At 43.2% G+C, this 225,065-nt stretch overlaps 21 protein-coding genes and 2 long non-coding RNA genes across 44 annotated transcripts; 13 read left to right on the top strand and 10 right to left on the bottom strand.

The window, feature by feature from the left end:
• Window positions 1–948: 948 nt before the first annotated feature.
• On the bottom strand, window positions 949–10,026 carry casp2 (caspase 2, apoptosis-related cysteine peptidase). The gene is made up of 11 exons (XM_064310144.1): window positions 9,302–10,026; window positions 8,720–8,873; window positions 8,270–8,425; window positions 7,581–7,653; window positions 7,339–7,430; window positions 6,998–7,177; window positions 5,984–6,112; window positions 5,500–5,590; window positions 4,525–4,704; window positions 3,807–3,916; window positions 949–2,649 (listed from the first exon to the last, which is right to left on the bottom strand). Exons 2-11 carry the CDS (start codon window positions 8,870–8,872, stop codon window positions 2,515–2,517), a joined length of 1,299 nt encoding a protein of 432 aa, XP_064166214.1. The 5' UTR covers window position 8,873; window positions 9,302–10,026; the 3' UTR covers window positions 949–2,514.
• A 494-nt stretch (window positions 10,027–10,520) lies between these two features.
• On the top strand, window positions 10,521–21,339 carry rap1gapl (RAP1 GTPase activating protein-like). Of its 2 annotated transcripts, XM_064309764.1 has the most exons (19): window positions 10,521–12,885; window positions 13,126–13,152; window positions 13,286–13,376; window positions 13,471–13,506; window positions 13,604–13,651; window positions 13,862–14,053; window positions 14,152–14,249; window positions 14,455–14,533; window positions 14,751–14,804; window positions 16,055–16,138; window positions 16,244–16,344; window positions 16,785–16,914; window positions 17,038–17,208; window positions 17,398–17,469; window positions 17,847–17,933; window positions 18,055–18,210; window positions 18,345–18,443; window positions 18,781–18,812; window positions 19,511–21,339. In XM_064309764.1, exons 1-19 carry the CDS (start codon window positions 12,815–12,817, stop codon window positions 19,608–19,610), a joined length of 1,728 nt encoding a protein of 575 aa, XP_064165834.1. In that variant the 5' UTR covers window positions 10,521–12,814; the 3' UTR covers window positions 19,611–21,339. The 2 variants fall into 2 exon arrangements, with proteins under 2 accessions (XP_064165834.1, XP_064165843.1); XM_064309773.1 differs by lacking the exons at window positions 10,521–12,885; window positions 13,126–13,152 and having other exon boundaries at window positions 13,911–14,053.
• A 967-nt stretch (window positions 21,340–22,306) lies between these two features.
• On the top strand, window positions 22,307–26,091 carry LOC135240836 (glutathione S-transferase kappa 1-like). 4 transcript variants are annotated; one of them, XM_064310828.1, is made up of 9 exons: window positions 22,307–22,807; window positions 23,302–23,400; window positions 23,608–23,679; window positions 23,817–23,898; window positions 24,177–24,305; window positions 24,574–24,719; window positions 24,854–24,970; window positions 25,421–25,514; window positions 25,951–26,091. In XM_064310828.1, exons 3-9 carry the CDS (start codon window positions 23,608–23,610, stop codon window positions 25,998–26,000), a joined length of 690 nt encoding a protein of 229 aa, XP_064166898.1. In that variant the 5' UTR covers window positions 22,307–22,807; window positions 23,302–23,400; the 3' UTR covers window positions 26,001–26,091. The 4 variants fall into 4 exon arrangements, with proteins under 4 accessions (XP_064166898.1, XP_064166916.1, XP_064166907.1 ...); XM_064310846.1 differs by having other exon boundaries at window positions 23,595–23,679; XM_064310837.1 differs by lacking the exon at window positions 22,307–22,807 and adding an exon at window positions 22,820–22,964 and having other exon boundaries at window positions 23,595–23,679.
• Window positions 26,092–27,908: 1,817 nt separating this feature from the next.
• styk1b (serine/threonine/tyrosine kinase 1b) lies at window positions 27,909–37,430 on the top strand. Its single transcript, XM_064310104.1, has 11 exons — window positions 27,909–28,124; window positions 29,764–30,533; window positions 32,037–32,092; window positions 33,074–33,259; window positions 33,844–34,146; window positions 34,667–34,848; window positions 34,943–35,023; window positions 35,179–35,387; window positions 35,488–35,528; window positions 36,170–36,266; window positions 36,467–37,430. Exons 3-11 carry the CDS (start codon window positions 32,038–32,040, stop codon window positions 36,660–36,662), a joined length of 1,350 nt encoding a protein of 449 aa, XP_064166174.1. The 5' UTR covers window positions 27,909–28,124; window positions 29,764–30,533; window position 32,037; the 3' UTR covers window positions 36,663–37,430.
• A 974-nt stretch (window positions 37,431–38,404) lies between these two features.
• On the bottom strand, window positions 38,405–49,103 carry phc1 (polyhomeotic homolog 1). Of its 4 annotated transcripts, none has more exons than XM_064309463.1 (15): window positions 49,028–49,103; window positions 48,029–48,150; window positions 47,375–47,485; window positions 46,999–47,076; window positions 46,149–46,289; window positions 44,135–44,338; window positions 43,609–43,690; window positions 42,332–43,383; window positions 42,007–42,145; window positions 41,681–41,841; window positions 41,433–41,520; window positions 41,090–41,177; window positions 40,101–40,278; window positions 39,639–39,876; window positions 38,405–39,394 (listed from the first exon to the last, which is right to left on the bottom strand). In XM_064309463.1, the coding sequence occupies exons 2-15, from the start codon at window positions 48,143–48,145 to the stop codon at window positions 39,243–39,245; spliced, it is 2,829 nt and encodes a 942-aa protein (XP_064165533.1). In that variant the 5' UTR covers window positions 48,146–48,150; window positions 49,028–49,103; the 3' UTR covers window positions 38,405–39,242. The 4 variants fall into 4 exon arrangements, with proteins under 4 accessions (XP_064165533.1, XP_064165542.1, XP_064165516.1 ...); XM_064309472.1 differs by having other exon boundaries at window positions 49,082–49,102; XM_064309446.1 differs by having other exon boundaries at window positions 48,845–49,075.
• Window positions 49,104–52,119: 3,016 nt separating this feature from the next.
• Window positions 52,120–53,905, top strand: LOC135241045 (uncharacterized). Its single transcript, XR_010325869.1, has 2 exons — window positions 52,120–52,217; window positions 52,463–53,905. It is a non-coding gene; the product is annotated as an uncharacterized LOC135241045 (long non-coding RNA).
• A 1,611-nt stretch (window positions 53,906–55,516) lies between these two features.
• m6pr (mannose-6-phosphate receptor (cation dependent)) lies at window positions 55,517–59,942 on the bottom strand. Of its 2 annotated transcripts, none has more exons than XM_064310472.1 (7): window positions 59,580–59,942; window positions 58,934–59,103; window positions 58,591–58,751; window positions 57,378–57,487; window positions 57,124–57,254; window positions 56,848–56,974; window positions 55,517–56,731 (listed from the first exon to the last, which is right to left on the bottom strand). In XM_064310472.1, exons 2-7 carry the CDS (start codon window positions 59,098–59,100, stop codon window positions 56,606–56,608), a joined length of 822 nt encoding a protein of 273 aa, XP_064166542.1. In that variant the 5' UTR covers window positions 59,101–59,103; window positions 59,580–59,942; the 3' UTR covers window positions 55,517–56,605. The 2 variants fall into 2 exon arrangements, with proteins under 2 accessions (XP_064166542.1, XP_064166552.1); XM_064310482.1 differs by lacking the exon at window positions 59,580–59,942 and adding an exon at window positions 59,437–59,546.
• Window positions 59,943–60,546: 604 nt separating this feature from the next.
• arhgef5 (Rho guanine nucleotide exchange factor (GEF) 5) lies at window positions 60,547–72,734 on the top strand. 2 transcript variants are annotated; one of them, XM_064309121.1, is made up of 16 exons: window positions 60,547–61,115; window positions 61,916–64,195; window positions 64,238–65,770; window positions 66,063–66,108; window positions 66,993–67,045; window positions 67,662–68,035; window positions 68,350–68,510; window positions 68,729–68,881; window positions 69,113–69,242; window positions 69,337–69,411; window positions 69,875–69,967; window positions 70,123–70,265; window positions 70,415–70,558; window positions 70,873–70,943; window positions 71,246–71,350; window positions 71,656–72,734. In XM_064309121.1, exons 2-16 carry the CDS (start codon window positions 61,936–61,938, stop codon window positions 71,796–71,798), a joined length of 5,484 nt encoding a protein of 1,827 aa, XP_064165191.1. In that variant the 5' UTR covers window positions 60,547–61,115; window positions 61,916–61,935; the 3' UTR covers window positions 71,799–72,734. The 2 variants fall into 2 exon arrangements, with proteins under 2 accessions (XP_064165191.1, XP_064165183.1); XM_064309113.1 differs by having other exon boundaries at window positions 61,916–65,770.
• Window positions 72,735–73,820: 1,086 nt separating this feature from the next.
• zgc:92606 (uncharacterized protein LOC100000242 homolog) lies at window positions 73,821–76,212 on the top strand. The gene is made up of 5 exons (XM_064311078.1): window positions 73,821–74,031; window positions 74,537–74,626; window positions 75,110–75,188; window positions 75,527–75,645; window positions 75,747–76,212. The coding sequence occupies exons 2-5, from the start codon at window positions 74,537–74,539 to the stop codon at window positions 75,810–75,812; spliced, it is 354 nt and encodes a 117-aa protein (XP_064167148.1). The 5' UTR covers window positions 73,821–74,031; the 3' UTR covers window positions 75,813–76,212.
• Window positions 76,213–82,792: 6,580 nt separating this feature from the next.
• Window positions 82,793–88,971, top strand: si:dkey-26c10.5 (uncharacterized protein LOC563797 homolog). 2 transcript variants are annotated; one of them, XM_064310572.1, is made up of 7 exons: window positions 82,793–83,276; window positions 83,394–83,522; window positions 86,356–86,454; window positions 86,679–86,801; window positions 87,927–88,078; window positions 88,173–88,270; window positions 88,388–88,971. In XM_064310572.1, exons 1-7 carry the CDS (start codon window positions 83,198–83,200, stop codon window positions 88,506–88,508), a joined length of 801 nt encoding a protein of 266 aa, XP_064166642.1. In that variant the 5' UTR covers window positions 82,793–83,197; the 3' UTR covers window positions 88,509–88,971. The 2 variants fall into 2 exon arrangements, with proteins under 2 accessions (XP_064166642.1, XP_064166652.1); XM_064310582.1 differs by lacking the exons at window positions 82,793–83,276; window positions 83,394–83,522 and adding an exon at window positions 85,732–86,187.
• Window positions 88,827–101,955, bottom strand: trpv6 (transient receptor potential cation channel, subfamily V, member 6). 2 transcript variants are annotated; one of them, XM_064309507.1, is made up of 17 exons: window positions 101,578–101,955; window positions 97,514–97,665; window positions 96,971–97,068; window positions 96,495–96,617; window positions 95,851–95,991; window positions 95,176–95,274; window positions 94,821–94,996; window positions 93,486–93,632; window positions 93,302–93,381; window positions 92,859–92,994; window positions 92,180–92,266; window positions 91,984–92,060; window positions 91,509–91,674; window positions 91,234–91,300; window positions 90,468–90,736; window positions 89,990–90,096; window positions 88,827–89,509 (listed from the first exon to the last, which is right to left on the bottom strand). In XM_064309507.1, the coding sequence occupies exons 1-17, from the start codon at window positions 101,611–101,613 to the stop codon at window positions 89,230–89,232; spliced, it is 2,241 nt and encodes a 746-aa protein (XP_064165577.1). In that variant the 5' UTR covers window positions 101,614–101,955; the 3' UTR covers window positions 88,827–89,229. The 2 variants fall into 2 exon arrangements, with proteins under 2 accessions (XP_064165577.1, XP_064165588.1); XM_064309518.1 differs by lacking the exon at window positions 101,578–101,955 and adding an exon at window positions 100,368–100,455.
• A 2,372-nt stretch (window positions 101,956–104,327) lies between these two features.
• ephb6 (eph receptor B6) lies at window positions 104,328–131,287 on the bottom strand. Of its 2 annotated transcripts, none has more exons than XM_064309352.1 (19): window positions 131,144–131,287; window positions 123,285–123,349; window positions 121,387–121,659; window positions 120,878–121,047; window positions 120,119–120,414; window positions 114,234–114,389; window positions 112,840–113,111; window positions 112,483–112,564; window positions 110,385–110,509; window positions 109,732–109,894; window positions 109,419–109,533; window positions 109,256–109,311; window positions 108,989–109,108; window positions 108,536–108,783; window positions 107,833–108,051; window positions 106,833–106,982; window positions 106,237–106,421; window positions 105,608–105,763; window positions 104,328–105,212 (listed from the first exon to the last, which is right to left on the bottom strand). In XM_064309352.1, the coding sequence occupies exons 1-19, from the start codon at window positions 131,199–131,201 to the stop codon at window positions 105,107–105,109; spliced, it is 3,015 nt and encodes a 1,004-aa protein (XP_064165422.1). In that variant the 5' UTR covers window positions 131,202–131,287; the 3' UTR covers window positions 104,328–105,106. The 2 variants fall into 2 exon arrangements, with proteins under 2 accessions (XP_064165422.1, XP_064165430.1); XM_064309360.1 differs by lacking the exon at window positions 131,144–131,287 and adding an exon at window positions 129,252–129,571.
• Window positions 131,288–132,301: 1,014 nt separating this feature from the next.
• slc2a3b (solute carrier family 2 member 3b) lies at window positions 132,302–146,878 on the bottom strand. 4 transcript variants are annotated; one of them, XM_064309902.1, is made up of 11 exons: window positions 146,720–146,878; window positions 146,050–146,085; window positions 141,118–141,219; window positions 139,752–139,912; window positions 139,284–139,524; window positions 138,913–139,075; window positions 138,053–138,240; window positions 137,678–137,782; window positions 137,458–137,559; window positions 137,102–137,305; window positions 132,302–135,663 (listed from the first exon to the last, which is right to left on the bottom strand). In XM_064309902.1, exons 2-11 carry the CDS (start codon window positions 146,074–146,076, stop codon window positions 135,424–135,426), a joined length of 1,533 nt encoding a protein of 510 aa, XP_064165972.1. In that variant the 5' UTR covers window positions 146,077–146,085; window positions 146,720–146,878; the 3' UTR covers window positions 132,302–135,423. The 4 variants fall into 4 exon arrangements, with proteins under 4 accessions (XP_064165972.1, XP_064165944.1, XP_064165953.1 ...); XM_064309874.1 differs by having other exon boundaries at window positions 141,118–141,222; window positions 146,720–146,877; XM_064309883.1 differs by having other exon boundaries at window positions 141,118–141,222; window positions 146,050–146,200; window positions 146,720–146,876.
• A 7,064-nt stretch (window positions 146,879–153,942) lies between these two features.
• On the bottom strand, window positions 153,943–158,503 carry LOC135240917 (cytochrome c oxidase subunit 6B1). Its single transcript, XM_064310962.1, has 4 exons — window positions 158,409–158,503; window positions 156,649–156,784; window positions 155,236–155,336; window positions 153,943–154,348 (listed from the first exon to the last, which is right to left on the bottom strand). The coding sequence occupies exons 2-4, from the start codon at window positions 156,752–156,754 to the stop codon at window positions 154,295–154,297; spliced, it is 261 nt and encodes an 86-aa protein (XP_064167032.1). The 5' UTR covers window positions 156,755–156,784; window positions 158,409–158,503; the 3' UTR covers window positions 153,943–154,294.
• Window positions 158,504–160,371: 1,868 nt separating this feature from the next.
• rasip1 (Ras interacting protein 1) lies at window positions 160,372–169,309 on the top strand. The gene is made up of 16 exons (XM_064309398.1): window positions 160,372–160,803; window positions 162,282–162,403; window positions 163,081–163,523; window positions 163,609–163,869; window positions 163,992–164,230; window positions 164,314–164,472; window positions 164,929–165,133; window positions 165,271–165,569; window positions 166,066–166,227; window positions 166,461–166,501; window positions 166,800–166,954; window positions 167,265–167,377; window positions 167,590–167,881; window positions 168,127–168,290; window positions 168,475–168,616; window positions 168,709–169,309. The coding sequence occupies exons 2-16, from the start codon at window positions 162,282–162,284 to the stop codon at window positions 168,885–168,887; spliced, it is 2,976 nt and encodes a 991-aa protein (XP_064165468.1). The 5' UTR covers window positions 160,372–160,803; the 3' UTR covers window positions 168,888–169,309.
• Window positions 169,310–179,291: 9,982 nt separating this feature from the next.
• Window positions 179,292–186,255, top strand: il11a (interleukin 11a). Its single transcript, XM_064310912.1, has 5 exons — window positions 179,292–180,020; window positions 180,565–180,722; window positions 183,691–183,780; window positions 183,967–184,137; window positions 184,293–186,255. The coding sequence occupies exons 1-5, from the start codon at window positions 180,014–180,016 to the stop codon at window positions 184,455–184,457; spliced, it is 591 nt and encodes a 196-aa protein (XP_064166982.1). The 5' UTR covers window positions 179,292–180,013; the 3' UTR covers window positions 184,458–186,255.
• Window positions 186,256–187,380: 1,125 nt separating this feature from the next.
• znf628 (zinc finger protein 628) lies at window positions 187,381–195,408 on the top strand. Its single transcript, XM_064309166.1, has 7 exons — window positions 187,381–187,729; window positions 188,370–188,927; window positions 189,123–189,195; window positions 189,569–190,642; window positions 190,969–191,329; window positions 191,752–191,906; window positions 192,430–195,408. The coding sequence occupies exons 2-7, from the start codon at window positions 188,557–188,559 to the stop codon at window positions 194,671–194,673; spliced, it is 4,278 nt and encodes a 1,425-aa protein (XP_064165236.1). The 5' UTR covers window positions 187,381–187,729; window positions 188,370–188,556; the 3' UTR covers window positions 194,674–195,408.
• Window positions 195,409–195,483: 75 nt separating this feature from the next.
• On the top strand, window positions 195,484–198,054 carry nat14 (N-acetyltransferase 14 (GCN5-related, putative)). 4 transcript variants are annotated; one of them, XM_064310435.1, is made up of 3 exons: window positions 195,484–195,672; window positions 196,449–196,553; window positions 196,751–198,054. In XM_064310435.1, the coding sequence occupies exons 1-3, from the start codon at window positions 195,625–195,627 to the stop codon at window positions 197,516–197,518; spliced, it is 921 nt and encodes a 306-aa protein (XP_064166505.1). In that variant the 5' UTR covers window positions 195,484–195,624; the 3' UTR covers window positions 197,519–198,054. The 4 variants fall into 4 exon arrangements, with proteins under 4 accessions (XP_064166505.1, XP_064166514.1, XP_064166529.1 ...); XM_064310444.1 differs by lacking the exon at window positions 195,484–195,672 and adding an exon at window positions 195,681–195,840; XM_064310459.1 differs by lacking the exon at window positions 195,484–195,672 and adding an exon at window positions 195,693–195,862.
• A 2,016-nt stretch (window positions 198,055–200,070) lies between these two features.
• Window positions 200,071–204,258, bottom strand: LOC135241053 (uncharacterized). Its single transcript, XR_010325871.1, has 4 exons — window positions 204,081–204,258; window positions 201,817–202,183; window positions 201,271–201,367; window positions 200,071–200,762 (listed from the first exon to the last, which is right to left on the bottom strand). It is a non-coding gene; the product is annotated as an uncharacterized LOC135241053 (long non-coding RNA).
• On the top strand, window positions 200,498–203,413 carry aicda (activation-induced cytidine deaminase). The gene is made up of 5 exons (XM_064310876.1): window positions 200,498–200,588; window positions 201,195–201,360; window positions 201,842–202,121; window positions 202,562–202,677; window positions 203,166–203,413. Exons 1-5 carry the CDS (start codon window positions 200,569–200,571, stop codon window positions 203,214–203,216), a joined length of 633 nt encoding a protein of 210 aa, XP_064166946.1. The 5' UTR covers window positions 200,498–200,568; the 3' UTR covers window positions 203,217–203,413.
• Window positions 203,692–209,251, top strand: LOC135240715 (adaptin ear-binding coat-associated protein 1-like). 3 transcript variants are annotated; one of them, XM_064310595.1, is made up of 8 exons: window positions 203,692–203,859; window positions 205,092–205,192; window positions 205,296–205,400; window positions 205,703–205,784; window positions 206,137–206,242; window positions 206,417–206,567; window positions 206,672–206,765; window positions 208,063–209,251. In XM_064310595.1, exons 1-8 carry the CDS (start codon window positions 203,765–203,767, stop codon window positions 208,121–208,123), a joined length of 795 nt encoding a protein of 264 aa, XP_064166665.1. In that variant the 5' UTR covers window positions 203,692–203,764; the 3' UTR covers window positions 208,124–209,251. The 3 variants fall into 3 exon arrangements, with proteins under 3 accessions (XP_064166665.1, XP_064166674.1, XP_064166682.1); XM_064310604.1 differs by lacking the exon at window positions 203,692–203,859 and adding an exon at window positions 203,951–204,072; XM_064310612.1 differs by lacking the exon at window positions 203,692–203,859 and adding an exon at window positions 204,815–204,834.
• A 5-nt stretch (window positions 209,252–209,256) lies between these two features.
• Window positions 209,257–212,575, bottom strand: mfap5 (microfibril associated protein 5). 2 transcript variants are annotated; one of them, XM_064311039.1, is made up of 7 exons: window positions 212,496–212,575; window positions 211,520–211,603; window positions 211,376–211,408; window positions 211,216–211,275; window positions 210,857–210,944; window positions 210,521–210,594; window positions 209,257–210,319 (listed from the first exon to the last, which is right to left on the bottom strand). In XM_064311039.1, exons 2-7 carry the CDS (start codon window positions 211,560–211,562, stop codon window positions 210,222–210,224), a joined length of 396 nt encoding a protein of 131 aa, XP_064167109.1. In that variant the 5' UTR covers window positions 211,563–211,603; window positions 212,496–212,575; the 3' UTR covers window positions 209,257–210,221. The 2 variants fall into 2 exon arrangements, with proteins under 2 accessions (XP_064167109.1, XP_064167116.1); XM_064311046.1 differs by having other exon boundaries at window positions 212,404–212,544.
• Window positions 212,576–219,471: 6,896 nt separating this feature from the next.
• On the bottom strand, window positions 219,472–224,208 carry sbk3 (SH3 domain binding kinase family, member 3). The gene is made up of 4 exons (XM_064310277.1): window positions 223,710–224,208; window positions 221,728–221,872; window positions 221,184–221,386; window positions 219,472–220,763 (listed from the first exon to the last, which is right to left on the bottom strand). The coding sequence occupies exons 1-4, from the start codon at window positions 223,713–223,715 to the stop codon at window positions 219,873–219,875; spliced, it is 1,245 nt and encodes a 414-aa protein (XP_064166347.1). The 5' UTR covers window positions 223,716–224,208; the 3' UTR covers window positions 219,472–219,872.
• Between the last annotated feature and the right edge of the window lie 857 nt (window positions 224,209–225,065).

Here is a 225,065-nt window from a genome sequence, read left to right as displayed (position 1 = left end):
AGTTTACTGTGTCACGTGGCACAGTACTCTTCTGCCTGATGAGGGAAGCATTACATTAAAAAAAAAAAAAAAATAAAAAACCGGCACAGTCAATTAAAAATGACACGGCACGTTTGGCATATTAAAATACAACACCACCATAACATGTGGGAGTTCCATTTTACATAGAAGTACAATATGCACATTTCAAAATGGATACAGCTCCAAGGTTATCTTGTTTTATACTAAACCATGCTCCAAAAAATCACTGTGCACTGTGATGAGAACTCACATCAAGTACTGTGCTAAACTACGGAATATTTCAGTGGTAGAACATTGCAGTATAAAAAATACATACTTCCAAAAAGTATAGTTTTTAAAAAAAAATTTTATCATAAAATCTAAATTTCATTCCTTTCCAATCTGGAGTGTGGAGCAAGAGCACACTGCAGCAGTGTGTCTCCACAAGCTAAATATAGCCTTCACAGTGCCCTCTGCAGGAGTACATGCAGGCGCTGGAGCTCTGCACAGGAGCTCTGCACAGGAGCTCTGCACAGGGGCTCTGACGGGGGCTCTGCATGGGGGGGGGGGGCTCTGCACGGGGGGCTCTGCACAGGGGAGCTCTGCACGGGGGCGAATGAGGGAAGAAAGACGCTCGGCAGAGCTCTAGGAATGGAAGTGCCCAATGTGCTCCAGGGCCGCTGGGGCCTCTCTCTCATTTTCACCGTCAGTATTCATCTCCTCCTGTCTGCGCAACTCTGCCTCCTTCCACATCTCTATCTGGGCATGGGTGTGCATGTGTGCATGTGCCGTGGGTGGTTGTCGCGTGCGCTGTGTGTGTGCTGTGTTGTGCTCCGGTGATGTGGTGCGTGCGTGCCTGTGTGGGTGTGCCTGCGTGTGTGTGTGTGTGCGCGTGCGTGCCTGTGTGGGTGTGTACGTCTCTCTCTCAGTGTGATGGCCGCAGGCTGCTTTCTGCCATCTCCCAAACCGTAAGGGCTCTGCAGCTGAGGTTTCCATAGGGCTGCAGACACACAGGCCCAGGTGCAACCTGACCACCATGCACTGCATCTTCAGCTTCAAGCAATGCCACTAACCGAGTTCCTTCCCTTTCTTCTCCAACAGACTCCCCCACAACCGAGTTCGGTTCTCTTTAATCTGGCTCCCCCAGCCGCGTCCCTCTCGAGTGCTCACCACAGCACCTGCACCCGCGGGAAGAGCGCTGCCGCTAAAGCGCTCGCCCGCTAACCGCGCCCACAGGGCCCCGTACCCCATACGGCAGACCGCGCAGTACCAGTACCAGTACCACTGCCGACAGCTGGCAGCCTGCGGAGAGCTGGTGCGCTATCAGGAGAAGCTAACGCAGCCTTTACCCCAGGAGCCAAGTTAAACTAAGCTCATTTAAACCCACCCAGCCTCGAGCAGGACAAAGCGTCACTGCGTCCCATCATTAAATCCTGTTACTGCGTCCCATCACTGCGTCCCGTCACCACACACTCCCTGCAATGATGCCTCAGCCTACACAGACTCCAGAGCCCCCCTCTTACAGTTTACTTGGCCCTGCAAAATCAGCCACACGTATTACACACACTCCTCAGACACAAAGACAGAGAGCACCGCGGTTAAACAGGACCGGGGACCGCACTGGGCACGGCAGGAAGTGACACGAGGCCTCGGAGCCAGCGGGTCGCGGGCCAGCTCGTTCGACAGGAGAAGCGGCGTGCGCGTCAGCTAATCGGGCCCGTGTGCCTGTCAGTCAGGATACCCATCGCCGCAGAAACCGGGAGAGAGAGACGGTCTGCACCGGGGGGAAATACCCAGGAACAGGAACTCTCCCCCCCCCCCACAGAGCCCTCACAACTGACAGCACAGCGACACTGAGAGACACGGGACGTCACCCTAGCTGGCAGATTTCAGCACAGCTCGGCCTCCCAAATACTGACAAGTACAGACCAGGATGGACCGCCTGGCTTCCTAACATTCGAGGGTTTGTGCTCACAAGAAGGGGTCTGGAGAGACGCTGCCCTGCTCTCCCACGCATAAGTCTTTTCCACTTGGCACGTAACTCGCGCGTTACTTATACATCTCCTGGCTTGCAATGCTGGTGTTGCGGTATTCCCGTTTCAATTTTTAACATCAAAAAACTTACCAAAAAAAAAAAACTGTTTTGAAATGTTAAAGCAATTCGAGCAGATCCGCATATAAAAGAATTAAACAAAATAAAACGAAATTAAGATCGACTTCTGTTCAAGTATTAAAAAAAAAAAAGACCATACTGAAAATTTTTTTAAAATCTCAAATGGCTGGTATACAGCACTGCATGTAGAGATTTCATTTCAGTATCGCAGTTATCCAAATGTGGAAAACAGTAACCACGTATATACATTTACACATATTAACAAGGCCGGACACACACGCACCATATTCATGCCCGGCAGTTGGCAACACTAAATTTCCCCAGCCGGGCCCTTTGGTTCTTCCCGGGTGGGCTGGTCGGTGTGTGAGCGCGTGCACGCGAGAGTGTGCGCTCTGTGCCGATCAGCTCTGGGGGCAGTACTTGGGGAACAGGAAGAGGTCTTTGCACAGGGAGCTGGTGAATTCGGACATCTCCTTGCAGCGGTGGTAGGAGGTCCCCGGGGCGAAGCCTTCCCTCTCTTTAATACGCCCGTTCACCTGCGAGAGAGGAACAGGGTAACAGCACGCTCCCTGCTTCATAACCACACGCTTTATCAACCCTGAATTACACACACTCTTTCACTGGGCCAGGTATTGGGAAGTACACAACAACAAAAATCCTTCGAAAAATGTATTACTATAAATAAGACTAACGCTGCAAAACCAATGGCGAATTCAGACCACTGTAGCTCTGTACATTAAACAGCTTTTCTGGCCTGGGGCACAAACATAACATTGGGAAAGCTTATACTTGGGAATAGAAACTTGAGCCTCCAGCCTGGCGCTCAGCGAGCTTAGGTGCATTATGTCTAATGACTGCCATTTATACACCTGTAAACAAACTCAATCAAATTAAGTAAAGAACAATTAAGCCTTGGATACAGCTAGCATGGGTAATTACAGCAATGTTAATTGTATAGGTCATATGGGGAAGAAAAAAATATATATATAAACTTTTTTCAAAATATTTCATTTTCAAAAAGTAATTTCTCAAAGGACTTAAAGCTCAAGTGTTCTTATTTGGAAGAATGTCCGTGGCCAAGCGTATGGCCTTGCCTTGCAGAACAACGCTCTCTGCTGTCCATTACAGCACAGCAGCCACCGGATGCTTTGACACCGGATGGGTGTGCACCGCAGCTGACGATTTATGATAAGCGAACAGGGCATTACCTGCACTTAACTTTTGTTTGCGTGCATTGTCTGAGCAGAGCAGCGTAATCATGCACTTGATAGTTCAGCGATTAGCAGGGACAGAAAATCTGCCCTCACTTCTAGTCTGTTTAATGCATTCCACTTCCTCTTGTGAGCCAATCGACCACACTCGCATACCAAAAAACCCGGAAACCACTGGTGAGTGTGAAGAACTAACCAATTTGCCCGTATTATGTCAATACTGGGTTATTAGCTGAATATCCTCTACCAAACCCATTACTTCTCTTACGGCACAATCCAGGTCAATAAGACTGCACTGTAAAGCTGTACGCAATCATACAGGGTGACGCATTTACCACACACCTCAATTCTCTTCAGATTCTTCGGTATCGTGGTGAAATGCAGCAGTACACTGATCTTTGCATGGAGCATAAACCGTGCATCATGCCCATCCGGCCAATAAGAGGGCAGTGATCAGGAAGGGCGCAGGGGTCAGAGGTTACCTGCACCAGGACGTCGGCCAGGTGAGTGTCTCTGGCGCTGCGCCTCAGCACGTCGTTCAGTTCCTGGATGAACCAGGAGCCCCTCTTCGTGTTCCTCATCGCTGCTGTGCCTGGAGAAATAATATGGAGCAGCATTGCATACCGTCAGACTCAGCTAACACCCACAACCACAGCCACACACACTCTCCCCGCTTCTCACACTCTCACAGCCACACACACTCTGTGTGTCTCTCACAGCCACACACACTCTGTGTGTCTCTCACAGACACACACACTCTGTGTGTCTCTCACAGACACACACACTCTGAGTTTCTCACACAACCACACCCATACACACTCTCTGTGCGTCTCACACACGTTTACACACAACCACACCCACCCTCTCAGCGTCTCTCACACACATACATACTCACAACCACACCCACACATACATTGTCTGTCTCTCATTCATAACCACATTCTCTCTCTCACACACACACAATCACACATACATTCTCTCACATACACACACCACGCATATTCTCGCGGTTTCTCTCTCACACACATCAGACCCCACACACACACACACCAGACCCCACACACGCGCGCACACGCACACGCACACCACGCACACGCACACGCACACGCACACGCACACGCACACGCACACGCACACGACACGCACACACACCACACGCACACCACACACACACACACACACACACACACACACACACACCTTTGAGTGCAGCGAAGCCACAGATCATGTCGGAACGCTTGGGCAGCTTGACTCTCAGCCTCTCCCTCTCCTCCCTCTCTCGGTCCTCCTCCGCCTCCCTGCCCGCGTCCCGCTCCTCGCACCCGGGCGACTGCGTCCTCTCCGTGCCATCCAGCTGGTCCACTCCGGAGTCCATCTCCTCTGAGAGGAGACGCAAACACAGAGGAGGTGAGCGCTGAGCGTAGCTCCTATCATAACACAGAGGCAGAGAGGAGGTGAGCACTGAGCTCGCCTCCCATTATACCAGAGGCAGAGAGCTGAGAGGAGACGCAAACACAGAGGAGGTGAGCGCTGAGCGTAGCTCCCATTACAACACAAAGGCAGAGAGGAGGTGCAAACACAGAGGAGGTGAGCGCTGAGCTCGCCTCCCATTATAACAGAGGCAGAGAGGAGGTGCAAACACAGAGGAGGTGAGCGCTGAGCTCGCCTCCCATTATAACACAGAGGCAGAGAGCTGAGAGGAGACGCAAACATAAAGGAGGTCAACGCTGCGCACATCTATTACAGCAAGGAGGACAGGGAGGAGCAGAGGCAGGCAGGAGGGATAAAGCCGGATTACTGACACAAAACGAGCGACATGAAGGAGGTGGCAGAGAACAGGGAGGGGTGCTGCACAGACGTCCTGCCAGGTTTGACAAGACAAAAAAAGACCCAGACAGAGAAAAAATCTAGACTAGCCGGGTTACTGCAACGTATGTTTGGCAAACTTTTTAAAAGGAAGTTTAATCATTCAATCATTCCTGCACTCTACACCCGAGCAGCAGAAAAGGTCTCTTCTCTTCTGAGACCAAACAGCCGCCATGCCACAGCCGTGACACGAAGGAAGGAGTCCGTGCGCAGGACACCCAAGGCCCTGTTCCCAAAGAGGGAGGGTGGAGCTCGAGAGCAACCCTGCGGCCGTTCACAATCCCCAAAAAGAGCGGGAGCTCAGCCTACCTCCCCTGCAGGCCTGTATGAAGAACATCTTGGGCTTGTTCTGAAGCTGGGGGCAGTGCTCGTTGTCAAAAGACTGAAAGACCCAGTCCAGCTGAAGGGAGAAAGGATGCGGGTAAAAATGCCATGACTTATTTCTCAAGTCTCAAACTCAACACTGCACTGTCTGTTTTATGGGGAAAAAAGGGTCCGGTAGTTTAGAGTTATCATTTTAAAATACCTAACTGGGAGCTCGAAATATCTGCAACCACATCGACGTAATTTCACAAATATTACAAAACCACATGTTGCTAAACTATTCTGTTGGAATAAAGGACACAACTCTATCAAATTCAACTGTTGAAACTCTACATTATAGCGGTTTGGTTATACAGGCTGCACACCACCTCTTTTTGCTCGTCTCTCGTTCGCTTCAACCAAAACAGGTTAGATTTCAAAGCGAGCGTACTGGCTCCTTAATCACCGACGATGACATCAGCGTTCTCACCTCCAGGAGCTGCCCGTCTGTGCCGTATACCGCCCCCTCCACGCCGTGGGACAGCAGGCACACCACGCAGCTGTCCATCGCCCGGTGATCCGGGCTCCCGCTGAACTGCTCGATGCAGCTCCGCATCGCCTGGGGAAGCGGCACAGCACGACCTGACACATGGACTGTGCTGCAGAGTGTCTGAGGCTACGTTACACTGCTAACCTAAACATGGTTGTGCTAAATGAACTGTCTACAAGTTTCTTTGGATACAAGAGCTAAAACTTGCTTGCAATTGCCCTCTTCTGCCCTTCTAGAAACTTCTAGATGACGCACTTAACACAGCGCAACTTGACACCTGACTGCTACAAAGTAACTGCGGCTTCCTTACATTGCACCTGAACATGGTTGTGTTCAACTCACTTTCTAGAAGTCTCTTTGGCTAGAAGTACAAAAAAGAAACTTGGTTGCAATTTCCCTCTTCAGCTGTTGTCACGGACAAGTTCACAGGCATCACATTCACAAGCAGGAGCAACAATCACACTTATGCATCTATGAGTTGGTTCTCGCCAGGCGCTCAAATGTTTCTGTAGAAAAACCGTGTACGCCTCTCATTTCCTGAGATTGCAACACATGTGCCAGCAAACGCAAAACAAAACCTCAGAGATGACAATTCCATCTTAACTTAAACCGAAACTGATTAATGTCTGTGACTGGCCCCTTCCTGGCTGTGACTGGCCCCTTCCTGGCTGTGACTGGCCCCTTCCTGGCTGTGACTGGCCCCTTCCTGGCTGTGACTGGCCCCTTCCAGGCTGTGACTGGCCCCTTTCCAGCCTGTGACTGGCCCCTTTCCAGCCTGTGACTGGCCCCTTCCTGGCTGTGACTGGCCCCTTCCTGGCTGTGACTGGCCCCTTCCAGCCTGTGACTGGCCCCTTCCAGCCTGTGACTGGCCCCTTCCAGCCTGTGACTGGCCCCTTCCAGCCTGTGACTGGCCTGCTGTGAGCCCCGGGTTGCTATGAAGCCGTGCTGAGGTACCTGGACAGAGAGGTTCTTGTGCAGCGCCACATTGTAGTCCAGCTCCGCGAAGAGTTTCCGCAGCACGTCCTCGTCAACTTCCCCTCCGACCCGCCTGTCCAAGTCAGGCGCCGGCGGGTCAAAGGTCACGTTGCTGATGACGAGGGCCAGGCCCCGGGGACTGGAGGCCATGCGGTACGCCTGCGGCGGGACGAGCGGGAGAGGAATTATTCCAGCTCGTTATTCCAGCGACGCGGGCCCACGCGGGCGACGCCTCCCAGCGGCGAGAGAGGCGCCGGCGTCCTCCCGGCAGAAACGCAGCGGAGAACGAGAGCGTGCGGCCGGAAGAAGCGCAGACTCACCTGCTGGAAGTGAGAGAGGTAGAAGTCGCGCGAACACGGGAGCACGGCCGAGGTGACGGGACTGTCCGCGTCCAGGCACATCTCCACCGACTCTGAAAGGGCCGCACACAGCCGTTACACACCGAGCGCTCACGAAAGGCCAGGCTGCACCGCCAGCAATAAGACACGGATGTCACGTGTGGTGAGTGGAACCTGCCATGTGTTGGGCTGGGTAAATGTGGTGAGGGTCTGCCTCTACTGACCTTGGCTAATCCTGGCTCTCTTGGCCTTGACCGTGTCCTGGGTGGGCAGGGGCAGGGGAGAGTCCACATATCCCTGAAACCCAGAAAAACACCACTGAACACTTCTCCATTCACTCAGTCCCCACTTCCCAAGCCAGCCGGCATCTATACCAGGGGGGGTCAGAAGCCCGTCCAGAAGGGCCGCACCATTTGCTGGTTTGCGTTAGGTTTCAGCAGTTGGGGGTTAATTCAAGACACTGGTTGGCTCAAAAGTCCACACACTTCGCTTCTAAAACTAAAACTGGCAGCTAACTGAAAGGGAACCACAAACACCGGCCAACGCGCTGCCCCATGCAGAGGTGGAGCCAATGCGCTGCCCCGTGCAGAGGTGGAGCCAATGCGCTGCCCCGTGCAGAGGCGGAGCCAATGCGCTGCCCCGTGCAGAGGCGGAGCCAATGCGCTGCCCCATGCAGAGGTGGAGCCAATGCGCTGCCCCGTGCAGAGGCGGAGCCAATGCGCTGCCCCGTGCAGAGGCGGAGCCAATGCGCTGCCCCGGGTAGGGGCGGAGCAAAGGCACTACACAGTGCAGAGGCGGAACCAATGCACTGCCCCGTGCAGAGAGAGAGCCAATGCACTGCCCCGTGCAGAGAGAGAGCCAATGCGTGGCCCTGTAAAGTGGCAGAGCCAACGCGCTGCCCTGTGTTCCTCACCTCTCTGAGTCTCTCCCTCTGCTCAGTCAGCAGTGCGTACAGGTGCTGCTGCTCAGTCTCCTTCAGCGCTTTGCAGAAGCTACTGAAGGCATGAGGCCCTCGTTTTGGCAGGAGGGCTAGCAGGCGCCAGTTCCTCTTCTGGGAGGTGCTCTCTACCTTTTGAAACAGAAAGACCAAATTGCATACAGTGTGAATTTCAATGCACTGTCAAAAAACGGACACATTTCATAATAAAATAGTGAGTTGATGTTATGAACGTATTGTCTGGAGCAAGAAGTTTTTGCGAGATGTGAATGGAGCGGTTGGAATTCACAAACCAGCCAAAGCTATACACTGAATCTCTGTCTAAACCGGTTTCAACACCTCAGGGTGCAGCAAGTAAATTTTCAATAGTGAGAACATTTTCTGTAGCGTCACACCGCACGGAAACAAATGTAAATCGGCAAGTACCAGAATGCTCTCAGCCATGTTGTCGGTAAGAATGCCATCGGTCTGCAGAATCTGAACCAGCAGCTCGTCCACAACCATCTCTTTGCACAGCTTAACATTGCACTTCCGAAGCGCCGTCTTGTCACGCTCCAGCATCCCACACTCCCCGAGCATTCTGCAAGAGACGGAGAAGTTAGAAGTCATAAGGCACGGCTTAGACAGGCACTCAAATCACATTACAGAGAACGACGGGACCAACGAACGTGCCCTGTGCAGCTTTAATACACGATACCACGCGGTAGTGTCACACAGAAGTAAGAGTGCAGCTAGAGCACCAGCAAGTAAAACTTTAGTACTGCAAGGGCAACTAGCTTGGTAATTAAGTCACGATAGTTATCGCAAAATCTAGTCAATGTCATCAACATAAAGCTTCGACTACTGCCGTTATGGAAAAAAAAAAGTTAAGCAAGCTAGCGAGGCAACTGCCTTACAGGTGAATAGTTAGCCTCGCTTACAATCAACAATTTATATCAGCAAGGAGCTGGACAAACGCTGACTTGCAGGATAAAGGTTCAGAACACAACAAACAGCGGGTAGAGTTACCTTTTCGTCGTCTCCTCGCGTAGTTAACCGATCTGAAGTTGGTTAAAACTTGAAATCCACTGCCAACAGTAAACTAGCGATACCTAGCTTCCTCGGCTAAATAGGTTGCTAACTAGCCAACTTCGATTGTCTCAGAATTGCTGCCTACTTACAATGCGATTCTTGTGTCGCTTAAACTGTGGCAGAATGTCTGAAATAGTTTTGAGATAAATACAGAAATTAACGAAATTCAACGTTCATTTAAGGCAGTCATCGTTAGCCTGCTATCTACTACCTTCCTCGAAATTAACCGCCCAGCTAACGCTGGCATTTGCTCAAGACATTAACCAACTTTACAGAGAAACTCGTTACTTATTTTAGTTTGATTCAACAAGAATAATGCAATTTTGATAAACACTTAGCTAGCTAACGTTATATATTATTAGTTAAAACGGTAAAACAAGGCGTCGGTTAAAACAAAGCCACCTGCAAACGTTGGCTACATTGCCATAGGTTATTTAGAAGGAAGCGAACCAGTCGGAGAGTAAATCCCTGAAAGATGTGCAGGAATTTTAAATTTCAGTTTTCACGTTTTCTTCTGGGGCTCTGAAGACCAAATAATTATGATAACTTTTTTTACTTCACATAAACGAACGTCCTTACGTATCCGCCTTCCGAGTCCACTTCCGCACGATATGTGTAAAGGGGGAGGATTAACTTTTTGAACCCAGCCTTTGAGAGTCCATGAAAAGCTGAGTGGCATTTTCATAAACGAACAGGAGTCCAGTAAATAAAGAGGGCCTGCAAATGGCGCGGAGCAGCGGTCACGAGTGGAACTTCAGAGTAAAAGCATTTCGAATTCAAATTCCTGAAGAAAATAAACAAACCACCAATGGCCGACATAAAAAAAAAAACTAGTAACAGAACTTGACGTCAGGATGGCGGGATTTTAGTCGACAGAACTAAGTGAGAAGCACTTTGGTAACAGGTCTCCAGGCAGTTGTTAACATGGAAATTAACATTCCACAGGCTTACATGTGAAATGTCAGCTAAACAAAAGACGCAGGAAAACAAAACAAAACAAAAAAGTTGCATTCACATGCTCTAGTTGTGGCTGCCTGTTCATATATATATATATATATATATATATATATATATATATATATATATATATATATATATATATATATATATAAAATATATGAAAAATGTAAGAAGTTTCCCTTGTGTACTGTACATTATTTTGGCTAATATTAGTTTCGGAAGGCAATATTAGGCATGTACTCTAGGTAGCATTGAGTATCCACGCCCTTCTTTGTAAAGAGAGTTTATAGTTTCCATTATTTTGGCCACACCTTTGTGTGTTCTGGGGGGAAATGTGGAATGGGGTGATGCATCTCTAACAAAGACGTATTTTCTTAAATATTGTGCGTTTAAGAATATAATTCAGTGTGCCTTTGTTGATGGAAAATGCTAGTTGAAACTGTCTTTGAGAACGATACGTGTAGGAGGGGCCAGGGCCCTTTCTAGGGTTCTGGGAGGGGCAGACGATAAACGCGACCTAAATTGATGGAATATGCCGAAGCTTGCTGCACGCCTAGAATACGTTTTGTGTTCATATAACCAGTGTATTTTTCATAACCGTTCATCGCATCATAGCTACAGCCACCTGTTACTTGCCATAAAAAATATAAAGGCATTAAACCAGCCGATAGAAATGTTACATGACTTTAGCCACAAGAAGATTGTGTAATCTTGATCTTATGGTTATGAAAATATTGGTTTCTGTTGTTTGATTATAGCCAATAAAATTCTTGCCAAAGGGCATATATGCAAAATTAATCTTCATGCGGCAGGATACAACCCTATAAAACCTTTTTGTGAACTCCAACTCCCATGAGAAAGCATACTGCACCCCTCAGAAACGGTGCTGTGTGTGTTCTCCCATTGCTGTTTCTCATATCCTAATACTCTACTCCAACTCGAGGTGTGGTGAGATCATTTTTCTGAAATCATTTTCCGACACTATTTTTATGTACAACGATGGATATTCTAGAAGTTTCTGAAGACCAGACAGCTTTACAATGGCTGGCTTAAGGGCATTCTGGTTTGCATTTGTAGTCAAAAGCAAGAAAATACATTTCAAGTAATGAAAGTAGCTTGTCCTCCAACATTGTTTCCAGGGGCTGCACATGTGGGGTCAAGTGGTAGAAGGCAGCACAATGCGTCCACCAGAGGGAGCCATAGCCATATAATTCTCCAGACCAGGAAGTTAGGAAGAGGGCACACCTGAACCAGATGATCATCACTGTCCTATATAAGCTCTGTGACTCACCCATGCATGAAGTGCCTGTAATGAAATATAATATAATAATTGATTTTCTGGTGCCATTCAACTTGTGTATGACCTGTGTTTTCAACAGGACCTGTTTATGGAAATGACCTGAGTTTGCAAGAAGGTCTACAGCATAGTGCAATATATTTAATTTCTGTACGGGGCCACACAATATTCCAGCTTTCAGGGTGATACTGCATATGACAATATCCAGGACTGAAACATACTGAATGAAACTCACTGTTCTATAGTTTGCATGTTTCTCTCCTACATTTGCCCTTGCTCATTTATAGCTCCCTGCGTAATCCCTGCTTGGAGATTTTCCAGAGGTTTTTTCCTGGTCTGGCACGTGCTGTCTGTCCCTCAGGGTGATGGCACGCAGTAGGCTTTTTTCAGGGATTGCTGAGGAACTTCCAGGTCTTTTGACTTGGTATTTATGCTAATTTTATTCCAGAATAAATATTCAGTATATCTTTCAGATATAAATTTAAATTGGTGACCTTTTTATGCCTGGTTTCTAAACCAAACAGACTACTCTGACCTTTCAAAGGATAGAATTAGGCACTAAACAGTTTTTATAAATGCTTTTACGTTATATGTCACTTTCCCTGGTTTTCCTCACCTTCCCCTTTCTTATACCTGTGTCTCCTTTTACATTTACCACCCTTCCTTTCTCTTCTTCTTCCTTCTCCTAGCTCTCTCTCTCCCTCCCTCCCTCCCTCTCTCTCTCTCTCTCTCCTGCTGTCTTGGTCTCCCCTCTCTCAGTGTGTGTTGTCAATAATTGATGATTTTTACTGACTCAAAGGGTAACAGGTCTAAAAGCTGATCTTTCATTTAGCCTCTTCCCAAGCCGTTTCTGTGCTCGGTGTCTCACCGTTTGTCTGCAAGAGTGTGTGTAACTGCGTGTGCATGTCTGACCACGTCAGCATACCTCGATGCAAATGCCGTATATTCTCTTTATTTATATATCTGTCATATCGGTTTATATCCACTTATGGCAGTGAAGGAGTTAACTATGTCAGTCTCCCTAACAGCAGGGCAGAGGAAAGGAAGTAGAGAGATTAAATGAGAAAGAGGCAGGGGGTAGAGAAGAGGGAGACTGAGAGGGACTGAGAATTTGATTCAGTAATCACACTGACTGACTGCCTGAAAGGCTGATTAAACTGGACTCAACAGCACATCAACACTGACACAGAGAGATGGAGAAAGAGAGAAGAAATGACAAATTCTTTTCCAGGAAGAGAAGTTTCACTTTTGGTGCTTACGGAGGGTAAGTTAATCAGTTATGTATGGTAAAAAGATGACCTATTATAATAAATAAAAGGTAGATGACACGTTCTGATCGGTGATCACCAATGATTTCATTAAAAAACTGAGCTTTTATTTAAAAATACCTCAGTAACAGCATTATGCATGCATATATAGGATAACTGAATGGTTTGGCTAATAGATGTTTCTAGAAGGAAAAAAGCACACAGTCAAATCAACAATGTGTTGGCTTTTTTCACAGGGTGGACAGGTTCATCTGTGAAGCGCGGTGAGTAACATTATCTGCTTCTCTCAGGTGTTGCAGTTTACAGTCTTATCAGTCCATGACTATCAAGCTTGGTTGTCCTTCTAATGGTTAATTGATAAATGAACTTTCTAAATGACTTAATCCTTTGCCACAGACAAGAATCCATAGAGCGGAGCATCCTGGACATACTTGACTCTCCCACTAATGAGACTAAATCTGTACTCACTGCGACCACAAATCAGAGGGTAACTAATAACAGTTATAAAGTCCCCCCCCCCCCATGTTATTCTGTATCAGTCTTCATCAGAAACACTTTTCCCTCTCTCCTTTCTATTTCAGTCCACAGACCTTTTTGAAATAATCGAGAAGCTTCAGGTAATTCTGTCAATATCACAGGTGTCACTAAGGTTACCAGAATTCTCTTATAAATGAACAATCTTGTTCTGATATCATCTTTTCTTTTTTTTAACAGGGAAGTCGTCTCGATGAACAGCGATGTGCGTTCCCTCCCCCATTGAAGGTAAAATGGCTTTACTGACCATTAATGTCAGCAAAATTCAGCAACTAATATGTTACCGTTTTTGCTAGCAATAATCTTTCCTATAACTCAAATTCATGAATGAAATTTGCCTTAACACTTGATCACAAAGTAGAAACGTGCTGTAAGATGACAGTTTGGACGAACAGCAGTAGCACCCGTGTAACCTGCAGTCTTATTCTGAAATTACAGCTTTTAAAGATAAGCAGCACCCTCCCCTTGATTCTCCCCCCAAAATCAGGAGGCTACTGGATAGATCCTCCCTTTGAAAAGTTTGTTGAGACCAGCCCCACCTCTTCTGTCCCTGGACTCGAAGTAGAGAGTTATGACATTATGGAACGAGACAGTGAAGCAAAGATCTACAGAGAATGGTTCAGACCCAAGGTGAATCTAGAGCTCTTTTTGTTTATCTATTTATGTATTTATTCTGCTGCTAAGTATGCCATACAACATAATATATTGAGCATCTCTCTCTTTTTTAGTATCATAACTCATTCACAGCAGTTGACCCTTCGCTAGGACCGCTTGTTCTCTCTGTTTGTTTGGAAGAAGAGGAAAAAAGACTGAGAGTCATACTGAGGTCCATATGAATTATTATGCTGTGATTATTATCATAATAGAATGTGGTTTTCTGACTGAGCCTTTGTGCTTTCGGTGCTAGGAGTTGTAGTTTTAAAATGTAAAGCATGGTGCTCTGTCTGAGTCAAACTAATTCACGTTCCTAAAAGCAGCAGTTAACTTAGTTCACTTTCATTGCTTCTGAATCCCTCTCTTTTGTTTCTCAGAATGAAAGAATGCACTCTGCAAGGCATTTTCTCTCTCTCTCTCTTCCAACACTTCCCTACTGCTATTGAGCTGGCTAAGGTACTTTTATTGGCAGTTGCATTGCCATAGCTTCTACTTTTACCAAAAGCTTCCTAATGTGTGTCATTATGAATAGATTGGCCTTATTTATTATCTTGTGTTGCGGAACATAATTATATTCAACAGGCAGATTTTCATGATCACTCTTATAGTGTTAGTAAACATATGCACTGCAATAATTAATATCATAACTATTTTTGCTTTATTTTTCTTCTAGATGTTGTGTGAGTCTGTTACTGTGTCCCAATTTGAGGCTGTCAGTTACCTCAAGGTATGTTCTTCACTCCCCATCTGTCCTTAACAATTTAATGCAAGCAACTCTCTCACGCTCTCCCCCTCCCCCTCCATCTCTCTCTCTCTCTCTCTCTCTGTCACACACACTCTCTGGCTGTCTTGCTCTCTCTTGCTCTCTCCCTCTCTCTTGCTCTCTCGCTATTCCCCTCCCTCCCTCTCTTTCTCCCTCACTCACTCACTCTGTCTTACACCTCCTCTCTCTCAAACTATGTACGAGACTGTTTTCATTATTGAATTCACTGTGTTCAAATTATAAACACAAAAGAAAAATATGTCAGCTAATTAGCTTTCTTTCTGGGGCAATGGAACATTTCATGTGCCAAGACTCAAAAATATATTGGAACACAATCTAGGTTAGGGTATGACATGAATAATGTGAAATAACAAAGTGGACTACAGTTTCTAAAAGCTAATGTTACATTTCAGAGGGTGAAATTAGTTATTTTGCATTAATAGTGCAGATGATTTATTAGTGAGCGAGACAATCATATCCTTTTGTTAAATAGCAAAAAAAAGTTACTGTTTTGAAAGGGATATTTACAAGAACATGTATCCCTTATTAAGATTTTCAAATATGGTTGTTTTTTTAAATTCTTCAGCCATTTTTTCTATTATTATTTCTGTTTCTAGTCTTAGTTTTTCTATTTTAATATCTTTCCTGGTGGTCTTTCCATATACCTTAATATTCTCAGAAAGAGTTTGAATTGATAGACTCCTCCAGTTATTGCTAGTTGCTGATGTTGTTTTTTATTCACTCTGAATGAGAGCTTATATTTCATGATCGCCCACCTATTTTCCCAAACCAAACAGCAACATTTCACCAAATTTTATTTTTAAAATATATATATTAAAAATTCTATTAGTCTCATATTAACATGCTTTGGCCGTGTTAGAGTGTGTTTATATTCCACTAATGTCTCAGCAAACAAAACACAGCTCTTGGTATCAGTATGGATTGTATTTTTTTTTTTTTTCATGTGTCAAATTATATTATTCCTTTTTTATTAATGGTATAAGTTTTACATTAAGACAAAGGCTCCCAATTTAATTCAGATTTACTCATTTACTCAGAAGTATGCGGTATTGTAGCCATAGCTACTGAAGAAATGCTTGGATGCTTTTCATGAGCTATGTTCAGCTAATCTGTATGATTTTTGCAGATTGTGAGCAGATGCACTTTTTTTCTCATGCCTGGTTTCTCTCTTGCTCTTTCACTCTGTCTTTCAGGCACCAGAACTTATCACAGCATTCGATGAGCACAGAGTGTCACAGAATTTCAAGTTTGGTGTTTTGTACCAGAAAGAGGGACAGGTGAGATAAAGGAATTTAACTATGTAGACAAAGCTACCTAAAGAATTGTTTTCTGTGTTTATCCTGTAACTGACATTTCTTCCCCACTTTTACCCTCTGTTGTAGCTCACAGAAGAAGATATACTTAGTAACAATGAAGAAAGTGAGGAGTTTCAAGCTTTTCTGTCAATTTTGGGGGAAACAGTGAAACTGCAGGGCTTCACAGGGTAACAAAAACAACAACTACTACTACTACAAAAAACAAAATCGAAAAGATAAATGCTATAGTATGGATGTCACAACATTTCTAGAGTTAGGTTAATTCAACTCTTAATAGATAACATTTGGTCCCCATTAGACTTAGTTAAAGGAGTAGGGTTGAATGAACACTGGACATTTTATGTACATAAAAAATGTTGCATAGTATATTGAACCAGGGGCACAGCTAGGAATTTTGGCCCCCCTTTTTTTAATAAAACAAACAGAATTTTTTAAAGCTGCGGGCCCCTCTTAGCCATGGGAACCAAGAACTGTCACCTCCTTTCACCTCACTAGCGAGGGTCCTGTATTGAACTGTCTCTGTGCTATGTTATCATTTTCATGCGTCAGGGCCAATTTAAATGGTGACTGTCCAGGATTAACACTATGTTCATTCTTTCTCGCCTAGGTTCCGAGGAGGTTTGGATGTGTGTCATGGTCAGACAGGAAGCGATGCAGTTGTCACTTCCTTCCACGGGAGAGAAATAATGTTTCATGTGGCTACCAAACTGCCCTTCACAGAGGGTGACACGCAGCAAGTTAGTCAGAGACAAAACTAGAGTTCTGACCTTTTGTTTTTATTTCTAATTTTAAATTCAGATACGAGCACATCCTGAATATTAACTAAATCTCTTATTTCATCAATTTTTCCTTTCTTTTAGCTGCAGAGAAAAAGGCACATTGGAAATGATATTGTTGCGTTGGTTTACCAGGAAGGTCCAGCCCCTTTTATCTCTGACATCATCAGCTCTCACTTCCTGCATTGTTTCATAGTCGTCAGGCGGATGCTAAAAGGAAGTAGGGGCGAGGAAGCAAAAGGTGCAACATTTCAGGTGAGAGCTGTACAGGCAAAAGGAGACGAAATATTAAAATAGTTTGAAGCAATATTAGCAAAAGCTTTTTTCTTTTTTCTTTTCTGAAACAGCTTTCTTTACATTAACTAATGGCCTAACTGGCCTCGTGTAAACATGAACAGAAGAATTTCTCCTTGTGATTTATACCTGATTATTTACCATCAACAGGTGTCAGTCACAGCAAGAGAGGACGTTCCACCATTTGGTCCTCCCCTCCCAGATCCACCTATTTTCACAGAGGTGAAAAGAAGGGCTTAACTCGCCTTAATTTGTGTGAATTATGTCAGTTTGGTTGTAATGTTTGATTGTAAAACTCTAAACAGGCCTGCACACAAGAGGGGGTGGGGGTTGGAAATCTTTTAGGGGCCCTGTCATATTGGCATATTGGCAAGGTGTGTGAATGTGTGTGTGTGTGTGTGTGCGTGTGTGTGCGTGTGGGTGGGTGTGTGTGTGTGTGTGCGTGTGTGTGTGTGTGGGTGGGTGTTTTTTCAATTAAACATTCCCAGCTCACCCTGGTCTGCAAACAGAAGTAGCAAGCACAATGCAGTAGACTTTGAACAGTCAGATAGTGTGCATGCTGAATTAATCTACACTCTTTCTCTCACTATCCCACATAGTGTCCTGGCTTTAGAGAATTCCTTTTGACCAAACTTATCAATGCAGAGATTTCCTGCTACAAGGCTGAACGATTCAGCAGATTGGAGGTAAATGAAAACTGCAAAAAAAAAACCCTGCAATTCCCACCATCACTGCACAGTGGAATTAATTCATGTTGTGTAATACTCAGTCTACAAGTTGCTGTAAATCTCTCTTTTTCTCCATGAGCTTCGTACTCGTTCATCTCTCCTGGAGGGACTGAGATCAGAGCTGTCCTCACAGTCCCAGTGCATGCTGGGAGAGCCGACCCCTCCAGCTCTCGCTCTTTCTGATGGGGTTAGGGGCGGGTCGGAAGGAGGTGGTGGGTTCATTGAAAACTTCAAGGTACTTTTTTTTTACTCTGTTGCTGTTTTTTGTTCTTTTACCCATGATTTTTTTTATATTCACACAGTCACAATATTTTATAATATACTGTACATGCCTATAATATAATCTTATCCAGCTTCTCTTTTTTTCAGAGGGCAATCAGGGTACGCAGTCACTCTTTTGACACCCTGGGGGTACCTAAAAAGACAGGCATAGGGGGGCCACCACAGAAGCCTCGAGTATTCCATGGTGTAAGTGTGCCTGTGCAATTTCTGGGCGCTTTGCATGCAGAGAAAAATACTTAAGTCAGATTTGCATCCTATTAGTTACTACAGCAGGGGATGAAATAATCACTACACATGGCTAAAATAGCTGACATTGTTATACATGAATATGACTCTATTTGCCATTGTTCATACTGGTACAGGTTATTTATATGTGAACATACTTATCAAAAGCATTAGTAGCTAATATAACATTTATGCAGACTGAAAGATTATATACTCATATGTATACATGTATTGTATGGTTGATTTTTTTTTCTATTAAAAATTCTTAATATTTTAAATTTCACTTTATTCTCTTTAGACATCACCTGGAGCAGATAAAGAAGGAGAAAGGTGAGGTGGACACAGCATGGACACAGACTAACACATTTACCACAATGATGTCACATTATGTCCCGAGTTAGGCCGGGAACACACCCTGCGTATGTACGTGAACGCAAGTGACAAAGCCAGGCTGACGCACCGCAAACGCACAGCTGGTTATCCATACTCAGCGTCCATTCTTATGTCCCTGTGGAGCTAATAAACCCGACACCTCAAGGGGGCGATCCAGGACAGTTGTGAAAGACTGAGCGGAAGATCGAAGATGGCTTCGGCCTGTTGTTACCTGCCACAGTGCCCATCGCTGCGAAGGTTGATGGTGCAGTTCACGCTTGCCTTGCGTTAAGTATTTCCGGTGACACATTTTAGAGCACAACTGAAAGCGTGAAAGCATCAGCGTTGGCATACATACATAGGGTATGTTTCCGGACTTATACTGTGAGTTTTATATTATAGGAAAGTTGATGGAGCACTCAAAACAATGTGTTGGAAAATTCTGGTCGGCAGTTGGACGCTATACAAAATTGGGTCAAAATGGATTTAGGCAATACACAAAATCCAGCCTTTGAAACTCATTGAGATCAGCTACCTCCATACGTACCTAGTCAATTAAACCTTTTTAGGCCTACAACTCACTTCAAATGTGATCAGGAGACTGAGAGACTGCCTGACAGAAAGCAACATTGACCTGTTATTCTTATGTATTTCAGTGAATCAAGCAATAAGCAGTCGGGACCCAACCTTCAGCTGAATGGCAGTCCCAATAATGGAGATGGTAAAGGTCAAAACAGTCCACAAGAGGATGAGTAGACAACAATAAACTGTATGTTCACTGTGCTTTAAAGGCACAGTGCTCCTAATTGAGAATGTACTTCTCTTACACATTGGCAAATATGTAATGAGAGGGATATTTATTGGATGTACAGCACAGGTATTTTTATTATTATAAATTATAGTAAACTGAGTAAACCATTTGAGGAAAAATACATAACTCACATTGATAGGCTGTAACAATGACTGTATTCTGTAATCTGAATTAAACAAATGTCCATGCTTTTGTATGTCACATTTAACTATTCTTCAGCTATAGCATTACTAAGCATCGGTCATTTAAATCCTAAGACACCAGTTCAGCCTTGAAAACCAAAGAGCTCTGTGATGCATTTGTACTAGATTAAGAATATTTAGAATATTTATTTTTTAAAAATCAAAAAAAAAAGTTTCAATGGTAGTTGAACAATTGAGTATGTACCGTGGGGCATCCTGTGAGGAACCTATTTAGTCTTCATTTTTAGCTGGACTGAGGACAAGGACGAGGGGATAAGGAATGAAGTATGTGTCTGAGCGCAGTCAAGGACAATCCCACCAACCAAATCCTCCCTCCCTGGCTGACATATGGTCGGCTTTAAGCCTACCACTCTGCATGGCTGCATGCCACAGTCATCAGTGGGATGGTCCGGATTCGTCGCCTGACCAAAAGACGCATCCATGCCCGTGAACCCAACGTCTCAGCCGAATGAGTCAGCTGATAGCCCAGTCTGGTTACGTTTCGACGGCATAAAAAGAACAATATTGTTAAAACATCTGAGACTGTGGCTTGGTTAAACCACCACGCTACGGTGCATGGATGAGCCTCATGGCCTCGGATCGAGTCCGGACCATTGCAGTGCCCGAGTGTGGCTGGCGTCTCCATATGGCAACACGAAACTGGCGACTGTGTCACCAAGGGTATGGGAGGATTCAGTCCGGCAGGGGGGTCCACATTAATCACTATCTAGTGACCCCTACTGGCCATTATGACACCCGTGGACTGCCTGCTAAAGCCGCAGGCTCTGCTCTATGCAGGCTCATCTGAAGTCTGTGGTGTGTAAGGGGCAGCTGGAGGAGAACCATGGATGTCCACAATCTCCTAAATTGGCAGCGGGTTTAGCGCATGAACGCGGCTGCGGTTGCGGGCGATGGGCCCTTCTAAAATGGCGTGGGAATTGGATATGCTCAGCCCAACGTCGGGCACCAAATAATAAAAACATATACAACACAATCCAGGCTACATTCGTGGAGGCTTAGAGAGTGTTTTCTGTCTGCGGACAATTTGTTGCAAAGATCAGAAATTCATTGAATGTGGAGTCCATTGATGTACTCTACGTTTTGAAAGTGCACTTCCAAAGGAAAAAAAAGAACTCACTTGAGTCATTACAGGCCTATGCCTATTTTGTTTTGCTTAGCCTATTGGCCAACATTTTAATTAGAGAGATATCTGTCTTATTTATGCTTGGCCACAGTCTGTTGTATTTGTAATAGGCCAAAGTATATTTTGTTTTATTATGCAAAGTCTATTTTGTAGTTATTATAAGCCATTTTGTTATGTTTTTTTTTGTTTTTACATAGGTCTCAAATGTTTTATTGGTGATAGCCTATTTAATTTATCACAATGTGAGAGCATATAGGCCTATGAATGTAGTGCTGAATTGGCATTGTCTAATGTTTAGCACCTGTTTGTAGTGCTGAAAGTACAATAAAGAAATGTTCTGTGACGTGAGCTGACGTGAGTGATTGTTGACTTTCCTGCAATTGTTAACATTACCCCACCACCACGCAACTCTGAATGTTAACTGAACAAAAACTGGCTGGCAAGAACCTTATCTTGCATAGGCAAAGGAAACTGTCTCCACCATCCAGTGCAAGAGCCTCTGTTCTGACAGAGGAGCACCTTTGTCTTCTCTGATAACTTCTCTCAGCACTGCTCTCCGCCTTTTGAACAATTCTATTCATTTATTTATTTCTGTGTACAATTACTTATTATTTTAATTATTTGCACAGACTTTTATTAATTAATTAATTTATTTATTTATTTATTATTGTGGCAGATCTGGTTCTCCATACATCTATTCTCCACTATATGTTTCTTTAAGGTTTAATTAATACATTGATCACAATATTTATATTGCAATTTGCGGAAATAATTTTTTTTGTTTGCCCTGCCAACTGAAGGGACATAAGGGATGGCAAGGTGCCAAGTGCCAATCTGTCTCTCTTTCTCTCTTTCACCTGCAATTTTAAAGAAAATTAAAGATACATTTGTGCTTTAAGTGAACCAGTATGTACTGGGATAGGGATAGGTAAACTTTTAAAGCAGATTGCCTGTATTTTTATAAAGCTATGTTTTTAACAAAAAAATATGAAAGATTTAATTTCTTCTGGGGAAGTGATATACATTAATATCAGAATTTCCCACGGCACTGGGAGGTAAAAAGACGGACAAAACATTCTAACCAAAATACCTCTGCTGGGAGAAAAGTTATCCTGATTGGTTTATTATGCTCCGATAGTAATTGGCACGTATTTACAATATAACTGAGGGTACGGACATGTGTTACAAGCAGGGGCTTGTGCTAAGCCCCTGCATGTGATCTGTGCTCTCTTTCTTCCTGTGCTCACCTTAACAAGCTCCTAATTGGCTTCACCTGCAGGTTTCCCTACAAAAAGGCTTTTGTGAGCAGTTTGTGGCTGTATCCTGCACAATGTTGTAGATTCTGTTTGGGTTATTTCTTGTTTGTCTGAATGTATGGTGTTTGAACAGTGTAGTTTCTTTTATGTGCATGTTTTTGTTAGGTTTTAGGTCAGATTAGGAAACCTGTGGAAGACTCATTTCTTGTTTTCATCGGGAGAAAGATGACTATTTGCTGCAGACTAGGGTTCTGTAGTAGGCCCTGCTTTGGCCTAACCTGTTTTGTCCAACACCTACAACTGTTTTTTTTTTTGGTTTAGTTTGTGTCTTTATAATAAACATTTGTTTATAGTATGTTGTTATTTTGCACATTGTTTTAGTTATGGGCACAGCACAAGGGACTTTGTTGCGTTCAAATTCGTGTTGTGGGCGGATTTTGGACCTAACGTATGTAATGCGAACCCCATTTGCAAGCACGTTGAATACCTTGGTGAACTCGGCAAGGGAGATTGAGAGGGAACCAACAGACTGGAAAAAAATGCAACGGGAACGCATTCTGGTAATAATTTGGCAGTTGCACTCCAGTACCGTTGGGGGCAGCAATGCGGCGTGTGGAAGTTACATTTGCGATATTTTCCTCAGCCTAAGAGCCAAAATGGATACTGGTTTTTCTGGGTCGTGGGTGAATATTCTGAGCAGAAACAGCACTATTTAATGTACGAATTACAGCCTGGCTAACGGGAACATTTATTTTATCTAGTAAAGTACTGTACTGCCTATATGCGTGCAATAACATATAAAATATTAATCGCATTTTGCACTTCGCTGCGTTAGCTAGCTAGCTAAATTTAATTTACGGAAATGTAAAATGTATTTCTTATTCGGGGACTTGTCGGATAATTTGCAAATATCTGTAAATGCATGAAGAAATTTGCTGTCAGACACAAATTAGATAGTGACAAGATGGGGGGCGGTGGAACTCGCGAAGTTAACGTTGATACTACTAAGTTGAACCTTTGACACAGTTTCTCTTACCCGCCCCCTACTCTGCAGCCCAACGACACCGGCGGGACGTAAAATCTGAACTTCAACTGTGCGAACGAATAAAGACGGAATTAACACGGTTAAAACGGCGCGCACAAGTTGTTTGAGGTATATTTTGTGCTTGCTATGTTTTTTTTTTTCTTTTTTCTTCGCCCTAGCAACATCCTTGATTGCAATACAAGACCGCATATGTGGTTATGCGCTATTCATTTTAAAAAAAATATTTCTAGAACTGATTAGCCTACCTTACCACGTTATGCATTTTCAGAAGGAATTTGTTCAGTGCATACATTTACTTCCAGAATCCATTTTCAGATGGCGGGTACCAGAAAAGTGATTGAACTCTTCTATGATGTTGTATCTCCTTACACTTGGTTGGGATTCGAGGTCAGTGGATTTTGCAAGGCCTTGTTCTGATTCTTTAAATGTTGTAACAAAGTTACAAACATACCCTTTACGATTTTTTTGTTGAGTATTTTAGCAGTATGCAAAACTTATTAACTTATTAACTACCTTTAATTTAGGTACTCTGTCGCTACAGGAATGTGTGGAATATTGACCTTAAACTCCGCCCAGCCTTTTTGGGTGGAATCATGCAGGGATCAGGTGCGTGTTGAAATAAATACCGAGTAGGCTAAAACATTACAAAAATGAAAAATATATATATATATATATATTCTGTGACGTTACACTTTATGTCATGCATGATTTATTGTCACGACAGCTGGTAATGTTTCTGTACTTGTGTATATTATGATGGGGACTGCTGAATCATTGTAATGTTGTATTCTTGATTTTATCCGCGACGTATTTCTCTTTCATGCGCTATTGCTTCTGTAATGTGATGACTGAACTAATCATTAATGCGCTTGCTTTTTTGGTAGGCAACAAACCTCCAGGTCTCGTCCCCAACAAGTTTGCTTACATGGGGAAAGACTTGACGCGGCTGGCACAGTACTTTGGCGTCCCTCTCGCCTTCCCTGCAAACCCCTTCGAAGCTATGTTTGAGAAAGGTGCGCCTTTCTGGCTCCTTTTGCTCAACCTTCCTTTGTTTTATTCCAAAATTTCCAAAAATGGTTATAAAAGCTATCCTGAAATGTGATGTATACACTGTCAAATGGGAACTACTGTACTTTGCTCTGGATTGGAGCATTCATTGAGTGTATGTATGTATGTATTTGTAATAGAATGCATCCACACTGTAGGCCTATGGAGTCGGTCATCGTGTGTGCGCGTGTGCGTGCGTGCGTGCGCGTGCGTGCGTGCTGTTATCCACCTCAGGCTCCCTGCCGGCGATGCGCTTCGTCACGGCGGTGGCCGAGAGCGGGGAAGGCAGAGAGGCCGACGTGGAGAAGGTGTCCAGGGAGCTTTGGATGAGAATATGGAGTCGGGACGAAGACATCACCCTCCCCGCCTCGATCTCTGAGGTGTCCGAGACTCCGTGACAGGATTCTAGTCTCACTTTCCCATGTTCTAAGTAGGCGCTATTATGCTTGTCCTGCCTCTCCAGTATGTCTTTTATACTTTTTACATGTTGCGCCCCCCCCCCCCTCCTTCTCAGGCAGGTCTGAAGGCTGGACTTCCTGCCAATGAAATAGAGGAACTTTTGAAACTGGCAGGCTCTCCGAAAATCAAGGAAAAGTTGAAGAGCTCAACCCAGGAAGCATTAGGTTATGGGGTCAGTCTGTTTTGCTGCACTTTGATTTTTATCCACATCACTGTAGTGGATTCCCTGCATCAGTTTTCTACAAAGTAGAATTCAGTTGTCTAATACAGTCTGTGCTGTAAAGTTCTCAAATACAGGGATTTATCTTTCTGTACAAAGAACTAAAGTCCAATTTCGATGGTTGTAATAAGTTAAAGTACTGTCCAATGGTATGGATCAGGCCATGGCTAACATTAATGAAATAAGAGAACTTATGATGACATGGTTGAAAAAAAAATTTGAATTGAAGTTGGCTAGGTCAAAATAGAACGGCTCTTTTACAACCTTTTTGCACCTTTGTTCTGTAAGCAGAACAATGTTAGTCCTGAGTTAAGGTGGAGATTCTTAAATAAATGCACAGATAATTGCTATTAAAAATGCAATTGTGCAAAGTGCCAACCTGTCTCTCTCTTTCACCTGCAGGCATTTGGATTCCCTCTCATAATCTGTCATGTTAATGGGAAGAAGGAGATGTTCTTTGGGTCAGATCGATTCGAGCTCATGGCACACTGCATAGGTGATTATACTGATGCACTTTGTGTTACTGGTAGAATTGACTTTTAATGTCCTGTGCTTCCAGATGACTCACTAAAAATTGGAATTAAATTATTGGAATTGATGTTATCTATATTGGCAGTTGATGGCATTACCATGTTGGTCTTCTAAAAGTACTTATTTTAACATGGCACCTAAAAATAAAACATCAGATTCTGTGAAATTTAAAAGGTTCAAAGAAAATTAGTTTATTCTAGAGAATGTTCTGAATGGTAGTGAGAACTGAAAAGCATTAGGTTGTGCGAAGTTACTGAATTCACTTTCAGTGGAGATGTTTACCCCTTCTGTGACAGTTGCTTTTGTTTTATTTTTATTTGTTCTTTTATTATCTCAAAGCTAGATCCAACCGGCTTATGTCTCGTAATTGCTGTCCAATCCGGTACATCTTTATATTTCAGGGGAGCAGTGGTTGGGACCTCAGCCGGCCACGATGAGTGCCAAAATGTGACCCTCAGTCATAACTGTCTGCAGTGGAAAGGAATGTAGTGATTTTAATAGAATGTTTTCTGATTTTAATAAATCTCTCACACAAACTAGGATTTGTTTGCCGCTCTTGTTGGTGTGCAAGGTGTCATTTTTTCATCTTGTGTTTTGTCGCTGATTTGCTATTGTGCAAAGTCACGCATTATGTGGACTAGAAAATTGTGGGACCTGTGGCTCTCTTGTAAGATTTTTGGAAGACACTTCGAGGCGTATTACTGCCCTCTGCTGGTTTGGCAAGATCGAAAAAATGAAAATGAATCAACTACTGAATAGATTCTTGTCTTACTTCTTTGCATGAAGTGAAGTTGCATTCAAAAGTCCAATCTTTTCCTTCCTCGCCTGAAATGACATTCATCCCAGATGAACTCACTGGCAAGACTAGGAGTAAATTTGGTGTATCTCGGTTTCCTCCTTCCCGTCTCTGGACTTGGAATGTGCAGTGCATAGCAGCGCCCTTGGGATTTGCCTATCAAAGGAACCGAGGAGTCAACGATGCTCTTCTAACAGTGATTCATCTAGTTCCATCCCATCTGGGGACACAAATCATATGTTTGTTTCGCTAGTGCATTCAACACATTTCTGCCATATTAAATGTTTCAGAAACTGCTGGTCATCTTTATTAACCCCCTCATGTAATATGGGTATACTCTCCAAAAGGATGTATTAATATCCAACACACTTTTTGTGTTAATACTTTTGTATTACTTTCAACACATTTTGTGCCAAAGTTACCACTTGTGTTACAGATATACAATTTGTGTTACAAAGGAAGACTTTTTTTAACATAGACTGTGTTGAAGGTAACACCCAATGTGTTGTCCTGAACTAGACAAGGTGGTTTGATTTAAATGACACTTGTTTTTAAATTTTATTCTTTTTTTAGTGTTATGCCCTAGACAGAAAGGTCTCAGTGAATTAGATACAAAAAGCCAATGGAGTAACATTGGCGTCATCATCACTGGCTCAACACAAGGCTATACGGTCTCTCCTGTGTTATTTCTGCTGTGCACGGATGACTTGCAGTAAATGCCCTGAGATCATAGTGGACACCCCCAATTCTGAGGAGGTGCTCCAAACTGCTACCAACCAGTTAAAAAGTTGAAGATTTTATATGTAGGTACCACTATAGACAACAAACTGATCTTTGGCGCCAAATGTCATCAACTGTCAAATGTCATTCAATACTTCTTGTGCAAACTCAGGAAACGGAATGTCAATCAGCCAGGTCCTCTTAAAAATGTGGACCTGTTTAAAGGTCTTCTGGGACAGACCGGACGCTTGCCAGTAAGGACTTTGGGAATTAATACGTATCAGTGTAACTATCTGCGACGGGTCAGGGAATGAAGACCTACCATCTGAAATGTTACAGTAAAACGAAGTGTGGCTACTGTGAAAGACAGTATCCATCTATGTAAAACAACAGAGGACGCGCGCATAGCCTATATTAAACGCCAGGGTAAGAAGTCACTGACAAAAATGTGGCTCCAACCAGTTCCCTTTTAGCTACCTTCGAAAAACAAGTTGTATTTCTAAAATAAAATCCGAGCTTGACTAGAAGTTTTTTTTTTTCAAAATTAGACTGTCGTAGTTTGTCATCCAACCAGATCCCGAGATATTTGTAAAGTTATATTTATGTTTGATTTATTCATTAAAGTCGGCCATTTCTGTGCACATTTTTTCCCTACACACTTTTATTTATGTAGCCTATGTATTCAGACATATACTTTATTATTTTGGCAGATCTGGTCCTCCATACAGTTATTTTCCACAATAGGCTACGTTCATGTAAGTTTCAAATAATGTTTTAATCACAATAGGCCTATTTACATTAATTTGCGGAAATAAAATTTTCAGTTATCCTGGCTTCTGTGACCGTTTTTCCCTCAACAGCCAAACAGTGATGACGGAAAATCAGAACTCGGAGAGTAAAATCGAACAAAGACGGCGATAAACACGGGTAAAACAACGTGCAGAAGTTGTTCATGAGATACCTGTTGTGCTTACTAACTGTACTATTAGCTAGTTGTTTTCTCTTAGCCCTAGCCCTAGCGCTTATGGTTGCGCATTTAACACCATTGTCAATTGCGCGGTAAGTGCTATAATATGCTATTAAATCTTGATTTATTTAACTATGATTCACTACGTTATACGTTTTCAGGTGGGATTTATTCAATGTATGCATTTTTGATATCATATAGGCCTAGGCTAATGCATTTTCCTCATCGAGGATATCTTCCTCAACTGCTTAATTAATTCCTTGCATTTACATTGCTCTTTTCTCACCCTCAAAGCGTTTTACAGTGACGAGGGGGAAACCAAAAACTCAGTCCAAAGCGCTGCCCGAAGCTCTGTCGAAGCAGTGTTGTGTGACTTTCTGAACAGGCAAATAGTTCTGAGATGCAGTCACAGGTTAAGCCTGAGAAAATATGTCTCCATTTCATTCCATTGTTCTCTTAACCCCTCCTGTGTAAAATAGTTTATATAACACATTAACTACATAATTTCTTTTCTTTTGTGATTGTATAAGTGGTATAACAGTGTGTGCTAAATGCCAAAATGTAAATATTCTTACCTTTAAAATTTTATGTTAACAGATATTGTACAGAGCCGTCTGTCTTACCCTTGTCTCATGATCCCGTGGTTTTCTGCAAATGATTTGAAGGGCATTATTATTTTTAGAAAAGTCAGTTTCATGGTAAGAATAAATAAATAAATAATGAGAAAGAATTTTTAAAAATAGACAATAATTTGTGACATTATTATTCTTCCTACTATGCATGATTTTGTATAATGGGAGCTGGCGATGTTTCTGTACCTTGCGTCTAGCATGATGAGGAATACTTTTAAAGCGTTATGTTATAGCCTTGATTATTTTTTTCAGCAACAAATTTTTCTTTCTTTCTCCTGCAATGCAATGCCGTAAAATTGGTTCTGTGCTTACTATTTCTGTTGGCAACAAAACCCCAGCTTTAGTTCCCAACAAATTTCTTTACCTGAGAAAAGACATAGCATGGCTTGAGCAGTCAGATCAATTTGAGCTCTTGGTGTGCTGCATTGGTGACTATATTGATACACTTTGTGTTACAGGTGGAATTGACTCTTAATGTGTGTGCATCCAGATGTCTCTTACTAAAAATGGGAATTAGGGTGCCATTAGGGTGTTCTAAAATATTTTAAATAGAAATGAAAGTGGCATTTAAGTAAAGCAGTATGTAGTGGGATAGGGCTTTGTAAACTTTTAAAGTAGTTTTCCTGTGCTTTTATAATGCTCTGTTTTTAATTTAAAAAATATGAAAGTAGAAAGTCAGACAACATTTTACCCAGCATATCTCTGTTTGGAGAATTGGTTGTTCTGACTGGTTCATTATTCTCCAATTGTCATAGGTACATATTTACAATGTAACTGAGGGAAACATTTTAGTTATTTAAAGATCTCTTGGAAGATTGTTTATTAACATCAGAGATTGTGTGAAATTTGAAAAGGAAAAAGAAAATTAGTTGAAGATTATAGAGAAAACGTTCTCAATGTTATTGAGAACTGAAAAGCATGTAGCTGTGTGAAGTTACTGAATTGACTTTTGCGTGGAGATGTTACGTCTCCTGTGAAAGTTGCTTTTGTTTTCGTTTTCTTTATGTTCTCTTATGTCCTTTTATTACCTTAAAGCTAGATCCAATCAACTTATAGGTCTTAGTATTCCTGTCCAATCAGGTACATCTTTGTATTTCAGGGAGCAGTGGTCGGGACTTTGGACCTCAGCCGACTAAGATGACTTCCAAAATGTGACCAACAGTCATAACTATCTGCAGTGAAAAGGAATGTAGAGAGATTGTTTTCTGGTTTGAATAAATCTCTCATACAAGCTGGGATTTGTCACTTTCTGTTGAGAGACGTTTAGTGCACCGTGCAAGCAGACGGACTGGCTTTGACACAAACAACACCGCAGAGTCCTGAAAGGAAGCAGGAATTTCGGGTTTAGGGAGAGGATTGCTGCAGGAAGATATGAAGATAAACGGAGAGCGAGTGCCTCAACTGTGCTTAACAAAGGCAGGGAGTGAAAATAAAAATGGAAAAAGAGGAAGGACTTGTTTGAGATAAGGACAAAGAAGAGGGGACTGAAGGGGGGGGGGGGTAGACATGACAAACTGTCAGAAGGGACTGGACGTGCGAGGACATTGACATGGAAGAGAGGTGTTAACTGCATTCACGCCAATCAGAGGGAAGTATAACCAAAGATTCTGAGTGAGAGAGAGAGAGAGAGAGAGAGAAGATGGAGACAGGTGAAGAGGGTGGGGCTAAGTAATTTGTGAAGGTGTGACCAACACAAACAGAAAGAAAGCCACATTGCTGGGAAATCTCATGAGACAGAAACAACGAGGAAGAGAATAAACTGGGAGAAATTTGGCAAACTTGGGGTATTATATGAGAAGAGAGGGAATGTGATCAAAGGAAGTAAAACTTTGGATTAACACCCACTTCCTCGAGATCTCAGACTGAGAGGTAAGCTGACCTGTTTGTGTGTGTGTGTGTGCTGGGTGTGTGTCTTTGTGTGTTGCATGCGTGTACGTGTGTGTTGTTTTTCTATATAGTTACTGTGTGATCTGCCTATGAAGTGCCTCAAAACGTGAATGTAATAGTTTTAGTTGAAGTGTGTGCATTTGGAACCTGCTGTGGTTGTGTCCTGTCTGTTTGGGTGAATTAAAAATGTTGATAGACAGGTTCAGGAGCCCTAACGCTGACGTAAACAGATAAATGGTGTACTGACGGAGCAAATGCAAGCTGTGTAAATACATTGATTATGCGCCTAACCATAATATAAGCACCATGTTTCATAAAGCATAAATTATGAGGTCAGGTAAATGCAATGTCACTGGCATACATTCCAGATGAGCCCCTATACACTATTTGCACAGATGAACACTTTTGAGATAGCACGAGACAGTGAAACTGGGTGTGTTGCTTAGTGTGAAGAAAGGGCATATCCTGTTTCATGTCAGTTACAATGGATGGTGGTCACAGGGTAACTGTGTGTGAATCCAGCGTGCTGAATGTCAGTGTCCATCTGAAATCTACTATGCAGAGTTTTAATGATTTATTCATTCACTATGTTTCGAGGGGAAAGAATTCTATCCCATGCTAGGATTGATATGTCTGTATCGGTGTCCAAATCTTGTGTGTTGGTTACACCTGGTGTTACTTTTCATTCCTGTGACTTAGTCTTGCTCTCATTTATTGAGAAGTTTTATTGTGGAACCAGTACCAGTCTTTAAGAAGTAGGGATGGTAACTAGGAACGATATTTACCACATGTGAAACTCATAAAATACTTGCCTTTTACTAGATGGTACATATGGTCATGTCCCTTGCAATGAAATGCCCAAGCAATTGAGTAATCATGGATTTTCATCAGAAGTTTTCATAAAATAAATACCAATTACAGTACGTTACTGTGAAATTTTTCTTAGTGATCTTAGGCTGTATCAAGCTGGATTCCTGACTTGAATTTATTTCATTTTAGATTTACAGAAGTTTCTGATGACCTGCTGGCTTTACAATGTCATGTATCAGGACATTCTGGGCTTTGTGGTCTACGTAACAAAAAATAATCTTCAACTAAATTAAAGCCGTTTCCACAGTAACATCATGCCACCAGAGGTTGTAGGGCCTATACATTACCAGATTATTCTTTAAAAATACGTTGTCTTATTTTTTGTTGGAGCTGCGTTTCGTAAATGTTTAAATGTGGAACAGGTTTGTTGTGGACTTTTGCTTCCCACACAGCCTTTGTCAGAGAATGCCTTTTGACATAGTATGCTGTTTACACACATACTGGTTTAAACTACTGCAGCAGAGACCTGAATGACTACATATCATTACCCTGTTTTTAGGGGTGAAATACCTCAGCTATTGAAATGCTAGCTATTATTAGTGTGGTAGCACGGTTGGAATGCACAATGGAGGTTAACACTAGTGATGGCCTAAGTCCTGTATTTTCATCTTCCAGGATGTCGTCTTTGTCTGAAGCAGATAGTCGGTGTGCGACTGGAGACACCATCTGTGGTAAGTGTGTCCAGGGCTGTCTCTGGTGATGATTATTGTGGTCCACAGCATGGGGGGGGGGGGGTGTATCCCCCCAGGATTCCCTCAGATTGTTCATCCAACAGCACAGCTCTTATACCAAAAACCTTCTCCTTTCATAATCATTAATCCGAACAAATTTTTATTTTCTCCAAGTCTGGAGAAATTGTATCTGGTGGCCCAAATGTTTACTGCAACATGAAATTGGAAGAGCACACACAGTTTGGTTGAACATGCCAAGCATCACACTTTTGTTGTTCACTTGATAGGTAATCCCTTTCACTTTCCCGTAACGTTTACTTTCAAATGAAATACGGCTTTGTTTTCACAAGACGTACACAGTGATGTCTTATTTTTATGGCATTGTATAAAGCAGAATGGACAATATTTTACATGGTATGGTCTTTCGCCAAAATTCTGGCCCCTTTGGATTGATTCAGTACCAGTACCCAGAAACTCAAATGATCAATTCAACGGGATATGCTGAAATTTGGCCCTAATCAATGTGGGAAAATTGCCCTTTGCTGGTAATCCTCAGGTCCCATATCAATTTCGCATTAGCTCTCTTGGCTGGGTTCAGGCAGTCATCGAATGCAAAGGATTTGTACAACATAAGATGACTTTATTTCATGTTATGTTAATTTGTCCAATTACTTCTGCTCCCCTAAAATGAGTAGACTATGTATGATAAGGACTATAATTCCTACACAGACCACGTGATGTGGATGCCCTCTCGTTAAAGCTGACAGTCTTTCATGTCATATTCACTTTAAGGTCATATTCATCATTTTATTTGAAATCCAATGTGCTTGAGTACAGAGCCAAAAAAACTAAATTGTGGCATCCTTTCGCATTTAATTGTATATCATGAGAACTGCAGACTTACAATAATAGTTTATTCTTTACATTGCACATTTATAACAGTTCAGTCCTGTGTTGCTACTTTTTGCTCCGTGCCCTCAGAGATTCGGGTGTACGAGCAGGAGGTGATCGTGGTGCCCGTGCTGTTCCTCTTCACCTTCTTGGTGATGCTGATCTTCCTGCTTCTGCTGCGGTTCTGCCCGGAGAAAGTGGACCGCATACGACCGCAGAACATCGGCTCAGTGATGCGACCGCAGAGGTCCAGGAGAAACCTGCAAGGAATCGACGGTGAGTGAGCGAAGTCAGTGAATGAGTGAGTGAGTGAGCAAGTGAGCGAGTGAGCGAGTGAGTGAGGGAGTGAGCGAGCGAGTGAGTGAGCGAGTGAGCAAGTGAGTGAGTGAGTGAGCGAGCGAGTGAGTGAGTGAGTGAGCGATTGAATGAGTGAGCGAGTGAGCAAGTGAGGGAGTGAGCGAGTGAGGGAGCGAGTGAGTGAGGGAGCGAGTGAGTGAGTGAGCAACTGAGTGAGGGAGTGAGTGAGTGAGCGACTGAGTGAGGGAGTGAGCGAGTGAGTGAGGGAGCGCAAGTGAACAAGGGAGTGAGTGAGTGAGCGAGTGAATGAGTGAGCAAGTGAGTGAGTGAGTGAGTGAGTGAGCGAGTGAGCGAGTGAGTGAGTGAGGGAGTGAGTGAGGGAGCACGCAAGTGAACAAGGGAGAGAGGGAGTGAGTGAGTTTTCCTCTCCGTGTTTTGATAATGCAGTTGGAGTTTGAACTTTGCAATACTTTTCATGAATTCTTTACTGACCTTCTGCACCGTGTTTGCGTGGCATTTCTGCCGAGCAAAAGAACTGACTCCCCTCTCCTCTCTGTCTCCAGCGCCCCTGGGAATTAACCCCTTAGAGCACGAGAGCATCGCCTTGGACGTCCCCACCTACTCCACCTTCACCGCCCCCCAGCACACCCTCGCCGTCCCCCTGGATGAGCTCGCGTACGCCAGCTTCAGAAGCAGCTCCCAGCAGCCCTCCGGCATGCCCCCGGAGCTGCCCACGCAGAGGCTGCCGGAGTCCTTCAACCTGGTCTCCCCCCTCCCGCTCACCTTCTCCATGAGGGAAGGGGACTCCGTGTCCCTGTACAGGGCCAGGATGGGCCACAGGGACGTGATTCTGAGAGTTCTCAAAGGTGAGGCTGCACTATGAGCCCAAAGTATGTAACGTGACGTTAACCTCTGCCACTGTCATCCAGCTAGCACCAGTGCATTTGAGTTTTTTTATGCGGACGTAGTGGCTCGAAAATGACCTGTGACATGGAAACTGAAGGTGGATAAGGCCTTGTTGCCACTATCAAATTCAAGTGAATTCTGGTTGGCGGCAATTGAATCATCGGTGAATGGAATCTGAGTGTAGCTTGATGATAATTTAGTTTATAGCATTAAACTGTGCCGTGTGCCAGCCTCACAGCCCCCATGATGGGCATGTGGAAGAATGTCTTCTTTAATCAGCACCTGCCCTGAACATAGTTCATTATTCGGGGTCTTACTCTGCTGTTCTGTTTGTTCATGGGAAGTGTATGGAAACAAACACATCCTCGTTCCAGGGAGACACACGTACACACCTCTGTTAGCAGAGACCTGTGGGCTGGGCTGAGTCATGCCTGGAGCTCCCTCCCAGCTCCGCCTTGCTCATACCCCTCTCCTCTACAGACTCGGCGAGCCCCAAAGAAAAGCAGTCCTTTTTGGGATTTGCCTCCTTCCTGACACAGCTTGGGGCGCACCCCTTCCTCCCTGCGGTGCTGGGCGTGGTCTCACTGCGGGCGCCACTGATCACGGTCGTGGAGGAGCTGGAGAACAGGGACCTACTGGGTTTTCTGTGGAGGTGTAGGCAGGTATGGAGGGTCATAGAACTACATTTCCCAGAATGCTCTAACCCCTATATTTGTGAAAGGAAATGGTAAATTATGCTGTTCTGTGTTTTGGCAGGATCATGTGGGCAGTGAGGCTCCATGTGACCTAACGGAGAGGCGAATTTTCACCATGTCCAATCAGGTGGCCTCTGCTCTGGTGGGTGTCTCCATGTCCCTCTCCCTCGCTTCTTTCCCTCTCTCTCTCTCTCTCTCTCTCTCTCTCTCTCTCTACCATGTCTGTGTCTTCCAGTGAAACAATTCAAACCTTGGCAACCATGCTCCTGTTCACTCATCTCTCCTTTGCGAATATAGGACTACCTTCACAAACGGGACATTCTCCATGGCAACGTTGGAGCACGCAGCGTGCTGGTTAGCCGGGAGCTAACAGCCAAGCTGTGGGGATTGGGGAACGCCTATGCACGGAAGACCCAGGAAGCCCCTGTTGTAGAGGGGCCTTGGCAGAAAAAGTGGCAGGCCCCTGAGGTATTGGCCCGGAGAGAAGCCACACAGGGCAGCGATGTGTAAGTGGCTCTCCATTACAGTGTCATTGCGCACTTCCAAAAGGGCTCTGGTACTTGTAGTTTTTGCAGAAGCGTTAACATTGCGTTTTCTTTTTTGCAGCTGGTCATTTGGCATCTTGCTGTATGAAATGGTGACGCTAGGTGAGTGCAAGTGTTTGGTCTCACACAGTTTCACTTTTACAATTTTAATTCTTCAAAATGTAATGCAATGATTAATCAATTATGAAAGTAATTTTAGCTGTACTTAATGTTGATATTATTTTCCATATGATGACTGTCATAAGGGCCGGGGCTATATGCTTTGACACTACCTTTCACAGGTAGTTCCAGGCTTTGCCTGGGAGAAGTAAATATTGTGTCAATGGGGAAGGAGAGCTTAAGGTTATTTGTATATGGTTTCACTAAGAGAGCAGCCAATTTGGAATTGCAAAACAGTGTCATCTAGTGGTTAAAATAAAATTAGGCAAACACTTAAGGCTGAAATTTCTTTGAAATTCTACCTATGGGTTTCCTGTGCTTCATAGAGAAGGATTTGACCTTCAGCACGGTCTCATACTCTCTCTGTTCTCATGGATAGTTTTCTGTATTTCACATGCATTTGAGCGCAGAATTAATTAATAGAATGTATTTACCGTGTGAAGTGACCTCCTAATATCCAGGCCATTCCGCTGAGTCCAGCCTGCCTGTAATCAGTCTCAAATGTGCACGTGTATGTAGTATGTAGCAGGTTCATTTATATTTGTTCTCACCCTCAAACGATTCCCCTCTTATCTCTCTCTCAGGAGATGCCCCATTCCCGGATATCTCAGTCAATGAGCTGATGCAGTATCTCCAGAGAGGAAAGACCCTGAAGAGACCAGTCAACTGCTCCAACTCACTGTAATCATTCACAGCCATTATCTAATCTCTGTAAACAACACTTAAAGAAGTAAATGTAATTAAAAGGAAGGCTGGAAACAATCATTTTACTTATCACCGAGTGATATAAAATTGTATGTCATGTCTAATAATTCAGAGTACTACATATTATATAGCATCAATGCATACTAACATAAATAAACCATTCACTCCTCTTTCAGTTACTCAATCATCAAGAGTTGCTGCCATTGGAAAGAAGCCGACCGTGCCACTTTGTCTGAGGTGATCCGCAAGCTCCAATCAGGAGAGAAAAGTGCCAATGACAAATCTGTTATTCGAGTGCCTGAGCCAATCAACATTGAAAAATACCTGCAGGAGGCGGGATATGGGGAAACCCACAACTACACTGTGTTCTGATGTGCTGTTGGACTGAACATCACGTGCAATAGGGTGATACTGAAGACATGGGTGGTAGATTGAGATTTGTAGACTTGAACGCAGTATCACTGTGGTAGCTATTATGACAGTTTACATCTCGTTTACAAACATTATGTACAGTAAGAGTAATATATTGCAAGTATCGTGTCAAGAAAAATCTGTAACTCTAAATCAACCTTTCCCTTTGTTATTGTAAAATACAATATTATTCTATTATGACACCTACAGTTATGAGGTGGTGTCAGTGCGTCAAAGCATTCCTGCATTGTTGGCGTGACCATACATGCAGTATTTCTGGTTTCTGGTCGTCGTGGAGATCTGCTGAGTCAGTGCACCGGTAGAGCAAGTGAAGTGGAATGTATGCCACCAGGATTACTTTGTTTGCCGATGGAGTGAATGCATAACAACTCCACAGAGCAAGAGAGGCTTTGGCTTCCTGCCAAGCTAACACTGACTCCAGTACTTTTTCAGCTTGGAGATTTTAGTCAGTAGACATTATGCAGGGCTAATTCATAGCACTTTCAGTAAGTAAATTATATATATATTTCTTGATGAAATTTGGGAGGGGTCTGTGTTTGGTGGGGCTGCAGAAGAATATCACAAAAACGTCAAAACCTTCTGTTACTTTCATTTTAAAAACAATTCACTCTACTACTTTCACTTAAAGTGCTTATCATAACGATTTTATGTTTGTTCATGAATGAAAGGAAGAATTGCCAATTTCAAATAAAATGCTATTTAATGACACATGTGCATATGCTTCTCTCTTCAAAGCACATTATCCTGGCAGGGTACAGCAGGGTACAGCTCTCTCTATCCAGTGTGGAATTAAAGTGATTTCATTTTTAGCAGACAGTAGCTAGGACGGGTAACAGAACCTGCACACAGCAGTTAGAAACATGAAACCAAAGTCTGAGACTTAGGGCCTGATTTACTAAGACAGTGTGTGCAAAATGTTTTAGCACACCAATGTTTTTAGCAAAACCAATGCTATTAACAATGATTGGTCACGGTGTTTGTTTTGCACCAGTCACTGTTCTGTGAGTTGTGTGTGCTAGGTTGGCGTGTACGTATCGCACACGCTACAGGTCTAAGTAAATTACGCCCTTTGTTTCTTACCCCGCCTTTAAGAGAGGATCTGCTTGAGCATTATGACTAGATTCCGAAAGGTTACGATGAGGACTACAGGTGGTTCCAAAGCCGCTCTCTGCCAGTGAGATACAAGAGGCGGCCATTTTGAGATCAAGCTACTGGGCCCTGTTGACATGCTGGACAGTTTGTGCCCATCAGTTGCTCCCCGAGTCCGTGCTTGCTGCATTTTACCCCGTGCTGTGGAAATGTTTCTCTTGGCCAGAAACGATCGGCTAATTGGCACTCCAACCCCATTAAGCTCAGAATTGAAGCTCTTCTCCAACGAAACATGCAGTGAAACAGTCCCAACCCCAGGCCTGCCATTAAAAAGAAATGAAGAGGGCAAATTCAGGTCTCTGTCCAATCTATTTAAAGCTGCTCATGCAAGTTCAGTGTTGTTTTATGCAGATGGTTAGGTGTTCCTATTCCTCATTACATTATCAGCAAATTATTAGTCATTAAGGTGAAACCCTTCGGATTAATTTACAATGATTTACATAATTTAATTATCTTTGTTACAATAATTCATAATATTAATAAGGTCACGTGTTGAGTCAAACCATATCAAATGATTCTCCGAACAAAGGAAGTTTTCAGCAATAATTGTTTATTTTTCTAGCATAATAAGCAGGAGGCAGCTCTCCCTAGCCAAACATGTAGATACGCAAGCAGAGTAATACCTATTCTCAGAATAATCTTCGTAAATCATAAAAGGCAAATTGTTGATTTTAATACAAAAAAGATTCTAGGAACCAGACTCCTTTTGACAAAACAACCCAGGGAATTCTAGCTTCCCCCGCCACTTTTATATCAAACCTGCAAAATGTCACCTGATCCTCAAGTAGTCTGACCTCAGTCCACAAACAAGCATTAAGAAATAAGCCACGTGGAATGACAAGCAATGCAGTTTCATCATCATTAACTTTGGAATGGAGGAATCTGGTATTTCTACACCCAATGCTACCACTATCAATTACTTCATTAAAGCACCATTGAAAAGAGTAAAAAGGCAACTTTTCGTTTGACTCTTGAAATATACTGTCATATAAGCTAATAATAATAATGATGATTACCTTCTATAATTGTATACGCACAGAGCACAAGCATGGGAATATATTTTGTTGCAAACAACATCAGGCTTCCGCACACGCACTGCACACACGTCTCTCTCTCTCTCTCTCTCTCTCTCTCTCTCACAAGCACAAATCTTCAATTCCTCTCCATTCCGTCAGAGACAAGAACTCTTCTATTCACGACATTCCTATCCGTTTCATTTTTTCTCCCCTCTTCTTCCGGGAAACACAATGTGGAAAACGTACGACGTGTTCCAAGTAAAGGCAACCGTGTCACAGCTGACCGGGCTTTTCCCTTCCACATCTGCCCTGTGATTGGCCAGAACAGCAGGGTCATCGCCCCTCCCAGTCCCCCTCAGTCCCTCAGGTTGTTTATGGAGGCGCAGATCTTCAGCGCTGGACCCAGTTTGATGTTCATAGTGGACATGAGGTGCTCCTCCCTCAGCAGGAGCAGGGCCTGACCGTCGATCTCCTGGGAGAGGAACTGACTTGCCAGGTCTTCACAACCTGAGAGGAAGAGAAAGAGTGGCAGAGAGAAAGAGCGAATTAGCACAATACAGGGACAACAATATCCTGTTGATTGAATAGGAAGTGAAAACTCTGACAGACAGATGGGCAAATGCAACATTTTCAGTGAAAATTCATGCGATACCCCCTCATTGTAATAAAAATAAGGCACCTCAATATGAGGAATGTGGAGATGTATATCGGCACGGAAGCCTAAAAAATCAGAAAATGAGGTAAAACTGACCTTGCAACGAGGAGATAAACTGACACACTTCATCCACACTCCAGTGGGAGGGACTTCCAGAAAGGAAGTGGCCGCCGTCCAATGGGAGACCACCAGCAGTGGAGCCGTCCAACTGGGGCCCACAGTGAGCCGGTCTGGGGCAGGACAAGGAGGAGCTGGGAGAAAGGGAGAGAGAGTCTTCCTCCTCCTCTTCCTCACAACTGGAGACATCCTCTGAACGGCTGGACTCTGACCGACACTGGGAAAGAGAAAGGAAGGATATTCAGGGTGTACAAACCAGTCGAAACAAAACCTGGAAGAACGCATTCACAAGGACTACATCAACAGACAGGTCATACAGACCTGAAAATACTCAAGTGACTCAATTATTTAAATATTCTAGAAGTGTGCTGATGTAGAATACAGGTAGTATCAAGTGAGCACTGAGATACATTCTCTGTCATTGCGCTTGCTCTACCTCACCTTCACAGGCAAATGTCTCCCGGCTATTTTGGCGCAGGCGATCTCCGAGCTGCTCCTGCGAGGACCCCTGCGTCTCAGGATCCCCTCGGGCCCCACAGGCCCCCCAGGCCCCCCCACTGACGCGCGAGCAGCTCGGCCGCGACGACTGCGGAACTGGTGACTGCAGCTCACATTGTACCTGGGGGCAGAAAAAAGCGCGACACCCAGAGAGCGTTCATTTTGTGTAATAAAATAACCCGTGGCAAGCGGAGAATAAATTATGCAGAAATCACCTAACCCACACCTGGTCCCTATTGTAAAACTTGAGAAGCAAAGGATAGGTGGCAGGAATTGAACACTTGGCGGCGAGTGTGCAATGGCAGCTTTGCAAAGTGCAAAGTACGAACAAACAAGCTCAAGCAAAAAAAAAAAAAAAATCCCTCGTTTTGCAGCAGGCAAATCACTGGCATGCCTGCTGTAATTGGTCTGAATAGGGTTAGCACAAGGCAAGGCTGCCCAGCCCTGCTCCTGCAGATCTACCGTCCTGTAGGTTTTCACTCTAACTCGAAGAAAACACGCCTCATTCAACAGCCAGAGATCTCACGGAACTGCTAATTAGTATGAGTCAGGTGTGCCAATTCGGGGTTGAAATGAAAACCAAGAGGATGGTAGATCTCCAGGAGCAGGGTCAGGCAGCTCTGATGTAATAGTTTGTGGCAGACACGTGTTAAGGTGGAGGGCCTGAAAGCTATATCCTCCTGAGACCTAGCAGAAAAAAAGTTCAACATAATACATGTCTTGGAAGACAAAAACTGCAGTGAAAATGTAAAAAGTATAACTTTTTTTTAAATGCCCTTGTGGTGTAAGCTTCAGGATAGGAGAATGCATGGTTCTTAAGAATGAGAGCGGAGAATTGTGTCCCCTATAGGGCACAAAATGAATTGTGGCGGAGGATAAAAACCCATCCTTTAACGGGCAGGGGTACGGAAGAGGGGGGAAACAGACTGTACCTCTTGGCACAGGTCATGGAGCAGAAGCGTTTGGAGCCTCTGAACTGGTTGGCGGGGGCAAAGCCTTCACAGTACTCACACTTCATCACTGGGGCAGAGAGGAGGAAGAGGAAGATGAGTTACCAGCAAGAGTACATCAGCACTAACACTGGGGGCAACTGGAAGCACACATACCGACAGACAGGGCGGGGCACAATTCCATTTCAATTCAGCCAATACAGGGAATGAAAATTAAATCCAATGATCAGTCTTCAATTAGGACTTTCCAAAAACGCAATTTCAATTCAAGTGACAAAGTAACTGACACCAAACCAGCAGGGCGCAGTACGCCATCAACACCCACCTGTGGGAGCCTCGGACTCTGCCGGGACAGTGGGCGGGACTGTCGCCGGAAACGCCCCCTCTGCTCGCTCCTTCACTGGTCCGGTCACCTGTCGATCAGCATATTCCCAAAAGGTTAAATATGCTTTTATCGCCATTAGTAAAGCACCTTGCGGACACACATGTCTCTTTATGGGGGGAAGGGGAAGGGACTACAACTCCCATGACCATTTTCAAGGATAAGCACAAGGTCCGTTCTGAGGTACTCACAGGGAAGGGTTCGGCTCCTTCCTGGATGACAAAGCCTTCAATCAGGTGTGTGAGGACCTGGGGTTTAACCACAGCCTGTGGTGGGGGCGCCCTCTCACCCTGACCCCCTCCTGCCCGGGACATGGAGAGAGCCGGCGGGGAGGGGGAGGCTGTGCCGGACGCTGGTGAGTCAGAGAATAATAGTAAAACTGAGGTTCAGAAGGGAATTACAGTTAAATTCAGTCAATTTGCCGCTTCACAGCTGCACAAATGAACACGTCCACATCCGCATAGTTTCAGAACAGAAAAAAGCATACAGCCGCATATTACGTGTAGAAAAGTCTTGCCTGCGTCGATGGCTGAGGCAGAGAGAGGAGGAGAGATTTCTCTCAGCGGGGGGGCGCAGAGAGGAGCGGAGCCTGCTGCCATCTCATTGGCTATATCAGATTCTGACTTCCTCTTCAAAGATCCACTAACGGGCTTTCCCTTCAGACACATATGGAAAAACATCTGACTGGAGGGCAACACAGCATATTAATGAAATAGACTGGCCAGTACAGCCATCTGACCCAATGTTTCACTTTATGGAAAGCTGTTCTTTTTTTTTTTTTTTTTTTTTAACAGACAGCTATGCATTATGGGTACTGTAGTACACAAAATCTGTAAACTCACCTGTATTTGTACAGGCTGCACATAAACAGAATCACCAGAGGGAGGCACCATTATCGATGCAGTATTCTGCCCATCCGCAGAGAGTGGAAGAGACAGGCATGGAGAAGAAGAAATCGAGGGGGATGAGGAGGAGGAGGTGGTTGAAGAGGAACGATTTGGGTTCAGAACTGGACTCTGATTAGCAGGGAGGTGAATCTGAGAGATCTGAGTCATTGGGAGAGCCGTTTGGGGTGACTTTAGGCCAGCCCCTCCAGCCACACCCACTCCTGTCGCCATTGAAGTTACCATAGTAACGACATTGGAATTTGCGGAATTATTTAAAGACCCGCTGTCCTGGGCACAGCAGCTTCGGGCCCGGGCCAGGGCCAAAGCCTGGGAGTTTCCTAGAGAATCCTGCCTGGCACCCACCAGCTGAACAGGAACATGCGGCGGGGGGTGCGAAGCACTGGCCTGGGTGTTGCTTGGTGGGGCTGGGAGGATGGGGGGCGGGTGCCGGGGAGGGAGCTGGAGGGGCAGGCGTAGGCCCTGCACAGTTTTGGGCTGAATGGGAACAGGGCCAGTGGTGTGGCCCATCTTCTCCGGGTTGATGTTAGCATTGGACTGCTGCAGCGGCTGCACCACCAGGGTCTGAGTGTTTATGTTGGGCTTGGCCGTGGCAGAGGAGCCCGGGTAGACCTGAGAGGGGCTGGGCGCAGTGGACGTGGGGACGAGGATGTGTGTCGGCGTGGCGGCCGAGGTCACCGTGGTGACGGCACGGGCTTGACAGAAGCCAGGAGAGAGGAGGAGCTGGGGAATAGGGAGGGAGGGGGACGGGGAGGAGGAAGGAGAGAGAGGAGGGGCTGGGGGCGGAGCCATGTTGGACTGGGTTCCAGTTTTGATGCTTATGCTGGGCAGGGTGGGTGCGGAGGTCTGAGTGTATGGGGCCACTTTGCTCGCCATTTGCGGCTGCTGTGGCTGTATCTGCTGCTGCTGCGCTGTGGTTTGTTGGGTAGTTTGGGGGAACTGCTGCTGCTGCTGCTGCTGTTGGGGTTGCTGAACAATGGAGAAGGTAACTGAAAAAAGGGAAAAAAGGAATTCTGATACATTAATAAATGATTTACTAACAAAGAGTGAACAACACATGATTGACACACCTTCCTCTCTCTCTGTAAATAGCAAAGATATTTCTTACTGATAAGTGCATGAAATGCACATATTAAACATAAAATAGAACTACATTTGCTCTCATCTAACTGTTTACTCTTCTCTTTGAGATCCTGCCACGCATCCGCCTGTACCTGTCTCTTTCCGGTCTGGACACTCGGCCTTGACACCTGTGACTCTGGGACTGGAAACACAGCGCAAGGCCAGGTTCTGCACCTGAGAGAGAGACCGGGAGAGTGAGGGAGAAAGAGACAGAGAGAGAAAAATTAGTAAAAGTCAGAGATCAGGAAAGGTGTGGTGCAGTTCATAGTGCAGCGTACACAACCACCCCCCCCCCGACGTAGTGAGGGTTCGACCACCCCCCCACTGTCCACGCTGACCCATTCTCCATCCCTTACCCTCACTGCTTCCACTTGTCTGAATACAGTATAAAACATACACAAGGAGGGCAATCTGTCTGCTTTCTGTTTTTAAAAAAAGTCAGATTAAACAGCGTGGAAGATACTGTACATAGAAGATAAACAGTGCAGGAGCCAACTAAGAAACAGAACACTTGTGACAGCCGACACACATGTAATCCACTCCAATTCAAACACATTCTCTTTCAAACTCCTTCATGACAAATCCCAATTAAACCTCAATCACTGAAGCAGGGTGTACCTGATCATTGTCTGATTGGTTATTGGAGGAGGTAGGAGGAACTTCCTGTTGTTGTGTCTGCTGCTGCTGCTGCTGCTGCTGCTGCTGCTGTTGTTGTTGCTGTTGCGGCTGATGCTGAGCGACAGTTGCCACAGCAGCGGTTGCCGTGCCACCGGGCATGAATATAAGCTGGGATGAAAGTGGTGCCCTGAGAGAGCGATTGACCTGAGAGGGAAGAGGAGAGCGCCAATGTTAAAAATATACAGCGTGCCATGCACCACACCAGCTGGGTTCCATTCCAGCAGAGCTCAAGCGAAATGGAGAGACATCCTTGAATTATGGTAGGGCTGAACTTTCTGCTTTCTGTTTGCTATCACCGAAACAAACACACCTCCAGCAGAACATTCTCTTCCATAAAGGGTAGCTCTCAGGAAGTGATATTAGATCCAGAAGCCCATTCAAACCTGATAATTTATTTTAAAGGTAATTAAGGTAATGAGTTCTTCAATCTATCTGTTGTTAAAGATCAACTAAGTAAGTCATTAAACAACCCGAGCAGCCGACCTAAATTTGTTTATGGGGCAATTTAGCAAAATTAAGCTCAAATTTCCGCTTGCTTACAACACCTCAATCCCCAGTTATCCTAAACAGCACTTAAAGGTTACACATCTAGATGCCAGATACAGACCAGGGTATAATTTGCAGCTCAGTCAAATGTAAACTCTTGCGCTGACTAAAAACCAGCACTCACAGTGGTCACCCAGGAGAACGGGTACTAAGCAATGCAGCACAGCCAAGAATAACAGAGACACATAACAACTGGTATACGCAGTAACTGCACTCAAAATAATTGCTTCTTTAATAGCTATAAAAAATCTAAGAAAATAAGTACTATGACATTAAGCACTTGTAATTCCGTTGAGATTTTGAATTGTTTTTTTTTTTTTTTTTTTTAAGTTAAATGCCCATTCAAAATCTCCATTAATTAATTTTTTTTTTTTTTTTTAAGGACTTCAGATAGGTAATACATTTTCAAAAGTACCAAAAAGAGTTCTGATTTTATGTGAACAATCATTTTATGACGAGTGGGTGTCACTTTTTTAAATGGTGGATCTCTCTTTTTGGAACCAAACTTTTCAAAGTGTTTTTTTTTACCAACCAGCAGTGATCGAATACCAGCTCACCACATGAATATGTTAATGAGCCTGCTTGTCACCAGTACTGGCTGTACCATTGGGACTCAGAGTATAAACAGCTGCACAGGCAAGTCAGTATTAAAGAGTAATGGAAGAGTAATATACAGTGAGGCACACGTGGCTGCTCAGGTGGAATAAATAAGTGAGCTGGACAACGCTATGGTGTGCCAATACAAATGAGCAGCAAAACAATGTCCCAAAAGTTCTAAAGGAAATTAAATTAGCAAGATAACAAGCCATCCAATTTGTTGTTTTTACACAGGAAATCTGGTAGAATCTGGCTTGATAACAAACAGAAATACCATTCTGGAGGTGGTAGCAGCAATGTTCTTCTCAGTAGGACTGATTAGTATTGGGTCCTACATGCACGGTTGAACCTCGCTGATCTTACCACCGATTTAGGCAGTTTTACATACAGTTTTCTGATTTACAGTTTTCTATAGTCCTCCAGATTCTGCTGCCTAGCTGACTAAACGTTAGCATGAGTCCATTTAGTGGCATGTCTATCAAAAGCAAACTTGTGAATGAATATTAATTATAGAGTCCCCAAGCTCTCCTGCTTGAAACTATTTCACTTTACATCAAAAGAAAACGCTAATATTTTTTTATTTAATTTATGAAATTTAGAAAAGATATGTATGCATATTTTTCATGTGGATTAATGAACAATTTAAAAGTAAAAGCGATAAGAGAAGGTCTTTCGAATGTCCAGAAGCTATTAGAAGCGCAGTACCAACAAGGCCCTAGAAATACGTTTCATTTACTTTCAACAACAACACTGATGCAATATCCATTATCATGTGAAAGACAATGAAACACAAAGTCCGAGTGAGACTCACTCTCAAGTACATCTGACCCTGTCCCGCCGTGTTCCCGCCCAGCAGCACGGATTGGCTGAGAGTCGATGATGCTGCAGAGGAGGCCGGACCAAGGGGGCGGGTATTGGTCATGGCTCCTCCAGCAGAAGAGCTTAAATTCACCTGTGAGGGAAATTAGCATTCTTTTTAAATGTAGTGATATTAATAACAAGCATTCGCACATCCAGTGAACAAGTTCCTAACGTATGAAGATATCAGTATTCAGGTCTGGCATAGTTAATTCTGTAACACAGTAATTATTACTTACAGTAAAGCAGACATTTCATACATTCTTCTTATTCATATACTTCCAATGCTATTGGAAGAGACTTTGCATACTACAATGAGCAGCAATGAGCAGTTATTCAGAGACTGATAAAGTCTACAGTAAAGCCACTTGAAACTTACTGAACCTGGCTACAGTGAAGCGCATCAAACAATTTATAATAAACTTATTCAGTACAACTGGAACCCAAACATATACAGTGCACAACGATTTAAGAGGATGGTCTTTCACAATTTGTTCATTAAGTGTTAATAACTTTCATGTGAAATAGTTACTTATGGTGTTATATATAATACCACTGATAACTACATAACGCTAATGATAAATTGTTCTTTTTTTTCCTGACGAAAACAAACTATGGTCAAACTCGTGATTCTATCTGTCAAAACATTTTCTAAGCATCAGTACCACCTATTCAAAAGGACTGACAGTGCCAGTTGTGCAGCATCTTTGAATCAGAGCTGAGGCTTCCCATTGCAGCTACAACCCTGGGTTTTCCTGTTCTAACAGTACCTCAGTACTGTCAACAGGGTATCAGTGACCTACAGTGCATTGGGCAGTGGTGGTGGCCTGGGAGACACTGTTACTGGGAGAACTGGACTGGCGACTGGCAGCGAGAGTGGCCTGGGTGAGAGAGAGTGAGAGAAAGATAGAGAGAGTAAGAGACAGAGAGAGAGATATTAGTAGATAATATTGTAATACACTTCAACATCACTTCAGCCTTCAAACCCATTCAGAATCGTCCACAGCATATGCTGGCCGGTCCCACGGAAACCCCCATTCGCTCTGCTAACGTGGCCGTTGCCTGACTGCACAGGCCGCAGTGTAACAGTTGTAGCGTAGTGTAGCGTGCCGGCGCTAAGGCTGTGCATGCAGCTGCTCTGAACAGGTGCAACATGCTACGCGCTGCCGCCACAGATACCTGTTGCACGGCGGCCAGGTTGTGGAGCTGGGCGTTGCTTATCTGCTGCTGGAGCATCAGCTGCTGGAAATACTGAGCTGCGTTGGGCTGCCTCTGCAGAGCCTGGAGAGCCTGAATACACACAGAAACCCACAGAATGACTTTTCTTACAGTGCACACGCTGGTACCAACTGGACCAGGTTCCACAGCAGAAATCTGGTCAGAACCTGCAATTTTATACACTGTATAGGCTAATATTAATCAAACAGCTTACATCCAGACTGATCATTTGCGAAGGCTTACACACAGTAAGACCCAGAACACAACAATCTGCAGCAAGTGGCTAGTAGCATTAGCTACAGCACTTTACAGCGGGTAATTAAGCCAGCATCCATATACTCACAAAAGTGTAGCTACGAATACATTTTTTTTACATGGTCAGTGTGAGAATTTCCAAACAGAGATACTCTTGTAATTCACAATTTACCTCTGGCAAACCAGATACTCTTAAAACTTCCTGGAGTAGATCTCTTAAAAAAGTGACCATCAATATAAGATTAAGATAAGATTATAACACATGTTGGACAAGTCCTCTACAATTGACACTTAGGCCATAATTATTAAGAGCCTGTTATTTCTGACTGAATTTATAATCAATATAGGGTATGCACTCACCTGTACAGCCTGTCTCTCATAAAGAGACATTTGGGATATTTGATGTGGACGAGAATTCCCCCCAGAAGGCGTGTTCCCATTGGTAGCGCCTGAGTTCTGGTCCCCTTCTGTATCCATGGTGACTGAAGATGAGATATGTCAATCCAATGCACAACAAATTGGGGTGTATAAGCTTAAGGGCATATCTTGGGTTAAGCATGACAATGTGTAGCCCATACACCGCACAGCAAAATACGGTACACTCTAATAACTAGTAAATTAAGAGAGCTGAGTACACAACTGCCTAGCAAGGTGATTTGGGAACAGGTGGTAACATTTTCACACTTTCACCTTTCTAACTTCGTAAACTACCCCCGGGTTCTGATTCTATGCTTTTCGTAGAATGGAATCCACCTCAGCTTGCTGGTCATTGGTCAGTGTTGGATGATTATGTAAGCGAAACATATTATTGGCCGAAAAGATAGCACAATGCATTTCTTTTTTGCTCTCAAAATAATCTCATACCCTTTTGCCGAAACACTTATTAGTATAGCTTTGCAATAATAGCAAGCTAACCTAGTTGCTAGCTGATCACCAACAGGGCCAGCTAGCTTGCTAAGTAACGTTATACCGTTAACTAGCTAGCTACCGAGATAACTTCTCCCGGTAGCTAGCAGTGTAATGCTGCATTGCGAAAATTCGTAAGATTTATAGAACTAATATAGACAAGTTACTTGCCTAATTCTAAACAATAACTAGCTATATAACTACTGCTAGCGATTTCATCGCCGTGGCGCTTTCATGGCTGGTCATGTAACGTTATAATTCGGCGCTCACCGCGACCTCCTTTTCCTTCTCCTTCGTTAGCTATATTCCCCACCTTCTATCGACTGATCAATCTTTTTCTTCACTTTTTGTATATGATTTTCGCGAGGCGGATCGCGTTAAACATGTACTTAGTACATTGCTCAAGCTAGCCAGTTGAGTAACAGCTAGCTATAAACATTAGGTCACAATTACTGGAGCGATTGTGCTTCAGGGAGAATCCGCCTCCTTCTCCGTTGTTTGCCTTACCCTTTCCGGCGCTAATAAATGACGTTAACCTTCCGTAAACAGATCGTGTTGAAACTTTTTCAAAGTCCGAAGTGGGGAAGAAGCCTTAATTTGTTTAATTGACCTGAAACTCCACAGGCTTTACGAGAGAAAGAGAAAGCGAGAGAGAGAGCAAATAAACATCCAATGCAGAGCAATTAACATAAAGCTGGCATCAGACAATAGGCTATTCATAGCCATAATAAATGCAGTCACTTTTTATATATAAAAATAGTAAATGATCATAGGCAATATGCATGGATGAAATGCAATAAAGTGTTGTGATTAAACAAGATACGAGTATTTATAACAGTTACAGGAATATATTATAGAAGTACTCAAATTTTTTATGTGTGTATTTTGTTTACCAGCAGTTAAACTTGTAATGGCATCGTCCATATTGACTATGTAATATAACTGTATACACACCCCCTTAAAATAAATGGTAAATTACATTTTCTATAGATACGTGTCATATGCTAACCATTATAAAGATAATTCAGCAATTAGACCAGACAAAGTTTCATGTCTTTTACTGAACATTAATTTAAAGTTCCAAGTTATCCCAATGCACTACAGTTACAAAGAAGCGGTTATTTTCATCTGAAAGTAATTATGCATGACACAGATTTGAATTTATACGGAAAAATTTGTACTTGAAAGTCAGAATTTTGCTGACAAAAGTGGCTGACACACCTTTATGTTGACCTATACTGTACAAACATGGCAAAACACTTTGGACACAGTAACAATACATTTCCTCAGGTGGTACTTACTAATTTGACACATAATTCCATTAATTAATTTTTCACAAAGGTTTGACTATTTTCCCAGCTCAAGTCAGTCAAGCAGATACAGTTACAGTATACTGCTGTCTGTCTCCATAAACCATTTTGTGACATTGCATATGACAACAGATGAAGCTTGGATTACATATCAGTTTGAGTTGTTTCAGGTATTTTACCACCTGTGTCCTTAACCATTACTAGGTTATTTTACCATGTGAATAAACAGATGGGGTCAACTGCAGCATGCTTAGCAGGAAATTAAACCTCAGATTTTGACCTTCACACCACAGAACTGTATTAAACCAGAACAGCTATCTCAATCTGTGAAATGAGAATTAGCTGTTCCAGTTGTAATGCAGTTCTGTGGTATAGTGGTTTATGGCTGAGGTTTAGACTCCAGCTGAGCAAACAGCAGTTGACCCAGCAGAATTAACTTTCAAAATTGCTTTGTGCTGTGTAGTCTGTGCAATATAATACAGGGCTGCCACACTGCACTCTCCCCAACGTACTGTATTTTCAGTGTCCTTTTTAAACACATTTTGAATGAGGTAATCAGGACAAAACACATCTAAAATCTAACAACCTGAGGGGGCCACTGTGAGAGAAACAGATCCAGAAAAAAAAAACGCAACCAGTATGTTTGAACTTGTTTTAGGAATGTGTCGAGAAAGATTGAGACTGAGTGTGAAACAGAGGCGGTGGAAGAGAGCTGCAAGTGAGAAATACAGGAAAATAACTGACACTTTCACAGAATAACAGTAATGTTATTTGGGACAGAAAAAAACAAAGACTACTCAAACAGGAAAATACTGGCCTGGCAGTTTGCTGCAGCCTGCCACAACTGGCAGTGTAGCACAGTGGGTAAGGAACTGGGATTGTAACTGAAAGGTCATAGGTTCGATTCCTGGGTAGGACACTGCCGTTGTACCCTTTAGCAAGGTACTTAACCTGAATTGCTTTAGTATATATCCAGCTGTATAAATGGATGCAATGTAAAATCCTATGTATATACAAAAAAAAAAGTAGTGTAAGTCGCTCTGGATAAGAGTTAGCTAAATGCCTGTAATGTAATGAACAACCTAAGCAACACATCCACACAAAGCACCAAATAGGTCAAAATACAACCTTACATTTCCACTTATTGTTCTGTGTCATCATTTAATTTCTGATTACTTACTCAGTATTGTATTTGAATATTTATTACCACTGTTCACTTTTAGACATTCATTTATTCTAATGTCTGACATTTAATTGTGCTATCCCATTATATATACAGTCTGCTCCAAAATTATTCACACACTTGATAGAATATGAGCACAGATGACAGCATAAAATTTGTTATACACTTTGTTGTACGTCGCTCTAGATAAGAGCATCTTCCAAATGCCTGTAATGTAATGTAATGTAATGTAATAAAATAAATAGTACAGGTGAGGTAATGGGCTATCCTGTAAGCTCAAGACTATTTTACAATGGCCATCTCATTCTCCAGACTGGAACATGGTTGAAAATTTGCAGTTGGAATTGAGGAGGGCCGTCCACAAGCAGAGACCGAAGGATTTTTAAGGATCTCAAATGATTCTTTATGGAGTCCCCTGCCTCCACACGCTGCATGTGCTTGTGGGGTTCAGTCATACGGCTGAGAAATGAGCACCCACCAACTGAGCACGAAAAGCACTGTACCGAGTCTGGAACCCAACCCGTGCAACAATCAGGGGCGACATAGCTCAGGAGGTAAGACCGATTGTCTGGCAGTCGGAGGGTTGCCGGTTCAAACCCCGCCCTGGGCATGTCAAAGTGTCCTTGAACAAGACACCTAACCCCTAACCCCCAACTGCTCTGGCAAATGAGAGGCATCAATTGTAAAGTACTTTGGATAAAAGCACTATATAAATGCAGTCCATTTACCATTTACCAACCATCTCAAACCTCCTTTCAGACTTTTCTAAACTAATCAGGTCACCAAGTCTGATGATATCTGCCAGATCAAAAGGAGTTCACGCATACAGTATGTGGAAGGGGAATAGTGCTGTGGAAACATGGGATTGAAGAAAAGGGGTTCCTTCTAAGGGGGGAGGGGACCCCCCACTCCACCACCACCACAAGGACAACAGAGGAACCTGACCACTTTATCACAGGCTATTAAAAACAGGAGAGGGAGAGACGTGATGTACAGTAAACAGAATTGGGAGGAGCACGCTTGTCTTGCTTACGTAAACCTGCTTAACATGTAAAACATGTTTGAAGGTTGACAAGGAAACAGAAACACCAGAGTGAGTATCAGCTGTGTAAGGATGGTATGATCTCAGAAACACACACAACTCCGTCTGGTAAGTCATTTTCTTAATTCTGCCTTGACCCGTTCAAGGGTAAACAATAACTATGAATGGAGAACTGTAAGTACAAAGAAAACAGGTATTTGCTCTGAAAATTCTATTTTAATTCAAACTTTAAATGGCTACTCATAGCTAGACTGTAACCTCCTAGTAGTTACTCATAAAGGCACAACTTTGTGAGTTACAAAATGACTTGAAAGTTGTAAATGTGATGTTTGAATTTTTGTGTACATCCACAGGTTTCCCTGCACTCTTAAACTTTGCTCTAATCAAGGGGCCTGTCTGTTTGGGAAGACCTGATGATCATTGTCCTTGATGAGACACTGATTATTTTGAACTTGTTTTGCTTTCCTTTCTGTTCATCCTAATCTATTGGAGCTTTTATCCCAATGCCTCCTGTAATGAATGGACCTAAACTTTGATGTGAGTCACTAAAACGAGAAGAGAGCTATGGACGCAAAGGGAGTTGCAAGAGGAAGAGGAAGAGGAAGAGAAGAGAGAGATAATGAAAGAGGACCAGGGGACAAAGAGGCAATGAGTGGAGAAGGGATTAAAGGCGGAGGACGAAGAGGTCAAGTGAGAGGGAGAGGACCAGGAAGAGCCAGAGGAGATCTAACCCAACAAGAAGGAGGCGAAGGAAAAAGGGAAGAAATCATCAATGCGGCCACAGAGAGCAAGAACAGAGGGATGGGGAAGAGAGGAGCGAAGGCTAGGCCGGGACAAGGTGAAAGCAGAGGAAAAGGACCAGATACAGTGGTTGAACCAGAAGGAAGGGAGACCGAAACACAAGGTGATACAACAGGAAATGGACTGTACTTAGACAGGGTTGATTTTATTCAGCTGCTGAGATTACTGCACATCACACTGCCGGTGGACATTACATCCCACAGAGCAATAGAAATCTCAAAAGCAGAACAAAGTATCAAGGATGCTGAAACACTCATTAGAGAACTAGAAAACTTTAAACTCGCCTTCAAGTCTTGTCCTCGACTGCCAAGCAGGAAGGTGAAGCGTGCTTTGGAACTTAAAGAGGGAGGAAATGTGCTGGACCTGACCCGGCTCATCTTCTTTGAAAAAAAAGAGAATGGAGAGAAAAGTCGCAAGCAGTGGGAAGCCAACACATCCAACACCGGTCACGGATTCAAGCTCAGGGAAAATTACATGATGACACCCATTTCAACTCCACCCATGTACTCCACTGCAAAAACCCGGAGCTGGAAGTCAGTGGATGTTGGGACAGACTCACCACGGGTTACGGAAGGAACGAGGGTGAACACTGAGGTCACAAAGGGCAGGAAGTTTGTAGATGAGACATCCCTGTGGAATGGAGAAAACTCAGCAAAAAAGTTTGGCAAGAACGACGACGATGAGGCGGAGTCACTGAAGTTCTTTCTTGGCCTACAAGACGCATCAGATTACAAGGATGCCAGTTACACCAAGGGGAACACTGTAGAGTATGGATTCCTTACAGGGACACTAGATTTTCTTGGAGAGGTCAAAAATCACAGTGACAAAAGTGTAAGCAAGAGAGTGGTGATCGAGTGTAAAAGCACAACAGGTGACATGGTGGACAAGTTGTACACCAAAACCCCAAATACCCAAAACGCTTGTGTCAAAAAGGACCACGTGTACAGCGTTCAAGTGCAGACCTACCTTTACATCCTTGATAAAGTAGCAAAGATGGAGACAAACCCCCCTGACACAAGTGCTGTGATGATCCTGAGGCACTACCATGAGGACTGCAATCCTCTCAGAGATTTCCACTGGAGTTACCTGCCGGCAGACGAAGGACTGCAGGCTCAAATCGACAGCCTGCGTGCGTTTTGCCAGGAGGAGGTTCTGGGCTGTTTCTCAGCGGTGCTCAACCTAATCTTTGAGAAGGAGAACTGAACAATCATCCCAGCCTGAAAGCTCAGATCTGTTTTATCACGATTCGTCAGACTTTTTGACCTAAAAAAAAAAAAAAAAAAAAAAAGAGCGTTTAAATCTTGTGGATGATTAAAATGTCAATTTCATGCTTCTTGCTTATGGTTGCAGCCGGGCAGCAGTAAGGGGATAAAAAGTATAAATGCAGTTTAAAGACAGGGGGCTAGAGCTAGCCACCACAAAGTAACATTTTCAGGCATAGTGTGGATGGATGTGCACTGCTAGTAAGTCAGTGAGCAAGCCACACAATCTTAACAGCCTAGGCAAGCACCAAGCTGTAAAAAAGGACAGTATGCTCAATTTCAGCCCTGGATCACCCTGGATTCAGGCACTTTGAAAATCAAATAAATAATGATTGTGAATGTTAACAAATGACAGGGAATCTTGGGGATCAATCAGAGGAGCACGTAGATCGCCCACTAAAGTAACACAACTCATATTGTGGAGACCACCAAGGTGTGCTGATGTGCTTCAACTCCGAGCTGCAAGAACCAGGGAGAAAAACAGGCCATCATCAAATCACAACATTAGGACATTGGACAGACACAGAAGAGGTCAGGAGATAAAATTTTAAAAAGTAGAAAGGACTATTTTATATAAAGTGCGGAGTGGAGGGGGCAACAAGAAGAATATCTGGTGGAATGAAAATTGCATGAGAAATGTAAGAAATGCTACACTGTTTCTCACTATTAGCACTCTTTCACCACAAAGCAAGCTTAGTTATCAGTCTGATCTATAGCGGAGCCTTATACAGCAGTCCCTGGCTGTAGACTTTGTCCTACTCTCTGTATTGCAGACTGAACAATGTTCAGTTGAGGAAAGCTTTCAGTGTTTTACAGGCCCCCATGCTTTGAAGCAGATTACTCCTAAAAAAAAAAGATTACCCCGAAATGCTCTTAACTGTTCTTTTTTTTTTTTTAGACCTTTTAAGTTTTAACTGTAAGACAACCATTACATATTAATTGCATGTCGATATACAATCATTTTTTTTTTTGTTGTTTTATTGTGATTGTGCTGAGAACATTTGAACCATTTCATTGGAGATTTTTCGTATATAGTGTATGGGATTTAGAAAGGCACTATGCTGACAAATCACGTCATTATTATAAATTATTATTAGTAGCAGAAGTAGCATAATACGCTGTTCTTGATTAATTTATTAACAGGTCAACTATGCATGTTACCATTGCACTGGAAATAAACTATGTTAAATGAGTTTGTTTTCTTGGAAAGGCCTACAATCACTTGTGAAGTCTGCTACCTCTACACTTAATTTAACTATTCACAGCAGTGCACTGAGACCAGGATCTTACAATTTTTATAATTATGTTATTTGCTTATAATTTCACAGAGTAACCGAAACAGGCTTATAATCAAATACACACTTTTTATTTATATTCCCTCTTTTTTCACTCATAAGCAAAAACAAAACCTTTTTTATTTTTTGTTTCCATTACTGCAAATAACAAACAGAAAGAACAAATTTTATCCAGAAAGTCAGAGTCTATGCAGTGCCAGAAGCCCCGTCAGGTGGGCGCAGACACAACACAGTTCACATTCCTCGGATATTTCAGTGCCTGAACCGTACTGAGTCAGCACTTGTGCCACGACGTGCTCTGCGCGTCAGTACACCGGACTCCACTAGCTCCAGACCTGGGTCAAATACGTATTTGTTTTGGATTCAAATACTTTTCTGTGCTCTATCGATCTTGCCTGGTGTAACTGAGCCTGCCAATATGACCAGAAGGCGGTGTTTGCACTTTTTGAGAGTATTTCATTGGTTCCAATACACCAGACAAGATCGGTAAACCGTAAAAAAGTATTTGAACCCAAAACAAACACGTATATGACCCAGGTCTGACTAGCTCTGAGGCTAGCTCATATTTAAAAAAAAAAAAAAAAAAACATTTACACAAAATCAAGCGAAATCCAAAAAGACATTCATCCACACAGCACAGATAGTACAGAGATCCTTCAATCTAAAGCAGCAATCACAACTAAGTATCATAATCATTATCCATAGTAATTACTCTCATCAGTAACACCACTATTATTACACTGTGGTAATATTGGATGATACCATGGTGTAACAGTTGGAAAATACATTTGGTCAACCCAAAAATCAGAACCAGTATTCAAATCCCTGCAACAGGACCAGGCGGATGTGTGCTGTACTGCGCATTAAAAGCAGACCTGTTCTCTATGCACCCCTATCTAACTACAGTGCACATGTGGATGATACTGGCAAACGTGGTGCTACGCTGTGAACCTTTAAGTACATTGGGAATGTAAAATGTGCATCGCCCACAAGCTGTCCCTTTGAAGCGTACTTTTAAGAGACTCTCCTTTTTTTTTTTTGCACTGCTGTCTAAATTCTGAATAATTTAAAAAATATATCAGTATATCAGCCAAGATCTAACCCAAGATCTAACCAATCCTGCGGCGGTACAGCCAGGTCACATGGGCAGCAAGTGATCGTCTCTCTCTTCTGGCCCCTCCCCCAGGGGTTCGGTAGCCACACCCCTGTAAGTAGGTGGTTCCTCCCGGCTTCCCCTGGACCGGCACACAAAGTCGCAACCGTCCTGAAAGAAGGACAGACGGATGAATGAAGGTAAATGCAGCCCGCATAACTATATTATGCATTGTATATTTGTATATATGAAACAGTGGGGGCACACGATCACACACACATACTCACAGCAGTCAGATTGCCAATCTCCCGCCAAAAGGTGTAGTTGGGAAACTGCTCCACCCCTTTGGCCCCGACAACCAGTCTTTGGTACAGGAATCCACCAATCAAGTACACAGCCAATAATGAAAAGCCACTGTGGCACAGGGAAAACACAGTGACACCATTAATGCAACCACTTACAATGCGAGAGGAGCATCTGTGCTGATAAAGCGAGGCTCGCCATCTACATGGCAATAAAAACAATGCTTAATATACCAGGGCGCTCGTTACTCTCGCACTTACACAATAAGCAGCACTGAGCCGACGCTCAGATGAGAGGGAATGGCGGGACAGACGGCACTGGAGTCCAGCTCAAACAGATAGAAACAGTTGTTGAGCTTGTCCCTCTCTTCCACAACCACTTCCAGCTCCCCCTGGCAGGGACAGAGGGCGAGAGAGAAAGGGGTGGGCGGAGTTAACGTAGCTCCAAGAAAGAAAAAATTAACCGGTTTGTTCAAAGCACCGGCTGAAGCCCCTGTCTAGGCACCCCTGCTCACCGCTGACACGCCCCTCTCACAGGAGATCATGATGATGGCTTTCCTGTCCTCCTTGCCACAGTGGTTGGAATAAGGCATGCCATTCTTGTAGATCAACATCACCCAGTCAGCTGCGATGGAATGGGAAACAGAGAGGAAGAGATGCAGAGTCACCAGATGGTCTATACACTGAATCACAGCATGGCGTGGCCTCAGTACATTTTCAACAACGGGTTATTTTTAAATCAACTGTGCAAAGATTCTGTGCGAGCTGACTGACATTTACAGTTTGTGGACTGGCTGTGATAGGGTGCTCAGTGAACAGGATGCACTGTGCAGATGATTTAATCTTGGTGAGTTTGTGAAGAATATGCTTGGCAGAGATTCAGCTAAGGTACTCAGCAAGAACATGTGCAACACACTCACTTTAACTGCAGGATATGTGGATTTACTAGCCTAGGTTTCTGTATGCCAGCACAGTCTGCATGAACACATCAGTGCTCATCTTTCTGCACAGTGGCCTTGAAACAAACTCAACTATCATTAACTCCAGTTAATGTTCTGACCCAGAACTTACAGCAGGTTTAGCACAGCTGACACAGACATTATGTTTTCACTGAAAATTCAGAAATCAGTAAAAACTTTGCTACAAGGTGTTGGATTTAAAAAAAGGGAATAAAAAAGTCCTTCAAATGTGGAACTATCAGTGATAGCCTGCACTCTGCCACTGCAGTAGCTCTCTTATCAGAAGTGAAAGCACTTATTTTCTCCCTGCAAAAATGAAATATTTATTGTATTAATTCATGAATTAATTCAGTGCTCTTGGAGCAAAAGATTCTGTGTCCTATTTGTATCATTTTTTGTCTTTTATTTTTTTCTCAAATTGTAAAAGGTAATGAATGTATGCACATTGATCAAAAACAAGAAAACACCAAAAAAACCTTTGCAAAAAAAATGCTGTGAAATGCTTACCAGTAAGCAGTGGAAAACCATGTACCCCTGCCCCCATACAAGCAATCATATTTGTATCTTACTTGCAATCTGTACCTTACACTGTACTATGTCCATTATGCTTGCTTGTGAGCCTCAATACATGCAACGTCCCCACCATAAAGAAAAAACAAGACGGTAAATACATAAATTAAGATCAACATTTCAGAAGCTCTCACATCCCTCTGTTCAGTGTTCACACACGAACACTTACAGGAGAGTAGAAGAAAAGTGATGTACTCACAACCACCAAATACCTCCATGGCAGTGTACTTTCCAACGAGAACCTCTTTCCCACTGGCGTTTCTCTGCACCAAGCCACCGTCTGGTATTTTCCCAGCATTCCCACACACCTGGAACAGGTACGTGTAGCTGTCTGTGTCTGACTTGACTGGCACGGAAAATCTGTCATACAGGATAGTTAAAGTAGCAGAGAGACAGACATAGCACGTTAATGTTAAGATACAGCTCAAAACAAGAGCTACACATGATAAATATGGGGCTGAATACTAACATGCATAGGAATAACGACATTATGAAATCATAAAGGGCACAACGCAGTATGTGACTACAACAAAATCACTTACGTTCTGTTGGTGAGCGGCTCCAATTTGCTGAGAACTTTTCTTGCATTCGGCGATTCCTCAATTAACTTGCAGTTCTTGGTGTTGTCACTGGCCTGACCCTTTTCAGCCAAGATGACCAGCAAGATGGCTGAGGTCAAAGTAAGATGTATTGCTTGAAATAGAGCCATTTCCTGACGAACAAAGGTGAACACGAGAACACAATTTAAGGCACCAATCGGTATTTTCCCACAAGTACGTAGCCTTTTCATCTTGTGGCATTCCACGAAAACATAATGGCTAAAGGACGTAGCTGATGCGCTAGGTTACGTTAAATATGATTATCAGCACAAAGTAGCTAGCTTTGTAGTAAACTGACTGTCAAAACGTACTGAGTAGACAAACAACATCTCATACACATTTTTAAATGATAATAAAGGATTCCAAACACCCAATAACACAAGACCATGCATTGTGTTGGTAAGATCTATTGAGTATGCGCTCTAATTTAGAATTACCATCCTTACAAAGTCTTGGTGCACACTAGCTCGTGTTAAGAAGAGCCATCTTCGTGGTGTAGCTCGCTAGCCATCTACCTTCATAGCTGGCCAACAAGCTATCGAAGAGTGGTCATTTAGCTAGCTACATATGACACTTATTTCAGACTTACCCTAAAAAAATCAACGAGGAAGTCCGGTGAATTAAAAAGTTGTTGCTTGTGATATCTAGTCTGAACCTGTAATCTGTAGCTAGATAATTAGCTACTCTCTAACAGCTAGCTAGCTAACTTGATGGCTAGCTAGTCTGTTAGTTCCTCAAATTCTATCGCAGTAATAACTAGCTATTTTTTTGTTTTTGAAGTTTATATTTACATAACTGACTAAATGCAGAAAAAGATTTATATGAGTAAAAAACAACTGGTTATAATTTATCAATTTCCTCAACAGCTATAATTACAAATGTTATTTCTCATGTCAAATCCGAAAACGCGGAAGTGAAGTAAAACAAAACCCGCACGTGATCGAATCAAGCGCGTCCGGGAACCTACGAGCTGTCGCTTCTTTTTTTACACGTTTGCCATGTGACACAGACATGGAAAACGTTAACCTGATTGTATTTGCAATGGAGGATACCCCGAAAAGTGAAGGTATGGGGTATGGCAAATGTTCGGTGGATACGCCCCGATACGGTGTAACTTGGCGGACGGCATACCAGGTGCCATCCCAATCTGTTCTGTCTCACAGTTCTTCTAATGTAATGTTTTTTTTTTTGTTGGTATTTATGAATGTATGGTTTTATGAAGGTTTAAAAAACGGACAAAATGTTTTTAAAAAAATGTAATATACATATCTTTCTTATGCTTTTATTTTAGTAGGTGGGTGTATACTGGTACTGAAATTAAAAATGTTGAGAGGATAAACACACACACTGGATTGTTCTCTTCATGAGTATGAGCTCAAAGGTACATTGACCTTCATTTCCACTATAACTGACTTAACTACACTTCCCAGGAGTCTTGAGATTTTTGTGGATCCATGTTGCAGTAAGGTTGAGTGTGAACCGACTTTTGTATCCACTGTTCTTTCCCCTCCCCCTCCTCAATCACACCCTTTTACCTGCCGACACACCCGTCTCATTACATTATCCAATCACAGAGAGAAACACCCAGGAGGTGTACTTCCTGTCTATGGAATGGTGTTACTGAGAAAGGAGAGAAAGATACAAACCTGGAGTTTACGAACTGTTTTCACTCTGCAATGAAAGGTTAAGAAAAGCTGTTTTTTTTTGTACAGCATGTGCATAATTGTCACTGCTGTGGATCTGGCTGTTTAGTAACCATATCAGAGACAAAGAAGTGGAGATAGAAAGAAGAAAGAAAAAAGTAGAAGAAAAGTGCTAATCTGTTCAGACTTGTTTGGGAATTTGAGGAGGGAGGGGGAGGAGAAGGAAAGATAAAGCGAGAAAGAGAAAAGAAGAAGAGATTTTGTGGCAACAACATTCCTTTTCTGAAGGCGATATAAAGACCAAAAAGAGTATATTTGCAAGAACGGATTAACATCTCATAAAACATTGTAATGTTGATCGGGGTCAAGACTTTAATTGCGTGAACAGAGAAATGTGGACTGTCTCTGTATTGTGCAACTTCTGCTAGAACTGCTGAGCTGAGAGAGACTGGGGGAACGTTTTCCCCACTTACAAAACTCAGGTGAGTCTTTTGTAAAGGTGAATTTTACCTTTATTTTGGGAGCTCTTGTGTCTTTCCCTCTACCTTTGCCTGTCTGCACGGTGTACCATCCAGTTTGTGTTCTCAGTCTTCAAGTAAAAGCGTGGACCTCCTTGAAACTGATAACCCCCATTTTGGTTACTTCACGCTCTCGTTCTGTGTTTGCACACTCAGTGTGTCAATCGATGTGTTAAATTCTTTTGGAGCTTCGCTGTGCATTGACTGCAGGGTTGTGCTGCAGGCCAATCTGCTGTTGTGTTTGTTTCTGTTTGGTATTTATTGGAAGAAAAAAAAAACGCTTATCTTACAAGATAAATGAAGGAATACTGGAACTGAATACTGCAACATATTTTACAGACCTCTGCTATACAATGTATCACTTTTGTTTTTCCATCTAAATTAATAACACGTAGCTTTATTTATAATGTTGCTTGCACAGGTACTGTGTGGCTGGTGACATGGGAAATCAACAACCTCAAATCATTAGGAACATTCAGTGAGCCATTAATGATCTTACCCGTAGGGTAGACGACCCATGGTTTTTACTACTCAACAATACTGTATAAATGCTTCCTTTCAGCTAGCATCACATTTACAATTTCATGAAGCACTTTAATAATTGTACTAAAAAAATTAGATATGTTACTGATGTGTGGTATGGTCTGAAATGCTTTTATATTAATTAGAACTGATCTCATTGTTAAGAAAACATGTCTTGTGACGCTGGAGTTATGTAAAATAGTTTATATATTTTTTTTTTGAAAATCTAATTTTTCTTGTAGGTTCTGAAAAGCATGTTGTCATGGGAACTAAGCTACCCAACTGGACTCTACAAGTGTCCGATCGGAATGTATCTGAGAGCGGCCTTCAACGAAGGGAGTACTCTGGCCGTGACACAAGTCCTAGGACTGGGACAAAAGTGCGGGGAGAAAGAGGGGAATGGAATAGAGAAGAGGAAAGGAGGAGGGAGAAAGAAAGGGAGCGAATGAAAGGGAGAAAATGGGATGGAGAAAGAGAGGTGGCACAGGGCCTCTGGGAGAGGGAGAGAGAGAGGAACAGAGACAGAGACAAGGTGGCAACTGCACCTGGAGGGAGAGAGGGAGAGAGGGAAAGGAGATCCAAGGAGGTGAGACGAGAAGGACTGAATGGGAAAGGTATAGTGGCAGAGGGGACGAAAGATTGGAGGGAAAGAGAAGGAGAAAGAGAGGTAGGAGGTACCTTTCCGAGAATGAGGAAGACTAGCAAGGAGAGGGGTGTGAGAATGGGAAGACTTCCTGAGAACGAAGCAGAGAGAGCAAAGATGAAACGATTTGAGAGGGTAAAGGCCCTGGACATAGACGAAGTGCAACGTGGAAAAAGAACAAAAAGAGATGGAGAGCGAGACCTGAAAAAGTACAGAGAGATGGAGAGAGAGAGATGGAGGGAGCCCAAACGCAATGGAGGGGACCAGAGAGAGAAAGATGGAGACAAATTGAGGGAGAGACCTAATGAATTTGATCCTAGATTTAGAGACAGAAGGAGAGAGGAGTGGGATATGAAAGAGCCAAGAAGCCAGAGAGACAGGGGCATGGACAGCGAGGGGGAGAGGCCAAAACCTCGGCAGCGTGAGAGAGAGGTGGAGTTTTATTTACCTCAGAGAAGCAGAATAACTGAAGACAGAGGAGGATGTCCAGAAGACAGGAAGGAGCAGACGAGAGAGGGATGCAGGGACACAAAAAGTGATGGAGACAGTGATGGAGAGAAGGGAAAAAGGAGTGGCAGAGAATCAGAGAAAATTATGTTGAGCCACAAACATAGTAAAAGTGAAGGAGATAGTGAAGGGGAAAAGAATAGAGACAGACGGAGGGAGAAAGATACATACAGAGAGGCTGAACGTTATAGAGAGAGGGAGAGAGAGTTCCAGGTTGGAAAATATAGAGAGAGAGGTGAGAGGGAGAAAGAGAGAGAGCTGGTGCCATACAGAGAAAAGGAGAGGTGGAAAGAGAGGGAAGGGGAAAGAGAGGCTGTGAAACCAAGGGACGAGGTAAGACAGAGAGAGTGGGAACAAGACCTGGAGAGAGGAAGAGATAGAGGCACTGGAAGAGAGAAGGAGGCCGACAGGTACAGAGACAGGGTTTGGGAAAGAAAAGAAGACAAAGAGAGGCAAGGCAGGACATGGGAAGAGACCAGCAAAAACAGTGATAAGACTCATAAAACACGAGGGAGAGCAGAAGAGAAGGTCAGAGAGAGGGAGCGGTACCCAGACAGAAAGAAAGAGGAGAGATACCTCAGATTTAATGACAAACAGAGAATGAGGGAGGTGGACGATACAGGAGAGAGAGAGAGAAACAGAGAGAGTGAGCTACAGAAGGAGAAAGTGCAAGGCAGCGAAGAATTGAAGCCTGAGATTGATGTGGAGAGAGACGGGGAGGCAGATTCCACAGCAGAAAGATTTAGGGAGGGAGAAGGAGAGAGGGAGGGAGAATTAGAGATGGAGGGGAAGCTACAGGGAGGGCAGGAGCCAGACAGGGGGCCAGAGGCACCGGACCACCGATACATACCCAGAAAACTCTGGTTAGAACCACAGAAAGTGACAAAAAATACAGAGATGGAAAAGAAAGCAGAAATGGATGAAGATGAGGGACACAGTGGAAGGTATTTGGAGAGCAATTTACAGGAGGGTTACCATATGCAAGAGAGATGGATGGACAGAGGAGAAGGGGAAAGTGCACAGGACATGGAAGAGGAAGAGGGGGTGAGCGTCAACAGTGACAAAGAAGAGGATAGTGAGAGAGGCAAGCAGATAAAGGAGCAATTTTACAGGGATGAAGAGGCAGAGTCATTCAGTGATGGTGAGAGCGAGCAAGCTCGGCAAAGAGAAGGATGCACTGAGGATAGTGACAAAGATGTGGAGAGAGGGTGCAACAGTGACCAAGACAGTGATGGAGAAAGTCAGAGAGAGTTTGGAGGAGAGAGGGAAAGAGTGCTGTCAGGAGAGGATGGGTTCATAACTGTCTCTAGTGGTGGGGAGGAAGAAGATCGGTTTGAAGACTGCAGTGAATTTTGGGAAGGTGATACAGGGGGTATCCATGAAGGAGAGAGGAAGGAAATCAATAATCAGGAAGATATCCATGAAGGAGAGAGGAAGGAAATCAATAATCAGGAAGCGAGTCTGGATGAGGGCAGACAAAAAGACAGCATGCACCCAGGGAGGGAGACTACTGCAGATACCAAGGAAGAGGAGAATGAGGAGGAAGTGCCTTCCAAAGTGACAGTGTTCTGTGTAATCGGACAGACACTCCCTAGAACACGATGTGACCGTGAGGGGATCCTGGATAAGACTGGAGAGCTCAGTCAAAATCCGGACCATGACATTGGCGGAGGTGGTGGGCTCACTAATGCTGTTCCTACTGATGGACAGACTGCGGACAAAGAGTGGGAGAAAGGAGACCAGGATGTTGAGAGTGGGCAGCCAGACAAAGAGAAAGAGACTGCAGAAAGAAGTAAAGAAAAGGTGGATGAGATTTGTACCCTCGAGGAGGAGAGCAGAGAGGAGAACCCTGGAATTCATGTCTGTGAGAGTCCGCCAGAGTGTAGTGAAACTGAGGAACGTATAAGGGAGGAGGTGGTTGATGTGTGCCCCAGAAACAGTGAGAGAGAAGGCGGTGGAAACATGATGACTGCGGAGCGTGAAACAGAGACTGAAACTTGTCAAGGGAAACAAGACGCAAAGGAGACTGAGCCACATTCACAAATGACAACTGAGTGCAGTGAGGAAAGAGAATTTGGAAGGACAGGGACTGAATCACATTCTGGGGGTAAACAAGGTGACAAAACAGATACTGAACCCATCATTCACACGCCCAATGATTTGACAAAGGCAGAAGAAGGACGCAAAGAAGACTCTGCCCCGTATATAAAGTGGGCAAAGGATATAGTGAGGGAAATCCTGGGCTCATCAGGGGACACTTTGGAAGGGATGGAATCACCACAGAGTAGAGGCCTCATTCCTGGGATGCCTCAGACAGACCAAGAGGCAGACGGTGAGAGTGGGTCACCGATATATGCAACGGTCCAGAAAAAACCAGGTGCTCAGGTGTTCACGGACTCACCGGCAGAGCGGGAGGGAGATATGCCGGTGTATGCACAGATCCAGAAGCAAAGAGACAGGCACCCTGACTCACTGACAGGCAGTCAAACAGACACAGGGATGCACATGCAGATGGACAGACAAAGGGACTCTGATTCGCATACAAACACACACATAGAAATACAGATAGAGCCGGTCAGACAGAGCAGTACAGGGGAAGGCACATGGGCAGCAGCTGGACAAGGAGGCAAGACAGACAAAGAGGAGGACCCAGAAAATCACCTCTCCTTCAAGAAAATGCCCCTCTCAAAGTCCAACAGTTGTCCGAGTCCTGACAAAAGCCCAAGTTCCAGTATTATTAAGCTAGAGCATTCTAATGTAGAAAATAAGGAGGGAGCGATTGGAGCAAAAGAAAGCACCAGCAGCTTTCGAGATCAGGGAAATAAGGCTCGGGAAAGGAGGCGAGGTTTTCGAAAGACCATTGAAAAAAGTAAAGAAGAAGTAGCAGAAGAAGAGACAGAAGAAGCAGAAGGCAGAGATCGCAGGACGAGAGTGTTCGACGTGCCTGGTGAGAGAGCGAGCCCCCCGACCCCCACCCCACCCCATCCCTAAAGAAAAATGCCCCATAGCTGTACTTTTGGCTCCTCTCTTGGAGATGGGTAATTCTCTCGTGTCAGTCATCTTTTGCTCCCTATCTACCATCTTTTGGTGGAGATTTCCAAAGTTGGAGATCCCACCCCCCTGTAATGTCTTTAGGAACCACATAAAAACAAACAAAAAACCCCATAAACCTATACAAACAAATGAATGTGGCTTTGGTTTTGACAAACAGCATCGCCTGACTGTGTTTTGATTTTCAGAGGATTATGACGAGCTGAGCTTCAGCTGGAGTGAGGCGGAGCTGAGGTAAGACTGAGTTCAGTGCACAGCTGCCCTCATCATCGCAACTTAAATACAGCAGGGAAGAGATCCGCAATAAACCTGTCTCAGAACCATACCTGGGGTTGCGTCTCAAGAGCGCGTTCATGCATGTGTATCATTAAATTAAAGGTGGATGAACACAGCGCGGCAGCATATTAATATATCCTCCTGAGACACCACAGTAAAAACCTATATTTAAAAAAGTATTTTAAAAGATTTTGACACAATACACATGTCTTGGATGAAAAAAAAATGTTGCAGTGAAAATATTTTTAAAAATATTTTAAATGTAATTTTTATTGAATGTCCCATGCAGAGTAGGTTTCAGCATAGTAGCATATATGGTTCTTGTGACTACGACCACTGACTCATGTCCTCTACTTAAGTCAAAAATGAATTGCTGGGTCTCAGGAGGATATTGGTATATTCCACTCTCTTTGGCTCTCTGTAGTCAAATTAACTTTGCAACTTGACAGGCAACAGAAATGTGACATTACCAAGAGACTTTGTCATAGTATTATTTGAATAGTGAAATGATGGCGGTTTGAACAAGTCAAACCAATTGAGTGGAAAAGGTGTGGAATGCTTTAGGTACTGGCAATGCAAAACAATCTGATGGGATCTTGTATTGCAATGTTAGGTTTTGGTTACAGTGACAATAGTATTCGAAGCTAAATATGCACAGTCGTAACCATGGCAGTGCTACGCCGACTGGTCCTGTGTGGAATGGCTACTGTTTGCTGTATTGTGGAGCAGTGCCAGTTTTCTCATTTATACTGCTTTGGTCTGGTTAGCATAAAGATGCAGCTGAGAAGAAGTCATGGTGTCTTGTTATTAACTCTGCCTGTCTTCTGCTGTTTGTCCTCTAGGACTGTAACAGATACAATTGGGAAGATGAAAAAGAGAAACTCCAAATTCTTCAGTGAGTTTTTTTTAAAAAAAAACCTTTGCACCCCTATCTGTCTTTCCTCTTCTGCCACCTTCTCAATTAGCCCAATGTCACATAAAAAAATAAAAAAATAAAAAAACTGTGGCATATATTTTTTGGTCTCAAATAGCTTTCCTTTCTGTTTGTATTTCAGTTGTACTTGAATCTGTGTCTCTCCCTGAAGAAATTTAAGTACTAGCCAGGGTTGCCATGCGGGTACAGATTCAAATAGGAAATGTTGTTGAGAACAAAAAAAAAAAAAAAGAAATCAAATGTTGGTGTTAAACCAAGGAAAAAAAAATAACATCACTGCAAAAAATGTAAATAAATGAAAGTTGGTTGTCAGGTGGACGTAGCCTATAGGGTTCCATACTAAATGCAACATTCTTGAAAACTATTACCACGCGGCAGAAAAAAGCTAAACCCTGACAACCCTGATGCAGGCAAAGAATCAAGGTACGGTTCATAGGCAGGTTTCTACAAGTCTGTGCCTTTCACAACCTGTAGGGAAAAACAGCTGTTCTAACTTATGACTCAGATTAGTATGCTGGGTGTATATAAGACACAGGGCCCGTGAATGAAAAACTCTCCACTTCCCTTTCTTTCACAGACTCTCAACTGTATCAGCAGTACAGCGAAGTGGCTCTGAATCGGGAGATACTGCGCCAGTCTCGCAACGACACCCTTTCCGTGTGCGAAGAGCCTCCTGCCCCTTCATCTGTGTCCCCCGTGCCCTCGCCCCCCCCTGCTCGTCGCCCCTTACCCCCCCTTCCTGCTGTGCCCCATCCCCACTCCCTTGGTCATGCTAACTCTTTTTCCAATACCAGCGCTCTGTCCCTCCCTCTCCCTCTCCTTCCACGGCCCCCCTCTCCCCGTCTCCCTAGGCCTCTCTCTAGGTCCCCCACTCTTTGGCAAGATCTACCTGGTGTGAGGAGCAGCCAGGAACTGAGTGATTTAAGTGAAGATGAGAGACGTCTGCAAGAGGTATTGAAAATAAGGATGGTAGTATGTTGTGTGGATAGTAGATTACTTTATTTCAGCATATAACCAATTCCTTCCCTTTTTCAACATTGTTTGCACACCATTGTTGAGAAAAATCTCTTATTAGCTATATGTTTTGCTGGATTGTTGGGTGTTCAGTTGTAAAACTGCTAGGTTTAGCGCAGTTATGACTTAATAATAAATACCACGACAAATCTCTCTGGGATTCAATGCACAAGTCGAAAAATGCTGTACGTGTATAGGTGGCTTCTTTACAAATCCAACTTCCTGTTGCTTCTGCTTTCTTTATCCATTAGGTGAGGTTTGAGGTGGTGACCTCAGAGGCGTCTTACTGTCGAAGTTTAGAGATTGTGGTCCAGCATTTTGTCAAGTCCAAAGAGTTGGGGGCCCTGCTGACAACACAGGATAGGAACTGGCTCTTCTCGAGATTAGGGGATGTCAGAGCCATTAGCCACAGGTAAGTGAACATTTCACATAATCTCCCAGGGGTTGCTTGTCACAGGTTTGCCGCATACATTACTTTGTAAAATTGCACTGCACAGAGTAATAAAGTGTTTACTGTCGTAGTGAGAATGTACCAAATTGTGCCTTTGAAACTCCTAATTCAATTGGACGTAGTAACATTATGCACTGCAGCAAATGGTATGGAAATGTTTTCATCTGTCCACTTATCAGCTTTCTGGAAAAACTCGAAGAGAGGGTGGAGAATGACATCATGCAGTTCACTGTCTGTGATATCATCGTACAACACTGCCCTCGATTCCGACTGGTCTATGTGCCCTACCTCACTAATCAATCATACCAGGACAAGACGTACCAAAAACTCATGTAAGTTCTAAGCAGAGAACTTGTGTTGGATACTCTTTGCCGTCTTTGTGCTGGTATTGTGTCTAGTAAGTTTAAGAACGCTGTGTTATTAAGATTTGTACAGTGCTGATGCTCTGTAGTTTCCAGTCATCCTGTGTATTCTGTACTAGTGCTTTCTCTCGGTGCAGTGCTGATGTACTGCTGGGTCAGTGTGTGCTTTATGGCAAATCCCCTGTTCTGTTGTTCCCTCAGGGACGAGTGTCCCGGGTTCCGCCGTGTTGTGGAGAAGCTGGAGCGCAACCCCATTTGCCAGCGACTTCCCCTTCGCTCTTTTCTCATCCTTCCCTTCCAAAGGATCACACGAATCAAGCTTCTCGTGCAGGTCCTTCTCTCTCCCTTAATGATATCCATCCCTCCCTCCCTTCCTGATTAGTTTATAATGACTTGTTTGGTGTCTCTCTCTCTCTCTCTCTCAGAATATTGTGAAGAGGACAACTCCAAACACAGAGGAGGAAGTACAGGCCATAAAAGCTCTCAAGTTACTGGAGAAGGTGTGGTATTTCTCTTTTGCACAGGCTGTTACTGTATCAATTAGGTCAACTTACTTGTCAGCGGACTCGCAGAGCTGTCCCCAAGACATGGGTTCTTGGGGGGAAAAAAAAACAGTATTTTGTTGAATTCATCAGGAGCACCAATGGGCTGTAGCTTACCAATTTATAAATGCTTGGCACATCCAACATAGCTAATACACAGGAGCTTTGTTTTGCTCCTAGAACAGCCATAGTTAAACCAGCTATTATTATTATTATTATTATTATTAGTAGTAGTAGTAGTAGTAGTAGTAGTAGTAGTAGAAATAGTTTTGGTAGTGGTACTTGTGGTGGTGGTAGTTGTAGTTGTGGTAGTAGTAGTAACAGTAGCAGTAGTAGTAATAGTAGTAGTTATTCATTATTTTGCATTCAGTCTATTTGTTAGTGATGCGCCTCCTCACGTTGGCTCTCTTCCTTTCCTCAGCTGATCCAGGAGAGCAATGACAGCATCACTCAGATGAAGAGCATTGAATCTCTGGTCTGTCTGAGTGCCAAAGTTGACTTTGTTGAGTGCAAGGTGAGGATTAAGGATGAAACTGCATGACAGTGTGAGATTTGTATGAAAACTGATGTTTGGTGGTTGGATATCATTAGATAATTTGAGCGATATTATTTAGGGATTTGTTTGTTTCCTTTCGATTAAAGTTGACTGTTTCTCACCTCTTGTTTAAGACTCTTCCCCTCGTCAGCCAGTCTCGTAGGCTGGTGCGGGAAGGCGTTGTGACAGAACTACAGGACTTTGTGCTCAAAGAGCCAGAGAGGACTCTCTACCTACACCTCTTCAATGACTACCTGCTGGTCTCTCTCCGAAAAGAGTGGGTATACACAACACTGCCAGTGTCCGTTTGCCTCTAATTTGTGCCTCAACACTGATGGTATTGACCTTCTTGATTTCTCTCTCATTCTTTCTCCTCACCCTCCTCCTCCTCCTCCTCCTCCTCCTCCTCCTCCTCCTCCTCCTCAGAGGAGGCAGGTTCACAGTGATCGACCACGCTCCCGTGTCAGAGCTTCGGGTGGAGAACTGCCGAGTGAAACTACACTCCCTGCAGAAGAACCTCTTTCGTCTCCACCTCGCGCAAAAGGCGCTGCTCTTGCGGACAGAATCACAGTACGAAACCTGCGCCCCTCGTCCTTCCTCAGTCATTCAGTAGGGCCTTTTCAGGAAATAAGTTCTCTTATTGTCATCATTTGAGTTCCGTCATAGACACTTGGTAATATCTGGGCAATATTGTACCGTGCATGGAAAAATTAAGAGATATCCCTGTGCTTACTCCGGGGTGGTGGATGGTAGAAACCTGCTTGTGTGAGTCATCTCATGCCGTGAGTGAGACAGGTGTTTTGAATAGTCATTTATGTTTTCTGGTCGGGTGGCCTCTCACTGGCTATGGTCCATGCTCACCTTGGCTTCTCTCTCTCTCCCAGGAGTGACAAACTGCGCTGGATGTCGGCTCTCTCACGCCCACATCCACAGATAGATTTCTGTGCAGCTCAAGGTGTGTCTGTGCCTCTGTGGCCCAGGTTTATTCTTGCCACAGCATGTTTTGCCTTTAATTTTGACTAACCTACTTCAGGAGGTGTAGCATTTCCTTGTTTTTGATGCAACGTTATGAGTATGACAGTTGCTGAAGTTAATGACGAAATGTTAAGTAAGATGAAGGTGAACGGTAATCTTGTGCTTGAGTTCATTTCTCAATGCCTGAATACAATTTGCATGACGTTAAGTTTCTTGGTGTCTATATTATACATGAATGTACCAAACTCAGATGCAATTGATCTTTCTCTCTCCTACTCGTAGACATTACTCAGGTCCAGTGCATCAGAGCATTTGTTGCCCAGCAACCAGATGAGCTGAACCTGGAGAAAGCAGATGTCCTCCTGGTTCATCAGCACAGCAGTGATGGTATGGACAGCTTGCATGTAACACTGGGGCAAACAAAAGCCAGAAGCATGCAAGAAATTGCTAAAGTAATTGGCTTTATAGCAGGCAAATAAAGGAGTCTTTTTTCCCACAACCTGGCAAGTTCTTTTTCTATACTGAAACTAAACAGCTCCCCATTTGTTCCCAGTTCTTGGGCATATTCATTCTTTGACGGCTTCAGCCAACTGGAAAAGCGTGAAGTTCTCCAGAGAAGCAGGTTTCAAAATAAGAAACAAATGTATTTATTAGTTTTGCATATTTTATTTCTCTTCTCTTTGGTTTTTCAGGCTGGATTGAGGGAACAAGACTGTCAGACCGACAAAGGGGCTGGGTTCCAGATTCTCACCTGGAGACAATCACCAGTGCAAGAGCCAGACAGCGCAACCTGCTGGACACTCACAAAATTACTACAATCACTGCAACCTACTAAGGGCAAAATTCAATCTATGCGCATGAGAGAAATGGAGTGGGAGGAATATCAGGTTCTCATTAGATCTGGGGTTTTAATTTATCTGTTTAAGCCAATGATTTGATCAAATGAAAATCCGCTTGTCTGATTAGGCCAAAACCTTTGTCCTTGCTGTCTAAATATTGTAATATAAAACGGAAGCTCCTGGATGGTGGCTGTCCTTGAGCAGAGCTATTCACTCCTGCAGTGACCCTTGTCTTTGTGCACGGACTTTGAATGACAAACTGATATCAAGAAATAGTATTAGTCTTATTATGTGTGACTGTTCCCTGACAGGAGTTACATATAGCATTACTATTTTAGCACAGATTAACAATAATAATTCAGTGCCATTCGATAGTAAAACCGCAAGGTCTTGCTACTGTATGCTAGGTTTTTTTCTGGTTGAGCTTTGTTTTAATATTTGTGAATATTTCTTATATTCACAGATTAATGCATGATAAAATGAATATAAACGTATTGCCATATTTCCTAACAGTATAGGTATGATCAGTGAGGTACCATATGGTAATGGAAAGTGTAGTGTATATATTCTCTATTATCTACATATCAGTATATTGTCAGTATGTTGTAAAACTGTGAAAAATCAATACATCTCAAATTCATGTATATATTTATATCCAGAATTATAGAAGATGAGAGGGAATATGTGCAGTTCTATTCTGAAAATCTAAATGATCAACTTGTTATTGTTTATATTGTCAAAAGAATTGTTTAGGAAAATAAAAAGATGGTTATGTGCAGACATATATGAGATACATTGTACAATTTTCAATAGGATTGGATTTATATATCTTTAAAAAGTGTTCTATGATTTTTATCATAAGAAATTTATGTCATGCATACGTTTCCTTGCCAACAAGGAAATATTCTGCAATAAAATTTTAATAGAACGTACCTGGCCTCATTGGAATAAACTACGCTCACCACAAATACAGGTGGGCCCCGTGGGTGCAGGCAGCCATGTCATTAAGCCACTATGATAGGAAGCCCCACCAGCAAAACGCATCTGCAATCTGCTGCATTACAGCATTAATGCCTGATGTGTCCAGAAGCCACCAATTACTGCCAATGAGAGATAAACCTTTACTCTGACTGTTGCTAGCTCTCATGTAGTAATTACTGTGATCACTTCACTGGCTATTAGCAATAGTTTGCATCAAGTTAAAAACCTAGGTGCTGGCCTACAAGTCAGCAAATGAAACCGGTCCACCATACCTCCAACCAATTGTCAAACCTTACACCCTGGCCAGATATCTCCGTTCCACAATCTCGAGGCAACTGGCTCTCCCGTCTCTCCCTCCCTGCATAGTTGTTTCTCCCAGTCACAATGCATGTCTGTGACATGAGTAGATGTGCCTTGGCGCCTGTGCCCTTGGCATGGTTTTGGGTGACTTTAACCAAACGCTCAATTATTAAAAAGAATAATGGAATACGAAAAATAATGCACTTAAAAGAACAGAAAAGATGTGCTGATTAAAGCTTTGAAAATCCATTATGTATAAGTTTTCCAGGCTGTACCACCCATTATTTTACTTGCCATTTTACTCGAAGTGTTACTAGTTATCACAGCACAATTGAACAAGAGACAATATTCACCTGATGTTTAATAGGATATGCATTTAATGAACGCATACAGAAAAAGATTGCAAACTATCAGGCTCACAGTTCTGAAAGTACAGCGACCTCTCCAGTCCGTGAGCTATGACACGTAACACAAGAATGAGATTTTAGGACTGTTATGGCAATCTTACACCATCCCCGGCCCAGTTTCCTTCCATGCGATTGGTTTAATTCATGTCACTTTGCTGTTTCAATGTACAGTCAACGAGAGTGAGGCGGTACCAATGCGAGAATGACAGCGCCTGTAAACCAATAGAAACACTGTCAACAAACGCATTGACGCCCATTTTGTCCCACTGAATGGACAGTGATAATGCCAATCAACATACAAGCTGTTCATTTGTGAAATTTTCTTCGAATGGGCGTTGGGTTATTTGTTGTTTATTCTGTGGAAGACGTAGGTCAGTCGACATTTTAAAAATAGATTGCAATGTAAAACGGATTGAATTATTACGTTTGTGTTTGTGTGTTATTTTGCGGTATAATTTCCAGAGAGTGTATTTTCTTCAGCCAAGATTCGGAGGAAATCTGACTTCCATTTACCGTCAGTTTTTCTGCATTGTTCCCAAAGGTGGGTTTTCACACGTCAAGCTACCTAGCTAATTTACTAGTTCTCTACACGAACGTTGGATTTGATTATTTAGCTAGTGGCTAAGTGTCGTAGTTAAAATCACACAATATGAGTTGGCATGTAAAATAGTCAGATTAACTGTTTAGCTAGCTATGTTTCGATGGCTATTTAGCTATTTAGATAATGCTAACGGTCCCTTATTGCACGCGCAAGCTCATGTAGCGTTAGCTACATAGCCAACAACAGGCAACGTTGCACCATCACACGTAGTCATTATTTACTGCTAGTTAATTTGACACGTAAATAAATATGAGCTCTAGATCGGCAATACTGAACAATAAATTGTCGGTGCCCACGCAGTATTTATCCGTTCCACCCGTCTGTGTGTGTATACTGGAATATTTCGCTTGTTGCAAGAAACAGTAGGACATCAAGCTGTGCACCGTTGTTCAGTAGTTAATCTTAGGTTGTTCAACTTTATTGTCACACCTCCATCTATCTGCAGATGAACAGTCATTATCAACGTAGTGTTCCTCTGGAGGTGAGGAGAGCGGAAGGGGAGCGAGTCCGAGCAAAACATCCGGACAAGATACCGGTCAGTCCTGTCAATACTGTCCTCGAACCTTGTTGTTGGGCCTTGTGTCATGACAAGGATTCCATTCTGGCGGCCTTCAGAAGTTTTTGCGGATTTTAAATTTTTAAAAATTTTAAACTCCCTGTACTCATGCACATTGGCTTTTTATATGCTTCTTATGTGGACTGTACAAGCCCTAGTAGTCGTCTGGTCTTTTTGATGTTTAAAATGAAAGTTCCCTTTAAAGTACCTTGTTCCCTCTGATCTAATGTAATGTAAAATGTAAAGTTCTGAAGAACAAATGATTGAGTAATCATAAAGTCATATGGACATTTAGGTAGTTTTCTTCCTGCCGGTACCATCTTAATATATGTGTGTTTGTGTGTGTGTGTGTGTGTGTGTGTGTGTGTGTGTGTGTGTTTGTTCTATTATGTCCTGATCCATATATTTAAAAACAGTGCAGATAACACTGTAGTATTTACGTGTTGGTGTTTCTTTAATTAGATAATTGTGGAGAGGGCTGCCAGATCAAGAGCTCCTGACTTGGACAAGAAGAAATACCTTGTTCCCTCTGACCTGACTGGTGAGTCAAATTGTCTTGCCCGTGTGTTGTTCGCTGCATGCACAGTAGTTCTGTGTAGCTTTTGCATGTTCAGACTCTTTTACAGTCTAACAGTGATGTCAAGAGAGACAACAATAAAGAGTATGTGACTGTGGGCGGATCAGGGGGTGGGGGTGGGGGGGATTAAATAAAGTACACTTACTCAAGAAGGCGTAGACATTAGTGTTCAGTTGTGAAATTGCTAAATCATTGCTTGTTCCTTGAATTCTGCGTTCCTTGGTACTGGGTGAAGCAAAATGAAAGCTAAAAAAAGTTTTAAGTTTTGTTCTGAATGTCTAACCCCCCATCCCCCCCAACAGTGGGTCAGCTGTGCTTCCTGATCAGGCAGCGGGTGTCTATGCGGCCAGAGGAAGCACTTTTCTTCTTTGTAAACAACTCCCTTCCTCCTTCAAGCTCCCCTCTCTCTGTGGTCTATGAGGTAAGCCTGTGCGACCACCCTGATCCTGCACAGCTGATGCTAATGTACGTTTTCACTGCTGACTGCTCGCCACATTGACCATCCGTGCCTGTGTCTCTTAGGAACACCATGAAGAAGATCTTTTCCTCTACATGACCTACAGCAATGAGAGTGTCTATGGAGCCTGAGAGAGAGAGAGAAAGAAAGAGAAAGAGAAAGAGAGAGGTGGGTGGGTGGATGGGGCAGGAGGGGAAGAAAAGGTAGAGGGGTGTTGGAATTAAAAGATAGCGAGACACTAATTTTTTTTATGTTTTACCACTATTATTCCACTTGAAATAAGTATCAACATTCTCCAGAGACTGGGAGACATTAAAGGAAATGGGGTTAAGAGTTAAGTTGTTTAAATGTTTCATTGTGTTGGAACAATAATTATGTGAAAGAGAAACAGAAAAAATGGGGATATGGAGGGAAAGTTTCAGCGTTGCCTCATCAAGTCATCTTCCTCTCTCAAAGTGAGTCATCTGTATTTAATGAAAATAGTATTTTTTGTAAAATAATGTTTTTGTGGAAAATAAAATATTAAAAGTATAGACTGTGCAGGACTGCTCATTGTTTGCTGTACTATGTGTATTAGTCCATCTTCTCACTCTATTCTTGTTTATTTTTATTTTTTAAATCTATGTACAAATTAGGTGCCCAACATGGAGCTGTACAGTTCCCACCCTAATTTGATATGTCCAATTTGATGTGCAGACTCCATTTTTGATTTTGGCGAGTGTAGACATCCACGGTTCTCCTCCAAAACATGTGGTGTTGCACATCTGCTTCTGTTCACACCGCAGACTACAGCTAAGCTCGCACAGAGCTGAGTCGGAGGAAGACCTTTAATATGGGGCTTTAGTGTGGAGAGCATGGGCGTCTGTTCGACCAGTGAGGGTCGCTAAATGGCGATAAAACGTGGACCCCTAACCAACAACCCTCCCATTCCCTGGGTGAAGCAATCGGCAGTTGCGTGTCACCCTATGGAGCTACCGGCCACGGTCGGCACTGACACAGTTTGATCCGAGACCGTGTGGCTCATAGTTGGGTGCTTTTCTCACTGTACGTGTGTGCATATATACGGTGTGTGTGTATGTATATATATATATATATATATATATATATATATATATGATTGACAGAGCAATCTGTTGGATCAACCTTTATTTTTTTATTTCAACCTTTATTTACCCAGGGTAGGTTCGCTGAGCACGGATGCTCTTTTGCAGGAACGCCGTGCTTCACACTCATACACATTCACACCTGGGAGCTGCCCAGTACAACCACAATCCTCTATTGTTGGCCACTGAGCAGCTCCACTGGAAGGAGAGAACCAATTAAATCAGGGGATGATTAGGCAGCAAGTTTTTGCGAGAGCCAGATCTGGGATATTAGCCAGGACACCAGGGAACCCCCTACTCTTTGCGAATAGTGTCATGGGATCTTTAATGACCACAGTGAGTCAGGACCTCGGTTTAACGTCTCATCCGAAAGACGGCATCTCCTACAGCACAGTGTCCCCGTCACTGCACTGGGGCATTGGGGTTTTTATTTGACCAGAGGGAAGATTGCCCCCTGCTGGCTCACCAACACCACTTCCAGCAGCAACTCAGTATTCCCTGGTGGTCTCCGATCCAAGTACTAACCAAGCCCACAGTTGCTTAGCTTCAGCCAGTCGGCAGGAGCAGAGTGTGTGGTGGTATGGCTGCTTTTATCAAATGTACAACTCAAAATCAGATTAAAATGAGGACATTTATTAATTTACAACAAATATTTATGTCTAATCTAAAGATGAGGTTCAGCTACCTTAAATAAAGAGAACATGTTATATACATGGGAAAGTTAGAATCACAAAATAAATGAATAAAAGAAAATACCAAATCACAGCTTATTTCTTCCCAAAATATTCCCAGGAAACCAAGATCAAAGTCCTAAAACCAAAAGACAGCTGAATATTCCAAAAAGCCATGGATGAAAATGTAAAAATGCCAGGTAAGCTGTAAGACAAAAATGTCTCTTACTCTTAACACTTGCTCTAACTAGGTAAAGAAAAGTCTCCTGTTTGTAAGCAGTTCTACGAGGATTTGGTGAGGTGTGAAATGAGGGGGTGTGGTTGCAGACAGGGACTGCCTTGTCTGAAAATGACCAAATTTACATATTAAAGTGGCCTTTGGAAACAGGGCTAAGCACTGTGATAACCTCAAAAGATTCTTGGTTTTAAGCTGTTTGTAAAACGATCAAATATGACTATGGTTGGAGGTATTGCAGCTCAGCTATCAAAAAAAGAAGCGTGGAAGTTTTTCAACTATTCCCAAGAGATGGAATTTAGTAGACAAATAATTGTTGAACTTGTTGAACAAAACCAAATCATACCAAGTTGGTTTCTGCTTTAACTGAAACTAACTAAAACTAACTCGGACGGAGTGTAGCACAGTGGGTAAGGAACTGGGCTTGTAACCGAAAGGTTGCAGGTTCGATTCCCGGGTAAGGACACTGCCGTTGTACCCTTGAGCAAGGTACTTAACCGTAATTGCTTCAGTATATATCCAGCTGTATAAATGGATACAATGTAAAATGCTATGTTGTGTAAGTTGCTCTGGATAAGAGCGTCTGCTAAATGCCTGTAATGTAATGTAACTCAAAAAATGGAGATTTCAACTATCAGAACTCAGCAACCATTATCTGTATAGACATTAATATTTTCACTTAATGATGAAAAAAATTTAAATATTGCATTCAAATTTAAAAGGAATAAGGATTTTTGTGCAGCATACTGCCATGCAGGGGGTCCTGTGTCTTTTCTGGGAGGTGATAAAGTCATAAAACTCTCAAAGGAGAGATGGCTCTCCAGGACGCCCCAGACTTATATAGAGATAAGAGCTGTAACCTGGTTAATTGCCCCAGTTGGTGGTAGATGGGCAGCGTCACAGCGGGGATCTGAAGGACGTTGCCGTGGACACACTCCTGAGGAAGGTGCCACACCCTGGCGGCATGGGTGGAAATGAGGTGAGGTTGCCCGCTTGCAGCATCTCCTGGGTGGCTTCCACCTGCTCCGACAGCGCAACCAGGTCACTGGGTTGGGCCGGGGCGTGTCCATGGCGACGTCCACCGATGCCGCTGTGACGCTGCCCATCTACCACCAGCTGGCCCATCTACCACCTGTCCCTCCGGTGCTGTCCATGATGCTACGGGCTGGGCCGGTGAGTGTGTGTGCTCTATTTTATGTCATAAACCATGTATTTAAACACATTGCAGGTAACATTGTAATGCTTACCTGTTGGCGTTTCTTTAATTTGATTATTGTGGAGAGTGCTGCCAGATCAAGAGCTCCTGACCTGGACAAAAAGAAATACCTTGTTCCCTCTGATCTGACTGGTGAGTCAAATTGTCATGCCCGCATTCTTCCCATGTTGTTCTCAGTGTGCATAATAGCTCTGTGTAGCTTTTTCATGTTCAGACTCTGCTACAGTCATCATCACAGATGAATTGTCATAGTATTTTGTTTAATGTAAATGCCGAGGTATGCATTGTAAGGACTTAAACATTGTGAAGATCAACTGGCCCCTCTCAACCCAAATGATATTTTATGCTGTGCTGCTTCTCCAGGAACAGCACTGCATCAAATGATTTGGCAATCGCTGCATAATAGCTGTCCCATTCCCAGAGGGCAAAGCAAATCTGGGTAAAAAAGCAGTGAGGCCAAGAGAGGCAACAATAAGGAGTACGTGACTGTGGGAGGAGGTGGGGATTAAAGAAAAGGCACCTACTTATGAAGACTTAGACATTAATGTTCAGTTGTGAAATTGCTAAATCGTTTCCTCTGGTGACTTCTGTATTCCTAGTTACTGGGTGGAGCAAACTGAAATGAAACATTTACGTTTTGTTCTGAATGCCTATACCCTCATTCTTCCAAAGGATATGACCTCATTTGGAGTTTTGATGATGGTGGTGGAGAGCGCTATGTATTAGCACATTGGTCCAAAATCTCCCATAGGTGTTCACTTGAGATCTGGTGACTGCGAAGGCCGTAGCCTAGGATTCACATCATTATCAGGTAACCCGTGTAGAAATTACAGGCCGTCTAATGCATAGTCCCCCAAAAATGGGGGTCAATTGGCTGCTTAGTCTCTTGGCCAGCTGTGTGTTGTATCATTAGTCCATACCCAAGAAAGCTTGGTGGAATACAGAGCCAAAAGAAATGTCTTTGTCCCAAACAAAGGCACTCTATGACGACTTTAGGATTATAATTTGCCCAATTACTTTTGGTCATGTAAAATGTGGGAACTATATATAAAAAGTCCTACACAGATCACCCAAAATGGATCTAAGTACCCTTAAATTAAAGCTGACAGTCTGCACCTTGTACCTCATATTCATTGTTTCATTTGAAATGCGATGTGCTGGAGTACACGAAAAAAGCAAAAATTGTGTCATTATTCAAATACTTATGGACCATAATCATTTCATTTTACAATAGATTTTCAAGCTGCTGCAAAGGGTTTATTTAATTTTGAGAGAAAGCTATTTCCAAGCGGTCCTTAAGTTTACAAGGCTCAGCTTACTGTCAACGTTATGGTGACAGGCTTGTCTTATCAGACTATGGTCGCACGTGTTCTCGAAGAGGAATTGATGACTGCAAGATGCAGTTTTAAATGCCCCTGTTTACTACCTGCTGCAAGACTAGAAAAGCATCCATTTGTGAGAGGGACCTTTCAGAATGACTGCTGAGCAATGGGTTTCAAACAGAAAGGTACCCTTGTGTCTGCCAATCAAGGCTGGGTCCTGTACAACAGGAAAACTGGACAGTTAGACCTCATGCTGCCATCTTATCTTTTCAATGGTGAAATGCAAGTATGTATGGAGTGTAGCACAGTGGGTAAGGAACTGGGCTTGTAACCGAAAGGTCGCAGGTTCGATTCCCGGGTAGGACACTGCCGTTGTACCCTTGAGCAAGGTACTTAACCGAAATTGCTTCAGTATATATCCAGCTGTATAAATGGATACAATGTAAAAAATGCTATGTAAAAAGTTGTGTAAGTCACTCTGGATAAGAGCGTCTGCTAAATGCCTGTAATGTAATGTATGGATCTCTCCAGTGTCTCTGGGGCCTCCTGTATAACTATATTCACACAGACGTTAGTCTCGTATATCCAGACCTATCTCCACACTTCGTTTCAGTGCTGTGCCAGCGCTTTAGAAAGGTCTGGCTCAACCCATTATCATTCCGGTATAGGCAAAAAAAGTGCTCTGGCTTGTTTGCATTTCTTTAAACCAATCACAATCATCTTGCGCGGCGCTAAGCCCAGGATGCAGCGGCGGTGCCCTTGCAAAAACGATAACACGCTTATCGGGAGGAGGAGGGGAATTCCAACTGAAATAGTTGGCCAATGTCAGGCTTGTACCCACAGTTTATACCCTGTGAGTCGGACTATGCAGATGTATTCATGCCTGCATATTCAGCATATTCGGACTGAAAGGGACTTTTATTGCAAATTGCGAAAGACCAACAAAATAACAGTGTCATCAAGTTAAGCAGACATTTTTAGACTTTGACCGTAATCCTGTCCACCATATCTTGGCCCATCTGGGAAGCTGACAGCTTTTCCGCTAGCAGGAGGGGCCGGATGGTATTGAACGCACTGGAGAAGTCAAAAAACATGACTCTCACAGTGCTCCCTGGCCTCTCCAGGTGTGAGTAAGCCCTGTGCATCAGGTAGATGATGGCGTCATCTATGCCAATGTGTACCTGGTGCGCAAATTGCAGGGGGTCCAGTGAGTCTTTAACCTGGGGTCTCAGATACTCCAAAACCAGCCTCTCCAATGTCTTCATGACATGTGAGGTCAGCGCCACTGGCCTGTAGTCCTTGAGAGTGCTGGAGTGAGTTTTTTTTGGTACCGACACAATGCAGGAAGTATTACATAACTCTGGCACCTTCCTCAGATGCAGAGATAGGTTGAAGAGATGCTGAAATACACCTGCGAGCTGGTCGGCGCACACCTTGAGCACCCTGGAGCTGATGTTATCCGGACCTGTGGCCTTATTAACATGGAGCTTGGAGAGCTTGCATCGCATCTGGCTGGCTGTGATAAAGAATGGGCTGGGAGGGGATGTGATTGTGCTGCCCTCAGCTGTGGCGGGCTGACCACGGTAGGGGGAGGTGTCCTTAGCGTCTATGTAGGCAGGGGGGGAGTGGAGGGGGGGGGCGCTGTTGTGACTCCTGTGCTGTCCTCCGTTGCAGACGGGGGCTGTGGGGAGGGGATTTCAGCAGCAGAGGCGTGAATTGGGCAGAGGTGGACAATCCAGGTTCAGAAAGTAAAAGTTCATCCCAGGATTTTGTTCCAGTCACCTGGATTTGCTAATGAGCACCATTCTTCAGCCAGGAGGTAGAGCTTAATCAGCTGGCTGAGTTCAGGGGTGGATGAAATACATGGCAGGACTTTTACTTTCTGACCCCTGGAATGTCCACCTCTGGAATTGGGCCCTCGTCAGGGGGTCAGACGCGAGTAGCGTCAAACCTGTTGAAATGTAGGTTTAGCTCATTAGCCCATTCCCAGTTCCCCACCATGGCTGGTTTTGGTTGTTTGAGTCCAGTAATTCATTTCAGACCATTCCACACCTCCTTAGTACTGTTCTGCTGCAGCTTGTCTTCCAGCCTTTCCCTGTAGCTGTCTTTTGCCCTCCTTAGCTCCCTCTTCAGCTCTCTCTGGACTGTCCTCACTTCCTTCCTGTCTCCTGCCATGAAAGCCCTCTTCTTCCTGTTGAAGAGGGCTTTAATGTCCTTGTTAACCAATGGTTTATTGTTTGGGAAGCAGCGGATCTTTTTAGTAGGTACAACGCTGTCCTCACAGAATTTGATGTAATCTGTAATGCAATGGGTGAGTCCTCCAATGTCCTCCCCGTGGTCCCCCAGGAACAGGTCCCAGTCTGTGGTCTGGAAACACTCCTGCAGGGTCACCTTGGCCTCCCTAGACCACTTTTTCTCAGACCTGGTTGTGGCTGACTGCTGCCGAGTTACAGGCTTGTATTTAGGCACAAGATGCATCAGGTTGTGGTCTGATCTGCCAAGGGGGGGGGGGCTGTGAAGCTATATGCCTCCTTAGCATTGACATACAGCTGGTCCAGGATCTTATTCTCCCTTGTATTACATGTTTCAAATTGTGTGACGTTTGTCAGGTTTTTGAGAGTGAGGCACAGTTGAAATCCCCGTTGATTGTCATGAAGGCGCTAAGGGTTTGTCTCATTAATCCTGCAACTGTGAAATGGAAGACGTCACACACGCCCGCTGCTGGTGCAATAAAAGACAAGAGACAGGAGGAACTATAGATTGACAGTAAGAGGGTACTAGACAGCTTCTGAATTTAAGCTGCTATTTTTAGTTTCGACTCGTGAACAATTAAAAGAGGAAGGTCATTTTGGTCGCTTTTCTTCTATCCATCAGACATAGTTTGTTCTTTTCTCACTGATATTTGTCTTCATACTAATTTGCGATAATTTATATAAATAAGAAAGTGAAAGGAAAAGTAAGAAACAAGAATGGAGATGCATGAAATAGAGATGACCGAAGAGGAAAGCAAGGGAAAAGAAGAAAGAAAACAAGAAGATTACAGGGAAGGTGCGTGTAAACAAACTTGTCTTTTTTCTATCTATCTGACATTTATTCACTATGTTTATCTATCGCTGTACATGCTCTACAGTTCAAGATTGTTTAACGCAGCCTTTTTGCCACCAGTCTGTCCAGCAGTCTCTGCTGGTACCACCGCAGAAAAGGGTGAATCGCAGTACACGGCCCTGAAGATTCCACCTGAAGACATTTACTCTGAACCATTTATTTCTCATGCTTCTGCCACGGCCATAAAAGGTACTTTCCATAAAAGCTAGGTGTACCAGGTGTCAGACCACATGGTACACCTTTATTCCTTTGCTAAAATTTTACTCACGTCAGAGCAAAGTTCGAGGCTTAGCAAAAAAAAAATGGGATAAATCCCTGCACATTAAAATGTTCAGTGTTAAATGTGAGTCCACTATGGCCAGAGTGGATTCATATAAAATCTGTTAGAGTTTAATTGGCGCTGGACATTTTACTGGGTGAATGTAAAATTATAAATGTTAAAACATTTTAAACGTTTTAATTTAGCAATATAAAATGCTATATTATTAAACACAATTAAAAGGAAAAATAAGAGTGCACTCTGTTTTTAGTTCAGTTATGGCTCAAACTGTGAGCTCAGTTTAAGCTCAAACTGTGCTTTTCTTTATGCCAAAGAGAAGCTCAGTTTTCCAGTTTTGTACCAAAGAGAGGCACTGGTTGCCCAGACAGTTCCCTATAAAATCAAAATAGTGGTATGTGCTGTATCATGCAGCCCAAACTGAAATAGTGCAACTCACAATCACAATTTTGAACAAATACTTTATTTTATATTTAAATTTTATATTTAATATTATGTTTAATATTATGTATATTTTAGATATTTTTTGATATTTTTGCTCTTGCTTCTACGTAGTTTCTGCCTGCCATGTCATAAGAATTTCTCTGCTCAGAATGACCTTGCGTTATACTGTGCACTCGACAAATAAAAACACTTTGACTTTGACTTTTATAAGGAGGCGATAGACAAAAATTTCAGAAATCTATGTTTGTTAAGCAAATGTATATAACATATAATCTTTATATTTTGGTTTTTGAAGACATTTGACTCAAAATATTAATTATATTTTTGAGGTTTTTGGACATTATGAAAAACAACTGTTTCAAAACATTTTCAATGTTACATCATTTAGGGATGTGAAAGAAAGAAATGTATTTTGTATGCATATGTGTGTTTTTAATGACTACAAAGGTTAATTTTAGTTAATAAAATGTATTATTATTATTATTATTATTATTATTATTATTATTAATAAAGTAGTAATAATTCTAATAATATAACTGTTAATTTTTATCATTATAATTTTACAATAGCATATTGGATTGGATATCGGAACAATGAAAAAGAGGAAGAGTGAAAGAGGGTGAAAGAGAAAATACATGGTTACCGAAAATAAAAAAAAATAAAAAAAATTGAACAGCAGTGCCACCTGCAACTGTGAGGCGGCACTGCAACTTAAGAGTGCGCTGCTCTGGGACGCTTGCCTGTGCGTCGGACATTTTCACACTGCCACACAGTACGTCAGCAGAGTATGGAAGAGTCGTAGTGCTAATCAGATCAGTGACAGCCAGGCTTGCCCTCTGCTGACTGAAGAAAACAGTGCATCTCTGGCAATACAATTCTATCTATGTTCCACTGCTGCGCATCCAGGTGTTTATGGCTGCTACTGCTGCTGTGTATGCTCCAGGACTTATGGTGAACCCTTCACCGAATCAGACACTCAGAATTTTTAAACTATATATTTGTGCAGTCATATAATATATAGTTAAAGATTTATATTATATATTATCATAATATTATTATATAACACACATTTGTAAGTGTATATGCTTCTCTACTGATTGTTCCTTTCCCCCATACTAAAAAGTGCTTAGCTTCTGTTGTTGTTTGTTGAAGATTTTGAATTTATTTAGGGATCTTCTTTGAAGAACAGATTCGGTACTTTCAAAGTAAACCCTAATGCCTGCAGTGTTGAGAGCACACACGTTTATGAACTCAGTGAGTCCGGACTTTGGTATGGCTTACTACTTGAAAGTTATCTCCCGAGGAGCAGTGTTCCAATCATTATACTATTGTATAGGATGATTTACATGGGTTATTTTCAAGTGGTCCTTCAGTTTGTCTTTCGTAATGTGGAAGGTGACCAAAAACTGCTTTAGAAGTATTCGTTGCTGTCTGGTTAGCACAAGACAAGAGTCTTCAGTAGGCAGTCATTTTGTGAGAGAATACTTGCTGTATATAACTACCAAGGAATGATATTTAGACAGCAGGGTGCCTTTTTAGGACCCATATTAATTAAAATAATAAGAGGAGGCCGGGCCATGCTGCCGTTTTATCTACTGTTTAGGCTATAAAGCCAAGGACAAGGAGGCTATGCATGAATATGCCCCACAATATGTGGTTTTCCTTTACAATTGCATATCGCTCACAGCTGTGCACGCTCATTGGCGGACGCACGCGCACAAATTTGGAGCGAGACAGCCAATTGACTACTTTTATGAGTCAAGTTAGGAAAAAGGAAAAAATTAGGAAACCGAAAAAAGAGACGAAATACTGCGCCAAAAGTATTCACTAACAAGGGGGTCGTTGTCATTGAAACAGTGGACGGCAAGCGCCACTACACAAAAAATAAAACTGCACGCAGGACGCCATTTCCTGTCGAGGGAAGAAAACAGCGTTCATTATCAGAAGCGCTTCGCAACTTGAGCTTTATCTACTGGCCCAAAAGGGAAAGGGAACATTTGCGGTAATCACATCTTGAAGAAAAGGACAAGAATTCAAACCGTTCATTGTTTACGATGTATATTAAGTTTTGTCGTAACTATCAAATCGAGGAAACCAAAACTAAATTTCCAGATGAATCAAAAACATTGCAAGGTACGCTGCAGGTAGCATGCATCAACGACGCGTTTTTTTGTCGTTTTCAAATTCCTGGTCTGTATGCTTTGAATTATGAGATTTTTTGAAGGTTTTTGTCATTAACATTTACTCCTGATGTATTGATTTGTATATTCTTGATATTTAGTAATTATATCCCTTATTTAGACCTCCAGAGAAGAGCTCGTCTGTACCTTGGGCTGTGTGTGATTCTGTCGGTCCTCTCACTAATACTTTTGATCGCTGTCTGCATCCTCGGTGCCTCACGTAAGTGCATCCAAGGCACCGACATTCTATTTGTTGTTAATATGAACTACCGTTTCACGAAGACACAGCTGACATACCATCATGTGCAGGTTTCACCAAAATCAGTTTTGAGAGCGCGTCTGCAAAGCAATTGCATTGTTATGGTCAACTTCCAAACATATTAAACTATCCAGGCAACATTCTGACGAATGTATTGTCTTGAATGGCGTCTTGTGGTTTCTCAGGGCAGACTGTGTGCCATGATGAGGAGGTGTTTCCAGTTGACGCGGCGACAGCTCCCAAATTGGACCGTACACCTTGCACTATCCAGGAATGCAGGCAGGTCTGTTCAGGCAGAAGAACCCCAGGTAAGGTTTGTTAAGCGTACTGACACAAGTGTGATGCCAATTGCGCAATGATTTTGTGTAGTACTAGTTGGGATATAAGTACTGCACTGCTAACGGTAGAACACAGTTGCTGCGTATTTAACCTGTAATTGCACTGAATGAACAGCAGATGGAGGCAGTTTATTAGCGAATATTGCAATAACCCATTTTCATTCTTTGAGTCAAATGTAACACCACAGTATGTGTATAAATAGAGAACTTTTTTATTGTCATGTATAATCCCGCAGTGAATTTAGTGTGTAGTCCAACTTCTATGTCACTAGTCCCATGGTTCTCAAACTGGGTCCTGCCCCCCCCCCCCCCTTGTGTACGCTGGTTTTTCGTTCCAACCATAATTGCAACCCCAGAATTTTCACAAGCTGTTCATTTTTCTTACTTTTTATGTTTACTGGGATTATTTACCCTCTTAAAACTGATTGTCCAAAATAGCTGTGCTTGCCATGAAAAATTTAATTCACTTTTACACATTGTGCTTATTGTGCTATATTGCAAATAGTTGCATAAAAAGAGGTAAATAATTTTTAACTAATCAAGTTAAAGACTAAGGTGAATCATTAGGAGCCCTGACCACTAAATCTAACCATCTGGAAGATGATGAATGTAAAGACAAAGCAAATGATAATGTGCCACTGCCAAACCCACTCTGTGTTCATAGCTTTAAGAAGGGAATTGAGAAATGTGTTCAGCAACCTAATTAGGAACCTATTGATTAACCTCAGTCTTTCATCTGAAAAAAAGACCTGTTCTTATGTAATTGTTTGCAACATAGCACAATATGAACGTGGGGATTGTATGCATTATGGCATGCATAGCTATTTCTGGCACAATGTGGCTGAAGGGAGGTAAATCATCCCTCTAAAACATGAAAAGCACCAAATTAATAAAAATGAGCAGCTAGTTAAAATTCTGTACACAGGGGTCCCCAGGACCATGTTTGAGAGCCACTGCACTAGTCAACACGCATTTCTCCAGTCACTCAGAGTGTATGGAATATATTATGGTATATCAGAATTTACCTTCACAAATGCACTGTTTGGAAGAGTCCAAACACTGAACGTGCTGTAAATGTATCTCTCTTTTTCCCAGCCCGTTCTTGCAGGAAGTGTGAGGCTGGGTGGGTGGAGTTTGAGGGCTCCTGTTTTTACTTCTCGCGTAACCTGCGCACCTGGAATAAGAGCAGAGAGGAGTGCAAGAACGTGGCTGGGGACCTGGCTGTCATAGACAATCAAAGAGTACAGGTAGCATTCCCTCTTAGGCTGGCTGTCATACCGTCTGGCCACCATTCAGCAGAATCAGAACCTTATTCTCCCTCTCTCTCTTTCTCTCTCTCAGGAGTTCCTGGTAAAGAAAGGGAACATGGCATATTGGATTGGAGTGATCCAGGCCAAAACTGGACAGTCTGTCTGGGTCAGCACCACACCGGGAGAGAGGTGTGTGGATTTCAGGCCTATACTCCTGTTGCTGTCTTGGTTATACAAACAGCAGAGACGGTGCTGTGTGTGTGTGTGTGTGCTGTATTAACCCCGCCCCCTTTTTTCTCACTACAGTTACTGGGCCCAGAGCCAGATTGAGGGGAATTGCGGCTATCTGATTGGAGGAGACAACCCGACTGCTAGCTGGCACGTATCGCCATGCTCACGCCAGACTGCCTACATCTGTCAGAAATGAGGGAGGCTCATTCATATTTGCATAAACTACTACAATTCACATGCAACATTTCAGTAGATAATCATTCTTATTACAATCATATTAAATCAATCAAAACCTCTTCCGTTAATACACATTAATATTTCATTCGTAATGAAATAATACGTAATATTATTATTATCAGTTATATTAATATTCAGTTATCAGCCTTATGGGAGGTGTAAGTTGAATGAGAAAGTGCCTTCAAAGGAATGTCCATGAAAGTGGGACTCTGTTGTGCTTTTTATTTGGTTGAAGGCTTTTTGCACTCAAGTGAATGGTAAAGAATTAACACGCACATTTAATACATTTTGCTTTGTTTTCTTTAATATACATGTCTTGCTGATGTACCTGGTGTACTACATTTGTGTACTACATTTAAAAAAAGTTTGAGCTTAATAATACAATCATTTTTTCATAAATAAAGTGAGAGAGAACAAATTGATCTGAATAGTCTCAAAGATGAGTTAAGATTCCTGAGTTTTTACTGCATACTGTAGCATCATATTCATTTTACATTTCAACCCTTGGACACCCAACAGAAATGGAAAAAAATACATTTATAATACAAATCTTCCCCCGCATATTTATGAATAAATTCACACAATACTGCATCCATTTATTGCACATCACCAAAAAAAAAATTGTGGCGCTCTACCACCAATCCGTATCGTAGTGGTATGACTAGTTCTGGTAAAAAATCTCAGACAAACTCAACTTCCTGTTTGTCCGAATGGGCTTCCTTTTCCGCCTCTAGGCCCAGAGTGCTTATGCGAATCACCTCCCAGCCCCTGAGAGACTTGCGCTTAAGCTTGGCCCTGGCTTTCTCCTCGTGGCCTTTGAGCGGGATGTCAGTGGGGGGGCTGTGAGGAACGTCGCCCTTCTCCGTCTCTTCCACTTCCGGGACCGGATCGTCATCCTTGGAAAAAGCGTTGACGTAGCGACGGATCTTTTGGACCGACTGGTCATTGCGATCCTCTACTCTGAAGAGGGGAAACGTGGAAGATTGTACACGATTATTTAATGTAGTCTACGGTTCAAGACTAGCGTGAACAAAAGTTGGCGAGAAACACTTTTACTTATACATTAGGATTTGGGGAGATCTTTTAAGCATCATACGACTGCTTTATGCTGCAACCTTGATTATTTCAGTAAAACCCTTCCTGGAGGAGGTCCCGTAGACCCAGAGGACACATGGCTTCTTCCCAAAGTGTTAACGAAGGTGAACTATCACAAGACTGATATTCAAACAGCTTTGTTTTGGCCCCCAAGCAAAAAATTGATTAGGCTAGGAACGACTGACTGGAAGGACTCGATGTCCCGGGAGAACCTCTTAAGTTCTTTAACATTAATTCCGTAATTCCTTTTACTTTCTTCTGTGTGCAAGTTGTGCGCCCTCGCTGTGCCTCGGAACCTCTTCCTGACTTGAGGCCAAGTACTGTTAAAAGTCATTAGCTTCCTACCTGAGGTACCAGCGCTCTCTCAGACCGTACAGGAGCCCACACACCCCCAGTCTAGGCCACAGGTACCGTGGTAATCTTCTTTCCAGCATTAAGGTGGTGGCCACAACCTGGGAAAGCAGAATGAGAGGATGATGCAGTGCATGTGATGGGAAAAAGGTATTAGGCTTCAGGCATAACTAAGCTTTTAATTTAAATTCAGTGACAAACTATAAACACTTGACAGTGGTTTTGAGAGCGCACAGGATTGGCAGAACAGGCACGGTGCCAACAAGAAATTACAAAGGTGAAAACAGATGCACCACACACAACACGCGTGTAGTTCTTATGTTCTGAATGAAAAAAAAAAAAAAGTTAAGCAAAGGACGATGTCTATGGTGCCTGGAAGGAAAAGGATGGTTAGAGATAGTTAGAGATAGTTAGAGACGCCCCCAGAGAGACACTCTCAGAGGTTAAGTGAAGGAATACCATAGAGGTATACCTGAGTTCTCCAGAGCTCGTCTCTCTCCTGCGCCACCCTCCAGTGCGTGTCGCTCATCATGGCGATCAGCAGGTTGAGCAGCAGGATGTAGGAGACCACGGAGAAAGAGCAGTGCAGCACGTGGACAATGGGGGGCGTGATCAGGTTGTGGTCCACGGGCAGGTCCACCAGCCCCACGCTCAGCTCGAACTGAGAGAAGAGGGTGATGGGAAAAGAACGGTAGGGGGGAAGAGATCCGGGGTCCTGCGTCATGTACACCATCCACAGAGCTGTGGGGTGCGGTGGGGGTGGGGAGGGGGGTGGAGGGGTGCAGAGGGGGTAGGCATGGGGTATCAACAGGATATGCGGTAGGTAGACAGGTAGGAAGAGAGGAATGGAGAGAGGAGGGAAAGGAAAGGGGGAAAGAACATTGGCAGAAAAAGGAATAGAACAAGAGAGAAGAGGGACGTGAGCCAGAAGAAGAGGGGTAGGGAAGGAGAAAAGAGGTAGAGAGTGGATGAGTGTCTGAGAGCAGTGTATGTACATTACAGTAATGCTCTCACTGAACAGATGGAAGTTCAAGACTAATTTATAACATACCCCGTGAAAACGTACAAAGTGCACTAATTTCATGCAAATTTAATGCAGTTAGTTTCAGTCATGCACCATTTAAAATTGCCCCAGCAATCTTCCACAGATGGATACACACTGTGAACATGTTTCTGCCACAGACAGCCTTTGCCTAAGAATATAATTACATATTTCCTCTTAAAGGGGTATTACTCACCAGTGGCAAATCCAATCAGCACTATGATACTCAGCCAAATAAACTTTGTGAGGTCTCCGAATATAATCTAAAGAAAAATGAGAATAAAATAAGAAAATGAAAATGGTTTTAAGGCAGAAAGACCAGGAAAAATACAAGCCCCTGAAGGAACTGAATGTAGCTACTCTTGACACAAAGGCAAACCTCATCAGTGACAGAGCCGTGAGCTTCTTTGCTTATATCACACACTACTGAGGGGAGGTCAGTCTGGAAGTGGAAGGCGGGTGGACGCGTACCTTCTGTATCATGATGACATAGGGCCCGAGCATCTGAAACCCACGGGCGAAGTACATGACGTTGCACCAGCCCAGGACCAGGCTGACCGCCATCAGAACCGTCTCGCCGGGCATACCGCTCACTCGCAGCACGCACAGCAGCACCACCAAACACGCGTAGCTGATCCTGACACAGGGGTACAGGGTTCAGCACGGAGTGGAACACACTTAGCAAACATGGCCTGCTGTGGTAGCCATCTTGGCTCCAGGATCATGGGAACACTGCAGAAGACAATGAACAATTCTCTTGCCTGGAAGGCAAGTATGCGAGACTTGGAAGTGCGTGATTCAGCTTGCAAATTCAAATATTTTGATAGCAGCATTACTATAAGTCTCTATTATCATCCTTCCTGACAAAAAATGAGTCTAAATCCCTGCTCCCAGTCCACAGAGTGAGAAAAGCAGGAAGTGCAGCGTAGGCAGCGTACACACTTACAGAATGACGTGGAAGGGACCCCCAAGGGCCGTCTGCCCGAAATATCGCTTGGCTCCAACTCTCAAAATATCAGGAATCTGAAGATCAAAATGCACAAAAATAATGGAAATATCTCTTTGGATATCTGTGCAATGTGAAAAGAGTGGCAGGCAGAGAACATGTGGGAATGTACGAAACACGCATCAGTTATACTGACCTCCAGAAGCAGGATAATCAGAGCACCCAGAATACTGATGATTTCACCCACCAGACGCAAGTGGTCCTCATAGCTCACATAGCTTTCCTAAGACAGCAGGCAAACAACATTCACAATAATGGACAAACTCTCACTGGCTGACACACACACACACATGCACGCATGTACACAAACACACATATATACACACACACACACACACACACACACACACACACACACATGCACGCATGTACACAAACACACATATATACACACACACCACACACACATACGCACGCATGTACACACACTTACATATACACACACACCACACACACATACACACATGCACGCATGTACACAAACACACACATATACACACATGTACACACACTTAAATATACACACACCACACACACACACACACACACATGCACGCATGTACACAAACACACATATACACACACACCACACCCACATACACACATGCACGCATGTACACAAACACACATATACACACACACCACACACACACATACACACACATGCACGCATGTACACAAACACACATATACACACACACCACACACACATGCACGCATGTACACAAACACACATATACACACACACCACACACACATACACACAAATGCATGCATGCAAGCACGCACACACAAAACACAACATACACACCCACCTCCATAGTTTTCTGTACGCGGATTGTTGCATCGCGTTCAGATACTGTGTAATTCTCTGGGGCATCCTTCATGGGGCGGTACACACAACACAGTGTGAACATTCCGATATATAGCAGGTACAACGCCAACAACAACCTGTGTTACACAACAAAAGCAACAGATAACACAACAAGTGTGATACAATAATTTATTTTCTTAAAGTGAACAATCTTAATAATTAAGTCCAAAAATAAATACTATTTAGGACATTTTATTTAATAAAATGATTAAACCACTTGATTAAACCAACACCATGGCAAGAATAATAACTTAATATCATAATAAATAAAATGTGACTCAATATGCGTCAAAACGTTATAGCACAAAGCACAGCTTGCTGGTATGTAAATCTGCAGGGCTAACCTCCTTGAACACAAAAAGCTCTTAGGGAGGAAATGGCTACCTAAAATAGTGCTTCCCGTAGAGATTCCACTTGAGACTGACCAGCTGCCTGATTGGAGTCACGTCCAGCAGCCGTCTAGCCTAGATGGGGACAGAGTAATGGGGAGAAGAACTGTATAAATTACGCGGGACCCAACAACGCGAGTGCTGTCTAGCCCAGAAGCACACAAGCCCCCATTATCTACCTCTCTCTTTTGGCTGCCCACGATGAGCTCCAGCACAGAGAGGTCGTCAGCCCAGGAATCGATCTCGGTCATGTCGTACAGGCTGGACGTTAGAGGCCCCAAACTCCACTGCACTATCCGCCGACGGTTCACCAAGTGCTGGAACACCTGAGAGAGAGAAAGAGAGAAAAAGAGAGAGAGGGAGAGAGTACACCATAAAAACGTCTGTCTTAACAAGTATTTTAGCCTTGTAATGAGACTTAAAATCTTATTTCTTTCCCTGAAAAAGAAAATTTTTGCTTGTTTTAACTTATTTTTTGCTTGAAAAGTGAAATTGTCTCACCCCAAGGGCAAATCCTTTTGTCTTATTTAGACAATAGAAACAAAAGCAATAGAAACAAGATTTTAAGTCTAAATATAAGACTAAAGTTCTCGTTAAGAGAGATTATTTTTTGGTTCTTTAATATATGTCCTATGTGAGGAAGAGGAGTGTGTCTTTGTTCATTATTTCAAGAATCGTGACATATTTACACGAAACGGCAAAGTACAGAGGTTCATTCCAGGTAAGTACATTTTTTTTTTGCCATGTTGGCATACTGAATCATATTTCACCAGCATGCATCACCGCAACCTCCCCTATCAATTCAGGAAGGCACAGATAAGCATGCGCTCTTCTACGATGTGCATGATGTCGACTGCCAATTGTTATCGCATCACAATTTGCAAGCCGGGACTGCGCAGACGAGCTGGAAGAAGACACTCCACGGCACATGCGGCTTAACATCCTGACTAAATCGTCCAGCAGGGGGCACTGTTGCACATTGCTACGCTGTTATCCTGGCTAAATGAGATCCTCCCTTCCCTGGGTGGCCCTACAGCCAACTGTGCATCATCCCGCAGCTTGCATGGTAAATGGTAAATGGACTGCATTTATATAGCGCTTTTATCCAAAGCGCTTTACAATTGATGCCTCGCATTCACCAGATAAATTAGGGGTCAGGTGTACAAAATAATTTAAGAAACGAGAATGAATTCATTTTAATCTAACATAATTAACAAAAAAATATTTTTTTTGTTAGCTACTAGATGCATGTTAAAATATTTGAATGTTTTTAATTAGTATTTTAGCTGTTATTTTCCGTTAATGACAGTTGTGTACATCCTATGAAATGCATTGTATCGTCACATGATAACCCTGCAGGTTCCTTTTTCCTCTCTCCAGCAGCAGGTTTGGGGGGGTCCTACATAATCATGATGGTCTATTGAAAATACCACTATCGCCACTAACACGGTATAACTTTGAGGATGCCAAGTGGTGTATATTTGTGGTATTGACCCTGACGTTCCCCCTCTCACCACCACATTGCCCTCCTTGGCTGCCAGTTTGAAGGTGGTGAGCCCGCGGTAGTTGGGCAGCATGTCGAGCGGCACGGCCAGGTCCATCTCTGCGTCCCTGGCCAGGAGCAGGTCCAGGGTCTGACACGCGATGGTTTTATTGGGCTGCAGAACCAGGATGTGCAGGACAGTGTTCCCTGAGAGATGGAGAGAAGGACAAAGAGAGAGAAGTGAGGGCAGAGGAGAGGAACGTTAACTGGCTGACAAATGGTATTTAGAGCAAAAGAGAATATAAACCTGAAAATATAATAGGGGAAATAAATACTGGCTTAATACACAGAGATGAAAGTAAAGAGAAAGAAAGAAAAGCTGTTACCAAGATAGTCCTGCGCCCTGATATTTGCTCCGGCATCAATCACCATGGAGACGATCTCCTCATTCCCCATACAGCTGGCGAAGGACAGGATGTGCTCACCTGAAAGTAAAGAGAGTTCAGCTCCTCTGAATGTTAGAAAACTACATTTCCCAATATGCACCTGTGACAAATTTCACACAAAAAACACATTGTCCTGTGGATCTGTTTCATGCCAAACACATTTCAGCATTAATATATAACTCCTCCATGCAGGTAGGAACTAAATTGAGCCCTGAAGAAGTGAAATCCCAACTGCATCTTTCATATAAAAAAGGCTAAATGCAATATAATTATAATGTATGTTTAGCAGCATAAACTAACAATACTGGCAGCAATGCTTAAGAATACAGCACACATTGCAAGAGTCTCTGAAGAGATAGATGGTACAGATGGGTCCCCAAGAGATTACTGTCACATGTACAGTAGCAGGCAACTGCAGCGTTATTACAGGAAAGCCTGCTGGACTTTACCATGAAAGCATGTTCAGAGGTACCTCGCTAGTGTATGGCCTTACATTCCGGGACTCTCCTGTGCCCAGCGGCAGGGAGCCCTCCTGACTGTAAGAAACACACTCTCTCTTTCTGACCAGCCTCACGAGTGCACTTTCTAGAAGGAACCGTCCTCCCTTCGCCTCACCGTAATACAGCAGCCCGCCTCTCCTTTTCCGGAAGTACAGGCCCGTGACCCTGGGCGTGGCAACGTCGCCCCCTCTGATGATCAACTCACGGACCAGGTTTGCATTCTGGTTCACCACAGCTATGTGAAGAGCAGTCATTCCTGCTCATCAGGAGAGAGAAAGCCAGGAGAATACAAAGCAGGCCTTTGGTCATTTGGTCATTTGGCTGTACCTACACTGCCAGCCAAACTATTTTGCTGACATACAGTTTTACACATGTTGTTCACGTTGGTCTGTAGTCATTGAAAACGCAGCCTAGATGTCACAGGATCCAGACCAAGCTATGTCATTAGCTGACTATGGTGGGGGCAGAACTAGCACCATAGTTGGGGTGAATAAATACCTACAAAAATGATTCAGGATTTCGTTTTTGATAAATACATATAAGTAGCAGTATTATGACGTCAACGTTGCATTTTATACGTTGTATAATTTACGTGGAAACAGAATAGTGTAAACTTGTAAATCAGGCGCGTTCCTGCGTGAGGATGTGCATGTCCATGTGTGCACGTTAGTGCTGGCATGCATGCACGTCTGCCTGAGTGTTTGTGTGTGTGTGTTTGTGTGTGTGTGTGTGTGTGTGTGTGTGTTTGTGTGTGCTTACCCTGGTACAGGTCAGAATTCATGGGCTCGTTGATGAGTTCCGGAGCTCCATCCATCAAACACACAGCAGCCTCCACGTTGTCGCTCAGTGCCGCTACATGCAAGGCGGTCTCTCCCAGTGCTCCTGAGAGGACAAGACAGAGAGTGCGTTCAACGCAGCCGACTCACACACTCCATAAACACCGATGAGCGGAGAGAGGGGGACACTACGAAAGCCATATTCCCCATAATGCACTGCACATGGCACAGACGATACTGCACAGTGTAACCCAAAGTGGAAGTGCAGTCACTGAGAGATTTCTGGATAGAGGCTACACAGGAACAGGTCTGAAATACACTCATCTTCACAGTGGTAAAAGAAAGGACAAGATTTTAAAAGAATAAGACAACGCACACGTGCCACGTTTTCACATTTCAAGCCCGTACAGTGGTCTATATGATGGTCAAGTTCTGACGTAGAAAGAGAAAGAGACTTGCCTCTTTCAAAGATGTCCGTGGAAGGACACTTCAGGAGTTTCCTTATTGAGCCGACGTCGTTCTCTTTGGCCGCAAAGAAGAGCGGGATGTCATTTATCCTGACACAGAAAAAGAGAGAGAATAAGAGGGTGGTCAGTGGCGTATAGAACCACAGACTGAGTGTAATTACAGAGCGCTAAAAGACGGGTCCACACTTGCAAAAGCAACTGAAATATTACGTAATTGTGACTCTTTTCACACCACATGTGATTATCCCTACAAGTGTTATCATGAAAACCCATCATGTTATTAGTAATGGGAAGAGTCCAGCTCACCTGGTTAGTTAATTTTAAAACTGCTTCTCTAGGGGATATTTCACATTCACTGATTTTGCTCCAGCATTATGCCACATGCCAGTAATATTTCTATTGTGCGTAAGTCACAGACTTTCTTCTCACGTTAAAGCAGACCCTTTGGTATGTTGTTAAACAAAAAAGGTAATGTCGTGCACGTGTTCATTGATGGTAATAACCGTGGATGTGCATGAATATGTTTCTCTCTCACCTCTTGTTCTGCATTAGGAACGTCTCATCCAGCATTTGATTCCACCCTTTCCTGTTCTGCAGACGGAACCTCAGCTGGCCCCACCAATGGTTGAGCTCGCCAGGAGCAGAGCGGGCCAGGGGAGGAGCCATAATGTCAAACGCAGGATCAGACTGTGTCATGTGAGGGGGGGAAAAGGATGGATCAAAGGTAAGGGAATCTCCCAAAATACACATAAACATTTTCACTTAATTTACTTAAAAGTCAGCTTAGTTTGCACTTCCTTCCAGTCAACTCTGAGGTTTAAAAAAAAAAAAACCTAAAATGCAATTTCAGCAAATGTGATACAAACCACCAAAATATGAGAGATCTGCACTGTGACAGGCAACGTCAACAAACTGTTATTATACTATTTACAGCCCATGCAGCTCTGACAAGAAAACTCAAAAATAGTACTTACAAATCTTACACAACTAAACAGCTATCACAATAGAAAACAATGTCATTATGCTGAAATACCAATTGTGTTTGGACAAATCTAGCACATCAAAACAAACATATTCCATAATTCTATGTGTGCTTTGTGTACCATTTCATATTTATTAAATGCTTTTGTCTCAGTCTGATTAAATAATTGTTATGCACATGGTACACCTGAATGACTTTGACAGCTACACGAGCACTACTTCACTTAGTATAAATCATGCTGGAAAATCTGAGATGCACCATTGTTCACAGGGGCACTGTAAGGACAGGGGGTAGGATGATTCCAAGGGCCCTGACTAACAGGGGCCCTCAAAAAATATGAGAGCTGGGGTGCTGGGGCCCAATGTGAGATATTTTCACGGGGCCCAGAAACCTTGGTGGCACCCCTGATTGTTAAGCAAAGTGGTCAATCTGTTTCAGGAGATGTGCTAACCTTTTCGTGAATGGACATGCCATAGGTGAGTTCACTAAGGTGATTAACATTTACACACCAAGAGTAAATCAATAAAGAGGGTGTCTAGCATGCAAGCCATGTATCATATGTGACAACCACCTCAGGCAATCTGAGCTTTGCTTTTCAGAAGGTGTCAGACAATGGATTGTGGGACGCTGTCCTATTCGTCTTTCTGTTTCTGGACAATCATGTGCCTGTTCACTGGTCACTGAGCCCTGAATGCCACACGTCATCACAGCTCACGCCACAGGTGAGCTTTAATAGAGCTCAGCTCTTTGAGTTAAGAATCTGTGGCGCTATTCTCCCATTCTTTTCTCACAAGAGAACTGTCTGTAGCACAAGCGGTGTGAGGATGTGCGTTCTTCCTTCTGGAATGTTGCTGTGTAAGGAGGAGCCCAGAAGAATGACAGGACAGAAAGTCGGGTCCCTGGACTTCCTCACTGTAGCACCACGCTTTCAGGCCGCAACCAATCAGCCACTGACAATCAGCAACAGGTGATCTATAGCAACCAGTAATTTCCCCAGACTATCACACTTGAATCTCCTTATTGACTAGTCTGTTATGCACACTGGCAGCATAGCACAATAGCTAGGGAACTAGGCTTGTAATGGATTAACGTTGCAGGTTCAAATTCCTGGGTGCATTGCTATTGTACCCTCGAGCTAGCAAGATACTTTACTTAAATTGTTTCAGTGAAATATCCAGCTGTATAACTGCACAGTACATAAAAAAAGGACTGTCTGCAAAATGCCTAAATGTAAATGTACAGCGTAATTAGTACATCATTCTGCACTATACCAAACTACCGTCTCAAAGTTAGGTGGACTTTGGGGAAACTTGATTTACTGATAAAAGACCACTGGGCAGCACTGCGGCTTTGCTGGTGAGCGGGGCAGAGGCTCTGTTGACAGGACCTCATCCTACTGCATTAGTGAACACACAAACTCAAAGGCACCACAGTCCCTGTGTAACCATTAGACTTGCCATAGATGATTTCGATTTTGCAGCGGTAGCAACACTACATGCAAGGTAGCTTTTACTGAATGTAGTATGTCGGCTGTTGTGAACTGGCTTCTCTGATGGAGAAGAACTGGCAAAGCAATAATAATGTTATTGTGCTGTTACTTGGAAATGTCTTATTCCCCCGTCTCCAAGATCGCGGAGTCGTGGCGCTCGGATCTATTGTCCTGCAGCATTAGAAAACACTGACTATGAACTCACAACTCAGCAAGCGGCAGCAGGTCCAGACTCCCTCATACCTCATACAACAGTCTTGCTCAAATGGGCATACTGGTTCCTTAATCTGTTACAGTATTCTCGTTTGATCACGTCCAGGCTTTGCACCCAACAAGTCCTATCACCTCTACGGTAAGTGTAAAGTCACTTCTCTGACAAATTAAGTGATGTAATGCTCATACGACAGTTTAAGTCACACAGGAGTGTCATGGTTGCACATCAGTTATCAGTCAATAAAACTGATGCCAAAACCATTTATTTAACGTCACAGACATGCATCATTTATCCAAAATCATACATGCACAGAGAATGCATTTATTCTGATGCTGGGTAAGTATTTTCATACATAACAGAATGCATTTCCACAGTGAAATGCATTAATAATGTCTAAAAGATGTAACCATCGCAACATTTTAAAAATTATTCATTTATCTTTGAAGTTGAAGGGAAGAACTCATATTCCCCTCAGAATTTAACGGTGCATTTCAGCTACATACTTAACACCCCCTAGAAAAGGTTAAGCTATTTTTTTCTCATTTTGATTAAAAAATGTCACCAGTCCCACATGTTTTTCCAGTTGCAGTACAGACGGACATTTAACATGTGATTCACTGTAAAGCGACTTATTCGGTACAACTTGACTTGTACTACTCTGTTATAACTACTTTTAGAAATAAAAAAGTGCAATAAAACCTTACCTTAAATGTGGGAATCAATAGCTATATATTTTCAACAATATTTTGTCATGTACCCAAACCCCATTGTTAGCCAACAGTGTCCCTGAGGTCATGAACTACACATTCATCTATGACTAAAGTTCTTGTTTATGTACATTTATATAGGTAGATGTGTGAGATTAAATTGTGGGAGGAGAAAGAGACAGAAGGGAGGAGACAGAGAGAAGGAGAGAGAGAGAGAGAGAGAGAGATCCAGCTACAGTAATGGGCTACTTCTGCACTGTTATTACAGTATTTTGCCACACTCCAATCACTGCCCATGAGAGAGAGAGAGAGAGAGAGAGAGAGAGAAAGAGAGAGAGAGAGAGTATTATTAGACAGAGAGAGAGTATTACTTTTTGGAACAAAACCACACAAACTCAACACAAGCTTGAATGCTATATTTCTCAAAAAAAGACAGTGCACCACAGCAGAATATTTGACCATGGTGGCTGATAACAAATTGAGAAAAGCATTGACAGTGTACAGACTCAGTGAGCACGGACTGGCCATTTAAACCAGCCACCAAAGGCAGACCTGGCTGCCCAGAAAGGACAGGCTGTGCTCCCACTGTGATCAGGGGGCAGTGGAGACAGAGCTGCATTTCCTTACAGAATGCCCAAAATAACAGCAAATGAGAAAATCTATTTTAAAAAAATTGAACCACTTTACATAAATTGTCAAATTACAGTAATATAGAAAACCTCCCCTATAAAATGGGGAAGAAACAGAGTGTGTGGTGTTGGTTGTAAGATATGTGGCCTCCTGTTACAAAATGAGGGGCAACCAGTAAGGCATCATCTATTTGTATTGTTAGAAGTTTTTGTTCTTATTTCTGTTCCTGTCATTCAACAAGGTTGTCTGTAAGTTTGGCTTTGGTTTTTTTTTTTTCAAGATTTTATTATTTATAAATGTATATATTTTATTCCAGTGTATTAATTATATGTCTTATGTGCCATTGTTAGTTGTTTCACTGTGCTGTGGTAATCCTGTTTATATACAGCAATGCCAGTAAAGCATTAATGAATTGAATTGAGAGTACCACACCGCATAAAAATATAGCTGTTAGATAGAATCCTAAAAACTAAAAGAATACCCTTTACAGGAACGATTCTTGAAGCAAAAAAAGGTGAAAAAATCACAGTCTAGTCTAATCTGAAAACTACGTTTGTAGGTCAGTAGATGTGCTTACCTTGACGAACTTTCGAGACATGTCCATTTTCCACATTGTGCAATTTCTCGGTTCAGTTCCACCGCCTGTATGACCACCACGAAGAACTTGGCAACACAATTATCGTCATCAGTTTTTATTATTATTACAGATAAGCAACGGAACAACTCGTTTCGAAAATGCTGACACCCTAGCTCGGTGTAAACGAGCATTTATAATCCAAAGAGTCGGTCATACGTTGTCAGTGAAGCCTGTGGCCCAGGCCTCAACTAAAGACGGACGCTGATAAACCCCAATAAAGCGGAGCCGTGGCCTCTTTACCAGAGCTGGAATGAAATAGGCTAGTCACTGGTGGGGTCGCCTCGGGTGGTTTGCCAACCCAGCAAACGAACAGCCTGAATTTCTGGTTTATACCCCCACCCCAGTGTGGGCAATGCGAAACTCACATTTTTTATTTACTTGTACTGCCTCAAAGATTTCTGAATAACACAAAATAGATGGGACATGTGCGGTAATGTAATCAAATAAAGACAAAATTAAAAGTAATGCAAGGCTCTAACATTTTAATTATTGGTAGTTGTGGCCGCATTTATTTTACGGTCTTAGTGCAGTTTAAGAAGACACTATCAAAATTTAAGTGTGTCTCAAAGTTGCTACCATGCACTTTGATGTCTTTAAACATCACAGCTCATGAAGTTGTGCCAAATAATTGATAACAAAGAGGAAAATGGTGTTTTATGGCTACTGAAACATGTGTGATTTATTTTTAGGCAGAGCACTAACTAAATCATACTTGATAATATTTTATTTTTTTTTTTTTTAAAAAGCTTTTTTTATTTTTATTTTAAAGCAAACATAAGCATGGAAGGTAACCAGAAAGGATATTGCCCTACCACAGTGACCTGTGTAACTCGAACCATACCATAGCCTACTTTTCATATTCATCCCAGTGCGCTATTATATAGGGGTTATGCAACACCTCGGCCCTGAAAGAACTCAATCAGGGCAATTCATACAGAGCTTAGGGACGCGCTGCAGATCAACAGTGCGATTTCAATCCCCTGCCATGTTATTGTGTCCATAATAAGACGGCGGTCTGTCACAGTGATTGTTGTTTTGTCGCAATGATGATGATCAGACTGCGATGGTTTCCAGAATAACATCTGCAAACACATGGTAATTGTATTTGAGAGAACATAATTCTCGGGGATTTAAGTGTTCGTAGGCCTATATTAGCATATACGCCTTGTTTTGAAACATTATCTGAAACGATACGAAATGCAACTACAAAAGGCAGAATGTGTGGCTTAAGTGTGAATACAGCTACAATAGAGTACGCTAAATTAATCACATGGGCCTACATTTCCCCCATGCTTTCGTAGCAAATTAAGTGGACATAACTGTTTTAGACACCCTCAATGAAAGCAGGCTTCAAAAATATTTCCTTGCTTGCATATGCGCTGATTTGTACGTCGACATATTGCTATGCTAATTTATTTTCAGTTTGCTTTCAATCTAGTAAAAGAACTAAACATTAGGATAGGCTATCAGGATTGATTTCTGATTGTGATTGTGATTATGTTACAAAAATAGGCCATACACTTAAAATAGCATTTTAACATATTTTTCACATGCTTCATGCGACGCCCATTGATGAAATTGTGTGATCATTATTATTTATTTATTTATACCTCTTTTTAAGTTTTTTAAAATTTAGTTTTGCTAAACAAGGTAGCTTTCCATGGTTACAAAATTCAATATAAATAACAGTCCTTTATGAATCACTCTCAAGCAGTTACTCTAGTCTCACGGCTAACGGATTGTTAAAGGATCATGCTATAGCAGCAGGCTCTCTTTCTAATAATGGGCTGTATGCATGCTGTATGATTACATCATGGCTATTTGAGAGCCTAGGTGTCATATACTATTTTGCACTGAGTTACAGAGGACTTGTAGGGTTTACTTATGTTAGGTCAAAGTTTGGCGAAGCTGTTTGTTTTTTTATTCTTCTGTACTCTCCAACATCTTTCTTAATTCACCCTGTCTTGATGCCTCCCCCTTTCCATTATTACCCCAAATACAGACTATTCCCTATTTACGGGGTAGAATGAATCATTCTAAATATCACACACACACACACACACACACGCACACACAAATATAAAATATAAATATGTGTGTGTGTGTGTGTGATGTCTGTATTTTAGCATGTGATGTGTGTACTTGCAGACAAGATAATGTTTTAAGACTGTAAATTTCTGTACAGGTCTTCTGTAGAGATGTCTGAGTCATTCCTTCCCTCCTCCCTCCCTCTCTCTCTTTCTCTCTCTCTCTCTCTCTCTTTCTTTCCCTCACTTTCTAACTTTTATCTGGTTTTACTCTTGCTGACTCAAACAGATGGTTTCCTCCGATTGGAGAGGAACAATGTGCTGATATGAATTTTGTTGTGGGAAAAAAATGTTTCTTTTTAAGTCAAGGTCATCCTAGTGCAGGGGTGGCCAACCCAGGTCCTGGAGAGCTGCAGGGTCGGCTGGCTTTTGTTTTTACTCGGCACTTAATTGATCAATTAAAGCAGTTGATTACACAGTCAACTAACCTGGTTTCTTTTGTCTAAGTGGTTGTTGTATTTAAGGTGAAAAGACCCTGCGGCTCCCCAGGACCAGGGTTGGTCACCCCTGTCCTAATGGAATCTGAAGGAAACAGCTGAGCACCGCACCCACACATCCACTGTTCTACTTATAGCGTGCGAGTAACTGAAATCCAGACAAATGTAAATAAAATCATTATTTTTATTTTACAAATTCTCACAACAGTTGAATAGTGCGGACGCTCATACATATAAACATGTGCGCGTATTCTCTTTCTCTCTCTCTCAATCACACAAACACACACACACACACACACCACTCGCAAGGAGTATAGTTTCCCCTTCCCCACTTTAACTGGCAGTCAAACCCTGTATATTTCGTACAGCTTTCACATTCACGTTGCTCATAGTCATTTGTGAAGTAGTTCTACATATGAAACAAAGGGAATGTGAATTGTATTCTAAATTCTACTAGAATGACATCACATGAAGTGATCTGGTTCACAACATGTCCAATTTTAGCACTGAAGAGGTACAGCACCTTGACAGTAATGGACAAAAAAAAAAAAAAATGATATTAAAATGAACAGTCACAATGATATCTGATTGCTTTCACAACTGCTTGTGGTTGAAGAGTGTTAAGTTCGTATTATGCATTTTCACTTTTGTTATTTAATGGAGACTGTGATAGAGGCGAGTGAGAGGGAGGTAGTGTCAACCTAGAGGGAAGGAGTGAGAAAGTAAGAGGACGGGTAACAGACAGGGAAGGAGAGAGAGAGCAAATGAGGAAGAATTAGTGGAGTGAAACATGTTTTTATAATTCTTTTTAATCCATCTCTTCCCAATCTCAGATGCCCTCATTCGTCTACTTGGACCACGACTCCTTGGAAATGAATGTGACACCTCTCTGCCTGGCCAGTTTTGCCAGGTTTGTGATAACGAAGCAGATAAGCAGACCTCTCTCTACACTTCAACCTGTCCCTGAGTAAGGTGGGTTCTGAGTTGCTGGGCTGCGTGGACGATTTTCCTCTGGTGACCAAGGAGATTCACTCCAAGATTCTGCACATCTCTGAAAAAAAGAGGGAATATGCCCATTACCTGAAGGCCTATTTCAATGGACGAACTCGGTGCATTTTACTGACATTTGCTGTTCATAAATATGTAACTATAATACTATACTATAGTTACAGATGGTGTTTTATGTAACATAAAATCAGAGTAATTCAGAGTCAGTAGCAATAGCAGTCATTTTGGGGTCCATAATGCAAGGTGTGCTGATTTTTGTTGTCACTCAGAACTTAATGGACCAATTAAAGCTGTTGATCGCACTGTCAACTCTTATTTCTGAACTGGCTGCTGATTTTAAGGACAGATGAAAAACCGGCAGACAGGATGGCGCGAGTCTGCGGGACGAGGGCCGCCAGCTCCTGCGCTAGCATATGGGTAATAAACACGGGCACTCACTCCATGGTGAGGATGCTGACTCTCTCCAGGCTGTGCAGCTGTGCCCTCTCGAACTCGTCCTTGTATCTTTCCATTCGAAGGGCCCTCAGCCAATCGCTGACTGTGGCCACCGTCGACAGGTCCGTAGGGGTGGGGCTCAACAGTGGCTGCGTGTTCCTGCAAAGCGAAATGTTAAAATTACATAAGATTTGTTTGAACGTATGTATGAAACTGATATGGCCGCTATACCAAATAACACATTTCTGAGCATTCGAGTTTGTCTGCAATAGCCCGTGAACCAGGGCTCAATGTACATTGTTCTCGGCGCGAGCCATTTTTCAGTTGTGTGAATTAGGTGCACACAAAAAGGGGCGACATAGCTATAGCTCAGGAGGTAAGACCGATTGTCTGGCAGTCGGAGGGTTGCCGGTTCAAACCCCGCCCTGGGCACGTCGAAGTGTCCTTGAGCAAGACACCTAACCCCTAACTGCTCTGGCGAATGAGAGGCATCAATTGTAAAGCGCTTTGGATAAAAGCGCTATATAAATGCAGTCCATTTACCATTTACCATTTACCATTTACCACTGGCAGGACAAAGATCTGCTCCAGATTTGTAAAGCTGTGCGAAACGGGCAGAGCTGGAGCCTCACCGGGAGTGTTCAGTCTTGAGGGAGGCCGGGTGTCTGATGAGGCGATCGAGGGACGAGAGCAAGGAGTCGAACCCGGGCCGGTGCTGCCTGTCTGTCTGCCAGCACTGCAGCATAAGGGAGTGGAGGGCAGGGGGGCAGTTATGGGGGGCAGGAAGGCGGTACTGCTCAGCCACTGCCTTCATAACCTGTTCAGAGAGAGAGAGAGAGCAACAGAGAGAGTAAAGTCAGTAATGGATTTGAGCACAGGTTGAGTGTAGTCAAACCCATATACACAATGGCACACTGTACTAGGCAGCACAGCAGAGTCTGGTAGTGATTCGCATGTGATACTGACAGTACTGCAGTATTTAACCTGACATGGAGGATTCAGGCTGTATCACTGAGAAGGTAAGTACGAACATTTAGTCACTGACAGATGTTCTAGTTGCACAATGCCACTAGCAGTCACAGAACTGTGTGAAATATTCTAATCAGCTGTCACATTTCATGGTGAAAAACCCATGCAAACGCATGATCCAGATGTGATGGTGAATAAAACATGAAAGAAAATGGAGTAAAACAAAAGAGAAAAGGTGGGGAGCTGTCTTGCCGCTCACCTCCTGGTTGCTCATGTCCCAATATGGGCGCTCCCCGTATGACATCACCTCCCACATCAGGATCCCGAAGCTCCAGACATCACTAGCCGAGCTGAACTTGCGATGCTGGAATGCTTCTGGGGCTGTCCACCTGACCGGGATCTTACTGCCCTGCAGGAGTAAGAGTGGGAATTGTAGACTGTAGAGAGGAGTGTTCATTTTTAAAGAATTTCATTCCCTCCTTCTCTCCCAATGAGAAACTGAGTGTGCCCATCCTGTTGGGCTGCAAGAGCTCAGAGTTTGGTAACCGTTAGCTTACCTGCAGAAGAAGATAACGCTAGTGTTGCCACATGAGGTTTCTACTCGTAAAAGGTTGGGTTGTGAATGATAAATAACAGACCTGGGTCAAATACGTAGTTGCCTGGTGTAATTTATCCCATCAATATGACCAGAAGGCGGGGTTTGCACTTTTTGAGAGTATTTCATTGGTTCCAATACACCAGACAAGATCAGTAAAGTGTAGAAAAGTATTTGAATCCAAAACAAATATGTATTTGACCCAGGTCTGATAAATAAATAATAGCCCGCTTTGAGGGGCATAGGATCTGCTGACTTTTGTTGTCACAAAAATCATCAACCAATTCAGACCCAAGAAAACATGAGAGGTGAGTTAAATGTGTAAGCAGCTGCTTTCATTGATAACTTACTCGTTGCTCAGTAACAAACTAAAACCAGCACACCCTACGGCCCTCCAGGACCAGGGTTGGGGAGTCCTGACCAAGCCTCCGGGGCAGAGATCTCAAACCCAAATCCTGGAAGGCCGCTGTATCTGCCGGTGTTTGGTGTGTTTTTGAAGCACTTAATTTAAGTCGCTGATTGGCTAATGAGTGTGCACATCTTGTTTCCAAGGCCTAAGTTGGCTGCTGATTGAAAGAAGAATAACCAGAAGAACCAGTGGAGACTGCAGAAGCCCTCCAGGGCTGGACTTTGAGAGCCCTGCTTTGAGGTCTCTGGAACTCACCAGGGAGGCCGTGTAGGTGGGCATGTTGTGATCCAGGCCCCTCATCAGCCGCGACAGGCCGAAGTCGGACACCTTGCACACCAGGTTGGAGTTGACCAGGACGTTTCGTGCGGCCAGGTCCCTGTGGACGAAGTTCCTTTCTGAGAGGTAGCGCATTCCAGCCCCCACCCCTCTCACCATCCCCACCAGCTGCAGCACACTGAACTGCTCCTCATTCTCCTGAGAAAGAATGGGGGATGCATCACATTACATTACATTACATTACAGGCATTTAGCAGACGCTCTTATCAGAGCGACTTACACAACTTTTACTAGCACTTTACATTGTATCCATTTATACAGCTGGATATATACCGAAGCAATGCAGGTTAAGTACCTTGCTCAAGGGTACAACGGCAGTGTCCTTACCCAGGATTCGAACCTGCGACCTTTCGGTTACAAGCGCAGTTCCTTACCCACTGTGCCACACTCCGTCCATTCACACAATTAGTGAGTAGCCTAAACATTTGTTAACCTGTGCTCAGACATACTGACAATTTAAACAGGGATGTGAACATAATGGTTTAGTGAGACGAGACCCCACACCTTATGAGCATGGGGGCAAAAACTAACGTAAGTTCAAATAGGTTTAGTGGTGCAGGCGCTTCATATGAGATCATGAAAGGCAGTGGCGGTGCATCCTGGGAAATGTAGTCTGACCCACCCTGAGAAAAGCATCCAGTGGCCCGTTCTCCATGAATTCAGTGATGATCCTTTCCGGTGGGTTGCGAGTCATCACCCCCTCCAGCTTCAGGACGTTGGGGTGGTCGAACTGGCCCAGAACGCCGGCCTCACTGAGAAACACCGCCCTCTCCCGATCTGACACACCCCAGCGAAGGGTCTTCACGGCAACCAACATCTCTCTCCTCCCCAGGGGCCGATATCTACCCCGAGACACCTCCCCAAACTGAGCTGGGATAGCAAAAGACACAGAACAAATGGGGGGAATTAAATTCATAGAGTGCAGGACAGTAACACAGCATAGAGAAAGGCAGGTAAAAGAGGGACCTGTGGTCTGGGCAGAGATGGTAGGTGCTGGGTCAATTATAACTAAGCTTCCTCACACTGTAATAATTTCCATTTTAAAAACTCCAGAATAATCCATCCAATTTTTTACCTGCACCAATGACCTCCTCAATCTTCATGTGGGAGGGGTCAATTTCTCTGGCAAACTCCCGGACGGCTTCACTTGGGTCCTCGTAAGTTGATGGGTCCACATAGTACTTCACACCTCCTCCTGTAGATTATAGAACACAAAAGACCTGTGAGTGTTTCCTTTGCCCATCTTCATCACTGGCCATTGATAAATACTATAGTATACATTTTTATAGAGCTGCTGAGTGTGCTCTATAAATATCACATTAATGAAGGCAAACCCACTCACCTCTGTTACTAATGTATCTCTGTAGTCTGTCACTGTAAGGGCTTTCTCTACGTTTACTGCAACAACAAAAAATAATTTTTAAAGCAGGCATGCCAGTGTGCATATGCCATTACAAAAACTCACTAAAGGGAGTTTGGATTTTTGGAATCAAATAAAAAGTCACCTTCGGAACACAAACACGATTACAATGGCTGCAACAACCAATAGGAATGCTGCACCGCCCATCACCGAGCCAACCAACAGAGGTAGGCGATTCTGGATTTGCTTGGAATGCTCCTCTGTGGGACAGAGAGAGAGAGAGATGTAATTCAAGGAGAGAAAGATAATGGCAGTTTAATTGCAAATCAAATGGGGACAAATTCCGTTTTTTATATAGTCCAGTATACAGTATATAAGCATTGAAATTCTTTTTGACGTCCACCTCAGGTAGCCTGGCAGCTGTAAATGAAATGGGGATTTCCCGGTTTGACACATACCCAGGGCCAGAGTGGTGAAATAGATGGTTTGGCTGTATGGGCCAAAGCCCCTTTCGTTCCTGGCTCTGATCTGGAAGGCGTAGATGGAACCTGGGGCCAGAGAGCTCACAGTGATCGTGTTGGTCTCACTGAACACACTGACAGCATTGTCCTCATCCGAGCCCTGAGAGAGAGAGAGAGTGAGAGAGAGAGAGGAAATTTAATTTAAAAACGCCTTTATGAAAGATTAATTAACTCATGTTCATAAAAAGAACATTCAGAAATGAAATTACATTAACCAACACCCCACAAAACAAACAAATAAATAAACAAATAGACAAGAAAATCAAGAAATCAGAGACAGAGAGAGAGAGAGAGAGAGAAAGAGAGATAAAGATGAGTTCTGAATATGATATGAGATAAATGGTTTGGAGAGAATCTAAAGAGTGGAGGAGGGGAAGTACAGATGTGTGGATTCGACGCACACGAACATTACAGCGAACACAGCTGCGTGTGGCTACAGGCAAGGGAGCATATGGAGGGAGAAGGGGAAAAACAGAAATAGACATGGAGAGACCGTAAATCAGTATGAGTTCTTACGCACAGTACTTGCTGCAGCTCCAGAGTGTGACTACAACACATTTACAATGAGGCGATACGACGGGTGCGTTTACTTTGTCGTAGTATCTGAGCTGGTACTCCAGAATGTCCCCGTTCGGCCTGTCGGGCTGCGGCCAGGACAGGGTGATGGAACTGGGGGCACGACTCAGCTGGTGCAGCATGGGGACCGGGGAGGGCACTGCAAGGAGGAAGGAACGCGCCGTGAAGTGAGCCAGACGGTCGGTGCCTCAACAGCAGCAACAGGAGTTGCAGTTCTATTTTCGGCCACACGAGGGCAGCAGTGGAACACCAGGGTGTCACCGCGAAACCCTCAGGCATGCGACGGGCGGTTGACTTGCGCTCTTTTGTACGGATTAAAATTCAGGACAGGGTTGTTGCCGATGCCTTCTTGAATCATAGCAGGACATTTTATGTATTAAGGCGTGATTGGAACCGTAAATACGCTTGAGAGAGAAGAGAGCGGACAGGCCTACCAAACAACCTGAGAAAATCAAGTTAGGTGTCCCTTGCCTTTATAATGCCTATAAAATGCCCTGTTTAATAGCTCTGTGGGCTCCTGCTCACAGACCGTAGCCACATATAATATAATAAAGAGCAGCATCTGGACTCCCATAAGCCAGAAACAGAGACTGTCCTCATCACCCCCATGGCGTGATTGCACGCCACGCTAATTTGACAGTCTGATGCCTCTCTCTCTCTGTTCCCAGAGGCCTGGCTTATTGATGCTGACGAACTGTTAAATGCAAGCCACTTGGCTGTTGGATGACGGGAAGTTATTTCGCGGGACAGCACTATCGCTTACATTCCTCTTTTCAAACTTATGAAAGGGGACACACAATCATTTGCCAAGTCAGGTCAGTTTTGTTATAATTCAAAAAAAAAAAAAACGTTGCTGTTCCATTGCCATATTATAATATATGTGGGCCTTGTTTACCGTGAAAAAAAAGGAAAGAACCAATTTGTCATATCCATTCAGAGTCAGTCCCGGATTCCAGTTTCCCTTTGTGATCCCATTTTGTTTGCGCACTGCCTAATCATATTTGTTTTTTAAAATCGAGGTCATTGTTTCTGGCGATTGTTTCTTGTTTGCCGTGGTGCCCCAGCCGGCGAGGTTGTTTGTGTTTGTCCCGCGCGGGCAGGATGTGCTCCGTGCAAACCTGGGGGCCCCGGGGGGGGGGCCGTTCTCCCTCTGCATGGGAGATCTGGTCATTCCAAACAGCCATGTAATCTGTAGGATCTTGGCTTGGTCTGGTCTAAGCAGAACCAGAGCCACATTGTTCTTTTTAATGAGTTGATGAGATGTCTGGGCATGAATGGGAATATTTAGCAGTAGCACATGAGGGGCAAGGGGGGGGGGGGGGGGGGGGTTTGGTTGGGGCTTATAGGTGATGCTGTGAAGACCCGTCCCACTTGGATTTAGGTTCAGTGGAATTTTTAACATTTTAAGTTTGTCTCCCCCCAAACATGGACTGAGCATCTTTGTGTGCCAATTAATCTTTGACACATTTATTAGACAGGAAGAGAATGTGAGCCATTGTTTTTCTGACCAGGTTACAGCCAACTGATGTATACCTCTCTCTTTCCTGCTCTGAATGTGGGTTAATCCATGTCTAATCTATTCATTTATCTGTTTACCAAAAATCTGGATTTGTCTTTCTCTTCCTCTCCACAATTTCAGTTCCTTTCTCATTGTCCTCTTCTCTTCTCTTCTCTTCCCTTCTCTCTCTCTCTTTCTCTCTCTCTCGCTCTCTCTGTCTCTCTCTCTCTCTCCCTCTTGAATGTAATGCGAGCTGACAGAAAATCCTGACCCAAAGCTGCCTGAGTCCAAAGAGCAAGAACCAGACAGAAATGCACATGCACCCAGAGATATTGATGTATAATGACAGGCAAAGGCAGGCGTATATACTCAGACACTATGTTACACACACACACACACTCCCTCTTACACACACACACACGCACCCTCATGCATACACAGACGTAGGAATGCACACACAACTCCACAGAAAATGAAGAACAAAAAGACTCTAAAGTAAAAATGAAGCAGACTCTGTGAGTCATTTTTTGCCAACATTTTTTCACACTAACACCCACTACAGACATCTGCTTATCTGTGTACATTTGTCGCGATGTGCCCCTGTGTGCTCTCACCTGATTGGCTGGTGGTGAAGTTGATGCTGGTGAATTGTGGTGGGAATGGACTCAAAGCTGACACATCATTTATTGCTTGGATCTGGCAATCAAAAACACCAACAAATCAAATACCAAATGCAGGATGAAGACCCAGCTGCTTAATTTTGAATGACAAATGGAGATCAGTAATCAAATGGACAAGAATGCCTGTCTTTTATGATGAAACGTGTTAAGTATTACCACCCCATCTGTTCATTTAGAACACAGGAGGGATTTATTAATGACATTTCCACAAACTGATCCAAAGTGGTACAGTGGTATCTACTGACAATGGAGACTAGCCCCAGGTATTTGTGGGTAATGTAGTCCTGGTACCTGTATGAGGTAGGTAACTCGAGTGAGCAGGTTGTTGAGCGTGACTTTGGTCTGTCGGAGGCCAGTCTGGGACGGCGTGTAGGTAACAGCTTCCCCGCACCATGAACACACCCCTGGGGGTGTCGGTGAGGCCGAGGGGCAGATTCGACACACCACGCTGTACCACACCTCGCTCCGCCCTCCCGTGTCCTCGGGGGGGCGCCATCGGAGAGACACGCCTCCCTCCGCGCTCTCATACTCCCAGGAGAGAGAGACCGGGGCGGAGGGAGGACCTGTAGTGAAAGGGATGGGCTGTCAATCTCAGCGTCGGGCCCAAATGTATGATCTCCCTGAATCCGCCCACGTAACCATCTCCCAATCAGACAGGCTGAATAAACCCTCGCTTTCTGAAACAGGTGTGTTGAGGAGTGTGCTGGTATGCAGGTATGCAGAGACCGCTGAACACCACACTGGCTGCTTTAATCCCCTCTAAGCTCATCAGGGAAGTTACACAATAAAGTACTTTGAGGCTCTGGGAAGAGAGACTGTGTAAATCCAAGGAATTATTTGCATTAGAGTCGAATTGTTATCACTTTCTCTCTGTCTTCTGTCTGTCTGCCTCTCTCTCTCTCTCCCTCTATATATATATATATATATATAGAGAGAGAGAGAGAGAAAGAGAGGCGCATACGCATACACCAAACCTATGTCAAATGATCTTTTAAAATACTTTAAGACTGTGGATATCACTAATACCCCTGCAAATCACTCACCATTTCTTCACACTGCTATTCAGATCAAAATAGTTTCTTTCTAGTGACCGTACGTTCTGGATACCACCATGTTACGCACAGTGTCAGACTTCCTGCTCCATATAAAGAGTGGTGGTGTGTTGCCGATGGTCAGTTGTCGTTTTGTTCGCCACGCTCCTCCATCATTTCAGTTGACGAATGTGAAAGGGGCGTGACCCGTTTCAGGCTTTGACGTCTATCGACAGGGAACTGAAAAGGGACTCAAAAAGCGAAGCTATGGATCCGTTGCTGGGGATTATTGAGCAGCACTGGGCCCCGTTGACAAGCATTAAATATCATGCTATATGTTTGTACCGTACGTAGCTCCGAGGCTGACTGGCTGCTTCAGGGGGAGAATGTCTTGCGCTGTGCGGCCATTATCGAGGTGAGACGGTGTCGCGCGTGTAACGAACGAGTTAAAGATTTGCCTTTGAGTTCGCGTTGGGATTTGAACCCGTAAAATGCATTACCGGTCAGCTGAAGGCGAAATCGCCCCTGGCCAAGGCCGACGTTGTTATTTTTTTTTATTTGAGGGTTGCGTCGCTCTCAAGAGTGTCATGGTAACCCGCTTCGGGACCTTCACTTTACCGTGCTCTGCTAGCGAACTAGCCGCGCTACACGTACCTGTGCAGTCTGTGGTGTTGGCGTCGCTGGGGGCTCGGTAGAACCCGCTCCTGCATTCGCACACGCCGGAGCCTTCCGTGCCGGTTCTGCTATTGGCTGGACACGGCGAACATGGGACGGTGCCTGCCACGGCTTTGAAGTGACCCACTGGACAAGCTGTAGGGGGGCAGTGCGAGCAGAGGGTTACTGCCAGGATATCCACTGGAGAATCAGACGATTATAAAATCTTACACAATAGTCAGTCTTACGCATGACAGTACTGCGAAATGGTAGGCTACTACTTGTCCAATAAGCACTACCATAGTGCAATATTATTCTACTATTCTAAGTACTCCAGAATTTGAATGGTATATACTTCTAGTCTGTCAAGCATAACAGCATACTATAATATTATGTTATTAGTCTATCAAGCAGTGTATTGAAGTATTTATTTTATTATTAAGTGCTGCCAGAGCCAGCCTGACCCAATAAGTGGAATAAGTGGCTGCTTAGGGCCCTGTGACCACCAGGAGCCCCCTTAATTATTATTAAAAATACATATTATTTATAATGTCGGGGGGGAATCAAATCCTGCTTTAGGGCCCCTCATGGGCTAGGGCTGGTACTAAGGGCTACTACAGTATTGCAGTGTTATATATTAAGTACTACAGTGATGCAATGTAATTAATACTAAAGTGCTGAACGGTATAAATATTATGCTATTACTACTGTAATTTTATCAGCGTAGTGTATCAAGGACAACAGTAGTCTTGGTTGCATACTTGACAGTACCATAATGTAGGTCTACAGCAACAAGTACTACATGTACAAAGCATAAAACTATCCGGTGCAAATTCCATAGCTACCTGTGACTAATGTAATCTTATTTTTAGCCTAGTTTTATCCTTCATGTTTTACTTGCACTTTTTTTCCCGGTTGCATATGTTCGTAGACCCACACTAAGCTGAGTTTGCATATACCATGGGTAAGGAACCGGAATACAAATCTGAAAGACACACACACCGAATGAATATGTGTGCACTGCACATGCATATATGCCTGCATTCACTGTGCACACACACACACATACACACACGCACGCACAGACTATACATTGGATTGATAGTATTGCTGAGCATAAGGATATGCACATAACCACAACATCTGGGAATGCCTCCAGCATCATCATAAAACTGCTCGATTGCACTCATTGCAAATCCAGTGGGTTTCATCGAATAATATTATCGTGGCTTTGCAACTTCTAAATTTCACTCGGAGCATAGTGTGTGTACGCACTTGGGTTGCAAGCGTGTGAGAGTGAGATAGGGAGAAGGAGAGAGACATGGAAAGTGAGGGAGAGAGAGACATTTAAACAGATAAAAGGCTTTCCGTGTTCTCACTTGTCAGTCAAATCCTGGAATATTTCAAAGATGACAGTGTGATCTGAAAGGGGAGCGAGAGGAAGAGGGGAGGGAATGTTTCTATCTATGATTCATGCTGTTGAAACACATTATCAAACGTGTTCACCTACGGTTGTGACAAAGAACAAGGCTTTTCTACAAAACTACTCTACATTGTTGTGATCACATCTGACAATGCTCCCTCTACCGCCCTCCCTCCTCTCCCTGTCAGCCAATCAGATTGTCCCTTTATATGACCCATCTTGCACCCGCCTGCTCTTTCCTGTCAACCTCATCTATGCTTTTCTTCCTTTTCATAATTTTCTCTTTTTCTGTTTATCTTTCTGTTTAAAAAACAAAACAAAAAACAACTTATAGCCATTAACTGTAAAGCCAGAGCATTCCAGTGCATTAACACTAATAACTGTTAAGGGGGGAGGGGGGGTTGGGAGATTGCAAGGGTTAATACAATATATGCACACTGACTGGCTGGACCGGACAGTACAGTTTGTTAACAATGACAGAGACTGAGGATGAGGGATAGAGAGAAAAGGAGAGATTGCAGAGTTGAGGGGGGGATGGGTCAGAGAGGGTGAGTGTGTGGGAGAGTCAGGGAAAGAGAGGAAGAGAGATGGCAATGAAGTGTATAATTTGGCGCTGACATGGTACTTGGTATTTAGATCAGTGACCCAATTTCTCTCTCTCTCTCCCTCGCTCGCTCACTCTTTTTCCTCCCGGCGTTACAGTCCGAGTGACGTAAACGCGCGCACACACACACATACACACACACGCACACACACACACACACACACACACACACGCACACACACACACACACAGACACACACACACACACACACACACACAACACATACACACACACACACACACACACACACACAGACAACACACACACACCACACACACACACACAACACACACACACACCACACACACACACACACACCACACACAACACACACGCACGCACACACAGACACGCACACACGCACACACACACACACGCACACACACTCACTCACACACACACGCACACGCACACACACACATACACACACACAACACACACACACAACACACACAACACACACACATACACACACACACGCACACACACACACACACACTCGCTGTACATGCACACACAAACACCCACCCACATACGCACATGCACACACAAACACACACACACACACACAGCGCATGCACACACAAATACGCACACACTCATGCACAAATGCACACATGCATATGCACACACAAAAAACTGCCCCCCCCCTCCCCCTCCCCCAACACGAATTAGACCTAGATACTAAATACTATGCTCTAACTACTAGAACACAAACAAGTATGCATAATGTATGCTTGCACAAATTCTCTCTATGGGTAATCCCATTCTTTTCATTTCCTTTTAAATGCTTTATATTATACATTTGTGTGTGTATGTGTGTCTGTGTCTGTGTGTCTAATTATACATCTATCATTTGATTTATTGACCTGTCTCTAACTACCAACACTATCTATCCAATTTTTTGCACACTGTGGTCTGTGTACATTTGCTATGGATGTGTGTGTGTGTGCGTATGTGTATGTGTGTGTGTGTGTGTGTGTGTATGTGTCTGCATGCTATAATTTACATCTGTACTGTGCTACATTAGACAATTGCCAGTTGAGGATTGGTGGTAATTAAATCAATTAAGCCTGTAGGGGAAACAAATGGATCATAATGACAAAGCCAAAACCCAAGTGGCGTTCTCCACTAGCAGGTAACACATTAGCGTTGCAAGTTCAGATAGCTCTCTTTAAACTGAACGGCTTAAACGTGCCTTTTTGTACAGAGTTGATTTTATCCGAACCGTGCAGTTGTAGCGCTGTGTCTACCGTGGATAAAAGTTACTGTACTTAGTATTGAACATAAAAATCAGATTCAGATATTAATCAGGAAAACATGGTACTTTGGATGGCTGTTGTGTATTTCGAATAAGGTTTAATTGTTCTACGCTGCAAGTCATTCGGAGAGAAATATGCAAATGAGTCAGCCAAGACATACTTTTCCCCAAGAACTGCTTTAGAAATGAGACAAATGCTGCTTTTACAGTTTTGCGGAGACGGGTTCTGTCCGACAGGACTGTGGTTACTTCCTCCGAACTTATGCTTGCTTATTTAGGAACGTTCAGTGCTACTGGGGCTTTGAGTGTCGGTTATAGGGTTACATTTGCAGCTGAACAAAGTGACTCAGTCTATGTGTTGCAGGCACATGATTCTATCGACATGGTTACAGTGAGCGCAACCTTTGCCATGATTCTCATTATGTAACATATTAAGCCCTAAATATATGAAGGCCTAAGGCCTTTCACGTTCTCCTCCATCCCTTTGTCTTCTTTCCCCCCTCGTCACCCTCTCCATCTTTTCCCTCCTTCTGAGGACTGTTGCCCATCCACTTCCTTGAATCATTAATTTGCATTCACTTGTCCTTCCCCCTCCCCCTTTCTCTCAATTCCTCTTATGCTCTCTCTCTCTCTCTCTCTCTCTCTCTCTCTCTCTCTCCCCTGTGGTTTCTGTCACTTGTTCACAGACGAGTGGCCATTACATCACTATGACCTCAATGTGTCACTTTTCCCTCTCTCTCTCTTTCTCCCAATTCCCCCTCTCTCTTTCCTAAGATTCCCCCAATTTGGTAAACTTCTCTTTTTATGTATCCACCCCCGGCCCCCCATGTTAACCACCCAGCAGAATAACTCTCCATTCCAAACCCCCTCCTAACTCTCTATGTCTCTCCAACTCCTCACCTGTGTGACGTCCCCTTTCCTTTTTTACAAAATGAAAAAATGATGGCAGAAGGTGCTTGGCATTTTGGGACAATCCCGAATTCCCCACAGCTGCGCCCCATTCCGGTTTATATATTCAGAATAGAACAAGTGCGTGGCCTCCCCCGCCCCCACCCTCTAAACAACCACCCCCTCCCCCCAAACAACACGAGGGCGGCCAGGCAGCCCCCCCACACATACATGCAAACCCAAACCCTCACAATCAACATGTGCTCTCCTCTTCGCCCCCACCCCATGTCACACAGTAACCATGTACTGCTGTGTCCCACAGCGAGAGTCACTTCTGAGCTTCGCGGCGTACTGGATCAATGCTGCGTCCAGCGCTCAGCGTTAGCGGCGCTGATGCGATGGCGTGTCTGGCGGACGTGAGCGCTCTCCTGCACCAGCGTGCGGCTAAAGGGCACATCCCTGCCTCCTCCTCCTGCCTTTTGTGTTTCAAACGACCATCTCGCTCCCTCTTGGCTTCCCTGTCACTCTCATTGACTGATTGAAGTGACGTTGGGCCCCATTTGTTATTGATTGAGAGGGGGAGAGAGAGTCGTGCGGGGGAGAAAGATGGAGTTATTTCTTTCTGTGTGTGTGTGTGTTTGTTTTCTATGACGGTCTGAGATTGTGTTTGCGTGTGTTGATGCCTGAATGTGTGCATGAATATGGGATGTGTGCGTATGTGCAGTGTGTGTACATGCGCTCGTCAGCTTATCGACTGAGCGTCCGCACCCCTGCTCCTTTGTCTTCCTTCGTGCTGCTCAAATGGCGTCCCTTCGTTTCTCCGTTCGCTCGGAGCGAACTGTCAGGATGCAACGAGTGAACAGCTTGAGCCACACTGATGACAGAATGGGTGTCTTCACAGGAGCTTTGCCATCACCCCCCCCCACCCCCCCCATGCGTCATCAGCATCATACTCATCCCTGCGTTCCAAAGCTGCGGGCTGTCTCTCCACGTCTCCTGCTCTGTGGCGGCGGCGCACGCTAACCAAATACGCCGCTCTCGCTTTTATTTCCGGCGACAGACAGCGAGCTCAAAGGCTCTCGCTCGCAGCGTCCAAAGGGCAGCGCGCCTTCAACACGCATAAATGTTGAACATCAAACAAGACTCTGCTTTCCCCCATCATGCCTCGCTTGGTATAAGCTTGGTCTGTGTACTTCAAATACAACTTGCCCCCCCCCCCCCCCTCAAGATTTTCATTTTTGGAGTGAACAGATTTGAGATGGCAATTATGGAAACCATATTTCAAAGCCTTGCTGATGGTACTGTGATCTGCATTTACTTTCATTTGAGATCTATGTGCATTTGAGCTACTGGCACCAATTGGATATTAAGGTTAAGTGTGCTTGAAGTGACACACTAAAAAAGGCATTATGAAACCTGACATGAAGTGAGCTGTTTGTTATGCTATATGGAAAACATTACATTGCAGTCTTTTACAACATTTATTATACTTCTTTTTTTCTTTTTTAGTCTTTTGTGCACCTGGGTTTTCAGGTTACCTTAAAATTGTATATAGTATAAATAAATATTGTATTTATTTATTATTATCTAATTTTCAAAAGAGTTTTTAATCTCATTATGACATCCTAATAAAATAACGAGTTGATGATAACGATGACAGGTGTGGTGATGATTCATGAAGCAGAAGAATGAAATAACCCCAACCTACCCTGGCAGGCTGAGCCGTTGTGGTTGGGCTCAAATCCCTCATCGCACATGCACCCCCCGACCGGCACCATCCAATCCCCTTCGGCGTTGCAGTGCATCCGCGGTGCGGTCCCGCCCTGCGATTGGCTGTGTGGCACGCAGGTTCCCGCCACCGGCACCAAGGCAGTGGGCTCCGCCCCCGAGGGCGTGGCGGGATAAGATGCCAAGTACCGATTGGTGGAGGGGCAGCGGCGGTAAAAAATGGACACGCCCATCAAGGAAACGCAAGCTCCACTGTCCACTATGGCCAGGACAAATCTATGGAAAGAGACACAGGAGGCATATTATCGCTGATGCGGCTGATTGGCCGATTGGACACTCACTGATAAGAGATAGAAGCTTGAATCAGTTCAATCAATTCGAGCCTTTTTCAGTGCAAACACTTTGCTCTCGCTTCTCCACAACTTTGGTGACTGCCGAACATGCAATAACTGAATGCTGAAAGTTAACTGTGAGTGAAATTTAAGGGCGAGTGTTGACTGAAACCAGGTCAGGGAGTGAGAGAGAGAGACAGAGAGACAGAGAGCGAGAGAGAAAGACAGAGAGAGAGAGCGAGAGAGAGAGACAGAGAGACAGAGAGAGAGAGAGAGGGGGAGAGAGAGAGAGAGAGAGACTGAGAGACAGAGCAAATGAGAGGGGGGAGAGAGAGAGTAAGAGAGAGAGTGAGAGAGACAGAGAGAGAGCGAGAGAGAGCGAGAGAGAGACCAGGCCGCTCTGGTACCCGTTGCGTGTGAGAGGCGCGAAGCTGCGGGTTTTGATGTTGACCCGGCGGTGCCGGTCCGGCTGGTACTGGTGGGGCAGGCTGGGCTCCACGCGGCTGAAACTCTTGTCTGCGGCTATGGTGTCGATTTTCACCCAGCCCTCCCTTGTTTCCTTCTCCCCGTTGCTGGGCTGAGAGGGGAGAATTAAGGACAGAGGGGATATATTGGAAGTGATTACAAAAATGTTTTTTTTTTAAACCAGGGGTAAACAGTAAAATCTCCCAAAGGGATTAATGCTGGCACCCAACTTTCTGTGCAGTACTGTACAATCATCAGTTTTAATTTATATTTTTCACAGCTGTTTGCCACTGTCAGATAGCCGTGATTGCGGCTCTGCTATCTACATCGCTTTTGGAAGCACTGCAAATCCTATGGGGCCCTGCACTCCTTGTAAAAGAGCATCCTGGGTAATGTAGTTGTTTTGTGAACTACACAAAACCGCAGACGTGTCCACGTTCACTGCACTCACCTCCCCTCCCCAGGTCCTCTCGATCTCCCGCTGCGAGTCGGCCTGCCTGTAGTAGAGGGTGAGCGTCTCCCTGCAGGAGGGGGACGGGGAGCGCAGGCTGGCGCAGTCCCGCACGGAGAAGCGCAGCGTCACGAAGATCCGGGGCGCCGAGCGCCGGTACAGGAACGGCGTGGCCAGCCAGTTGTCCTGGAGACGGGGGCTCTGGTTGATGTTGCAGACCTCGAAGGTGCGGATCAGTTTCCCCCGGTCGTCCAGCACGCTCACCTCATCCCACTGACCAATAAATAAGTAAATAAGAAACACAAGTTGAGTAAAAGGGCTGTGGTAATGGCCTGGATCCATTTTGGAGAGAGTACTGACAGAGGGGGCCCATATAACTCATACACACGCGTGGGTCTACTCACACATGCAAGCATTCACACACACACGGGTCTACTCACACACGCAAGCACACACACACACGCACACACAAGCAGGCACACGAATGTGAGTCTGCTCACGCACAAGTGCGCGCCTACACGTGTGCACACACCCAGACTCAGACACGCCCACGTGAAAGCACACACGTGAACAACTGCGCAAGAGAGGATCTTTTATTCATAATCTGAAATACGTGTCACGTATCACCATCAATATAGATGTGAAAAGTGGCCACACAGATGTGTCTAGGCACACAGAAGGCACAGGTGCTCTCAGGAGTCTCATTGGCTGCCTTAGAGAGGACGTGAGAGAGTGCGAGAGCTGAGAACAAAACTGAAGTCTCGGGTGTGTCCGTGCGCACGTAAGTGTACGTGCGTGCGGACGGAACCGCGTGCGTGGTCTTGCGTTGGAACCGCCGCGAATAAATATAATCTCCCTCTTTTGCGTTTATAAATTCACCAGACCTCTCCTACCCTCCCTCTTTTGCGAGAAAAAAAATGGATTGATGGGGGAAAAAATGAAAAGAAAAAAGGACACGGCCGCCCCTGCAGACACGAGTGTTTGACTTAACCCCAATCAGATTGTCAGCAGAATGCAAATCTGACCACAAAGCCATGTCACAGAGCGCAACCAAGGGAATGAAGGAAAGAGAGGGAGTGAAAGGAAAGAGGTGGCATGAGAGAGAAGAGGTAGAGAGGAAGAGAAGACAAAGGAAGTAACGCTGTGGGTCAAGGGCACGTAACCCCTTGAGGGCGGCAGACCCCATTGGTCAGTTCGTGTCACCAGACCTCCGTTCAGCTAAGGAATGGACTCAACTCATCCAGTCCAACAAATAATGATGTCACAGTAGGGATGCTAGCAGAGCAGAGACGAAACCCCTTCAGCCCTCAAAGACAGGAGGAGAGGAGAGATGAAAAGGCTGAGAGACATGGAGAGGTGGGGGGAGGGTTAACGCAAGACTTTTTCTCTTCATCTCACTCTCGCTCTCCGTCTCACTCACTCTATCAGTCTCTCTCTCCCCCCTCTCTCTCTCTCTTTCTCTGTCTCTCTCCCTCTTTTTTTCTCTCTCTCTCCCTCTCCCTCTCCCCCTTTCTCTCCCTCCCTCTCTATCTCTCTCTCTCTCCCCCTTTTCTCTCCCTCCCTTTCTCTCTCTCTCTCTCTCTCTTTCTCTCTCTCCCTGTCTCCCCATCTCCCTCCCTCTCTCCCTCTCTCTCAGCATTGCCCTTTCAACTGCAAGCCCCGGGTCAAATAACCATATCTCCATCAACCAATCGCTCCTCATCATGTTCCCTCCGCGGTGGAAACACTCAGGGACACACATGACTGCTTCAGAGCAGCTGACGTGCACAGCTGCATTAGCATTCATCATCACTGCCTGCATTATGTAAGCATACATCACGGCAAGACGCTAATTGCAGTAATGGAAATGATAAACAGTTGCTTTATATTGATATAATAATGAGATATTGCTCACTCACCCCCGTGTCCGGGTAGGTGACCCAGCCAAGTTCAGATGTGGATTCTGTGGTGTCCAACAGCATCACTGCGTGTGAGAAACAGGAAAAAGGTCATTTAATCTGGCTGTTAGAACGTATGCTTGCCCTGCCCAAACTCTACAAAGACAGCGGCTGCAGTATATCATACGACTGACAACATAAACAGGCAATGCAGAACCTCCAAAATAAGAAAATGGCTGAATTTAAAATTCAATGTTAAAAAACTTAAAATCTAAGAAAAAAAAATTTCTTTTTTAAAAAAGGTGTTAAGTTGTGAACAATCATATTAATTACAATAGAAATAGATGGCGAGTCGGTTAATAGCTAAAAACAGGGTACTCTAGGAAGTAAGTTTTCTTGGTCAAACAAAAGGAAAACGAGAGGTTTCCATAATTGTACCACTGACATGCGATACAATGACTTCCACTACAATGAAGGGTTTCATAAAACAAATATGCGTGATGTATGTGTACATGAATGTTTTGCAAAGTCAGACGGTAGACAGCAGTCTTTTACATTTACAGCATACACATGAGCTAATTAAAGTGCTTTCGTGAAAGTGAGAAACGCACAATCTAGCTTTCTGTTTATAAATAAAAGATTTCTATATTTCGGATATTAAAGTTGCATGTTTCATACATATTTAAGGTAGCACTTATTTACACATGAAAAGCAGTGCATTTTTTGTACTTTCCTAAGACTGACTGAATGCAATGTGGAAAGAATTATTATAAGGATTGTGTGTACTGAATAAATGTGAACTGAAAGTTTGGTCAGTTACACAGACAAATAGTGATCGATTGAGGAAGGGTAAAGTCAGTTCTGTTCATTGTGGCTTAAACTGTAGCTTCACAAAAAATAAATAAATTCCCTCATTTTTTAGCTTCGTATTGAATCCCTCACCTTTATGTTTTTTTTCTCTCCCTCCCTTTCTGCAATAAGAGCGATGCCTGCTGTTTGGTCGTTGATATTAACTGTGGCTGAATATATGTCAGTTTTGTCAGTTATATGCACTGCTTCTTAAATTGTGTCCTGACAGTAATAGCTTAGTGTTAAATCCCTCCCCCTTCCCTCTCTCTCTCGCTCTCTCTCTGAAATAAGAGGGATATATACTGTTTGGTCATTCAGATTATTGTGTAAATGGAGTATGATGCAGACTAATGTCGTAATATAATGTACAGCAAGAGCCATTTTTTCATTCCTTTATATGTCCTCTTTTTTATCCTGTTATAATCCCTTTTTAAACAGTTGTGATTTCAAAGGTTCCCTGTTCTCAAAGAGACTAACTGCCCTACATGTCAGTACAGCACAATACATATGAACAGAGGTCACCATTCTTCACTAATCATTTGTTTATCTTGATCATTTTATTATAATTTCTTGTTTAATTTATTTTTTCAAATCTCTCTCTCTCTCTCTCCCTCCCTCTCTCTGTTTACTTTCTCTCACTGCTGAACGTAAATGGATTTTTTGGGATTACGCTCACAGATGGAGGACCCCCTCAAATCTCCCTTTCAAACTCTTATTTTCTGTTCTACTGCTTCTTTCCTTTTCTCTCTTTCTCTCCTACCTCTTTCACTCTCTCTCTCTCTCTCCCTCCCTCTCTCCGCACTCCCTCACTCGCTCGCGCCGAAGCTGCGATCCTTTCAGATGAATTATTGTCCCTGATCTTTTCATGTTTTAAGCACTTAAGTAAAACCTCTCACGCTCACACACAGCACCTTCAGAGGGATGTTCCACTTACTCGAAGGCTGCATATCTGCACCGTCATTATTTGAGCAGAGGCATATTTGTTTTGTTTACGTAGCTTCAAATATTTGATTATGACCATGGTAAAATTGGCACCCATTTTTGTTAAGAATACATCATTATCTGCCATCGTGATTCTTGTCGCCTTATTTCCAGTTAACTGACATTGCAGTGACATGCCTGTGTAAATGTTAGCCTGAAAAGGAGGCAGTGATTTATTTTATTTATTCATATTTTTGGACAGGAAGCAACATGTTATCTTGTCCTAAATGTGCTAGGATGGATACAGTCCTCAGTGGATGATGGAAAAAAAAGTGCTGTCTCTGCAATTCCACCTTAAGTGCAGCATTAATGCATTGTGCTGTCCAGTCAGTCAACTCTGTGCATAAACTGCCCTAACCCCCTCTCATCACATACCTTCCTTCCATCTGTCCCTCTATCTTTGTCTCATCCCCTCCCTCTCTTTATCTCTATTATTTATTCCCAAAGTGACACACGGCTTTGGAGGAACTTCGACGAGGGATGTGTTTTGCTCCATTATTGATGTGTGTCACAGTTTAGACTGGGAAACACATTTAATGCCCCCATAAAAGCTGGTGTTAACACATTGTACCCCAGTCAGTCATCAGATAGATACTAGCGTTAAGTAATGACTCCATTAATTAACACATTGTACCCCAGTCAGTCATCAGATAGATACTAGCGTTAAGTAATGACTCCATTAATTAACACATTGTACCCCAGTCAGTCATCAGATAGATACTAGCGTTAAGTACCATTGTACCCCAGTCAGTCATCAGATAGATACTAGCGTTAAGTAATGACTCCATTAATTAACACATTGTACCCCAGTCAGTCATCAGATAGATACTACTAGCGTTATGTAATGACTCCAAGTAATTCAGGGAACTGTTTTACTTAAAACCTATACTGCAATACATTTTATAAGGCATTTTATCAGAGCTTAATTTTGTAAGCACACAATACTTGTTTCCATAAAGCAAACTGCATAAAATTGAGGACAAATTGCACAAATTCACATGAATAAAAACATACTGTACACAATAGGTACTGTGAAAGGGAGCTTTTTCCTTGCTCAGTGTTGGCCTAAGCATGCTCCTGTATGGGGTTTGGTCATCATGTTAAGTGTGAACCAATGTCATCACATGTGTTGTCTCCCATGCTGTAGTAGAGCAGTTAGTTCTGCCATTGTAAATTGTACGTATATTTTCTCTCAAGACCCATAAGTTAAGGTTAATATTGATGTCCAGAGGTGTAAACCGTACTGAGATCTACATCCTCTCAAGTTCCAGAGTTAATTCACTGTGCCTGTATAAGGGTGTGAGCTGCACCTACCCTCCCTCCTCCTCCTGCTCCTCCTGCTCCTCCTCTCTTTCTGTTAATATGCTCCAGATGTGATTGTGCACCGACAGTCACACCAGGACGGTCTCCGCTGTTACTCCTCTGAACCACAGAGAGCTGTTGCCTATTCATTAGTCTGGGAGGTAGCAGGCGATCCACAGGTTTCTGCAGCAAGCCCAAACCACTGCAGCGGAGCCACTGATTTAGAGCTGACTGTCTGTCTTAACCCTTCAGCTGCCACAGGGCGCTGCGGGGCTGCTTGTGTTCACGAAGCACACGTGCACACACAAGCATGTACACAAACACACACACACACATGCACGCACGCACAAACACATGCAAACACCCGCACGCACTCACACACGCGCTCGCACACACACACACACACACACACACACATGCACGCACGCACAAACACACACAAACACCCGCACGCACTCACACACACGCTCGCACACAAACACACACACACACACATGCACGCACGCACAAACACACACAAACACCCGCACGCACGCACAAACACATGCAACACCTCGCACCACAACACACACGCTGCACACAAAACACACACACACACAGCACGCACGCACAAACACATGCAAACACCGCACGCACTCACACACACAACACACACACACACACACACACACACATGCACAAAACATGCACCACAAACACCATGCATACAACACGCCGCACCACACACACACACACACACACACAGCACACACACACCACACACACAACACACACACACCACACACACACACACACACACACACACACACACCAGCACACGCACTCTCTCACACACACAAACAAGCACACCTGCACACATATATGTACACACACACACACACACGCTCCAATCCCCTGCAGGATTACACACTAGCCCAGTCTCCCTGCATGCACACACCATGTGCAGTTTTCTTCTTTTTGTGTGTTTTTGTGCATTTATGATTTTCTTCTTTTTGCCCCGTGTTTGTCCATGTTTGTTTATATGTATGCACGTATATTTCCTCTGCATATAATTTGTGTATATATTTTGTATATACAGCACTTAGCTTCAGCAGTTGTTGTTTGAAATGTGCTTTATAAGTAACATTTTCGAACTTACTGAACACATTCTTATCCCTTCTGCAACCACATATACAGACCATGGTTCCCACCTACACACTCACACACACCCAGTTCTGGAACAAGAATTGGTGCCAAAAAAGGTTGCACACGATTTTTACCCCATCCCTTTTGTCATTGGCATTAAAGGATGGTTCAGCAGGACCCTGAGCTGTTTTAAGTCTTCCCAAATGTGAATCTAGGTTAAGTTGTCTGGGACTGAGCCTGATGCTGTGACACAGACCCTCATGCTGAGAGACAGCGCAGTCACAGCAGCTATCGAAGCTCAGCAGTGCGTCTGCGCAGCCGGGAGTCCGCTTCGGCACAGCACTTTTAGCGGCTCTTGACAACCGTGTCATGAAAGCTCGCTGGATGATGCCGGGGCACCTTTTGACACCCCACCCAGAAGGTCGTCACTGAGCTCGAGGCGGCTTAAGACTGTGGAGCCACCTCCAACCCCTCCGTATGCACCGGCCTGACGGGCTGTCATTGGGGAGGGGTGTTCTCTAACAGGGCGACGCCGCAAAAGAAAATTGCAGAGTGGCGCCCCCTGTGGCCGGAAAGGCAAAGCGCATCGGAACGGGCCAGGTCAGCGAGCAGGGAGCCTGAGCGGCTCGAGGGCTCATCTGTACTGCCATTTCCACTGCGCTCTCTCGGTAGCCTGACATGATCTTCTCCCACTGCCCCCTACCCCCCCACCCCGCCGACATCACACCTCCAAGAGCGAGTGTTAGAGGTGTGATCTCAAGTGTGGGACTTGAACTAAGCGCCCTCCGGGTCACAGCTTCAGAGCCCCGGCCTCTCTGGAGCGGAGCCCCACAGGTTTCACACGGCACCTGCCTCTGGCGCGAGGTGCAGCTGATTCAAATGTGGAATGGACGAGGCTACGTCCACATGAATGTTTAAATGCGTCCATCGAGACACATTTAACCAAAAGCCCTGTACGGCACTCATGGACCGCTCTCCCACACAGAGACAGAGCCTGACGAGGGAGAGTCTGGTCCAGAGGAGGAGGAGTCCCACCAGTTGCAGTGGGTGGTGTCAGGGTCATGCAGGAGGGCAATGCATAAAGGATATAAGGCCATCAGGTCACACACAGGCATCCAGACACACAAACACACACACGCACACTCACACACACACACATACATACTTGCACACACACACACGCACATGCACACAAACTGTATACACACATGCACACACACACAAGCACACGCACATGCACACATACTGTACACACACACACACACACACTTGCACACACACACGCACACACACATGCACACATACTGTATTCACATGCACACACACAAGCACACACACATGCGCACTCATACACACGCACACATACTGTATACACATGCACACACACAAGCACACACACATGCACACATACTGTACACACACACACTCATACACACGCACACACACTGACTCATACACACACATGCACACACGCATACACACATACTGTACACACACACACACGCACTCATACACACGTACACACACTGACTCCTACACACACATGCACACACGCATACACACATACTGTACACACACACACACACACACTCACACACACATGCACTCGCTCGCTTGTGTATTCAGGCTTGATGTCACCGCCAAAGGCGGGTTTAAATGCACTCATTAACATTTTACACAGATATAAATACCAGTGACTATTTGCAGCCCTCAAGAAATGGCTTTTAATACCAGGAGGCAGGTCAGGATGTGGAGAGGGGATCATGCTGGAGAGTGTCACATACTGCATCTGCCACCATCAGGTCTGCTCCTAATACACACACTAGGGCACGCACAAACACACACGCACGCATGCACACATGCACGAACACACGCTTGTGCGCACATGCACACACACATGCATGCGTGCACACACACACACACACATATGCACGTGCACACACACACACACACACACACACACACTCGCACACAGACACACCCACGCTCGCACGCACACACACACTCACACATACATGCACACACACACATACATGCACACAGGCACACACACACATGCACGCACACACACACACACATACATGCACACAGGCACATGCACACACACACACACTTTCACACAGACACACACACGCCTGCGCGCACACACGCACACACACATGCATGCACGCATGCACATACACACACGCATGCACACAGGCATGCGCGTGCACGCACACGCACACAGACACACACACACACATTCACACAGGCACACACATACAAACAAACAAACACACACACATTCATGAACGCGTGCACGCACGCATGCACACACACACACAGACACACATGGACACACACAAACACACACATACACACACACACACACACACATTCGGAACTAAATCAGGGTTTCATTTCCTGGTATGCAATCATCAAATAAGTATATACAATTTCCTAATAAATGGGACATATGAAATAAAAAAAACTGGTTTAAGACTTACATGACCATATATTATTTTATACTCCATATTTAATTACAAAGGGAGAGATGCGGGATTGGGTTAATACAGTATTAGTGCACTGAATCAGGCAATGAATATGAACCCTGGCAGTGAGCAACTGGACACCCCCCCCCCCCCTTCTCTCATCCCTCATTCTGTAAATACCAGCTGTTACGCATACTGTTAAAAATGAGTGGAATTAAATTCAGCCATCTCTCTAGGACAATGACACACATACAGATAAGCCCAGGGCATAGGAAAAACACACAATGCGCCTGCAAATTCAACAGCACGCTGACAAAGAAAAAACACAACTGCACAATGACTCACACAATGCCTGTTTTGGGTAGGCAGACGGAAAACACGCAATGCCATAATTCAGAGACAGACAGACACTCGCAATCATGCATGTCCATGCACATACCTGCAGCGCACAAAGAAATGCATGCACGCATATGCACACACACACACAGACACACACACTTCTAAACACAGTGCACATCTACAATGCACATCCACAATGAGTCATTTCAGTCTCAGATGGATGGATCCAAGCCATAAACACAAAATTAAGTGTTAAAGCTACTACACGCATAGCAGTGAACGTGTCAATAATTGCGGTCAATATGATAATTGCAATGTTCTCCATAAGATTAAACAATTTCATAAGTGTTTATGGGATGGACTAGATGACAGAATTACACGGAAATCAAATCTCGACAAAGGAGCAAAAGAGGAGTAGAATAAAGGACAACTCATTTTCTGGTGGCAGTTGGGTGTTTCTGAGCAGATTTGAATGCATTTCGGGCCCCATGCTGTCGAGTTGGGGACATCATAAATGGGGGATCAAGGAAGACCGCAGTTATTCCCTTCAGTTACGCACTTCCAGTTTAAACTCGGTTTTGCACTGTTTTGTTTTGAAAGCCGTGCAGAACTGGAACACTTGCGCCATTCCATCAGAATCCCGCTCAGAGAGCGCGCACATGCAGACCCGGGGACCTCGACAGCACTCAAACACATTCAGTCACTCGTTCACGCACACACGCACGAGTGCGTACACAAAGGCGCAAGTGTGTACACGCAAATTAACACACACACACACACACACACAAACACACAAAGGGGCTGCTTCCTTACCTTCTTCAGCTGAATTTGGCTGGAGAAACAGGGAGAGAGACAGAAAGACACTCCACATCTCCACTTGAAAATAGCACTAACAGAAGAGGGGAGGGAGATAGTGAGAAAGAGAGGGAGTGAGAGAGGGAAAGAGGGAGGAGGAGTCTGTCTGCTTATTTTATCGAAGAGAGAGGGAGAGAGAGAGAAAGAGAGAGAGGGAGAAATATGGAGAGAGAGAGAGAGAGAGAGCAGAGGGAGAGAAGGGAAGATGAGTGAAGGGGGGAGTAAAATAACAAGGTAAGCAAGAACATTGCAGTGCGATGTAAACTATACAGAATGAGTAACTGTAAACACATATGGCATTCCTCCCGTGCAAGTACCACAGAGTAAGAAGCAAGATTGGTGGGTGTGTACAACAAATGTCTAGACACTTTGAAAGAACTCTTTGGTATGTTTGGCAGTTTGGTAATGACCGAATCAGACTAAAACAATGAAGAATTGTGATAGAGTAACCACCTCCTCCATGTCATTGTCTGTCCTTCACATTTTGAGCTTTTCTCATGCATCAACTCTCTTACAATTTTACAATTTTTACATGTCCTCTCTCAGACAATTTACATACACACTACTGCTCTCCCCTTGGGCGATGTGTTTTACAGCAGGTACTTTAAAAAATATAAACACTGACACCTGGTGGACAAATGAGATGTTACATATTCCCAAGAAAGTCCAGTCTAAGCCTACCCAATCCTGATGCTTCATGTCCCACCAGGCAAATGGCCACAAAATCAACTCTATTTTCTTGATTGAACCAATTTTCCCTTCTTGCCTCATCATGCCATTCTGATTGCTAGTATTATGTATACCATCTTAAAGTCTTAGTTCTAGTAGTTTAATCAAGTTTCTTGTACCAGTAGCTCAGAGATCCATTGACTACAAAGACTTCCAGTATTTTGATAGAGTATAAACCTATTAAATTTTCTTTCTTTTTCTTTCTTTCTTTCTTTCTTTCTTTCTTTCTTTCTTTCCAGTAAAAATCTGATGGGATTAGCAATAGTGATGTAAAGTGTTATGAAAATCCTGCTGAACATTTAGTTGTTTAAGTAAAACCTTCAAGTAAAATCTATGCCATGATGAGACATACTCAATACTTCGGAGTAACTCAAGAAATGACAAAAGCACATGGCAACTGATATTTTATTGAAAGTATAGGATATTTCATATACATATACACACATACTTTCACAATATCACTACATGACTTGCATTTGCATCTCATGTTGTACAAGGTAGGACCATCATTAAATCATTAATTTGTTGATTTTGTTGATTTTGGAGAAAATAAAATAATTTTTTCCGAAAGTATATATCCCCACTGTTTTATTGTCCAAAGGCTACCCGTACATTCTGAAATGCAATAATACATCTCTGTTTTAACTACTAGCCTAGGTAAACCCAAAGGAAAGAATTAGAGTAGATATCTCATCAAGCAGCAGTACTTTTCTACATCTGGCTCTCAATATAGGGATGGCATGACTAAAGGAAGCCTTTAGGGATGACTCTGACTGGTGTCTCATGGGAAATGCGGTCCTAACTCACCTAACAAGGACACACGCACACGCACGAACATTCTCACACACAGATACAGTACAAGCCTCTGAAACACCTAAGGATTTCAAAAGCTCTGAGGTATGCTGTTTTAGAGACACAATTCAGCTGCACAAACGCGTGACACACGGAAAGCTCACCTGTACATAAAAGCTAACATACAAAAATGTCAGAATGACAATTTTCCGTTCCACAACCACACAGACGGCTTAAAGTTGGAAGTGTGAAAGAGATACGGAACACTTCGTATTTCTCGACACAATTCCGTCAGGAGTGCGCTGGACAATGGAAAATGGAAAATGGGGTGGCAATGATTCAGAGACTATTACAGGACCTGAGCAAGAGAGACGTACAAACATGCACAGACAGGACCAGGAAAAAAGGCAGACAGCCAAAGAGATGTGTGCAAATGAAAGCTGTGCCAGTAACATTCACATAATCATTAGGGCCGTTCCCTTATGGCAAAATGATGTTTAGACAGTAGCACATATTTCTTATTTCCTGACATATTCTACTTTATGTGAAAGACTACATACAAAAATATGATCACAATTATTATTAATTAATAATATATAATCAATAATATATATTCTGTATTTCTTTTTTAAAAATGTGTATTTACTATTATTTACTTTTTTTAATATATTGTTTTTCATAAGGGATGCATTGCAATCTATTTCAAATTTTGAAAAGATGTGCAGAAAAGAGAAGGAAAGCATATATCAACAAAGCATATAAAACAATGACAAGCACGACAAAAATATTACTAATGTACTAATGTAAAAAAAAATAATTCAAGCCTCAAATGAACTTAAAAAATAAATAAATATAATTTTATTTCCATTTTAGGACTTTAGTTCCACATTTTTAGCAATCTTGTTTTTTGAAATGTATAACTTAAAAACACAACACAACACAAAATTTAAAATTAACACGCATGAAACCTTGATTAAATACAATGACAGATGGAGTTTATACTGACTTAAATTATTTATGTTTTTGGTTCTGGATTATCCGGGATATTGATCACTTTTGAAAATGTGACATTAACACCATATCAACCATCTCTTCATACATACGACCTTGTTCATTTTACAATAAGCAATAAATAAACATAACATCATACTCATGGCTTTCAAAATATACATATTGAATATCCCTACTCCCAAAGTATAAAACAAAACAGATTTATGGATTATTACAGAATGATGACACACAGGGAATGTATTTTCCGAACAGTATGTGTAAATGTACAAGTACACTTACAGAGCACGCACCGTAGCAACAGTAGTTCTAATGACATTCTGGGCCAACGTTTTGGAAAAGTGCTTTATCGACACATGAAAAAACGGAAAAGTCAAGAACAAGGAAAATCTACGTAAACATAATCTGTTAATAAAAAGAACGCGTGTGTCCACGAGTGAAATATTCACCTGCGTGGCATTTTGTGCGGCAACAAATACAAGGTTCCGCAGCCAGAGAAATGTGCCGCAGCTTTTTTTCCCCGCTGTAGACAAAACCCATCGTATTACAGTAGATAAACGCACCTAACTTGTCGACCTGCGCCGCTGCTGCAAGGCTAATCGAAGCAGAGTCATGACACGACCACTTTTCTGCCTGTAACAGACCAGTGTTCTGTACTCGTTGCATTACCGACGTCAAAAAAACACCTTTAATTTCTGCCCCACTAATCGATGTCATATCAAACTCCATGACTGACGTTGATTAGACATCTAACGGACGTCTAACCGAAGTCTGGTAGCAGTTACAGTGAATACACATACAGACATGCTCTGTGAGACATTCAACTCCCATGTTTTATAATGTATTATTTGTTAAGTTTACAAATTTGGAAAAACAAGTGTAAGTCTTAGGGCCTCATTTACTAAGATCTTTATCGCGTGCAAAAACTTTTAGCATACAAAAAATAATAACAACCAATGATTGGTGCAAAGCAAATACCATGACCAATGTTATCGGTAAGGCAAAGGTAAGGCCATGATAAGGTCAGTTCATGTTTTGGTTCATGGTTATTTTACAGCAGACAGACAGAAACTAGATAATTTTCAGAGGAAACCAGGAAATGTATGAAAAATACTTCAAGGGGAAAGCGGCGATTTTCCCTTTTCTCCAGAAACAATACAGTAACACGCTCAAGTGACCTATCAGATGAGACGGTTTTAGATTTTCAGAGAAGATGGCTGTTAAATTGATAACACTGTGGCAGCCATTTTATCTGCAAAAAAGAAAACCTCCCAAGCTGATAACCAGAAATAATTTGGATACTTTATATTCCTTTGAATTTAGAAGACCAGTGACCCAGAATTATGTGCGTTTTTGGCAAGTTAGCTCGTCAACCTTATTAACAAACAGTTTGTTACTTGAAAAAGACTAATTCCCTCAAGAACTTGACAATCGAAGCAGTAATCAAACGACTGACACTGAAAAAGAGCACGAGAGCACAGGACGCCCGTTACTTTAACCACAATGCATCAGTCACACATACCAATATATCCCAACCTTCACCCTGTACGTTGCATATTTGAACAAATCTACTTGAACTACTTCCTACGACATTCTACGTGTGTTTTTGGCCCCAACCCTTTCCTACAGTAAACTCTACATTTACACATTTACACCAAGCTCATTGTTCAGTTGCCCACGCGCCGCCTATGCGTTGGCGCGAGGTCTGTTTACTTTTTGGCCTCCACTCCGAACTCCACCATGGGCACCTTCTCGGTGGTGGGCGAGACGGGCAGGGTGATTCCGTCGGAAGACTGGGCAAGGCCAGAGCCAGGGGCGGGCCCCGCGAAACCGCGGGAGATGTCTTCAAACGTCCTGCCCTTCGTCTCAGGAACCCGGAAGTAGGTGAAGACGAAGAAGAAGATGAGGAAGATCATGAAGATGATGAAGACATAGGGTCCACACAACTCCTGGAAAACAGAGCAAAGGAGATTGAGAGAGGAACTCAGAAATAGAGAGATCACCTTAATATAAATACAATAACAATTTCTCATTCAACTTTGATCTTTTAAAACACCCTTATCCATTAAATTAAACTGCAAATGTTACAGTAACCATGAGGATTATCATAATTACATACTATATTAATTAGATAAAAGTATAATTTCATTTTCTTTCCCCAAACCAGTAGAATATTACACTTTAGCAATATTACCTTCTGTACGGCACTCATAAGGGATGTAACAACTAAGAACATTACCCCATTTCCTTATACAGTAAGCACTTTGAGTAGCTGTGCAGTTACTTTTTCACATGGGTGATATGGGTGTTTGATAACGTTTTCCATTAGATAAATTAAATAATTATTTAAAAATGTGTTTTGTGTTTACTCAATTTCCCTTTGTCTAACATTTATCTTTTGTCTAAATCTGAAACCATTCAGCGTGACAAATATACGATAAGGTGAAATCAGAAAGGGGGAAAAAGCTTTTTCTCAGCCCTGTACAAATCAATCATTCATTTATTTTATTCATTCAGAAGTCAACCCATATCTAATGGCTACTGTTTGCTCTGAGTAGTTATCATATTATTGGTCAATATTATTACATTACTGGCTTTTCTACCTTCCCGATAATGTAATAAATGACCAATAAAGTAATCATTCCTCAAGTAGTCCAAAACAAGAGTGGAACAGAGGTAAAATACAGACTCTTTATAGTACTTATGCGTATATGAAAAAAAATCTAATTGAGATGGTAGAAAACAAGAGTGTCACAGACAGTTCAAGAGGGCAGCTGCAGTTAGTGCAGGTAAACAAACCACAAATTTCTCTAGCCACATACACTATGGTTCATCTAAAGGCCACCTAAAGGACAGAGTTTCCCTATTCTTTCCCTTTTCACTAAGTTATACAATCAGCAAAAGCATACAATCATATTAAACTTCCTCAATGAGATAAGCCTAATCTATGTGGGATGGTCATGCCATTTTGGGAACAGACTCGACACAGAATTTATTCTGTATAGGAGACCTACGTGTGAACATGGAAAACCACAACCCAACCCGGATAATTGAACCCGGTAATGTTGTGAGTTCCATGTGTGAAAGGGGCTATAGAGGGAGAAGGAGAGGGCGACATTTCATCTTGTCATAACCTGAGGGACACTGCGAGACCATCCTATTGTGCAGTGCTATTGTGCTGCTCTTTTTGTCTTGAGAATGCACATGTCATTAATATTTACCTGTAAATATGTATTTTTTTTAATAAATTTCTGATGCTTTGGCAATATTTACATATGCATTTCCTGCCAATAAAGCAACTGGAATTTGAAATTTGAATTTGAGAGGGAGAGAGAGGGAAGAGAAGAGACAAAGAGAGAGAAAAGAGAGAGAGAGAGCAGACTGCACCTCCAGTTTGGGGAAACTGAGGCCCACGATGAAGTTGGCAGTCCAGTTTGAGCAGCCCGAAACGGCCATGGCGCTGGGGCGCGGGCCCTGGGAGAAGAGTTCTGCCACGATGAACCAGGGGATGGGCCCGGGACCCATCTCAAACATCGCCACGAACCCAAACACGGCCGCGATGGCCAGGTAACTCATCGCCTGAATTTTAACCTGCTCATAACAAGACAAAAAAAAAGAAGAAAAAAAAAGAGGGCGATGAAGATGAGGGGCGTGTTCATCCACAGCAGACACTGAAGGATTTTACTATTCCCGATGGTGGTCATTACGCAAACTTGAGATATTCGGCAGGAAGTGGAACCCACCGCCAACAGGAGGGAGATTGTCATGAGCAGGGCACAGATGGCCATTCCACCCAATCCAATGAGGTGTAGCGTCCTTCGTCCCGCCCTCTCCACCAGGAAGAGCTGGCCAACAAATAGAAAGGAGATGGGTGTCACTGCAGGGCATGCATACGCAATGGCTCCAAAGCATATTACTGCAGATTTATGTAAACAGACTGCTGGCCATAACAGTTTTACTTACAGATACAACTGTAAAGACTGTATTCACGACTCCAGCTCCAATTGTGGCGTAGATGGGCTGGGTGACACCTGCGGTCTTAAATATACCCGTCGAGTAATAGAATACCTGTGAAGGTGGGATAGAAAGAGGGAATGAGTAAAGAAAAAAAGAGTTGGATTTACTGGTCTGTACAATTTTAAGCAGCTAACAGGGGGAGAAACACAGAAATAAAACTAGCAAACAAAATATTAAATTTACACAGTTTCCCATGCCATTCAAAATGTATGCCATATTCTCCCTAAATTTAATTCATATAATTGTTCTAATATCAACTGTTATTGGCTACGTCACATGACTATCCCTCCAGAGGCACACTGGGAACTGTAGTTCATTTACCGCATTGATCCCTGAGAGCTGCTGGGATAGCTGGAGGACGATGGCAATGATGATAGGCTGTCTGTAGGCCGAGGTGCGGAACAGCTCAGGGATGGTGACCTTCTTCTCCATGGCCATCTTCATGCCCTCCTCTTTCATCTCCTGAATGTCTTCGCTCACATCCTCAGAACCACGCAACCTCTGCAGGGCTGAGGGAGAGAGAGAGGATTGCTGTCATTCATTTAAACTGACATGCTGCGCCACGCACAAGAGAAGGCAAAAAATGGCCATAATGTCTTATGACCATGGCATACTTCCAGCAATTCAGTCCCTCAGACATTGTGTTCTGTGTGTACAAAACTTGCAATTCTGTCTTATGACTACACATTATGACTCCATTGTCTAGACTCCCACACAAATTGCATTAGATTCTGATCTGACTTCCCAACAGAATGCAGTTAGAATAATAAAAATAACAATAATTATAACGATCAACTTTATTTATCCTGCACAAAGCACTTTCCAACCATATTAGAAGCAGTATCCTTCTCTTTTCTGACTAGATTAGAAAGTTGTACAGTTCCAACGAGCTGAACTCAATGGACCACAGCCAAAGACCAAAACCACCCGAAGAAGCTCAACACAGCTTGGACAAAGTCACCAGAACCTGACAGGCTGCAGGGACCTGAATCAACCAGTCAGTGGAATGCCCACAGAACAAATCCACACTGAGAAAATGTTGATTAATTAATGTAATCATACAGTGTGCGCAACACGGAGACCTCTTTCGAACGTCAGCAGCACACAATGCCCCTTCTCGCGATGGATACGCTAAACCTGGACAAAAGTGTTCAAAGTGTTCTCTTCCAACAAGGCCTCACCTTTCTGTGCCTCTTCCTCCTTGTTCAGGTTAATGATGAGGTAGCGTGGGCTCTCAGGGCAGAACAGAAGCAGTATGCTTTGGAGTACAGCTGGAAAGGCCGTCAGCGCCAGCAGCAGAGGCCACAGGGTCGCCGAGCCTAGCAGAAACTCCAAACCAAAGATCTGCAAGAAGAGAGCATGATGGGTAAAGAGCTGACCCCCCCCTCAGTTAACTCATATGAGCTGACTGCCTTGATGAGCTGTTTGCAATGCAGCCCAAAGTCTATCAAAATGTATTTTTTCCAAGGATCCCCAATACAAGGCAGCAGTGTCAGCTAAAGTCCCACCCATCCATGGGAGTTGTAGTCCGGCAAGCTATGCTATCTCTCACCTGCGCTACCAGAATGCCCACCACCACGCCGAGTTGGTGCAGGGTCCCAAAAGCTCCCCGCAGGGCGGTGGGTGCCAGCTCTCCCAGATACATAGGGGTCAGACCAGTGCACATTCCGCAGAAGAGACCGATGATCAGCCGGCCAATGATCACCATTTCAAACGAGGAGCAGACGGTGGAGAGACCCATCAGAGTTCCACCAACCAGGGCCAAGATGTTCGCTACCAGCATGGACTTACGTCTGTCCAGGGGGAAGGAGGGAGTGAGAGGAAGGGCAAGAGAGAAAAACAGAGCAACAGAAAGAGATCAGATCAAAGCGGGAGAGCAAGAGAAAAACAAGTGAGAAATGAGAAAGAGAGAAAGGGGTGGGGGCATTAGTCAGTTTTAGATGCACATGAACGCGACCAGGCGGTATAATTCCGATTGACAGATCACAGGTGAACCTGGGCAGTCATGGCCGTCACTCACCTCCCAAATTTGTTGGCTATGACCCCGACGCTGAATGACCCCGCCATGCCCCCGACGCTGAATATAGCCACAGCGAAGCTCCAGACGATGGTGCAAACGTTTTGGTCGATGGGGTGTCCATACCTGTCTATCCAGGTCTCGTTGAAGAAGTCGCGTAGTCTCTGAGAATTCAACATCAGAGAGTGCGGCATTACACATGGAAGTTTGGAACAGGGAAATAATTTTTTATTTAATGGCGGTACTCTCATATCATGGCAACCAAATCCATTTTGTTTCCTGAAAACAGACTAAATAAAAGAGAATGATGCAGGGAAATGAATACAGAATGAAACAAAGAAGAGATTCCTTCACTTCCTACGCATTCAGTAATATTCTTCCTACACAGCATCACACAGAGCGACAATTCACTACACAGCAGTAATTACATGTGTCCACAAGGTGGTCACATAGACAAAGAAGAGCACAGAAAGTGACACAATAATTCAACAGGCAACGAAGAATCAAATATTCTGTTTTGAAAAACTGAAGAGCCATGTATTAAACTTTGGGCAAGGTGGGCTTCAATTAACTTAACCAACCCACTTACATTCACTTCACAACCACAGTACATAACACTATTAAAAACCTTGTGCTATAAAGAATGTGCAATTAAAGCCCTTGGCATTTTTTGCACACTACATTTTGAAATTATTGAAGAGTGCGGCGTAACTATGCATTTAGTTTTTGTTGCTTACTAGTTTTTGTCAGTAAGCTACATATACCCCCAATGTCGAGCCAAAAGCTATGTCCTGAACAAAACCGTTCTACTGTTATGCTGCCATGCGCGGGTGGGAAGTAGCCTGTCTGTACTTGCTCCTGAGCACAAGGGCCCTGTACTCTGATTTTAACCTTTTCCGATAGCATTCGCCAGTTTGATATAGGCTTTTCAAATATATGTCTCCTCTTAGAGGAGTGCCAAGAAAATTCCTCGCTGAAGATCAGAATTTGTATGTACAAAGTGTCCTGGCTGTCTGGATGTGTGCAGTCTAGCAGCATTCCTTGTCGGTAGGTGTTCCCCAAATACCGCTGCCCTCCTGCTGTAGGAGTATTCATGTTTTTTTTTTTGTTTTTTTGTTTTTTTACATCACAGTCCACAGCCACACCTAACAGGGGAATTGATGACACAATGTTCTTACAACTCAGTTACTGCATTGGAGTCATTGCTGTGTGGGACTGTAACTGGAATTCAAGCAAGTATGCCAGCATTAAGCTGCACCTTTGCTTTGCAATTAACAAAGAAATACAGACACTCTCTCGCTGAGATATAATGAATTGTTCTTCTTTCACCTAGACAGACACAGACTGACATACACATATACACACAAACCTCTTCTGGGGCATTGATGACTCCAGTGTTGTAGCCAAACTGAAGGGAGCCAATAACTGCTGTGGCTACAGAAAAAAGGAGATAGCAGGTCACCTGCTTCTTCTTCTATGAATAGCAGAGAGAGAGAGAGAGAGAGAGAGAGATTTATACATATTTAGTGATTTACTTCTGTTGCTGTTGATGCTGTTATTGTTATATATTATTACATTTATCATTATTATTTTAATATTATTATTATTATTTTACATATTATATATATATACATATATATATATATATATATATATATGTATGCTTTGGCAATAATCACATTTGTATTTCATTCCAATAAAGCAACTTGAATGGAGATAGAGAGAGAGATAGAGAGAGGGGGGGAGGGGATCTGGGGTAAGAGAGACTACTGAAGTGTATGCAGATAGTTTGCACTGAAACACAAAGCGGACACAGACATTGTTCTACAGCTCCTTGGCGTACAGAGTGCTCATTGTCAGCGGAGCCACAATAACTCATTCTACTCAGACGCTTATCACTGCGTTTTGAAACAACGTCGCTGAGGAAACCTCACTGTTGCGTGTTGCCAGTTACACAACAGCGAGGTTGGAGTAACTTGCACTTCTCCACACAGCCTGACATTACAGCCCTCTGAAACAGTGGCCTATCCACAGTGATCACATTCACGGCATAGTGACTTTCAGAACTGGCAACATTCGCACATTAGCAGTCGAACCAAGCGAGGTGAAACAGAGTTGAACAGCACACAAACATTTACTGGAGAGGGCATGGCAGTACATGACACTGTTGTACCGTCCTGAACTCTCTGTTTAGAAACATTGTTTCGTCACGCCAGTAAGACTCCATCGAATTGAACTAATCTGGAATGTGGTAAACATAAAATGTATACTGACACGGCGCGGACAAAACAACTCACTATCATTGACTTTCAGCTTCGCTCAGACATTAACATAGTAAAACCAGAATGCAACAGGCTATCTCTCTTCCTCCATTCTAAAGTCATCTGCTACCTCTCCTTTTTTTCCCTCTCTCCCTCTTACTCAGTCACTCCCCTCCTTCTTAGACCTCATGACTCATTCAAAACAAATGACAAACAAATATGATCGAGACGTTCAAATCCAAAATATGTAACGTCACAGAAACGCATGTCAAGGTTAAGCATTGCGTTAAGCTGCTCGGTATTGGACAACAGACAACGCAAGCTTCATGGAAAATTACTGCCACAATGAACAAAAGAAACAATTGAAATTCAATTGAAAAAGGTTTCTTCTTCCACTGACAATTCTGTAGTAAGTTATATGGGCTATGAATATTCTAGAATGTGTACTACAGACACAAAATGAAAATACCTAAAACCATTTGAAACACTGAGAGTTGTATCAGGGATATATGGAGTGAAGTCAGTCTTGCTCCAAAGCTAGACACAGTACAGCACAGTGCTTTTATGAGTACCACGATTCAAAGAAAAGTGAAGTTCCCATAAAGACGTTTTCTGAGCAAATGTGTCAACAGTGAGTCACGACACCGATTTACCTTTGGTACAGACCTAGAACAACACCGCACTTGTCTACTTAAGAAAGTACTACACGCTGTATTTGTGTCAGCGAACCAAGAAGATTAATTAAACCCAGATAGCACATAATGTGGCTCACACCATATCAGGTAAAACAGGCCCTGCGCAAATACAGTGAAAACAATCCAAGGCAGCCAGCCAGGGCAGTAATGAACATGTTCAGTTGACCAGCACTCAGAGGTGACCGCTAAGGCGGTTTTCACCGTATTTGTATATGACCAGCGCCCATTTTCTCAGCGCTTTCTGAGAGCTTTTTGCCTCAATCAGCTTTTCTAATTACCTTGATAATTTTTTTTGTTGTCTCAGCATAACTGGCTTACAAGCTGCCATTTTAAAATGGATACTGGGAACTTTCACAGAGTAAGAATGCGATACACAATTGTGATAACGATGATGGAGACACACCTCTTAAATGCCAATCTACCGTGGTTGCCGTGTGAATTCATGGCTTACTTTTAAAAATGAAAAATAAATCAAAGAAAGTTAGAAGTTAAAGATAACACAATTAACTGAAGTGAGCCAACATGGCCTTTACTGATTAACAATTTAATTTTTAGCAAGAAAGAAAAAAAGTAAAAATCAAAAACAACTAGAAATACTGCCTCGCGGTTGTATGCCTCCGCCAGCCAGTAGCCAGTTTGGATATAAAATGTCATCACTTCATCATTTTATCCTATTAGACATTTATATGAAACTCATAATGTCATAATTAGCGTATGAATTCTTGAGTTATGGCCAAAAACGTGTTTTGTGAGGTCACAGTGACCTTGACCTTTGACCACCAAAATCTAATCAGTTCATCCTTGAGTCCAAGTGGACGTTTGTGCCAAATTTGAAGGAATTCCCTCAAGGTAAAAACGTGTTTTGTATTCCCTCAAGGCAAAAAAGTGTTTTGTGAGGTCACGGTAACCTTGACCTTTGACCACCAAAATCTAATCAGTTCATCCTTGAGTCCAAATGGACGTTTGCGCCAAATTTGAAGAAATTCCCTCAAGGCTTCCTGAAATATTGCGTTCATGACGGACGGACGGACAGACGGACGGACAACCCGAAAACCTAATGCCTCCGGCCACGGCTGTGCCGTCACGGAGGCATAAAAATCGTTTTCTTACATGCCAACCTTGGTGAAACTCTGCTATGACAACTGGCCGTAACACACATAAATAAAGCTCCAGTGGAAGAGTAACAGCATTAACCCCTGACGACCATGTTGTGCAGGTGACCATGATGGAAAGGGAGCACCAAAAAATGGTCGTCATGTACAGGTAACAAGCCGTTCCAAGGGTGACCTCCATGGCAGGTTCCACTGTACAGGGTTTATTTAACAAGACTTGACACTACATGCACCGATAAGGGGAGTATATGTGGGTACTCCAGCAGAGATGGAGAGCTATATGTGCCGAGGCATGAAGCTCTTGTGTAAGAGGGAGAACATTCAGCCCCTTTGCTTGTAACCTCGACAGAAAAGTGGCAGTTTGCCAACTTCGCCGTAGAGCAGTTTGAGATCCGCCGATGAAAAGGTCAGCACAAACAGCCCACCGTTGCCATTGTTATTATTGTACATGCATTTCAGAGGCATATCGTGACAACACATCCCCTTCCAGGTCAGTAGTCAGTCTAATCAGAGCATACTCTTTATATTCTACAGTCATCCGAAACACACAGTCTCTCTAGCTCGCTTTCAGGTGAAAAGGACTCTTGTCCCATTCCCCCCGCATTGCCATAACAGATTCCCTGGAACGTTTTAAGCTTAACTGACATCCACTGAAATAAACAAGCAAGTACATGCAATTACTGTTTTGGACAGGAAGCCCAGTACTCCAGTGCATTCTGAAATTTAAGTTGCCCAACCGAGTACACATCAATGCTTGAAACTGAAAAACAAATGGGAGTCAGAAAAATGAATAGTAGAAACTGCACCAAAAATATGCATACTGTACACATTCAGACATTACTTCTTAGTTCACTCTAAACTGCAGTAGTCCTGGATGGCCGCAGTTGATCTGCTGGCTGCTGGAGTATCACAGCACTAGTGGTTCATTTCATTTGTTGATACACACACCTGGTTGTCGAGGCCCTAACTGGCGGCTGATTGAAAGGAAACCACAAAAAAAACCCACAAGCAGTGGAGCCCCCGAGACTTCAGTTTGATACCCCTGCTCTAAACCCCAGTCACAGAATCTGATGGTGCCAATCGCTGCAACACGGATATTGTATCGGCAATAATGTTAATTACACTGAATAGATGCAACGAAAACAGTGGATCAATGAGAAACACTGCATGACAACAGATGACAACCGGTCACTGGGATAAAAATCGCAGAGGACATTGGGCACTGCGCTGAAATAAGGACATATTCACCGACACACACACACATGCGCACACTCACACACACACACACCCACGCGTACGCACACATGCACACACACGCAAAATGGTGTTCATTTACTACTTTTCTGAGGCATCTCATTTCACAATAAGATATGAGGAGATGGCAGCAGAGCTGAAGATACAAAGGACGCTGCCACACCGAGGCATTTCAAAACCCACACCTGCAGGACTGTGCGTGTCTACAGGTCGTTATGGTTTTAGCCCATTTTGGCCTCGAAAACTGGGTGTGCAGAATTTAGCCAATCAATTACTTACATTAGACACTTTCGGGAAGTGCTAGAACACACACAAAACCATGGCCCTCCACAGCTGGAGTCTGAGATATTTTCCTTTAACAAGATCAGACGTTCTCGCTGTAACAGTGAAAAGTTCTGCGGCCACAACCCTCAGTGCATCCCTATCGCAATCTTCTTTCTCTGTGTCATCATCTCCCCTCTGCAGTCACAGTTCCCTCCGCCCCCTGCCCCCTGCACCCCCCACATTGCTTCATTCCTCCTCACTCACCCGAACATGCAAGAACAGGTCAGAGCGGCGAGGCGATCTTCAAGTTTAAACACCACCGGAGGATGGGCTACCCCCCCCCCCCCCTTTTCCTCCTATTCTTTTCGCCCAAATAGGAAAAGTACTGAATCGCATGTCTCGTAAATCCCTGGCTGACTCACTTAAGTTGCAGGAACAAAGAGAAGAAAAGAAAAGTTATATATAAATCCACACATAATGTTCCTCCCGAGAAAACAGACAATTATGTTATGGCTATTTGTTACAGTTCTTATAGGTCTACTGTGTGAAGAACTATACAAGGTTTGACAAAGATGGTTAATGCAGTATTAGGCAGACACAGTATTAGGGTTAGTAATAGCAGACTACATACATGGAAAATAACTTTTCCTGAAAAGGACGAGGTAATTCCGCACTTCAACTAGTGAAGTAAAGAGAGATAAAGGTCCCCACTCACCCTGTCGCCGTCTTCTATCTTCTCCATCTTCGATACCTGCACCGATGCACAACAGTGGATGCTCGTTACACACAAATGGATAACCGCTTCCTCTTTGCAACACAAGACTTTCAGACAGTGTAGTACGTTGTAAGAATTGCTGGCTTTGAACCTGCGAATAAAAAAACCCATTAAAGCACATAGCCTTTAGAAGGCACTTTTGACATGTAAAGTCTTACTTTTTCTCTCTCGAGCTACATGGCTATGTTAAAAACTATATAAGAAGGTATATTAGAAGATGTATAGGCTACACTACTCCGTAACACAGCCTTGCTTTTTGACATTTAAAAAAAAATTTTTTTTTTAATCTCTTCACTCCCCGCGGCTCTCCTCTTTTCCCTCGCTTAACACGCATAACTGTTGTAGCCCACGGTTGCGTTTAAAACCTTGAAAGCCCCATTTAAAAGATTAAATATGAATATCCTTTAAAGATATATTCAGTAACTTAATTAAATCTAAATGTTGATGCTTGTGCTAAGATTATTATTATTATTACAAATGTGTAAGAAAAGTGCGAAAATTTGGAACAAACGCCTCATAATAAATGCACTGTATTTTTTAAAATAATACTTTATAGATATTATACTATATTTACAAAATACGGTAAGTAAATTCATTTAAAGGTATTTACCTTAATTTCGAATCAGTCGTAAATGAAGCGTATGCTTTATCTTTCAAGTTCTCTACAATGCCGTAACTGCCGTTCGTAACAAATGTTTAGTGCCCGTTCTCTCTCGTTCTTATATACCATAGTAGTACTCGTATAGCTGCACGTCGCCACGCTTTGACGACAGTTCCCCCAACTCCATCTCTGGGCATGGGCGTTCATTAAAATTTTTTTCTCCTTTTCCTGTGTCACAGAAAAGATGTGACTCAGTTTTATCTTGTGACGGTCTGATGTTACAAATAGAAGAGCAATTTCAAACGAAAATCCTTCCGTGACCAGAACATATTTTATGAGGACGCCGCTGAAATAATACAATGATTATATACGAGCACGACTGCTTGAATTCCATTCTACGAAGCATTGTTTTATTGCCAATTTTATGCCTCAGTCAAAGAGAGTGTGTCCAATCCCCTAGTTTCCGTGGGGTTTTTGTTCGTATTTCCCCTCAAAAGACTTTAACTCACATCCAGTGCTTTCTATTGCACAAAACCTGTGAGGGTCATCCAAATTCACTTGAACTTACACACGAAGTATTACGGTTTATTGAATCATTGTGGGTGTCCACTTCGCAGCTGTCTGACACGCTGTCCTGATGTTACATCATGACATGGCATGTACAGTAGGCTACGCCATTTACGCTATTTAAGAAAATAATATGAGATAATAACAGGATGGTGCATGACAGGATTGGATATATGATAAATAAAAGATGGAATGTACATGGCAATAGACATAAATGGTCTCAGTTGTAATGATATAAGAGCACTCTGGCACAAACTTACAATCTCACACATGCTGATGATAATGAAACTGAGGCTGTTTCAATTGAAATTCCTTTTAATTCAATGGAGAGGAAGTTAAAAAAAAAATGAGCCTGAGTCCGGGGAGGTTATGAAACTGGGTAGGCAATGCCTACTCAAGACTGCAGAGCTCGAAACAGAAACAGAATTTGAAAGAAAGCTGAGGACAGTTTGTCAAGAAACTTGTCTGAGTTTGCCCAAACAAATACATCAACGGTCTTTAAAGGAACATTGAAGCCAGAACATGCTGGCACATTGCGTGGAGACCTAGAATACTGTGTTCAGTATTAACACCGATCAATTTATAAACATGCTTGAATAACTTCAAGTACTTCAAATGTGTTTAGAAAGACAGATGGGGGAAAATCTAATGGAAATTACTTAAAGAGAGTAATATTTCTTGTTCTACAAACAAATGCATCCTCCAGCACAATGTGCCGGTGCATAGTTAATTTAGTTGCTCATTTCATGTTTAATATCCACATTTAGAATTGGGCTCTCCAGTCTCTGTGGTCTTTTATCTGTGAAGCAATTTCCTCTTCTGCAACAGGAAACTCTCTCTAACTGCAACAGGCTGATTCTTTGACGAGAAATAAGTAACACATGACCAATAATGGCAATATTTTTTGGTTATTATTTGAAACAAGTATAAGAAATGAGTGCACATTTACAAGTTCGTCAACGTTTTCTGATTCAAAAATCTAGGTGTAATATACCAAACAACAGTAATTTTTGTGGTGACCATGATAGCATGTTGTGATGTAGTTTCTGCATTTATGCATCCTCCATATAACCTTTTATCCACAACAATTAGAGCTGGAGGTCGTTTGATATTTGCCCATTACCTGATGTTTCCTGTAATACCATAATAAAGCAGAATCAACAATGAAGGGATTGTGGTTCTATGTAGAAGTTGTATGTAGCTGTATAATAAACCAAAGTAGTGTTGCATTCCTTTATAATGAGAGATGATCATTTTAAAGGGCCCATTCAGTTAAATTATTTGAGAAACAGTCGATCTGTCGTCATGCATGACTGGAATGCTGGTAATTGTCCCTAGGGTGATGCGAGCTGTAAAGCTGTGCAGCAAACAGGTTTTTTTTTAGAAAACAATGAACACTCAGGGAGGAGTTATAGAAAATATGTAATCATTATGTCCACGTGAAGTCTAACACTGAATGCTTGCAGTACAGCCACACCTCACACAAACATTACTTCTCATATGCAATTGACCTGATGTCTTTCTTTTTTTTTAAATTCCTTTGTAATGAATTAAGTACAACCGTGTACAGATAGGTGAGCTGTATAGTGGCACTTATTTATTATTATTATTATTATTATTATTATTATTATTATTATTATTACAATATTAATTGTAGGTTTGTTCAGCTAACTTCACACATATTGATTATAAATGGGTCTCTGTGCCTTTTTGGTGATGCAGCGCCCTTGTCCTGAGACAAACACCCATATTATCCTCTTAATAAGACTGCCTGCCAAGTGATTGTAAAGCAATGTATAATACAACGCCCATGATAAGTTGCATTAATTATAAATGTTTTATTATGATTCATGAATCAGCCCAAAGTATTTAACAAGTAATATACATTCTAACAAATTGCATTCATTGAAGCATGTGTGCCGTTTATTGTTAACCAACATGGAAAGCACTAAATATTTCTCTTGAGGAAATCAATGTGGCTATCTTTCCCCACATATCTTTTTAAAAGTCTTCAGTGAAATAATTAACATACATATTAATAAGAATACCTCTGGCTGGGGCATAACCACTAAGAAGAAGGCCTCAAGAATTGTGATAATCTAACTATTTTGTGGCTTATATTTCTACAAATTAGCTCAGAGCTGGCATTGATCATTTGGTTGGTGACACGCCCATTGAAGTGAAACCAAAGAAAGAATGGCCTCATCTTTTCTATACTATCTCAGAAGGTAAAACCATAGAAAGCATGGTCATATCTATTCCTCTCTCCATTTCCTCCATTTCATTCTTTTCTACACATTCTTTTGATCATTTGGAAGATTTGGTCTTCTGAAAGCTACTGTGCATTGGTCCAAGGTGCTAACCTCTCTACCATCTTCAGAAGAACAAAAACCATGCAAGTCCAGATGGTTACTGCTAATTCTTTTTGTCTTTGCTGTAACTGTTAATAAAATGCACTCTGCGTTGGTGTGGTCCATATTTAATGAGCTGAATAATAGGCTATATCTGCACACGTCTTTGTGGATTAGATGGGTTTCATATGATAAAGGGATTTGGTGGTGGAAAGTTTAGGACAATGCTCCTAATCAGTGCAAAAAAATAAATAAAATAAATCACCTTCAAAGTTCTAACTTCTAACATTATCCTTTGATTGACCTTCTCTGACCAGACTTTTCGCATGAAAAATATTTAAAAATATCTTGATAATGCAGCATGTGCACTGTGATGAAATATGTGTGACTCATTCATGTACATCCTTCCGGGAAACTCCTCTCTGCTCTATCTGTCCACTGAGTTCAAGTTAACAACAGTAAAGAAGGCTTAAATGAATCTAGACTTTTGACAAAACAAGTCTTGAAATGAACAAAACACAAATAAAATAAATTCAGCTTGGTTGCGGGAATAACAGCTACACACATGTGAAACACCTCTACTTAATACCACACTTTTCAATTATTCTTAATTTACATAAGCAAAACACATACCTATAAAATAAAATGACCTCACCAGAGAATGTTGCTGGCCTCACAGAGCAGTCTTTAAAGGTCAGAGTAAGAGAACATACTGCCTCAGTGCAGGCAAAATAAATAAATAAATAAATAAAACTGAACGAGAACAGAATCAGATCAGATCATCATCAGTCAGAGAGCAGTTCAATAATACAGATAAAATATTGTAGTACTGAGCTTGAATTTTTTAAGTGCCTTTGTTTAGACCAACAAAACTGAAAACATTTTTATTTATTTATTGCACTATTTCAACATCATGGTATTTCGTTTTGTCTGTTATCTGTAATAATTACACATACTAAAATTCCCTTTGGCGTGGGCGAACATGCACCAACATAACTTATTGAGCTGGTGTCATCGTCAGGCGTTGCAAGCAGTTTTACTTATTTTCTGAGTATTATTACTCCAATAAATTTTACTTGGTTGGTACAGAACTGTTGCTAGAGTGCCAAAGATCCGCTAATCTAATTGACCAACTAGGACTGAAAGTAACGGCACGTGACGTTATCCTTCAGCCAATCAATTTACAGGCATCTGTAAAATAATCATAAAGCATACAGTGGAAAGACATGAGGGGAGGAACTGAATAACTGTAGAGAAATGCGAACGTGCTGCATGGCACACACCACAAAGTGTGGGTGCGATGAAAAAATTCAAAGTCGGTGGAGATTTTTAAATGATAATACTGCGAAGGACAGGGCCAGAATGGAAGATTCACATAAAAGATTTCACATAAAATACAAAGCTGATGGAATTTATTTTAAAAAGACAACGGACTATAAGATCCGTTTTATTTCGTGACGTGAATTTCTCATCGGAATGAAACCAAATTTCCGGATTTAATAAATCATATGTTTTACAACCTCGGTCCTGGGGGACCCATGTGTATGCTGGTTTTCGTTCCGATCACAGTTGCAAATCCCAGAATTTTAAAAAGCTGTTACTTTTTCTGAATTTGGTGCTTTTCAGATAGAGGCATGATTTACCCTCTTATTCCACATTAAGTCAGAAATACCATTGCATTCCATGAATAATAAAAACCCAATGCTCGCATTGTACTTTTTGTATTATATTGCAAATATTTACATAAAAAGAGGTAGCAGTTTTTAAATGATCAAATTAGTAACTGAGATGAATCAGTAGTACAATGTGAACATGGGACTTTTATTCTGCATGGCATGCATAGCTATTTCTGACCACGTGGCTTAGGACGACAAATTATGCCTCTAACCATGAAAAGCACCTAATTAAGAAAAGCGAACAGCTTCTTAAAATTCTGGTACTGCAATTGTCGTTGGAACGAAAGCCATCATACGCAGGAGTTCAACCACTGTACTAAATGAAATCAAATACTACCCTCCGGTGTTAAAAAAAGGTATTGCAAGCCAGTCTCAAAGAGCATTGCGACAATGCTGCCACCATCTGTCCAGTACATGAACAAGTTTGTGGATTATTTAGCAATCATTAGCAATTTAATGAACAAGCTCCAGTGGCATCTCCCTCGCTGTCAACTGAGGACAACAGTTGGTAGGCTACAGAGGGTTATCTGACCGGATTAATGAATATGAACCACCAGCAACCATATTATACACATTATACACATTATTCACACGAGATACATAAAGAAGATGGTAGTGGAATATGGCCTGCATGTCGAGATACAATTAATCGGAAATATCACAGCGGAACATTTGATACTGTACAAGTAGCAATTAGATGGACACGCCAAGTAGCGTGTTTCACGGATATAGATTTAAATGAATGAATGAATGAATGGGTGAACGAATGAATTTATTTGACAATTTAAAAACTAGATTTCATAAGACAGCTTAGCAGACAGCAATCCTTTAAAAATGTCAAGGATTGAAACACAAGAAAGCCAGCAGGCTTATTTCCATTGTGGTCCTCCAACATTCAAACACAGGCATGACAGAACATCCAATACAATACAGTTAATGCAATACAGACATTGGATCAATTCACCTAGCGTCACAGTCCGCTTATACCACGTGAGCTGTTTCACATTAGTACCCTACATCTGACTTCATTAATCCATTCATGCAATGTGCAAGCGCCAATGGTTTAAAGTGTTTAGATAGATGACATTACTTCAGGTAACATAGTTTATACGAATACAGCTACGAAAAGTTCAATGCATATAAATCAAGACTGCTGCCAAAGCCAACCCAGCATGTGTAAAATCCTCCATCTATTCAATGACATCGCGTGATAATTTGCGTGCTTCATCTCACTTTGCGGTGAACCATAGGATTGTCTGCCAAAGTTATTTAGGCAACCAAAGGAAACGCCTATCAACATAGCAACGCTTGCGTCAAATTTGAACAGTTAATTTACATTTCAACGAAATCCCCTTAGTTTGAAATTAATTCACTTCATTCATTAAAAAAGTGTGCTTATAAATCTTGTTTTGTGGCCAAAATTGTCATAACCAAAACAGTCACAACTCAAATAGTATTGTTTTGGTTGATGACACGTATCCATCAATTCTTATCAAAGCCAATCAATGTTCAATGCATGTCTTTTTAAGAACAAGATTCAACTACAGTTCATACGTAGGCCTATTATTTCCACTTGTCGCGATACAGTCGTGCAGATAGAAAAAGCCACAGCAAGATCTCTCTTTCGGGGTTTGTCAAAATGACGCAACACACTGGGCAGAACCGCTTCTTCTGGCCTCAAATGGACAACATCGGTACTTTAATTTCCTCACCGACCAATGTGACCCAAAAGGCATGCCCAGTATCTGATATCTGATGCAGTGACAAGCTAGGCGTGTTAAGTTCTTCTGACTCCCACCTCACCTCTTGATTTGTCCCCATACATAGCTCCTTAACCTTGCCAGTTTATGCGCCCCGCAATGCGCACGCACACAAACTAGTCTTACTACTGGGCACCATTACTTTCCATTCCTTGATACCGACTCGGCAGATTTGCAGTAATGGTTCTCTGAATTATTTGGCTACTTACCGTGTTGATGTTCGATAAATGTTCACGCATTTTATTGTAGGTCAACTGGATAAGAACATATGCTACATGCTTAAATTGCAAATAGAACGTTATGCAAAGACAAGTTCAGTTTTTTTTTTCAGTCAATTGTTAAGACGGCCTAACAGGTTATTCTTGTTTTCCCAACATTAACGGATTTTCCTTCCTTTTCTAAAAAGAAAAAACTTATTTTCAGAAATTTGTGTTGCTTGTGTACACCACAGTGAATGGCTTGTAACACAGTGCCGTATTTGTGAGCTATTCCATGTTCCATATTTTTCTGCACAAAATAAAAGTTATATAAACACGTAGGTCATTTATTGCTTGTGACATTGATTTTTGTGACTTTATGATTAGAGGTATTACTGAGTAGTGGGATTAAGTACTAAGACCGGTCACAATCGTAACATGGTAGAACATTTGTATGGAATTTTAACTAAATTCTATTAATTCAATTTTTATTTGATTATTATTAGATTTAGCATATTTATGCATGATAAAATTTTTTTAAAAAAGAATACAAATTTTCCAGGCCTGAATTTGCACGACTTCTGTAGAACAGCCCAGGCACATATATGCATACAGTGTGGGTCAAACAATTTAAAGAAATTAACTTCCAGGACTCACTCAATGACATTAGAACCCAAAGAATTAGGTTACCTGACCAGCTTTATTAAATTATTTTGTAACAAACATTAAACAGAATGACAAAATGGCTGGGGTTCAATCAACACTGGTCCTTAACTTTGACAAATAAGCGAGAATTTTTTTTTCTTCTCCCCTTTACAAAGTTTGTCCAGTTCAGCAGTCACTAAAACTCATCAAACCGAGTTTGCAAAAAAAAAAAAAAAAAAAACAATAAAATAAACAGTGTAAAACTTGTTTTCACTTGCAGGTCAAAGTTGAGGACAAATGATGAGTGAGCGCAGGCCAGTGCCATAGTAGAACGTTAAGAATGTTTGAAAGTCATGAAGAGACGAGTGAGGGGTCGCGGGGTAGTCCGTCAGATCTTCCCAGGAAAACTGCCACTCTCAATCTGCTCGTCCCACTTGCTGACCTGAGAAAAGGCAGAGACACAGTATGCTAACAAGCTCCCAACAATTCTGACCGGGACTGAGAAGCCTAAACATTCCTAATGTGTGAATCCAGATGTACAGCACATTTCACAGCGCACTACACATTTGTGGATTGCCTCCCAGTGTCTGTTCTCTTTGCTGATTGTACCGCACACCAATTCAGCACCACATTGTATTTATGCATACAAGTATTAAGCCTGCAGATTTTGTCAAAATCTGTTTTCACGGTAACAAAACACAAAGAAAACAATGCTACAGGTGTGCTGTCAGTCATTTGGTCACTTCTTCTTGTTGAAAAAGTGTGACCATTTGTTGAACCTAGTTAGTCTTTTTAGCCTTGTTGCCTAAAATAAAATCAAAGCTACCAATGTCATTTTACTCAATCTAGAAGGGGATGCGTGTCAAAAAAATGGCCATAGTCCAATATGCTTCAACATTAATTGTCTATCATTTTCAATGTTTACAATGACCACAGTACGGCTGCAACAGCAACTTTGTGTAGACACTTATCATAAGTCAAGCACAGTGATTATGGGATGTCATCGGTGTCACAACCACCTCAGATATTTTAGGTTTTGGTCAGCCACAGTCAGGGTACGAAGAAATGCATACTGGTTATTTTCCACTGTCACCTAAATAAATAAGTAGAACACTTTCAAATAATATTTTTGTGGGTGCCTAGTGTAGTACAGGGAACACTCACCAGTTTAATGTAATGCAGAGTTCATTTTTACTGGGCGTCAATAAATTAATGGTTGACTTAGTGTGATGTAACCAATAACCAGGATATGTTACAGGGTATACACGGCATTGGCTCACTGTGCATCAAGCATACTCTGTTAAGAATGTAACATCATATTTTACGTACCCAGCTCATTGGGCAAAGACTCTTGTAGACCCGCTGATACCAGTCACATGGAGCTACATCCTGTCCTTTGTCGGAGAGAGCCTTGTTACACCTGTGAAAATCTGAGAGTGGGAACAGGAGGGTTCACAGAGTCAATATAGCTGGATGTGAACACAGCACAGAAAGACATGGCACTATAGTCATCTACACACAGAGCCTCCACAGCACAGAAACTTGAGCTTGCTACAGCACGCCTAACCCGAAGTACGTTACAGATTTAGGGACAAAATGGCGCTCCATCACAACAGCGACTTTTAATCATAAAGCAAAGTAGAAGGGTTTCATCGTGTCTTAAATTTTGTATATGACCATTTATAACCTCAACAGAAACTGCATAGAGTATGAATATTTTCCATTTTGACTTGTGTCCTTATTGTATGAGGAGCCAACATGCTCTGGCAGTCTTTAAACAGGCATGCAAATGCAGTCTGAGATGGCACTGCCTCAGATGCGATTCTCAGATTCATAGAACACGGTTGCCACCACTGGTTAAAAATAGCCAAGGGCACATCGTCTAAAATATTGAAATCTGACACGTGTTACAAAATAAGTTTTGATTTGCCATGGCAGCACAACGAAGCAGATGAAAATGCTGGTAGTTGGCAGTCAAGTAACTCGTACTGCAAATGGACGCAATCAAGGCTCAGAAGTGTTATGATTTCTTGGTGACATACAAACACTGTAAAAGCTCAGATTGCATTGAGATTGGATCATTTTTGTTCTCTTGTCATGGTTCTTCAGCCAGCTAACTTGCAACTAAATTAAACTGATCCAAGCTTGGAATACAGAGATCAATGAAAGCGCAGAGGATACATCAGAAAAAAATGTTTTCACTACCATTACACATCACCCCACATCATCTCACTCACCATCTCTACCCTACCCTTGTAATTCTGCAGAACTCTGTATATTATCAATGTTAAGACCAGATATAATCGCATGAAAGTCTTAAGTGGACACGAGGCCCTTGAGTGGTGACTGATGAAAGGGAACAAAGGTCAGTGCAGTAAATATGTTGGAAATAATGCAGTTTCTACACCATTAACCAAAGTATCGGAGTGTAGCACAGTGGGTAAGGAACTGGGCTTGTAACCGAAAGGTCGCAGGTTCGATTCCCGGGTAAGGACACTGCCGTTGTACCCTTCAGCAAGGTACTTAACCAAAATTGCTTCAGTATATATCCAGCTGTATAAGTGGATACAATGTAAAATGCTATGTAAAAGAAATGCTATGTAAGTCTGCTAAATGCCTGTAATGTAAAAATGTAATGTAAAGTATCATTAACAAGGACAGAAAACAAGGGCTTGTTCAAACAACAGTTAGTGACCATAACCAAACAGACTAGAAAGTATTGACTAAAACAAATGGGTTTACCAAGGTAGTTTTGGAAGCAGTTGCGGGTCTGGTTCGTATTGGGGAAACGAGCATCAAAGGGAGCGGTCCTGTAGTTCTTGATCTTCTCCTGAATTGCTTCAGCCATCTTCACTGATTTAACACACGGTATTAACTCCTGGACAGCAGAAAACACACAGACTCGATTCAGGCTACCATACATCATTAGTATTTTTAACCGCTTCTTCTACGTGAACATATACATTCATGCTATTATGTATAAAAATGCGTTCTCAGAAAGAGGGGCTGAACTGTTAATGCTCTTTAAACGTCACACGACCACTCCGCTCTGCAGCAGCAGGGCGCCTTGCACCCCCTCCCATCCGGGTAAAGGGTTCTCGCTCAACCCCATCACAGAGCTTCTACACCCTAGCTCCCCAGTGGCAGAACAAACTCCCTGTCCCTCTTCGAACCACTCCATCATTACCCATCGACTGCCGTGGTCTGAAGACGCATCTCTGGACTAAGTGCCACCACTCTGCAAATCATTTTACCTAAACCCCCCTCTTTCATTCCACTCATGTTACATCTACCTCCATCCCAGCACTTATTGTAGTTTGTATTTTCGTCCTAATGTTGTAGCTTGTACTGCCCCCTAGTTTGACTTGGCATAGGTTAGGTCAGAATAATGTTCACTGTGTGAACTGGACTTTGTGCTCTTGGCTATGAATATCTGTACAAAGTGGGTATTGTACCTTAAACGAAACTGTGTTTCGTAGTAGTTCCAATGACCTTGGCATGCACTTTCGTGCGTCGCTTCGATAAAAGCGTCTGTCAAATAAATATAATGTAACATCGATCGATACATACCAGTAGGTAACTCAGCCAGAAGTCGTTACGAAAGCAACATCACAAAACTGGACGAGAAATTCGACAACCGTCTGAGCTAAATTTTATTTTAAGTTCGTCAGCATGCTCTCAGTGAAAAAATCGCTGACCAATATTTTAAGTCAAAGTCAAAACGAATAATAAATCATACTTAGGCGGATGACCATTACCAGACCGTGTCTATAACGTACACCAAACAAAATATTTCTCCCTTAGAAATGCTGTTTACATTAACGTAGTCTAGCTAAACTAATTTTGGTGGTAATACGTTAATCATCACCGTCTGTTACGCTAGCGATTTAGATAGAAAACCAATACAAAATTCCGGCTAACAAGCTAGCTAAGGTTAGCTCGGTAGAGCTGATATCAGGTCGTGAACTCCCGACGTAAAACCTTCCGACCAGCAACGGCCATTAGCCATCTATATTAGCAACCTAGTATTACACTAACCATTAAATATCCACAACGTAGTGACAGCTATCCCCTTCACTATATCAACATATGCCATGTTGCATCTAACAACAGTAACATTAAGTATCCTTGATAAACGAAAAGCAGAAACGCAAGCTACAATTCAGCTGAAACCATCACCTTGCCGGCAACCTTATCAATATGTACGAACCAGTTATAATGTACTGACTTCGACATGATGTGAAGAGTTACATTTTTCATTACAAATAACCATAGCTGAATATCCAAGATTTTTTGTATATTTAGCAAACAGCATCAATCGTTCAGCTGGCTGGTTAGCTAAATAGCTAGCAAGATCAGATCTTTGGCGAGTATTGGTCTATGGTCGAGCAACATTTACCTGATTAATTGCAGACTGTATAAATAAAGCTTTATGAATACTCTAGGCAAAAATATCCTTAATATTCAAGAGCAATCAACAGTAAATAAATGTTGTGGCCTACCTCTAAAGTACACCTCCTTCCGTCCTCTTCGAATGATGTCCTCTGAAGGGTAAGGCCGCGAGCGGCATGCCGGGATGCTGGAGGATAGGGAACCCATGTGTTGCGGAATAAGGCGGGGCATAGTAATAATGCGGGTGCGTTTTCTGTATACAAAACCATATTTAGACTCTAACACATTACTTGTTTAATTTATGCAGCAGTTTCATTAAATTATGTTAACATACTAACTACATGTATGTATGTATAATTTGTATGTCATGTATTCTACTTAGAGAGTGAGAGTGAGGTCTGGAACAAAGTTAATTGATAGAACAATAGGCATGTATGTCTGCTGTTTGAATTAGCATCAGCCAAAATATCTACAGTTTAAATGTATATATTGTAATTAAATCTACATGAATTCAAGCGGACACACACACACACACACACACACACACACACACACACAAATGTACACACATCCGCGTGCATGTGTGCCCACACGCACACACAGCATACATATGTCAAATAATCATTCATAAAATCAGAAATGCAAACATTTTACAATGCAACGCCATAAAACACAGCAAACACAGACATATTAATTCAGGGGCCCTCTGGTTGTTATCTGACCCGCTGCATCACAACATTTCCTCCAAGGTCAGTGAAAGGAAGGGCAGGATTGTGAGAAGTTTTTATGTTTTCTTTCTTTTTATCTCTGTTTCTCATCACAGAGGGTGGCTATTTCTTCAAACATAAGACAACATTCCAGCGATCTCGATGGTCTCAGATGTCTCATGGAAAATTGGGTGAAATCAGTAAGGACTGCTGTTTAATTTATGACTAACAAGGTCCTGGCTCACAGATTATTGAGAGATAAAGGATACTGGGAGCGCCAGAGAAATATGAAAAAAGCCAAATTCTTTTTTAGCCATACTGAATTTTTTAGGGTGTTGCTGCTTGTCTGCCTGAGCTTGTGCATTGCTGTCATTCTGAACTTTGTATTATTTCAATCAGGCCTATTACTATCGTCCATTAAAATGTCACATACTAATATGTAATCTGGCAAAACACAATGTATATTAATGTGGTTTATGTCTAAAATGGCATTTGTTGAGTTATCCTAATGGACAGACATTTTACTCCACAGTGTAATTTAAAACATTTCTGCACCAATGGACATGGAGTTGTATAAAACAAATCTTAACATCTGATTTCACTCAAACACACAGTGACACACAGTTTAAAAGACACAAAATTAATTCCTGTCCTTTCCTGGAACCAAGTTCCTGTTTGAAACAAGGCCAGAGGTCACAGGTGTCCCTCTCTTGCTCACTTCCTGCCTCTCATTATGCCTTCTACCTCCTTTTTGGAGACATGGTCACCATATAAAACATTTATTTTGCAGAATAGATTCTTCTAATCAAGTGTTAACAGTGCAACATCTACCCTATTTAAACTGAAAATATAAACTGTGGTTTTGCATGCTGTTCATACTAGCATGCATTTGGTAGAGTAGATTTCTCCTTTTGAAACCTAAAACAGATGAAGTGATACATGCAACGTTTTATTTAATTCCTTTTTTAAAATTAGGTATAAAGTTCCTACCCATCAGTGTCCTGAGACAAGTAGTTTAATGTATTTTCATATACTGTTGCAATCTTTTATCTTTCCAGTGCTTTCCAGTGGCTGGTAATAAACTGTTAAATCCAATCAATCCAGTATTCGTTAATCCTCAACTAATTTGATCTCTCAGTGTCAGTATGAGTACTGTGGACCCCAGTCTAAACAGTCTGTTTTAAGATATACCGTATTCGTTGCAGTGATTTTCTTTCTGTCAGAGTCAGGGTAGATATAATGCAGGGCCCAGTCCAGGCTGTTCGTATGCTGTGCTAACCTCACCATCTCCTGCTCCCCCTCTCACTCAGGATATAGGTGTTGTCCTGTGAGGAGGAAGGAAATTCTGTCACGAAGAACAATGGGCCTGCTTCTCTATGTATAGACACAGGGAGAGGGAAAGAGTGAACGCAAGGATAAGACATAGATATAGACAGCTGGGATAGACCAAGCAGAAAAAAAAAATGTTTTTTTCTTTGGTTTTCATAAATAAATAAATACGGATATATTCCAAAAGAAGAGCAAAATAAAAGTGCGTAAGCGAAAGAGCATGAAAGGGCAAAGGAAATTGAGAGCCATTTTGAAAGTGAGGAGAATGATAATGTCACGGGAATAAATAACAAATTTTCTTGGACAAAACAAATGATACATTTTTAAACAGGTGGAAAATAGCTTGTAAATGTGCACAGACGATTTGTGGTTAGACAGACATAAATAACCAAAGTTCTTAGCTATTGAAGGATTTTTATAAAAAAAAGAGATATTGGTAAAAGAAAAAAAAGCTCATATACAATTGTGGGTAAGTTACATTTTTAGATATCACTTCTCAACATACTTTTATGGATAAAGTGTATTCTTTTGCATGGCCTACTTGTAATCTTTATAAATGATTAGAATTATTTTTAAACTGTGTAGAATATGAATTATATATAAGTGTTTGAACATTCTTGTTTGAATTTTGTGCATTGTTGCATGTTTACAATTCAGCTGAAGTGAGTGATGTCACCCTTTATAGACAAATAATACTGTTATTAGATCTTACAATTAGTTCTATATTTCAGAAAAGGGTACTCACTAGGTATGTACGTGTTTCATTTAATTGGAAATATCATGCATATCCTTCCCATCTTGATTTTGATGTTGTATTGAAGACTTCCATATTTAATTTTTTTAATGACATATTTTCTCAGAAGAGGAAAAAATATTTCAGTTAGGCACATTACGAAATAAAACCAATATATGATTATATAATAGCGTGGAAAATGATTCGTTTCACATTTGATATGTACAATAGTTGCTATAGTAACTCAAATTACAGTTGATGCATTACATGCTTTAATGACCTCATCTTTAGATTTGAATTGACCTTGTCTGACCTAGTTAGCAACTTGAGGGCCATAATTTCAGTTTTTGTTTGTGGACTCGATCTAACGTACACACTTTTTATTGATTGAGGTATGATACGTATCATTAAGTTGGAATAAAATGGCATTATTTTGCCTAAACCTGGGAGACCAGATTTAATGATTTGGCATCTCACCCACTGTGACTTGGCATTAATTACTGTGTCATAAATACACCTTGGCTGGCAGGGCTTGTCTCATGATGATGTCAGTCTTCTGCCGGACACCATGTGATGCATATGCTGGTCTCTGCTCTAAATTTTAAACAGATTAATTCTGTGCTCACCCTGTGACAAGTATAGTGGGCAGGGTATTTTTAGCCCTACACTGCTCCACCAACATTTGACTACGTACATAAAAACAATGCTACACTTTGACTTTTACAGGACTTGTGTCAGATATGCTGACATTTTCAGCAGGAAGGATTTGGTTTAAAAATTTTTTTTTATTTATTCTTTGTGTGCTGTTCAATAGTTACAGAGTGTTTCCAGTGCAGTTTGACTGCAAGTGAAGAATACAGGGCTTGGAATGCCCTGTATTATGTGCAGTAAAGTCTTGATATTAATCATTATCTGCTTGCATCACCTGCTTGCATCATCATAGGGTCATCATCATCATCATCAATGGCCTGACCATTGCACTTAGCATTAATTGCTACTTTTTGGGATGTTGATGATTTTCAAATCTAGGCCTTTTCTTTTTTTCCACTTATTATAAGTCACTCTGGATAAGCGCATCAGCTAAATACCTGAAATGCAAAATGTAAAGTTAAATAATCTACATTTCAGGAATGTCTTATCTGGTAAAGAAACTGTGATTTCTATCATTTATCTGTGCTTTCCGGCCTCTCTCACTCTGTTCCTGCCTCTTTCAGATGGAGGGGTCCAACAGCCCTCGTTTCAGGAAGCTCCATTTCCCTGTGGGTCTGTGGATAAATTCTCCCCGAAAACACTTTGCCAAACTGGGGGCTCGTTGGCCCAGCGCAGCCTCTGTAAAGTCAGTCTGTATTTCCCGTCAGTTCTGGCCTTTCTGGCATGTTTCTGCTCCTTTAGGCTTCCTTTGGTGGATGTCAGTGTTGTATAAGGGGGTGGCAGTGCAGTACAATGGCTAGCGAACAGGACTTGTACCTAAGAGGTTTGTTGCCCAGGTGGAGCTGTTGTACCACTGAAGAAGGTGGCTAACCTTTATTGCTTTAGTACAAACATCCAGCTGTATAAATGGATAGCCTGAAAAAATATAAGTTGTTTTTTTTCACTATAGTGGATAAAAGTGCCTGCTAAGCAAATATTTAATACATGTGTCCTTCCTTTTCCCCCTTTTTATTTTTTTCAATTCCAGTAACTTCTATTTGTATTATTGATTTCCCTTTATTGTTAATTTACAATAAGCTATCTTCTCTTCTCCTCTCTCTCTCTTCTCTTCTCTTTTCTTTTCCCCCTTTACTTCCCCTATTTCTATTGATTTACAACACCATATTTGTTAATTTTCAATAACTTCTGCCCCTTCTCTCCTCTCTTCTCTCTCTCTCCTTCTCTCGCTCTCTTTCTCCCTCCTTCTCTCTCTCTCTCTCCCTCTCTCTCTCTCTCTCCCCCTCTCTCTCTCTCTCTCTCCCTCCCTCTCTCTCTCTCTCTCTCCCTCTCTCTCTCTCTCTCTCTCTCTCTCTCTCTCTGTAGATCCACCACCAGCTCAGATGCCGCCTCTCTGCACGAGGCTCCCACCGCTCCTTCGTCCACCCTCTCCCTCTCCACCCCTTCCCTAGCTCCCCCCTCCCCCTCCCCTTCTCCCTTCCTCCGGCCCCGTCCTGCCGCCCCTCAGTCCCGCGCCAAGCGCCTGTCTCACCTCTTCCTGAGGGGCCGGTCGAACAGCGACCGGGACCGAGCGGTCGGGGACAGGGAGAGGGAAGTGTGGGCGCACTCCGCAGCATCGTCCTCCCACTACATGCCCCCGGCCTCCTCCTCAACCCCGGGGCTCATTAAGATCTACGGAGATGCCCTCTCCAGCGGAGCCAACTACAGAAGCCTGCTGGCCAACGTTCACTCCACCGCCCACCAGCTCATCTCGCAGGTCATAACCCGCTACACTGAAAGAGAAAGGGAGGGAGAGACTGAGGATGGAGGTGAGTCAATCATTCTTTTAAGATGCATAAAATGGTCACCCGTCACCTGCTAATCTTCACGCCTCCACCCATGTCCTCCTCCCAGCTTTCCACAAACCCAGCCCTGATGACTTCCTGCTGTGTGATGTCATTGGGAAGCCCATTGTACAGCCCAACGGGACCATCCGATGGGAGACAGAGTGCCGGAGGGGTGTGGCCTCATGGGAATGTCCCCTGCTTCTGATTGACATGTGGAAGCCAAAGGAGGGGTTCGAGCGGCGTTTCGAGATCCAGAGAAAGGATGACTATGAGCGGGAGGAGAGGGCCAAAGAGAAGGAACGAAAGAGGGACGGGGAGAATTACTCAGGTAGCCCATGTTCCCATGGTCCCTAAAAAATAGGTTTGCTCAAAAAATTTGATTTGCTCATGATGGCATCTGTTCTTATGTTTGATTGGTTGAAATTCGCCCTGACGTCATGTCCGCCGCAGTGCCGTGGAGGCGAAGTCGCATGTCATCGGGGGGCGGAGCAGAAGAGACCGAGCGCGGCTTCCGGGGTAGGAACACGGAGTTGCGCAGAAGCATCAGCGACATGAACCTGAGTCTGCGACGTCGCCAGGGGCAACACGCCGGCAATGACAACCGCCGTCCCAGCAACCCCGGGAGCAACACCGGAGGAGCTCAGGATAGAAAGAACATCATAAGCATGATAGCGACAGACACAGGAGAGGTGAGACAGAGAGGGGCGGAAAGAGTGAGATAAAATGTCCGTACAGTAGCGTGGATTTTCTTGACATAAGTACTGTCTTGCAGGTGCTGGGGTCAAAGGTTGGAAGTGAAAGGGACAGGAGACCCCAAGAACATGAGGAGGATAATGATACATGTGATCTGGAAGTGATGTCACAGAGCCTGATCCTTCCACCCACAGACCGCCCTTACTTCCTGTTGCTGCAGGGATACGACCAGAGCAAGGCTAGGCTTGCTTTTAATGATATCATACTTAACAGATGACAAAATACCTGCATAGTTCTAATCATTGCCTACCATCGTTTCATACCTCTAGAGGGAGTGTTTTTATACCACTGAGATCTTTCATATAATGTGAATTTCAAAACAACAATACAATACACAATACATCCAGGCATAACACAAAAATACAATAAATTCAAGTTTACTTCAAGCCTCTATGTAAAATGATCTCATACAGGTCCCAATTGTTATACTTTAAAACAGCACGGATAGTATCTCCACATTCTCTGCAACTTAAGATTTAATCAGAGAATTATCAAAACTCGAGCACTCAAGCACTAACAGACTATGAACAGCTGCATTCAGATACGAACAGCCTCTTATTGTAGCTACTGTAGTCAGATACCAACAGACACACACCTGCCCTATTCAGATGCTAACAGACCCTCTCATCTGCAGGACTTTGTGCTCTACATCATGACCGGCCATGCACATGTCTTTGGGAAAAAACCCTCACCAAGGGAACGAGAGAAGGACAGGGAGAGGGAGAGGAAGGGGAGGAAGCCTCTGAAAGTGGACACCTTTCTTTCGGCCCCCGACCTGCTGGCCCGCCACCTGTTGGTCAGGAGAGATGCTGCCCTGCCCGGGCACGATTCCAAACATGGTACCCGCTGCAGTATTTACCGTGCGGGCAAAGTGCCTCTCGGGGTAAAAGTGTATTAGAAATGTTGTGTGAATGTACCTCCACAGTAACCCCACCACCAATCCCCCCCCCCCCACCCCCTCCTTTCACCTGCCCAGCTCTCGTGCGCCCCTTCAGGGGTGGTGCTGTCATGCACAATGGGGTGCCGCTGTACAGGGAGGCAGAGCTGAAGCCAGGAGACCTGCTAGGTTTGGGAGGCCACTTCCTCTTCCTGTATCGTGACCCCCGTGTGACCCCCAGCCCGCCACCTGCCTTTCCTTTCCCATGGCAGCAGGATTCCTCCACCCCCTGTTGCCCAGGGGGCTTAGTGGACAGGCAGGAGGTTCTGCGGCAGTATCTTGGATCCACTGACGCGGTGCTGAAGTTTCACCCCAGACATGCCGATGCTCTGCTACAGGCAAGTACATCATGGTCTCCAAGAAGGGTGAAGCCACACGTCCTCTGACCAGCCTGGCTTCGCTCTCGTGTCAATCGGTCAATTGTGGGCGTGGCTTCCATTTTTGACACACTGCATTCATTAAAATCATATATTATGGGAAATCCCAAAACAGCAGTAATTAATGTGTCGCCCATCATTCAACTATGGAATGGGGACATAAAAATTGAAATGGGGAACAATTTAAACATTTGATCTTTAATCTGATTGGTTATCTTGTCGCAATGTTTGGGGTCAAAAGTTCCCCCGGGGCCATGTCCCCCCCCGCCCCCTCCCCCCATAAATGAATTCCTGGCTATTCCACAGCTACACAACACCCTTCGGTAGGGCACTCTGTTTCTGTTGCTGTAGCAACCATCTAACTATATAACTGGAGTTATGCGTACTGCAGGTATGGGCAAAAAACATGATAAAACCATGAACCCTTTTCAAACTCCCTGCCACTTCTCTTTATCAGGAGATCATGTTGAAGAACTCCTCTCCTGATGCAGGGTGTGGACCTCTAGCTCCAGCATATCTCCTGTCAGTTATGATTGACTATGCCTCCAAGCACTTGGATCCTGCACTCATTCCCCAGCTACTGTTAAAGTCAGCCAATCAAATCAAAACGATAGTCTGGGTGAGTCTGCTATCCAATCAAAATATTTTGCAACATATTTATATATTATTCAATAAATTTCTCAACACATATTCATTGATTGATATATTGGGCCTCTCAAAACTGAATATGTCACTTGTGTAGGCTTGGCTTCCCTGAAAAAAAGGCTTAATAGGCTTTAATTGAGAGAGAATATTTCCTCTGTATTTTTCTGGAAGAACCCATCTCTCACTTTTAAACGCTTTCCTTTGCAGGAAAACATTAAAGAATTTGGGGAAAAGCATCCCACACAAAAGTAAGAGCTCCTGGTGTAATGTTCAGTTTCAGTTACATGTGCATGTGCAGCTCTGTTCATTTGATTCCAAGCATTCTTTAAGTTTTTTACATTTCTGATTATGTCAGTTTTTTTAGAGCAGTTCTTCATCTTGCATGACATTGTATTACAAGTGTGCAACATAAATATATATGAAATACTGCTGCTGCTGCTGCTGCAGAGTTTATTGGTATTCAGTATCTAACTGAAATTCAATCTTGTATTTGAAAGTAATGGAAGATTGGCACATGAAGTAAGTTGTGGAATATTTGGCATCTAGTTCTACAGATCAAGAAGGGGAAGTGAGCACACCTAGCATACAGGAGGTGTCTTCTGACCTTCGACCCCTAATGTTCTGGATGTCCAATGCCACAGAACTCCTAAACTTCTTCCAGGTCAAAGTAGAAGCCATGGAGAAAGAATGGGAATTTGAGGGTGAGATAGACAAACTAAAATATTTTCCTTGGATGTAATTTCAGGAATTTCATTGAATCTCTATTGCATTTCTCAACAGAAAATACTGAGAATAATGTTGAGAATACTGTTAGGCATGTTCTATTCATGTGCTCTTGTATCTGCCTGTTTTATGTCAAGTTGTCCTTGTCTCTGTTGCATTAGTCACAACAGGAACGTGGATTTTATGAATGAGTAGATGACAAATATAACTGCAAACAGATATTGAGTAGTGAGCAAATTGTGCTTGAGTTTTTGATTCCATTCCTTTTCTGTTTATGTCCTTCCATAGCTCCCGGTGACCCTGTCTTGTCAGCTGACATGGATACTTGCTCAGAAGCCCTGGCACAACTTGATGATGTCATAATGCACACTTTCCAGCAGTGTGTGTATCACTTGACCAAGGTGTGGGCGCTAAAACTGATGACATTTTCAGATAGCACAGTTATTTAATTGTTGTGGAATCTCAGGATCTCACATTCATTCTGAAAATAATACCTGTTCCTGTTAAGTGAAACTGCCCCATCACAAAACAAGACACTGTGCTCCACGCTATGTTTTCATGCCCCGTTTTAAATTAATTCACCATCTGTTCCTGTTCCTCTTCTCTCTTTCAGACACTGTACTCCCTGCTTCCAGCTCTGTTGGACACAAACCCATTCTCCAGCGAAGAGAAGGAGAAAGACAAAGATGGGACAAAGGAAGAGGGAGGGAGCGAGGGTGGTGGAGAAGAGGGGGAAGATGACGTGTCTTCCCTCCCTCCCACCGTCGCCGGTCTGGTGGAAGTGTACCGCCGTTCCCTCATGCTATCTCGAGAGGCTTGCCTCTCTCCACCCATCACCTCCCAGACATTTGGATATCTCTTCTTCTTCACCAACACCTCCCTGCTGAACACTTTGCTGGAGAGAGGTGAGGGATGATGGGTGAAAAACATGGTTACGCATCACTGTCTAACCAGTTGGCCTTTGCTCTCATAAATATGGAAATTTTTTCTGTGGAACTGTGGAATTATGGCAAGTATGCAGCAGCTCATTCCTTATCTTTGTTTACTTATAAACATTCTTCAACAATGAGCTACTGTCTCCCTCATATCCCAGTGCATCTGGCTTTGAGCACCGCAAAGCATGCATCTCTGTTCTGTCTCTCAATTTCAGACGGGTTGTTCTCTTGGTCCCGGGCGGTCCAGATCCGCACAAACCTGGACCTGGTCCTTGACTGGCTGCAGGCTGAAGGCCTAGGTGACATCGCTTCTGAATTCCTAAAAAAGCTGTCAATCACTGTCAACTTCCTATGCATCCCAAAGACCCGTCTCATCCAGGTGAGACAAATAACTATGCCTGCCCAAGAGATAGCCTAGTCAAGGATATCTGGAATAATAAATAAATTCCTAAGCATAGTGTGTTTGTCTATGCCAACTTTCTATCTTTTTTCCTCTTAAGTTCGAGGTTGTGGCAAAGGGAATCATAACACAACATTAATCATTTCCTCTTCTCCTTTTTCAGTCTTCCTGGTCCAGCCTACAGGAAGATTATTCCTTGCTAAGCCCTTCACAGCTCCACCATCTTCTGACTCATTATAAGCTGGGACCTGCTAGAGCACCGCCTATTTCCTGGTCCCCACCCCCTGGGACAGAACTTGGTGGAGGTGAAAGCAATATCTGACTGTTTTGTCTCTAACAAAACCATTTGTAAATGTTTCCAACTTTTTAATTTTATATTTTGTTTATTTTGTGCTAGATATTTTTGAAAGCTTCTTGGACCATCCGCCTCTAATTCTGCCCAATGAGACACCTCGACTGGACCTTACCCAGCCAATTCCGAGTCCTGAACTTCAACAGGAAGTGACACGCCTGCGTAGTTTCTTGTGGGGACTTGATCAGGATGAGCTCCCCGCCAATCAAAGGACCAGGCTATAAGACTGAGAGTTATCCAGCCCTGATAGGGGTACAGTAATTGACTGATCTGGCTGGTACTACCAGTAAATCTTTCTTGAAAAAGCTCCCAATGAAAAGGAAATGTGATTTGATTTTGGGGCTGAAAGGCAGTGATATTTGTTGAAAGTCAGTTATTCAGACAGGGCTCTGTTAAAATGCATAACAGTTTCACATATAAAGAATATAATTTAATAAAGATACTTAAACTTAAAAAATGAATAATTGGTTTGGACACTAGGCTACACTATCTTATTGTTCACTCTGAGATGTAAAAAGACTGTGAACAGTATCTATACCTATAGACCACTGTTAATATATAAACCTACCCTTTATTTTGATTGTATTTCACTCTCTTGTGATGTATTTTCTATCACAGAATCAATAAAAATATATTATTAATTTAACTGCAATGTGTTTTCTGCAATGCCTTATGGATCTGTACCACCTCAAAAATTACATAACCTACTGAAGCCTACTTTCAAAAGACCTACACACAAGTACACTATCAGTACCATTAATTAATCTGTCCATTAAATTAAGTTTACACAAGTGTGTGTCTCAAAAAAGGCACAGGGCCTTTTTTGAGCTTAGCAAAGTTTCGAAATCCTGGACAAAATCATAACAGCTGCCAGGCTCGTCAGTAGTCCCGGTAGGTGGCGCAAAAGCGAATTCTTTTCCAGGGTCATGTTTACGGTAAAAACTCAAAATAGGTTGCACTGGAAATAAAACTAATGCATTGCCCCCCCAGCTCCCCACAACCCCTCCGCCCCCCCCCCCAATCAAACTTTGTCCTAAATCAACACTGAACATTAGGTGTATTCCTACCATAATGTGATTTACGATTTACCGGCAAAACTCTCACACTAATAAATACCCGTTTCCCCTGATTCTATAAGAAATGCCCCCTTCTGTCCGCGTCCGCGATTATGTCTGGACCGTCTGGACGTTGTGGGTAGACTGTGTCTGGATGTGCTAGTTTAGATTAGTTGTAAAAGGCTGTCAATTTGTGTTGCTTTCACGAAAGCCCATTTTGACTTATTCAAGATGTTTATTTATTTATTTTAAAAATAAATTGCATATTCCATTAGCCTAACAGATGCTTTTCACAGAAACTATGAACATCCTGTTTTAATCAATGAGGTAAATAACTTATAAACGACTTTTGTTTTATGGAAACCTATGCATGCCGGAAATGTTTTCCAACTGTGCTTCACGTCCTGTTATATCGTGTTTGTCCACAGTTCTGTGTATTTGGTTCAGATAGGTAATGGCTTCGCCAATGGCCACCATGACACGCTCACTCGCACGGACACACGCACAGAGAGATGGACAACATGACGCGTCAATTTAGTTTTCTTGTTTTTACCGTTTGGGCGGTTACTGTAATTCTCACGACACAATTGACGTCACATTAGTATATCTCAAGTTTGAATGATTGCATTTGTTTTTTCCTTTAAATTTCTGGCCCGATTCCAAATCTTTCTGTCTTCCGGTCAAACTCTGGCCGACCAGTTTACGGTAAAAGCACGCAGTAGCGTGAGAGCTTCTTACATCATTCCTTCTTATTTTCTTAACCCTTACTGCCCAGGCGCAATCATAAGAAGGAAAGGACAGACGATTTTAGTGACATCAAGTATGAAACTGAATTATTTACTGTCTGGCATTTATGAATCATGATGATGATCATTGTTGTTGTTGCTCAGTACATCAATGAAGTGGTTGTGATGTTTTATATCACAAAGTTGTGTATAATGTGTTTGTGGGCTGTGTGGTATCTATTTTTGCTGCAAATGACCTGACCTTTCCAGTAATTCATCACAGATATAGAGTTATAATCTGCAGCTGTTTCTTGGAAAATAGCAGTGGGGTCTGGGGGGGTTCGAGAACAGGAGCAGCCTAGTAACAGTGCTATGAGCAGAACATACCACATTGCTCTCCTTGTGCCAGTGTAATGTCAGTAGTGTCCAGTCAGCTTACGTGTTCTGGTAAATCCCCTTTCTCCCATCTCTCCCCAGGTGCAGCGTTACACACCTGTTGCAATGCCTCTCTGTAATTAGGATCACACCATTATTATGGGGAGAGGAAGGTGTGTTCAGGAGCGGGAAGTTGGGACAGAAAAGACAATGGACTATAGTTATTCTCTCTCCCTCCTTCCATTTTCCCCCATCTTTGAAGTAATGAAAGATTCTTCCCTTCTTCAAAGGGAATTTGTTTCCTACAAAAACAGCTGAGTCAGATGAGGAGAGAGAGAGCGAGAGAGAGAGAGAGAGTGCTGGATAAGGCAGGTGCTGTACTACACAAATAGGCCTTATCTCCTCTACAGCCGGCCTCCTAGTACATCACGGCAAATGTGCGCGTCATGTGGATTGTCCAGTCCTAGGCAGCTTGGCCAATGAACTAAGGTATAGTTGGAAGCGAATGGGACATCAGAAGGCTGATGCGATCCTTCTTGCCAAGTTACATGTTGGATCCTGAAGGTTCACAGGGCTGAGCTGATGTAACATAGGCCAACACCTACGGCAAGAATAACAGGTATATGAGGATGAAGGGTACATTTCTGACTTTCGCAATGGAAAGCAAATTAAAGCAGGACGCACAGCGGAAGCCACGGATTTTTACTGTGTTTGTTTTGTGAAACCACGTCAAACATTCGTATGTAAGATAAGGAAGATGAGTTTAACCAGAGAAGGGAAAACTGTAATACAACTTTGTTGCTTTGGGGTCGGCGTTTATCTTTGTCCACTGTTCAAAAATAAAGGAAAGTCTCGCGCTAGTTTTTCCTAATCCTTTTGTTCCAGTGCATTAATGATGTTCCTCTGATTCAGACTCAGAAGAAGGAGCCTTTGAGTCTGCGTGGGCAGAGGAAATATGTCCATTTGGAATGCTATAAAAATGCAGTCCTTGGAGACTCCAGTAGTCAGCTTGATGTAGCGGGGTCTCAACCCTGTATCTGTGTCCACTGACAATCACTGATGGGGGATCTGTCTGTCATTGTTGGCACCAGGGAGATGTTTTGCAATTCTGTGGTTTACAGACTCGGTTGTCAGTCAGGTTTATGTGGGGATTTCATCCTTTTGCACCTGTGTTTCATACTGGACTGACACCAACTGCCATCGCTACGCAGGAATGTGCTTAGACAGAGAATCTGGAACCCCCTGCGGCACCTCTGTACTTCCAGTGAAAGAGTGGTTGAGTAAAAAGCCAGGTTACCCCGAGGGAAATATTTACTTTCTCCCCAGCTAGGTGGGTTACGTCACTGAAACATTATTTATGAAAGAGTCCTGTGATGTCATCGCTGCCAGTCTGAGACTGGCCAGTGTTTGCAGGGATTTTAGAGCAGCAAGCTGCGAGAACCAGGGGTCTCTTTTTTTCCCCTGACAAGGCAGTGGGTTTGGTGAGGGCTTAATCCTGGATGGAGTTTGGTGGTCTGTCCACAGGTCCACGAGACGTGGTAAGGGGCCTGCTTCCTACAGGCCAGGCTTCTGTTGGAGGCTTGTTCCATTTTGCGTCACGGTGTTGACCGAGCAGACCCCACACTTTACTTCCATAGAGCGCAGCAGGACTGGGTAGCACTGCCCTTTATTTTTAGCTGTAATCTGCCAGCTATGTTTATTTTATGTAGCCTCCCTTTGATGGCGTAGAAAATTCTTTGGGTTTTCAGTTTTAGTAGTTTCACTGCCAGGTCAGGGGGCTTTTCAGTGGCAATTCTCAGGAAAGATAATATTTACATAAATATTCGTGCTAAACAAGCCTTTTCCATATAACTAACGCGAGAATACGCACTACAATAATTCCCCCATGCTTTGCTTTCGATTCTGAAGGATCAGTGTGCGTAATATATCAGGAGATGACACTCATTTCCAAATATGTCGATTTTTATGCGTTTCATGCCTCTTTAAACATTTCGGCATGACCCAGAACCCTCCCCCATTTCTCCACGCTCGGGGTTTAAAGTAGTGGAATAAGCAGGCTGCTACCACTGGAACATTTCCTGACCATCTCAGGAACTCTCTACCTTGGTTTCCTGAACTCCCAGAGACTAGTGAATTCATCAGCACATTCATCCAAGCACTGATACGGCTCTGTTACTGCAGCTAAGTTCTCTGCTTATTGTGTGGCACGTTGCTAACAGTTGTTCTCGTACTGCTGTAGCGCATTTCATTGTGTTTGTTAGCTTTGCGTTTGTGGTAAATGAACTGAAATCTCCACGGATTTCTCCATCTAAATATGTTAATTCATACTTTGATGCTAATAATTGTCACTTCGGTTTTCATTGGTTGCTTTAATGTGAGTGAAGGCCAGTGTCCATTCACATAGCGGCAGAATCTCTAAATTCTGAGCAAAAGTTACACTTTTTCCATACCTAAAACTAAGGAGACTGCAGGACATAAAGACTGTGGAATTTTGTGTGCTTCCGTGCACGATGTCACACTGCAGCTATTTGAATAGCTCAAATTGTTCTGACATGACTCCAAGATACTTCACGCCCGCATCTTCTGGGATAAAACATCCGTCTCTGGCCTGTTGCATTCCTCCATACGTTGAAAGAGTGAACACTGGTCAGACTCAAGTGAAATTGAAAGAAATTAGTCAGACCCAAGTGGCATTCCTAGGATTATTACCTGAATGAACAACTCCAAATGATCCCTCTGTGCCAGGCAGAGGCCTGTTTAGCAATCTGCAGCATCAGATCCGCATCGCACGTCACCCCCGCCTCTGATCTCTATGAACAGATGACACAATGTGAGCACAGGGAGAGCTCCGCCCCCCTATCAGCACTCTAAAGGACATTCAGGCCGGAAGTGGTGTCAGTCGTGATGCAACACCGGGGAAAGAGGGAACTTCTGTGCCAGACAGTAATCGGATATCTTGCCAGGCCATTGACAGTTTAGGAGCTTAGTTAGAGCTTAGTTTCAGAACACACAAAAGGAAACAAATGGGACTAGGACAAAAGGTAAGGAGGATACTGGAGTCAATGGAGCTGATGTCAATTTTTTTTTCTATGTCTCGTAAAAGAACTTGAAGGTATATGATTGTTTATAGCTTTCCCTGCCCTCTTAATGTGAATTAAGATAAAGAATAGTTTGCCCCTGTCCTCTCTCTCACCCTCCCATCCCGAACCCCCACCTTCTCTCCGATTGTCTGTCTGTTTTGTTCTTTTCCAGGGAATTTCCCTGTGTCTATGACTCCTCCATTCCATGCATACCTCACATTTTTCCTTCCACAGCGAGTGTGGGAGGGTGGGGGTGGGGGGGATTAATATAGCAAAGCCGCACAGGCCGCTGTTACTGGACACCGATCGCCAGGGTGAGGGTCAATAAAACATGCCTGTGCACACTCAAGAGAAAGAGTCAGACAATGTACAGTATACATGCATGGCAAATCAAAGGGTCCATACCGGTTCATGAAGGGTGAATACTGACATGGAAATGACAGACACAGAGATGTTTATACATACTGACACAAAAAAAAAGTTTTCGCAATTAAATTACACTGACACTAAAGGAACTATTCATTAGAAGCACTGAGAGAAAGAAGATTGATGTGCTTTAATACACAGAAACACGAATACTGAATACTGTGTATACAGTGTATATACACTTGCACTGTGCAAGTAAATATCTTGGAAAGGTTCTTACAAGGAGCGAAACTGAGAAGGTGATCAATGTGCACATACTCATACTTACAATGAAAGTAATTACATTCATAAACACACAGCAGAGTGAATATGGTGCATACATATCAAATGAACTGAAAAGGATAATGTAGTACCTACATGCAGAATATTACTGAATGGGCTAATGTAGTGCCTGCATGCTCAACATTAAAAAAACTATCAGAATAATCAGCAAAACTGGCACATTCATTGCTGTGATTACTTTGGCTTTTTTTTCAGAAGCAAATGGACATGTTAAACTATTTAAACTTGAATAATAGGAGGCCATAAACTGACAACATGGAATTGTAAGATCACTGGAGATGCAGCCACAAAAAAGGGGGCCCGGCCCCTGGCTCCCCCGGGGTCGGCGCAGTCAGCGAGACAGGCGGAGACGTCACGGCATTCCTTCTTCCTTTGTCCACATGTCCCTCTGTTTCTCTCCTTGGGCCCTGAGTCTGTCAGCACGTCCCTCTTCCCCCACCCACCCTCCAGCCCCCCCCCAGCCAAAGAAAACATTGGCAGACATGCTCACTGTCTGTCTGACGTCAGCAAGCGGCAAGGATGAGCGATAAAGGGGCCAGTTACTGTATGTGCTACGGTGGACCCTTGGAATTACAGCGGTGTGCGGCTGACACACACTCACAAACACACACGCGGAGTGAGAGTGAATGAACAATCAAGTCTCCCGGGTAACTTTTCTACATAAGAAAGAATGCGCTAAAAATAGAGTCTTTCTCTTTTTTTTTTTTTTGTCCGTCGCCCACCGAGTATTTGCTGGTGCTCTGGGGTGCCGTACTGTCCGTTGATAAAGTATCCACCCTTTGTCTGTTGATTTGCTTTACTGAAAGGGAACAAAGGGCTGTTCTCTGTTCTCAGGAAATGTATTATTATTGTTCTTTGCAGTTATCAATGAATATATGTGGCTTGGAAGAATGTGTAAAGTTCTGGTAAAAGCTGTAAAATATCAGAAGAATATTCCAGAGAAGGTGACTAGTTTGACCTACTGTACCAAAACACACACTCCCTAACACACTACCTCACACACACACACACACACACACATACCAGGAAATGTGTGATTATTAGGCTGATTTACAAATGTTTTGCGGATCCTGTAAAGCAATGATGTATCAACCCCGTCTACCTCCGGGTTAAGCTCTCGCCCCCACATTAGCTGAGACAGGAAGAAATGGAGAGACGGATGCAGACAGGAAACATACAATGACAGCAGAGGAAAGAATGTTTAGGCCGACTGAGAATGAGAGAGAGAGAGAGAGAGAGAGAGAGAGAGAGAGAGTGCGAGAGAGAGAGTGAGAAACAGAAGAAGAGGAAGACAGAAACAAACAGAAAGAGAAAAAGGGCTATGCACACATCAACAAGACTGGACGCTAAGATGTTTTAGCAGTGCGCTGAGATGGAGTGAGAGGGAGGGAGAGAAGGGGGATGGAAAGAGTACACAGTAAAAAGTTCCTTATTGCGTGGGTTGCCCCCCTCCTCCTTTCCCCCCTCTTGCTTCCTTGCTCTGTCTGTGACCTATTGCTTCAACTTGTTCATTCAAAGATTTCTTCACTTCACAGACGCAAGACGACTTGGAACGTGAAAGTGTGAGGAAGGATGAATGAGCAAGAGAAAGTGGATGTAAGCAGACTGCACGTGCATGTGCACACACACACACTCACACTCACACACACACTCACTCACACACACACACACACACTCACTCCATCACTCACACACACACACACACACTCACACCAACACACTCACACTCACACACACGCACACACACACTCACCACACACTGCACACTCACACACACACACACACACACACTCACCACACACACCACACACACACTCACACACACACACTCACACACACACACACACACCACACCACACACACGCACACTCACACACACACACACACACATACACACACACACACTCACACACACACACACGCACACTCACTCACACACACACATACACACACACACACACACACTCCACACACACACATGCACACTCACACACACACACGCACGTGCGCACACACACACACACACACACTCACTCACACACACTCACACACGCATGCGTGCATGTGTTGTGTTCTCACACACTGTGGCATTTTGTTTTCAGAAAGAGTGGTTTGTAAAAGTAATTTTGGAGGGATGCCTTTCAGTTTTCCCTAAAAAAACCTTCTCATAGTTTTATGCGGATTTGTGTATGCAGAATCACAGAAACGGACTACGTGCACACACCTTCTACCTACTAAAGGGAGAGATGCAACAGTAGAGGCTGTCAAAGCAGAACTGCTGTTGTCAATCAAGCAAAGTGTTTTGCATAGCTTCCTAATCCTCTCGGCAACTATTTCATTCCGAATCCTCAGAGACGCGTCCGAGTGTGTGAGTGTGTGTGTTTGTGTGACTGTCTGTGCTTGCGTGTTTGCACGTGTGTGTGTGTGTGTGTGTGTGTTTTGGGGGCATAATGTCATGCTCTGCTTGGATTAGATACAACAGCACATTAACTCCCTTGATTGATTCCCGACCATGAAAAGGAAGAGTAATAGACGTCATTTTATTACTCAGTGACGATTACTTAGTGTGTCACTATTTCTCTTTCTATTCCCCAAAAATCCATTAACACAGTCACTGCCTCCCTTGACGTAAATAGAAGGGGGGGGGGGGGGATGGGATGGGGGGGGGGGGTTTCAAGGCTTATAATTATGGATATAGATCGGACACTACATGCTCACAGGACACTGTGTGGGGGAGGGGAGTGGGTTGGGGGGGGTCAAGGTTTTATCGAGTGGTATTTCATAAAAAGTAAATATTAGCACTAACAATTTGGTTTCCTTGTTGCTCTGCGAACAGTTGGCCTTTGCTTACTTTGTGGGATTGTGGATTCCCCTTTTAATGATTAGGAAACATAAAACTACTGCCACATGAAATTTATAACTCTTCTCATAAGTTCTCTGCTGAGCCAATCTCCTGTTTTCCAGTGTTGCTACACGTCAGACTTTTAAAGAAAATGGAGATGAAAAACAAATGATAACATGAGCAATAAAATCTAAGGTCTTACTAAGATACAAGTAATTTAAAAATTTCAGTTGTAGAACAGTTCTTAATGTATAATGGCATATCCTTTCCCCCCTTTTCTATAAAACAGTTCGCACAACATCCTTAATGGTAGTGTTACAGATGAACAGATTTTACAGTAGACTTGAATTTCTTATGTATGAGAATGTTTTTTGCTCAGACAAATAGGAAACCACTGTGCTGCCTCAACAGTTTAAACAGTCTGAGTAAACATAAAAAATTCATAGTATAAAACAGAAATATTTCCTGAGAAGGAAATTATTGATTCCAAGTCTTGTGCCTTCATCCTGTGAAGGGTCAATTGCAGTACAGTACTTTGAGATTCGTTCACAAAGCATCCTGCTGTTCATTTACACTGCTTGATATAACAGGAGCAACTCACTGGAGTTCACGATTGGTTTGGCTGAATAACTTGATCAAAGCCCTTCTTAAGCAGTGATTTATTTGAGGTCGGTGGCTGAGCGTTTCCCCTCTGTGTCTCTAGACTGGATTAAAGGGGCAACGTGTTCAACTGCACATGAAAGCCTGCGTGTGTGTGACATCACCAGGAGCAGGCGGAGACAGACGAACAGTCATGCACACGGACTGACAGACATAACAATAATGTACCTGTGAAATAAGTGATGGACCCCCAACATCGCCGACCGAAGGACGGCCTGAGAGGGAGAGTGACTAACTTCACTCTTTCTTTAATTCCTCCCCAGCTGTGTCTTCAAACGGCTCTTTGATGTGGGAAACAAAAAGGCCGAGTGTGTCAATATCTCCCTCCATCGCTCACTCACACTCATCCATTCCTCCTTTCTTCGTTTTTCTTGTGCTCCTTCAACTTCTGACTTTGTGCCACCGACAAAACAGGAAATCAACCTTTTCCCACAACACCTCTCTCAGCCCACGCCCGTGCGGTCTCTCCCAGTATCTGCGTGACGGGGTCCAGTCCAGGCCACCAGGACATATACACACACACCGTTTAACCCTCCTCTGCTCTTGAGGATACTCATTTCTGCCTTTGCAACAGTGTTCTATGCTTCATCGCACCTGACTTAATGTTTCCAGTCCAGACGGCCGAAGTGCATATACTGTATCAACTCTCTTGCTTTCTCTGGGTGTCAGTGTTAATGTACTGTGGTGTCCAGTCAGTGTTTCTATACAGCACTGTACCTCTCTCCTTCTTTTTCTCTCACTCTTTCCTTTCCTTGGGAGGAGGGGGAAGAAGGGGGAAAGTGGAAACAACAGCCTTGTGTGTGTGTGTGTGTGTGTGTGCGCGCGCATGCACGTGTGTTTATGTGTATGTTTTTTTTTTGGATGGTGGAGGGGGAGGGGATCATGAAAAAGTTGCTGTAACTATATTGTACAAAATATGTGATGGATTCCTTATGTAGTCACATGGCACCTTAAGTTTACACAAGAGAATATAATACACTATTGATTTGAAGTACTATCAGAGAAAAATGGGATGTAGGTTATGCAAGGGGAGAGGAGATCAGATTGACTGATATAAAAATGAAACAATAGCCTTTTAAACCTTTTGTAGTGATAGAGAGAAGGGAAGATATTTTGAGATGAAAAGATAGAAAGAGAGGTAGATAGACTGATAGACAAAAAAGTGTGTGTGTGTTTGGAGGGGGGGGGGGGGTGGTAGAGGAAGTACAAGAGATACCGTCAATCCAACCAAGAGATATAAAGAGGGAAAGTGATACAGAAACGGAAGAAAAGAAAAACAACGGAACATTTTCTAATTTTTTTTAATCCGCCAAAAGCCAGGCAGACACCGCGCAGAGAGCGAGGGGGAGGAGAGTGTTTTTTTATGAATGAAATGGTGACTCAGGCCGATGTGTCATACACCCCGACGTCTTTATAAAGGGAGTTTAAACAAGCCTAAACATTTCACTGCGCGAAAAAATAAGGCTAACACACACTCGCATCCTTCTCTCTCTATGCACTTATCTGTCTCTCCCTGTGTCAATCTGTCCATCTGTATCTGTCTGTATGTCTATTTCAAACTATCGGCCAGTTAAACGTTAACAGAACTAGGCTATCCTATAACTTTAACTCGGGGAAACAACGTTTTGACTTATTTATCTTTTTCTTGATCGGTCTAATTTGGGTTCATTCATTCAATCAGCGGATTTCTTCATTCATTCACTACTCTGCCCCTCTTCTTTCTTCAACGTATTACCTCCCTCAATTATTACGCGGAGTGAGCGAAAGAGAGAAGAAACTTGGAGCACGTGACCGTTTCCGGAGTTCTATTTATTTATTTATTTTCCTATTTATTTGTTAATTTATTTATTTAATTGTATTTATTTCCTTATATCAAATCTATTTGTACCCTGGACCTGAACAAATATGAAATGTAAGTGTTTTCTAACGTATCTTTTTTATTCCAACATTAGTTTTCTGAATTCATTTCACTATGTCAGTGCCGGCGTGAACTTTCTGATCACATGAGAATTTGTCATATGACTAGGACAAGTAGTCAGTTTAACTGCGGTTACCTGTGCATGCAAAACGAGGAAGCAAAGAAACTGTAATGCTTATGGTAATTAAAAAAGTCACTTTCCTGTGCTACAGTTGTGAAAAGTATGGTATTAATAATTCTTATTACATCATAAGTAGTTGTACTAAAATGCTAGCAGTGTTAAAGCCATAATAATTAAGTTTGTCGTAAACCGGCCATCGCAGTTTAATTGCATGATTTATAATTGGCAGAAGTGTGCGTTTAAACCAAAATGTATTGATGGAAATATAGATGTGGTAATACTGTGGTGTAGTGTCTTACATATAAAAATTAAGTTTCAGATCTTGTTCAGTTGTGTGCACTATTTTTACTCTGATTATATTAATAATTGCCGCCATCCCATAATAAACCCAATTATTGTGATTGTTTCCCTCCTCAGTGCTGGTTGATACCTCCTTCTCGCTCCTGTTCTCGCTGCTGTTGGCACAGCTACCCGTGCTTACATCGGCAGCCCCTCACAATCATCGGCGGCTCCCTGACCTTGAAAAGCTGACCAATCAGACGAGAAATTTGCTCAGACTGACCCAAGACCTTCTGGTGAGTTCATTACCATGAGAATTGTTCTGTTTCAAGTTTTTATTGTCACAGCAGCAGGGTGGTCTACAGCGTGAGACTATGTTTGACGTCAAGTGATCTAATGCACGAATGTTGCCTGGAGAAACCAGATCAATGGCTTAGTAATTACGGCATCCACCCCATTACAGATGGGCTGTGGACTCAGGGGGGGCATTGTTTAGGTCTAAGTGTTAACTTTCTTCTCTGTGGTTACTGCTCCTTGTGTTGAATGCACTTACGTACTACATCTGGGTGAGAGCTTCTGTTGAATTGGTGTAATGAGCTGTAAAGAAATTGACTGCAAAGCAGTCTTCTTTGGGCAGTTTATGAGGTGAATCGGGCTAATGGGCCCTATGATGGACTGTTATTGTGTTCAGTGGTTTATCAAGCCACTTCATGTCGTGGGTATTGGACTAAAACACTAGACCCTTTGAGGCGTCTATGCTGGGACGTTTAGACCAGTCAAGATTAAAAAAAAGGCCTATAAGCTGCCTGATTGTGGGATCTGAACCAACAACCTCCTGGTCCTCAGTAAAGAACAGCTCTTGTGCATACTGCCACTGAAGTGGAGAGGCTGCGTTTACACTTTCCCTGTCTTTCAAGGAAGGATTTTACTGACATGATTATTGTTATTATCATTTTATCTACCTGAGGGCAAGAACTGATTGGGATGGGTCAAAAAAAAATGAAAAGGTGTGCGCATTATTTCGTGTGCAGGATGAGTAATTCATGTATACTCCCCTGGTGCACTGTAATTGCCACTTTGATGTGTGCACACATGTTGCACTGTTTTCTGCACATGCAACGGCTTCGCTGTAAGAGCGAGCGTTAGATTGTGCTTTGTCAACAGTTCCAGGTTGTTTGCTTGCTTCCGTTGTGTATACGCAAAGTACAGTTGTTCCTGGGTACAGGACTTTTAAGTCTGACTATATACATTAGTATGTGTTGCTATGGATGCTATTGGATCCAGATGTGAGGAAACAACCAAATCAGATAATTAACCACCAAAGTCTAGAGGTTGTAAGGCTAATGCCACCCTGAAAATATTTTTGTTACATTCTTCAATGACATGAACCATTTATTTTGGTTTCTTTTCTCCTCGCGTTATGTTCCACTTAACAGGGGTCAAGGCTAGGAAAGAAAAATAGGATGGGACTAAACGGAAAGTCCCCACAAGAAAGCAATAAAATTGTGTGTGTGTGTGTGTGTGAGAGAGAGAGTGAGTGAGTGAGTGAGAGGGTGTGTGTGTGTGTGAGAGAGAGAGAGAGAGAGAAAGAGAGTGACTGTGTGTGTCTGTGTGTGTGCGTGTGTGCGCGCGCATATATAGGTTAGTGTTTGCATTGGGCGTTGTAAATAGTTGTGGCTGTGTAGGTATGGTGTTTAGTGTTTAGTTTTTGGTCTCCACAGCAAAGCTCCTTGATAAAAATCAAAGGGATTTATCACATTCCAGAATTTGCATTCAGGAAAAGAGGAGTAGGGAAGGGAAGGGTATGTTTATGAATGAGGTAATGATATAAGACATGGAGAAAGTGAGGATAAGAGAGCAGGAAAGAGGTGTGGACGATGAGGTAGATGGGCAGAGCAGATGAATTGATAGAGCAAAATAAATGAGTTAGGTGAAGAAATGGCACAGGCAATAGAATATATATCTTTACCATCTTTGTTTCAAAGCAAATGACTCAAAAATAGATCAAAGGGAAAAGACAGTTATAAAATAAAGAATCAAAGAAAGGTTTGTTTAAAGGAAAGAGAGGAGAGGTGCAAGAGGAGTATGTCGATAGAAAAAAACAGTTGAGAAGAATGGATGTGGGCAATTTTAAAGTGCACTGTGGCACAGACGGAGGCTGGGGAAAATATGGGGAAAGCGTGAGAAAGTAGAGCTGAGAGGAAAAAACAGACCAGCAAGCAGAACAAAACAAGGAACAACACATGGAGGCAGATATTAACAATAAGTTAGGATATTTTAACAAAGCAAGTGAGCCAGAGTGGGCGAACAACACCATATTTCATGTAGTTTATTACTTTAGATATTATATTTATTGGAATAGTCAGAACATTGTTTTTAACTTTAACTTAGCTTGTACAATTTTGTTAAGTTCTTTATTAATGTCAAATGCATAAAACTACAATTTTATTGCATAACTTCACCTTTAGCGTATGCTATTGTCTTCATTCATCAAGAATACTTACAGCAATTAGGAATTAAAAAGGAAATGGACTAAGCAGAGTATGTAAAAATGAACAGGGTATATCTGCAAGAGGGACACATACTATTGTAGTTTACTTCCTCAGTGAAGCTCAATTCATTGGTTGCCTGAGCATATAAATGAATTATTCATATTTAATTTTATGAGATAAATAAATTCCAGTGATAATATATCTGCAATACTATCCACTGGAGAATACATTTACTAACAACAATAAATTGATAAATGCATTTTTAACATATCAGCTTTCAAATGTTCTTTAATTTTTTGTGTTTGGAATTTCTCCACCTTTTCTACTACTGTAATATCATTATTGTTTGAGTTTTTTTTTGTGTCTCTCTCTAGTGGTCATTTTGACAAGTGCAGCTAGTTTTCAAGTGCAATACGTAATTGAGGTTTTTTTTAGCCCTGACCCTGGAGTTTCCCTTCAGTTCTGTGTTGTCTATTCCATGTTCTACTCTTAGTCACTGGATATGTTGTTATGCTCTTTTCAAAAAACATCCTGTGGTTTCAGGTCACTAACTTTTATTGTTAACCTTTAAAGTGGAATTTGTGTGAACTTGTCCTCTTCAACTCCCAGTCAACTTTGGAGTATTTTTTTGCAGTTTTGAGTTTTTACTTACAGAACAACATTACATTACAAAAAATGTTTTAAAGGAGGGCACATATGTTCTCACCATATGACTACATGGTATACATTTTTTTGTCTATATACTAATGATGCACATCATCTTTTCTTCCAGAAAGACCATGTGATTACCACAGATATTGAGCACAGATTAAAATCCCTCCCAGCTATGACCAACAAAGCAAGTGATCTCAGTTCCCTAAAGGTACCAGTTTAATTCACTTCTCTCTTTGGCCATCCATCTCACTGTCAGTGTTCACCTATAATGTCCTCTACATTCAATCATGCTTGTATCAACTCCAGCCTTTCTTAAAACAGTCTGTTTTACAGTATACACTTTTGTTTACTGGCTTTATTAACCCTTTTTTTTGCTCCTTTTATTTTCCTTTAGCTTAAGGAAACTTTACCACAGCTTCTCGTGGACCTCCAGTCCTTCGAACTCCACTTTGAATGGCTCACCCGGCCGACATGGAAACACGTACACGCCGCCTCGTTCAACTTGTCCAAATTAAGAGAGTTGACTTCACATATCAAGACATTTCGTGCCTTCCTCCAACGTCAGGTAGGAATTTATCTCGTCGCTGGTTGTTATTTCGAAGCCTGCAACGCATTTTGAATTTTCACACCGCATGCGTCGACTTTTATCCGCAAAGCAACCCTGCCACATTGCATTGCAGATGCCAATCACGTTCTCACCTGTCTTCCTCTTCCTCCTAGGTGTTGAAGGTGGACGCACAGTGGCTGCCGTCCCCCACGCCTTCCCTCCCACCCCTCTCCGGTGCCTGGGACATGGTGCAGTCCTCCCTGGAGGTGCTTCAGCAGTTCCGTCTCTTCTGTGATTGGGCGTCTCGAGCCCTCCTGACTCTCAAGTCCAAGAACTGATGGCAGTGCCATGATGGTCCACTACATCTCCAGACTTCCATGCATGCATCGACCAATGTCATTTCATTAGATACTATGGGAGTCCAAGTGGAGGGTCCTTAGAACTTCTGTCCTCTTTCTTTTCCTTTTTTTTTTACCCATTTGGTTCATGGTTATTTGTTATTTATTTATGTATTTATTTATTTATGTTAGTTATTTATTTGATGCTATTATTTATTTTGTTTTGTTTTTTTTATAGCATTATTATTTACACTTACTTATTTTTAGAGTTGTGAATTGAGGTCTTGATGCCCTCCTGTTCCTTGTCCCTCCACACTATAACTGTCAAAATAAGGGGAGGATGAGACACAAGTAGCACTTCTTCAATTCAGAGCCTCTTATGAAACTGATTGTATTTTAAACAATTTTCTTTTGTAAGTCATGCAACATGACTTAAATGGTATTTCATTAAAAAAAGGTGGCTGAGTTTACAACCTCCTGCCACTAGATGTAGCAGTAAGATAGGGGAATGAAATCTTTGTACTGTGCTGTATTTAGTGTAAATATGAAGTCCCTCAACGTCTGAGCCTGGATCAGTTTAAAAATTTTGCACAAAGTTTTGTTTTCGGGCATGGATTAGGGCTCAGTTAGCTGATCTTGAATCAGTGTTGGGGGGGTTCTAGTTTATTGGAGCATTTATAAGTACACTGTACAGGATTGTGATAATATATTACTTTACAGCAGTACATACCTGCACCAGAATGTACTTAGCATATAATTGTATAAAGTGCGATTATGTATTATAGTTCCCCAACATAAAGAGGAACAGTCAGCATTCAGTGAAATCATTGCCATCACGTCACTTCACTTTAGCGACATATTTTCCAGCATTTAGTATTTTTATACAGTATTTACTATTTATTATTTAAACGTTAATTTTTGATAATTTATTGAAATTGCACAGAAGCAAGCCTTCTGTAATTTTGTACTTTTATACTATTGTCATTTGGACATTTCTGTTGTTATCACTGTTAATACTGAAAAAAAAAAATTGTGCTTACAACCAAAACTGAATGTTCACATGCAGGGCCTGCATTATGCAGGCACCGGAGGACAGAAATGTGAAATGTGTATTTTGAACATGGTAAGAAATAATAAAGTGTCCTGATACAACTGAACAAATAAACTAAATTTATATATACATAAAAAACTGATGTTTTCCCTCTCCTCCAATCCCAAATTTCCATATCCTTCTAACAAATGTCCAAGAAGGACCCTATTCTAATATATAATTCTCTAAGATGTGCAGTTTGGTCAGGACCTGCAATGAGGAGGACCCTGTTACGTTCCCTTGCTTTGTGGAGTCTCTGCGTACATGACTCAGTCCTGCAGGTGGAGCTAATTAAGGGCTAGATTGCCTAATTGATGGCGTGCCCCTGTGTCCACCTGACAGCCCAAGAAGATAAATCCTGAAGACAGTGGAGTTCGAGACTCGTTTTTTAAAAAAATATTTATTTGCCGCTACCATGTTTCCCTGTATGTTTTGTTTTCAGTTTGTTTTGTGTTTTTCTGCTGTAGGTTACTGGTGCTCTGACAGTTTCTTTTCTTTGTTGTTTTTAACACATTTTTTGATGGTTAGGTCAGAGTCGGAACAGTCGTCCCTTTTGCTTTGTCTCGGTATCGAGGTTTAGCATTGTGTTTTGTTCTGGATAAGAAGTATCCAAGCCAAGTTCTGACCTTTCCTTCTGCCTGTTAACCTACGTGTGGTAATGTTTTTTTATGTTCGTAATAAACTTTATCCTTTTGTTATTGTTATGTACACCCTGACCCCGTTTCTGGTTTGTGGCATTTGTTTGTGCTACCGTCCATTGTCCCCAAATATCCATTACAACTTGGGTTGGCTTTTGGGACGTAAAGCCCAGACTCAAACAAAACAAACTTGGGATTCGCATACATTTGTATTTGAGGTAAAAATAAGTTTTGTTCAAAATCAACACTACTGGACTGGGTTCTGAAGAATGAGTATGGTAAACTTTTGCTCTCAGGTGGCCATTTCTCGAATTGCAACTGAACGGTGTGGAATGCACAGTTGAGATTCAGAACAGATGGGAAAGGGGAAATACCAGAAAATTGACAGGAAGACAGGAATACCCATAGCTCCGAAAGTCACACTGTTAAAGAAGGAATAAATCAGATTTTAAAGAATGTTAGAACTGTAAAATAAATGTATAAAGACTTTTTAAAATTTTTATTTTGTGTCCAGATGTTAAATTGGGATCCTTAATTAATGATGGAAGAAAGGGAATTATATTTTAAATACAAGTCAGTAACCTTACTTAATTTATGAAACAAACTGTTTACTAAGTAGGCTACAGATTCAACTAATACACTGCCAAACGCACATTGCAAAACAGGTTTATGCATTAGTATCTTAGAACTCAATAGTTTAAAATTAACCTACCTTGAAAGTAGGAACACCACATTCCAGTCATCTGAAAAGCTGAACATATGAAAAATACAGCCGGGGTGGAAATGCATTTGATTGTACGTCTAATATTGGCGGATCTGATACCCATGTGTATTTTCTCTCAGGTAACCAACTTACTGACACATTTCTCGAAGACTGTGAACACACTGTATAACACAAAAAGGCCCGTTTTACACAGGCAATGTGTTGTAATTAAAATAAATAATGACTGCAAAACTACATTTCCTATCAGGTGAAGCGATGTTGCCCTCACATTTGATAGGCGTGTCTTGATTTCCCTGAAACCCCCAAATTCCCTCCTCCTATCTTTCGCTTAACGCGTTTAATTTAATTATAGTACCTAGCGTTTGTTTTAAATTAATATGCGGACCTCTTGGGGTTCACAACTAAATCAGACCCAAAATTCTCATCTTCATTCTCTTAACCAATGGGAAAGACGGTCGGAGGGCAAAAGCGAGCCAATAGCTATCGCCGTTGCTGGGAGGCGGCAGCGGGCGGGTGACTGCTAGTTAGTTTGTGCTCGAGATTATTGTTAAGGTTGTATGGTCTTACACTGCGGCTTCCAATCCTTTTTTATAGAATAACACTGTCTATAATTGGAACTAAACAAATAGTAAACAACAAATAGCTACATTCTGATTTATGCAAAACACACATCAAAAGCATAAACGGCGCTTATTAATTTCGCTTGAAGGAAGACTGACATTGATTCGAGAAGGCCAGTTTCGGATGGGGTTCTGTTGGCGACGCTCAGTAATAGCTAAATCTTATTCTGTATCGCATCGCCTTGGGTAGAAACGTGAAGGTGGGTGTTATCTTGTTTTTCCGTGGTTTGTGAAACTCGTACCTAGCAAGCTAGCTATCTACATTAGGGACGATATGATAGGGACAGACGGATACAGAGAGAAGGTGAGAGGAGGGGAAAGAAGGAAGGAGGAGGTGGGATTTAAAGGGGAAGGTGTAGGGCTTGAATGTGGGCCGACTTATAAAAGAGGGTGCAGTATGGTATCAATTGTGCATTAATGTATTTCTTTGCGCATCTATTGTGCTGACGGTCAATTACGGCGTTCCAGTTGGTTTAGTAAACACATTAACAGAAGTTCTAGTTTTACGTGACATATTCATTGATAGTTGAAAATACGGCTTTGAGTGATGCTAGCGTGAAGATTATGCAGTGCAGTTCAGCAAGTTGGTATTTATTATAACGGTTACTTGTGCGGTGTACCCAGCCTTCACATGCTTTCACCACTGCATTGAGTGCTGATGAATTCCTCCTGACGCTGGGAGTAATAGCTATTTTTTCAGTCATGCTCTGTAATGTGTGCAGGCAGCATCCTGTGCAGAACTAACTTTTAATGTATTGTATATTTTAGTTTTCCTGTATTTTTTTAGCTTTGTTTTATCTTGGTTTTATTATTATTATTATTGTTATTATTATTTTACAGATAACTTCATCTCTCCATTTGTGAAAGAAAGGAGGTGGAAGGAGTTAAAGGGGGCGGGGGCTAAAAAGAGGAGACATTTCAGAGCAACTGAAACAATATCCAATTAGCAATGAACAAACTGGGGAAAGAGTTGCTTAAAAAGGGTTAATATACTGCACAGCAATCTACACCTCCCCACCCCGGCACCATGGCTAACACAGTAGCCACTCTGGTCATCAAAACGGAACTCCTGCCCAACCAGTCCGCTGCTTCCCTCTCTCCCTTTCCCTCCCTTCTCACTGCTGGGGAGGAGGGTGATGAGGATGGAGAGAGGGAAGAGGAACAGCAGATGGAGAAGGAGGCTGGCCAGGTAGTGCTCACTGAAGTGGAGATGGCTCCCCCTCCAGCCACGCCCCAGAACCCAGAGCACCCCTTCCAGTGTCTGGACTGTGGGAAGACTTTCAAGTGGTCCTCCAGGCTGGCCCACCACCAGCGCAGCCACAACAACGAGCGGCCGTACCGCTGCAACCTCTGCCCCAAGGCCTTCAAGGGCTCATCCGCACTGCTCTATCACCAGAGGTAGGGGGCGCCATTACAGGCCCAGTTGCTTCACTTCTTGTCCTGTCTATTCCATTATGTTTTCTAAGTGGAATTATCCAGCCTTTGTCAGGGGTGTATTATGTTTTATTTGAAATTTTTCAAAATTTTCCCACCATTTATTTATCATGTTCTTTTAATCAGTACACTACACTGATGCTATTATTCTTGATCCAGGTCACACTCAGGTGAGAAGCCCTACAAGTGTGAGGACTGTGGAAAAGCTTTCAAACGCTCCTCTCTCTTACAGGTGAGTCATACTTTGATGGATGGAGTGATACCTGTTTGGGCCATACAGTGTTATCATTCACAGACTTGGTCTTTTTAACCAAGGGTATGACAACTAGCCTAGTACATTAATATTTTTGTGTATGAGAAACACAGTGAAGTTTGCTAATTATTAAATTGAGTTTTTGTTTATTCTTTCTAATATTGAACCCATTGAAGAGTAGGTTTTTTTGGAGTGTTTTTTCAAATTCAGTGTTCTAGAACTCCATTGCTTTCAATTACCAGAAGTGATTGTTATGTCAGCATTAGAATGTTCAGTTAAGAACATTCTAATCACATATTTGTGATGTCACAACTTATAGGGTTAACAGCATGCCTGCCTTTTGTGTCTATAGGTCCACCGCAGTGTCCACACAGGCCTGCGCACTTTCCAGTGCCCCTACTGCCCCCTGACGTTCAAGTGGAGCTCCCACTACCAGTACCATCTGCGGCAGCACACGGGCGAGTGCCCGTACCCCTGCGACAGCTGCCCCAAGGCCTTCAAGAACTCCAGCAGCCTGCGCAGGCACAAGAACGTGCACCTGGGCCTCAAGCCCTACGTGTGCGCCGTCTGCACCAAGGCCTTCACGCAGTCCACCAACCTGCGGCAGCACATGCGCATACACACCGGCGAGAGGCCCTACATCTGCGGGGAATGCGGCCGCAGCTTCACGCACTCCTCCAACCTGGCGCTGCACCGCAACTCGCACGCGGAGGGCAAGGGGAAGGCGGGCGGCGGGAAAGCGGCGGCGGTGACAGCGATGACCGCGGTGGCGGCGGAGGGCGTGGCCACCGAGGGCGTTTCCGTAGGCGTGGGGATAACCGACGTGGTGGGGTTCGTGAGCCAGGAGGCCGCGGTCGGGGTGGAAGTCGGGGAGGTGTTCCTGTCTCATCACGCCCCCGGCCAAAACCAGACGCTCTTACCGCAGCTGACGCTCACCGCAGCCCCCAGCCAGGCCGGCGGCGGCGAGGACGCGGGCGCCGGGCCCAGCGTGCTGCTCTACAGCTGCGGCAGCTGCAGCCAGACCTTCGGCACGCAGGCCGACCTGGAGCAGCACCAGGCCCTGCACCTGGGCGCGCTGGGCCAGGGCGAGGGGGGAGGGGGCGGAGCCGGGGAGGAGGCAGGCGGCGAGGGCGGGGTGGGCCTGGTGGGGGCCGGCCCCCTGCTGGCGGACTTCGAGGAGGTGGTGGAGACGACCACGATCTCGGAGAACGGGCACGGCGCAGCGGACCTCCTGAGCCTGGCCGGGGGCGCGGATGGCGGGGTGGCCCAGACGCAGGCCCAGTTCGACCTCCTGCAGAGCTTCGGCGCCGTGTCGCAGCTCCCGCCCGCCGCTGCCCCGCCCACTGCCGCCGCGGGATCCACCGACTGCACCTACTGCGGCAAGAGCTTCAACACCAGCGGCAGGCTAAGCAGACACCTGACTCAGGTGAGTGGGGGACAGAGTTATTTCAGCACAAATGCTGTCCTACATACATTTGGATAATTCACTTTGACCTTGTTGACTGCTTGGTCTTGTCATTCATTTAATTAGAACAATTCTGACAGATGCCTCATAAATCTGAGAAGTGTTAAACAGGTCTCTGTGTGCACATGTTCAAGTAAATATGTAAATACATTCTTTATTTTTATTACATCTATAGGGTTGAGTGTATCTGGGCCATTGTCTGAATAATATGGTGTCGTTTCCAGGGGTTTAAAGCTTTCTTTTCTCCGTCTCTCGCTCGTTCTTCCTCCCTGGCTGGGCTCCCTCAGGCGCACTCCCTGTCGGCCGCGCAGTCGCGCTCGCAGTTCAGCTGCTCGGCCTGCGACCGCTCCTTCTCGCTGCTCTCCTCGCTGCTCACGCACCAGCACTCGCACACGCCCGAGCAGCGGCTGCTGGCCGAGGCGGAGGCCGAGATCGTCTGCCCGCCCTCGCTCTCGCTCTCGCTGCCGCTGCCGGCCTCGCCCGCCGCCAAGCGCCGCGACGGCGACCAGGCCGAGCGCGAGATCCACGTCAGCCTCATCGCCGTGACCGAGGACGGGGAGCGGGAGCCCGCCAAGGGCAAGCGCGGGGCCGCCAAGGGCCAGAAGAGGGGAGCGGCCAACAGGGCCGCCGGCCCCAACACCAACAACGGTGTGGACCGCCATGCCACGCGTTTCATTTTAGTAACGAGCGTGAATCCTTTGTGTGCTTATTTAAATGGGCTTTGCCAATGTAATTTTTTGTGTGCAGAAAGGCAGTGCATAGAATAACCCAGGAAAAAAAGACATGTAGATATAAAGACAAGAAATTAGGCAAGAAATGTGGAGAAGAAAACAAGATATGTAGGCAAGATATGTATAAATTAAAACAGGTGACAGGATAAGGCTGGAAAGACAGAGACTAGCGGTGTTGTGATGTCATTGAACATAGCTAGATGATCGTTCAATGGATAGCCTAAAGAGGCCAGTATTCAGGTGAGACTAGGAGTTGTCAATCAAAAGCAGAAGAGCTAACCTCCTGCCCGCCCCCCTCTCCCCCCCCCCCCCCTCACTGCCACGCCTCTTTCCGGACAGAGCGGCCGTACCGCTGCTCGGAGTGCGGCAAGTCCTTCAAGGGCTCGTCGGGCCTGCGCTACCACATGCGCGACCACACCGGCGAGAGGCCCTACCGCTGCACCGAGTGCGGCAAGAGCTTCAAGAGGTCCTCCCTGCTGTCCATCCACCAGAGGGTACGGCCTCCGCCCGCACCGCCGTCTCTCCGTCTGTTTCTGCGTCCGTCTGTCTGTCTGTCTGTCTGTCCGTCTGTCTGTCTGTCTGTCCGTCTGTCCGTCTGTCCGTCTGTCCGTCTGTCTGTCTGTCTGTCTGTCTGTCTGTCTGTTTGCTCTCTCCCTCCGATGATGAAGCGGTGCTGTCATCTCCGGATCCTGGATTTAACCGCTTCACAGCTCCAGTGGGATTGATTTGCTTGTCCTTGTCCTTTAGCCACTGGAGGGTATTGCCCTAGTATCTATTTTTAGTGTCTGTGTGCCTGTGTCAGTCAAAGTGATGTAACTGTCTTTGCGCTCCTGCGTGAGTACTATTATCACTGCAGATACACTTCTGTGCCTGTACAGCATGTCCTGTGCGTACGTGTGTACAGTGGCACTGTGTCTTTGTGTGCTCATTATGTAAGCAGTTAAAACATTATTAAGGAGAATATCTCTTGATGTACTATATGCCTTAAGTGTAAAAACATAACAAACTGCTCCTCAGGTCCATACCGGCGTGCGGGCGTTCCAGTGCCCCTACTGCCCGCTCACGTTCAAGTGGAGCTCCCACTACCAGTACCACCTGCGGCAGCACACGGGCGAGCGGCCCTACGTGTGCCAGGAGTGCGGCAAGTCCTTCAAGAACACCAGCTGCCTGCGCAGGCACAGCCAGCTGCACTCGGGGCTGCGGCCCCACGCCTGCTCCATCTGCGGCAAGTCCTTCTCGCAGACGTCCAACCTGAAGCAGCACGTGCGCACGCACTCGGGCGAGCGCCCCTTCCAGTGCGGCCAGTGCCACAAGAGCTTCACGCACTCCTCCAACCTGCAGCTGCACCTGCGCACCCACTCCTCCCGCAAGGACTTCAAGTGCCAGTTCTGCGGCAAGGAGTTCGTCATGCACTCCTACCTGCAGCGGCACCTGCGGACGCACGGCGACGGCGCCAAGGACGGCGCCAAGGCCGCCAAGAGCCTGGCCGTCGCCGCCGGAGTGGCCGGGGGAAACCTCATGTCCTTCACGGAGGGCGCGGGCAACTCCACCCTGATTCTGTCCCCGCCGAACTTGGACATCCCTCCGAACACGTCCCAGAACTACTTCATGATACAGACCGCCACGGGGCTCCAGCTCATACCCCTGTCCGCCCCGGCTCCGCCCCCGCCCCCGCCGCCGCCTCCCCCGCCCCCGCCGCCCCAGTCTCAGAACTACTTCCTGGTGCAGTGCCAGTCCACCAATGGCGGTCAGCCCAGCTTCATCCTCGTCCCGACCGCGTCCAACCCCACGGCTACGGCGCCCCCTGTCCCGGACCCCCAGCCCCTCCCTCTGGTTCAGACCATACCGGCCCTGCAGCCGGTGTTGGGTCCGAGCCAAAGCCAGATGCCCCAGTTCCAAACCATACAGACTCAGTTCATTCTGACGAACGCAGCTACCCCGGCCCCTAGCCCTGCTGTAACCTCCAGTGTACTAGGCAAAAGCAGCAGGACCAGGACGCCTAGGCCCAGGCGTGCACGAAAACCCAAAGCCGTGCCCCAGAAAACGGCCCCCACGCCCCCGGTAACCAGCGCATCCGGCCAACCTGGGGTTTTGTCAGTGGCGGTCACAAATACCACAGTCGTTTCGACCACCACCGCTGCGAGCGCTACCACGTCTTCTCCTCCGCCTGTCAGCTGCCTGTCAGCCCTTCCACTTCCCTCTGTTCCCATCACTCCGGTCCCCTCCACTGCCCCCGTCTCCTCGGCTGTGACTGCAGAGCCACAAACTGTCAGCGCTTCCCCAGAGCCCCTCCCCTCTGACCCCGCCCCCTGGGACGGGACCCCTCCGGCCGCGGGGGATAAATGCCCGGACGCCGCTCCGGGGGAGCAGTTCGTTCTCTGCTTCGAGAAGGGAGCGGAGGACGCTGGGAAGAAGGACGGCCTGGACGCGGAGGGCGGGGGCGGGGAGTCGTACGTGCTGCAGTTCGGGGGCGACAGGGACGGGGCGGGGGGCGGGGAGGGCGAGTCGTTCGTTCTGCGCTTCGAGACCAAGCAGGATGGCGAAAGCGAGGCGGAGAAGGAGAAGGGAGGGATGGTGTCCCTGAACCTACTTCAACAGTGGGCCGGAGAACGAGAGGGAGAGAGCGAACCGGGGATCGAGGGAGGGGTGGAGAGAGCGGGAGAGTCCTTCGTCCTTCACTTTAAGACGGAGCCAGGGAGAGAGGAAGAGAGCCTGCCGAGCAGCTCCTTCCCTGAGGCCCAGGGTGGTGACCTGGGACTAGCCTGCCCACCCTCCCAGGCTTTGGTTCCTCTGGACGGGCGGGAACTGGTGTTCGAGCTCGGAGACGAGGCCAAGATGGTGGACTCCGGGTCTGGGGAGAGGGTTCAGATGATTGCACTGATAGAAGGGGAAGGGAACGCCTCGGGAACGGGGGACGGCTTCAACACAGCCGGCGGGGTGGTGGGAGAAGGCGGTGAGGCAATGGAAGGCATATTTCAGCTGGAGGGAGGGGAGGGCATAGTCATCATTGAGGTCAGCACCAGCAGCCTGAGGGAGGGAGGGATGGACGGAGAGGGAGGCGTGGCGGAAAAGACGGAGGGAAAGGGGGAGTGTGGGGGCGAGGAGGCGGAGAGAGATATGGGAGCAGGGGGACAAATGAAGCGCGATATGGAGGCCAGGTCCGTCGGAGAGAGAGAAAACAACGGGAGAGAGATGCAGAGTGGTGGTGGAGAGCTACAAAATGAGCCTCAGTCCTCTTCTCATTGTGACGGTCCCGTCTGAAACCTCTAATAAACACCACACACGGTTCTCACAGGCAGAACAGTAGGCCTGACACAATGCAAAGCACTGCTGAGTGTGTTCTGGTCAGGCTGGTGCTGAGCTACAAATTTAGTCAGTAGAGATCATGCCTTCGTTTGATAATCACCACAGACCTGTTTTCGTATGTATTACACGATTAACAAGCTTTCCTTTTTCCTTGCGTCTAATGTCCCTGTGCTTTTTGCATGACGTCACTATTGTTCTCAGTTAAGTTGGTTCTCATCAAAATCGTCTCATGTGAAAAGCACAAATATAACCCTACCACGTCAGACACGGTTAAACGGAATCACTTCCTGCAGTTCTCGAGCTTTTTCATCATAATCTAGCTCAGGACCATTTATCAGTTTCAAGGGCATGGTCTCTGCCTCTATTTGTATGTCTCAGTAGGCATCCCTGTGTATTCTGATTTGGGCTAAGTGAGGGTGTTCAATGTACATACAGGAGTCAATGAAGTCAGCACGAAATAAATAGAAAAATTTAGCACACACATCAGAGCAGTTTACATAAACTACAGACTTGGAAGACAGTAGACCAGGGCGATGGTATTTAAAAGATTTTGATTGATCATGCTGACTGTATAAAGTGAACATGATTTTTTTTGTGAATATAATACTCTTGTCTATATTTTGCTTGGATTCAATATTATTATTGGTACAGGATAATAGTAATAATAATAAAGCAACAGATTAATAACAATGTATGTGTGTTTTACTGCATCATTTATTTTAATATCTGGGCTGAATTTATACTGGCATCACTTAAATTAATCTTGAAATAGGTATGTATCTCGAAATAGGGATGTCCTGGATTTCATTACCATAGAGCGTTGGTGACGCCCAGACGCTCCACGGTACGTACAGCGTAATTCACGTACTACGCTAGCGTATGTGTGCTGATGAACTGTATTAGGTAATGGGTATTACACCACGTAACTGGCGTGCAAGACATTCACAAAATCAGGTACGTCAGTAATTAACCTTCGTTCTAGTGTGTCGGCCCTTTACGCCGGAGTTTTCTTAAGTCATTCAATCGAGCAGGAGAAGTCTCACATAGCGACCGTTGTTATAATTTATAACGCTTAGGCTTGCTATCTTTGGATCCCGATACTGACTAGACTCCTGGTCTAAGGTATGGGGTTTGGACCGGGGAGGTATATACGTAGAAATCTTTATTTCCTTTCGTGATAGCTGGGTAGATACCCACATGCTTAGACTCAACAGTCATACTATTGACGTTAGCTAGCAAGATGCCTTATAAGGTTTTGAAATATATAGGTCGCGAGCTCGGATGCTAGCTGTACTTTCCACTCGCGTCCCTGGTCTTTCTTCGCCATTTCCATACCACTAACGTAAGCGAGATAGGGTTTTTAGCTATTACTACAGTTGCTTTATGACGGGTACTGGTTGATCCAGTCTCTGGTTGATCCGCAAATCTCAGCATAAATTACGCATGATTCGGTTATTATGGCGGACCTTTTAGCTAATCCCCCCAATCTGCCAGTGCGGCTATCCGCTCGGTTAATTTGTATCTGAAGTCAGCATAATTTATCAAGAGTTATTTAAAATGCATTGCAATTAGCTGGCCATCACGACACGTCATCAAAATATTTACCTAAACTGGAATACATAACGGAATCCGCAATAGTTCATTACCATAAATTGTAAACGCGGCCTTTTCATTCACAGTAAAATTATCTGAAATCAGATAAACGTTTTTCTGTTATCCAATTTGAGCAGATATTGGCATTCCCTTGCTGGAAAAAGATGAAGTTGGACCTGGGCGAGGTTGTTATCCGGCGGATGGAAGAGGACGACATCGAGGCTGTGAAAGAACTTATTAAGGTGTGGTTTTGTAATAGACTCATCAGGGTTATGGAGCTCAGCACAATTCTGGCACCCACGTATTAGTTAACACTGGAAGGATGTAAACACGATGATAAAGTGACTCATGAGTCGTGCTCAAAAGACACTGCTGATTTTTTTTGAAAGTAAAGATTTCCATGAAAGTGTTTTCTGTGTGTTCTTTCATTTTCATGCAGGAAGGAGCACAAGGCTCGGAGAATCGCCTCATTCTGCACCTCCTTACTCGTCCACTGGCCCTTCTCCTCCTCGCCATCATTTCTTCCGCCCTGCGCTTTCTCCTGCACTCCTTCATCTTGGCTCTGATCCTCCCTGTCTTTGTCGTCATCATGTACCTCAAACTCACCATCCCTCGTTCGGTGGGAATACTGGGGACCAGGAAGCCCTACTGGGATTACATGGGAACCAGTCACCATGGGACAGGGGACTGCACCTTGGAAAACCCTCACGCTAAGGGGGCGGGGGGAAAGTCCACAGCCAGTACTGATGAGAAAAAGGCCAGGGACCCGGAGGCTCAGGATAAGGGCAGGCGTCGGCGGAAAGAGAAAGCCAGGGAGAGGGAGGAGAGAGAGGCGGGGGAGGTGTGGCTGGCAGACCTGGATGGGGAGATTGTGGGCTGTGTTTTTAGAGAAGGAGGGAGGAGAGAGGGTGACGGCAGGATCTGTAGGGTGGTCGTACAGTGCTGGTACCGGAGGAAGGGGTTAGGAACCCTCCTGGTGCAGTGTTTGGAGAGCAGGGAGAAAGAGATAGGGACCAGGAGGGTGTACGCGCATGTGCCCGCCCCTTCGAAGATGGGGGAGGCATTTTTCCAAAAGCTGTGCTACAAAAGGCATGGAGAGATGATGACGAGAGAAGAGGATGAAGATGAACTGCAGCAGGAGGAAGAGGAAGAAGAAAGGGGGTGGTTAGGCTTCCAGGTCACTAAGGTGTATGCGAAGCATCTGTAAGAAGAGAGTATGATTGAAAGAGTGATTGTGAAAATGAAGGACAGTTCAGGGGAAAAAATAGGGAGCGAAGGGCAAAATGAAAGAAAAGCAGAACAAAGAAATGCTAGAGCAGGTTACAGCAGATGCAGAAAATTTGAGAACACCTGTACTAACTGAGACATCTCTAGTGATAAGATGAATTTCATTGCAGATAGCACAAGCAAAAGGATTGCAGGGACTACGCAGAGTGACTGGCTATCTCTTCATCATAATTTATGTTATTTATTTGTTTTATTTATTTTGCTTTGAATCCTGATTGTAATTGTAAATTCAGTGCTTTTGGTAGAGCCACAAGTTATTACAGTGAGCCTGTCCTCCTCTAATATAGCCTGCACTGAAGGGGGCACTCTTCCTCCTCACAAAGGATTATTGTACATGATCATGTGATCACGATTCTACTGTTACATTGCTGTTTGAATATGAAAATGAGTTTTATAAAAACAAATGTCTTCTTTCAACTTCTTTCAACCCTCCCCCCCCCCCCCAAAAAAAGCACACTCAGAACATGAGTCTTAAGTGATCCAAGTGAACACCTGGCCCCAGTGTTTATCATTTTTACATGACACATATTTATCTTTTTATGTGCTGTATTAATGTCTAAGTATTAGCAGATGCAATGTTAGACATGTATTATAGTAAAAAATAAAAAGCAGTATTTCACAGTAATATTCTTACTAGGACATTTTTTTCATAGATATTCCTACTCAGAATGTTCAGCAAATCCATATTCTCGAAGAATCCAAATTAACATTATGAAGTAATCATAAATGCAGAATACAGAAACAGGCCACTGAATTTATGAATGTTGTCGGGCCAGGCCATAGGCACTGTAGCTGTGAAAACAGTTAGCGTGTGTCAAGGGAAGCCTGTGGTTAGCATGAGTCTGCAGAACTCTCGTCTGACTTTCTACATCCGCACCTCACCTCTAAACACTCTCACCTGTGCTGGAGGAAGTGTGTGGCTGTGCTGTCATGAATCTGCAAAACACGGCTGCCGTCTCTTCGTCCTCCTGATCCATCTCTCCTTCGTCCTTTTCTCAGTTACCTGTGTTTTATGTCCCCTTTTCTGTTGCTTTTTTTCCCTCTGCGTAAACTAATCACTGATTGAGGTACACGTGTGTGTCACAGGTGTGAGGTTACGCTAGTGCCTCGACCGTTAGTGTGTGGGCGGCACGCCGTGGTGCACTTCACTCTAGCCTAACCCAGATGCATTCTCGGTTAACCTCAAGCGGTAGGAAGAGTAGGCCTAATTGCTAACATATATGCACCACCGGATGTCTGTACAGTAAAAACAAAAACAAAAAAAAAGGATGGTGGGAATGAAGCACATACTGTTTTGCAGTATTGAAAAAAACTACATAGATTAAAGGCTAGTATGGAATTGTGATTTGTCATTTTTCTTACAGTTTTTCTCTCCATGAAGACTAATCTAATACACTTGTGCAACAGGACCTTTACAAAGTCAGTTTTAAAAAAACTGTTTTACACTACAAAACCAAATGACTGTTCAAAAGGGCTCCTACCCTTTACTACATGACTAAACCTCCACTTCAGAAACACCTGTTAGTAAAAACTCAAAACCAAATTGCAGCTATTAGTGTTTACAGGAAACAGATGTGAGTAAAGGCCACTGGAAAGTAAGTGTTTGTGACTGTGGTTGTGTGTGTCTGTAGCGTGTGGTTTTGTGTGTGTGTGTGTGTGTGTGTGCACTGTGTGCACGTGTGTAGGTGGGTGGGTTTCGGAAAAAATGACTCGGCATTTCCTGTCTCGTTCCCTTCCCTCGCTGGCAGAGCGCACTGCAGTGGCCGGCAGCACTCGGTCTGTTTGCACATCGAGAGGGGGGCCGCAGCGCCGTTGGGCACGAGCACGCCTGTCCGTGAAGCGAATCGGTCAGCTCCGCTCAACTCCCATCATTAAAACACAAAGGCTGGTGAGGTTCAGGCCAGCCCATGCAAGCGCACTCAGAACCGCTGGAAGTGCAGCCGGTTCAGGACCGCCTGCAGCGGAGGAGAGCCGGAGCCGGGTATGTGGAGGGGCTGTGAAACCATTTCCAGATGTGGCAGGTCGGATATGCGGCACATGTAGACGCTCTCCAAAAAAAAAAAACACGCAAACTGGGAGCGATAAATTCCGAAACCCACGGAATGCGTTAGTTCACTGGGAGCAGACGAGAGCCTCTCAAAAAATGGACAATAATGCCTGAACAAATTTTACAGAAGGTGATCGCATCTTTGGCTCAGAGCCCAAACGTTCCAAATCCCTTCACTGGGCGAGGCTGTTGGGATCTCCTCATGCTAAGGGGTCAAAGCTATTGAGGCCCCCCTCCGCCCCCCCACACCCACCATGGAGCCAGAGCAGAGGCGTGCCGGAGGACAGCCATTGGAAAAGGCAGTCTGGGAAAAGGCCTAATGGATGACAGGACTGAAGGAATCTGGGAAATTTTGCACTGGGAGAATCAAATTAGTGGGTATTTAACACAGCATGCAAGGCTTGGAATTTTCCATGTCTCAAACATGCTATTCATGCCATTTAATTATCATAAAATTAAAAGGCTACAATTCACATCAAATAATGTGGCGAACCACACTCGAAAGTTCATTTTGTCATCACATACTTTTCACAGACAGGTATGATTGAATTACTTCTTGTTATAGTCATTTGTGTCTGCAAATCGCTTCACATACAAACAAATATGTGACAGTACATTTGTTTATGCACATACTGCACATCAATAAGTGTATCACGTTTAAATACAGTTCTAAAACTTTGCATAACGTCTGTAGATCAATCAGTCCACTGTTGTCCTTTGTTGTTTCTTTTCAGCAGTCACATCAATTGAATTTGATCACGCCTCCCCTCCCGTTTTTAAAAATCTGTCTGCCAACCAGAAGCCCCCATCTATCTATTGCCTTAGCTAACTGTCTCCCTCCACAGTTCATGCGCTCACTCAATCACCCGCTCACATGTACGCTTGACTGATTCTCCGAGAGAGAAAGAGCTTCATCTTTCGAAATGATTACCAAACTGGACAGGTGAGCAAAACCGATACTATAGTACTACATTTCTGTCTCTCCCTTTCTCTTGTTTTAATGATGCAAGCTTTCGGTCACAAGGTGATGCAAAATAGTATCATTTGTCTAGTTGCAGTCTCTACTGTTAGGTCCATTCAGGATGCTCTAGAAAACTTTCTCTAGTTTCATTCAAAGCTGTGAATGAAAGCGAGACAAGTAAAAGGTTGGTGTGAAACACTGGTCTTTACCAATGCGATAGCAGTGAGATAAATGCATGCCTTATTTATACGATTACTTTCACCAAAGCAATACTGCCATTACAAGTCTAAGGACTCTCATATTATTATTTTTTTAAAAGTCAGAAAACTAGTATAATTATTTTAACTGTTTTAATCCACATTAAATGATTTAGAAATTATTATATATTTTCCCAAACAAGCAAAACATGTGCATTATAGTTAAGTATAAAAATTCACTCAACTTTTCTAGAAAAATCACATACCAGAGTTTCTGTTTAAGCAGTGAAGATTGTGTTTATCCATATTTTGAACGGGCAGATAACAGCCGTATTAGATGCGCGCGTCAAGAAAACAGTGCCACTGTTGCCTGACTGTCCACGTCTGTCAGTGTTCTCTTGACTCAGAAGAAGTTCATTTACCACTATAAGAACATGCGCTGGGCCAAAGGTCGCCATGAGACCTACCTGTGCTTTGTGGTGAAGAGGAGGGACGGCCCGGACTCGCTGTCCTTTGACTTCGGCCACCTGCGCAATCGCGCTGGCTTGCACGTTGAGGTGAGTTCTGAGGAAAAGAGACAGCAGTTTGAAGTGCGACTGCCCTGTGAAAGTGATGGGGGTAAGTTCAGTGGATAGCTAAGACCTCTGGACTTCAGAGCATCAACTTCTCAGCGCCGCTCAAGACAGGGGTCTTTATGCTTAGTGCTTATTCCAGTGATTCTGACTCTTGAAAATAACTTAGATTTCCTACAAACAACTATTTAATCCTTCTCATATGCAAGATTTGTACATGGTGCAAACTGAATTAGATAATTCACCAAAGAATACATTGGCTACGCTTTTGTGTTTTTACTGTAGTTTATAATTTATATTTCAGTGTTTATAATGCATGTCAATGAAAATTCCCAATGTTTCAAGGCTTTACATTCTAGACATGTTTCAACATAATCCCTAAGTAATGTTTTGTTGTAGAAAGCACTACAATGTGTAATCTCTCCTCCATTAATCGTGTACTTGCTCTGGATTTTCTCTCGCTCAGCTTCTTTTCCTAAGCCACTTGGGGGCGCTGTGCCCAGGCCTGTGGGGTTGTGGTCCCGGGGGTGTTCAGCTCTGCTACTCTGTGACATGGTTCTGCTCCTGGTCCCCTTGCTTGGACTGCTCGCGTCGCCTGGCTCAGTTCCTCAGCCAAACCCCAAACCTCAAACTGCGCATCTTCGTCTCTCGCCTGTACTTCTGCGATGCAGAGGACAGTGCCGAGAGGGAAGGGCTGAGGATCCTGAAGAGGGCAGGGGTCCAGCTCTCTGTCATGAGCTACAAAGGTAGGGGTGGACTGGTGTCACTACAGAGTGAAGACTGACATACTCCCCTGTCCAGATTCCCCCTGCAAATATAGATTTATCAAATTACATTTAAGGGTTGCAGTCCTGTTCCCAACACATTGAGCATAAATGGACCACCAGCTGAAGCTGGCAGGAATAATAGTTGGTTTGTTAGTTGAGCAATGATGAAGAAGGATGGTACAGGCAGAGGTCTAACAGGGGAGCACCAATCAACCACACAGATATAATAATTAATGTTAAGCAGCATTCTTCTCACCAATCCAAGATCACATCAACACTGAACTTAATTCCACCTCACTGTACATGCTGTACATCTTGTGTTTCCTGAAACCTAGATATAGGAAATGTACGTTTTTGTTAGTAATTTTCTTTCTGTATATGTATCAATTTGTTCACAATGAAACATTCTTCTCTGTCAGATTATTTCTACTGCTGGCAAACCTTTGTAGCCCGCAGAGAAAGAGGATTCAAAGCCTGGGAAGATCTGCACCGAAACTCGGTCCGACTAGCAAGAAAACTCAACCGTATTCTGCAGGTAATTATACTAAACAATGAAAAGGAATTGGGAGCCAAGCAAGCAACATTTGAAATTACTCATCCCTGACATACTTCCTGTGATAATGAGAGCTAGCTTCCTGTCGTTAATTTTCAAAATACTAGTTTATCAAATGTGTACATTGTCCTGACACTAAATTTAGAGGTGTCACAATAGCAAACCCTCAATGTACTATATATTTAAAGCAGTGGTTCCAATCGCTCTTATTGGAGATCTACCATCCTGTAGGTTTTCACTCCAATCCCAACAAAGCACACCTAATTCAACAACTAGAGATATAGCTGAGCTGCTGATTAGTAGAATTTTGCATGCCAAATTAGGGCTGAAATGAAGATCTCCAGGAACAGGGTTTGCAACCACTGATATAAAGCTTCTGTGCGTTTCGAATTAAGCATGGCACAGACTGTCCTTTAATCCCATATGAGCCATGGGCTGTGTAATGCCATAATCTCTCTCTTTTCACTCAGCCCTGTGAAACTGAAGATTTAAGAGATGCATTTGCACTCCTTGGATTCTGAATCATCAACTTCCTCTCATTCTCCATTTTGATGATCTCCATGAAATAATGGGAATCTCAAGATTGTAACTGTAACACGGTGCTGTCAAAAGTCTGCAATATCCCTGAAACTTGAATTTACTCTCATGTGTAGCATTAATGTCGTTTAATGTACCACTGTATTGATTGCCATTAAAGCAGTGGACTTTACACGGAAAATGTCGTTTCTGTCTCATTTCTCTGGTTACATGCTCTGTCATTTTTACCATCATCTGTTTTACTGTTCTAGAAGAAACAGCGCTGTACATTAAATATACTGTCAAAAAGAGCAAACGAAAAAGTTACCACTTTTGTGCTGTATTTGTCAGTTTCTCATTTCGAAGAGTCTACAAAGTGAGAGTAGCTCTCATTTTCCGTATTAATCTCAGTTGATAACTTATTTGACAATTATTGTAATTATTATATGGGCCGTTGCTCTCTTACGCCACTACAAGATCACGTTACGCACAGCTAGCAATTGGACCACAGTTCGGTGAATTGGACACATACCGCTATTGAATTTAAGTCAACATGGCGACCGAGGTTGAGTACGAGTCGATCTTGTGTGTGAAACCTGACGTTAACGTTTACCGAATCCCACCGCGAGCATCGAACCGTGGGTACAGGTAAAGAAGTGCGATATCCTTACAGAGCACTGCTCATTCACGGTTTGCCGTGGTGTGGGTACTAAATACAGATTCTGCGAAGGGGCTATCGGACCCAACAGTTTGCGAGGTCACTAAGAGGCATGCGTTGCCTACCTAGCTAACTTTTTTATGTCGCTGGTGCATCTTTTGAAAGTTGATATACAGTTAGGAGCCAGTAGTAGACAGACCTGGGTACGTACCCAGTGAATTGGTGGAACTTAGGTCTAGTCAACGCTGTGTAGCTTGCCTTGGTTTCATGCACCTGTCGTGGGAGAGTGGGAAAACGGGAGCGCATCTTCAGTTCATTTAGCATAGCTAACATTAGCTAGGCTCTTCTGCCAGTTCTTAATTATGCTGCCAGTATAAACAAATCCAAGAATGTTCATTTACGCAGGCTACTAACGCAGTTACCTGGCACGGAATGATTGCCACTGTCAAAAAGAGTATTGAGCAGAATACGCATAGTTTCATCAACAGTGATTGCAAGCGAGTGCTGTGTCAGCAGGTCTAGCTAGCTGGGCAACTATAGCTAGGCTGTTTGATGTGAAGACGATAGAAAATGTCATCGTGTCACGAAAATATGCACACTAATTTAGACACGCTTAACGCTCTATCTAGCTAGCAAGCTGTTCGTTAAGATTAATAGCCACGTACAGCAATTATTCTAGCTACTTAGCTTACCTTGGCTATTGCTAACTACTGCAAATTGTTAGATTAATTTGAGCCCAATGTAGTTAAACGAGTACGCCTAACGATTCCTAACATTTTATGGATTTGCATGTGATTAGGGCATCTAATATACTATATAGCCGGCTGGTAGTTGAGCACGACATAGTGTAACGTTAGGTGCCTCACACTAATACGAGAATATTTCAAGAATAGCTCAATGGCATTTTCTCTCATCTCAAAAAATTAAATGCGCATTTGGTACCTTATTTAGCGCCAGCTACAACTGTGAGGCTCGAATGAAAACCCCACCTCAACATTTTGGCCTTTAATCGTTTACATTTTATAACATCGGTTAGCTTGTTCAGAACGTATTAAGACTAGATTATTTGGAATGTCAGTGTTCTAGAACTATGCTGCTTTCAGTTACCAGTTGCGATTGTTACATCAGCATTAGAATGTTCAGTTAAGAAAATTCTAATCACATAATTATGATCTTACATCTTAAAGGGTTAAACCAATTGTGTGGTTCATTTTTCCTTTAGGGCAGCAGATTGGAAGCTGGACACGCCGGATTGGACAGGTCGCATGAGGGTAACTGCAAGGGGTAAAGTGGCATACATCAAACTGGAAGACAAAATATCTGGTGAGGGCAAAAGAGATACAGTGAGCGAGGAGTGATATGTTAGAACCGTCGAGGTGCTCAGTTCGTTTTCATGCAGCGTACTGTTGTCTTTCCTGACCTTTAGGGGAGCTATTTGCTCAGGCACCAGTGGACGAATTTCCTGGAATCTCGGTGGAAACTGTAAGCGACTCGAGCCGTTACTTCGTCCTCCGTATACAGGATGAGAGTGGTGCGTACACAGCATTTAGGAAAAAGGATTTGTTTTTAAAAATATATATAATTTTATCCTGCAACTTAATTGCCCATCTGACTGTGGTCTGTAGATTATTTTCATTCTGACATTCAAAGTAATATTTGGTGAGTACTTAAACTGTTTGTTCAATTTGACCTTTTGACCTCACTGGCAAGGTTAACAAGAACTGATCTGATGAGTGTATGATATTTAAATTGCAAGTAATGTTCAGCCACATAAAATGGGTGGGTTTTGATCGCACCCTTCCCCAGATACAATCAAGCTGTTCTTTCCCACAGGTCGCAGTGCATTCATTGGCGTTGGGTTTGGGGACAGAGGAGATTCTTTTGACTTTAACGTCGCACTGCAGGACCATTTCAAGTATGTCTTTTTTCATATTTATTAATCAATGCAGTGATAGTGTATAGTGCCTAGTTTATTATCTGGACACAAATCTTATATGTGGGTATGAGACAGAATTTAACCTTTTGGTTTTGTCTGAAACACTTAATTATAGGGTTCATTTGACTGTGCATTTTAGTATGTGAATGTTAATTTTTATTATTTATATTAGAATTACAGAAGCTTTAGATTGTATTTTGGTTACATTTGAAAGGAGGTTCAGATTTGGTCCTGTTCAATCAGCTTTTCCATACAATTACAAATGTTCTTTTTGAGTAGACCCAGTATGAAAGCTCTGCTTTAATGGTGTTCATACTCTTTCTCCCCTCAGGTGGGTAAAACAGGATGATGAAATCATGAAGCAGTCTCAGGCTCCTGAAGCACCAAAGTTGGATCTGGGATTTAAAGAGGGACAGACTATCACTCTTAATATTGGGGTAAAACTGTCTCCTTCAGTCCTCGCATTCTCAAGACAAATGTCCTGTGCATTGGTAATACTGAGTAAAGCAGCCACGATTGATTTTAAGTTTTAAAATAACTTTCTTTTTTTGCCTTGATAAATAAAAACACTGCGCAGCATGGTTTAGTGATGGCCCATCTCTTTCACTTAGCAAACCAGGAGGAAGGACAAGCCCCGTCCCCAGGGTGCAGGTGGCTTTGGGCTCCTCCCCCCTCCACCTGGGGGCAAGATAGCCCCGCCCCCTTCATTCTCAGAGATCTCTGATCACAACGAAGAATCTCTCGTGGGAAGCGCAGACACCGGTAACAAATGATTCAATTAATTATTCTTACAACCGCCCACTCTTTGGTGTGATCTTAAGCAGACTGAGCTGACTCATTCTTTCATTTTACATTTCCCGTTCCAGGGTGTTTATTAGAGCTTGATGGTAATAACTCCAATTCTGTGCTGCAGTCACATCCAAGCACTGATCTTTGGGGCGACTTCTCTACTCCTGCAAGGTAACACAGTGCTCTTTTTTTACCACCCTACTTCCTGTAGCTGTGTTTTAATTCCTTGTTTTAGCTCAGTCTATGTTGTGGTCTTTGCTTACTGCTCTTACTGGCTTCACATGCACTCTAAACTTGCATTTTTTGCAGTATATCCATGTAATCTAAACCTCAGTATATTCACAAGCAATCTGCAGAATTCATCATGCATTTTCTTTCAGATGATAGCTTATCAGTTTACTGTTGTTGCTTGTTCTTATGGTGAGCATTATTGTTGAAGGGTGGATTATGCTAAACTGCAATGAATGGAGGTGGCTGAAAGCAGTGTCTGATGACCTCATAATTGCATGCTGCACAGACAGCTGTTTGTTGGAGTTCCTCGCAGTCCACCGAAAGGCAGTAATAAAAGCACTGGAAGAGTTTTCTGAAGTGTAGTAATCAGCTCAAGATTTTCCACATTTTCCATACTTTCTAACCGCAAAAGATTTTGAAGCCGAAATGTAATCATGCTGACAAAGAAATTGAATTAGCCGAGTGTATTTGTCAGCTTGCATTCAAGATAAAAAAAGAAAATTTCAAATCTGCTTCTGCGGGAAGAAACAAGATTTTCTGGTAAGTTCACAGCAAGTTTTGTCAGTCTTTTAGTTCTTTCTGGATAAGGCACGTGTGGGCCGAACAGCACAAGATGGACCTTGTTTGTATGGAGCACTGTGTGTGTCATCACTGTCATAGCACAGAAATGTATTCTTTTTCCTGCCGTAATTTTGTGCATTCATCCTCAACCTGATGTGTTCAGGTTCAGGAGCAAATCCACAACCACTAGAAGGTGGACAAAACATGACCCCCATAAATGTGCCATATAGATGAAGGTGTTTTACCTGGTTTGCAAAAAGTGCTCTTTGAAGTTCCCTTTCTCACTTGGTTTGAAAGGCATGATGGATCCCTGCTTTGATTTGCCCACACCCAAACTTCTGTTGCTGCTTCTGTCGGGTCACACAATGTTTTACTACTGCCATCTGCTGGTCAGTGAGGAACTGCATCTCACAGCTGCTTAGATTTAAACAGGGAGGTGCAAAAGACATTGTGCTGGGGTCTCTGCACGGCTAGATGAGGTCACCTGTCTGTTGTTTTATGCAGGTACTTCTGGTCAGGTCATGGTAGAGTGTAGGCTAGATCCCTACATTTCTATGCTAAGTACTCTCAGAGAAACTGCATTTTGGTGCATTTTTGGAATACACATACTGTCGTAAAAAATGGCCTAATGTCAGTTTGTTTGTTGTGTTTATATTCGTTTTCTCTTTTTCTGCAGTTCACTACCTCCAACAGCTCAGAAGGAATCGTCTTCCTCCACAGACTGGGTTCAGTTTTGAGTCCATTTCCCCTGTAATCCACACCCCCCCCCCCCCCCCCCACATTACAGTGTCTCTGTTTGTTCCCCAGTTATCCATCACCTATTCTCCATTATAGACAATGCCGCACTTGGGCCCCCACCCAGATTAACCTCTGTGACAGCAGCGTATGCATTCCAGAGTGAACAAGTCTGAGAATGGTGAAATGTAAATAATTAAGATTAAGATATTAATTCACACACTAAATATATATCATAATATGAAGTTAATATGTACGCTACAAAATAATTATGATGGTTGCAGTAGATAATCGCAGTAATAATGTGGCATAGTATGTTTATAATTTAATTGCATATAAAGGTAGATAGATGTATATTTTCAGGGCCAATTCATTTAATAGCTCCAGTTTTCTCCCAATTTATCTGCCCTATAATAAGAACACTATCTAATGCACAAAAGTGGATATATTCATGTTTGAGCTTGACTGATGAACATGAATTAGGTCATTGAGCACCTTCTTGTGTAAATTACGTGAAGCACTTTGTTTTCCCTTCTTTTCAGACTAAGCATATTGCTTGAATTGAAGGTCCACGATGCAGAGTTCTCATTCAGAGAATCCCCTTGCCTCATTAACGTTGCGTATTTATGGTGTATGTGTATATTTTCAAATGTGTGTTTGTTTACATGTTCTGTCACTTTCGTCCCTCTGTGTCGCCCTCCAGAGGACAGTGCAAATCATGAATACATGCAAATCAAATCATGTAGTACGGTGTCGTAGGCGTCTCAAGGGAATATATCCTTTTGAGGAAGTTTGTTAGAAGTCAGAGGGTGCGCTTTGACTACGAAGGCAAAATAGGATCCCCGTGAGATTTGAGATTATACAGTAGCTGCACTGGAACGAAAGAATATGGATAATTGCCCATATTTGTTGTGTCAGTCTGTTGAAATCTCTCCCGTTCTGTCACCCCCACTCTGTCTCGTGTCGTTGCTCATGCATACTGTAAGTACTGTATTGAGAAATGTAATGCTGCTAAGAGCACATTGAAGTTGTTTTTGTCTGCATATTGTATGGATCTTGCGAAACAAAGGGAACACAGTATCCCTACAAACTTGAAAAAACTGAAAATAAAAAGGAAAGATTCACTGAAATTGCAAAGGTTTATGATTTGCTTTATATGTTTCTTTGTCATCATAAATGCAGTGAAAAGCATTGGGAAGACATATGAAGGCACGTTCACACGAACCGTGTTGTGGAGAGGTGAAGTGGAATGTGAATATGCCAATAGGACTTTTTGTCTAGAGTGGGATCTCGGATACCAAGTTGTCTCAAAAGAGGTGCTTCTTTAATTTATGTGATTGTTAATATTAATTATTACAAGTTACAAAAGTGCAAACGCAGTCCGGTTTCAGTGACTGGTGTTTTCCAATAAGAGCTGCTCAGCCCATTCAGTTTCCTTGCTTTCTCATGTTTACGTTCCGATGTCTCCAGACTGCCTCCTAGTGTCAGCTCTAGCGTTCTGTCAGTGAGCTCATTGTAATATGCTGCGCAATTTGGCCTATTTTTTCCCCCCGAGAATATTTAGCCCAACCTGCACACAATGTTATTTTGCAGTATTAGAAAGTACATTAAAAAATGATGTCAACAGACAACATAAAAAACAACTTCAGACTTCATAATAGTCAGTGTTAAAAAACATTCAGCTAATTAAAATACAGAGTAATCTTGTTTCCTGTATGAATAAAAACATGCTCTAATATATCATATATCATATATCATTTGTAACCCTAGAGACACAGTCATGAGACTATTTGGAATCTAAAACATGAATATGAATATATAGACATTACATGTCCAAATGTCTTTGTGCAGCAAAGTAGTTAGAAGCATGTCCCTTGGATCAACAGTACAACACGTAAACACTGTTCGTCTCATATGACTCACAGGAGTTTAACAAATACACAGTAACAATGATAATTTGAAACAGATAAATTTCAGAACTGGTTTCCTGGGAAAAAGGTGATGCCTGTGTTTCCTAAATGCATCTGTTTGTGACACATCTACATCTTCCTATGATTTTTCCCTACTCTAGACCCCCCCCCCCCCCCCACCCTCATTGCTTCAGTTGTTGATTTTCCAGGTTTTTGCACGAAGACAGCGTCTTTTGGCTGATCTCTGAAGTCGCTTGGGCCATCCGGATTTCTCTCTGCAAAGTTCCGCTGAGAGTGAACGATCAAGAAGAAGAGATTATTACTCCACACGCATGCTCAAACACACACAAGTGCGCACACACACACACACGGACACACACACATCTGTGTTTTAAATATTTCATTAAGGTCACACAACCTGTGTGCTGACTGCTGACTTGTGTTCAGTGAAAAGGTGGCCTAATGTGCTTCAAGGCGGGAATCTTTCACCTTTGAGTATCTCTTCATGCTGACAGACTGTTCTGACGCATATCTCCTTGTTGATGACGTAGACCCGAGGAATACTGAGGAAAAGAATATGCGCTAGTTAATGCTGCCGTGCATTAACACCAGCTATCTTTGCGCGCTGTAGATTAGTGAACGTTAACTGAGAGGACAAGGCTAATGATGTCATGCGCATGGATGCCTCATGACCAGCATACTTACAATACCAATGATTCAGTGCATACATGACCAGCATTCTACAATACACACTCATTGCTTTTTTTACACCGCAGAATATGTGTTCTGAGACTGAGAGGGAAAAGATACAGTGTGCCTGCTTACCTGTAGAGACAGAGAGAATGAATGCATCTCTTTATGGGGCGATGGACAGAGTACATCCGGGTGCAAGGATATGTCTCTTCTCTACAATCTGAATGACAGGTGGTTCGCAATGTACATAGGCACTGTTACACAGTTTTGCATTTGGATAAATTGAACACACACAAAGCAGGAATCACCCACGGACCGTCCTTTTCTCTCATTTAATTACACTTCATTTTCACAAGTTGCTTTCAATTTTGCAACATTTTTGTAAAGTTCTACTTCTGTATTTGTCAGATCATAACTCACATCAGCAAAAATCAATTGCACAATGTATTTCCTATACACAAAAATATACAAATACTTTTTTTTTTTTTTACCTGAGGAGGGATGGGTGCCTGCGCCCTCATCATTTTCGTCATTTGGAATGAAGGTCACCTCTTATACATGAGAAATGCAACACGTCAAATAGTTACCATTCATAGTCATGGCATGCTATGACTGGAACTTTTTCATAAACATTCAAGTTAATTGAATTACCAGTTTGCTGAGCCCAGACAACAGCAACAAGCACTGGTGAGGAGAAAAAAAAGTTTTTTTTTTTCCACATTTGTGAAAATGAGTGCTCCCAACTCAATGGGGAAACAATGATTCCATGTGTTGTTGTTTGTTTGTACATATTACCTTGGAAACTGCAGAAAAGCACCGCTTTGCGAAAACCGCCCATCCCTGCAGCCTTTCACAGCCAATGTCGTATGCTGGACAAAACTAAATGAACCAAAGTAGAATCATGTCATCCCTCTCCTCCCTCTTCACTTTTAGTGTACGTGGACAATAATCCCAGTTACCTGCACTGTGCATAGACTACTGTGGCTCACATTTTCTCCTTGTTCCCCACTGCTAAAATGTATGTACCGTAAAAATACAGTCCTTAGGTAGTTAGTACACTAGTTAGTGCTCACGCTAGTTAATAATTGTTTTAAAACGCAATCTCAGGTTATGAGAAAAGTCAGTTATTGTATCAAGTATCAGCCACCCTGACGTCCTCCCTCTCCCTCTCCCTCTTTCTGTGTCTGGCAGCAGCCTGTGTAATGTGTCAGTATTAGTTTGGTGTCCAAGGCATGAGTTCACCCCAAAGAATGTGTTTTTCATGTTCTCACTTAATGCCCCTTTCCTCCCTCCCTCCATTCTCTTTCCCTCTCTCCCTCCCTCTCTCTCCCCTCTCTTTCTTTCCTTTTCTCTCTCCCTCTCTCTATTTCTCTCTCTTCCTCTGTCACTTAGCTATTGTACATATTGTTCTTACCCATGTTTCATACATACAGTTGTTTATATATTTTATTTCCTATGCTCACAATGCTTTGACTCTTCCTCCCTGTTGCAGTTCCTCCCTCTTAATGCAGTTTTCTTGCTACAGTTAAAGCATGCTTTTACCTCACATATTTTGTCTAAAAAATATTTCAGTGTTGAACAAGCTTGCATAATTTTAAAACCTGTCCACACCATTCCTTGGTGAAAACGGTATAAATGCACATATGCACATATTTTAGTTCACAATGACTCTCATATACCTTTACTGTTCTCTGCTTCAGATTGTCTGCATATATCTCCGTATTTCTTTATTTCTATCTGTTCTGCAAAAAAAGAAGAATAGACTACTCACAACTTTCTTCTCTTCTGAATCTCTGTTTTATGAATCTTTGTCTGAATCTGTGTCTCTTTACCCCTCCCTACTCTCCTCCCTATCACCCTCCTTCCTTCCTTCCCTCCCTCTCCCCCTCCCTCTCTCTTGCCCCTCTGTCTCTCTTTCTCGATCTCTCTCTCAATCCTGACTGTTTCTCTTGATTCTTTTTCTAGCAAAACAATATACCATTATTTGCAGTGCTCCTCACATGACATTTACATAACATTGTTACATTGAGATTATGTTCATTTAGCAGATGTTCCTATCCAGAGCGACTTGCAAATGTAGGAGAACATGTGCATTCACCTCATTTATATGAACTACTGTATGGACCTGGCAACATTCCCAGACCAGCAAGTGTATATATGTCAGTATTAAAGCACTAATGTACTATGCAGACCAAGAACCAGAATGTTTTATACTTTACAACTTGTTCCAGCACTGAAAGGAATCATGTGTGTGCTTACTTATGATCCATCTCCATATTTATAATGATTCTGAAATGAACTCATAAATGGACTTAGTGTTTATAATTTGTCTCTTGTTTATTGTCTAGGATTTTCACTTGTTTTTAATGTGGTAACCCCTTAATTTATGATTCTGAAATGAATTTATGAATTGCTGATTCTGTGATGGTAAAAGCACTGTGATGGTCCAAGCCCTGACACTATCCACTGGCCAGGGTCAACAGATGTAAATGAGCATTTAACTACATCTTATGCAATAAATTTATTGTGTGCAGTCCCTGTAAAATAAACAAACCCAAAATAATTAGCACCACCAGACACTGCTAATCAGTCACCTGTGGAGACAGATGGAAGGCAGTACACAATCAGAATCACCCACATCTCCATCTCACAGAGAATGACCTGGGGTTGAGCTGGCCTTACGCTCATCAGAATCAAGACAAAGTTCTGGACAAAGAACTCTACAGACCTGTGGGACTGTAGCTGTGTGACTCACAGCACAGAGGGGTGTGTGAGGAACAGGAATGCCATGTCAGACATAAGCAGGGACAAAAACAGACCCAACAAGCAGCATGTGACAATGAACACCGCGACGTTGACCCCAGCATGGTAAAGGCCATCTGTTGACATTTGGTGCTCTCAGTACAGCACTGTTGAATCGGACAGGAGCGACCCCTTTCGGTCATGCTTGTCTGTTGATCTTTATTTATTGAATTTGTTTATGTGACGTTTCCGACGTTGGGTTTTGCGGTCCTCACTTCGAAACCAAATTTCCTTCCGGACAATGAAGTTGAAAGTTGAAGGCTGTGAGCTCACATCGCACTGCTTCTGCGCTACGGCACGATCGCAGCTGCAGGCTGAGTCATAGCGCATAGCCACCACAAGACAATTAGCGTAAGATGGATTTTCCCCAGCGCTGGCATCAAACCAGCCCCACAAACCAGCCCCACATCTAATTTCAATTTAATGACATATCCTCAGACAAGTCCCTGCCCTAATTTACTTTTCCGCTCTTGGGCCTGTTCCCACTCAAAGCCGGATTCAGAGCCAACATCCTTCCCAGTCTGTCTTGAACTGTTTTTCAGCATTTACATTTACAGACCCAATCTGAATATAATTCCCATTCTGGAAGAAAGAGAAGAGGAAAGGGAGTTGAAGGGAGAGAGTGGAACTAGAGAGGTGGAAATAGAGGAAGAGAACGATCACAAACAGGGACTGGTTATGAGCAAAGGAAGACAGAAGGTGAGAAATAGAAAGAGAAAAGCTGATGAGGGAGACACACAAAATGACATGAAAGGAAGAAAACAATTTGTTCTGCAGAGTGACGGACCGGGGATACGCCACTGTTAAACCTGTGCCTATGGATACAGCCCCTACATGTCATTCCTAATGTTGAAATTTTTCTCTGTAGTGTGTGTTGTATTGGAGATACAGGATAATTCTTCTCTAATGCAGTTTGATTAAGGGACTGCACTCCCAGTAGGGAGGTATTGATCTGTCCTGGCCAGAACAACATGAGAAATTATAAAAATAGGACTAACCGCCATCTCTGGTGGAACTGAAGATGCCAAAGCTGCTTTTCATCAATCTGGTGAAATTTTTATTGAATCAAATTTTGCACCTAATTTCCATCCATCCATCCATGATCTATACCCACTTATCTTGAGCAGGGTCGCGGGGGGTGCTGGAGCCTATCCCAGTGTGCATTGGGCAGGAATACACCCTGGACAGGCCGTCAATCTATCGCACACACCATTCACTCACACACTCTTACCTATGGGCAATTTAGGGTCTTCAATCGGCCTACCTGCATGTCTTTGGACTGTGGGAGGAAACCAGAGTACCCAATGGAAACCCACGCAGACACAGGGAGAACATGCAAACTCCTCACAGAAAGGCCCCAAGCTGAGATTCGAACCCACAACCTCCTTGCTGTGAGCCGACAGTGCTACCGACTTCACCACCGTGCCGCCTGCACCTAATTTAATTTGGAAAATATTTCTTAAATTACTGGTTGAACATTTTGCCCTCAATCACAGATCGTAGCCTGGTATGGCAGATTGTTAATGGTTCTATTCAATAATATTCAGAATTGTTGTAAATTGTCTGAAAAGAGTAAAAGAGTAACTCTGAAGGTGTATAAAATCAAAGTAATGACCTACAGGCACACACATTTATATGTCCAGACTTATTTTGCCAGCTTAATCTGATTGGCCTGTTTGGACAAATCCATTAATTCCACTTCAGAACCTGTGGATTGTGACATAGGCAGTACGGTACATTGAAAATTATTAGTTCAGGTTGAACAGGAATGCAGAATTTAAGTTAAAGATGCAGAATAACATTACAGTAATGAGCACTCATTTTCATTATGCAAAACACTGAACTCTTGAAGTTCATTGTGCTCAGTCCATCACAAAATCAGCTGCACGAGGTCTTACAGCTGTAGTAATTGTACAAAAATTATGTATTACCCATTGTTTAACACCTTTTTGGTTTATCCAGTTTTATAAATTATTGTGAAATACTGGGAACATGAGAAGAAATCATAATAATTGTTAGTAATTATTCTAATTCTATTATATTAGAATATTCTTCTTCTGTAATTATACTGAAATTACTGTTTTGATATCAATTATGCATTTAATTTAATAGCAATTATGCTGTAGCTAAATTGATTAGTGTAGCATTATAAGATTAGCCTACTAATGCCAGCTAATTCAGTTAAGTAGTTTGCCGAGTCATGCAGTGAATAGAGAAGCCTCCCTGTGTTGTCATGTATTGCACTGCATATCACATTTTATTTTGTGTTAAGAGCGATGGAAAAATGGACTTAACTGGCGGGGAAAGTGCGAATGAGAGAAGAGCCGTTTTAAGTCTTTGGTGCCGGAGGGCAACGGCCACCAGAGGGCGCCCTCTATTTACATACTAAAAAGAATCTAGCGAACGAGGCTAATGGAAACTTCATAGTATGATTTGTTCCGGTCGCCAGTTTATGCTGTGCATTTTAACCATAACTATGCAGACACACAAACAGACACATTCGTACCCACATTCTCTCATGCTCAGGATAAACTGATAGTTTGATTTGTTCCAGTTGCCAGTATATCCTGCGCGTTTTAATAATTTATGTATCCGCACGTCGCACACGCGTTGACACAAACTGTCATTAATACCCACATTCTCTCATGCACCGGCAGAAGAGCCGAACAAGTTGCAATGGTAGCAATTATGCATGCAAATAAATAAATCTGATGACATTTTGAGCGATGGAGACCCCGGGTGAACTAGCACACGCTGTGACTTGTCACTCCTGCCCTGTCTGCCAAACCAGGGGACGGGGATATAAAGGAATGCTGCCAGCTAGAGTTAGGCGATAGTCGGCCAGTGAAATAAATCACTTTCAATTGCAAAGCTGCTGCCTCCAAGAAAAATCACTGAATGAGCCAACTAACTTTCTTGGATGATTGTGTTTACATGGTTCTGTTGTGGGAATAATTTGAGCATTCCAGGATATCAACCTGCTGAAAATTCCATATTGAGTCAGCCAAAGCCAGACAAGTTGGTTTAAGCTGTGTTTTGAGACAAACCAACTGTTCACTGACAGACCAGCCTGTAGTCAGCCAGTCAACAAGTTTGACCACCAGCTTACTCAGCCTTTACATAGCATTTACATTACATCCATTTATATAACTGGATATATACTGAAGCAATGCAGGTTAAGTACCATGCTCTAGGGTACAACGTCAGTGCCCTACCCAGGAATTGAACCTGTGACCTTTCGTTCCTTGCCCATTAACTACACCTCCACAGACCAGCTATGACCAGCTAGAAGTGACAAAAACACAGCTTAAACTGTCCCAGTTTAGAATCCCAGCTGGTCTTAGCTGGAATTTTCTGTCGGGCAGTCATTGAAACAAAAGAAAAGAAGAAACATAACTGTGAAAAATAAAAAAAACAAATACTGTACTTGTATGTTAAATACTCTGGGGGATGAGGTACATCTCACACCGCATTTTATTTTTTTACTTTCCAAGTTACACTAATGGAAGGCTGGCAGACACGAGTTGTATTTGATATGTTGTTGATGTTCTCTCACACGCCACTCTCCTCTCAGTGTTGCATATATTATATCCCTGTTGCGCAGAATAAAAAATATCATATAGCCACGGTGGTGCTAAGCAAGCTGGAAAATAATTACAGGGGGACCTTGGATGGTGATTGTTTGGAGCTTCTGCTGTGAAACATGGTACGTTCACACCCACTCACGGACGGAGAAAAGAAATAACGGGGGGATAAGGGAGGAATGCTAGCCCATAAACGCAGGATCATTTCTAGACTTGTTTATTAGGGGAAATGGTAACCTGCCCCCTCCTTTTCTCCTTCTGTTTCTCCTTCAACCTTCCCTAACACCCATAAAAGAAATCTCTACACCGGACTGTTGATTCACCCCCTTGAGTCCTTCACTCAAGTACACATGCAGTACATACATGCACACACTCAAATGCAAAATTCATGTCATATGAAATGTCACACCATGTCATACCACACCATGTCATACCTTCATTTCACTGCGTGTCCACTGGTCTGTGTCCTCTGTCTTGCTCTTTCCAGTTACACCACTTTCATCTCCACAGTTTGTCTGGTGATTCCCTTCATTTTTGGGCTTTGAAATGCTCCTGCTTGGATTCATGACCAAGTCAGTTTCTTTGTCTAGCAGCAGGCAATTGCATTTTCTTGCATTTGTTTCACTTCGTCAGATGATAATCTTGGGCAGTTCCGTTTGGTGCCCACACTTCGCTCTTGCAATCACTCTGATACAAGTGAATTTTGGTCTCATCTGTCCACAAGACCTTTTTCCACAGCTCTACTGGTTCTTTTAGATACATCTTAGAACACTGTATGCTGGCCTTCCTGTTTTTGCAGCTAACTAGTGGTTTGCATCTTGTGGTGTAGCCTCTGTAGTTATGTTTGTAAAGTCTTCTGGAAACATTAATCACTGATACATCCATGCCTGCCTCCTGAAGACTGTTTCTGATCTGTCAGACAGGTGTTTGGGGTTTTTTCCTTCATTATGATGAGAATTCTTCAGTCATCAACTGTAGAGGTCTTCCTTGGCCTACCAGGACCTTTGCAATTATAGAGCTCACCAGTGTTATCTTCATTCTTAAAAATATTCCAAACAGTTGATTTTGGCAAGCCTAAAGCCAATAAGAGACTCCGGATGCAATCAAAAGCCTAGAATCAACCAAATATACTAAAAGTTCTCTTAAACCTGCACTAAGGAAGCAATAGAAACAGATCAAGAAAAAATATGTTTATGCAGTATGGGAAATGAGAGAGTGGGAAAATAAAATAAGGGACCACTCTTTTCTTTTGTGGAAAGTGTAAAAATATGTATGTCCTCAGTGAGAAGTCATTTTCTTAATACACCAGGCAGAGATGCTTGTATACGCTTGATAAAATGAATGGGATGATTATTGTAGGTTTAATATCGCATGCACAATGTGGGAAAATAAAGTAAGGGATCACTCGCTTTTCTTGTGGAAAGTGTAAAAGTATGTATGTCCTCATTGTGATGTCATTTTCTTAATACATCCAAGACAACTGTACACACATGCCAGGTCACAGTGCAACTGAAACAAATCCGAAAGCATAACCTGGTTTCCAAAGAGATGTCATTTCAGATAAGCGCACTGAATTTTAGGAAAGAGATGAACGCTGCATTGATATGAGTGTCAAGTGCTTTCTTGTCTTGGGAGGCCTGAATTGAAAAGGAGAAAGCACAACATTTTTATTTTTGGATTGGCGCTGCCCTTAATCTCCAGTTCTCAGAAGCAATGCACTTCGAAAGCAAGCCCTCGGTGAAAGACAAAAGCGCCTGTCCAGCAGGCGGAGATGCTTGTATACACTCGGGGAAAGCAAATGGGAAGATTATTATAGGTTTAATATCACATGCATGCACAATGTGTTTGGGCCGGTAGCCATGGCTACAATAGCAGGGATTTGGGAGCGTGTGCGTGAATGGGGTCTGTGCGTATGTGCTGAACCAGCAGACCGCCTGGTGGTTTTTGCACGACGATAGGGTGGGAGAGATAGAATAGAAGGTGATGAAGTGCCGGGGTGTAAATAGACAGAGTGAAGTTATTTTTAAATCCATCTGGAGGGGACCTCACCAGAGGTAAGCCTGGGAGGGCCCAAAGTTGTCCTCTTTGGTACAGCACCACGTCCAGTCTGCCCCCACCTAGTGCCTGGCCAAGTCTCAGTGGTGTGTTGGTCAGTGTCAATGTATTGAGCTTATTTTGTTATTACCTCTATTACATTACCTCAAATTCTAAAAGTTCAACTCCACTCTCTCTGGTGTTACATAATTCCGGTTTTCATTTAAATTTATGGCCTTTTTCAGCTGAGACTAGGCAAGTCAATATGATATCGTGATGTCTGTTCTAAATATAAGTTTCTCAAGGACCAAAAAGGTTACGCAGGTGGAAAGACATATCAGTTTTATTGACACTTTGAATAAACATACAGTATGTAATAAACTTTGTGGTGCCTGGTAATATATACATCTCTAGTTTTCACGCACTGTAGTTAACAACTAACTGAGCTATTTAAAAAATATATATCTATATATACATACAAATAAAAATAAAAGAGCAAACAGTGTAAATTGCATTGTGTTCTGAAATTTCCAGAATGTGTTCCATCACCTCGTTAATAGACATAAACATAGACGTGTACAAAATAGTATTATATTTCATTGCACAAGTGAAATCAGACGTTGCTACATTTTGTGACTCCCACACTCCTCCCTCTTCTTCATTTGGACTCTGTTTTCTCCTCCCCCCCTTCTCTTTTTTACTTGTTTATTGACTGCGCCCCCCCCCCCTTATCTCTCCCGTCTGCTTTCCCTTTCCTTCTCCCCCCCCATAACCCCTCCCTCGCTTATTTTCCTGGCTTCCTGCTCTGCTTCCCTCATCCGTCTCTTTTCCTCTTTTTCTGTTTCCAGAAGCCAGGCTCCGCCTAGGTACCCCAAGACCTCGTCGGCCGCCGCCCGCTGCTTCGGATCTGGGTTCAGAACCTGCCGGAACAGGGCGAGGGCCAGCGGGCTGAAGACCGAAAACTGGGGGATGGGAGGGTTTAGTTCTGGAGCCTCATGACTCTTCCTCTCCTCCAGCCTCATGATTTCCTCACTTTTTCCCTTAACTTCCTTCCTCTCTGTCCTCTCCCCCTGATTTCTGCGACTCATCCTCTCCTCTCTGTCTGCCTCCCTGTCAAACCACTTCTTGTATTTCCTGTATCCCGGGTCGTCAGCGGTGGTCTCCTCCCAAGGGAAGCAGGACGTCAACATGCAGTAGATTAGGATCCCCAGGGCCCAGCTGTCTATGCTGGGCTCCACTGACATCCAGAGGACCTTCTTCCCTTCCTTCTTCTCTACCTTCTTCCTGTCCTCTATCGTTCCTCCCGTTTGCCGCATGTCCTCCGAGCCTTCGCTCCCCGGCTCTCCCTCAGCGTCCTTCCCTTTGGCCTCCACCCTCTCCTTGGCCGCCTCCACCTCCGGGACGCAGAACGGCGAGTCGTACCACACCGCCCGTACCCGGGTTCCCTGGGGCCTGGCCAGCCCAAAGTCGCCCAGTTTGACCCAACGGCAGGCCTTGTCACACAGGAAGATGTTCTCCGGCTTGATGTCTCGATGGACGAACCCCAGGGAGTGGAGGTGGGAGATGGCGCCGCTCAACTGGGACACAACCCGCTGCACGCACTCCTCCCCCATCGCCATCTGGACACACAGTGACAGAGTGGCATCAGGGACAGGGACATCCCATTTTATTACATTCAAACACACTGTACATGGGGAAGGTAGGTCTCGTTGCATCTCAGAATTAGGGAAGTTGCCTTAAAGAGTGAGAAAGTCTTTTAACGCTGTACAGGCTCGGTCCGGGGGACCTTGGTGGGTATGCCACTCAAAATCAATTCTGTTTGAAGAGCCAAATTAATTATTCAGACGAGGTCTTTGGAAATGTATAACTGCAACTATAAAAAGGCTGTAAAAACTGTAAAAAGGCTGAGAAATCCACAAATGTCAGCTTCCAATCAGGGAATATCACATTTCCATTTTATACAGGACACGTGGGATCCCCACTTAGTGCACCATGGGATTAGAAGTCTTTCTGGTGAAGTGAGGCTGAAATATACTGACCTTTCCAACAATCACTTCAAACAGGTCCCCATACAGGCCAGCCTGCTGAGCAAAGACGTAGTATGAGGGCGTGGAATAGAAAATTCCCAAAGCTCTGGTGAGAGATGGATGAGTGCAAAAACTAAGAGACAGGTTGTATTCACGCAGGAAGGAGGCGAGGGAGGTCGATCCACGAGGGAAGAATTTCAGGGCCATGGGAGTGCCTGAAAAAGAGGCCACAGCCCTTATGATAATGAAATATACTGCAGTACTTTGACAATATGTGGACGTTTTTGAAACGTAATGATAATGTATTTCACATGTATTTTAAAATATATTAAAATGTTTGAAAGCAGCAATAATTTGCACGTTTGCCCATGTATTATGAAGTCTTGCAATGTATAAGCAATGCATTTGATTTTGATATATTTCCAGTATATTGCATTTCTGTAAGGGTTAATACACACTGAAAGTCCTCATCTCTTTAACACCAGCTTTTAAGCTGTAGGAAGGGGTGGGGGGGGGGGGCTGGGGGTGGGGTGGAGATATACTGACGTGCGCTGACCTCTCTTTCTGTGAACTGCCAGCATCACCTTGCCGTATGACCCCTGGCCCAGCAGCTTGACAAGCCGAAAGTGGTCCGAGGTCTTCAGTGATGGAAGTGACTGTGCTGTCAGATAGCACAGCTCCTCCAGCTGCTGTGTAGCTGCCTGACAGGAACAGAGTGAACCGGGCTTGAGCGTCACTTCGATAACCACTGTTACTGCCTACGTGACCATCGTTGCTACCAAGCTTTGTATATGCAATGAATATGAATGAATAATTAACTGAAGACTAATTCAGTTACTGCACCCCTGTCTCTCTGTGGAGTGGTTATGTACTTGTACGTGTAAATGAATCCTTTTGGTATCTGAGGCTAATGCCAAAAAGGACTGAACCAAAAACAAGTTTGTACTCAGTCCAATACCAAAAAAAATGGAAGACTTTTTTCAAGTCATGTAAAACACCTCAGCTTGTTATAAGTAAATTTGACATGTTATCATTGCCGACAGTCTCCACATGAGACAATCGAGGGAATTATACAACTGTCACAGCAAAATAGTCACAGGAGAATACGTAAGTTGCAAACTTATAACCCTTTATTTGAGTGCATCCACAACAGTAACAATGTACAATCGTACATTTGGCCTTGAAAATATTCCTTATGAATCTTTCTCTGATTTGATTGCTTAGCCATAATATTTTAGATGCCTGTCAACAAATATGGCTTCAGCCGTTATGAAACGCCATAACTCTAGTTATGAAATTTTAATTTAATTTGCAGAGCATCTCATGTGACAACAGGTCATGGTGTGGTCAGGGACAGTAGCAGCTATATTTTACTGTGGTAAGACCTCTGGAATTTACAACGAGGTGAAAGCAACTTTTGGAATCTTTATTCCAGCATTGATTAATGCCTTACTTCCCCTTGCACCACAACTATTCAAATAAAGTATGTGTATTTAAGCTAGAGGATTCAATGAATTCAGTAAGGAGAGGTTTAAGGTGTTAATAAATCAGGGGATGCAAGTTTACTTCTTGGAATGAGACAAAGCAGCTTGAAAAGTATGTAAATGTTTCTCAACACTGGCTCTGAGACTGCACTAATTATGCCTTTTTATTACAAATGAGCTGTTCATTAATTGTTCTTGTTTATCTGTTAAGTGCTGGGTTGTGGATAGAACAGCCTTTTAACAGTTATTGTCAGTTTGGGGCCCTTCAACAAACTAGCGATACAGGTTGGAATCTATTTTCATTTAATGTCCACTTCAAATGAATACCATTACATTGCATTACATTTATTTGATAGACACTTTTATCCAAAGCGACGTACAAAAAGTGCATACAAACTGCTTCTCTCCACATGTAGTACATGGGAAAGAACAATCCTTTTACATTACAATCAGAGAAGATATTTAAAAGAAAATATTTTTTTTAATAATGAAGGAAAACCCACAATATTACTGTATCATGAACAAAGCATTTTAACAATCAGCTGGTCATGAGAGGTTCTGGTCATGGTATTCTTGAGGAGAATGGTTTTATCTGAGCCCCCATATATTGAAAAAAAAAAAATTTGAACAGTTACATAATAACAAACGGCATGTGTTTTACACTACTTGAACAGCTTGTTGTTTGGAATGCAACTGACATTCAAAATATTCCAGAAACCCATGGTGATTATTAGTTAATACAACTAATGAAATAGTTAATACAATATTTGCCATTAGATCCCCTGACTATGCAGTCACTATCAAACTCTGCAACTGGTCACAGTAATATGTTAAAGGCAAGAGGATTGCAGAACTATTAACTATTAACTATAGCACCCCTCTATTCTTTTCAGGATTAGCAGTAAAAATGCAGATTACTGTGATGACAACACAAACTGTACTCTATAACCCAAACCGTACGTACTATAATGTTAAAATATCCCCTTTACCTTCCCATATTACTTAAAAATAAATCAATAAACATTGTATAGTTTTATATGTAAAGTTTACTTACTGTCATTGTGGATTTTTTCTCAGATTGGAACTTCTGTTTCAGTTTGAGTGTTTCTCTGTCTTTATTCCTGTGTGCATTGGTTTGTGAACTATTATTTTATATTGTATGTCTCCTCGTGCTCACTAAGCCTTATCTGCTCTTTATTTTGCCATTGAACGCCTGCCTAGTGACACAGATATTTCACAAGCATATACCCCTTTCACCGTGCTTGCATGCAGGTACAGCTTTATATGTCAGACTGAGCAATACCTCCCTCTCCCCGTTGCTCCGATACTTTAATAGTATCAGCCTCTCCCCCTCCCTCACCCATTCACACTCTCTTTCTGTCCATCCAAAATCCTACTGCTTGTTCTCCCCACAAATATGCGTGTACGCTTGCTGTAAAACATCTGAAGCTCTTTATTTACCCCCTGTGTGTACCCCCTTCCTTTTGCTGAGTGTCAGTGTTAATGTTCCAAAATGCTCAATCTGTCACTGTTGCCATTAACCCATGTCATTCCGTGTCTCACCTCTCCCTAATACCCATCTCTCCTTGTCTACATTTCTCCCGCCCCCCGTCCCTCGCTCTCCCACTCGCTCCAACTCAGTAAATTCTTTCCACAGAGTAGGATTCCGTTTCAATCAACTGGAATCCAGGATTCACTGTGTCTAAACGAGCTAACAAGCTGTCTTCCACTCAGTGCTTCACATAGTAGTTTTTTCTCAAATTCTCAAATTACAGCCACGGGTTCTCGCCCTCTGGCCTCCCTCTTTACCCCCCTCCCTTCTTCTCTATCACTTACTCCAGACCTGTACTGTCTGCAAGTGACAAAGATAACAGCTGAAACATTACTGCATGAAATAGCTTAATGCCGCAATCCATGCACTCTCTGCTCATCTGCCAAATCAGTGTTCTTCTCTCTGCCAGCTATCGCTCCCTCCAAACTTTCTTCAATTCCGCTGACCTCTCCCCCTTAATTCTCCCTGTGCAGATAGGTGTCCCCTGTTACAACTATTAGGGATTTAACTCCAGCTAGGATTTCTTATGTAACAAAAACACTTGCTATTATCACTACCGTAGACTCTCAGGTTACCACAGCTGCCCAGTCCATGGTGCCAGTATCTATGTTGCTTTTGTTGTGACAACCTCTGAATAGTCAGCCTGGAAAGGAAACATAGCTCTATTGAATTATATGTCATGCATGCCTTTGAAGAATGAAACAGGGATCGAGCTCAATTATGCTTTATGGAAAGTTTTTTTCCATGCCATTCCTTATAGCCTCATGTTCTTTTTTGTAATACATTTAGTTGTGTGTGTATGTGTGTGTATGTGTATGCATAAGCATGTGTGTCTGTGTTTATGTGTGATATATTTAG

This window comes from Anguilla rostrata, chromosome 1, assembly GCF_018555375.3.
Source record: "Anguilla rostrata isolate EN2019 chromosome 1, ASM1855537v3, whole genome shotgun sequence".
NCBI lineage: Eukaryota > Metazoa > Chordata > Actinopteri > Anguilliformes > Anguillidae > Anguilla > Anguilla rostrata.
Note: the sequence above shows the minus strand (reverse complement) of the source record. Positions and strands in the feature narration are given on the sequence as shown.

Bases quoted from the DNA above. Each gene is read 5' to 3' on its own strand.
- casp2 (XM_064310144.1), bottom strand. From the start codon at position 8,872: ATGCTCGGGGAGTGTGGGATGCTGGAGCGTGACAAGACGGCGCTTCGG. The intron at 4,705-5,499 runs GTAGGCTGAGCT...GTCTCCTCTCAG, and splicing joins CATACAGGCCTGCAGGGGAG to AGGAGATGGACTCCGGAGTG. The intron at 2,650-3,806 runs GTAACCTCTGAC...CCTCTCTCGCAG, and splicing joins TGGCCGACGTCCTGGTGCAG to GTGAACGGGCGTATTAAAGA.
- rap1gapl (XM_064309764.1), top strand. From the start codon at position 12,815: ATGGAGAAAGAGAGAAGAAATGACAAATTCTTTTCCAGGAAGAGAAGT. The intron at 13,507-13,603 runs GTAATTCTGTCA...TTTTTTTAACAG, and splicing joins AAATAATCGAGAAGCTTCAG to GGAAGTCGTCTCGATGAACA. The intron at 18,813-19,510 runs GTGAGGTGGACA...TATGTATTTCAG, and splicing joins GCAGATAAAGAAGGAGAAAG to TGAATCAAGCAATAAGCAGT.
- LOC135240836 (XM_064310828.1), top strand. From the start codon at position 23,608: ATGGCGGGTACCAGAAAAGTGATTGAACTCTTCTATGATGTTGTATCT. The intron at 24,720-24,853 runs GTGTCCGAGACT...CCTCCTTCTCAG, and splicing joins TCCCCGCCTCGATCTCTGAG to GCAGGTCTGAAGGCTGGACT. The intron at 25,515-25,950 runs GTGATTATACTG...TTTATATTTCAG, and splicing joins GCTCATGGCACACTGCATAG to GGGAGCAGTGGTTGGGACCT.
- styk1b (XM_064310104.1), top strand. From the start codon at position 32,038: ATGTCGTCTTTGTCTGAAGCAGATAGTCGGTGTGCGACTGGAGACACC. The intron at 33,260-33,843 runs GTGAGTGAGCGA...CTCTGTCTCCAG, and splicing joins AAACCTGCAAGGAATCGACG to CGCCCCTGGGAATTAACCCC. The intron at 35,529-36,169 runs GTGAGTGCAAGT...TCTCTCTCTCAG, and splicing joins GTATGAAATGGTGACGCTAG to GAGATGCCCCATTCCCGGAT.
- phc1 (XM_064309463.1), bottom strand. From the start codon at position 48,145: ATGGATACAGAAGGGGACCAGAACTCAGGCGCTACCAATGGGAACACG. The intron at 46,290-46,998 runs GTAGGTCACTGA...TTTCCCTCACAG, and splicing joins CCACCACTGCCCAATGCACT to GTGAATTTAAGCTCTTCTGC. The intron at 43,384-43,608 runs GTACAGGCGGAT...CCCTTTTTTCAG, and splicing joins TCCAGACCGGAAAGAGACAG to TTACCTTCTCCATTGTTCAG.
- m6pr (XM_064310472.1), bottom strand. From the start codon at position 59,100: ATGGCTCTATTTCAAGCAATACATCTTACTTTGACCTCAGCCATCTTG. The intron at 57,255-57,377 runs GTGAGCAGGGGT...TGTCCCTGCCAG, and splicing joins GTGAGAGGGGCGTGTCAGCG to GGGGAGCTGGAAGTGGTTGT. The intron at 56,975-57,123 runs GTAAGTGCGAGA...CCTGTGCCACAG, and splicing joins GGCTCAGTGCTGCTTATTGT to TGGCTTTTCATTATTGGCTG.
- arhgef5 (XM_064309113.1), top strand. From the start codon at position 61,936: ATGGGAACTAAGCTACCCAACTGGACTCTACAAGTGTCCGATCGGAAT. The intron at 68,882-69,112 runs GTAAGTTCTAAG...TTGTTCCCTCAG, and splicing joins AAGACGTACCAAAAACTCAT to GGACGAGTGTCCCGGGTTCC. The intron at 69,412-69,874 runs GTGTGGTATTTC...TCCTTTCCTCAG, and splicing joins CTCTCAAGTTACTGGAGAAG to CTGATCCAGGAGAGCAATGA.
- zgc:92606 (XM_064311078.1), top strand. From the start codon at position 74,537: ATGAACAGTCATTATCAACGTAGTGTTCCTCTGGAGGTGAGGAGAGCG. The intron at 74,627-75,109 runs GTCAGTCCTGTC...TTCTTTAATTAG, and splicing joins AACATCCGGACAAGATACCG to ATAATTGTGGAGAGGGCTGC. The intron at 75,189-75,526 runs GTGAGTCAAATT...CCCCCCCAACAG, and splicing joins TGTTCCCTCTGACCTGACTG to TGGGTCAGCTGTGCTTCCTG.
- si:dkey-26c10.5 (XM_064310572.1), top strand. From the start codon at position 83,198: ATGGAGATGCATGAAATAGAGATGACCGAAGAGGAAAGCAAGGGAAAA. The intron at 83,277-83,393 runs GTGCGTGTAAAC...TTTTGCCACCAG, and splicing joins ACAAGAAGATTACAGGGAAG to TCTGTCCAGCAGTCTCTGCT. The intron at 88,079-88,172 runs GTAGCATTCCCT...TCTCTCTCTCAG, and splicing joins TAGACAATCAAAGAGTACAG to GAGTTCCTGGTAAAGAAAGG.
- trpv6 (XM_064309507.1), bottom strand. From the start codon at position 101,613: ATGTGGAAAATGGACATGTCTCGAAAGTTCGTCAAG. The intron at 92,267-92,858 runs GTGGGTGTGTAT...CTGCTGTCTTAG, and splicing joins GCGTACAGAAAACTATGGAG to GAAAGCTATGTGAGCTATGA. The intron at 90,737-91,233 runs GTGAGTAATACC...CGCACCCCACAG, and splicing joins GCTGATTGGATTTGCCACTG to CTCTGTGGATGGTGTACATG.
- ephb6 (XM_064309352.1), bottom strand. From the start codon at position 131,201: ATGTGGAGTGTCTTTCTGTCTCTCTCCCTGTTTCTCCAGCCAAATTCA. The intron at 121,048-121,386 runs GTGAGTGCAGTG...CTCCCCTCTCAG, and splicing joins AGAGGACCTGGGGAGGGGAG to CCCAGCAACGGGGAGAAGGA. The intron at 106,422-106,832 runs GTGAGCGGCAAG...CTCTCTGAACAG, and splicing joins GGGACATGAGCAACCAGGAG to GTTATGAAGGCAGTGGCTGA.
- slc2a3b (XM_064309874.1), bottom strand. From the start codon at position 146,076: ATGGAGAAGATAGAAGACGGCGACAGG. The intron at 139,913-141,117 runs GTTTGTGTGTAT...TTGAATTCTCAG, and splicing joins TCATCAATGCCCCAGAAGAG to AGACTACGCGACTTCTTCAA. The intron at 135,664-137,101 runs GTGCAGTCTGCT...TCTGTTTTCCAG, and splicing joins TCAGTTTCCCCAAACTGGAG to GAGTTGTGTGGACCCTATGT.
- LOC135240917 (XM_064310962.1), bottom strand. From the start codon at position 156,754: ATGGCTGAAGCAATTCAGGAGAAGATCAAGAACTACAGGACCGCTCCC. The intron at 155,337-156,648 runs GTAAACCCATTT...TCCCACTCTCAG, and splicing joins CTGCTTCCAAAACTACCTTG to ATTTTCACAGGTGTAACAAG. The intron at 154,349-155,235 runs GTACGTAAAATA...GCCTTTTCTCAG, and splicing joins GTCTTTGCCCAATGAGCTGG to GTCAGCAAGTGGGACGAGCA.
- rasip1 (XM_064309398.1), top strand. From the start codon at position 162,282: ATGGAGGGGTCCAACAGCCCTCGTTTCAGGAAGCTCCATTTCCCTGTG. The intron at 163,524-163,608 runs GTGAGTCAATCA...TCCTCCTCCCAG, and splicing joins GGGAGAGACTGAGGATGGAG to CTTTCCACAAACCCAGCCCT. The intron at 165,134-165,270 runs GTACCCGCTGCA...TCACCTGCCCAG, and splicing joins CGGGCACGATTCCAAACATG to CTCTCGTGCGCCCCTTCAGG.
- il11a (XM_064310912.1), top strand. The intron at 180,723-183,690 runs GTGAGTTCATTA...CTTTTCTTCCAG, and splicing joins GACTGACCCAAGACCTTCTG to AAAGACCATGTGATTACCAC. The intron at 184,138-184,292 runs GTAGGAATTTAT...TCTTCCTCCTAG, and splicing joins GTGCCTTCCTCCAACGTCAG to GTGTTGAAGGTGGACGCACA.
- znf628 (XM_064309166.1), top strand. From the start codon at position 188,557: ATGGCTAACACAGTAGCCACTCTGGTCATCAAAACGGAACTCCTGCCC. The intron at 190,643-190,968 runs GTGAGTGGGGGA...GGGCTCCCTCAG, and splicing joins TAAGCAGACACCTGACTCAG to GCGCACTCCCTGTCGGCCGC. The intron at 191,330-191,751 runs GTGTGGACCGCC...CTTTCCGGACAG, and splicing joins CGGCCCCAACACCAACAACG to AGCGGCCGTACCGCTGCTCG.
- nat14 (XM_064310435.1), top strand. From the start codon at position 195,625: ATGGGTATTACACCACGTAACTGGCGTGCAAGACATTCACAAAATCAG. The intron at 195,673-196,448 runs GTACGTCAGTAA...CAATTTGAGCAG, and splicing joins CAAGACATTCACAAAATCAG to ATATTGGCATTCCCTTGCTG. The intron at 196,554-196,750 runs GTGTGGTTTTGT...ATTTTCATGCAG, and splicing joins CTGTGAAAGAACTTATTAAG to GAAGGAGCACAAGGCTCGGA.
- aicda (XM_064310876.1), top strand. From the start codon at position 200,569: ATGATTACCAAACTGGACAG. The intron at 202,122-202,561 runs GTAGGGGTGGAC...CTTCTCTGTCAG, and splicing joins CTCTGTCATGAGCTACAAAG to ATTATTTCTACTGCTGGCAA. The intron at 202,678-203,165 runs GTAATTATACTA...CTTTTCACTCAG, and splicing joins AACTCAACCGTATTCTGCAG to CCCTGTGAAACTGAAGATTT.
- LOC135240715 (XM_064310595.1), top strand. From the start codon at position 203,765: ATGGCGACCGAGGTTGAGTACGAGTCGATCTTGTGTGTGAAACCTGAC. The intron at 205,785-206,136 runs GTATGTCTTTTT...TTCTCCCCTCAG, and splicing joins GCACTGCAGGACCATTTCAA to GTGGGTAAAACAGGATGATG. The intron at 206,568-206,671 runs GTAACAAATGAT...TTCCCGTTCCAG, and splicing joins CGTGGGAAGCGCAGACACCG to GGTGTTTATTAGAGCTTGAT.
- mfap5 (XM_064311039.1), bottom strand. From the start codon at position 211,562: ATGGGCGGTTTTCGCAAAGCGGTGCTTTTCTGCAGTTTCCAAG. The intron at 211,276-211,375 runs GTAATTCAATTA...CTCATGTATAAG, and splicing joins TGTCTGGGCTCAGCAAACTG to AGGTGACCTTCATTCCAAAT. The intron at 210,320-210,520 runs GTGAAAGATTCC...GTTCACTCTCAG, and splicing joins GCATGAAGAGATACTCAAAG to CGGAACTTTGCAGAGAGAAA.
- sbk3 (XM_064310277.1), bottom strand. The intron at 221,387-221,727 runs GTCAGCGCACGT...CCTCTTTTTCAG, and splicing joins GGCAGTTCACAGAAAGAGAG to GCACTCCCATGGCCCTGAAA. The intron at 220,764-221,183 runs GTCAGTATATTT...CTGTGTGTCCAG, and splicing joins TTGAAGTGATTGTTGGAAAG to ATGGCGATGGGGGAGGAGTG.